A 288,358-nucleotide genomic window follows, 5' to 3' on the forward strand; every position below is an offset into this window, starting at 1 on the left:
AATAGAATCAAGGGTTTTAAAGATGTAAATGTGTTACACAACAGAAGAATTAAATAGCTCAGCTGGTTCAATGGGGTGATGGATTAGCGTAAGATCCAGAGTTCGAACCTAGGCGTCCACGATATTTTTTTCTTTCTTCCTCCAAGTATTTGCACACGTTGTTGGGCTGAATATCACTTTCAGCTGGGCCGTAATAATAATTGTGTAGTTGGGCCGAGCTACAACAAAAGCTTACATAAAATGACGGGTTATAACTGATAATGCTAAAAACGAACATATATTTCATAGCATTATTCCTCAAGAAAGACAAGCTTTTAGTTGCAATTGTTCTATTTACAAGTGATATTCGTTTAAATAATAAAAGGTGAAGACAAAAGACAGATTCGACGAATTGAAGACGCAAACGACCAAAAAGCTCAAAAGAACAAAAGACAATCAAAAAGGTTCCAATTATTGATAAGAAACGTCTCAAAATCACAAGAGTACAAGATTCAAAACGCAAAGTACAAGATATTAAATTGTACGCGAGGACGTTCGAAAATCCGGAACCGGGACCAGAGTCAATTCTTAACGCTCGACGCAACGGACTAAAAATTACAAGTTAACTATATATATAAATATAATATAATATATAATTAATTATATTAATTATATATATATTATATATATATATTTAAAACCGTCGGCAGCAGGAAACTCCAAGGGTGTAAACTGTAAATACCTCTCCGCGACTCGCGGAGTTTTAAGGGTATTTGGCCGCGAGTCGCGGAGCCCCAAAAATCAAGTCTGGCTATAAATCAACCCGAATTCTGATCAAAAAAATCATCATCCTTTTTCTCTTCCTCTTCAACGTAAATATATTTATATTTATAATTTATATTTTAATTTTAATTATAATTCTAATAATAAGGGTATGTTAGCGAATGTTGTAAGGGTGTAAGTCGAAATTCTGTCCGTGTAACGCTACGCTATTTTTAATCATTGTAAGTTATGTTCAACCTTTTTATATTAATGTCTCGTAGCTAAGTTATTATTATGCTTATTTAAAACGAAGTAATCATGATGTTGGGCTAATTACTAAAATTGGGTAATTGGGCTTTGTACCATAATTGGGGTTTGGACAAAAGAACGACACTTGTGGAAACTAGACTATGGGTTATTAATGGGCTTTATATTTGTTTAACTAAATGAAAGTTTGTTAATGTTAATATAAAGATTTACAATTGGGCGTCCCTATAAATTACCATATACACTCGATCGGACACGATGGGCAGGGTATTTATATGTACGAATAATCGTTCATTTAACCGGACACGGGAATGGATTAATAGCCACTAGAATAATTAAAACAGGGGTGAAATTACATTCAAGGGTAATTGGTGTAATTGTTAACAAAGTAGTAAAACCTTGGTTTACACGCAGTCGATAACCTGGTGTATTCATTAAACAAAGTATTAAAACCTTGTTACAATTCGAATCCCCAATTAGTTGGAATATTTATCTTCAGGTATAATAATAATTTGACAAGGACACTTGCAATTTATATTTATGACTGATGGACTGTTATGGACAAAAACCAGACGGACATATTGAATAATCCAGGACAAAGGACAATTAACCCATGGGCATAAAACTAAAACCAACACGTCAAACATCATGATTACGGAAGTTTAAATAAGCATAATTCTTTTATTTCATATTTTATTTCCTTTATTTTATATTTAATTGCACTTCTAATTATCGCATTTTATTAATTGTTAATTTATTTTATCGCACTTTTAATTATCGTACTTTTTAATTATCGCAAGTTTATTTTATCGCACTTTTATTATTCGCAATTTCATTATCGTTATTTACTTTACGCTTTAATTTAAGTCTTGTATTTATTTTATATTTTACATTAGGTTTTAACTGCGACTAAAGTTTTAAAATCGACAAACCGGTCATTAAACGGTAAAAACCCCCCTTTATAATAATAATATTACCTATATATATATTTGTATTTTTATAAAAGTAAACTAATATAGCGTTGAGCTTTGTTTAAAGATTTCCCTGTGGAACGAACCGGACTTACTAAAAACTACACTACTGTACGATTAGGTACACTGCCTATAAGTGTTGTAGCAAGGTTTAAGTATATCCATTCTATAAATAAATAAATATCTTGTGTAAAATTGTATCGTATTTAATAGTATTTTCTGCTAAAATTTAATAGTATTTTATACCCCTCTGCTTTGACATCAAGTATTTTTGGCGCCGCTGCCGGGGAAATTCTATCTTAAAAGCCGGAAGCGCAACGCTAATAAAAAAAAAAAAAAAAAGATTTTTTATCTACTTTTATTAAAAGTCATTTTTGTAAAATTACGTTTTAAAAATTCGAAAAATATAAAAAGAAAAACAAAAATATTAGTATTTTTAAGATTTTGTAAATATTTAAGTTTTATAAGTTTCTTTATTTCTATTTTAGTTTATAAAAATATAAGTTTTATTTTAAAATCGTTTATTTAAATTAAAAACAGAAAACAGAAAATAATAAAAAAAAAAAAAAAAAAAATAAATAAAGAAAACGCGTAAAAACAAAACCTGTCAACTGAATTCCTGAACCCCGCGACTCGCGGGGTTTTCCTCTTTATTTGCCGCGACTCGCGGAGGCCTTCTGACACACGGACAAAAACCCTAATCACGGGTTATTTTTAATTATTATTATTATTAAAACCTAATTATTATTATTATTATTATTAATTTTAATTTTACTTTTACTTTTTATTTAATTTGTTATATTTAGTATAAATAAGTTTATTAAAATTGTAAAATTAATAGTTTTATTAAATAAATAATATAAAAATAATATTTTTATAAAAATTGTACTTTTTACAACTTTTTGTATATTTTTATATTTTGTACCTTTTTAATCGTTGTAGCGTAATATTTATATTTTTAGCTCATATTTAATTTTAAACTTAGTTTTTGCTATAGTTATTTTTACTCCTAGATTTTTAGGCTTTGCTGTAGAATTCCTTAAGTGCCTTTTCTTTAGACTAAGATTTAGGTGCTTTAGAATTTTGCGACGCCTTTTTAAGTTTTAGTTTTTTTTTTTTAAGTTATTTCCATTTGGGATTTAATTTTTCTTGTAAGCTTTAATATTTTTAGACCTTTTACTATGTATCAATTATCATTCCAATTAGTAATATCAATTTGCGATTATAATTTTAAGTTAGTTGTAGTAATAAGGTTAAATTAGTTAAGTATTTTTTAAGTTTTTATAAGTTTCTTTTATTTTTCCGTCACCTTTTATTTTTCAACCATTTTTTCTTTTTCGACATTTTTCGACGCGCAATCTTTTTCTCTCTTATTTCTCGCCATTCTAGTTTTTAGGACTTAGAATTTTATTCTACTTCTTATCTAAATTTCTAAAAATTACGAAAATTTATTTTAAGTGGTTAAATTGATAGACATCAAAATTTTCTGGTTCGTAGTAATAGTTGGATTTGTACGTGGACCGGGTTATTGGAGCCAAACAGTCCTCAATTATATTGAGACCAAACGAATCCTGCCCCTCTGCTGCATCTTTTGGCTATTCGAAACGTGGGCAAAATCAGAAAAGTCTATTGATTGGATAACTTATTATAATTTTTCTTTCTTTTTAAAAAACTAATAGGATATTCAGTGAATGCACCGAGCAAGACGTTCACCACCTTTTGTACGTTCACCACCTGTAACTCGATCAAGACATCGTTTAACAAATATAACCGCCGTTGATTTTTCTTTAGAATCTTCATCCAGTCGACCAAGTACTTCAGTTCAAATTTCCGATAATCCAGTTTTTGAAACAAACCTCACAATTGAGAATCCAGAAAATATTCAGGAACGGTTCATAGATCCTGAACCATTAAACTTTCCTCCGGAACCACCAATCATTCAAACAGAGATTGTTGAGGAACGAACCATTAAATCAGAACCATCTAGTGATACCGATTCAACAAATTCAATTATGGAGAATCTGGAACCTTTAAGTATGGAAGACCGAATGAGAGCTAAACGCACTGGCCAAGGTCACGCAATTACTCATCCAGACATTAATGCGCCAGATTATGAAATCAAAGGACAAATTTTACACATGGTGACTAATCAATGCCAATTTAGTGGTGCGCCGAAGGAAGATCCAAATGAACATCTACGTACCTTTAATAGGATCTGCACACTATTTAAAATCCGAGAAGTGGAGGATGAACAGATATATCTCATGTTATTTCCCTGGACTTTAAAGGGAGAAGCCAAAGATTGGTTGGAATCGTTACCTGAAGGGGCGATTGATACATGGGATGTTTTAATTGACAAATTTCTTAAACAATTTTTTCCTGCATCTAAAGCCGTAAGACTTCAAGCAGAAATTGTTACGTTCACACAAAAGCCAAATGAAACTCTATATGAGGCGTGGACAAGATATGGAAAGTTATTAAGAGGATGTCCGCAACATGGTTTAGACACCTGTCAAATAGTACAAATATTCTACCGAGGATGCGACATCACTACAAGAAAAGACATAGATATAGCAGCTGGTGGTTCGATTATGAAGAAAACCGAAACTGATGCTTACAAAATTATTGATAACACTGCTTCCCACTCACATGAGTGGCACCAAGAAAAAGACATCATTAGATCATCTAAAGCAGCTAGAGCCGATTCTAGCCATGACTTAGATTCCATTTCCGCAAAGATAGATGCTTTCGAGAGACGAATGGAAAAGATGACTAAGGATATTCACTCAATACGAATTAGTTGTGAGCAGTGTGGAGGACCACATTTGACAAAAGATTGTCTAAGTATTGAATTAACAATGGAACAAAGAGAGAATATTTCATACATAAACCAAAGGCCTGGAAATAATTATCAGAATAATTATCAACCGCCAAGACCGATTTACAATCAAAACCAGAATTATAACCGAAATATTCCATACAACAACCAACAAGGTCCTAGCAATCAACAAGTATCCAATAATACTTACAATCAGCAAAGACCGAATTTTCAAAACAAACCACCACAACAAACCGATGATAAAAAGCCGAATTTAGAAGATATGATGACGAAGCTAGTTGAAACTCAAACGCAGTTTTTCACATCTCAAAAACAAACAAATGAACAAAATGCTCAAGCATTTAGAAATCAACAAGCTTCTATTCAAAATCTGGAACAAGAAGTAAGTAACCTAGCAAGGTTAATAGGTGAAAGAAAACCGGGAAGTTTACCTAGTGATACAAATGCTAACCCCCGGAATGAAACAGCTAAAGCTATTACCACAAGAAGTGGTACAACACTTAAAACACCTGAAATACCTGTAACTTCTGATGAAACTATTCCTACTCCACAAGAACCACAACCTGATCAAGATAAGGAAAAAGAACCGGTAGTTGAAAAGGTTAATGAAGATAACACAGTTAAGGCTAAACCTTATGTTAAACCATACCAACCACCACTTCCTTATCCGAGTAAAATGAAGAAGGAAAAACTTGAAGCCGAGCAATCCAAATTCTTGGATATGTTTAAACAGATAAATGTAAATCTTCCTTTCATTGATGTGATTTCAGGAATGCCAAGATATGCTAAATTCTTGAAAGATCTAATCACGAATAGAAAGAAAATGGAAGAACTCTCGGCTGTTACTATGAATGCTAATTGTTCAGCAGTGCTGTTGAATAAGATACCAGAAAAACTATCTGATCCAGGAAGTTTCACAATTCCATGTTTTCTGGGTAGTCTTAGTTCAATAGAAGCATTGGCAGACTTAGGTGCTAGTATAAATCTAATGCCGTATTCACTATACGCTAAACTAGACCTTGGAGAATTGAAACCAACAAGAATAAGCATACAACTAGCCGATAGATCAATAAAATATCCTAGAGGGATAATGGAGAACATGCTAGTTAAAGTTGGTACTTTAGTATTTCCAGTAGATTTTGTTGTTTTGGACATGGAAGAAGATTCTCAAGTTCCTCTCATATTAGGAAGACCATTCTTAAACACGGCTAAAGCAATGATAGACGTGTTCGGTAAGAAACTGACCCTAAGTATAGAGGATGAGAGTGTTACCTTTTCAGTTGATAGAGCAATGCAACAACCACAATCTGCAGATGATACATGTTATTATATTCAAACTATAGATGCACATGCAGAATTATTAGAAGAATTTCCAGAATTACAAGGAACAGGAGAATGTTCTTTAGGAGAAGGTAATGAACCAATTGATGAAGCTGAAATGTTAGCTACACTTATAGCTAATGGATATGAACCAACAACAGAAGAAATTCAAATGCTAAAAGAAGAAGACAGATATCGATATAAATCATCAATAGAAGAACCTCCGAAATTAGAGTTAAAGCCACTTCCAAACCATTTGGAATACGCTTATTTACATGGTGAATCTGAATTACCTGTAATAATATCGTCTTCTCTTACTGAAAATGAGAAATCACAACTCATTTCTGTGTTGAAAGCTCATAAACCAGCCATTGCATGGAAGATTCATGATATTAAAGGAATAAGTCCTTCGTATTGCACACATAAAATCCTTATGGAAGAAGGTCATAAAACGTATGTGCAACGCCAACGAAGACTAAATCCTAATATGCAAGATGTAGTTAAGAAAGAGATTATTAAACTGCTAGATGCAGGTTTGATATATCCAATTTCTGATAGTCCATGGGTAAGCCCAGTTCAATGCGTGCCTAAGAAGGGTGGCATGACTGTCATTACAAATGAGAAAAATGAGCTTATTCCTACTAGGACTGTAACAGGATGGCGTGTATGTATTGATTATAGAAAATTAAATGACGCCACCAGAAAAGATCACTTTCCCTTACCTTTCATAGATCAAATGTTGGAAAGATTAGCCGGAAATAGTTACTATTGTTTTCTAGATGGATTTTCCGGATATTTTCAAATTCCAATAGCACCCGAAGACCAAGAGAAAACCACATTCACGTGCCCTTATGGTACTTTTGCTTACAAACGCATGCCATTTGGACTTTGTAACGCCCCTGCAACCTTTCAAAGGTGTATGATGGCGATTTTTCATGACATGATAGAAGAATGCATGGAAGTATTCATGGATGACTTTTCAGTCTTCGGTGATACATTTAAATCATGTCTAGTTAATCTGGAACGAATGCTAATTAGATGCGAAAAATCAAATCTAGTACTTAATTGGGAGAAATGCCATTTTATGGTTAAAGAAGGCATCGTTCTTGGACATAAAATTTCAAAAGAAGGAATTGAAGTGGATAGAGCTAAAGTAGATGTAATTGCTAAACTTCCACATCCCACCAATGTTAGAGGAGTTAGGAGTTTTCTAGGGCATGCCGGTTTTTACCGACGTTTCATAAAAGATTTTTCTAAAATTGCCACTCCTATGAATAAACTCCTAGAAAAGGATGCGCCATTCATCTTTTCAGATGAATGTATCAAATCTTTTAATATTCTTAAAGAAAAACTCACTAATGCGCCGATCATGATAACACCAAATTGGAATCTACCATTTGAACTAATGTACGATGCAAGTGATTTTGCAATGGGAGCCGTTTTAGGACAAAGGATTGAAAAACGATTTCAACCTATATATTATGCTAGCAAGACATTACAAGGAGCACAAACGAACTATACAACTACTGAAAAAGAACTCCTTGCTATTGTCTTTGCTTTTGACAAATTTCGATCATATCTCGTTCTAGCAAAAACGGTGGTCTATACCGACCATTCTGCTCTTAGATACCTATTTTCAAAACAAGATGCTAAACCAAGATTAATCCGTTGGATCTTACTCTTACAAGAGTTTGATATTGAAATCCGAGATAAAAAAGGAGCAGAAAATCTCGCCGCTGATCATCTTTCTCGTCTTGAAAATCCCGAATTAGAAGTTCTAAATGAATCGGCCATACAAGACAACTTTCCTGATGAATATCTATTGAAGATAGATTATAAAGAAATCCCATGGTTTGCAGACTATGCAAACTACTTAGTTTGTGGATTCCTTGAAAAAGGATTATCGTACCAAAGACGAAAGAAATTCTTCAGTGATATAAAACACTATTTCTGGGAAGATCCACACCTGTTTAAGAGTTGTCCCGATGGAATAATACGCCGATGTGTATTTGGAGATGAAGCTAGTAAAATTTTAAACCATTGTCACACAGGACCAACAGGAGGGCATTATGGGCCTCAACTAACAGCAAGAAAAGTTTATGAAGCTGGATTCTATTGGCCTACAATTTACAAAGACGCACACCTTCTTTGCAAATCCTGTGATGCATGTCAAAGGACCGGAAGAATAAGTCAACGTGATGAAATGCCACAAAATGTCATCCAAGTATGTGAAGTATTTGACATTTGGGGTATTGACTTTATGGGTCCATTTCCAAAATCTCATAATAATCTATATATACTCGTAGCCATTGATTATGTATCTAAATGGGCGGAAGCACAAGCTCTCCCAACTAACGATGCACGAGTTGTAGTCAACTTTTTAAAACGTCTTTTTGCAAGGTTTGGAACACCGAAAGCTTTAATAAGTGATCGGGGTACTCATTTCTGTAATAATCAACTTGAGAAAGTTCTTAAAAGATATGGAGTAACTCATAAAATCTCCACCGCATATCATCCACAAACAAGTGGACAAGTTGAAAATACCAACCGAGCCTTAAAACGTATTCTTGAGAAAACCGTAGGATCAAATCCAAAGGAATGGTCCATTAAATTGGAGGATGCACTCTGGGCTTTTAGAACAGCCTACAAAACTCCAATTGGAACCACACCTTTTAGACTTGTTTATGGAAAAGCATGTCATCTTCCAGTAGAAATTGAACACAAAGCATTTTGGGCTTTGAAGACATGTAATCTTGATTTACATGAAGCCGGACGTCTACGATTAAGTCAACTAAACGAATTAGAAGAATTAAGACATGAAGCATACGAAAATTCGTTAATCTATAAAGAAAGAACGAAGAAATGGCATGATAAAAGAATCAGAAGTTCAAGGGAATTCAAAGAAGGAGACAGAGTTCTTCTTTTCAATTCACGATTCAAGCTATTTCCTGGAAAATTGAAATCAAGATGGTCTGGACCATTTATAGTAAAAAGAGTTTTCCCATACGGAACGATAGAATTGATAAATTCAAATGGGATTGAATTTAAAGTTAATGGTCACAGAGTTAAACATTACATACATGGTCCGATGGAAGTCGACAACGAAGTTAATCACAATTTCGACACCACAGCTAACTAAGTGTGGGGAGAATCAAGTCTTTAAAGGATAATATATATTTCTGTTAGAGTTAGATTGTCTGTTTTCGTGTAGTTCTCGAAAATGGAACACGTATGGTCTTTCCCTAGCAGACCCTAAAGAACTAGTCTTCTCCCCCCATTCTGAATTTTTATTTTTTTTAGGTTTTTACGAAATGAAGACTGCCTGTGAACTAAACCATGGTCTAATGCTACACGCTTTGATCACTAAAAGAAATAATGACATACTCCCTAGTGAAATAGTATCAGTAATCAGAGAAAGAATGGACGGAGTTAGAAAAGGATCCATATGCGAAGATAATAAGTTACAATTTGGTAAAGGAAAATCAAAATCCGCAGCGAAAAGAAGAGCACGACACCTAGAAAAATGTCACAAATGCGGAAAATGGTCACATGGAGGTAAATGTTCAAATAATCAAACCTATTCAAATACCGAATTTGTTACTTTATGCAGAGACGGACCGTTCATATGTTTAGAAGAAAAGACAATGAATGCTCGAGGTTACGCCTATGCAGCCATGGAAAACCAATTAAACCGACTATCTTATGAATATAATAGATCATATAACTAAGAAATCTATTTCACAGGTATGTCTGTACAGTTTTTATTTTTATTTTTATTTTTAACCTTTTGATAATAAACGATAATTTGTTCGCTAAAAAGTATTAAATTGGTATTAAATAAAATTAGGTTTGGCGACCGAAATTATTGATATCATTCAAAAATTTATTACATCACTGCGAAATTTAACGTTTATTCTTAAGATATAAATATCTTTAATCAATCAACCCAAAATATTTCAAAAATTCGTCATGAGTTAAATTAGGTCTTGGAACCGAAATTACTTTACCGAAAAGAGGGGCGCATATTTTTGATAATATTTGATTGATTAAAGTGGGATAAAAAGACAAAAAGATTTTTAATTTTATTTTTACCATGTTTTTAAAATTAATATTTAAATCTTAAGTTAATACTGTAAACTTTATAAAAACAATATTTTTAAAATTGTAAATATTTGAATTTTTAAAATAAGTTTGGTGTGAATTTATAATATGAATTTTTAAATTAAGTTTGGTGTGAATTTTTAATTTTTAAAATATGAATTTTAATTTTATGCATTTTAAATTTTGAGTTTGGTGTGAATTTTTAATTTTAATGTTGAATTTTATATTTATGTTGTGTGAATTTAAAAACAAAAATTTACTTTATCTCATTAAGTTAAGAATATGATTTTTAAAATTCGTCGTAAGTTGAAGACTAGGTCTTTGAACCGAAATTGCTTTACCCGAGGGAGGGACGAGAACTTTTATTATCATTATTTTTAATCTTATTGATTTAAAGTATGCCAAAAACATTAAAAAAACCCAAAAATCTTAGCTTTTAAAACAATCGCTACAAAAAGACAAATTTTAAAATTTTGTCAAGGGACGGACTAGGACATCGATCCGAAACGACCTCGTCCTAAATAACAAGGGAAACAAAATTTTAAAATTAATTTCTTAATTGTTTTAATAAGTTAATGATAAAAAAAAAAAAAAAAAAAAAAAAAAGGGTAAACTCCGCGACTCGCGGAGTTTGCAGTGCAAACCTCCGCGACTCGCGGAGGGACCAAATTACAGAAAAAAAATAAAACAGCTGAAACGATCAGTCACTCCCACACACACAAAACACAGAAAAATACTGCGAAGAAGAGCTCGAAAAAACCCGAAAATCACCCCCAAAAATCTCAATTTTTAACCGTTAATCACCAAATTTTTTGCTAAAATCATGTTGAGAAGGATGATATCTAAGAACTACTCAAGAAAAACGGTAAATTTCTACACCTAAACACCATTTAATTCGAATTTTAGTGTTCTTGAGCTATTTTTCCCCAATTTGATTTTGATGCTTTTTAGTGTAATTAGACTTAAATTGTTTATGTATTATGCTTGTATAACCTAGATTGATGCTGATTAACATGATTAGAAGCCTTAAACTTCAAATTTTGAATAATCTAGGGTTTGTGTTCTTGAGCAATTTGGGGCTTTTTGATATAAACAGGTTATGGCCGATTTTTGTCATGAATTATTGCTAAATTGAGTAGTGTAACATGTCTAGGTAGTTAAATGATTGAAACTTTGAGCCTAAACATGATTTTGAGAATTAAAAGTGGACTTTTTAAAGTCCAAAATTCATGAACTTGATTTTTGAAAGATTATGCCATTTGAGACTTGTTTGATTGCTAGTAATGATTATTTTGACATGTTATTTGAGTTGAATGCTTATGAACTTGGCGAAAATTTTCGTATATGCTTATTTGAAAAAATGTAGATTTGATAAAAATGTGAAAATGAGCTTAAGTTTAATATAAATTGATAATGTCATTGTGATTATTTTGATTGATGATTTTGCTGACACTAATGCATATTTGGATGCACAAAATTTGTGTTTGATGTGTTTTGCAGAATGAAAGGGGTGAATCTTCATCCCAAGCCCGCCATGCTCCTGCTGAGAACTTGGAACAACAGGAGGTAGATAACTACTACAAGCAGGATGTACCTCATCCAGTCATGACCTTTTCAGATATGCACTTGGAACAGTTGCACCCGAACCTGAGATTTGACAGACTTTGGATAGATTATCCAAAATATCAACGGGGTTTGCATACTCTTCATTCCAAGGTTGTTGAGGTACCGAGGGTCATAGAATGGGGACCCTTGGAAGCTGTAGAATTGGCCGGGCCAATTAGGGAATTACTGGTACAGAGGTATGGTAATTCTTCTTTTAATGACTGGATATGTTTATTCACCATACGCAGACCTGTATATAAAGTATGGTGTGAAGAGTTGTTATGTAGTATAGAGTTGAATGATCGGGTAGCTAGTTTAACCGATCGTTCTTTTATTAGATTTTTGTTAGGCGGTTCGATGCGCCACATGTCTTTACTGGACATGGCTCAGGCTTTACGTATATACACGCCTGAGGAATTAGCGTCTGCCGATTGTAGAGGATTGATACTAAACGGTAGGAAAATAGATGAGAATTTTGATACACACGGTGTGTGGAGTCAAATGACAAGCCACCACCGTTTCAAAGGGGGAAACTACTCTTATTTGGATATAGATAGAGCCGAATTAAGAGTAATACATAGGTTTTTAGCTAATTCGATTACACAAAGGGGTAAAAACAAAGAAAAGGTAAATGAACAAGATTTGTTTTACCATATGTGTATTCGAGACCCACACAGCGCTGTAAGTATACCATATTGTGTGGGTTATTATTTATCAGCTATGGTTCGAGGGATGCGTCCACATAGCATAATAGGAGGTGGTATTTTTATTACTTTGATTGGTGAATATCTCGGTGTGGATATAAGTCGGGGGGGATTATTAGTAGAAGAGCCGGAACCCCGCGACACTATAGGTTTAAATGTATACCATGGTGCGAAAGTTTTGAAGCGGCGAAATAACGCCGCAGTACGGTACAATGGTAGACATCCACAGGTAGAGAGAAACCAGGAACAAGGTAATGTAGGAGGGGGGAACCAGATGCAAGAAATGCATAGGTTTATAGCTTCTCAGGAATACGAAAATGCTAGACAGAGAGCATTTGAAGATTGGCAAGTTCATCAGAACCAGATCATAGCGCATTGCCAACATATAGGTAGAAACTATATTCCTACACCGAAACCCGTCTTCCCTCCTTGGTCGATAGAGATGCAGCCACCATATCCTACGTATGACCCTGCCGAAGCATTCTATAGCACTTATGGTTATGCGTGGAACCCCTATTGGTACCAATATCATCCTTAGTTTACTTATTTTTTTTTATTATTATGTAATTTGTAATTATTGATGTATTTAATATTTTTGTTAATATTGTAATCATTTTTATAATTATCTAACTTTTATTCTTAGATTTTAATAATTTTTGAATGTGGGGTAATAAACCAAACTTCAAAAATATGTATATATGTTTGCAGTTTATCTTATGTAAACAACAGGGTAAAACAACGCATTTTCAAAGACTGGCATTAAGTTCAGCAAAAGCAAGTAATTTTGACGACAATGATGCAAAATATATGTGAAATAACAACAAGATGGAATGAACAAATGACGTGCACCATTTATCATTCAGCAAACAAACGCCAATATATTTGGAAACTTTGGTAAAAATTTAATCATTTTCACACAAATCACCCTCAATAATTTAAATTGTTACTGATTTCTTGCAAATGAGGGCATTGCAAGATCTTAAGTGTGGGAAGGGGTTAAATTCTTTCGGATTTTAAAATTTTTTACTTTATACACTTGGTTACCATTAAAAATACTAGTAAAGCAGTAGTTGTATTAGAATCTAGTGCTCTCTGATAAAAAAGAACAGCACTAGTCTTATATACTGACTACCCAATTCTAGTAAAATTTTTCAATTAAATGAATTCAAATCATGTTTATACATATTTATGAACGATAAAACTAGGTTTTAACACCGAAATTATTGTTACCTAGGAAAGGACATAAATTGAGAAACAAACTAAAATGTTAAAATTCATTTAAAATGGAATAGAGGACGATAAAAAGAAAAATAAAAAGCCAAGTGTGGGAAAATTTACCAAGTTATTTTAAACATATGCCACATATATTTGTAACAAATAACTGAAAATACTTTTGCTTTGAACTAAACTAAACTGTTTTACCCAATGAAAGAAAAGAAGAGATGGATCTACACGATGAATCAATTCCATCATTAAAAGGAAGTAAAGTCTTCCGAAAAAGACACGCGCTTCTTGATTTAGGTCATGAAGTTGTCGTTCAGACCAGCTGTAGGTTGACGAAAAATCTAGAAAAGTCATCACTAAAATCAGCAGGAAATCCACGGACCTCAGCATTAAACAGGGTCGCCAAGTGGTCAGATTTATCCTAACCATGAGAAGGATTTATCTCGTACAATGGGGGGGCACCATGCAAATTAGCTGGATAAGACTAATGAATCAGATCCCCAGAAAGGATAATCTCCTTAAAGATTAAAAATCAGCTTTTAAGACTGATATTACTCAATCCTAGAGATTGACCTTAAAGATTGAGAATTACAAACTCATGGAATTCAATGATATCTAAACTCGAGCTTAAACGAGAAAATATTTTGATCAAAATTATAAACCGATTTGTTTTCTGAAAACCCTATTTTCAATGCGTTCATTACCATTGAACGTAAAATCCTAGGAATTCACCTGGAATTCATTAGGTCACCTGAACTAAATCGGGTGTCAACCGTAAGAACGGTGGTTGCATAACATGGTCAAAGACAGAACCTTGTGCCAGACCGAAAAATCATAGGATGAGCTTTACTATTGCTCCTACCAAGGATAGTAATTGCGTCCGACACGTTATAGACCATAATCAAAAGCATGTCACGGGACATTGCCTTAAACAGTTGCTTGTTCAACGCTTTCCTTTACAACCGGACGGTAGTTTGCCGAAAGGTAATATACGGAACAAGTAAACTGGACGTGTTGCTTTCCAAATACAAGGTTAGCAAGTGGGTGACACAAAACCGCAAGTTTTGAGCTAAAATTTTCAAATCTGAAACCCACAAAACCCACAAAAATATTTTGCAAACACCGGTAAAGGGTTATCCCGAAAAACTTATCTAGGGTAAAAACTAGATTTCAAAAGATCAAATGTTTTCATAAAGATCCAATTTCCTTAATGGATCTAAATTTTTATAGTCATGTGGGACTGTAAACCATATCGTTACTACCATTGTTTATACCGCCATATAGAAATCACTGATGTACAAAGTGTGAAGAATAAAGAAGTGATTCTAGTATTTCAAGACAATATTGCTTGAGGACAAGCAACGCTCAAGTGTGGGAATATTTGATAATGCTAAAAACGAACATATATTTCATAGCATTATTCCTCAAGAAAGACAAGCTTTTAGTTGCAATTGTTCTATTTACAAGTGATATTCGTTTAAATAATAAAAGGTGAAGACAAAAGACAGATTCGACGAATTGAAGACGCAAACGACCAAAAAGCTCAAAAGAACAAAAGACAATCAAAAAGGTTCCAATTATTGATAAGAAACGTCTCAAAATCACAAGAGTACAAGATTCAAAACGCAAAGTACAAGATATTAAATTGTACGCGAGGACGTTCGAAAATCCGGAACCGGGACCAGAGTCAATTCTTAACGCTCGACGCAACGGACTAAAAATTACAAGTTAACTATATATATAAATATAATATAATATATAATTAATTATATTAATTATATATATATTATATATATATATTTAAAACCGTCGGCAGCAGGAAACTCCAAGGGTGTAAACTGTAAATACCTCTCCGCGACTTGCGGAGTTTTAAGGGTATTTGGCCGCGAGTCGCGGAGCCCCAAAAATCAAGTCTGGCTATAAATCAACCCGAATTCTGATCAAAAAAATCATCATCCTTTTTCTCTTCCTCTTCAACGTAAATATATTTATATTTATAATTTATATTTTAATTTTAATTATAATTCTAATAATAAGGGTATGTTAGCGAATGTTGTAAGGGTGTAAGTCGAAATTCTGTCCGTGTAACGCTACGCTATTTTTAATCATTGTAAGTTATGTTCAACCTTTTTATATTAATGTCTCGTAGCTAAGTTATTATTATGCTTATTTAAAACGAAGTAATCATGATGTTGGGCTAATTACTAAAATTGGGTAATTGGGCTTTGTACCATAATTGGGGTTTGGACAAAAGAACGACACTTGTGGAAACTAGACTATGGGTTATTAATGGGCTTTATATTTGTTTAACTAAATGAAAGTTTGTTAATGTTAATATAAAGATTTACAATTGGGCGTCCCTATAAATTACCATATACACTCGATCGGACACGATGGGCAGGGTATTTATATGTACGAATAATCGTTCATTTAACCGGACACGGGAATGGATTAATAGCCACTAGAATAATTAAAACAGGGGTGAAATTACATTCAAGGGTAATTGGTGTAATTGTTAACAAAGTAGTAAAACCTTGGTTTACACGCAGTCGATAACCTGGTGTATTCATTAAACAAAGTATTAAAACCTTGTTACAATTCGAATCCCCAATTAGTTGGAATATTTATCTTCAGGTATAATAATAATTTGACAAGGACACTTGCAATTTATATTTATGACTGATGGACTGTTATGGACAAAAACCAGACGGACATATTGAATAATCCAGGACAAAGGACAATTAACCCATGGGCATAAAACTAAAACCAACACGTCAAACATCATGATTACGGAAGTTTAAATAAGCATAATTCTTTTATTTCATATTTTATTTCCTTTATTTTATATTTAATTGCACTTCTAATTATCGCATTTTATTAATTGTTAATTTATTTTATCGCACTTTTAATTATCGTACTTTTTAATTATCGCAAGTTTATTTTATCGCACTTTTATTATTCGCAATTTCATTATCGTTATTTACTTTACGCTTTAATTTAAGTCTTGTATTTATTTTATATTTTACATTAGGTTTTAACTGCGACTAAAGTTTTAAAATCGACAAACCGGTCATTAAACGGTAAAAACCCCCCTTTATAATAATAATATTACCTATATATATATTTGTATTTTTATAAAAGTAAACTAATATAGCGTTGAGCTTTGTTTAAAGATTTCCCTGTGGAACGAACCGGACTTACTAAAAACTACACTACTGTACGATTAGGTACACTGCCTATAAGTGTTGTAGCAAGGTTTAAGTATATCCATTCTATAAATAAATAAATATCTTGTGTAAAATTGTATCGTATTTAATAGTATTTTCTGCTAAAATTTAATAGTATTTTATACCCCTCTGCTTTGACATCAATAACCTATTAATCCACTAAGAAAAATCAGAAATGAATAAATGGAGCATTGGTTTAAGGGGGGTTTGTGTTAACCAAGAGGTCTTGAGTTCGATCCCGGTCTACGGCATTTTTATTTTTGGAAAATTCTTTAAGGTAGCTTTTTCTATTATTATTATTATTATTATTTAACTAATACAAAATATTACCAATTATGATCATTATTATAATTATCATTATTATTATTATTATTATTATTATTATTATTATTATTATTATTATTATTATTATTATTATTATTATTATTATTAATACTAAAAGTATCATTATTTTTAAATTTATCATTTGTACTATTATTAAAACTAACATTCTTATCAAAATTATCTTGGTTTATCATGATTATTATCATAATTAGTATTATTTTTATCATTATTACTATTAGTATTACTAATATATCAAATAAAGATTTTTCTATATAAAAATATATTATTAACATAAAACATAATTATATTGAGATTTTTGTAATAAATACTAGTTATCAATTTAAAATAAATATATTTAATTAAGTTACTAATGGAACATATAATTTATTAAAATAACAACTATATCAATAATAATATGTAAATTTGTTCGATTACCATGATATGTGTTAATATATATAAATGATATAGGTTCGTGAATCCGAGGCCAACTCTGCATTGTTCAATTGTTAGATGTCGTCTTATGTATTTTTACTACAAAATACATTAGGTGAGTTTCATTACTCCCTTTTTAAATGCTTTTGCAATATATATTTTTGGGACTGAGAATGCATGCGTTTTTATAAATGTTTTACGAAATAGACACAAGTAATCGAAACTACATTATATGGTTGAATGATCGAAATCGAATATGCCCCTTTTTATTAAGTCTGGTAATCTAAGAATTAGGGAACAGACACCCTAATTGACGCGAACTCTAAAGATAGATCTATCGGGCCCAACAAGCCCCATCCAAAGTACCGGATGCTTTAGTACTTCAAAATTTATATCATGTCCGAAGGAGGATCCCGGAATGATGGGGATATTCTTATATACATATTGTGAATGTCGGTTACCAGGTGTTCAATCCATATGAATGATTTTTGTCTCCATGTGTGGGACGTATATTTATGAGAACTAGAAATGAAAATCTTGTGGTCTATTAAAATTATGAAATGATTGTTTGTGATAAACTAATGAACTCACCAACCTTTTGGTTGACACTTTAAAGCATGTTTAATCTCAGGTACGAAAGATAGCTTCCGCTGTGAAATTGCTCATTTTAAAGATATTATTTGGAGTCATTCATGACATATTTCAAAAGACGTTGCATTCGAGTCATCGAATTCATCAAGATTATTATTAAGTCGATTATAGTTGGATATATGATGAAATAGTATGCATGTCGTCAACTTTCAATGTAAATGAAAGTTTGTCTTTTAAAAACGAATGCAATGTTTGTAAAATGTATCATATAGAGGTCAAGTACCTCGCGATGTAATCAACTATTGTGAATCGTTTATAATCGATATGGACTTCGTCTGGATGGATTAGGACGGGGCACTTCAGTTGGTATCAGAGCGTTGGTCTTAGCGAACCATGTCTGCATTAGTGTGTCTAACTGATAAGTCGTTAGGATACATTAGTGAGTCTGGACTTCGACCGTGTCTGCATGTCAAAAGTTTTTCTTATCATTTTGTGTAAAAAATTACCTGTTTATCATTCTTAGAGAATCACTTGCTTATCATTCTTAGTCTAGACACGTTTTACTGCATTGACTGCATGAATAAGTGTATAGACAAAATTCATATCATAGCGTATCTGCTACTTCATATCTTAGCGTATCTGTTACTGTAACTTTGCCTGACAACTTCCGTAGATTCCTCCGTAACTTATGAGATTTTAGTATTATATATGCATATATAAATTATGTATTGCAGAGTACTAATCTACATCTTATAATCTATTTCTTATCGAAAATCATTTATCTGATCGTACGAGATGAATCCTGCAACCAGTTCGAGTCCCTCAGATTTTGATAACTATTCTGATAGTTATTCCGACAGCTATTTCGACATGGATATTCACCTAAGCTCCGAAAGCGATGTCACCAGAATGAATCAATCAATCAGCCATTCCTAATTCATCTGATGCATTCGTAGTCGACTTAATCAATGGAGACGCGAAGAAGGCGATTCCTTCCACCAACCGAATTCACCTCTTGACAATGAACCTGAAGCATTTACCGGCGGACCTATCAGAAACACCATTTACAGTCTCATTTCCAGGGTAACTCGACAAGATTATATTATATCCACAATTCTGAACCTTATTCATCCGCTCGTTTCGACCAACAATCATCCCAGAATAATAGAAGAAGTCAATGAACTTCGTGCTCGAGTAATCAATTTGAAGAATATGGTGCAAAATGTACCAGCTCCAGCAACATCACTGGCACCAACAGTACCATCAGTAACAGCACCAGTACCATCAACAATCCATGCCTCAACATCTCATTATGTACCTCGAGTATAATCATCGTTCTACGTATCGTTCTACATCGATTATCTTCATTCTTCATGACGATTAAGTAATCTCTAAATGTTTTAGAGATTATGTATTCTAGTTCTAATGGTAAACCAAATGAGTTTAATATCATATTAACTCATTAAATCCATGATTATATCTGAAGAAAATATATATGTATATATATTTTCATAAAGATTGTAATTAAAAATTCTTTTGTACAAACTGTTAATGATGAAAATATTTTAACGGGTAGGTAATACCCGAGGAATATTTAAATTTCACATTAAATAGTTACATTGTACATTCTTCGAATCTGTTTCAACAGTCATATACTATCCTACTTACATCCACCGATATACGTATCCGTTCACCAAAGAATAACTATTTTCATTCAAATTCAAATTTCATATTAGGATTTTGACATATCAGAATCCAACAAGTGGCATAATGAAGAAAAAAATGGACACAATAAAAATTGATTAGAAACACACTAATTAACAATATGAAATTTTGTTAAGAATCCACGCTAACAAAATCCTAGCTAACTGTTCCTAGCTAACTGTTAATTCCGTATTACATTTTATTTATCGCAATTTAATTATCGCAATTTATTTTATCGCAATTTAATTCTCGCAATTTTATTTGTTGTTATTTAATTTCTGTTATTTACTTTACGCACTTTATTTATCGTTATTTAATTTCTGTTATTTATTTTACGCATTTTAAATATCGGGACACGTATACAATGTTTTGACATATCATATCGACCCATCTATATATATATATATATATATATATATATATATATATATATATATATATATATATATATAGTTTGAGTTGTGATCGAGTCTGAGACATGTACACGATACGTATTAATTAATTCGAATACTATATATTAAATTATATATGAATTATTGGACTGTTATTTGTGGACTATCGACCGTGGACTAATAACATTGAACAGTTAAAATGAATTAAAATATTGATTAAAATATATGAAACTAAACAATTCTTCAAGTCTGCCACTTGATTTTATCTCAAACCTCATTTGTATCTTGACGATTACGATCTACGTTCAAACCTTTCATGATTCTTGAAAACACCTCAATCGGGAGGATAAATCAACCGCACTCCATCTACGGAAGAAAATATTTACGCATATAGTTATGCACCTGAAAAATTCTCAGAACCTGTATAAACGTTTAACACGTATCTGTGCAAGCTCCTTTGGCGTTGTTATCACCGAAAATAACTCTGCAATTCCTTTCCAAATTAGCCAATTTTGTCACAGCTTCAGCAATTCAACTTCGACTTTTCATTCGAAGTAACCTTACTATAAATCCTGATATATACGATTACCCTTTTAATTCCGTAGAATTCCTTTATATTCCACCATATTACCTGGAGATGTACCAGCAACCTCGTTGCTTCTTGACTTAAATCTCTAAGACAAATCATTATATTTATTCATTGAAACCCTATCATATACTCATCCACATCTTGTAACAAGAACTGCCATACCAATTACCGGGAATCAGCAATCAGTACTTTGAAAACTCACATCATTTCTACATCAACAGTTATATGTATGACATTTATTGCTTAGAATTATGATTTCTCATTCTGAAATTCTGAAATGCACTCAGTCACAAATCAATACTCTGAATATTGAAAAAGCTGAATGAAGCAGCAGAAACCATAGACAACTATAAACGCCCTTAATCATCGGAATTTTGATGATAAAGAATAGTATGTTGGAAAAACTCAGAAAGGTTGGAAATGGAAAACGGATTGAGCTAACCACGAAGGAGACCAATGACAAATACAAGGACCATACCATATATTCAAAGAATCCAGATAATTCTGGATCCGATGAAACCTTCAATGAATATTTTGCTCCGTACTCATGTTAAAATCTTGCGGAAAAATCTTCCTCATCAACCATCGAACTTAGAAATTACAAAATATCATCATCAATATCTTCGATATTTCTGAGGATATTTTCATAAATATTCTCGTCCGAAAGTATATACCTCCTTATGCTTCCTGTGTATCATTATATTGGAAACATTCAATATAAAATTTTGTATCGAAAAGCAGATTATGCGAAACTATGAAGAAAGCCGTGGACAAATCACAAAGAATAAGTTTGACTTCAAAGAATCCAAATGATTCAATGTCTGCTAAAGTCTTTAGTGAATATCTTACTCCTTACTCTAAACCATTGCGGACAATAGTTTCTATCATCCTCTAATCTTAGAAATTCCGAGATATTAGCGTATCTTTCATTATAAATATCCTCCATATTCTGAAGATATTTTCATAACTATTCTTATCTGAAATCATTAATCTCTTCGTGCTATCAGTGATACATCATATAGAAACTGTTAGTTTCTATATTCTGTAAACTTTCATGTTTAAAATATGAATGTTATTGAAGTAATGTTGGGAACTGATGCATGAGTTAGTATAATATAATGACACTTGATCAATGTAATTATATTACAGTAAGTCATGCTGAGTTTCTAAAATGGAACATGATGATTCACAGATTATAACATCATCATGTGTCATAATACATAACTCTTTCATTATGCTTAACTTCTGAACATATCAAGAAAGTATATTCTTGATAGTTCTATTCTCGGTGATTCTGGTAATTTGACAAATCAAATCGTGCTATTACGTTCTTTCTTGCTTAGAACATTAAGTTCATTCAAAACTCCATACCTACAAATTCTGGACCAATACTGGTGAAAAGAAAACAAAGGCATGAAGCTCCGAAATAGAAAGGGGGTATAAATCGCAGCAAATAAGAGAGAGCATTAACTGTGGATGATAATGATTATAGGAGACAGAAGCAGGGACACCGAAATATAAGAGAAAATATATAAAGCTCAATAACAAAACGGAGATTACAAACCGTAGATATTAATACGAATAGCAATATAAAGACACGATATAATTAAGAATAGCATTACCCCGAGGTAATAGTAGAAGTAAACAGATTCGTCTGGTGGAAGATTGAAAAGAAGGATGACAGAAATGATAATTAGAAAAAATACCAAGGATTAGAACGGGATTAAACATTTTCACAATCTTTTGGATATATGAACTAAGAAAGAAAGTATAGGAATGGTGAGAAGTAATGGAACGAAAGAAGTTCATTTATAATGGAAATGCCAGACAAAGTAATCAAGGCAGATCTCCGCATTTAATTAGAGAGATCCTAATTTCCTTATTCCCCGAAGAATCAAATCTAATAGATTCGAAGATTATCTTTAAATCCCTTGAATTCCGAAATTCAACAAAGACCACGTCAAAAGTTAAGACGCACCTTACTTTCTAAATTCAACCCTACCTCTGTCAAAAGTTAAGGCGAATCTTACTTTTCATATTTCAATCTTTTGTGATAGCTTCATTCGTACTCTTCGAATAATCGAATTGTTTTATCCACATTACTCAATGATGATAAAACTATATTTATCAACTCATATTCGTCATGAAAACAATTTTATTGTTAGCCATGACCACCTCACTCAAATTTCGGGACGAAATTTCTTTAACGGGTAGGTACTGTGACGACCCGGGAATTTCCGATCAAATTTAAACTTAATCTTTATATTATTTCGACATGATAAGCAAAGTCTGTAATGTTGAGTCACAAATATTTTAAAACTGTTTCATATAGTCGTTTGACTTTCGACCATTCCCAACGATTCACGAACAAGTATTGGTAAATAGATACATATATATTTAAAAATATAAATATATATACTAATTTGAAATATAATTGGAAGTACAATATGAGTTGAATTTTAGGAAATAAATATGTAAAATAATTCGACGTAATGAAAACTATTATTATAAGTATATATTTAAAAATGTATACAAATACTATTTATAAATATATAAAATTATATTAAGTAGATTTGTTAAAAATATATAATATAATTATTTGGGTAATTAAACTTGTTATTTAAAACTGGTTGCATATGGAAAGGGAATGTATTAAAAATAATTGATTTCGAACCTAATTAGTAAACGTCCGTGATACTCGGTTGACGTTTCATTAGTTTTAATATAGATATAATACATGCTCATGAATGATTAAGATAAAAGTTGGAATGTAAATTAATTACGAAGATTTTAGATTTGTTAAAAATATTTTTACATTTTTAAGTTAAATATTAGTACTCCGTACCTATAAATTGGAACAGAAAAATAAACAATTATCGAATCTTTTTGATCAAGTTTCAAACAGTTAATGAGTAAAATAATTAAACATATTTAATCTAAAATTTTGGGATTTTTAGGAACACTTTTATACGTTAACTGTTTAGTAATGGACACGAGATAATACCCGAGCTAAGTGTCGGTAGAATATGTTCAATTAAGTATCACGGGCATTTGATTTATTTACTTTTTGACTTCTTTTATTATCTTCCACAAAGTTGAATTTTATGATATATATATATATATATATATATATATATATATATATATATATATATATATATATATATATATATATATATATATATGCATATACTCTTACATATAGATATAGGGATATGATCATAACACCACAACTCATCTTCACATTTCATCTCATCGCCACCACCACCGGATATCATCACCAACCACCGCCACCTAAGATCAAACACCACCGTCACCTTCATCCCTCACCATCTCACTCTCCCTCTACTTCTTCTTCTTCTTTTACGGTTTCAACAACAAAACATTTCCGTAGCAAACCACCACCATCTATCTTCCATCACCACCACTGCAACCGTTATATTTTCATTTTGTTCGAACAATAGACTGCTACTGCAGCAACTTTTATTTCTGTTTATTGTGACAACCACCACTAGACCACCGTAGTACGTCACCACCATTAATTCAACTAATACTGCTGCGTTCTTAGTTATTTCTGTTGAGATTTAACAACGGGAACATAGATGATAAAGATTAATGTATAAAGATGACTATGATCGTATCTGTTTCTGTTGAGACCCACACCACCACCATCTATCGATCTATCCCTCTCTCTCTAACAATTTTATCTCTCTCTCTTCTAACTCGTTCGAAAACCACCAAGTGAATCACCAACAAACAACCATCGGTCACCTCCCACAAAACAACCATCACCGATTAATCCTGCTGCTGCGTTGCTTATTTCATTTTTTTTTATTTCTCTACAAACGTAAAAGATGATGATACATTAATTCTTCGTGGGTTATGTTCCTGATCTAACGAAAATAACGATGGTGATTAACAGTGATGTTGATGGTGATTATGATTACGAGAAATGATAACCGAAGGATGATACGATGATAATGATAAGTGTTTAGTCCTAGTTTTGGTGGATTGAAGTTTCTGCCGACACCCTGCAACCCCACCCGTTTTTGTTTAATTGGTATAGATATTGTTATGTGGTAAATCTATATTATATTATGATATTTATTAAAAATAGAATCAAGGGTTTTAAAGATGTAAATGTGTTACACAACAGAAGAATTAAATAGCTCAGCTAGTTCAATGGGGTGATGGATTAGCGAGAGATCCAGAGTTCGAACCTAGGCGTCCACGATATTTTTTTCTTTCTTCCTCCAAGTATTTGCACACGTTGTTGGGTCGAATATCACTTTCAGTTGGGCCGTAATAATAATTGTGTAGTTGGGCCGAGCTACAACAAAAGCTTGTGGACTAAGATGATTTTGAACACCACATAAAATGACGGGTTATAACCTATTAATCCACTAAGAAAAATCAGAAATGAATAAATGGAGCATTGGTTTAAGGGGGGTTTGTGTTAACCAAGAGGTCTTGAGTTCGATCCCGGTCTACGACATTTTTATTTTTGTAAAATTCTTTAAGGTAGCTTTTTCTATTATTATTATTATTATTATTATTATTTAACTAATACAAAATATTACCAATTATGATCATTATTATAATTATCATTATTATTATTATTATTATTATTATTATTATTATTATTATTATTATTATTATTATTATTATTATTATTATTATTATTATTATTATTATTAATACTAAAAGTATCATTATTTTTAAATTTATCATTTGTACTATTATTAAAACTAACATTCTTATCAAAATTATCTTGGTTTATCATGATTATTATCATAATTAGTATTATTTTTATCATTATTACTATTAGTATTACTAATATATCAAATAAAGATTTTTCTATATAAAAATATATTATTAACATAAAACATAATTATATTGAGATTTTTGTAATAAATACTAGTTATCTATTTAAAATAAATATATTTAATTAAGTTACTAATGGAACATATAATTTATTAAAATAACAACTATATCAATAATAATATGTAAATTTGTTCGATTACCATGATATGTGTTAATATATATAAATGATATAGGTTCGTGAATCCGAGGCCAACTCTGCATTGTTCAATTGTTAGATGTCGTCTTATGTATTTTTACTACAAAATACATTAGGTGAGTTTCATTACTCCCTTTTTAAATGCTTTTGCAATATATATTTTTGGGACTGAGAATGCATGCGTTTTTATAAATGTTTTACGAAATAGACACAAGTAATTTAAACTACATTATATGGTTGAATGATCGAAATCGAATATGCCCCTTTTTATTAAGTCTGGTAATCTAAGAATTAGGGAACAGACACCCTAATTGACGCGAACTCTAAAGATAGATCTATCGGGCCCAACAAGCCCCATCCAAAGTACCGGATGCTTTAGTACTTCGAAATTTATATCATGTCCGAAGGAGGATCCCGGAATGATGGGGATATTCTTATATACATATTGTGAATGTCGGTTACCAGGTGTTCAATCCATATAAATGATTTTTGTCTCCATGTGTGGGACGTATATTTATGAGAACTAGAAATGAAAATCTTGTGGTCTATTAAAATTATGAAATGATTGTTTGTGATAAACTAATGAACTCACCAACCTTTTGGTTGACACTTTAAAGCATGTTTAATCTCAGGTACGAAAGATAGCTTCCGCTGTGAAATTGCTCATTTTAAAGATATTATTTGGAGTCATTCATGACATATTTCAAAAGACGTTGCATTCGAGTCATCGAATTCATCAAGATTATTATTAAGTCGATTATAGTTGGATATATGATGAAAGAGTATGCATGTCGTCAACTTTCAATGTAAATGAAAGTTTGTCTTTTAAAAACGAATGCAATGTTTGTAAAATGTATCATATAGAGGTCAAGTACCTCGCGATGTAATCAACTATTGTGAATCGTTTATAATCGATATGGACTTCGTCCGGATGGATTAGGACGGGGCACTTCATCATTCATATGGAGACATTAACCATAACGCATAGAATATCCCCACAGATATCAACGTCTGTATAATAATAATCTCGAAGTACTAAAGCCATCCATAGACATGAATGGGGGTTGTTAGGCCTAATAGATCTATCTTTAGGATTCGCGTCAATTAGGGGCCATTTTCCTAATTCTTAGGTTACCAGACTTGAAGAGCGATATTCGATTTCGATAATTCAACCATAGAATGTAATTTCGATTACTTGTATCTATTTCGTAAAACATTTATAAAACAGTGCATGTATTCTCAGTTCCAAAAATATATATTGCAAAAGCATTTAAAAAGGGAGCAAATGAAACTCACAATACTGTATTTCGTAGTAAAAATACATATGATGGCATTGAACAAGTGCAAGGTTGGCCTCGAATTCACGAACCAATATTAAGTATATATATTTATATGTTGGTCAATATCCGTCTAACAATTTAGGTCAAGTCGTAGTGTATCATAATCCTAATGCTCGAGACTAACATGCAAAAGTCAACAAAAGTCAACTTGACCCAAAATGATTTCCAAAATCTATACATGATTATTATATAACTTAAATATAGCCGTTTTAAATATATTTAACAGATTTTATTAGAGTAAATAATACAAGTCATTTATTAATAAATAAAAATTTATATTAAAACTTATATATGATAAAAATATACTTTTATATATCTCAAGTAATAAAATTTATAAAGTTTACTTAAAATATAGTGGTATGTATTATTAATATAATTATTTTATGTGTGGTAAAATATCTTTGTATCACATATTTAAGTGATAAAATAATATTGATAATAATAATAATGAGTAAAAGTTATATTATTTTGTAGTAATAATAATTATTATTATTCTATTAATAACAATATTTATATTTACTAATGATGATATTAATTATAATAAAATGATTATTCAAATCATCATAATTTTAATAATAATGAAACTTTTTATTATTAACTGTAATAATAATAATATTTTATAAAAATAATAATTCTATTTAAAATGATAATTTTTAATAATAATTGTAACAACCCTGATTTTTCCGTTAACCTTCCTTTAGTTATTTAACGGCGATTATATAACTTTTATGCGTTTACGTGTATTAAATGCGTACTTGATCTTTGGAGGGTTTCAATAATTAATATGGGTTGATATTAATTCAAATAAATATTTCAGATAATGAAATACGATAAAAACGATACGATTTTGATAATAGTTTTTTGAACAACGAAACGCTCGGGTTTATTTTAATAATTAATTTTATTAATTATTAACTTTTTTTTAAATATTTAATTTATTGGGTTTTTAATAAATTAAACAATTGGTTGCGTTTAACGACCGGGTTAGCGTTCCGGGCCTTCGGTACGACTAAACGACACTTAAAAAGGACCACGATTATACGGGATTGCAAAATGAGAGCCCGGGAACCCATAGAGGGACCCATTCGGCCGACCCCCTTCCCCCTCCCCTTTATTTTGTTAAATGTTGAGGGACTTATGTGTATTTATCGATATTAGGGCTAGATATAAATACTTGTGATTAACCTAAACTAATTAATCCCTCACACAAGAAACTGCAGTCGATCCCCTCCCTCCCTCTCTTGTTCGTCGACCACCACCACCAACAATACACCTTCAATTTTCAATTTTTGATAAAACCTCAAGAACAAACGTTGTAATTCGCGTTATCTTCTACGTATTGGTGTGCTTTGATTATTGATCTAAGGTATATTTAGCTAAACCCTAACTCTTAAAATCTGATTTTTATAAGAGTTTCATAGTTATGTTGTGAATTGCTCAAGTCTATACGCGTACGTGTTAATCGTTATCGTTATTTTGATTATTTGATGCGCTAGGGTTTAAAAACGAATTTGTATTTGTTTGATCAGAAAAATTAAGTTTTTCAAATGTTAATTATTATGTTATAATCAGATTCCTTGCGAAAAACTATTGAGTTTAGGCTTTGTATTCGCTTGATTTCGTTTCCGTATGATTAAGTTATGTCAATTTGAATTATCGTTGTGTTTTTGTTGCTTGATCAGAAATCTGGTATTGATAAACAATGAATTGGCATGTGAGACCTATACCACTGGAAATATAATTTAAAAACACTCAAGTTAGACTAGGATATCATGTCGTTTGCTTATGTATAACCTGAGATATGCTTGAATTAGTGTAAAAGTAGTTTTATACAGTACTTGCATGAAAATAACCTTGTACGATAAAATATGTTAACTTCTGTGATTAAAGCTTTGCATATTTGAAAAATAGACAAAAATTACTTCATCTTTCATGTAGATATCATAGGCTAATTGTATCTAGATCTCCGGATAATCGCATGCGAATGTGACTAACTAAATGAGAATCGAATCTGTAAATTGTTCACGGTTTTGTACTCTGTGGATTGTGTATGTTGCATGAGCATGTATGTTTCTGTAAAATGAAACTTAACATGATATGTGACTTGTTTTTAGTTTATGTCAATCTCTGAAACCGTATGCATTGGGCACAATAGAGCCGTACTTTATGTGAATTCTGATTTGAGCTGAAAACTGAATGTTCAATTTGCACGAATAAACTGTACAAATTGGCTAAACAAAAGTTGCTAGATTTTTTATATGTGTTACTTTGATTTGTCCTTGAACTATGGCCACTGGTCTTGTATCAATTTCATGTTCCTAACTCCGGTTATAGCCAAAATGAAATCAGTGCGCGGTCAGAAACTGACTTGGCAAACCCCAAATGTATCCCTTCTGATTCCTAACTTTTAATTGTCGTATGAGTCCCTGGCCGGACTTTTTGGAATCAATTTTAAGTATATTATGATCTGGAGTTTTTCATATTTACTTGAATTTTGTACTATGAGATAATGTGCTAAGTATGCTACGTGTTCATAAACTTTGTGCATGACGATAAACTGAAATTGTGAAAATGATCATTCATGACCTAAAACGTATTGTTTGACTTAGGTTTGACATGTTGACCAATATTTGACATGAACCTAATGATTTTGACTTTAGTTGACTACTTTGACCAAGTTTGACTTTCGGTTTGACTTCGGTTGACTTTGTTTGACTTGCATGATATAGTTGACTTTTATTTGGAAACGCGTCGAGTCGAGCAATAAGACAATGTACACTATGAAACCACACTTATTTAAGATACATATATTGACCAACCTATATACGTATACTTAGGTTGCATTACTCGGCTATAAACCGTACAAGTTAATTGTTCACTTTTCAATCCGAGCTTTATTCAAAGGTGAGTCTACAGTCCCGTTTTTTACATGTTTTCAGGGATGAGAATACACGCTGTTATATTTACATTTTCAATTACTTTTGTATTGACATGAGTACTACACATATGCATAATGAGTTTGTTCAAAAAGTCTCTAGCTTGAATACTTTTAATACCATCGGTGTAAGCACAATTTAGATGGACGGATCCGTTAGGTTGACAACCTCACCCACTATAAGAACTGTGGTGCATTTACTTTGAACATTAAATACATTTGAACAAGTGTATAACATTTTACGAGGTAAGGCGGGTATAGTGGCTTCTATACTCGGGTCATTGCTAGTATTCAGGTGCTCGGTTTATGCAGACGATAGAATCCCGTGGTCAAGGAAACTAAACTATTTTTCTGATAACTGTTTTTCAGATACTGTTACATTACTTTAAACCTGTAGATTCACCAACATTATTTGTTGACCTGTTTTTGCGTGTTGTTATTCTCAGGTATTAATTGCTTCTGCTGTAGAATATTGCCGTTACGTAGAAGTCAAGCCAAGCACTGGGACCAGAGTTAACATTCCGTTAAAGGAATTTTTGACAGGGTGTTACATTTGGTATCAGAGTTGTGGCTGTAGGGAACTAGGATACATTAGTGTGTCTAACCGTAGGGCGCATTAGTGTAGTCTAGTATATAGCCGTGTGTCTTGGACGACTTTTATACACCATATCTGCACTATTTGCTTCACAATGCTACATGTAGGGCTACACATTACACTACATACATATACGCCTTATACCATGCAACATGGACTTGGACTAAATATACTATATCACGAAACACATACGTACACCCGAAGCCATATTTAACTAAATTAAGTTGACTACGCCATCTTAAACTTATGGAGTGATGTCGAATGGAAATGTGAGATAGCGTAATGTAATGACCGGGATTACATTACGGTAACTCATATAGAAGTTCTGACATCGCGAAAATAAGGAATTGGGGCCGAGTCAAGTAGGTTACCTGGATAGACAACGTTTAGAACACAAACCGTATAACCCCTAATGTGAGAAGAAACTTATCATGTGCAATTAATTATTAATATAGCTTGTAAGTGACTTGTGATCTTGACCCAACTCATCACTGCTGGACACTGTCTGTCACCACCAATCACTACTTGTCACTACTAAGACACTACTTGAACACACTCGTCATCTCACACCACTACTCAGTACTGTTTATTACTGCTAACTACTACGCAACACCGCTTCTCACTAATAGTCACGACTGATCACTACTTCTTACCACTTGTCATTACTAAATACTACTTAACTGCTACTCCTTGCTACTTGCTACTACTCAATACTACTCATTACTGCTTGCCACTACTAAGTAATACTCGACACTACCAACACCTCCGCGTTTTACTACTCGCTAATGTGCATCACAACTCATTTCTGATACGTCTTTAGAGGAGGAATTCCTGATAACCACCCGCACAATACGTAGTAGATATTGTCCACTCGATTACCAACTTACCTATCATTCAGCCATCCGCTATCCATGATTTTGTTTTCCAATACGAGCCTACCGACTGAAGACCATTATGCCTTATTGGGTGCATTAGAGTACATGTGCATATACTTATGATGTGAGCATGCTATCTAACAACTTATACGTCACTACTATCATTACTGCTTATCACAACCCATTGCTACTTATCGCTAACGCCACCACTCATTGCTACTAGTAATACTACCCGTTACCATATCCCTCGTCATTTTGTTCCAACATACTATTCTTAAGCGACAATTATTTTCATTATACCCACAAACATTACCAACCAACTTTGAACACATCGACGCGAACTACACTTCATCTGTTCCTGCGAGACACACCCGTCTGGGAGTTTGTACCAACCCTTTTCGATTAAATATCAGATTTTGTTTGAGTTGCCATTACACCTTGTTCATTTTCGTTTTCCATGAAAATCACCACGTTCTCGCTCATCAACCATAATGTTTATATATACTGTCAACACCGGTGCTGAGAGAATCTTTAACGCTAGAGAAACTGGTCACGACGTTTATAAACCTGTACCTTCCTTAGACAACGTGTACTCCATAAAACTATTAAACTGGGAAGTTTTAACTTAGTAGTTGAAACAAACTGGTTATCTGACGATACAACCGAGGTAGCTACGACCAGAAGACTATTTGAATTTCTTTCACCGACAATAATAGTGTACGAAGAAGAGATCAGTACACCGTCATGTTACACTAATTACTCGAAGGTCCAGAAGTACAGGGGATGAGAATGTCTCGCAATTCTGGCACATGTGAGTAAAGATGAGCCGACATTTAAGAGACCCGAATATTTCCCAACTGTTAGAGATTGTCCTGAGGTTACACGTCCACCCCACCGTGAAGTCGAATTTCGGATTGATTTGGTGCCAGCAGCTGCACCCGTTACGCGTACAATATACGCATTTGCACCTTTAGAACTACAAGAGCTTCCCATAGTGAAGAACATGAGGGTTGTAATGCCCTAAATTGTGACATGTACTAGAAGGTGTGACACATAACCACGAATTCCCAAGTTGGAGCTCCAGTCTTGTTTGTTAAGAAGAAGGATGGGTCGATGAGATTGTGTATTGACTACAGAGAATTGAACAAGTTGACAATCAAGAATCGGTATCCGCTACCGAGGATTGATGACTTATTTGATCAACTACAGGAATCTAGTTGTCATTCAAAGATTGATTTGAGATTCAGGTATCACCCATTGAGAGTCAAGGAAGCTGATGTCCCGAAGACAGCGTTTAGAACACGTTATGGACATTATGAGTTTACAATGATGCCATTTGGTTTGACGAACGCACCAGCAGTGTTCATGGATCTCATGAACCGTGCGTGTAAGCCATACCTAGATAAATTCGTCATTGTGTTTATTGATGATATATTGGTGTACTGTAAGAACAGAGAAGAGCACGAACAGCATCTACGTTCGATACTGACTATGCTTAGAGATGAGCAGTTGTATGCAAAGTTCTCTAAGTGTGACTTTTGGTTACTAGAGGTAAAATTTCTTGGCCATGTTGTAGGGGCCAATGGAATACAGGTCGATCCAGCAAAGGTTGAGTCGGTTAAGAATTGGGAAACTCCAAAGACGCCAACGCAGATTAGGAAATTTTTGGGTCTAGCTGGTTGCTACAGGAGATTCATTGAAGTATTCTCTAAGATCGCCCGACCATTAACCGCGTTGACTCATAAGGGCAAGAAGTTTGAGTGGTCAGAACCGCAAGAGACTGCATTTCAGTTGTTGAAAGAGAAGTTAACAACTGCACCAGTATTGTCTCTACCCGAGGGAAGTGAAGATTTTGTTGTTTATTGTGATGCCTCACGTCAAGGAATGGGTTGCGTGCTTATGCAACGAAACAAGGTTATTGCTTATGGATCGCGTCAGTTAAAGATTCATGAGCAGAACTACACTACGCACGACCTTCAGTTAGGAGCTGTTGTCTTTGCACTTAAAATGTGGAGACACTACCTGTTTGGAACCGAGTTCACTATCTTCACTGATCATAAGAGTTTACAGCACATATTCGATCAGAAACAGCTCAACATGAGACAACCACGTTGGATGGAAGTACTTTACGATTATAACTGCGAACTTCAATACCATCCGGGCAAGGCGAATGTTGTGGCAGATGCCTTAAGCAGAAAGGAGCGAGAGAGACCTCTTAGGGTTAAAGCGCTTAACATAGTTGTCCGTATGAATCTCACATCATAAATCCGCGAAGCACAACAAGAAGCTATGAAACAAGAGAATGTTGATGTTGAATTTCTCAAAGGGATGGATAAGAAGTTTGACATCAAAGAGGACGGAACACGGTACTTTGCTAACCGAATTTGGGTACCAAAGTTTGGTGGATTGAGAGAACTAGTGTTGGAGGAAGCACACAAGTCGAGATACTCAATTCATCCGGGATCAGATAAGATGTACCAAGATTTGAAGGCGTTTTATTGGTGGCCAAATTTGAAAGCTGACATTGCTACCTATGTCGGAAAGTGCTTGACTTGCGCTAAAGTCAAGGCTAAACATCAGAAGCCATAAGGGTTATTAACTCAACCTGAGATTCCCTAGTGGAAGTGGGAAGGTATTTCCATGGACTTCATTACGAAACTGCCGAGAACGGCGGGTGGTCACGATACTATTTGGGTTATTGTGGATCGTCTCACTAAGTCCGCACACTTCTTACCGATAAGGGAAACTGATAAAATGGAGAAGTTGGCTCAGATCTACATTAAGGAAGTCGTCTCTAGGCATGGAGTGCCTATATCCATTATATCCGACCGCGACAGCAGATTTACTTCCAGGTTTTGGAAATCATTGCAGAAAGCAATAGGAACCCGTCTAGATATGAGTACAACATATCACCTCCAGACGGATGGCCAGAGCGAACGAACTATTCAGACTTTTGAGGACATGTTGAGAGCGTGTGTCATTAATTTTGAAAACGGATGTGATAAGTATTTACCACTAGCTCAGTTCTCATACAATAACAGCTACCATGCGAGCATTAAGGCTGCACCTTTCGAAGCATTGTACGGAAGGAAATGTAGATCTCTCGTTTGTTGGAGCGAATTGGGAGATAGTCAGTTGACAGGTCCTGAGATTATTCAGGAGACAACTGAGAAAGTTCTACAGATTCAGGAATGACTGAGGACGGCTCGAAGTCGTCAAAAGAGTTACGTCGATGTCAGACGGAAGGACATAGAGTTTCAAGTTGGTGACAAGGTTATGCTTAAGGTATCACCTTGGAAGGGTGTTGTACGATTTAGGAAATGAGGTAAACTGAGTCCTAGATATGTTGGACCATTTGAGATAACTGAAAGAGTTAGACCGGTAGCTTACAGATTGGAACTGCGACAAGCACTCAGCGGTATTCATGACGTTTTCCATGTATCCAATCTAAAGAAGTGCCTAGCCGATGATAATTTGATTATTCCTTTAGAGGAACTACGTATCGATGACAAACTTCATTTCATTGAGGAACCTGTTGAAATCTTGGGCCGTGAGGTCAAACAGTTGAAGCAAAGCAGAATTCCTATCGTTAAAGTTCGGTGGAACGCGAGAAGAGGACCAGAGTTCACGTGGGAGCGTGAAGACCAGATGAGGCTGAAATATCCGCAACTGTTTCCCGAGGAAACTACTTCAGCGGACGATCACTAAAATTTCGGGACGAAATTTTCAATAACAGGTGGGTAATGTAACAACCCTGATTTTTTCGTTACTTCCGTTAACCTTTCGTTAGTTATTTAACGGCGATTATATAACTTTTATGCGTTTACGTGTATTAAATGCGTACTTGATCTTTGGAGGGTTTCAATAATTAATATGGGTTGATATTAATTCAAATAAATATTTCGGATAATGAAATACGATAAAAACGATACGATTTTGATAATAGCTTTTTGAGCAACGAAACGCTCGGGTTTATTTTAATAATTAATTTTATTAATTATTAACTTTTTTTAAATATTTAATTTATTGGGTTTTTAATAAATTAAACAATTGGTTGCGTTTAACGATCGGGTTAGCGTTCCGGACCTTCGGTACGATTAAACGGCACTTAAAACGGACCACGATTATACGGGATTGCAAAACGAGAGCCCGGGAACCCATATAGGGCCCCATTCGGCCGACCCCCTTCCCCCTCCCCTTTATTTTGTTAAATGTTAAGGGACTTATGTGTATTTATCTATATTAGGGCTAGATATAAATACTTATGATTAACCTAAACTAATTAATCCCTCACACAAGAAACTGCAATCGATCCCCTCCCTCCCTCTCTTGTTCGTCGACCACCACCACCAACAATACACCTTCAATTTTCAATTTTTGATAAAACCTCAAGAACAAACGTTGTAATTCGCGTTATCCTCTACGTATTGGTGTGCTTTGATTGTTGATCTAAGGTATATTTAGCTAAACCCTAACTCTTAAAATCTGATTTTTATAAGAATTTCATAGTTATGTTGTGAACTGCTCAAGTCTATACGCGTACGTGTTAATCGTTATCGTTATTTTGATTGTTTGATGCGCTAGGGTTTAAAAACGAATTTGTATTTGTTTGATCAGAAAAATTAAGTTTTTCAAATGTTAATTATTATGTTATAATCAGATTCCTTGCAAAAAACTATTGAGTTTAGGCTTTGGATTCGCTTGATTTCATTTCCGTATGATTAAGTTATGTCAATTTGAATTATCGTTGTGTTTTTGTTGCTTGATCAGAAATCTGGTATTTATAGACAACGAATTGGCATGTGAGACTTATACCACTGGAAAGATAATTTAAAAACACTCAAGTTAGACTAGGATATCATGTCGTTTACTTATGTATAACCCGAGATATGCTTGAATTAGTGTAAAAGTAGTTTTATACAGCACTTGCATGAAAATAACCTTGTATGATAAAATTATTTAACTTCTGTGATTAAAGCTTTACATATTTGAAAATTAAACAAAAAGTACTTCATCTTTCATGTAGATATCATAGGCTAATTGTATCTAGATCTCCGGATAATCGCATGCGAATGTGACTAACTAAATGAGAATCGAATCTGTAAATTGCTCACGGTTTTGTACTCTGTGGATTGTGTATGTTGCATGAGCATGTATGCTTCTGGAAAATGAAACTTAACATGATATGTGACTTATTGATAGTTTATGTCAATCTCTGAAACCATATGCATTGGGCACAATAGAGCCGTACTTTATGTGAATTCTGATTTGAGCTAAAAACTGAATGTTCAACTTGCACGAATAAACTGTACAAATTGGCTAAACAAAAGTTGCTAGATTTTTTATATGTGTTACTTTGATTTGTCCTTGAACTATGGCCACTGGTCTTATATCAATTTCATGTTCCTAACTCCAGTTATAGCCAAAATGAAATCAGTTCGTGGTCAGAAACTGACTTGGAAAACCCCAAATGTATCCCTTCTGATTCCTGACATTTAATTGTCGTATGAGTCCCTGGCTGGACTTTTTGGAATCAATTTTAAGTATATTTATGATCTGTAGTTTTTCATATTTACTTGAATTTTGTACTATGAGATAATGTGTTAAGTATGCTACGTGTTCATAAACTTTGTGCATGACGATAAACTGAAATTGTGAAAATGATCATTCATGACCTAAAACGTATTGTTTGACTTAGGTTTGACATTTTGACAAATATTTGACATGAACCTACTGATGTTGACTTTAGTTGACTACTTTGACTAATTTTGACTTTCGGTTTGACTTCGATTGACTTTGTTTGACTTGCATGATATAGTTGACTTTTATTTGACTAATAAGACAACGTACACTATGAAACCACACTTATTTAAGATACATATATTGACCAACCTACATACGTATACTTAGGTTGCATTACTCGGCTATAAACCGTACAAGATAATTGTTCACTTTTCAATCTGAGCTTTATTCAAAGGTGAGTCTACAGTCCCGCTTTTTACATGTTTTCAGGGATGAGAATACACGCTGTTATATTTACATTTTAAATTACTTTTGTATTGACATGAGTACTACATATATGCATAATGAGTTTGTTCAAAAAGCCTTTAGCTTGAATACTTTTAATACCATCGGTGTAAGCACAATTTAGATGGACGGATCCGTTAGGTTGACAACCTCACCCGCTATAAAAACTGTGGTGCATTTACTTTGAACATTAAATACATTTGAACAAGTGTATAACATTTTACGAGGTAAGGCGGGTATAGTGGCTTCTATACTCGGGTCATTGCTAGTATTCAGGTGCTCGATTTATGCAGACGATAGAATCCCGTGGTCAAGGAAACTAAACTATTTTTCTGATAACTGTTTTTCAGATACTGTTACATTACTTTAAACCTGTAGATTCACCAACATTATTTGTTGACCTGTTTTTACGTGTTGTTATTCTCAGGTATTAATTGCTTCCGCTGTAGAATATTGCCGTTACATAGAAGTCAAGCCAAACACTGGGACCAGAGTTAACATTCCGTTAAAGAAATTTTTGACGGGGTGTTACAATAATAATACTAAAAAAATGATATCTTATAATAACAATGATATTTCTATAAAAAATGATAATTTTAATAGAATGATAGTTTTAATATTAATGATACTTTTAATAATAATAATAATAATGATAAAAATAATGAAAACAATATTTTTATTTAAATCAGTATTTTACAATATTTTAATTTCATCATTTATTATAATGTATTAATGATAAAAATTTATGTTAATATATAGTAAAAATATATTTTTATATAGTAAGTATTATAATTTGTATACTGTTCACATAATATCTTTTTAATGATAAAAATGTAGTGATATGTATCATAAATATATATTTGTATAAAGTATTTATTTGATTAAATATAATATTGATAATAATAACAATGAACCAAAAGTTGTATTATTTTATAATAATAATAATATTAATTATTTTAATAATAATAATAATAATAATAATAATAATAATAATAATAATAATAATAATAATAATAATAATAATAATAATAATAATAACAATATTAATAATAACCTTAATGATAATAACGATAGTAATAACAATAACAATAATAATACTTATATTAATAACGACAATGATATTAATAATAATAATAATAATAATAATAATAATAATAATAATAATAATAATAATAATAATAATAATAATAATAATAATAATAATAATAATAATAATAATAATAATAATAATAATAATAATAATAATAATAATTAAATAATAATAATAACGACGATAATAACGACGATAGTAATAATAATAATCATTTTAATAATAATAATACTAAAATTAATAATAATTTAGTTGACCATATCTTTTAATCTGTTCATCAAAAACATAAGCTTTCTAAATGAAAAGTTATTAATTTTTCGTCAGCTTTCCAACAAAATGCATATCATATACCTTATCTTAGTAGCATATGTATTAAATTCGTGATTTATCATAAAGTATTTAATGACGAAACTAAGTATACAAGCATGCATAATCCTATATACTCGAGCACTAGTCAGGGATACACTATTAATATATAAAAGATAAGATATGAATGCTCACGTATCAATATTGTGATTCAATATTGCAGGAAAGTACGTAGACGCAACGCAAATGATAAATGCTAGGTTGACCTCACGAGCAATACCCTCGAACAATACCCATAACCTCTAAAGCTATAACCCATAATTTCCTTAGCTCTATCCCGTTTGAAAACTTATTTTGAAATCGCCTGAACATAACTCCGTCGTAGTATTTTATGTATACTAATAATATCTTGAAATAATACTGAGTAAATATATATGTAAATCGATTGAGAGAGTTTAGAGAAATATATTTTCAAGTTTCTATGAAATAATGAAACCTATTGAATTCTATTTATAATAGATTTTTGAATTATTAAAGTGAATTATTAATGTATGAATTATTAAAGTTAAAGTAAAGTAAAAGTAAAGTTAAAGTATAGTAAAAATATAAAACTATGTACGTACAGTATGCGTATAAATATATATAATATTAATTTAAATCATTATATATCTAATAAAATAAAATATAAATATCGTTATCTTTATCATACTGGTTAAGTAATGAGTTGTCAAAAGTGGTTCTAGATATTTATAAAAGTTATATACGTCTTAATAATAAAGTTCTTTTTAAACTGAAAACGTTTTTGTACGTTTGAAACTAAATCAAATAAATATGATAATTTTGTTTTTCAAAACTAAATATATTTAAGAATCATTTTGTTAAAAGGTTAAAATAATGGAAATCGTTATATCATAAAACGTTTTAGAAAAGTAGAATTATATATATTCATAATAGGTTTCAAGTTTTTAAATTACAGTCTGTTGGTGAAGCATGAGATAAAGTCCAAAGGTTAAATAAACATATGAAATCATCTTAATGAAAAATGTCAAGTTACTTAACTTGTCGATATCCAACATCTAATTTATTTACACTCCACGTTCTTACTTTCATATTAAATAAAATGAAAGTTAACATAGTTATCTTATCAAGGTCATGAGAAAAATATTATAAAACATGAATTGAAAAATAAACAGGAATCTCCACTAACCCTTGTCTAGTTCCCGTTAATTGGCACATTTGTTCTTATTTATAAATCACTTTACCATTATCCGAATGTTGTCAAAAAGAATAGATTTCTTAAATCACAGTGGACCTCATAACATAGACTTGTAATCATATCACAATGTATCTGATAATTCAATCATTTGATATTATCTTTTAATTCCATCGATAAATATATTAAACATATATTGAAACAAATACGTTTATGTAAAGTATTATACGTCTAATACTTTGTTAACGCTCTCACGTTATATAATAGATTTCATAAATTATTTTCATATCAACCAAGCCGTTTAATATTTTATTAATATTTTTGAATTTAATATACACATATATATACATACATATCTATTTACACATAATTGTTCGTGAATCGTCAAGGGCAGTCGAAGGGTAAATGAATACATAAACATAGTTCAAAGTTTTTGAGATTTTAACTTTACAGACTTTGCTTACCGTGTCGGAAACATATAAAGATTAAGTTTAAATTTGGTCGGAAATTTCCGGGTTGTCACATTAGAATCATTTAGATTCTGAACCATTCAGCGCTAAATTATTCAGTTTTATCAAACGCACCCTAACTCTTTTATAGAGTATGGCAATGCCTCCCATATGGATTGGATATCCATCTGATCTACCTGCATTATAATAGATATGGATAAATTTAAATAGATATACATATAAACTAAAATCGTTATGGATGAAAAGTTTCATTCATAGATATACCCATTAACATCTGAAATACATATACGAATACATATATATATATAGTTACATAATTACTATCAAAACAAATGCATTTACCGTTAAGTTTACATTTTATTTTCAACCTTATAATGAAATAACTGTGATATATAATAATAAAACACGATCTAATAAAATAAACATACAAATTACATATTTAATTTTTCATAATCTACATCTAATAATTAATTCAACACATTGTGTACTATACAAACAAAGACTGGATATTCTTGTGGATAAACTTTTAATTATGTCATGTTATATTTATTATTATTATAGGACGTTTCGTTTTCACCGCATATTAGAAAATGTCATAACATTTTTTTAATAACCAACAGATATTCGGTAACCCGCTTAATTCAGAGGATATGAATATGAATGGATGGACTGAAATTAAATGGATATGGATAAACAAAAATTAAATGGATATGGATATGGATATAGATATGTCATCACCCGATCCATATCTGATCCATTACTATCCCTCAGTCATGAGACTTGTTAACCATCGCCAAGCATTAACTAAGATACGGTGTATTGTGTCAAGTATTCCGTCAGTTGTCACTGTAACGAGCCTCTCACGAAAAAGATGTGGGATCACATGTTTCTTGACTTGTACCTTATATTTAATTACATGTTAATTACATGTACATATTATATTTTGGGTGTAAAAATGTGGGTAATAATATTTTTGTGTAAAATATTGAGTGATTAGTTAGAGGAATGTTGAATTTTTTATGTTGATTTGGAGCTGATGTGGATGATAGGAGTTATGTTAAGGACTGTTAAGATATAGAGTGATCTTACAAGTACTATATAATGGGTACACGGGTAACGATTTGAAATGATTTTCATTTATATTGGAATTAACTATTCTAATAGAAGTTTTTTTTTTAACTTTTATAAATGATCCGTATTAATCTTTAAGTTAATAATAATAATAATAATAATAATAATAATAATAATAATAATAATAATAATATAATAATAATAATAATGATAATAATAATAATAATAATAATAATAATAATAATGCTAAAAAATATAAAAATAAATATTTATTAAGTTAATATACTACGTTGAAAAATAATGTTCATTACATCGAAGTTATTAGTACACTAGTTACTTTCTTATTTACATACTAGTGAAATGATCAGTGGAACCACGGATTTGTTTAAACAAAACAGTTTAATGATATGTTTTAAGTATTAAGTGAACGTAAATACTAAAGTCATTTAGTTTAATAACCCGTGGAATCAGATAGTCCGACCTAAGAAACTCGTCAGCTGAACATGTCATCAAACACCTAAAATGCATACTCTGTATTAAACAATCCACATCCAATCATAAGAGATAATATTAGTTGTCATTTTATTTTAAAAGTGTAAACTAAAATATAAATTTAGAATTGATTTCATTCTGCCTATCTTTTATAACTTCTCGTACTCAATTCAAAATACTTAATTAAAATAATTTAAAATAATTTAATTTTAATAATTAAAATAATTATTAATAATATTTAATAATAATAATTAATTAATAAGATTTAATTTTAATTCAAAATTATTTAGATTAATGACATCACCCACCATGTTTAGATTTTTTTTCTTCTGTTTTTTTATTTATATTTACAAAAGAATTAGCCTAATAATGACATCATCATTATAGGATTTTAATAGAAACTATAGATAGATAAGGAAAAAATTACGTCATTGGTACATCTGGTTTATACACTTTTGCATGACAAAACCTAAACTATTTTTTTGCATGGTTGGTACCTAGACTTTGCTTATTATTGATATAGCAGTATCGACTGATATTTCCATTATGACAAGATGATTAAAAGACTTGGTATCAAACATAGAAATATTGATATAGCAGGTCTGGTCGTATTGACTTAACCTTTAGAGTTTATGCATATCGTATTTAAGACATGTTAAATACACATTATTTGATTTATGAATTAGGACATAAATCTATTTTTCATGCGAGAATAGAGAATGAGAATTCATCTATAATTGTAGCTTCTGATAGATCATTCAAACGTTTATTTTTTCTTCACAAATCCGTAATTTTACGAGTCATTCAACTAGTGTAAAAAGGATTTACCTAAGACAATTAGCAATTGATTCGTCCTCACCCATATCCTCTCACTTGTGCCCTTGAGGACACCATTGTCATTCCCATGTCATCGATCTGCCCTCAATCACCTCGTGCTAATATATTTCTTGTTTACGCATAATCCAGTAGAAGGAGAGAGAATATCAAATGTTGTATATGGCTTATTAATCAAGTCAATGACAAACGTTGATTTATTGGCGACTTGAATGTCACTTAGTCTAAATTGAAATTCAGACAGGTTTAAAACCCTTGAAAATTTGATTCTACCGTTTTCATTGCGTTTCACACTTTTTTTAATGTAGTTATTGATCGGAGGTCGATTCGGAAGCAATATCTGTATCCATATAAAATTGAGAGAGAAGACTTTGTCTACTATTGGTGTGTTTTACTCTGGGTGGAGAAATGACTTTGTCTACTCTTATGGTGTTTTACTCTGGGTAGAGAAATAACTTTTTTTTATTCTAAAATAGAGGAATGATTATTTACATCTCACCTCCTTCATAACTCACTTTTGTGAAATTGAATTTTGTTGTTATTGTTGTATTTATTTATATTTTTAACTTGGACACAGTGCATCGATTTATTTAATTAATTTATTGTGATCATGTTTTAGTGAAGAAGTATGTCATTAATATTCATATCTTGGAAGAAAATGAAAATAACATGCTAATGTGACTAATTTTTTTTTTTTTTTTTTTTGTCGAAAAAACAAATATATTTACTGAAACGAGATCGTTTTTCAAAGGAAAACGCTCTCAAAAGTGAATACAAAAGAACTAGGGGAAAACGGGAAGGCTCACGCCTAGAAAGCAACCAACTAAACAAAAAACTATTTACAAGCGAGTCTCCCTAAACATCCCGAAAAAATTACAAACATATTAATTAAACAAAAACCGAATAATAGACAAAATTACAAGGAGCAAAACCAACCGAAGAAATACAAGACGGACCATAACAATCAACCTTGAGTAACCATCTTTTTTTAATTTTTCATTTAAGCATGTCTTTTCTAAACAGTGTTATTAAACATGATCTAATCTAATTAGGAGGAATATTGGATCGTGTGAACAGAGTTTTTCGAGTAAGAAATGTTCGAGGGCTCACTCACCACCTACCAAAATTCACAAATACCACAAACCAATAAACCAATCCAATCTAATCCAATCCAATTTCCTCTTTAAAGAAAGATCACAAAATTTGATTTTCCATTTTCTTTCTTTATATGTCCTGTAATATGTAAATGTACATGTATGTATGAATGAATGAATGAATGAAATGGGAGATTATTTAAAACCTGCACCAATACCAAGTGAAGAGATCTACCAACCAAATCAATCCACGTCACTCCTCTCATTTGACACAACCAGCACCACCACCACCAATACCACCACAAAACCCTCAACCACCACCCTCCTCCTTATCATCACCCTCCTCACCGCCTCCGCCGCCGTCGCATTCGCCTTATTATTCTTCACCGCTGTTGCCACCGCCACCAACCACCACACCTCTTCCACCACCGCACTACAAATTTCTCGGCCACTCACTAAACTCACTCGCCCAACTGTAATTTTAATCTCATCAGATGGGTTTCGATTCGGGTATCAATTCAAAACCCAAACCCCAAATATACATAAATTAATCAATAATGGAACTGAAGCTCAGACGGGTTTAATTCCTGTTTACCCCACGTTGACTTTTCCAAATCATTACTCAATTGCAACAGGTTTATACCCTGCTTATCATGGTATTGTTAATAACAAGTTTATTGATCCAATCACGCATGAAACATTTACAATGAGTAGCCATGAACCCAAATGGTGGTTAGGGGAACCCATCTGGGAAACCATATCGAATCATGGGTTAAAAGCTGCTACTTATTTCTGGCCTGGGTCTGAGGTCAAAAAGGGATCTTGGGAATGTCCTGACAAATATTGTGCACCATATAATGGATCTGTTCCATTTGAAGAACGGGTTGATACGGTTTTGAACTATTTTGATTTGAATAAAAATGACATTCCAGTATTTATGACATTGTATTTTGAAGATCCTGATCATCAAGGTCATGCAGTTGGTCCAGATGATGTTGAGGTTACCGAAGCTGTTGGTTGGATTGATGGGCTAATTGGGAGGTTGATTAACGGGTTGGAAAAACGTGGTGTGTTTGAAGACGTGACGATTATTTTGGTTGGTGATCATGGTATGGTTGGTACTTGTGATCAAAAGTTGATATTTTTAGATGATTTAGCTTCTTGGATTACGATTCCTGAAGAATGGGTACAATATTATACTCCGGTTTTATCTATTCGTCCGCCTTTAGATCAGTCTGCATCTGATATCGTGAAGAAAATGAATCAAGGGTTGAGTTCAGGTAAGGTGAAGAACGGTGATAAATTAAAAGTTTATCTTAAAGAGGACCTTCCAAAAAGGCTGCATTATTGGGAAAGTGATAGGATTCCTCCAATTATAGGGTTGGTTGAAGAAGGGTTTACCGTGGAACAAAAGGACCTGAAGAGTAAGGAATGTGGAGGTGCACACGGGTATGACAATGCGTTTTTTTCAATGCGAACCATATTTATCGCTCATGGTCCTCAATTCGGTAGAGGTATAAAGGTACCATCTTTTGAAAATGTTCAAATATACAACCTGATTACATCAATTCTCAATATAACTGGAGCTGCCAACAATGGGTCATTGTCTTTTGCAAACACTTTGCTTTTGCCTCATCATTGATTAATTCCAGTTTCATCTTTTTGTGCTCTAGTTTATGCAAGCATATATTGGTTAATGAATGAATAATGGTGTTGCCTAGCTAGCTAGCTTAAAATGATGCATCTTATCCTCTTGTGTTATTGCTTGTGTTCTGTAGCAACTTGTGCTCCAACTATGCTTGTTTGTGTATGTACAAAACATACATTTGCAATGGGTTATACACGCATATCTGTACTGTATTGGATGTTTGTAATTTGATTTCGTAGTGCTTATTGCGACTTTGAGAATCAATGAGAGTGTGATGCCTCTATATTGAAGGTCAGTAATCAGTTTTTTTTAGCAATTCTGGAAATATGATACACTGATAGTCATATAGTCATGACTCTTTTATTTAAGTAATTTTGTGAGACAGCGTGCATAAAAAATATTATCGTGTGGAGGGTGGGATTAAACCCACGCCCTTTTGGTCCATAACCTTTATATGACACCTTAGACCAAAGGAGTTTAAATCCGAGAGGGGGGAAATTTTAACCCAAATATTCTCTTTTACCTAAATGTTTTCTTCCGGACCCATCTACGAATAGCTATAAAACCCTTTTTCTTTATTTACGATAATTTGTGTGCTTCGGTGTTTTTCCACTCGGCTGTACAACATGAATTTGAGGCAGACAGAGAATAACTTCACCAAAATTCGTGTGGATTCGGGATTTTGATTAGATAACGTTAATTACATATAGTTTATGAATCCATATAATAGATTTTTGATTAGATAACGTTAATTACATATAGTTTATGAATCCATATAATAGATTTTTGATACTCTAATGTTTTTCCACTCGGCTGTACAACATGAATTTGAGGCAGACAGAGAATAACTCCACCAAAATTCGTGTGGATTCGGGATTTTGATTAGATAACGTTAATTACATATAGTTTATGAATCCATATAATAGATTTTTGATACTCTAATGTACTGTAATTTCTAACTCTTCTTTAACTTGTACAATGGATGGATGGATTTTTTCTGTCAATCATCAAATGTTCATATCTAGCTAGTTATGATTCGGACATTACACTTTATCAATTTAATTGTTGCTAGCCTTGTCGGTGGGTGGGGTATGTTTTTGACTTCAAGATGTGTTTTTTACAATCACACTGCATGAAACAAAGAACATAAAGTGCCTCCCTCCCTCAATCTATTTATTAAAATCCTATCTCTCTTTGTCCTCACCAACCTTTATTTGCCTGCTTTCAACGGTTATATATATATATATATATATATATATATATATATATATATATATATATATATATATATATATATATATATAGTGGTAGGATCAAGAGGGAAGTAACCAATCGGGGGGAAGCGGGGGAAAGCAAAAACTTTTTTTTTTTTTCGTTTTTTGAAAAAACTTTGTTCACGAACATTATAGATGAGATGAAAATATGAACATTTAGTAGAGACACTTTGTGATAAATGTTTTTATTTTGGCGGGAAAACGCTCGAAGAAGTAATATATAACAATTATCGTGTTTTTCGAGCGTATGTTGAGGTTTTAGCTATTGGAGTTTAGATATTAGGGTTTAGATATTAGGGTTTATAGGGTTTAGATATTAGGGTTTAGAAATTTAGGGTTTAGGGTTTAGATTTAGGATTTAGATTGAGTTTTTAACACGAACGGTTTAGGGTTTAGGGTTTAGGGTTTGGTGTTTTGGGTTTATTCCATAAACCCAAAACACCAAACCCTAAACCCTAAACCCTAAACTCTAAATCGGGCTAAATTTTACTTCACAAAACATGAAAAAAAACGTTCATATTCTTCACGAACAATATTATCTTGAATGTTATTTTTGTCGATCGTTTTCCCGCCTAAATAATAACATTCATCACGAAGTGTCACTTCTAAATGTTCATATTTTCGTGTGATCTTGATGGTAGAAAAAAAAGGGAAATTCGCCCAAATACACTTTTTTAAAAACTTTTCTTCCAAAATACACTTTCGGGAAAAAAATTGTCTATTTACACCATTAGGTCGACCACCATTTGGGTCGACTACCCCTTTACCCGGTCGACCACTTTAGTTTTCAAGGTAGTCGACCAACATTCTTCATTGATGTTGGTCGACTACTTCAATGAGATGGTCGACTTCAAGGTCGACCGACTTGTTAGCCATAAGTGGGTCGACTAACCCTATTCGACCATACTTGCGTTGTAGGCGACCGATTAGTGGGTCGACTATATTAGTGAAATAAACTTTAATTTGAGCAACAAATATTATATATTATCTCATACTACATTTATTGATTACATAACAAATAACACAAGTTACAGACACAACACATACACGACAGTTAAACGGCGGAAAACATACGAACACACATACCTATCATCCATGGCAGTTAAACACATTTAAAACACAAAGAAGAAGCTAATCATCACTCAAATTGTAAGTGGAGCCAAATTGTGTTGAGCATGAGTCTTCACGTTTTCCTTTACCCTTGCCCTTTACCAACCCCTTCGGCTTTGCCTTTGTTTTTGAGTTACACTTGGACTTTTGTTTACCTTCAGAAAGATCATAATGTGCGGTGCAAGTTGATCTAGTATGTCCATATTCCAAGCAACGACTGCATTTTCTTTTAGATTTGAAATTGTCTTTGTCCTCTCCTTGGGACGGTATACGAGCAGTACTCTTCGGTCTACCCGATTGTCGCTTTGTAACCAATGGCGGTAGGACGGTTTGTAGGTGTCCTGGATCTATCCATTCAGAAATATGATCTAGCGGGTTAATATCTTCCATGTATGCCGACTTGTACGTTTCAGTGTGGAAATACTTCTGAACGTGTGTAGTAACGTTACGTAGGACAAAATACCTTGCTACTGCCATTACATGTCCACAGGGTATACCGGAAAACTGCCATTGTTTACATGTGCAAGTTTTATCTTGTAGATTGACTTTACCGCCTTTTTTCATATCCAATACTTCAAACTTAACTTGTGATATCGGTTTGACAGTCCAACTAATAGACTTACGATTTCTTTTACCAAGCTTACGCTCTGCATATGGTGTGACAGGGGTTGTTAAACCATCAGCAGTGTTTCGGTGTTCCCAAAACCATTGTTGAACTGAAGCTCTAAAGAATTCAAGAAGCATTGTAATCGGGAGTTTCCTCGCATGAACTGACAGTGCGTTCATTGACTCTGCACTATTAGAAGTTAGGTAAGCATACCGAACACGATCTGCAAGATGTCTAGACCATCTGTTGAACCTAACAGTAGTGAGTGTACGTGCACTGTCTGGGATACGTCGTGCTAGTATACCATAGTGGTGATCAAAATCAGATTTTCTATACGCTTTGCACATTTTCCAGTAGTGCCACTCGTAACTTTTAACCCTTTTAGACACACTTTTGAGGTTTCCCAACAAATGTCTAGCACATAGTGCATGAAATACTTCTGGAAATACGTTTGATATGCCAGCAGCTATTGCAGGTGCCCTGTCAGATATAATGGTAAGATTAACAATACAACACCCCGAAGACTGTAGAGAGTCTCTTAGATTACCAAAAAACCATGTCCAATGATCGGTGGTCTCTCCTGCTCCAATACCGTAGGCTAATGGAAGGAATCCATTGTTAGCATCCATAGCGACAGCAATCAAGTTAGTCCCCAAGTAACGACTTTTTAAATGAGCCCCATCGACTATGATTACTGGTCGTGCATAGTTAACAAATGAACGTGTCTGCATATTAAAGTATTGAAACATTATTTTTAAATACGAGTTAAATTAATAAGTAAATAAAGAAAGCATTAAACATACCGCTGCACCAATGGACATGTAACTCATAACAAATCTGCCTTTGTTGTCCGTTCGAATGTTGGTTACACTACCTGGATTAGACAATCTAAGATTATATAGATAATTAGGTAGTATTTGAAAGGAATCTTCAAGACTACCCCTCAACATCTCAATTGCGTAACATTTGGCTTTCCATGCTTGGTGGTATGATAGACTTATTTTAAATCGCGCTGACATATCAGTCCTTATATCATTCGGTCGATAGACACGACCTTCTTGTTTCATCACCTCTTTCAGTATATTACCTAGGACCTTCTTGGTGGCATGCTTATTGTTCGGAAGAATTTGGGTATTTGAGCACGTGTGTAGATCATTCAACTTCCGTACTTGAAAGTTGTTGCTATCTTGTATACACCTAGCAGTAATTTGCCATGAACAATTTGATGATATGCATGTAGCTGTATTCCTTGACTTGTCTGAGTACTTTGGTTTTATCTGGAATCCTTCAGTAACACACTTTGTACGTAATTGCATAAGAAAATCTTCCTTGTTTTCGAAAGTCTGATTCAATTTAACTAGATCTGAGGTTTCATATATTGTCATTGATCTAGGTTTCATTTCGGGTTGGGTGTTCGACAGTAACGGTGGCATGTTCCAAAATATATCATCTGGTTGGGGATTATACTTAATTGGCTGGTCATAAGTTTGTGTTTGGTCGACGTATTCATCTTCGTATTCATCATCACTATCAGGAACATCAGCCTCATCAACTATGTAGTTAGAAAAAGGGTGTTTTGTTGGTTTGATTGGATTCACATTTTCCATATCATCATGCTCAGATCCGCTTTGATCAGATGTAAGTAGGTCAACGATGTAATGATCTTCGTTACCTTCAAACGGTGGTTGTTTATCATTCAACAAATTGGTGTATTGTATTTGTTGGTTGATTTCATCTGTGGTTTGAGTTTGTAAGTTGATCTGATTTACAGATTGATTTTGTAGGTTCGAATTATTTGTGTATGGATGTGGTTGGTTGTACTGATCAGTGTATGGGTGGTGTAGGTTGAACTGATTGTTACTTTGGTGTTCTAGGTCGTATTAATTGATGGTTGACTGTTGTAGGTTGAACTGATTGATGGATGGCTGTTGTCGGTTGAACTGATTATTGTATGGATGATGTAGGTTGAACTGATTATTGGATTGTTGAGGTAGGTTGAACTGATTATTGGATGGATGATTAAGGTTGTACTGATTATTGTAAGGATTTTGTAGGTTGAACTGATTATTGGTCGGATGTTGTAGGTTTAACCGATTATTGTATTGTTGTTGTAGGTTGAACTGATCATTAGGATTAGTAAGGTTTCGACCTAAAACATGCATTGAATTCGTAATATCTTCTAGATATATGTGAACGGGTTGATTTGAGATGGCGAAATTCATAAAATCATTAAAATCATCTTCATCATCAGTGATATCCAAGACACAGTTATCGACAACGTATTTCATAGATATAACTAAATCTTGTGAAACATCGATTTTTTTAACACATATTTTAACAAAAGCGTACGATTTAAGGGTTTGTTTGGCGCGATTGTAAGTTTCAAAGGTACTCTGGGACATTTAAGTGGCATATAAACTATATGATTATTGACATGTTCAAAATAACCTCCTGAACAAATATATATCTTTAACTTACTCATCACTATAAATGTAAAGACATATAAAAGTAGGGATTACTCACCAATAAGTGATGACCTCAAACTGCGCAAAGAGTTAACTTCAACTACTAAGTTGTTGTGAATATGAATCTGGTGTGTTTGAATATCGATCAAGTATGGTATTTATTAAATATGGGAATTACTTATGGGATCCCATTACTTATAGAGTACAAATGGATAACAGGAATAAAAGGATCTACCGTTATCCAATTAAATTCATGAAAGGTGGATTTCCTATCCGTAGCTAATAAGTATAAGAAATGTTATCTAAATGTGGGACCTAGGTTGCCTTTTTAATCATGAAAGTCCACTGTGGTCGACTACTTCATATATGGGATCGACTATGTCATTTTTATTAAGTGGTCGACCCACATCAGGGTCGACCAAGGTGTATTTAAGCAGTGGTCGACCACATTTTACTCTGTGGTCGACTATGTCATTTTTATTAAATGGTCGACTCACATCAGGGTCGACCACAGTGTATTTAAGAAGTGGTCGGCCACATTTTACACCAGTGGTCGACCAGTCATTTGGTGACTGTCAAAAGATTACAGTGGAGCATGTTCAACCTGCTGACCTAATATGCCAACACAAACATTAGAGCTACCTTTTACAGTGGAGCCTGTTCAAAATACAATACCAACACAAACATTAGAGCTACCTTTTACGTACTTCGATTCGAGATCTAAAGAATGTCTTCCCCATCCTATGTCTGTATTCTAATGCAACCTTCGCAGTATCTTTCTCGAATGGGTAGGTTAGCTGGCAAAATACACGCTCCATGTTTATGCAAACCCATACACCACAGTCACCGTAATATCCTGACTGCTGAGGTGAGTCGATATACGTAAATGTAGATGGCATCGAGACGTGTGGTGGAGGAGTGTAGTTAATTGCCCTCAAAAACTCTGGCAGACACTTACCCAACTCGGAAACATAATAAGCGCGGTGGTCAATTGAGCTGTGCTTGACAAAACTATCGTAAATGACGACGGTGAAGTCCATAAGATCAAGCACAATAAGCACCCAGTGATCCGCATCTTCCAAACATGTTGGGAATAGGACCTACAATTAACGTTAGAAAGTTATACAGATAACTCCCACCTAAATGTATATGTCAATGTATATTTAAACTGTATATGTATATGTATTTGATATTGTAACCTTCTGACACTTAGACCAATGTGGGAAAGGGAGTCTCGATCCGTCTGCATAACAAGTAATATTGGGATTGGTGTAATTCGGGTCAACTGTTACACCCGTTTTAAAAAATCCCTATCCACTTAATCATGTCGACCTGCATGATTGTACATCTTTGGCAGTCCTTTAGTGGCTGAAAATCCATTTGATCTAAACGGTAGCTCCACCACAACAACATAGATCCCCAACCATTAATATTCTAAAATTAACAATCACTTAGTCAATCTCAAGTTAGCGGATTAAATGTCGACCACTTTAATAATAAGTTTATAAAACACTTACAAAGTTATCTAAGTAACCGCCTTCAAATTTGTTGTAGATCCGCTCCCAAAACTCGTCAGTGATGAATATAAATCCGTCGGATAGGCCCCGAACAAATACCGATAAGCACTTGTAATGTGGAGTCATCATCTCTTCCGGTGTCTTAGGGCCGTCCAGATTCCTTTCATCATGATATAATGTGGAAGGGCCGGGATAGATAAGTCCAGACTTATGAATCAAATCGTCAATGATTTCTAGAATAACATTATCAGGCACTACCGGAGCACTCAGTCTCCCCGTCTTCTGTTATTTTATCGGGATTTCTTTCTCTGGCATGTCAGGCTTTCTTTTAGCACCCTTTTTGATCATTTGTGACAGTGTAACGAAGGGATACATCCTTGCCCGTGCAAACCGACGGTCCCTTTTGCTTCTCCTCACATAAACCGGTGAAGCAACCTTCACATTATCAAACATATCTTTCTTGGTTGTATGAACTTCAACATCTGACACATATCCACCAATGAAACCACCATCATCCTGTCACAGAAACACACAGCAGTAAGTCATCAGAAAGTCATATATATAGTCGACCTTGACAAGGGTCGACTATAGTATAAATGTAATATAGTCGACCTAGTTAATGGTCGACTACAATGTAAACGTGGTGATAGTCGATCCAATGAAGGGTCGACTACTCATCTGCACACTGGACAGTTTATATAACTTACCAACTTGCATAAATGAATTATATAATAAGAAATTACCTGCTCTTGTTGACGGATATGTTGTTGTAGGTTTTGTATCATAGAATGGAGTTTTAAAATCATTGTCTTGTGGTAGTCTCTAGAAACATATAAACTCTGCACTATCTTTAGTGTCTCACGTGTAACACAGATGCCAGCCTCAACCCGATCACTCATCTCCTTAATCTCCTTGGCATGTTTGTTTTCCTGGTCATCTAATCTCTTTGTCAAATTCTTAATCATATCCATCAACTCCTTCTTCGTCTCATCATCAAATTTCTTCGGATCATCAACTTTCTTCACCGGTACTTTAGCATCGGGGTTCTTGAAATAGTTTACACTAGCAACCCACCACTCACACTTAACCTCTGTCTTGGTGGGCCTCAAACGATTGAGAGGTCGTTCTTCGTCCGGGATATCATCCTGTCATACACATATTCATACACATATTCATATACATATACATATACATATACATATACATATACATATACATATACATATACATATACATATACATATACATATACATATACATATACATGTACATATACATATACAGTTACAGTTACATATACATATACAGATACATACACAGTTACATATACAAATATAGATACATATACATATACATATACATACACAGTTACATATACACATACATATACAGTTACATATACATATAGATATACACATACATATAAACATAACACATACATAAATATTTTGGTATAATTATACTCACCGGGAGTTACATCAACTCAATGTAATCATTCCAGCCCATGACTTTCTTCTTCCGTTTCCAGTGGATTCCACGAGGTATGCCTTCACTTTCCGGCTTGAAAGCATATGCTTCTATTCGGTGTTTGTATGCCTCCCATATCCACATCTACAAACAAAAACCAAATTTGATTAAATATGAAACATGTTAATTGCTTAAAATTCATAAGTACGGATTACTACCTTAAACGCCCAAGTGAAGCCGCTCAAATGGTATGTCATTACCCCCTTCCGGGTTTTATCTGCTACCCTCTCTTTATAAGGTACTAACACGTGATGCAAACTATTGTAAAGTTTGGTCCATAAGAAAGAACCCCACGGATACTTGTTCATCAACTCAAAGTCCTCTAATAAAAGAAGCATGTCATCGTTTACGCTATCCCGCAACTGCTTCCCAAGGAAGCATAAGTTAATTATCAACGCAATGGCGACTATGACCTTATCCTTGTCAGTTCCTTTCAACTCATCTTTAAAAAAGGCGTCGTGTGTGACAATCACTCCAAATCCATATGGACGAACACGTCATTAATTGATTTCATTGCGAGGTATTTGACCTCTATATGATACGTTTTGTAAACATTGCATTCTTTTGAAAAGGCATACCATAAATGAATATTTAATTCCAAGGTTTTTGACATCTGATGATTTCTACATATAGACAATCACCGTAAATAATAGTTTACAATAATACTTCCGTTGACAATGCAGTCAAAATAGATACATGATGATGGTTTTGTGAATGCAACGTTTTCTTGAATAAAGCATGCAAGACTCCATGCACATAGCTTGTATAACATGTAAGCAAACAGCGGAAGACTTCTAGGGAACCTGAGAATAAACATGCTAACAAGTGTCAACATAAAGGTTGACGAGTTCATAGTTTTAATGTTTTGCATAATCTGTACATAAAGGTGGATCACAAGATTTCAGTTGTTTTATCCAGAAACGTTTATCAAAATTTTCTACGAAATTGAGCACCCTGGTAACTAAACTTAACGTATATATAATTTATACCCTTTGTATAATCATCTTAATAATACACGCAAACCAACGTGTACGCTTCTCAAATAGCATACGTCCGTTAAAAGGCTAGTGCTCTAGCTCGGACGGGGATATCAAGCCCTATGGATCCATATACTACTACTCGCGCCCACCAGTTCTTATAACTGGCAGTTAACAGTTACCAAAGCTAAGGGATTTTCGGTTCAAACTCAGTGTAGAATTTAGTATGTACTTGTATCCATTGCGTTTAAAATAAAGTGCATGTATTCTCAGCCCAAATATATATATTGCAAAAGCAATTAAAAAAAAGGATCAATGAAACACACCTTAGCAGCATATAAAGTCGTTCACCAAAATGTGACTGAAACTCGGATTACCAAATAACCGTAGATCTCAACCTAGAGAACATATGTTGGTCAATAAATGTCTATCAAGCTAGGTCAGGTCATAGTGTATCATAATCCTAATGCTCGAGATCGACATACAAAAGTTATCCAAAGTCGTTTCAAAAAGTCAAATTTGACAATAGTTCAACAAAACGAGACATACCTTATATAAGGAGTCATTTACTCGGTTGGTAATATTTAAAAGTTCACTTTATCAATCTCGTAAACAAGTTATTTAAATCTTAATTGCAGATTCAAAAGCAATTTCAATTAACGTCAATCATAATTCAGTTGATCATATCCTTTAATCCGTTCATCGAAACTATTCGGTGTCTAAATGAAAAGTTATTGATTTTTCGCCAGCTTTCCGAAAACATGTATTTCATATACCTTTTACCAGTAATATATGTATTTAATTCGTGATTCATTATAAACTTTTTAACGATGAAATTTAGCATAAAAACATGTATAAATATATATACTCGAGCACTAGACATGGATACACAATTAATGTATAAAAGATAAAATATAAATGCTTACGTATCAATATTGTGATTCAATATTGCAGAAAAGTGCGTAGACACAACATAGATGATAACAGTAGGTTTGACTTGTAAATAATACCCACGAACATTACCCATAACCTCCATAGCTATAACCCATAATTTCCTTAACTTTATCCCGCTCAAAAACCCATTTTTGAAAGTGACACGCTCATAACCTCGTCGTAGTATTTTATGTATATTACTAATTAATAATTAATAATACTAATAATTAATAAGAATAATAATAATATTAATCTTAATAATAATAATAATAATAATAATAATAATAATAATAATAATAATAATTTAAATACGGAGGAAGTAACATAAATAAATATGTGTGTGATTGAAATAAAATCGTTTGAATTTATAGAACCTTTTCTGAAAAAGTACCCCATGCGATCGCATGGGATTTGTGCTCGATCGCATGGCACCCTGGGACAGCTCACAAATTTTTAACTTCTTGTTTGTCGACATAATATTTTATAATATATATAATATATATAATTTAAATAATTAATTATATATTATATTAAATTCATGTGCATAGTTGACTTGTAATTTTCGTTCCGATGACTCGTACGTTGTCACTCGACTTATGTCCCGATTCCGGTTTCTCGAACGCATTTTTGTACGCTTAGAAAACTCGCAATTTACGTTTTATGACTTGTACCTTTGTCAAAATATAGTCTTAAATTATCAATAAACTATATCATTCAAAGTGTATCTTAAACTTTCGAGTGTTTTGGTCGTTTACTTCTATAAATCATTGTCTCGCTATTTGTTAATATATATATATATAATAACAAATCGTTTTATGACCAAGTTAATATATATTTTCAACATTCATAAACACGTTTTAAATATACATCGCAAGTTATTCATATAATTAATATTCCAACTTATCATATATATTCAAATAAATATTTAAACCAATAAGTTTAATGTACAGTATCAAACAATTAATACATTGTTACGTTTTCAAGTTATAGTATATATATATATATGTATCTATATACATATAATTGTTCGCGAATCGTCAAGAATAACCGAAAGGTATTTGAATATATGAAAGTAGTTCAAAAATTTTGAGATTAAGTTTTACAGACTTTGCTTATCGTGTCGGAAATGTTAATCATACAAAGATTAAGTTTAAATTTGGTCAGAAATTTCCGGGTCATCACAGTACTTACCCGTTAAAGAAATTTCGTCTCGAAATTTGAGTGAGGTCGTCATGGCTAACAATAAAAATGTTTTCATGACAATTATGTGTTGATAAATAGAATTTTTATCACCGTTGAATAATATGGATAAAAAAAATCCAATTACTCGAAGCGTATGAGGGAAGTTATCGTAATAGAGTGAAATGGAGAATAGAGATTCGTCTTATCTCTTGACGTAGTAACGATTGATTTCTGGAATTTAAGGAATAGAAAATCTTCATAATTTAAATAAGATTTGATTCTTCAGAATTTAAGGAAATTAGGATTTCCTTTGATTAAATGCGTAATCTGCCTCGATTGCTATGTCTGATATTTTGCTATAAATTGACCTTTTCCGTTTCATTTATTTTCACCACTCCTATAATCTTCTTCCTTATTTCATACTTACAAAAGATTTGTGAAAATGCTTCATCCAGTTCTGATTCTTGATATTTTCTTGGCTATCATATCATTCATTCTTCTTTTTCATCTGCCAGCAGAGGAGGTTATTTTCTTCTACTATTACCTTGGGGTTATATTGTTTTTCATTCTCCCGTGTCTTTATATTGATATACGCATTGATATACACGGTTTGTAATTTCGGGGTTGTTTTCGGACTTTATATTTTCCATTATATTTCGGAGCTTCATGCTTTCGTTTTCTCTTCTCGACTTTAAGTCAAGCAAATAATGGTCCAGAATTCGCAGGTATGAATTTCGGAATGAACATAATTAATATTCTAAGAAAGAAATGGTAATGGCACAATCTGACTTGTCAAATTACCAAAATACCTCGAAAAAACCGAATCATCAAGAAAAATATTTTCTTGATATGTTTAGAGGTTAAATAGAATGAAAGAGTTATGTAACATGGTTCATGATGAGGGTGGGATCTGTGAACCTTTATCACGTTCCATTAGAAACTTAGCATGACTTACTGTAATATAATCACGTTGATCAAGTGTCATTATATTATACTAATTTATGCTTCAGTTCCCAACACTACTTCAAAACATTCATATTTTAGACTTGAAGGTTTCAGAATTTAGAAACTAAAATAGTTTCTTTTATGATGTAATACAGATAGCGCGAAGATATGAATGATTTCAGATAAGAATAGTTATGAAGATATCTCCAGAAATATCGAGGATATTTATATTGAAAGATACGATGATATCTTAGAATTTCTAATATCAGAGGATGATGCGGAAAATCTGTCTGTGAAGGTTTAGAATGAGGAGTAAGGTGGTTGCTAACGATTTTAACAGACACTGAATCATTTGGATCCTTTGAAGGTAGATTTCGTCCTTGTGATTTGTCCACAGCCTCCTTCATGGTTTGCTCAATCCGTTTTCCAGTTTCAAACCTTCTCTTTTTCTCAGCTTTACCACCATACTATTCTTTATCATCAAACTTTTGACTGTTAAGGTCGTTTACAGTTTTTTTTTGCTGCTTCATCAGCATTGTTCCAATTTCAGAGAACTAGTTCATAGTTTGGGATGTTTTTCAGAAACTTCACATTCGGAGTAAATAAGTCTAGGAGATAGACATTATATGTTTATATATAACTGTTGGCGTAGAATTGCTGCGAAATTCAAAATAATGATTGCTAATTCTCGGTAGTTGGTATGGCAATTATCGTTAGTAGATGTAGATGTAGATGAGTACATGATAGGGTTTCAATGAGTATAAGGATTTTTCGGAAGGTCAAGGATCAATGAAGTTGTTGGTAAATTTACTGCTAATGTGGTGGAACATAAAAGGTTCCCCCAGTAACAAGAACGTATATATCAAGATTACAATAAGGCTTAATCTGAAAAGTTGAAGTTGACTGGTTGGAATTGTGGTAAAACTGGATACTTTGAAAAGGAATTGCAAGGTTATTTTTGGTAAAAACAATACCAAGGATCTTTCATAGTTTTGAAGTCAAAGTATAGCTTTGAAAGATGTAGAGATCTAAGAATGATTTCACCGGTTCAGAGTTATGACTTGGATTATGATCCGTTAATATCAGAATATGTAATTGAATTTGTATGAAAACGATTGTATATCGGTGTGAGCATTGTTAATAATTTTTGAATCAAAGTTGAAGAATGTACAGTGTAACATATTAATTGTGAACTTATATATTTCCCGAGTATTACCTACCCGTTAAAGATTTCACAAGTAATATTTTGTACAAAAGAATTTTTCATTACAGTCTTTATGAAAATATATGTATGTATATTTTCTTCGGATGTAATTCGGATCATAGTAAGCTCATTTGATTTTTGGCTTGAATTAGAAATGAATAATCTCTAAAACATTAAAGATTACATAATCTTTGCGGAGTATTTCGCTAATGTAATCGATACTTCATTATTTATTCTTATTTCTCGGCGAAGGATGTTGATGCTTGTGGAATCTTTGTGAACCTTACAAAGCACAGATGATGTTTTCTGGAAAGTCTCGAGTACATCGAAAATGAAAATGTAAAATCAATTATGTAATTGAATAATACACTTGGTTTATTATGAAATGGAATTCATTAAGTTGAAACAGAGATTGTAGTTAATAATGGTTAAGTTGTTAAGGAAGGATGTACATCATTGCATATTAATAATATGAACTAACCGAGTAGTACCTACCAGTTAAGATTCACACGTAATAGCTTAGTACGAAAAGATTTATTTTGATTTCAAAATTCATATATATTAAATATACATAAAATTTCTTCAGGGGAAATGAGTTAATACTTCATCGGTTATTGTTGCTGGTATTTCTTGATAACTACGATGCGTATGACGTTGATGTTCAAGGTATATATTGTGATGTTGAGGCTTGCGGTGCGGATGTTGTTGGTGGTGGTAATGGTACTGTTGGTGTTGTTGTCGGTGGTACTGTTGATGCCGGTGATTCTGCTGGTGCTTGTAACCTTTGCACCATATTCTCCAAAGCCACTACCCGAGCGCGAAGCTCGTTGACTTCTTCTACTACACCGGGATGATTGGCGGTTCGGACGAGCGGATGAATAAGATCCAGAATTTGAGAGAGTATATGATCATGACGAGATATTCTGGAGATGAGAGAGAAAATGGTATTACGAACAGGTTCGCCAGTAAGCGCTTCAGGTTCTTCGCCAAGAGGGCAGTATGTGAAATGTCCCGTTCTTATTGATTAAAAACGTTCCATATTAATTGATTTCGTTGCGAGGTTTTGACCTCTATATGAGACATTTTTCAAAGACTGCATTCATTTTTAAAACAAACCATAACCTTTATTTCATAGATAAACGTTTTAAAAAGCTTTACGTAGATTATCAAATAATGATAATCTAAAATATCCTGTTTACACACGACCATTACATAATGGTTTACAATACAAATATGTTACAACAAAATAAGTTTCTTGAATGCAGTTTTTACACAATATCATACAAGCATGGACTCCAAATCTCGTCCTTATTTAAGAATGCGACAGCGGAAGCTCTTAATAATCACCTGAGAATAAACATGCTTAAAACATCAACAAAAATGTTGGTGAGTTATAGGTTTAACCTATATATATCAAATCATAATAATAGACCACAAGATTTCATATTTCAATACACATCCCATACATAGAGATAAAAATCATTCATATGGTGAACACCTGGTAACCGACATTAACAAGATGCATATATAAGAATATCCCCATCATTCCGGGACACCCTTCAGATATGATATAAATTTCGAATTACTAAAGCATCCGGTACTTTGGATGGGGCTTGTTGGGCCCGATAGATCTATCTTTAGGATTTCGCGTCAATTAGGGTGTCTGTTCCCTAATTCTTAGATTACCAGACTTAATAAAAAGGGGCATATTCGATTTTGATAATTCAACCATAGAATGTAGTTTCACGTACTTGTGTCTATTTTGTAAATCATTTATAAAACCTGCATGTATTCTCATCCCAAAAATATTAGATTTTAAAAGTGGGACTATAACTCACTTTCACAGATTTTTACTTCGTCGGGAAGTAAGACTTGGCCACTGGTTGATTCACGAACCTATAACAATATATACATATATATCAAAGTATGTTCAAAATATATTTACAACACTTTTAATATATTTTGATGTTTTAAGTTTATTAAGTCAGCTGTCCTCGTTAGTAACCTACAACTAGTTGTCCACAGTTAGATGTACAGAAATAAATCGATAAATATTATCTTGAATCAATCCACGACCCAGTGTATACGTATCTCAGGATTGATCACAACTCAAACTATATATATTTTGGAATCAACCTCAACCCTGTATAGCTAACTCCAACATTCACATATAGAGTGTCTATGGTTGTTCCGAAATATATATAGATGTGTCGACATGATAGGTCGAAACATTGTATACGTGTCTATGGTATCTCAAGATTACATAATATACAATACAAGTTGATTAAGTTATGGTTGGAATAGATTTGTTACCAATTTTCACGTAGCTAAAATGAGAAAAATTATCCAATCTTGTTTTACCCATAACTTCTTCATTTTAAATCCGTTTTGAGTGAATCAAATTGCTATGGTTTCATATTGAACTCTATTTTATGAATCTAAACAGAAAAAGTATAGGTTTATAGTCGGAAAAATAAGTTACAAGTCGTTTTTGTAAAGGTAGTCATTTCAGTCAAAAGAACGACGTCTAGATGACCATTTTAGAAAACATACTTCCACTTTGAGTTTAACCATAATTTTTGGATATAGTTTCATGTTCATAATAAAAATAATTTTCTCAGAATAACAACTTTTAAATCAAAGTTTATCATAGTTTTTAATTAACTAACCCAAAACAGCCCGCGGTGTTACTACGACGGCGTAAATCCGGTTTTACGGTGTTTTTCGTGTTTCCAGGTTTTAAATCATTAAGTTAGCATATCATATAGATATAGAACATGTGTTTAGTTGATTTTAAAAGTCAAGTTAGAAGGATTAACTTTTGTTTGCGAACAAGTTTAGAATTAACTAAACTATGTTCTAGTGATTACAAGTTTAAACCTTCGAATAAGATAGCTTTATATGTATGAATCGAATGATGTTATGAACATCATTACTACCTTAAGTTCCTTGGATAAACCTACTGGAAAAGAGAAAGATGGATCTAGCTTCAATGGATCCTTGGATGGCTCGAAGTTCTTGAAGCAGAATCATGACACGAAAACAAGTTCAAGTAAGATCATCACTTGAAATAAGATTGTTATAGTTATATAAATTGAACCAAAGTTTGAATATGATTATTACCTTGTATTAGAATGATAACCTACTGCAAGAAACAAAGATTTTTGAGGTTAGATGATCACCTTACAAGATTGGAAGTGAGCTAGCAAACTTGAAAGTATTCTTGATTTTATGAAACTAGAACTTTTGGAATTTATGAAGAACACTTAGAACTTGAAGATAGAACTTGAGAGAGATCAATTAGATGAATAAAATTGAAGAATGAAAGTGTTTGTAGGTGTTTTTGGTCGTTGGTGTATGGATTAGATATAAAGGATATGTAATTTTGTTTTCATGTAGATAAGTCATGAATGATTACTCATATTTTTGTAATTTTATGAGATATTTCATGCTAGTTGCCAAATGATGGTTCCCATATGTGTTAGGTGACTCACATGGGCTGCTAAGAGCTGATCATTGGAGTGTATATACCAATATTACATACATCTAAAAGCTGTGTATTGTACGAGTACGAATACGGGTGCATACGAGTAGAATTGTTGATGAAACTAAACGAGGATGTAATTGTAAGCATTTTTGTTAAGTAGAAGTATTTTGATAAGTGTATTGAAGTCTTTCAAAAGTGTATGAATACATATTAAAACACTACATGTATATACATTTTAACTGAGTCGTTAAGTCATCGTTAGTCGTTACATGTAAGTGTTGTTTTGAAACCTTTAGGTTAACGATGTTGTTAAATGTTGTTAACCCAATGTTTATAATATCAAATGAGATTTTAAATTATTATATTATCATGATATTATCATGTATGAATATCTCTTAATATGATATATATACATTAAATGTCTTTACAACGATAATCGTTACATATATGTCTCGTTTAAAAATCATTAAGTTAGTAGTCTTGTTTTTACATATGTAGTTCATTGTTAATATACTTAATGATATGTTTACTTATCATAGTATCATGTTAACTATATATATATCCATATATATGTCATCATATAGTTTTTACAAGTTTTAACGTTCGTGAATCACCGGTCAGCTTGGGTGGTCAATTGTCTATATGAAACATATTTCAATTAATCAAGTCTTAAAAAGTTTGATTGCTTAACATGTTGGAAACATTTAATCATGTAAATATCAATCTCAATTAATATATATAAACATGGAAAAGTTCGGGTCACTACAGTACCTACCCGTTAAATAAATTTCGTCCCGAAATTTTAAGCTGTTGAAGGTGTTGACGAATCTTCTGGAAATAGATGCGGGTATTTCTTCTTCATCTGATCTTCACGCTCCCAGGTGAATTCGGGTCCTCTACGAGCATTCCATCGAACCTTAACAATTGGTATCTTGTTTTGCTTAAGTCTTTTAACCTCACGATCCATTATTTCGACGGGTTCTTCGATGAATTGAAGTTTTTCGTTGATTTGGATTTCATCTAACGGAATAGTGAGATCTTCTTTAGCAAAACATTTCTTCAAATTCGAGACGTGGAAAGTGTTATGTACAGCCGCGAGTTGTTGAGGTAACTCTAGTCGGTAAGCTACTGGTCCGACACGATCAATAATCTTGAATGGTCCAATATACCTTGGATTTAATTTCCCTCGTTTACCAAATCGAACAACGCCTTTCCAAGGTGCAACTTTAAGCATGACCATCTCTCCAATTTCAAATTCTATATCTTTTCTTTTAATGTCAGCGTAGCTCTTTTGTCGACTTTGGGCGGTTTTCAACCGTTGTTGAATTTGGATGATCTTCTCGGTAGTTTCTTGTATAATCTCCGGACCCGTAATCTGTCTATCCCCCACTTCACTCCAACAAATCGGAGACCTGCACTTTCTATCATAAAGTGCTTCAAACAGCGCCATCTCAATGCTTGAATGGTAGCTGTTGTTGTAGGAAAATTCTGCTAACGGTAGATGTCGATCCCAACTGTTTCCAAAATCAATAACACATGCTCGTAGCATGTCTTCAAGCGTTTGTATCGTCCTTTCGCTCTGCCCATCAGTTTGTGGATGATAGGCAGTACTCATGTCTAGACGAGTTCCTAATGCTTGCTGTAATGTCTGCCAGAATCTTGAAATAAATCTACCATCCCTATCAGAGATAATAGAGATTGGTATTCCATGTCTGGAGACGACTTCCTTCAAATACAGTCGTGCTAACTTCTCCATCTTGTCATTTTCTCTTATTGGCAGGAAGTGTGCTGATTTGGTGAGACGATCAACTATTACCCAAATAGTATCAAAACCACTTGCAGTCCTTGGCAATTTAGTGACGAAATCCATGGTAATGTTTTCCCATTTCCATTCCGGGATTTCGGGTTGTTGAAGTAGACCTGATGGTTTCTGATGCTCAGCTTTGACCTTAGAACACGTCAAACATTCTCCTACATATTTAGCAACATCGGCTTTCATACCCGGCCACCAAAAATGTTTCTTGAGATCCTTGTACATCTTCCCCGTTCCAGGATGTATTGAGTATCTGGTTTTATGAGCTTCTCTAAGTACCATTTCTCTCATATCTCCAAATTTTGGTACCCAAATCCTTTCAGCCCTATACCGGGTTCCGTCTTCCCGAATATTAAGATGCTTCTCCGATCCCTTGGGTATTTCATCCTTTAAATTTCCCTCTTTTAAAACTCCTTGTTGCGCCTCCTTTATTTGAGTAGTAAGGTTATTATGAATCATTATATTCATATATTTTACTCGAATGGGTTCTCTGTCCTTCCTGCTCAAGGTATCGGCTACCACATTTGCCTTCCCCGGGTGGTAACGAATCTCAAAGTCGTAATCATTCAATAATTCAATCCACCTACGCTGCCTCATATTCAGTTGTTTCTGATTAAATATGTGTTGAAGACTTTTGTGGTCGGTATATATAATACTTTTGACCCCATATAAGTAGTGCCTCCAAGTCTTTAATGCAAAAACAACCGCGCCTAATTCCAAATCATGCGTCGTATAATTTTGTTCGTGAATCTTCAATTGTCTAGACGCATAAGCAATCACCTTCATTCGTTGCATTAATACACAACCGAGACCTTGCTTTGATGCATTACAATAAATCACAAAATCATCATTCCCTTCAGGCAATGACAATATAGGTGTCGTAGTTAGCTTTTTCTTCAATAACTGAAACGCTTTCTCTTGTTCATCATTCCATTCAAATTTCTTCCCTTTATGCGTTAATGCAGTCAAGGGTTTTGCTATTCTGGAAAAGTCTTGGATGAACCTTCTGTAGTAACCAGCTAGTCCTAAAAACTGGCGTATGTGTTTCGGAGTTTTCGGGGTTTCCCACTTTTCAACAGTTTATATCTTTGCCGGATCCACCTTAATACCTTCTTTGTTCACTATGTGACCGAGGAATTGAACTTCTTCCAACCAAAATGCACACTTTGAAAACTTAGCGTACAATTCTTCCTTCCTCAATACTTCTAACACCTTTCTCAAATGTTCACCGTGTTCTTGGTCATTCTTTGAGTAAATAAGTATGTCATCAATGAAAACAATGACAAACTTGTCAAGGTATGGTCCACACACTCGGTTCATAAGGTCCATGAACACAGCTGGTGCATTAGTTAAACCAAACGGCATGACCATAAACTCGTAATGACCGTAACGTGTTCTGAAAGCAGTCTTTGGAATATCATCTTCTTTCACCCGCATTTGATGATACCCGGAACGTAAGTCAATCTTTGAATAACCAGACGAGCCTTGTAGTTGATCAAATAAGTCGTCGATTCTCGGTAGTGGGTAGCGGTTCTTGATGGTAAGTTTGTTCAACTCTTGGTAGTCGATACACAACCTGAATGTACCATCTTTCTTCTTGACAAACAAAACAGGAGCTCCCCACGGTGATGTGCTTGGTCGAATGAAACCACGCTCTAAAAGTTCTTGTAATTGGCTTTGTAGTTCTTTCATCTCGCTGGGTGCGAGTCTGTAAGGAGCACGAGCTATTGGTGCAGCTCCTGGTACAAGTTCTATTTGAAATTCAACGGATCGATGTGGGGGTAATCCCGGTAATTCTTTCGGAAATACATCAGGAAATTCTTTTGCGACGGGAACATCATTGATGCTCTTTTCTTCAGTTTGTACTTTCTCGACGTGTGCTAGAACAGCATAGCAACCTTTTCTTATTAGTTTTTGTGCCTTCAAATTACTAATAAGATGTAGCTTCGTGTTGCCCTTTTCTCCGTACACCATTAAGGGTTTTCCTTTTTCTCGTATAATGCGAATTGCATTTTTGTAACAAACGATCTCCGCTTTCATTTCTTTCAACCAGTCCATACCGATTATCACATCAAAACTCCCTAACTCTACTGGTATCAAATCAATCTTAAATGTTTCGCTAACCAGTTTAATTTCTCGATTCCGACATATATTATCTGCTGAAATTAATTTACCATTTGCTAATTCGAGTAAAAATTTACTATCCAAAGGCGTCAATGGACAACTTAATTTAGCACAAAAATCTCTACTCATATAGCTTCTATCCGCACCCGAATCAAATAAAACGTAAGCAGATTTATTGTCAATAAGAAACGTACCCGTAACAAGCTCCGGGTCTTCCTGTGCCTCTGCCGCATTAATATTGAAAACTCTTCCACGGCCTTGTCCATTCGTGTTCTCCTGGTTCGGGCAATTTCTAATAATGTGGCCCGGTTTTCCACATTTATAACAAACTACATTGGCATAACTTGCTCCGACACTACTTGCTCCGCCATTACTCGTTCCGACACCATTTGTTCCTTTCGTTCTGTTAACCCCTGGTCCATAGACATCACACTTCGCCGCGCTATGACCATTTCTTTTACACTTGTTGCAAAATTTGGTGCAGAACCCCGAGTGATACTTTTCACACCTTTGGCATAGCTGCTTCTGATTGTTGTTGTTGTTGTGGTTATTATTGTTATTAAGATGATTGTTGTGGTTGCTGTTGATGTTGTTGTTGTTGTTGTTGTTGGGCCGTTTGTTGTAGTTGCGATTGATGTTGCGATTATTAGGATAGTTGTTGCGATTATTGTTATAATTGCTGTTGTTGTTGTATTGGTGATTCTTATCACCGTTTTCCTCCCACTTTCTTTTGACTTGCTTCACATTGGCCTCTTCAGCAGTCTGTTCTTTAATTCTTTCTTCAATCTGGTTCACTAGTTTGTGAGCCATTCTACATGCCTGTTGTATGGAGGCGGGCTCGTGTGAACTTATATCTTCTTGGATTCTTTCCGGTAATCCTTTCACAAACGCGTCGATCTTCTCTTCCTCATCTTCGAATGCTCCCGGACACAATAGGCACAATTCTGTGAATCGTATTTCGTACGTGGTAATATCAAATCCTTGGGTTCGTAACCCTCTAAGTTCTGTCTTGAGCTTATTGACCTCGGTTCTGGGACGGTACTTCTCGTTCATCAAGTGCTTGAATGCTGACCACGGTAGTGCGTACGCATCGTCTTGTCCCACTTGCTCTAGATAGGTATTCCACCATGTTAACGCAGAACCTGTGAAGGTATGCGTAGCGTACTTTACTTTGTCCTCTTCAGTACACTTACTTATGGCAAACACCGATTCGACCTTCTCGGTCCACCGTTTCAATCCGATCGGTCCTTCGGTTCCATCAAATTCCAAAGGTTTGCAGGCAGTGAATTCTTTGTAGGTGCATCCTACACGATTTCCTGTACTGCTAGATCTAAGGTTATTGTTGGTATGTAGCGCAGCCTGTACTGCGGCTATGTTTGAAGCTAGAAAAGTACGGAATTCCTCTTCATTCATATTCACGGTGTGTCGAGTAGTCGGTGCCATTTCCTTCAAAATAGTTAAATGGAACAAGTTAATCATACAGAATATTAAGAGTAGTTAATAGTATTTCGTAGCATAATATGAACTCATTTATAAAAGCTTTTTCTTCATATTAGCGTTTTATAAGTTTAAATTCGGGTAGTACCTACCCATTAAGTTCATACTTAGTAGCTAATATACAATTCAACTACTACAATTCTATATGAAAAACTGATTATAATAATATTTCGCGTTCAAACTTTTACACAATATTTTACAAACTTACAATACCGCTTATTTTACATATAGCATGAAATATAGCACACAATAAATTTGATACAAGATGGTTGTGAAGATAATTCTAGCTAGTACACAAGTCGTTCAGCAAAGGCAATAAAGACACGTAATTCATACGTCCAGAAACAAGTCATGCATTCTGGTTTTACTAGGATTACTTCCCATCCTTGGTCTTGTGGAACATAACCGTTATGGCTGTTGATAAGACAGCGTGTTGTAACGTCGTCAAAGGGACGAGGGTTACGTAATGTCCAACAGTCCCGTAACAATCTAAAAACCTCATTTCTTACCCCAATTACCGACTCCGTCACTTGTGGAAATGTTTTGTTTAATAGTTGTAGCCCGATGTTCTTGTTCTCACTTTGGTGAGAAGCGAACATTACTAATCCGTAAGCATAACATGTTTCTTTATGTTGCATGTTAGCCGCTTTTTCTAAATCACGAAGTCCAATATTCGGATATATTGAGTCAAAATAATTTCTTAACCCATTGCGTAAAATAGCATTTGGGTTCCCCGCAATATATGCGTCAAAGTAAACACATCGTAACTTATGGATTTCCCAATGTGATATCCCCCATCTTTCGAACGAAAGCATTTTATAAACCAAGGCATTCTTGGAACGTTCTTCGAATGTCTTACAAACTGATCTCGCCTTAAATAGTTGTGCCGAAGAATTCTGACCGACTCTAGACAAGATTTCATCAATCATGTCTCCGGATAGGTCTCTTAAAATATTGGGTTGTCTATCCATTTTGTGTTTTTATACTGTAAAATAGACAAGAGTTAGATTCATAAAAAAAAAATACTTATTAATACAAGCAATTTTTACATATATCATAAAGCATAAGCACACTATATTACATATATTACACCACACGAATACAACTATCTTATTCCGACTCGCTTGTTTCTTCTTCTTCGATTTTGGTTCGTTTTGCCAAGTTTCTAGGGATATATGATGTTTCCCTAATACGAGCCGTCGTGATCCACATTGGTTTAGAAAAACCTGGTGGTTTAGAGGTTCCCGGGTCATTGTTACAACTTAAGGACTTCGGGAGTTGACGATACATATAAAGTTCATCGGGGTTGGAATTAGATTTCTCTATTTTTATGCCCTTTCCCTTATTATTTTCTTTTGCCTTTTTAAATTCAGTTGGGGTAATTTCTATAACATCATCGGAATTCTCGTCGGAATCCGATTCATCGGAGAATTGGTAATCCTCCCAATATTTTGCTTCCTTGGCGGAAACACCATTGACCATAATTAACCTTGGTCGGTTGGTTGAGGATTTTCTTTTACTTAACCGTTTTATTATTTCCCCCACCGGTTCTATTTCTTCATCTGGTTCCGATTCTTCTTCCGCTTCCGATTCTTCTTCTGGTTCCGACTCTTCTTCCGGTTCCTCTTCGGGAACTTGTGAATCAGTCCACGAATCATTCCAATTTACATTTGACTCTTCATTATTATTAGGTGAGTCAATGGGACTTGTTCTAGAGGTAGACATCTATCACATAATATCAAACGCGTTAAGAGATTAATATATCATATAATATTCACATGTTAAAAATATATAGTTTCCAACAAAATTTGTTAAGCAATCATTTTTCAAGTAAACACGGTCGAAGTCCAGACTCACTAATGCATCCTAACAAACTCGATAAGACACACTAATGCAAAATTCTGGTTCTCTAAGACCAACGCTCTGATACCAACTGAAATGTCCCGTTCTTATTGATTAAAAACGTTCCATATTAATTGATTTCGTTGCGAGGTTTTGACCTCTATATGAGACATTTTTCAAAGACTGCATTCATTTTTAAAACAAACCATAACCTTTATTTCATAGATAAAGGTTTTAAAAAGCTTTACGTAGATTATCAAATAATGATAATCTAAAATATCCTGTTTACACACGACCATTACATAATGGTTTACAATACAAATATGTTACAACAAAATAAGTTTCTTGAATGCAGTTTTTACACAATATCATACAAGCATGGACTCCAAATCTCGTCCTTATTTAAGTATGCGACAGCGGAAGCTCTTAATAATCACCTGAGAATAAACATGCTTAAAACATCAACAAAAATGTTGGTGAGTTATAGGTTTAACCTATATATATCAAATCATAATAATAGACGACAAGATTTCATATTTCAATACACATCCTATACATAGAGATAAAAATCATTCATATGGTGAACACCTGGTAACCGACATTAACAAGATGCGTATATAAGAATATCCCCATCATTCCGGGACACCCTTCAGATATGATATAAATTTCGAATTACTAAAGCATCCGGTACTTTGGATGGGGCTTGTTGGGCCCGATAGATCTATCTTTAGGATTTCGCGTCAATTAGGGTGTCTGTTCCCTAATTCTTAGATTACCAGACTTAATAAAAAGGGGCATATTCGATTTTGATAATTCAACCATAGAATGTAGTTTCACGTACTTGTGTCTATTTTGTAAATCATTTATAAAACCTGCATGTATTCTCATCCCAAAAATATTAGATTTTAAAAGTGGGACTATAACTCACTTTCACAGATTTTTACTTCGTCGGGAAGTAAGACTTGGCCACTGGTTGATTCACGAACCTATAACAATATATACATATATATCAAAGTATGTTCAAAATATATTTACAACACTTTTAATATATTTTGATGTTTTAAGTTTATTAAGTCAGCTGTCCTCGTTAGTAACCTACAACTAGTTGTCCACAGTTAGATGTAAAGAAATAAATCGATAAATATTATCTTGAATCAATCCACGACCCAGTGTATACGTATCTCAGTATTGATCACAACTCAAACTATATATATTTTGGAATCAACCTCAACCCTGTATAGCTAACTCCAACATTCACATATAGAGTGTCTATGGTTGTTCCGAAATATATATAGATGTGTCGACATGATAGGTCGAAACATTGTATACGTGTCTATGGTATCTCAAGATTACATAATATACAATACAAGTTGATTAAGTTATGGTTGGAATAGATTTGTTACCAATTTTCACGTAGCTAAAATGAGAAAAATTATCCAATCTTGTTTTACCCATAACTTCTTCATTTTAAATCCGTTTTGAGTGAATCAAATTGCTATGGTTTCATATTGAACTCTATTTTATGAATCTAAACAGAAAAAGTATAGGTTTATAGTCGGAAAAATAAGTTACAAGTCATTTTTGTAAAGGTAGTCATTTTAGTCAAAAGAACGACGTCTAGATGACCATTTTAGAAAACATACTTCCACTTTGAGTTTAACCATAATTTTTGGATATAGTTTCATGTTCATAATAAAAATAATTTTCTCAGAATAACAACTTTTAAATCAAAGTTTATCATAGTTTTTAATTAACTAACCCAAAACAGCCCGCGGTGTTACTACGACGGCGTAAATCCGGTTTTACGGTGTTTTTCGTGTTTCCAGGTTTTAAATCATTAAGTTAGCATATCATATAGATATAGAACATGTGTTTAGTTGATTTTAAAAGTCAAGTTAGAAGGATTAACTTTTGTTTGCGAACAAGTTTAGAATTAACTAAACTATGTTCTAGTGATTACAAGTTTAAACCTTCGAATAAGATAGCTTTATATGTATGAATCGAATAATGTTATGAACATCATTACTACCTTAAGTTCCTTGGATAAACCTACTGGAAAAGGGAAAGATGGATCTAGCTTCAATGGATCCTTGGATGGCTCGAAGTTCTTGAAGCAGAATCATGACACGAAAACAAGTTCAAGTAAGATCATCACTTGAAATAAGATTGTTATAGTTATATAAATTGAACCAAAGTTTGAATATGATTATTACCTTGTATTAGAATGATAACCTACTGTAAGAAACAAAGATTTCTTGAGGTTAGATGATCACCTTACAAGATTGGACGTGAGCTAGCAAACTTGAAAGTATTCTTGATTTTATGAAACTAGAACTTTTGGAATTTATGAAGAACACTTAGAACTTGAAGATAGAACTTGAGAGAGATCAATTAGATGAATAAAATTGAAGAATGAAAGTGTTTGTAGGTGTTTTTGGTCGTTGGTGTATGGATTAGATATAAAGGATATGTAATTTTGTTTTCATGTAAATAAGTCATGAATGATTACTCATATTTTTGTAATTTTATGAGATATTTCATGCTAGTTGCCAAATGATGGTTCCCATATGTGTTAGGTGACTCACATGGGCTGCTAAGAGCTGATCATTGGAGTGTATATACCAATATTACATACATCTAAAAGCTGTGTATTGTACGAGTACGAATACGGGTGCATACGAGTAGAATTGTTGATGAAACTGAACGAGGATGTAATTGTAAGCATTTTTGTTAAGTAGAAGTATTTTGATAAGTGTATTGAAGTCTTTCAAAAGTGTATGAATACATATTAAAACACTACATGTATATACATTTTAACTGAGTCGTTAAGTCATCGTTAGTCGTTACATGTAAGTGTTGTTTTGAAACCTTTAGGTTAACGATGTTGTTAAATGTTGTTAACCCAATGTTTATAATATCAAATGAGATTTTAAATTATTATATTATCATGATATTATCATGTATGAATATCTCTTAATATGATATATATACATTAAATGTCTTTACAACGATAATCGTTACATATATGTCTCGTTTAAAAATCATTAAGTTAGTAGTCTTGTTTTTACATATGTAGTTCATTGTTAATATACTTAATGATATGTTTACTTATCATAGTATCATGTTAACTATATATATATCCATATATATGTCATCATATAGTTTTTACAAGTTTTAACGTTCGTGAATCACCGGTCAGCTTGGGTGGTCAATTGTCTATATGAAACATATTTCAATTAATCAAGTCTTAAAAAGTTTGATTGCTTAACATGTTGGAAACATTTAATCATGTAAATATCAATCTCAATTAATATATATAAACATGGAAAAGTTCGGGTCACTACAGTCTGGTGGATGGAAGGGATCGCCTTCTTCTTGTCTCCAATAATTAAGTAGGCTACGAACCCATCCCCAATTCATCCAGAATAGGTGATGGCTGATTGGTTGATCCATTCCGGTTACACTGTCTTCGGAATTCAGGTGAATATCCATATCGGAATAGCTGTCGGAGTTTAAGGAATTTGACCTTGATACGTGATCCATCTTGTATAATTAGAGGGATGATTTTTGATATGAAATAGATTATAGAATTTAGTTTGGTATTCTTCAATACATAATTTACATATGTATATATAATACCAAATTCCATAAATCACGGAGAAATTTTTGGAAGATGTCAGGAAAAGTTTACAGTAACAGATACGCTAAGATATGAATTTTGTCTATACACTATTCATGCAATCTATGCAGTAAAACGTGACTAGACTAGGAATGATAAGCAGGTAATTTCTGACAAAAAATGATAAGCAAAACTTTTGACATGCAGACACGGTCGAAGTCCAGACTTACTAATGCATCCTAACAACTATCAGTTAGACACACTCATGCAAGCCTGGTTCGCTAGGACCAACGCTCTGATACCAACTGTGACAATCACTCCAAATCCATATGGACGAACACGTCATTCATTGATTTCATTGCGAGGTATTTGACCTCTATATGATACGTTTTGTAAACATTGCATTCTTTTGAAAAGGCATACCATAAATGAATATTTAATTCCAAGGTTTTTAACATCTGATGATTTCTACATATAGACAATCACCGTAAATAATAGTTTACAATAATACTTCCGTTGACAATGCAGTCAAAATAGATACATGATGATGGTTTTGTGAATGCAACGTTTTCTTGAATAAAGCATGCAAGACTCCATGCACATAGCTTGTATAACATGTAAGCAAATAGCGGAAGACTTCTAGGGAACCTGAGAATAAACATGCTAACAAGTGTCAACACAAAGGTTGGTGAGTTCATAGTTTTAATGTTTTGCATAATCTGTACATAAAGGTGGATCACAAGATTTCAGTTGTTTCATCCAGAAACGTTTATCAAAATATTCTACGAAATTGAGCACCCTGGTAACTAAACCTAACGTATATATAATTTATACCCTTTGTATAATCATCTTAATAATACACGCAAACCAACGTGTATGCTTCTCAAATAGCATACGTCCGTTAAAAGGCTAGTGCTCTAGCTCGGACGGGGATATCAAGCCCTATGGATCCATATACTACTACTCGCGCCCACCAGTTCTTATAACTGGCAGTTAACAGTTACCAAAGCTAAGGGATTTTCGGTTCAAACTCAGTGTAGAATTTAGTATGTACTTGTATCCATTGCGTTTAAAATAAAGTGCATGTATTCTCAGCCCAAATATATATATTGCAAAAGCAATTAAAAAAAGGATCAATGAAACTCACCTTAGCAGCATATAAAGTCGTTCACCAAAATGTGACTGAAACTCGGATTACCAAATAACCGTAGATCTCAACCTAGAGAACATATGTTGGTCAATAAATGTCTATCAAGCTAGGTCAGGTCATAGTGTATCATAATCCTAATGCTCGAGATCGACATACAAAAGTTATCCAAAGTCGTTTCAAAAAGTCAATTTTGACAATAGTTCAACAAAACGAGACATACCTTATATAAGGAGTCATTTACTCGGTTGGTAATATTTAAAAGTTCACTTTATCAATCTCGTAAACAAGTTGTTTAAATCTTAATTGCAGATTCAAAAGCAATTTTAATTAACGTCAATCATAATTCAGTTGATCATATCTTTTAATCCGTTCATCGAAACTATTCGGTGTCTAAATGAAAAGTTATTGATTTTTCGCCAGCTTTCCGAAAACATGTATATCATATACCTTTTACCAGTAATATATGTATTTAATTCATGATTCATTATAAACTGTTTAACGACGAAATTTAGCATAAAAACATGTATAAATATATATACTCGAGCACTAGACATGGATACACAATTAATGTATAAAAGATAAAATATAAATGCTTACGTATCAATATTGTGATTCAATATTGCAGAAAAGTACGTAGACACAACATAGATGATAATAGTAGGTTTGACTTGTAAATAATACCCATGAACATTACACATAAACTCCATAGCTATAACCCATAAGTTCCTTAACTTTATCCCGCTCAAAAACCCATTTTTGAAAGTGACACGCTCATAACCTCGTCTTAGTATTTTATGTATATTACTAATTAATAATTAATAATACTAATAATTAATAAGAATAATAATAATATTAATCTTAATAATAATAATAATAATAATAATAATAATAATAATAATAATAATAATAATAATAATAATAATTTAAATACGCAGGAAGTAACATAAATAAATATGTGTGTGATTGAAATGAAATCGTTTGAATTTGTAGAACCTTTTCTGAAAAAGTACCCCATGCGATCGCATGGGATTTGTGCTTCAAGGCCATGCGATCGCATGGCACCCTGGGACAGCTCACAAATTTTTAACTTCTTGTTTGTCGACATAATATTTTATAATATATATAATATATATAATTTAAATAATTAATTATATATTATATTAAATTCATGTGCATAGTTGACTTGCAATTTTCGTCCCGATGACTCGTACGTTGTCACTCGACTTATGTCCCGGTTCCGGTTTCTCGAACGCATTTTTGTACGCTTAGAAAACTCGCAATTTACGTTTTGTGACTCGTACCTTTGTCAAAATATAGTCTTAAATTATCAATAAACTATATCATTCAAAGTGTATCTTAAACTTTCGAGTGTTTTGGTCGTTTACTTCTATAAATCGTTGTCTCACTATTTGTTAATATATATATAATAACAAATCGTTTTATGACCAAGTTAATATATATTTTCAACATTCATAAACACGTTTTAAATATACGTCGCAAGTTATTCATATAATTAATATTCCAACTTATCATATATATTCAAATAAATATTTTAACCAATAAGTTTAATGTACAGTATCAAACAATTAATACATTGTTACGTTTTCAAGTTATAGTATATATATATGTATCTATATACATATAATTGTTCACGAATCGTCAAGAATAACCGAAAGGTATTTGAATATATGAAAGTAGTTCAAAAATTTTGAGATTCAGTTTTACAGACCTTGCTTATCGTGTCGAAAATGTTAATCATACAAAGATTAAGTTTAAATTTGGTCAGAAATTTCCGGGTCATCACATCGTGAAACTCCGAAAGATGACGTTGACCACTATGTCGTTTAATAAAAACACGAGATGAAACCGAGTGGTCAAAATCCGACCTCTCTTGACCTATCCAATCTATAAAAGATGTAACTGGACCAAACCGTGTGATGACCCGTAAAATTTCGACTTATTTAAACCAATTCTCTATATGATTTAATATTTTCGACATGATAAGCAATGAATTTTGAAACTTTTGAAAATGATTTTTTTATATATAACGGTTGACCACCCTGTTTGTCCAACGATTCACGAACGTTATAACATGTACTATATACATATTTTAATAAATATAAGAGTTTTCGATATATATGGAATCATGCGAATAATATTTATATACGAAATGATTAAAAATTTACTATTAAACGATGCTATTTCAAATTAAAAATTTTACTTATTAAGTCATTTTATTTTTATGATATAATTTTTGTATTTTTTTTTAAGAAACAAAGTTAAATTAATAATGTACAATTTGTAAAGCACAACGTACAACGTGTAGCTTAAATAGTTGAATTTAAATTAATTCATTTACTATTCACATGAAAACGACATGATAGAAATTATTAATTATAAGTTATATAGAATACCCCTGAAGTATTTAATAAATACGACTTTTTAAAATTTTAAATTCAATTTACGATTATAATATATGTCGACGAGGTACACGATAAAATATTGTGAGCTGTAAAACCAATCCATGCGATCGCATGGGAATTGGTCATGGGAGCCATGCGATCGCATGGTGACAGATCCCAGCAAACATCTATAAATTTTGACGATTTTTGTTCATTTGTTGCACAATTACTCCCTCTGTTATATTATTATTATTATTATTATTATTATTATTATTATTATTATTATTATTATTATTATTATTATTATTATTATTATTATTATTATTATTATTATTATTATTATTATTAAGATTAATATTATTATTAATATTATTATTATTAGTATTATTAATAATTAGTATTATACATAAAATTCTACGACGAAGTTATGAGCGTGTCACTTTCAAAAATGGGTTTTCGAGCGGGATAGAGCTAAGGAAAATATGGGTTATTACTAAAGAGGTTATGGGTATTGTTCAAGGGTTTTGTTTGCAAGTCAAAACTAGTGTTTATCATCTCCGTTACATCTACGTACTTTCCTACAATATTGAATCTCAATATTGATATGTAAGTACTTATATTTTATCTTTTACATAATAATTGTGTATCCATGTCTAGTGCTCGAGTATATATATATTTATACATGCTTGTATGCTAAATTTTGTCGCTAAACAGTTTATAATGAATCACGAATTAAATACATATATTACTGGTAAAAGGTATATGATATACATGTTTTTGGAAAGCTAGCGAAAAATCAATAACTTTTCATTTAGATATCGAATAGTTTCGATGAACGGATTAAAAGATATAAGCAACTGAATTATGATTGACGTTAATTGAAATTGCTTTTGAATCTACAATTAAGATTTAAACAACTTGTTTACGAGATTGATAAAATAGATTTTTAAATATTACCAACCGAGTAAATGAATCCTTATATAAGGCACGTCTCGTTTTGTTGAACTAAAGTCAGAATGACTTTTTGAAATGACTTTTGATAAACTTTTGTATATCGATCTCGAGCATTAGGGTTGTGATACACTATGACCAGACCTAGCTTGATAGACATTTATTGACCAACATATGTTCTCTAGGTTGAGATCTACGATTATTTGATATCCGGGTTTCGGTCACATTACGATGAACAACTTTATGTGCTGCTAAGGTGAGTTTCATTTGCTCCCGTTTTAATTGCTTTTGCAATCTATATTTTTGGGCTGAGAATACATGCACTTTATTTTAAACGCAATGGATACAAGTACATACTAAATTCTACACCGAGTTTGAACCGAAAATCCCTTAGCTTTGGTAACTAGTAACTGCCAGTTATAAGAACTGGTGGGCGCGAGTAGTAGTATATGGATTCATAGGGCTTGACATCCCCGTCTGTTCCAGGTATAGAAACCCTAGCCTGAACTATTAAACAGACGTATGCTATTTGAGTTTAGTACACGTTGGTTTGCATGTATTGTACATGTTGGTTGCATGTATGTTAAAACAGGGGTACTTATTATATAGACGTTAAAGTTTAGTTACCAGGGTGCTCAATCTTGTAGAATATTTTGATAAACGTTTCTGGATGAAACAACTGAAATCTTGTGATCCATCTTTATATACAGATTATGCGAAACATACAAACTATGAACTCATCAACCTTTGTGTTGACACTTGTTAGCATGTTTATTCTCAGGTTCCCTAGAAGTCTTCCGCTGTTTGCTATTATGATATACAAGCTATGTGCATGGAGTCTTACATGGCATATTTTTCAAGAAAACGTTGCATTCACCAATTCATCACCATGTACCTTATTTTGACTGCATTGTCAATGAAAATACTATTGTAAACTATTATATACGGTGATTGTCTATATGTAAAAATCATCAGATGTCAAAAACCTTTGATTTAAATATACATTTATGGTGTGCCTTTTCAAAAGAATGCAATGTTTACAAAATGTATCATATAGAGGTCAAATACCTCGCAATGAAATCAATGAATGACGTGTTCGTCCATATGGATTTGGAGTGATCGTCACAGTTGGTATCAGAGCGTTGGTCCTAGTGAACCAGGTCTTGCATGAGTGTGTCTAACTGATAGTTGTTAGAATGCATTAGTAAGTCTGGACTTCGACTGTGTCTACATGTCAAAAGTTTTACTTATCATTTCTTGTCAGAAATTACATGCTTATCATTCTTAAGTCTAGACACGTTTACCTGCAATTATTGCATGAATAGTGTGTAGATAAAATTCATATCTCAGCGTATCTGCTAATACATATCTTAGCATATCGGATACTGTAAACTTTTCCTGACATCTTCCGAAAATTTCTCCGTGATTTATGGAATTTGATATTATATATACATATGTAAATTATGTATTGAAGAATACCAAACTAAATTCTATAATCTAATTCATATAAAAAATAATCTCCCTAATTATACAAGATGAATCCCGTATCTAGTTCAAATTCCTTAAATTCCGACAGCTATTCCGATATGGATATTCACCTGAACTCCAAAGACAGTGTAACCGGAATGGATCAACTAATTAGCCATCATCTATTCTAGATGAATTGGGGATGGGTTCGTAGCCTCCTAAATCATTGGAGACAAGAAGAAGGTGATCCCTTCCATCCACCACATTGCCCTCTTGGCGAAGAACCTGAAGCACTTACCGGCGAACCTGTTCGTAATACCATTTTCTCTCTCATTTTCAGAGTATCTAGTCATGATTATATACTATCTCATATTCTAAATCTTATTCGTCCGCTCGTCCGAACCGACAATCATCCCGGTGTAGTAGAAGAAGTCAACGAGCTTCGTGCTCGAGTGGTGACTTTAGAGAATATGGTACAAAGGTTACAAGCACCAGCAGCATCACCAGCATCAACAGTACCACCATCATCAACGTCAACAGTATCATTACCACCACCAACAATAACATCCACATCGCACACCTCAACATCACAATCTGTACCTCGAACATCAACGTTATACGCACCATAGATACCAAGGAATACCAACAACAACAAACGATGAAGTATTGATTCATAACTTCATCGAAGAAATATTCTGCAGAGAATATGTAGCTTCTAAAAGTTTTAGAGATTATATATTCTAGTCCTAGTCAAAAACCAGATGAGATTAATATTATGTTAACTCATTAAATCCATGATTACATCTAAAGAAAATATATATGTAGGTATATTTTCATAAAGATTGTAATTAAGAAAATTCTTTTGTATAAACTGTTAATGGTGAGAATATTTTAACGGGTAGGTAATACCCGAGAGATATATAAATTCACAATTAACATGTTACATTTTTCGATTCTGATTCAACCAATCATCAACTACTTTCATAACGAGAAACATTCTTTCATAGAAATCAAAACAACCATACTCATTCAAAATCAATTACATATTCTGATTTTAACATATCAGAATCCAAGTCAAGATATACCCAATATTATCACTTTTAGATCCCTACATCTTTCAAAGCTATACTTTGATTTCAAAACTGTGCTAGAACATCATATGTATATTAACGATTACAATATGTGTTCAAACCGTCCGAAATTTCTGAAAAACACTTCAAACAATGAACCATCGAGATGATGATCCAACCACATGTTACTCACAGTTATGCACCTGAAAAACTCTCGAAACCAAAGTCATAGTTTAACACGTAATCGTGTCAGACCATTTGACATTTATTAGCAAAAATAACTTTTCAAACCCTTTTCAACATAGACAGTTTTGTCACAGCTCCAACAAATCAACTTCAATTATTCATTCGAATAAGCCTTATTATAACTTTGATATATAAGTTCGCAATTAATATGTTACACTGTACATTCTTCAACTTTGATTCAAAAATTATTAACAATGCTCACAACGATATACAATCATTTTCATACAAATTCAATTACATATTGATGGATCAGAATCCAAGTCATAACTCTGAACCGGTGACATCATTCTTAGATCTCGATATCTTTCAAAGCTATATTTTGACTTCATAACTGTGCAAGATCCTTTAGCGTTGTTTTTACCGAAAATAATCTTGCAATCCTTTTCAAAGTATCCAGTTTTATCACACTTCCAACCAACTTCGACTTTTCATATTAGCCTTATTGTGACTTTGATATATACGTTCTTGTTACTGGGAAACCTTTCATGTTCCACCACATTAGCAGTAAATTTACTAACAACTCCATTGATCTTTGACCTTCCGAAAAATCATAATATTCATTGAAACCCTATCATGTACTCATCCACATCTTGTAACAATAATTGCCATTTCAACTACCGGGAATTAGCAATCAGTATTTCGAATATCGCAGCAATTCTACGTCATCAGTTATATATATACATATAATGTCTATCTTCTAGACTTACATACTTCGAATGTGAAGTTTCTGAAAAACATCCCAAACTATGAACTAGTTCTCTGAAATTGAAACAATGCTGATGAAGCAGCAAAAACTGTAAACGACCTTAACAGTCAAAAGTTTAATGATAAAGAATAGTATGGTGGTAAAGCTGAGAAAAAGAGAAGGTTTGGAACTGGAAAACGGATTGAGCAAAGTATGAAGGAGGCTGTGGATAAATCACAAAGACTGAACCTGCCTTCAAAGAATCCAAATGATTCAGTGTCTGCTGAAACCATTAGTAAGAACCTTACTTCTTATTCTAAACCTTCACAGGCAGATTTTTCACATCATCCTCTGATATTAGAAATTCCAAGATATCATCGTATCTTCCACTATAAATATCCTCCATATTTCTGAAGATATTTTTTTATAACCATTCTTATCTGAAATCATTCATCTCTTCGCTCTATCTGTGTTACATCATAAAAGAAACTATTTTAGTTTCTAAAATCTGAAAAATTCGAAAAATAGATGTTTTGAAGTAATGTTGGGAATTGAAGCATGGGTTAGTATAATATAATGACACTTGATCAACGTGATTATATTACAGTAAGTCATGCTGAGTTTCTAGTGGAACGTGATAAAGGTTCACAGATCACACCCTCATCATGAACCATGTTACATAACTCTTTCATTCTATTTAACCTCTAAACATATCAAGAAAATATTTTTCTTGATGATTCGGTTTTTTCGAGGTATTCTGGTAATTTGACAAGTCAGATTGTGCCATTACCGTTTCTTTCTTATAATATTAATTATGTTCATTTCAAAATCCATACCTACGAATTTTGGACCATTATTCGCTTGACTTAAAGTCGGGAAGAGAAAATGAAAGCATGAAGCTCCAAAATATAAAGGAGAATATAAGCCCGATAACAACCCCGAAATTACAAACCGTGTATATCAATGCGTATAGCAATATAAAGACACGGGATAATGAAAAACACTATAACCCCAAGGTAATAGTAGAAGAAAATAACTTCCTCTGGTGGCAGATGAAAAAGAAGAATGAAGGATACGATAGCCAGGAAAATATCAAGAATCAGAACTGGATTAAGCATTTTCACAATCTATTGGGATGTATGAAATAAGAAAGAAGATTATAGGAGTGGTGAAAATAAATAAAACGGAAGAGGCCAATTTATAGCGAAATATCAGACATAGTAATCGAGGCAGATTGCGCATTTAATCAAAAAAAATAATCTTAATTTCCGCAAATTCCGAAGAATCAAATCTTATTTAGATTAAGAAGATTTTCTATTCAGTCGTTACTACGTCAAGATATAAGATGCATCTCTATTCTTCATTTCACTCTTTTACGATAACTTCCCTCATACGCTTCGAGTAATTGGATTGTTTTATCCATATTATTCAACGATGATAGAAATTCTATTTATCAACTCATATTCGTCATGAAAACATTTTTATTGCTAGCCATGACGGCCTCACTCAAATTTCGGGACGAAATTTCTTTAACGGGGAGGTACTGTGATGACCCGGAAAATTTCGACTTATTTAAACCAATTCTCTGTATGATTTAATATTTTCGACATGATAAGAAATGAATTTTGAAACTTTTAAAAGTGATTTTTTTTATATATAACGGTTGACCACCCTGTTTGTCCAACGATTCACGAACGTTATAACATGTATTATATACATATTTTAATAAATATAAGAGTTTTCGATATATATGGAATCATGCGAATAATATTTATATACGATATGATTAAAAATTTACTATTAAACGATGCTATTTCAAATTAAAAATTTTACGTATTAAGTCATTTTATTTTTATGATATAATTTTTGTATTTTTTTTAAGAAACAAAGTTAAATTAATAATGTACAATTTGTAAAGCACAACGTACAACGTGTAGCTTAAATAGTTGAATTTAAATTAATTCATTTACTATTCACATGAAAACGACATGATAGAAATTATTAATTATAAGTTACATAGAATACCCCTGAAGTATTTAATAAAAACGACTTTTTAAAATTTTAAATTCAATTTACGATTATAATATATGTCGACGAGGTACACGATAAAATATTGTGAGCTATAAAACCAATCCATGCGATCGCATGGGAATTGGTCATGGGAGCCATGCGATCGCATGGTGACAGATCCCAGCAAACATCTATAAATTTTGACGATTTTTGTTCATTTATTGCACAATTACTCCCTCTGTTATATTATTATTATTATTATTATTATTATTATTATTAAGATTAATATTATTATTAATCTTATTATTAGTATTATTAATAATTAGTATTATACATAAAATACTACGACGAGGTTATGAGCGTGTCACTTTCAAAAATGGGTTTTCGAGCGGGATAGAGCTAAGGAAAATATGGGTTATTACTAAGGAGGTTATGGGTATTGTTCAAGGGTTTTGTTTGCAAGTCAAAACTAGTGTTTATCATCTCCGTTACATCTACGTACTTTCCTACAATATTGAATCTCAATATTGATATGTAAGTACTTATATTTTATCTTTTACATAATAATTGTGTATCCATGTCTAGTGCTCGAGTATATATATATTTATACATGCTTGTATGCTAAATTTTGTCGCTAAACAGTTTATAATGAATCACGAATTAAATACATATATTACTGGTAAAAGATATATGATATACATGTTTTTGGAAAGCTAGCGAAAAATCAATAACTTTCATTTAGATATCGAATAGTTTCGATGAACGGATTAAAAGATATAAGCAACTGAATTATGATTGACGTTAATTGAAATTGCTTTTGAATCTACAATTAAGATTTAAACAACTTGTTTACGAGATTGATAAAATGGATTTTTAAATATTACCAACCGAGTAAATGAATCCTTATATAAGGCACGTCTCGTTTTGTTGAACTAAAGTCAGAATGACTTTTTGAAATGACTTTTGATAAACTTTTATATGTCGATCTCGAGCATTAGGGTTGTGATACACTATGACCAGACCTAGCTTGATAGACATTTATTGACCAACATATGTTCTCTAGGTTGAGATCTACGATTATTTGATATTCCGGGTTTCGGTCACATTACGATGAACAACTTTATGTGCTGCTAAGGTGAGTTTCATTTGCTCCCTTTTTAATTGCTTTTGCAATCTATATTTTTGGGCTGAGAATACATGCACTTTATTTTAAACGCAATGGATACAAGTACATACTAAATTCTACACCGAGTTTGAACCAAAAATCCCTTAGCTTTGGTAACTAGTAACTGCCAGTTATAAGAACTGGTGGGCGCGAGTAGTAGTATATGGATCCATAGGGCTTGACATCCCCGTCTGTTCCAGGTATAGAAACCCTAGCCTGAACTATTAAACAGACGTATGCTATTTGAGTTTAGTACACGTTGATTTGCGTGTATTGTACATGTTGGTTGCATGTATGTTAAAACAGGGGTACTTATTATATAGACGTTAAAGTTTAGTTACCAGGGTGCTCAATCTTGTAGAATATTTTGATAAACGTTTCTGGATGAAACAACTGAAATCTTGTGATCCATCTTTATATACAGATTATGCGAAACATACAAACTATGAACTCACCAACCTTTGTGTTGACACTTGTTAGCATGTTTATTCTCAGGTTCCCTAGAAGTCTTCCACTGTTTGCTATTATGATATACAAGCTATGTGCATGGAGTCTTACATGGCATATTTTTCAAGAAAACGTTGCATTCACCAATTCATCACCATGTACCTTATTTTGACTGCATTGTCAACGAAAGTACTATTGTAAACTATTATATACGGTGATTGTCTATATGTAGAAATCATCAGATGTCGAAAACCTTTGATTTAAATATACATTTATGGTGTGCCTTTTCAAAAGAATTCAATGTTTACAAAACGTATCATATAGAGGTCAAATACCTCGCAATGAAATCAATGAATGACGTGTTCGTCCATATGGATTTGGAGCGATCGTCACAAACCACATCCCGGTAACCAAGCAAAACTCACGTCTACCACACCTAATGACATGGTCTCGGGTAACTCGAAACCATAGCTCTTCTGGCTCCTCACATATTTCGCGTCCGTTGATTACAAACTTTTTCGGACGGTCAGTCTGATTCATTAATAAGCAATGTATGTATCCCGGATCATTGTCATCACACTTTATATCTAACCAATGACCGAAACACGTCTCTCTGAAAATCTTTGTCTGAGCCGGAGTGAGTTTGTTCTTAATCTCCCTTATAAGAGACATCTTGCTTCGAATGGTGACCTTGGCCTCGAACCAAACCTGTAATCAGACAATGATAATGTCATTATACATAAATGTTAATATACATACACATACATACAGGTACATACAATTGAAAAGCAAATACACTATAGTCGACCTTCTTTTTGGTCGACTAAAGTTTTATTCAACTATAGGCGGCCCAAAATGGGGTCGACTATAGTGTATGTTTTTGGAAGTCGACCCTTTGAACGGTCGAGTATGCAAGTGATCTTCTGACCTAAGACATCCCCATAACCATATACAGATATATACACTTTAGCAAAAACAATGGGAGAATTGTATATCTATAGTTACATATACATATACATATACATATACATATACATATACATATACATATACATATACATATACATATACATATACATATACATATACATATACATATACATATACATAAACATATACATATACATATACATTTACATATACATATACAATTACAGATACCTATCATATACTGACATGTACACACATACAAATACATCCATACACACATATATATAAATACAGGGACCCATACATAGATATACATATATACACATACAGATAAACTAACATATACATACAACAACGAAATAGGTTTTACCTCAATATCTGTCATCTTTGAAGGGAACTCTTGATTGAATCTAGGGACGAAATAGATACACTGACGATGGAATTAGGGTTTATCTACAAACTATTGAAGTGATCTCTTGATTGAATCTGCAATGAATGAGGGTTGATGAATCAGGTTTGAATCTGCAATGTTAGAGTTGAAATTTGAATTTTGTTATCCCAACTCGCTATTTCAGTGTCTTTTTGTATACTCGACCATCATTAAGGTCGCCCGTGTTTTTTGGGGTCGAATATAGTGGTCGACCGATAGCCAACAGAAGTCGACCTTGCCAGTTATAAACGGTGGTCGACCACATTTAAATTTGGTGTGGTCGACCGGGTATAGAGGTAGTCGACCCAAAGGGTGGTCGACTTAATGGTGTAAATAGACAATTTTTTTTTTTCTAAAAGTGTATTTTGGAATAAAACTTTTTAAAAAAGTGTATTTTGGGGAATTTCCCAAAAAAAATTCCAAAAAAACCAAAAAAAAAAAAAATTTTGCTTCCCCCCGATTGGTTACTTCCCCATTGATCATATATATATATATATATATATATATAGTGGTAGGATCAAGAGGGAAGTAACCATTCGGGGGGAAACGGGGGGAAGCAAAAACTTTTTTTTTTTTTCATTTTTTGAAAAAACTTTGTTCACGAACATTATAGATGAGATGAAAATATGAACATTTAGTAGAGACACTTTGTAATAAATGTTTTTATTTTGGCGGAAAAACGCTCGAAGAAGTAATATATAACAATTATCGTGTTTTTCGAGCGTATTTTGAGGTTTTAGCTATTGGGGTTTAGATATTAGGGTTTAGATATTAGGGTTTAGAAATTTAGGGTTTAGATTTAGGGTTTAGATTTAGAATTTAGATTGAGTTTTTAACACGAACGGTTTAGAGTTTAGAGTTTAGGGTTTAGGGTTTAGGGTTTGGTGTTTTGGGTTTATGGAATAAACCCAAAACACTAAACCCTAAACCCTAAACTCTAAATCGGGCTAAATTTTACTTCACAAAACATGAAAAAAAAACGTTCATATTCTTCACGAACAATATTATCTTGAATGTTATTTTTGTCGATCGTTTTCCCGCCTAAATAATAACATTCATCACGAAGTGTCTCTTCTAAATGTTCATATTTTCGTGTGATCTTGATGCCGGAAAAAAAAAATTTCAAAAAAAAAAAAAAAAAAAAATTTTACTTCCCCCCGATTGGTTACTTCCCCATTGATCCTGCCTATATATATATATATACATATATATATATATATATATATATATATATATATATATATATATATATATACTAAGTATCATTTAAGCTTGTAGCAATTTTACATGATATGTACTTTGTAAATATATACTCGTAGTATAGATAGATACAAAAAAAAAAACAAAAAAAAAAAAAAAAATGTAACAAATCTATCAATGGTTCATGAAATGTATGTGAATAATAATTTACAACATAAAATTATTATTATTATCTTCTTAACTATACCATATTCAAAAAGACTCGTGATCTAAAACAATTACAGTCGCAAATTCAAAAATATGTCAAGTAACTGGATCGAATATATCAGAAATACAACAAGGAATTTAATTAAACATTAAACAATTAGTCTAAACTAGTCCAACTCATGTATGTTATGCTATGCTATGCCACCACTACCCTATCATACCAACTATATATATATATATATATATATATATATATATATATATATATATATATATATATATATATATATATATATATATACATTGTCCGATTATAACTACCTATATACGTATATAGATATGCAATTAATGAGTAAAGAGTAACTAATGTTTTTGGAGATTAATCAAGCAGTCACCAGTGACCCCTCGAACCCATTCATCAAACGCTCGGATCTCTTTATCTTCACCAATCATCTGGATGAAGCAATCGTGGCATGTGTTAACGTCAGTAGAGATGGCACTTACATCCACGTTTGCTTTTGGAATATCTTTTTTGTCTATGCTTTCGATACTCGTCTTCACACCATCAATTGCATCCTCAAAGTTTTGTTGGCATTGAGAAAGGCATTCTCGCATTTGCTCTGATGTTTTCGGATCTGCTAAACGCTTCTTCAGCACCGATTTGAACTCGCTGATCTTGTGTTCAATTGCTTGTAGTTGTTTGCTAGCAACTTTTGACCCCTCCTGGTTGTTGTTTGACACCACTAATTTCCTCCTCATTTGTACTCCAATTTCAGGCATCGCCAGTTCAAATAATTCTGCTAGGGACATTGGAGTGTCGTTGCCAGAGGGTGTAGGATTTGGGTTAGAAGTAGTGGTCCGGCTAGGCGTGGGGGTGGTACTAAGGTTAGGGCCCGGAGCAGGGAGTCGGGCTGATTCACAGCATAATCCAACAATCAGGAGGAGAAGGGAAACAATAGTCAATCTTTGGCTTGTAAAGGCCATTATCTCTCTCTAATCTTTGTGTAGTTTGTGATTGTGATTATAATTATGATAAAGTGGTAAAAATTTATATGGATGGACATAGGTTGGGTGGGTGGGTGGGGGTTGTTTCAAAGAGATTGGGAAATCATATATAGTTAGTTATACATAGAGTTTCTATATTTGGAAATTTGATGGTTGAGAGTTTGAGGTTAAGGTTCTTTAACTGATTTCATACCATTAAAAGCAAAAAGTAAATGTGTAGAATAATCAATTTTATTTTATTTGAACTTACGGTCAACGTGATGGATCAAGACTTTATTAACTTAATAAAAATTAAAATAACAAAATTCATGACTAGTGTCAACCTGACCCAATTTGACACCACAAATACCCTCCACTATCTACATGTACATCAACTTTATTACCTAGTAGAACCACAAATGGAAAATTGTCTGGATCTGAACGGCTCGCATGCAACACGTTTGTTAGGCATTTTAATTTTCAAAACCAATCCAGCACTACTACAGATGAAGCCATAATATTTATGGTTCAAAAGGGGTAATTTTAGTATTGGTCAAAAGGAGCTTAGAAGTAGTTCTTAGTTTGAATGAGTCAACCTGCAAAAACTCTCATGTTTATTGTTTACAAAATTAGTTAGCTGTCTTGTTGATTATGATTCTATGAACAATACAATACCACAACTGTTGAGAAAATAATATAAAATAATAAAGTCAAACTTGGTTGGAGAGTATAAAAGGCAAGACGGATCAGCAAGGATTCTCCTCATCATTTCCGTATTTAGCAGTTCAACAGCTCATCTCTCAATGGTTCAAACGGCTATGAATCACAATTGAATCCCTGCCATATTTAGATAGAGGCTCCATTCCAAATTTACTTTCTTGTAATAGTATAAATAGGTGCTCTTTGTAAACATTATGTACCAATTCAAATACAACTTATTCAGTTATACGATCAATACTTGTTTATTCATTTTTCATTCTTATTATGGTATCAGAGCAGGCTTGCTGATCCAGAGATCAAAGCAACCTTTTTTGCATCAATCATTTACCAAGTTAGAGGGCCATCATGTCAGACGACGATAGCCACTCTCGACATTCATACGAGACAGGTAACAGTAAGACAAATAATGATCTTTCTGCCCAATTAGCACAGTTTTTAAAAAACAACCTTAATGTTCAGACTCAATCAAAACTCTCAGATAGTTTGAAAATTAATTTAAGCTTAACACGCCAGAATTATGCATTATGGGCACGGATGATGAAGGTGGCTATTGGTGGAAAATCCAAGAGCCTCCTAAAACATCTAACCACTGATCCTCCTGATGCCAACGATGAACAATATGATCAATGGGAACAGGAGGATCTCATCGTCTTTTCTTGGCTCATACAAAATATTGAACCAAGCATAGCAAGCAACTTAACAGAATTTCCTACTGCAAAAAAACTTTGGGATGCTCTTATTACCACTTACATCAGTGGTAAAGACAAGCTTCAAAATTTTACACTTCACGTTAAAGCAAACGAAATAAAACAATCCAACAAGTCTGTTGAAGACTTGTGGATCAGTTTACAAGGGATCTGGGGTGAAATCGATAGAAGAGACCCCAATCCCATAAAATGCTCAGTGGACATCAATATTTACAACAAAATTCGTTCTGAGCAAAAATTATTTCAATTTTTAAATGCACTTGACCATAGACACGATAACCTTAAACGAGAAGTGCTAAGATGGGATCCATTACCTACGGCCGAAGAGGCCTACGCTGCTGTTAGAAAAGAAAACGCCCATCAATCCATATTTGGTACGACTCCAGAAGTTCCTAACCATCAGGGGATTGCAAGTGGTCTCATAGCTGCTAAACCAAACACCAAGGTATTTGGGTTGAGTTCAAAGGGACAACGGTCAGATTCTTCACGATCATCATCCCGTGTTAATAAAGATAATTTGTTGTGCTCGAAATGTGGTAAAACTCGCCATACGAAAGACCAATGCTTCGAAATCGTTGGTTACCCTGAGTGGTGGAACGACGGTCATAAGAAAGGCAAAGCAGCGGTAGCAACAACCACAGTGGCGGCGGCCGGAGACAACCCGGAGACTACCATCGACGGCGCCACCATAGATGGTAATTGCAACAATGACGGCATAGGGTTTGGTGGAATAGCATCGAGCAGTAGTGACCAAACAGGTATCAAATCCTCAAAAACTCATCTTTTTAATTTTTCTAGGCCCAAAACCGTCCAGCCCATATCTAAATTATTTAGGATTAATAAGCCCGTTTATACTAAACCCACTTGTCCTAAATCTAACGTGCCTAAGCCCACCTTTAAAACTATTAGCTCTAATCCCATTGAATTTTACAAGTACGAAGTACCTAAGTTTAAAATAAATAAACCTTTACAAAATAAGTCATCTCAGTTAAATTTTATTAGTAAAAATATTAAAAATCCTATTTAAAAAAATAATATATCATACGCTAATACGGTAACAAATAAAATAAAAAATAATGAATGGATTTTTGATTGTGGTGCCACGGACACCATGACTTTTGATAAAACCGACATTTGTTTAGATTCAAAACCAAACAAAAAACAAATTCAAACTGCAAATGGAGGGGTTATTAATGTTAGAGGAGGGGGAACGGTTGAAATCTCACCAACCTTAAAACTAAAAAATTGTCTTTACGTCCCGACCCTATCTCATAAGTTATTATCTGTTAGTCATGTAACCAAAGAACTTAATTGCATTGTCTTAATGCATCCAACGTTCTGTATCTTACAGGACGTAAGGACGGGAGAGATAATTGGGCGTGGTACTGAGCGGGATGGGTTATACTACGTTGATGAAGTTACCCGGACAGTACTGTGTTGCTAGCACATGGTTCATCTGATAGAGAAACTTGGCTATGGCACATGAGGCTCGGTCATCCCTCTGCTAGTTATTTAAGTATTTTATTTCCAAAATTGTTTTCATCAAATAAATCGTTGCAATGTGAAACTTGTATTCTGGCGAAAAGTCACCAAAACACGTTTAAACCAAGTGAAACAAAGACTGAACGTCCGTTTGCTTTAATTCATTCTGATGTATGGGGTCCAGCGAAAGTTAATGGGGGGCACAATTTTCGTTATTTCTTACTTTTTATTGATGATTGCACTCGAATGACATGGACATATTTATTATCCAATAAATTTGAAGTCTTTCAAAAATTCTCTATGTTTTGTACAATGATCCAAACACAAATTAACTCTAAAATTCAAATTCTAAGATCCGATAACGGAGGAGAATTTGTAAACAACCAAATGAAACAATTTTGTCAGGAAAAAGGAATTATTCATCAAACCACTTGCCCTCACACACCCCAACAAAACGGGGTTGCGGAGAGAAAGAATCGCATTCTCTTAGAAATAACACGTGCTTTAATAATTGATTCAAAAGTTCCAAGGTCCTTATGGCTGGAAGCACTTGCTACGACAACTTATCTGGTTAACAGACTCCCAACTAGGGCCCTTGAAATTAAAAACCCTCTTCAAGTGTTAACAAAATTTTTTAGACCCCCATCCAACCTGACTCTCAGACCTCGGGTATTTGGGTGTTCTGTATTTGTCCACATTCCTAAGACCGAACGAACTAAACTTGATCCTTGTGCTGAGAAATGCGTTTTTGTTGGCTATGGGGTCAACCAAAAGGGGTATAGATGTTATAGTCCTAGGAAAAGGCATATGTTCACTACCATGAACTGTGATTTTCTTGAGACTGAATACTTTTACACTACCCACCACACGAGTCAGGGGGAGACTAACCCTAACGACGCCGTGAGTTAGCTAGAATTTCCTTCGTCAGAAGAAATTAGTCACAGTATTAAGTCACCATGTGAAACACCAACTACCAGTACAACTGTCGATTATCCTCAAAGCGACATAAAAGGTACTCAGGAAAATATTGACACTTCTGAAATTAAAACTACTAACCTTGATGATGTTGACTCGAGTGAGGATAATATTTCAGCACAGGAAAATTCGAACCAGACAAACATCTCAGGTGAAAATGAAACTAATGTTGTTGAATCGAATGAACCAGAACAACAACAACCCGAACAATATGTTCTTCCTCCAAGAAAAAACAGAGGAGTACCACCAAAACGGTACGATCCAGAAAAAGAAGCAATCAGATCTAGATATCCAATGACGAATATTGCTACAGGAAAACTATCAGAAGAAGCCCAAAACTTCACTTCCGCATTATACTCTGAAAATATACCAACTTCGGTAGATGAAGCCCTAAAATCTAGAAACTGGAAACAAGCTATGGATACCGAGATAGAAGCATATATTAAAGAAGAATGAGACTTGGGTAAAGTGTGTCATACCACAACAAAAGAAACCGGTTGGGTGTCGTTGGGTGTTTTCCATAAAACACAAACCAGACGGAACTATCGAACGATACAAAGCCCGACTAGTTGCAAAAGGGTATACTCAAACTTATGGGATTGATTACTCGGAGACCTTCTCACCAGTGGCCAAGATTGATACTATAAGAGTTCTCTTCTCCATCGTAGCAAATAAAGATTGGCCTCTTCACCAACTTGATGTGAAAAATGCCTTTCTTCACGGAGAGCTTAAAGAAGAAGTATACATGGAAGCACCTCCTGGATTCGCAACAAGCTTTAAAGAAAGGGAAGTTTGTCGACTTAAAAAATCTTTATATGGGGTAAAACAATCCCCACGGGCATGGTTTGGGAGATTTACCTTAGCAATGAAAAAATATGATTTTAAACAAAGCAACTCAGATCATACTCTTTTTATCAAACAAAGAAATAATTTAATAACCTGCTTAATTATCTATGTTGACGACATGATAATTACAGGAAACGAAGAAGATGAAATTTCAAAGCTAAAAACAAACTTATCAAATGAATTTGAAATGAAAGACTTGGGCAGACTTAAATATTTCTTGGGGATTGAAGTTTTACGACCGCAACAGGGAATTTTTATTTGTCAAAAGAAATATATCCTTGACCTACTTGCTGAAACAGGGATGATAGACTGCAAACCGGTTGAGACTCCTATGATCCCGAACCAAAGACTATATATTGAAGAAGATGCTAAGCAAGCTGACCGAGTACAATATCAAAAGATTGTGGGAAAACTAATTTATCTCACACATACTCGACCAGACATCGCACATGCAGTAGGAGTTGTGAGTCAATTCATGCACCAACCCCAACATCATCACATGGAAGCAGTATGGAGAATCCTCAAGTATCTAAAAGGAACTGCTGGACATGGAGTCCTCTTCAAACCAAATAGACATCTAAACACCCAGATATTCACAGATGCAGGGTGGGGAGGAGAAAAAAGCGACAGAAGATCAGTATCAGGATACTTCACCCTATTCGGGGGAAACCTAGTCACTTGGAGAAGCAAGAAACAAAAGGTTATCGCTCTCTCAAGTGCCGAAGCAGAGTTTAGAGGGATCACTCGAGGAGTAACTGAAGCCCTATGGATACGAAAACTTTTAACGGAGATTGGTTTCCCTCCAAGAGACGCAATCAAAATCATGTGTGATAATGAAGCAGCAATCAGAATATCAGAGAACCCGGTTCAACATGATCGAACAAAACACATAGAAATTGACAGACACTTTATCAAAGAAAAATTAGAAGCAGAAATTATATCTCTACCTTTTGTAAGATCCGAAGATCAACTGGCAGACATTCTTACTAAGTCTGTTAACGGGAGATTCTTCAAAGAGGTTCTCGTCAAGTTAAATGTCGGGAATCCTACTATTTAACTTGAGGGGGAGTGTTGAGAAAATAATATAAAATAATAAAGTCAAACTTGGTTGGAGAGTATAAAAGGCAAGACGGATCAGCAGGGATTCTCCTCATCATTTCCGTATTTAGCAGATCACAACAGCTCATCCCTCAATGGTTCAAACGGCTATGAATCACAATTGAATCCCTGCCATATTTAGATAGAGGCTCCATTCCAAATTTACTTTCTTGTAATAGTATAAATAGGTGCTCTTTGTAAACATTATGTACCAATTCAAATACAACTTATTCAGTTATACGATCAATACTTGTTTATTCATTTTTCATTCGTATTATAACAACAATTTGCATGCATTAAAAGTAGACTTAAGGAGGCTTGTAACCAATTTGACCCGTTTCCCTTTTAACTGTTTCCTGAATGACCTGTTCCCCTTTTAACTATTTCCTTGATGACCCGTTTGACATGGAAAAAAAAACATACATCGATTAAATAAAATAGACACTTCCGACTCTAAAGCATATGTTAAAGAATGTTTAGCTCATTAGTAATGGATAACAATCATTATATATTATAGATATGAGTAAATATATTAAGGATACACTTTTTGGCCATCTCCTTACCTCCTAAACTTTGATAGACATAATGCAAAATCGCTTTTATAGCTTGTTTAAATAAATGAACATCTGTTAAGACTTGACTCTATTTCAAGGAAACAAATATTGTATTTCATACATTTCACATTAAGAAACAAGTTTGATGAACAGTACAATCTTCAAATATAGTTAGCAACGTGAAATCTGGCTCTCAATAAACACTCTGTCCCTTCGCTTGCATAGGTCATACGTGTAGTGAAACCTTTGAGTTAGAATTCGATTCCAACACTCTGTAATGGTTTAAAGATGTTACCGCAGTACCTATGTATGAAGTTTTAGTGATTAATCAATTTATTTATTTTTTATTTAGTATATCTGTATCTATAGCACAGAGCTTTGTTGCATATACAATTTGGGTTTTTCAATATCAATACCCTAAATAAAACAGAGCTTTGTTGCATATACAGACCTTTTTATTATTAAGATTGCTGAATATTAGCTAGTTGGAAGAATGCCCCTTTGTTGTTCTTGAGCTGATTATAAGTTCCTTGTTCCACGACTTTTCCTTGTGATAGAAATGCAATCGAGTCAAGGTTACGAATGGTGTTCAATCTATGTTCCACCACAACTGTTGTCCTTCCCACCATTATCTGATCCAACGCCTCTTGCACAACTTGTTCCGACTGGACATCTAGCGCGCTTGTAACCTCGTCCAGTAGTAATATTATTGGGTCCCAAATGATGGCTCTAGCAATTGCGATTCGCTGTTTTTGTCCTCCTGATAGTTGTACATCTCGTTCACCACATTCCGTGTCGTATCCATCTTTAAGTGACCTGTAGACCATGAAATAATAAACATGCTACAATTTTCATTTTGTGGCATTAACGAAAATTATTAGCAACATGTACAAGACTAGCATACTTACGAGATGAAAGTATGAGCGTTTGCAGCTTTAGCAGCCTCGGTGAGCTCGTTTTCGGAAGCATCTTGCTTCCCGGAAAGGATATTCTCACGTATGGTGTCGGAATATAGCACAGGCTCTTGGCTAACGAGCGCCATATGTTTTCTGTCCCATTCTATGTTGAGCATTTGTATGTCTACATGATCTACCATCACTGTTCCTCTATCGGCATCATAAAATCTTTGGATCAGCGCGATTATGGTGGACTTCCCGCATCAGCTTTTACCGACTAACCCAATGCTAGTTCCGGGCTCCACTTTTAAACAAAATTCTCGAAGGATCGGGGTGTCTGGTCTTCCTGGATAAGCAAAATCCACTTGCTTTAGCTCTATTCCACCACTTAGTCTTTCCAACTTCATTCCTGTGCTTCTGCAGTTTTCGTTGAAATGTCCCGTTCTTATTGATTAAAAACATTCCATATTAATTGATTTCGTTGCGAGGTTTTGACCTCTATATGAGACGTTTTTCAAAGACTGCATTCATTTTAAAACAAACCATAACCTTTATTTCATCAATAAAGGTTTTAAAAAAAAAACTTTACGTAGATTATCAAATAATGATAATCTAAAATATCCTGTTTACACACGACCATTACATAATGGTTTACAATACAAATATGTTACAACAAGATAAGTTTCTTGAATGCAGTTTTTACACAATATCATACAAGCATGGGCTCCAAATCTCGTCCTTATTTAAGTATGCGACAGCAGAAGCTCTTAATAATCACCTGCGAATAAACATGCTTAAAACGTCAACAAAAATGTTGGTGAGTTATAGGTTTAACCTATATATATCAAATCATAATAATAGACCACAAGATTTCATATTTCAATACACATCCCATACATAGAGATAAAAATCATTCATATGGTGAACACCTGGTAACCGACATTAACAAGATACATATATAAGAATATCCCCATCATTCCGGGACACCCTTCGGATATGATATAAATTTCGAAGTACTAAAGCATCCGGTACTTTGGATGGGGTTTGTTAGGCCCAATAGATCTATCTTTAGGATTCACGTCAATTAGGGTGTCTGTTCCCTAATTCTTAGATTACCAGACTTAATAAAAAGGGGCATATTCGATTTCGATAATTCAACCATAGAATGTAGTTTCACGTACTTGTGTCTATTTTGTAAATCATTTATAAAACCTGCATGTATTCTCATCCCAAAAATATTAGATTTTAAAAGTGGGACTATAACTCACTTTCACAGATTTTTACTTCGTCGGGAAGTAAGATTTGGCCACTGGTTGATTCACGAACCTATAACAATATATACATATATATCAAAGTATGTTCAAAATATATTTACAACACTTTTAATATATTTTGATGTTTTAAGTTTATTAAGTCAGCTGTCCTCGTTAGTAACCTACAACTAGTTGTCCACAGTTAGATGTACAGAAATAAATCGATAAATATTATCTTGAATCAATCCACGACCCAGTGTATACGTATCTCAGTATTGATCACAACTCAAACTATATATATTTTGGAATCAACCTCAACCCTGTATAGCTAACTCCAACATTCACATATAGAGTGTCTATGGTTGTTCCGAAATATATATAGATGTGTCGACATGATAGGTCGAAATATTGTATACATGTCTATGGTATCTCAAGATTACATAATATACAATACAAGTTGATTAAGTTATGGTTGGAATAGATTTGTTACCAATTTTCACGTAGATAAAATGAGAAAAATTATCCAATCTTGTTTTACCCATAACTTCTTCATTTTAAATCCGTTTTGAGTGAATCAAATTGATATGGTTTCATATTGAACTCTATTTTATGAATCTAAACAGAAAAAGTATAGTTTTATAGTCGGAAAAATAAGTTACAAGTCGTTTTTGTAAAGGTAGTCATTTCAGTCGAAAGAACGAAGTCTAGATGACCATTTTAGAAAACATACTTCCACTTTGAGTTTAACCATAATTTTTGGATATAGTATCATGTTCATAATAAAAACCATTTTCTCAGAATAACAACTTTTAAATCAAAGTTTATCATAGTTTTTAATTAACTAACCCAAAACAGCCCGCGGTGTTACTACGACGGCGTAAATTCGGTTTTACGGTGTTTTTCGTGTTTCCAGGTTTTAAATCATTAAGTTAGCATATCATATAGATATAGAACATATGTTTAGTTGATTTTAAAAGTCAATTTAGAAGGATTAATTTTTGTTTGCGAACAAGTTTAGAATTAACTAAACTATGTTCCAGTGATTACAAGTTTAAACCTTCGAATAAGATAGCTTTATATGTATGAATAGAATGATGTTATGAACATTATTACTACCTTAAGTTCCTTGGATAAACCTACTGGAAAAGAGAAAAAATGGATCTAGCTTCAACGGATCTTTGGATGGCTCGAAGTTCTTGAAGCAGAATCATGACACGAAAACAAGTTCAAGTAAGATCATCACTTGAAATAAGATTGTTATAGTTATAGAAATTGAACCAAAGTTTGAATATGATTATTACCTTGTATTAGAATGATAACCTACTGTAAGAAACAAAGATTTCTTGAGGTTGGATGATCACCTTACAAGATTGGAAGTGAGCTAGCAAACTTAAAAGTATTCTTGATTTTATGTAACTAGAACTTGTAGAATTTATGAAGAACACTTAGAACTTGAAGATAGAACTTGAGAGAGATCAATTAGATGAAGAAAATTGAAGAATGAAAGTGTTTGTAGGTGTTTTTGGTCGTTGGTGTATGGATTAGATATAAAGGATATGTAATTTTGTTTTCATGTAAATAAGTCATGAATGATTACTCATATTTTTGTAATTTTATGAGATATTTCATGCTAGTTGCCAAATAATGGTTCCCACATGTGTTAGGTGACTCACATGGGCTGCTAAGAGCTGATTATTGGAGTGTATATACCAATAGTACATACATCTAAAAGCTGTGTATTGTACGAGTACGAATACGGGTGCATACTAGTAGAATTGTTGATGAAACTGAACGAGGATGTAATTGTAAGCATTTTTGTTAAGTAGAAGTATTTTGATAAGTGTATTGAAGTCTTTCAAAAGTGTATAAATACATATTATAACACTACATGTATATACATTTTAACTGAGTCGTTAAGTCATCGTTAGTCGTTACATGTAAGTGTTGTTTTGAAACCTTTAGGTTAACGATCTTGTTAAATGTTGTTAACCCAATGTTTATAATATCAAATGAGATTTTAAATTATTATATTATCATGATATTATCATGTATGAATATCTCTTAATATGATATGTATACATTAAATGTCTTTACAACGATAATCGTTACATATATGTCTCGTCTAAAAATCATTAAGCTAGTAGTCTTGTTTTTACATATGTAGTTCATTATTAATATACTTAATGATATGTTTACTTATCATAGTATCATGTTAACTATATATATATATCCATATATATGTCATCATATAGTTTTTACAAGTTTTAACGTTCGTGAATCACCGGTCAACTTGGGTGGTCAATTGTCTATATGAAACATATTTCAATTAATCAAGTCTTAACAAGTTTGATTGCTTAACATGTTGGAAACATTTAATCATGTAAATATCAATCTCAATTAATATATATAAACATGGAAAAGTTCGGGTCACTACAGTACCTACCCGTTAAATAAATTTCGTCCCGAAATTTTAAGCAGTTGGAGGTGTTGACGTATCTTCTGGAAATAAATGCGGGTATTTCTTCTTCATTTGATCTTCACGCTCCCAGGTGAACTCAGTTCCTCTACAAGCATTCCATCGAACCTTAACAATCGGTATCTTGTTTTGTTTAAGTCTCTTAACCTCACGATCCATTATTTCGATGGGTTCTTCAATGAATTGAAGTTTTTCATTGATTTGGATTTCGTCTAACGGAATAGTGAGATCTTCTTTAGCAAAATATTTCTTCAAATTCGAGACGTGGAAAGTGTTATGTACAGCCGCGAGTTGTTGAGGTAACTCAAGTCGGTAAGCTACTGGTCCGACACGATCAATAATCTTGAATGGTCCAATATACCTTGGATTTAATTTCCCTCGTTTACCAAATCGAACAACGCCTTTCCAAGGTGCAACTTTAAGCATGACCATCTCTCCAATTTCAAATTCTATATCTTTTCTTTTAATGTCAGCGTAGCTCTTTTGTCGACTTTGGGCGGTTTTCAACCGTTGTTGAATTTGGATGATCTTCTCGGTAGTTTCTTGTATAATCTCCGGACCCGTAATCTGTCTATCCCCCACTTCACTCCAACAAATCGGAGACCTGCACTTTCTACCATAAAGTGCTTCAAACGGCGCCATCTCAATGCTTGAATGGTAGCTGTTGTTGTAGGAAAATTCTGCTAACGGTAGATGTCGATCCCAACTGTTTCTGAAATCAATAACACATGCTCGTAGCATGTCTTCAAGCGTTTGTATCGTCCTTTCGCTCTGCCCATCAGTTTGTGGATGATAGGCAGTACTCATGTCTAGACGAGTTCCTAATGCTTGCTGTAATGTCTGCCAGAATCTTGAAATAAATCTGCCATCCCTATCAGAGATAATAGAGATTGGTATTCCATGTCTGGAGACGACTTCCTTCAAATACAGTTGTGCTAACTTCTCCATCTTGTCATCTTCTCTTATTGGCAGGAAGTGTGCTGATTTGGTGAGACGATCAACTATTACCCAAATAGTATCAAAACCACTTGCAGTCCTTGGCAATTTAGTGATGAAATCCATGGTAATGTTTTCCCATTTCCATTCCGGGATTTCGGGTTGTTGAAGTAGACCTGATGGTTTCTGATGCTCAGCTTTGACCTTAGAACACGTCAAACATTCTCCTACGTATTTAGCAACATCGGCTTTCATACCCGGCCACCAAAAATGTTTCTTGAGATCCTTGTACATCTTCCCCGTTCCAGGATGTATTGAGTATCTGGTTTTATGAGCTTCTCTAAGTACCATTTCTCTCATATCTCCAAATTTTGGTACCCAAATCCTTTCAGCCCTATACCGGGTTCCGTCTTCCCGAATATTAAGATGCTTCTTCGATCCTTTGGGTATTTCATCCTTTAAATTTCCCTCTTTTAAAACTCCTTGTTGTGCCTCCTTTATTTGAGTAGTAAGGTTATTATGAATCATTATATTCATAGATTTTACACGAATGGGTTCTCTGTCCTTCCTGCTCAAGGCATCGGCTACCACATTTGCCTTCCCCGGGTGGTAACGAATCTCAAAGTCGTAATCATTCAACAATTCAATCCACCTACGCTGCCTCATATTCCGTTATTTCTGATTAAATATATGTTGAAGACTTTTGTGGTCGGTATATATAATACTTTTGACTCCATATAAGTAGTGCCTCCAAGTCTTTAATGCAAAAACAACCGCGCCTAATTCCAAATCATGCGTCGTATAATTTTGTTCGTGAATCTTCAATTGTCTAGAAGCATAAGCAATCACCTTCGTTCGTTGCATTAATACACAACCGAGACCTTGCTTTGATGCGTCACAATAAATCACAAAATCATCATTCCCTTCAGGCAATGACAATATAGGTGCCGTAGTTAGCTTTTTCTTCAATAACTGAAACGCTTTCTCTTGTTCATCATTCCATTCAAATTTCTTCCCTTTATGCGTTAATGCAGTAAAGGGTTTTGCTATTCTGGAAAAGTCTTGGATGAACCTTCTGTAGTAACCAGCTAGTCCTAAAAACTGGCGTATGTGTTTCGGAGTTTTCGGGGTTTCCCACTTTTTGACAGTTTCTATCTTTGCCGGATCCACCTTAATACCTTCTTTGTTCACTATGTGACCGAGGAATTGAACTTCTTCCAACCAAAATGCACACTTTGAAAACTTAGCGTACAATTCTTCCTTCCTCAATACTTCTAACACCTTTCTCAAATGTTCACCGTGTTCTTGGTCATTCTTTGAGTAAATAAGTATGTCATCAATGAAAACAATGACAAACTTGTCAAGGTATGGTCCACACACTCAGTTCATAAGGTCCATGAACACAGCTGGTGCATTAGTTAAACCAAACGGCATGACCATAAACTCGTAATGACCGTAACGTGTTCTGAAGGCAGTCTTTGGAATATCATCTTCTTTCTCCCGCATTTGATGATACCCGGAACGTAAGTCAATCTTTGAATAAACAGACGAGCATTGTAGTTGATCAAATAAGTCATCGATTCTCGGTAGTGGGTAGCGGTTCTTGATGGTAAGTTTGTTCAACTCTCGGTAGTCGATACACAACCTGAATGTACCATCTTTCTTCTTGACAAACAAAACAGGAGCTCCCCACGGTGATGTGCTTGGTCGAATGAAACCACGCTCTAAAAGTTCTTGTAATTGGCTTTGCAGTTCTTTCATCTCGCTGGGTGCGAGTCTGTAAGGAGCACGAGCTATTGGTGCAGCTCCTGGTACAAGATCTATTTGAAATTCAACGGATCGATGTGGGGGTAATCCCGGTAATTCTTTCATAAATACATTGGGAAATTCTTTTGCAATGGGAACATAATTGATGCTCTTTTCTTCAGTTTGTACTTTCTCGACGTGTGCTAGAACAGCATAGCAACCTTTTCTTATTAGTTTTTGTGCCTTCAAATTACTAATAAGATGTAGCTTCGTGTTGCCCTTTTCTCCGTACACCATTTAGGGTTCTCCTTCTTCTCGTACAATGCGAATTGCATTTTTATAACATACGATCTCTGCTTTCACCTTCTTCAGCCAGTCCATGCCAACTATTACATCAAAACTCCCTAACTCTACTGGTATCAAATCAATCTTAAATATTTCGCTACCCAGTTTAATTTCTCGATTCCGGCATATATTATCTGCTGAAATTAATTACCGTTTGCTAATTCGAGTAAAAATTTACTATCCAACGGCATCAATGGACAACTTAATTTAGCACAAAAATCTCTACTCATATAGCTTCTATCCGCACCCGAATCAAATAAAACGTAAGCTGATTTATTGTCAATAAGAAACGTACCCGTAACAAGCTCCGGGTCTTCCTGTGCCTCTGCCGCATTAATATTGAAAACTCTTCCGCGGCCTTGTCCATTCGTGTTCTCCTGGTTCGGGCAATTTCTAATAATGTTGCCCAGTTTTCCACATTTATAACAAACTACATTGGCATAACTTGCTCTGACACTACTTGCTCCGCCATTACTCGTTCCGACACTATTTGTTCCTTTCGTTCTGTTAACCCCTGGTCCGTAGACCTCACACTTCACCGCGCTATGACCATTTCTTTTACACTTGTTGCAAAATTTGGTGAAGAACCCCGAGTGATACTTTTCACACCTTTGGCATAGCTGCTTCTGATTGTTGTTGTTGTTGCGGTTGTTATTGTTGTTGGGATGATTGTTGTTGTTGTTGTTGTTGTTGTTGTTGTTGTTGTTGTTGTTGTTGTTGTTGTTGTTGTTGTTGTTGTTGTTGTTGTTGTTGTTGTTGGGCCGTTTGTTGTAGTTGCGATTGATGTTGCGATTGTTGGGATAATTGTTGCGATTATTATTGTAATTGCTGTTGTTGTTGTATTGGTGATTCTTAACACCGTTTTCCTCCCACTTTCTTTTGACTTGCTTCACATTGGCCTCTTCAGCCGTCTGTTCTTTAATTCTTTCCTCAATCTGGTTCACTAGTTTGTGAGCCATTCTACATGCCTGTTGTATGGAGGCAGGCTCGTGTGAACTTATATCTTCTTGGATTCTTTTCGGTAATCCTTTCACAAACGCGTCGATCTTCTCTTCCTCATCTTCGAATGCTCCCGGACACAATAGGCACAATTCTGTGAATCGTCTTTCGTACGTGGTAATATCAAATCCTTAGGTTCGTAACCCTCTAAGTTCTGTCTTGAGCTTATTGACCTCGGTTCTGGGACGGTACTTTTCGTTCATCAAGTGCTTGAATGGTGACCACGGTAGTGCGTACGCATCGTCTTGTCCCACTTGCTCTAGATAGGTATTCCACCATGTTAACGCAGAACCTGTGAAGGTATGCGTAGCGTACTTCACTTTGTCCTCTTCAGTACACTTACTTATGGCAAACACCGATTCGACCTTCTCGGTCCACCGTTTCAATCCGATCGGTCCTTCGGTTCCATCAAATTCCAAAGGTTTGCAGGCAGTGAATTCTTTGTAGGTGCATCCTACACGATTTCCTGTACTGCTAGATCCAAGGTTATTGTTGGTATGTAGCGCAGCCTGTACTGCGGCTATGTTTGAAGCTAGAAAAGTACGGAATTCCTCTTCATTCATATTCACGGTGTGTTGAGTAGTCGGTGCCATTTCCTTCAAAATAGTCAAATAGAACAAGTTAATCATACAGAATATTAAGAGTAGTTAATAGTATTTCGTAGCATAATATGAACTCATTTATAAAAGCTTTTTCTTCATATTAGCGTTTTATAAGTTTAAATTCGGGTAGTACCTACCCGTTAAGTTCATACTTAGTAGCTAATATACAATTCAACTACTACAATTCTATATGAAAAGCTGATTATAATAATATTTCGCGTTCAAACTTTTACACAATATTTTACAAACTTACAATACCGCTTATTTTACATATAGCATGAAATATAGCACACAATAAATTTGATACAAGATGGTTGTGAAGATAATTCTAGCTAGCACACAAGTCGTTCAGCAAAGGCAATAAAGACACGTAATTCATACGTCCAGAAACAAGTCATGCATTCTGGTTTTACTAGGATTACTTCCCATCCTTGGTCTTGTGGAACATAACCGTTATGGCCGTTGATAAGACAGCGTGTTGTAACGTCGTCAAAGGGACGAGGGTTACGTAATGTCTAACAGTCCCGTAACAATCTAAAAACCTCATTTCTTACCCCAATTACCGACTCCGTCACTTGTGGGAACGTTTTGTTTAATAGTTGTAGCCCGATGTTCTTGTTCTCACTTTGGTGAGAAGCGAACATTACTAATCCGTAAGCATAACATGCTTCTTTATGTTGCATGTTAGCCGCTTTTTCTAAATCACGAAGTCCAATATTCGGATATATTGAGTCAAAATAATTTCTTAACCCATTGTGTAAAATAGCATTTGGGTTCCCCGCAATATATGCGTCAAAGTAAACACATCGTAACTTATGGATTTCCCAATGTGATATCCCCCATCATTCGAACGAAAGCCTTTTATAAACTAAGGCATTCTTGGAACGTTCTTCGAATGTCTTACAAACTGATCTCGCCTTAAATAGTTGTGCCGAAGAATTCTGACCGACTCTAGACAAGATTTCATCAATCATGTCTCCGGGTAGGTCTCTTAAAATATTGGGTTGTCTATCCATTTTGTGTTTTTATACTGTAAAATAGACAAGTGTTAGATTCATAAAAAAAATACTTATTAATACAAGCAATTTTTACATATATCATAAAGTATAAGCACACTATATTACATATATTACACCACACGAATACAACTATCTTATTCCGACTCGCTTGTTTCTTCTTCTTCGGTTTTGGTTCGTTTTGCCAAGTTTCTAGGGATATATGATGTTCCCCTAATACGAGCCGTCGTTTTCCACATTGGTTTAGAAAAACCTGGTGGTTTAGAGGTTCCCGAGTCATTGTTACAACTTAAGGACTTCGGGGGTTGACGATACATATAAAGTTCATCGGGGTTGGAATTAGATTTCTCTATTTTTATGCCCTTTCCCTTATTATTTTCTTTTGCCTTTTTAAATTCAGTTGGGATAATTTCTATAACATCATCGGAATTCTCGTCGGAATCCGATTCATCGGAGAATTGGCAATCCTCCCAATATTTTGCTTCCTTGGCGGAAACACCATTGACCATAATTAAACTTGGTCGGTTGGTTGAGGATTTTCTTTTACTTAACCGTTTTATTATTTCCCCCACCGGTTCTATTTCTTCATCCGGTTCCGATTCTTCTTCCGGTTCCGATTCTTCTTCCGGTTCCGACTCTTCTTCCGGTTCCTCTTCGAGAACTTGTGAATCAGTCCACGAATCATTCCAATTTACATTTGACTCTTCATTATTATTAGGTGAGTCAATGGGACTTGTTCTAGAGGTAGACATCTATCACATAATATCAAACGCGTTAAGAGATTAATATATCACATAATATATACATGTTAATAATATATAGTTTCCAACAAAAATGTTAAGCAATCATTTTTAAAGAAAACACAGTCGAAGTCCAGACTCACTAATGCATCCTAACAAACTCGATAAGACACACTAATTCAAATTTTCTGGTTCTCTAAGACCAACGCTCGGATACCAACTGAAATGTCCCGTTCTTATTGATTAAAAACGTTCCATATTAATTGATTTCGTTGCGAGGTTTTGACCTCTATATGAGACGTTTTTCAAAGACTGCATTCATTTTAAAACAAACCATAACCTTTATTTCATCAATAAAGGTTTAAAAAAAACTTTACGTAGATTATCAAATAATGATAATCTAAAATATCCTGTTTACACACGACCATTACATAATGGTTTACAATACAAATATGTTACAACAAAATAAGTTTCTTGAATGCAGTTTTTACACAATATCATACAAGCATGGACTCCAAATCTCATCCTTATTTAAGTATGCGACAGCGGAAGCTCTTAATAATCACCTGAGAATAAACATGCTTAAAACGTCAACAAAAATGTTGGTGAGTTATAGGTTTAACCTATATATATCAAATCATAATAATAGACCACAAGATTTCATATTTCAATACACATCCCATACATAGAGATAAAAATCATTCATATGGTGAACACCTGGTAACCGACATTAACAAGATACATATATAAGAATATCCCCATCATTCCGGGACACCCTTCGGATATGATATAAATTTCGAAGTACTAAAGCATCCGGTACTTTGGATGGGGTTTGTTAGGCCCAATAGATCTATCTTTAGGATTCGCGTCAATTAGGGTGTCTGTTCCCTAATTCTTAGATTACCAGACTTAATAAAAAGGGGCATATTCGATTTCGATAATTCAACCATAGAATGTAGTTTCACGTACTTGTGTCTATTTTGTAAATCATTTCTAAAACCTGCATGTATTCTCATCCCAAAAATATTAGATTTTAAAAGTGGGACTATAACTCACTTTCACAGATTTTTACTTCGTCGGGAAGTAAGACTTGGCCACTGGTTGATTCACGAACCTATAACAATATATACATATATATCAAAGTATGTTCAAAATATATTTACAACACTTTTAATATATTTTGATGTTTTAAGTTTATTAAGTCAGCTGTCCTCGTTAGTAACCTACAACTAGTTGTCCACAGTTAGATGTACAGAAATAAATTGATAAATATTATCTTGAATCAATCCACGACCCAGTGTATACGTATCTCAGTATTGATCACAACTCAAACTATATATATTTTGGAATCAACCTCAACCCTGTATAGCTAACTCCAACATTCACATATAGATTGTCTATGGTTGTTCCGAAATATATATAGATGTGTCGACATGATAGGTCGAAACATTGTATACGTGTCTATGGTATCTCAAGATTACATAATATACAATACAAGTTGATTAAGTTATGGTTGGAATAGATTTGTTACCAATTTTCACGTAGCTAAAATGAGAAAAATTATCCAATCTTGTTTTACCCATAACTTCTTCATTTTAAATCCGTTTTGAGTGAATCAAATTGATATGGTTTCATATTGAACTCTATTTTATGAATCTAAACAGAAAAAGTATAGGTTTATAGTCGGAAAAATAAGTTACAAGTCGTTTTTGTAAAGGTAGTCATTTCAGTCGAAAGAACGAAGTCTAGATGACCATTTTAGAAAACATACTTCCACTTTGAGTTTAACCATAATTTTTGGATATAGTTTCATGTTCATAATAAAAACCATTTTCTCAGAATAACAACTTTTAAATCAAAGTTTATCATAGTTTTTAATTAACTAACCCAAAACAGCCCGCGGTGTTACTACGACGGCGTAAATCCGGTTTTACGGTGTTTTTCGTGTTTCCAGGTTTTAATTCATTAAGTTAGCATATCATATAGATATAAAACATGTGATTAGTTGATTTTAAAAGTCAATTTAGAAGGATTAACTTTTGTTTGCGAACAAGTTTAGAATTAACTAAACTATGTTCCAGTGATTACAAGTTTAAACCTTCGAATAAGATAGCTTTATATGTATGAATCGAATGATGTTATGAACATCATTACTACCTTAAGTTCCTTGGATAAACCTACTAGAAAAGAGAAAAAATGGATCTAGCTTCAACGGATCCTTGGATGGCTCGAAGTTCTTGAAGCAGAATCATGACACGAAAACAAGTTCAAGTAAGATCATTACTTGAAATAAGATTGTTATAGTTATAGAAATTGAACCAAAGTTTGAATATGATTATTACCTTGTATTAGAATGATAACCTACTGTAAGAAACAAATATTTCTTGAGGTTGGATGATCACCTTACAAGATTGGAAGTGAGCTAGCAAACTTGAAAGTATTCTTGATTTGATGTAACTAGAACTTGTAGAATTTATGAAGAACACTTAGAACTTGAAGATAGAACTTGAGAGAGATCAATTAGATGAAGAAAATTGAAGAATGAAAGTGTTTGTAGGTGTTTTTGGTCGTTGGTGTATGGATTAGATATAAAGGATATGTAATTTTGTTTTCATGTAAATAAGTCATGAATGATTACTCATATTTTTGTAATTTTATGAGATATTTCATGCTAGTTGCCAAATGATGGTTCCCACATGTGTTAGGTGACTCACATGGGATACTAAGAGCTGATCATTGGAGTGTATATACCAATAGTACATACATCTAAAAGCTGTGTATTGTACGAGTACGAATACGGGTGCATACGAGTAGAATTGTTGATGAAACTGAACGAGGATGTAATTGTAAGCATTTTTGTTAAGTAGAAGTATTTTGATAAGTGTATTGAAGTCTTTCAAAAGTGCATAAATACATATTAAAACACTACATGTATATACATTTTAACTGAGTCGTTAAGTCATCATTAGTCGTTACATGTAAGTGTTGTTTTAAAACCTTTAGGTTAACGATCTTGTTAAATGTTGTTAACCCAATGTTTATAATATCAAATGAGATTTTAAATTATTATATTATCATGATATTATCATGTATGAATATCTCTTAATATGATATGTATACATTAAATGTCTTTACAACGATAATCGTTACATATATGTCTCGTCTAAAAATCATTAAGTTAGTAGTCTTGTTTTTACATATGTAGTTCATTGTTAATATACTTAATGATATGTTTACTTATCATAGTATCATGTTAACTATATATATATATATATCCATATATATGTCATCATATAGTTTTTACAGGTTTTAACGTTCGTGAATCACCGGTCAACTTGGGTGGTCAATTGTCTATATGAAACATATTTCAATTAATCAAGTCTTAACAAGTTTGATTGCTTAACATGTTGGAAACATTTAATTATGTAAATATCAATCTCAATTAATATATATAAACATGGAAAAGTTCGGGTCACTACATTCGTCCTATAAAATAAAAATGTATGGTAATGGTAATGGTAATTTATCTCAAACAAAAGGTGTTCGACGAAGGTATCAAAAAAGAGATTTATTATTTTGTTGTTACTTACGCACGAGAAAAATGATTGACGATCAAGAATGGAGAAGATAGAAGCAACTGCAGTGGAGCCCTTGGCTAAATCAGATGTCATACTACCGGCTTGAGCTATAACATTTCCAGTACTGATCAATATGAATAAAGTCTTGAACATGTCACCGGCTGATATCTCCCCAGAATTGACTAGCCTTCCACCGTACCAAAAATCCAATGCCCATAAGATATAAGTTAGCCCTTGAGCCAAACCGATTCCCACCCCAGCTAACCATGCTTTTTTATTTGCTGTCCTTTTAGGCCCATCTTGAGCCTTATCAAAAATCTGTAAAACCATCTCTGAACAATTAAACGACGTCACAATTCTATGATTATAAACTGCCTCAACCGCAATCTGAGTGCTTTCATTCTGATACTTTATGAAGCTGCCCAACATCATTGACAATAACACTTTTCTTGCATATAAACAAAGAATCGTAATGGGTTGAACCGCTATCATGACAAGTGCCAGCTTCCAAGCCACAACAAGACCCATAATCATAGCGATCAGGACACCTGAGCACGTTTGAATTAACAGTGACATCCGGTCAGCCACAAGTGACTTGGCCATCGAAGCCTCGGTACTAAGCCTCGAACACAGAGCGCCACTAGCATTACATTCGTCATCAAACCAAGCCGGTTCAAAACTTAATATTTTTTCGAGCATCTTTAATCTTATCCTCTTTGTTAGCTGTTCACCCATGTATGCGAAATTGTAATGCTGTATAAGGTTCACAATAATTGAAATGATAGAAAGTGAGCAGAAGTTTAGTGAATAGGTTGTTATACGAGATTTCACTTGTTCGTGATTTGGTACAAAAAAGGCTGAAAGCATTCCACCGATAGTCAATGCATAAGTCGGTTGTACAGCTCCAAAACATGCTGCCGCAAGGCTGCCAATCAACCCATGTTTCCATTCTGGTGAGTTTAACAAAAGGAGTCGAGAAATTGAAGGTGGTGGGGTGTGGTTTGATGATGAAATATAAATAGATTGTGGGTCACTCAATGGAGTTGGTGAATCGAACATTGCTGGGCTTGATTCCGAAGCACCCTTTTTCTCTAGTGTTGTATTAAACTCATGCTCGTTTGATGAACTATGTTGCCACTGATGTTTCACTAATCGAGCATAGCGACCGTTGTCTGTGTTTATTAGATCGTTGTGTGAACCTTGTTCAATAACGGAACCATCACTCATGACTGCAATCATATCTGCATTTCGTATTGTATCAAGCCTGTGTGCAATCACCTATAAAGTAAGGTCAATTATCAAGATTGAATGAACAGTCAATATGTGCATTCCATACCATTTATTTAAATATGAGAAGTTTTTAGGGTAATTTGTTAAGTCACCAATGTTGTTCTTCCCATTGAAGCTTGATTGAGTGCAGTTTGAACATGTTGTTCTGATTCTGAGTCGAGTGCACTTGTAGCTTCGTCAAGAAGTAGAATCAGGGGGTTTTTGATGATGGCTCTAGCAATCGCGATCCTTTGCTTTTGGCCACCAGATAGAAGTGCTCCTCTTTCCCCAACCTTCCAAATCAAGAGACTCGTAAAGTAAGTCGAGGTAAGTAGATTTGGTAAGATGGGATAGTAGCACGTTATGTTATCCTCGAAATTAATTAAGGTACATTATTATTATTAGTGAGCAATAGTGGTGTGCATTGATTGTTGACTTTAGGTTGTTTAGAAGTTAAAAAGTGTACCTTGGTTTCGTATCCCTCTGGAAGTAGTTTGATGAAACTATGAGCATTGGCATCCGCTGCAGCAGCGATTACTTCCTCCATGGTTGCATCAAGCTTTCCGAACATAATATTTTCTTTTATCAATGTTCCAAAGAGTGCGTGTTCTTGACTAACGAGTCCCATTTACGACCTCAACCATTTCAACTCTAGTTTTTTGATATCAAACCCGTCGACACGGATACTCCCCTGATCTGCATTGTAAAACCTTTAAACTAACGCGATAGCTGTCGATTTACCGCTTCCACTTGCTCCTACAAGCGCAACGGTGCTGCCTGCTTCAACTTTGAGACTAAAGTCTTTGAGAATAACGTTGTTAGGTCTAGAAGGTTAAGTGAACTCAATGTTGTCAAATTCAATGTTTTCATGGATGGCGTCGGGAGGTATTAATCCGTTGATGTCAAGAATATCAACGTTTGGGATTCGGTCAATCCTCTTGAAATTTTTTGACATGGCTACTGATGCGTCTGTGAAGTGATTTAGTTCTGGTAATGCCATTCCAAGAGCTCTAGAATTGAAGAAACTAACGCCATACTTGTAAGTGAAGCTGAAAGCTATACCCGGCAATCAAGACCCATACACTAAAAATTGGATCCATTGGGTCAATCATTTGGGTCCATTTAGTCTTGAGAAAGCAAAGGGAATGGGTCCAATATGGACCCATCTTTAGTCCTTGAATATGTTAGAAGGTCCATCGAGCCCATTGAAACCCATTTCTAACCCATTATATGAAAATATTGAAAAAAATGAAAAAATTAAAAATTTAGAAAATAAACAAGTTAAAAAAAAATTTAAAAATTATTTTTTTTAAAGAGTAAACTTATTTTAAAAAAAGTAATATTTTTTTTAAATAGAATTTTTTAAAAAATGGGTCTCGACCCGACCCAACCCAACCCGCCAGGACCCGACCCGTTTGGCCCATTTTAATTTTGAGACCCATTCGACCCATGACTCATTTTGACCCATACCCATTTGGGTTTTAACCCAAAACCATTTGGGTCTCGACCCAACCCGACCCGTTTGCCATGCTTATTGAAAACGTACTAGAGTAAGCAAGATGGTACTGTGGTCGGGCTGGTTGATATAGTAACATGTCAATTAGATTAGTTAAAACTTAAAAGTCAGTAATAAATATCCAGAGAAACAAAAAGTATGTTTAAGTGATTAGAAAGAAGATATATGGGGGTTGGCTTACAATCCAGCCGTGATGAAAGCTATGCCACTGGCGTGAATCCTTGCTCCAGTCTCTTGTTTATACATAACCTGATGACTACCATACCAAGCAATCAATGCCCATATTGCAAAAGAAAGTCCGTTAGTCCCCACGGCAAGACCTTTCACGAAACCTTTCTTCTAACCTATTTTTGTTGTTCGATCCAAGATTGTTGATTAGTTATTTACAATTGTCTTCTCCGCAGTGAAGGCGTAGACTATCTTAATGGAAGCAAGAGCTTGTTCCACCAAAATGTTTGCCTTACTATATTCATGAAACGACTTGTTGGACAAGTGTACAAGGTATTTTCCATATATAAGCCTAGGAATAATAAGAAGGATTAAAGTCGGTAAAGCTACCAATGACAATCTCCATGAGAAGTATATGCAGAATGCTAGTCCTGATACAAACATTGATGCGTACATCAAGAATTTTGGCACCTGACCAAACAAAACAAACATGCATCAAAATAGGATAGTTGTTCTTTGTCACCAAGTATTTGTTGTTGGTTCTAATATAGAGTATTTGTTGTGAACACATCAATTCAATTATTATAATTATGATATATATTTAAATAAACTAGCAACGAGCAGAAACAAACCCCAAGAGGACGTGGAAGTGTTTTGCAAGCAACCTAATATAAAACCTAAACTCTAAGTCTACTCTCACTCACAAACCATGACATAGTTACAGACACCTTAGTACTATCATATTAGCACTTGCTCCCTAGATATTGAAGAAAGACCGAACTCATATCATCCATTACATATTTCTTCAAAATGACTGGACATACTATATTATTTAATTCAAACAATAACATTCTAATTAAGTTTTTTTTTTCTTTTCATGACAACATATATTATACTAAAAAAGTATAACACTTTTACTAAGATTTGTTGACCAAATTAAAATATACACAAATGGTTAATAATCAAATGAAGAATATTTACATGAAGTCAACTATAATACCACAACATATTCCCACAAAGTAAACTGGTAGAACAAAAGAAAAAGGTAATTTGACCATGGACCAAATTAAGAAGACCTCTCAAGCTTGTAGATAATTTCCTGACCATTGACCAAAAAAATTAAATACATAAACATACAGATGGAGAGCAATTATTAACATATTGATTGAATGCGGTTGTACGTAAATATTAATTACCTTTTCGCTAAGGACTTGTTGTAAGAGGGCTATGTCGCTGGAAATGCTATTGATGATTTCTGAAGTAGTTGCCTCTTGTGAATCAAAAAAACCAACTTCTTGTCTCAAAATAGCCTCCAAATACTTGTATCGTATCTTTAATACTTTTCGTTCACTAATTTTACTCCAACAATACCCTTCTGTAATAAATTCAGTCAATTCCAATTCCAATAAAAAACAAAAAAAAAATAATCATACATAAACATATACATATATTCAATGATTGGGACAGAAGTACGTGTACCCATAAATGCCAACACCATCACCCCCAATCCGATGTACACCACAGATAAGCAGCAATGATTAATCATAATTGAATAACACAAATTAAGAAAACCGAATTAGACAATAAAATCCAACTCTTGTTAATTACAACAACAAAAAAGCGTACTGTTGTACTATTGCTTTACAGTAATATTTTTGTTTAGTGCGACAAATGTATGTCATACATTTGCAAAACATGCATACACATGACCTGGATTGAAAAAAAGAAAAGAAAAAAAATAGAAAAAGAAAAACAATCATGATGATTACCTACCTACGTACCTTATCAATCTCATTCATGAAGTTATGATCAGCTGAGTTGGTTTGATTATGAGGTTTGGTGCCATAATAACCCAATCTATTGAATAATCGACTAACATAAACCAAGAGAACATTCATAGACATTCCATCCCCCATGGCTCCAATTGTGCCCAATACTATCAGCACTTTATCAAACCAAGTAGCATATCGGAATATAACACCCCCTCCCCACCCCCCACCCCCCCCCCCCCCCCAAACTATCATCCACTTCTTCTGATTCTTCTTCTCTTCATCTTTCTCCAGCTGATCACTATTCTCTGCCAAATTCATCCGGACGTTTTATTACAGCTACGTATATCTTCAATTCTTAATTACAAGTTAGAGCGTACACCAGCTGGCTGGTAAGACACAACACCACCCTTTGTTTGGTAGATCCAATTATGTTTTTAACATATCCGTTTTATTTTCATATTCTGTTAAGAGGAAACTACTGCATTTTTATTGCCGGAATCCATTGTTCATGGGATCCAATTTTATGGCTGATTATCAACAAGAAAAAAGATGAAGAAAAATAATGAATGGGCAGGGTATTAACTCTTCCTGGTTGAACGAAAGTGAAGTGAAGGTAGCAATGAAATTTTATGTATCTATCTATATTTACAGTATTAGAATTTTTTTATTTTTTTATTTTTTTTATTTTTTATTTTGTTATAGTTACTCCCTCCATCCAAATCTATTGTCCATTATTCCATTTTGGAATGTCTCAAATTAATTGTGCCGATTCTTTTTCAATCAATCAAAAGAAGTTAATCCGGAGAGATAAGATATATTATTGGTGAAGAATAAAGTTAGTGAAATTTCCTAAAACTGCGTGTTTTTTATCTAGGGACAATAGATTCGGGACGAAGGGAGTATTATGGAGCAGAAAATATTTTTCATTTTAACATAAAATTATGCCATTGACCTTAATAATTTAAATCGACGTGAATGACCTTAATAATTTAAATTGTTGCCCGATTAGTAACTGACTCTAACAAACATTAATTAAATTCCGTTAAGTCACATCACATGTCAAACACGCGAGAATATTTTCACCATTTCAGAACTCTTTATCACCTTCATCTTCAACTCTGTTATCTTCATCTTATATCCATATCAAAAATCATAAACCCTACATCTTAATCTTCAATAACACTTACAACTTGTAAACACTAAATCAAATCATATTTGCTCGAGGCCGAACTTTAAATGATCTTAACGAATTAAATACACTCGTCACATGTGATCCTTTTTTTAACAGGTTAGATTCGTGAAAATGGACAATGGATGTTAGCGGAGTTTACACTACCAAATCGATGGCCAACCTGATAGATTGTATCAAGCTCGAGACTCATTCTTCTTACCCAAAAACTACTCGTAATAAAGGCTTACCTCAAAAGGTTGATATATCCATTTGGAGGGCATTATTGAGACGTTTACCTACGAGATCGGAATTAGACAAACACGAGATCGACCTAGATACAATCTTATGCCCTCTATGCAATACTAATGTAGAATCGGTGGAGCATATATTGATAAATTGTCAAGAGGCCGCAAAGATATGGGAATTACTCGCAAAATGGTGGAACGCTAATATAGCATAATTCCAATCTACTGAAGAAGCGTTAACTATATATCAAAAGCTTTGCGAACACTACATTGGGTAAAATCATTTGGCAAGCCGTAAACTGGACGTGAGGATATATGATTTGGAAACATAGAAACAAAAAAGTTTTTCAAAACAAACCGTGGAGTGCTAGCATGATAATTTTCGAAATTCAAACTCATAGTTATAATTGGATATCAAAGAAATTAAAGAAAGCTTTCCTCGAATGGCACCAATGGCTTATACCCGGGTGCTACATTTCAACTTGTGACAACCCGGAAATTTCCGACCAAATTTAAACTTTATCTTTATATTATTCTGACACGATAAGCAAAGTTTGTTAAGTTTAATCTCAAGAATTTAAAACTGTGTTCATACATTCATTTAACCTCGACAAAATTCCGACGATTCACGAACCATTATATAAATAGATATGATTTTATATGTATGTATATATGTATATATATTATAACTTGAAACGTTAACAAAGTATTAGGTATAATACTTCACATGATCGTATTTGACGACGGAATTATAAGATAATATCAAATGATTGAGTTATCAAGATACATTATGTTATGATTACGGGTCTCTGTTGAGAGGTCCACTTTGATTTAGGAAACCTTTTCTTTTTATCGATATTCGGAAAAATGGTAAAGTGATTTACAGGTCAGAACAAATGTGTCAATTCGGAAAAGGGTTAGTGGAGATTCCTGTTCATACTTTACAATAATTTTCCTCGTGACTCTTGATAAGCTAATTATTTAACTTTCATAAAATTTAATAGTAGAACATGAAATGTAAATAATTTAGATATTGGATGTCGACATAATAAGCAAATGGTTATGTTGCTTTAAAACAATCTCATACGTTTATTTGTTCATTGAACTTAACCCTACGATTCACGAATAATAGTATATGATTTTATGTGAGTATATTTACATAGATAATAATGTGCAAAACATTAACAAAAATATTAAATGTTATACTTTGAGATTAATTGTTTCAATATATATAATAAATATAATTATCTACTTGATACTTAAAACATAAATATATATGTAGTATATATATATATATATATATATATATATATATATATATATATATATATATATATATATATATATATATATATATATATATATATATATATATATATATATATATATATGATTTCTATACATAAATAGTATTATATATTGTACTATATAAAATATATAAAATATTAGATATCCCATATATGTTATTATTAATATATTAATATTACTACAAACATTATCATTAATAATTATTATTAACAGTATTATTATTATTATCTATTTGTTATTATTATTAAGAAAAATTATTATTAATATTATTAGTATTAATATTAAATTAATTATTAATTGTTAATTATTAGAAATATTGATATTATTATCATTATTATAAAGTGTATATAATTGTTATTAGTATTAATACATGAATATATTTAATAATACAAATTATAATCAGATATATATATATATATATATATATATATATATATATATATATATATATATATATATATATATATATATATATATAATACAGTTAGGTATATAATGAAATACATACACAGATTTTATATTTATACAAAAATAGTAAATACATATATAAACACAGATAATTACGTAGTCTGTTTCCTATTACTATCTTACTGTTCTAAAATTGTAATTCCTGTGTCTAAAAACGAATCCAATCTACCTCAAATCGCAGATACGATCCAAAATTTGTTAAATGTCGATTTCACTTTTACATTTTTTCTTTCTGACAGAATATTGAATTGTCGAGCAATCAAGCTTTAATACAATCGATAATTGAGTTAATCCAGCTGTATTTATATCTGTTAAACTTTATATAATACTCCACTAAGGTAATTTGAGAGAAAATAACAAAATCAAAGTTTAATTTGATGAACACAACTCGTGTCCCATGTTCTTGGTCGTTTTCTCAAATACATCTAATCCGAATGCCATTTTTAAATCCTTAAATGTAGATATGTTAGAAATCCTTCGTTTAAACTATCTGCAAAGTTTCAAGGTTCAATTCTATCTATCAAGTTTCAATTTTAGAGTCAAAGTTTACGTTTCAGAAGTCAAAAGAAGTGTTCATCGTAAAATTCGAGCCCAATTTGATGTTTTAAGTTCAATTAAGATTACAGAAAGTTTCTAATAAGGATTTATCACCTTTTTCATGTAGAAGTCGTGATCCAAAACAATCTAAAAACTCGAAATTGATTTCAAGTTCATAAACGTTATATCGACTGTTCCAGTTATTTATTTATTTTATTTTAATTCTGCTTTAAATAATGTAATCCATTACTAGTCGTTTTCTATTTCAATAACGAGTCATAAATTAAACATTTAACAAAAGATTAGCTGGGTTTGATCACTAGATCGTTTGAGGGAAGAAGAAGGAGAAGAGAGAACAGAAAGTAAGAAAGTAACTGGTTATATGATTTTGTTTATGGATTAAAACAGAAAAACATGCAGTAGCGTGATGGTTGAGTGTTGGTGCGGGTGAGCGAGAGGTCTCGGGTTCGAGCCCGACTAGTGGCATTTTTTTTAAATCCGAGCATTTTGAGGTAGTTCCATATTTTTTAATTCATTATTATTATTATTATTATTATTATTATTATTATTATTATTATTATTATTATTATTATTATTATTATTATTATTATTATTATTGTTATTATTATTATTATTATTATTATTATTATTATTATTATTATTAATTATTGTTATTATTACTAGCTATTATTATGATTATTACTAAGCTAAGTATTGATTATCATTTATTATTATTATGATTATAATTACAAATATGATTACAATTATTATTAATGTTATAACTAATATTATTATCATCGTTTAAATATATAACTTTATCATTTTATTACTAGTATAAGTATTATTAGTATTGTTATGATTATGAGTATTATTATTATTATCTTTATTATGAAATAATAAAATTTGTTATTATTTTCATTAACATTAGTATTGGTAACATTTTATAAATATTATCATTATTATTACCATTATTATTATCACGATTATTATCATTATTATTATTATTATTACAAATAAAGATTTTATATGAAAATACGTTACAATTATATTTGTATTACATATTACTATATTTTATCAGTAAAACGTTATTAAACTATATTAAAATTTAATATGATAAATATTAATATATAAATTAAATATAATAAATTTATCTAAATAATCTATAATAATAACAAGTATATTATTAATAATAATACATATAAGCTTGTTCGATTACGATTATGTATTAATATATATATACACAAATGATATAGGTTCGTGAATCCGAGGCCAACTCTGCATTGTTCAGTATCGTCATATGTATTTTTACTATAAAATACAGTATAGTGAGTTTCATTTGCTCCCTTTTTAAATGCTTTTGCAATATATATTTTTGGGACTGAGAATACATGCGCTACTTTTATAAATGTTTTATGAAATAGACACAAGTAATCGAAACTACATTCTATGGTTAGATTATCGAATCGAATATCACCTTTTTTAGTCTGGTAATCTAAGAATTAGGGAACAGAAACCCTAATTGACGCGAATCCTAAAGATAGATCTATTGGGCCTAACAAACCACATCCGGGTTACGGATGCTTTAGTACTTCGATTTTATCATGTCCGATGAGAGTCCCGGAATGATGGGTTGAAATGTCCCGTTCTTATTGATTAAAAACGTTCCATATTAATTGATTTCGTTGCGAGGTTTTGACCTCTATATGAGACGTTTTTCAAAGACTGCATTCATTTTTAAAACAAACCATAACCTTTATTTCATAAATAAAGGTTTAAAAAGCTTTACGTAGATTATCAAATAATGATAATCTAAAATATCCTGTTTACACACGACCATTACATAATGGTTTACAATACAAATATGTTACAACAAAATAAGTTTCTTGAATGCAGTTTTTACACAATATCATACAAGCATGGACTCCAAATCTCGTCCTTATTTAAGTATGCGACAGCGGAAGCTCTTAATAATCACCTGAGAATAAACATGCTTAAAACGTCAACAAAAATGTTGGTGAGTTATAGGTTTAACCTATATATATCAAATCATAATAATAGACCACAAGATTTCATATTTCAATACACATCCCATACATAGAGATAAAAATCATTCACATGGTGAACACCTGGTAACCGACATTAACAAGATGCATATATAAGAATATCCCCATCATTCCGGGACACCCTTCGGATATGATATAAATTTCGAAGTACTAAAGCATCCGGTACTTTGGATGGGGGTTTGTTAGGCCCAATAGATCTATCTTTAGGATTCGCGTCAATTAGGGTGTCTGTTCCCTAATTCTTAGATTACCAGACTTAATAAAAAGGGGCATATTCGATTTCGATAATTCAACCATAGAATGTAGTTTCACGTACTTGTGTCTATTTTGTAAATCATTTATAAAACCTGCATGTATTCTCATCCCAAAAATATTAGATTTTAAAAGTGGGACTATAACTCACTTTCACAGATTTTTACTTCGTCGAGAAGTAAGACTTGGCCACTGTTGATTCACGAACCTATAACAATATATACATATATATTAAAGTATGTTCAAAATATATTTACAACACTTTTAATATATTTTGATGTTTTAAGTTTATTAAGTCAGCTGTCCTCGTTAGTAACCTACAACTAGTTGTCCACAGTTAGATGTACAGAAATAAATCGATAAATATTATCTTGAATCAATCCACGACCCAGTGTATACGTATCTCAGTAATGATCACAACTCAAACTATATATATTTTGGAATCAACCTCAACCCTGTATAGCTAACTCCAACATTCACATATAGAGTGTCTATGGTTGTTCCGAAATATATATAGATGTGTCGACATGATAGGTCGAAACATTGTATACGTGTCTTTGGTATCTCAAGATTACATAATATACAATACAAGTTGATTAAGTTATGGTTGGAATAGATTTGTTACCAATTTTCACGTAGCTAAAATGAGAAAAATTATCCAATCTTGTTTTACCCATAACTTCTTCATTTTAAATCCGTTTTGAGTGAATCAAATTGCTATGGTTTCGTATTGAACTCTATTTTATGAATCTAAACAGAAAAAGTATAGGTTTATAGTTGGAAAAATAAGTTACAAGTCATTTTTGTAAAGGTAGTCATTTCAGTCGAAAGAACGACGTCTAGATGACCATTTTAGAAAACATACTTCCACTTTGAGTTTAACCATAATTTTTGGATATAGTTTCATGTTCATAATAAAAATCATTTTCTCAGAATAACAACTTTTAAATCAAAGTTTATCATATTTTTTAATTAACTAACCCAAAACAGCCCGTGGTGTTACTACGACGGCGTAAATCCGGTTTTACGGTGTTTTTTGTGTTTCCAGGTTTTAAATCATTAAGTTAGCATATCATATAGATATAGAACATGTGTTTAGTTAATTTTAAAAGTCAAGTTAGAAGGATTAACTTTTGTTTGCGAACAAGTTTAGAATTAACTAAACTATGTTCTAGTGATTACAAGTTTAAACCTTCGAATAAGATAGTTTTATATATATGAATCGAATGATGTTATGAACATCATTACTACCTCAAGTTTAGTAGGTAAATCTACTGGAAGTGACAAGAAATGATCTAGCTTCAAAGGATCTTGGATGGCTTGAAAGTTCTTGAAGTAGGATCATGACACAAAAACAAGTTCAAGTAAGATTTTTACTCGAATTAAGATAGTTTATAGCTATAGAAATTGAATCAAAGTTTGAATATGAATATTACCTTGAATAAGAAAGATAACCTACTGTATATAACAAAGGTTTCTTGATCTTAGATGATTACTTGGAATGGATTCGAAAGCTTGGAAGTAAATTAGTAAACTTGAAGGGATTTTTGAAGTGTTCTTGAAGTGTTCTTCCTATGATGATTATAGCTTGATTCTTGAAGTGATTTTTGATGAAGATGATGATTAACTACTGGAAAAATACGTTCATAATAGTGTTTGTGTGTTGAGAGAGAATTAGAAAGAGAATTGGAAGTGAAATGGAGTGAATGATGAGTGGTAATTGGTGAGTGGTGAGTGGGGTTAAAAGGAGTTCTAGTTAGTTGACTAGCTCATGGTAGAAGTTAAAATTGATTAGTCATACATGACATAATCAAGAGTGGAATCCCATGCTAGTTCCTATTGGTATATACCCATAGTAAGTACGTTTTGAAGCTGTGTATAATACGGGTAAGAATACGACTAGAATTCTTGATGAAAGAAAAGAATGGGAAAGTAACTGTAACCATTTTCGTTAAGTATGAGTGTTTTGATATATATCTTGAAGTCTTCCAAAAGTATTTTAATACATATAAATACACTACATGTATATACATTTTAACTGAGTCGTTAAGTCATCGTTAGTCGTTACATGTAAGTGTTGTTTTGAAACCTTTAAGTTAACGATCTCAATTAATGTTGTTAACCCATTGTTTATTATATCTAATGAGATGTTAAATTATTATATTATCATGATATTATGATATATTAATATATCTTAATATGATATATATACATTTAAATGTCGTTACAACGATAATCGTTACATATATGTCTCGTTTCGAAATCCTTAAGTTAGTAGTCTTGTTTATATGTATATAACTCATTGTTAATATACTTATGGAGATACTTACTTATCATAATCTCATGTTAACCATATGTATATCCATATATATATCGTCATGTCGTTTTTACAAGTTTTAACGTTCGTGAATCGCCGGTCAACTTGGGTGGTCAATTGTCTATATGAAACATATTTCAATTAATCAAGTCTTAACAAGTTTGATTGCTTAACATGTTGGAAATATTTAATCATGTAAATATAAATCTCAATTAATATATATATAAACATGGAAAAGTTCGGGTCACTACAGTACCTACCCGTTAAATAAATTTCGTCCCGAAATTTTAAGCTGTTGAAGGTGTTGACGAATCTTCTGGAAATAGATGTGGGTATTTCTTCTTCATCTGATCTTCACGCTCCCAGGTGAACTTGGGTCCTCTAAGAGCATTCCATCGAACCTTAACAATGGGTATCTTGTTTTGCTTAAGTCTTTTAACCTCACGATCCATTATTTCGACGGGTTCTTCGATGAATTGGAGTTTTTCGTTGATTTGGATTTCATCTAACGGAATAGTGAGATCTTCTTTAGCAAAACATTTCTTCAAATTCGAGACGTGGAAAGTGTTATGTACAGCCGCGAGTTGTTGAGGTAACTCAAGTCGGTAAGCTACTGGTTCGACACGATCAATAATCTTGAATGGTCCAATATACCTTGGATTTAATTTCCCTCGTTTACCAAATCGAACAACGCCTTTCCAAGGTGCAACTTTAAGCATGACCATCTCTCCAATTTCAAATTCTATATCTTTTCTTTTAATGTCAGCGTAGCTCTTTTGTCGACTTTGGGCGGTTTTCAACCGTTGTTGAATTTGGATGATCTTCTCGGTAGTTTCTTATATAATCTCCGGACCCGTAATCTGTTTATCCCCCACTTCACTCCAACAAATCGGAGACCTGCACTTTCTACCATAAAGTGCTTCAAACACCGCCATCTCAATGCTTGAATGGTAGCTGTTGTTGTAGGAAAATTCTGCTAACGGTAGATGTCGATCCCAACTGTTTCCGAAATCAATAACACATGCTCGTAGCATGTCTTCAAGCATTTGTATCATCCTTTCGCTCTGCCCATCAGTTTGTGGATGATAGGCAGTACTCATGTCTAGACGAGTTCCTAATGCTTGTTGTAATGTCTGCCAGAATCTTGAAATAAATCTGCCATCCCTATCAGAGATAATAGAGATTGGTATTCCATGTCTGGAGACAACTTCCTTCAAATACAGTCGTACTAACTTCTCCATCTTGTCATCTTCTCTTATTGGCAGGAAGTGTGCTGATTTGGTGAGACGATCAACTATTACCCAAATAGTATCAAAACCAATTGCAGTCCTTGGCAATTTAGTGATGAAATCCATGGTAATGTTTTCCCATTTCTATTCTGGGATTTCGGGTTGTTGAAGTAGACCTGATGGTTTCTGATGCTCAGCTTTGACCTTAGAACACGTCAAACATTCTCCTACATATTTAGCAACATCGGCTTTCATACCCGGCCACCAAAAATGTTTCTTGAGATCCTTGTACATCTTCCCCGTTCCAGGATGTATTGAGTATCTGGTTTTATGAGCTTCTCTAAGTACCATTTCTCTCATATCTCCAAATTTTGGTACCCAAATCCTTTCAGCCCTATACCGGGTTCTGTCTTCCCGAATATTAAGATGCTTCTCCGATCCTTTGGGTATTTCATCCTTTAAATTTCCCTCTTTTAAAACTCCTTGTTGCGCCTCCTTTATTTGAGTAGTAAGGTTATTATGAATCATTATATTCATAGATTTTACTCGAATGGGTTCTCTGTCCTTCCTGCTCAAGGCATCGGCTACCACATTTGCCTTTCCCGGGTGGTAACGAATCTCAAAGTAGTAATCATTCAACAATTCAATCCACCTACGCTGCCTCATATTCAGTTGTTTCTGATTAAATATGTGTTGAAGACTTTTGTGGTCGGTATATATAATACTTTTGACCCCATATAAGTAGTGCCTCCAAGTCTTTAATGCAAAAACAACCGCGCCTAATTCCAAATCATGCGTCGTATAATTTTGTTCGTGAATCTTCAATTGTCTAGACGCATAAGCAATCACCTTCGTTCGTTGCATTAATACACAACCGAGACCTTGCTTTGATGCGTCACAATAAATCACAAAATCATCATTCCCTTCAGGCAATGACAATATAGGTGCCGTAGTTAGCTTTTTCTTCAATAACTGAAACGCTTTCTCTTGTTCATCATTCCATTCAAATTTCTTCCCTTTATGCGTTAATGCAGTCAAGGGTTTTGCTACTCTGGAAAAGTTTTGGATGAACCTTTTGTAGTAACCAGCTAGTCCTAAAAACTGGCGTATGTGTTTCGGAGTTTTCGGGGTTTCCCACTTTTCAACAGTTTCTATCTTTGCCGGATCCACCTTAACACCTTCTTTGTTCACTATGTGACCGAGGAATTGAACTTCTTCCAACCAAAATGCACACTTTGAAAACTTAGCGTACAATTCTTCCTTTCTCAATACTTCTAACACCTTTCTCAAATGTTCACCGTGTTCTTGGTCATTCTTTGAGTAAATAAGTATGTCATCAATGAAAACAATGACAAACTTGTCAAGGTATGGTCCACACACTCGGTTCATAAGGTCCATGAACACAGCTGGTGCATTAGTTAAACCAAATGGCATGACCATAAACTCGTAATGACCGTAACGTGTTCTGAAAGCAGTCTTTGGAATATCATCTTCTTTCACCCACATTTGATGATACCCGGAACGTAAGTCAATCTTTGAATAAACAGACGAGCCTTGTAGTTGATCAAATAAGTCGTCGATTCTCGGTAGTGGGTAGCGGTTCTTGATGGTAAGTTTGTTCAACTCTCGGTAGTCGATACACAACCTGAATGTACCATCTTTCTTCTTGACAAACAAAACAGGAGCTCCCCACGGTGATGTGCTTGGTCGAATGAAACCACGCTCTAAAAGTTCTTGTAATTGGCTTTGCAGTTCTTTCATCTCGCTGGGTGCGAGTCTGTAAGGAGCACGAGCTATTGGTGCAGCTCCTGGTAAAAGATCTATTTGAAATTCAACGGATCGATGTGGGGGTAATCCCGGTAATTCTTTCGGAAATACATCGAGAAATTCTTTTGCAATGGGAACATCATTGATGCTCTTTTCTTCAGTTTGTACTTTCTCGACGTGTGCTAGAACAGCATAGCAACCTTTTCTTATTAGTTTTTGTGCCTTCAAATTACTAATAAGATGTAGCTTCGTGTTGCCCTTTTCTCCGTACACCATTAAGGGTTTTCCTTTTTCTCGTATAATACGAATTGCATTTTTGTAGCAAACGATCTCTGCTTTCACTTCTTTCAACCAGTCCATACCGATTATCACATCAAAACTCCCTAACTCTACTGGTATCAAATCAATCTTAAATGTTTCGCTAACCAGTTTAATTTCTCGATTCCGACATATATTATCTGCTGAAATTAATTTACCATTTGCTAATTCGAGTAAAAATTTACTATCCAAAGGCGTCAATGGACAACTTAATTTAGCACAAAAATCTCTACTCATATAGCTTCTATCCGCACCCGAATCAAATAAAACGTAAGCAGATTTATTGTCAATAAGAAACATACCCGTAACAAGCTCCGGGTCTTCCTGTGCCTCTGCCGCATTAATATTGAAAACTCTTCCGCGGCCTTGTCCATTCGTGTTCTCCTGGTTCGGAAAATTTCTAATAATGTGGCCAGATTTTCCACATTTATAACAAACTACATTGGCATAACTTGCTCCGACACTACTTGCTCCGCCATTACTCGTTCCGACACCATTTGTTCCTTTTGTTCTATTAACCCCTGGTCTGTAGACCTCACACTTCACCGCGCTATGACCATTTCTTTTACACTTGTTGCAAAATTTGGTGCAGAACCCCGAGTGATACTTTTCACACCTTTGGCATAGCTGCTTCTGATTGTTGTTGTTGTTACGGTTATTATTGTTGTTGGGATGATTGTTGTAGTTGTTGTTGTTGTTGTTGTTGTTGTTGGGCCGTTTGTTGTAGTTGCGATTGATGTTGCGATTGTTGGGATAATTGTTGCGATTGTTGTTGTAATTGCTATTGTTGTTGTATTGGTGATTCTTATCACCGTTTTCCTCCCACTTTATTTTGACTTGCTTCACATTGGCCTCTTCAGCAGTCTGTTCTTTAATTCTTTCTTCAATCTGGTTCACTAGTTTGTGAGCCATTCTACATGCCTGTTGTATGGAGGCGGGCTCGTGTGAACTTATATCTTCTTGGATTCTTTTCGGTAATCCTTTCACAAACGCGTCGATCTTCTCTTCCTCATCTTCGAATGCTCCCGGACACAATAGGCACAATTCTGTGAATCGTCTTTCGTACGTGGTAATATCAAATCCTTGGGTTCGTAACCCTCTAAGTTCTGTCTTGAGCTTATTGACCTCAGTTCTGGGACGGTACTTCTCGTTCATCAAGTGCTTGAATGCTGACCACGGTAGTGCGTACGCATCGTCTTGTCCCACTTCCTCTAGATAGGTATTCCACCATGTTAACGCAGAACCTGTGAAGGTATGCGTAGCGTACTTTACTTTGTCCTCTTCAGTACACTTACTTATGGCAAACACTGATTCGACCTTCTCGGTCCACCGTTTCAATCCGATTGGTCCTTCGGTTCCATCAAATTCTAAAGGTTTGCAGGCAGTGAATTCTTTGTAGGTGCATCCTACACGATTTCCTGTACTGCTAGATCCAAGGTTATTGTTGGTATGTAGCGCAGCCTGTACTGCGGCTATGTTTGAAGCTAGAAAAGTACGGAATTCCTCTTCATTCATATTCACGGTGTGTCGAGTAGTCGGTGCCATTTCCTTCAAAAGAGTCAAATGGAACAAGTTAATCATACAGAATATTAAGAGTAGTTAATAGTATTTCGTAGCATAATATGAACTCATTTATAAAAGCATTTTCTTCATATTAGCGTTTTATAAGTTTAAATTCGGGTAGTACCTACCCGTTAAGTTCATACTTAGTAGCTAATATACAATTCAACTACTACAATTCTATATGAAAAACTGATTATAATAATATTTCGCGTTCAAACTTTTATACAATATTTTACAAACTTACAATACCGCTTATTTTACATAAAGCATGAAATATAGCACACAATAACTTTGATACAAGATAGTTGTGAAGATAATTCTAGCTAGTACACAAGTCGTTCAGCAAAGGCAATAAAGACACGTAATTCATACGTCCAGAAACAAGTCATACATTCTGGTTTTACTAGGACTACTTCCCATCCTTGGTCTTGTGGAACAAAACCGTTATGGCCGTTGATAAGACAGCGTGTTGTAACGTCGTCAAAGGGACGAGGGTTACGTAATGTCCAACAGTCCCGTAACAATCTAAAAACCTCATTTCTTACCCCAATTACCGACTCCGTCACTTGTACGTTTTGTTTAATAGTTGTAGGCCGATGTTCTTGTTCTCACTTTGGTGAGAAGCGAACATTACTAATCCGTAAGCATAACATGCTTCTTTATGTTGCATGTTAGCCGCTTTTTCTAAATCACGAAGTCCAATATTCGGATATATTGAGTCAAAATAATTTCTTAACCCATTGCGTAAAATAGCATTTGGGTTCCCCGCAATATATGCGTCAAAGTAAACACATCGTAACTTATGGATTTCTCAATGTGATATCCCCCATCTTTCGAACGAAAGCCTTTTATAAACCAAGGCATTCTTGGAACGTTCTTCGAATGTCTTACAAACTGATCTCGCCTTAAATAGTTGTGCCGAAGAATTCTGACGGACTCTAGACAAGATTTCATCAATCATGTCTCCGGGTAGGTCTCTTAAAATATTGGGTTGTCTATCCATTTTGTGTTTTTATACTGTAAAATAGACAAGAGTTAGATTCATAAAAAAAATACTTATTAATACAAGCAATTTTTACATATATCATAAAGCATAAGCACACTATATTACATATATTACACCACACGAATACAACTATCTTATTCCGACTCGCTTGTTTCTTCTTCTTCGGTTTTGGTTCGTTTTGCCAAGTTTCTAGGGATATATGATGTTCCCCTAATACGAGCAGTCGTTTTCCACATTGGTTTAGAAAAACCTGGTGGTTTAGAGGTTCCCGGGTCATTGTTACAACTTAAGGACTTCGGGGGTTGACGATACATATAAAGTTCATCGGGGTTGGAATTAGATTTCTCTATTTTTATGCCCTTTCCCTTATTATTTTCTTTTGCCTTTTTAAATTCAGTTGGGGTAATTTCTATAACATCATCGGAATTCTCGTCAGAATCCGATTCATCGGAGAATTGGTAATCCTCCCAATATTTTGCTTCCTTAGCGGAAACACCATTGACCATAATTAACCTTGGTTGGTTGGTTGAGGATAACTTTTACTTAACCGTTTTATTATTTCCCCCACCGGTTCTATTTCTTCATCCGGTTCCGATTCTTCTTCCGGTTCCGATTCTTCTTCTGGTTCCGACTCTTCTTCCGGTTCCTCTTCGGGAACTTGTGAATCAGTCCACAAATCATTCCAATTTACATTTGACTCTTCATTATTATTAGGTGAGTCAATGGGACTTGTTCTAGAGGTAGACATCTATCACATAATATCAAACGCGTTAAGAGATTAATATATCACATAATATTCACATGTTAAAAATATATAGTTTCCAACAAAATTTGTTAAGCAATCATTTTTCAAGTAAACACAGTCGAAGTCCAGACTCACTAATGCATCCTAACAAACTCGATAAGACACACTAATGCAAAATTCCGGTTCTCTAAGACCAACGCTCGGATGCCAACTGAAATGTCCCGTTCTTATTGATTAAAAACGTTCCATATTAATTGATTTCGTTGCGAGGTTTTGACCTCTATATGAGACGTTTTTCAAAGACTGCATTCATTTTTAAAACAAACCATAACCTTTATTTCATAAATAAAGGTTTAAAAAGCTTTACGTAGATTATCAAATAATGATAATCTAAAATATCCTGTTTACACACGACCATTACATAATGGTTTACAATACAAATATGTTACAACAAAATAAGTTTCTTGAATGCAGTTTTTACACAATATCATACAAGCATGGACTCCAAATCTCGTCCTTATTTAAGTATGCAGCAGCGGAAGCTCTTAATAATCACCTGAGAATAAACATGCTTAAAACGTCAACAAAAATGTTGGTGAGTTATAGGTTTAACCTATATATATCAAATCATAATAATAGACCACAAGATTTCATATTTCAATACACATCCCATAAATAGAGATAAAAATCATTCATATGGTGAACACCTGGTAACCGACATTAACAAGATGCATATATAAGAATATCCCCATCATTCCGGGACACCCTTCGGATATGATATAAATTTCGAAGTACTAAAGCATCCGGTACTTTGGATGGGGTTTGTTAGGCCCAATAGATCTATCTTTAGGATTCGCGTCAATTAGGGTGTCTGTTCCCTAATTCTTAGATTACCAGACTTAATAAAAAGGGGCATATTCAATTTCGATAATTCAACCATAGAATGTAGTTTCACGTACTTGTGTCTATTTTGTAAATCATTTATAAAACCTGCATGTATTCTCATCCCAAAAATATTAGATTTTAAAAGTGGGACTATAACTCACTTTCACAGATTTTTACTTCGTCGAGAAGTAAGACTTGGCCACTGTTGATTCACGAACCTATAACAATATATACATATATATTAAAGTATGTTCAAAATATATTTACAACACTTTTAATATATTTTGATGTTTTAAGTTTATTAAGTCAGCTGTCCTCGTTAGTAACCTACAACTAGTTGTCCACAGTTAGATGTACAGAAATAAATCGATAAATATTATCTTGAATCAATCCACGACCCAGTGTATACGTATCTCAGTATTGATCACAACTCAAACTATATATATTTTGGAATCAACCTCAACCCTGTATAGCTAACTCCAACATTCACATATAGAGTGTCTATGGTTGTTCCGAAATATATATAGATGTGTCGACATAATAGGTCGAAACATTGTATACGTGTCTATGGTATCTCAAGATTACATAATATACAATACAAGTTGATTAAGTTATGGTTGGAATAGATTTGTTACCAATTTTCACGTAGCTAAAATGAGAAAAATTATCCAATCTTGTTTTACCCATAACTTCTTCATTTTAAATCCGTTTTGAGTGAATCAAATTGCTATGGTTTCATATTGAACTCTATTTTATGAATCTAAACAGAAAAAGTATAGGTTTATAGTCGGAAAAATAAGTTACAAGTCATTTTTGTAAAGGTAGTCATTTCAGTCGAAAGAACGACGACTAGATGACCATTTTAGAAAACATACTTCCACTTTGAGTTTAACCATAATTTTTGGATATAGTTTCATGTTCATAATAAAAATCATTTTCTCAGAATAACAACTTTTAAATTAAAGTTTATCATAGTTTTTAATTAACTAACCCAAAACAGCCCGCGGTGTTACTACGACGGCGTAAATCCGGTTTTACGGTGTTTTTCGTGTTTCCAGGTTTTAAATCATTAAGTTAGCATATCATATAGATATAGAACATGTGTTTAGTTAATTTTAAAAGTCAAGTTAGAAGGATTAACTTTTGTTTGCGAACAAGTTTAGAATTAACTAAACTATGTTTTAGTGATTACGAGTTTAAACCTTCGAATAAGATAGTTTTATATATATGAATCGAATGATGTTATGAACATCATTACTACCTCAAGTTTAGTAGGTAAACCTACTGGAAGTGACAAGAAATGATCTAGCTTCAAAGGATCTTGGATGGCTTGAAAGTTCTTGAAGTAGGATCATGACACAAAAACAAGTTCAAGTAAGATTTTTACTCGAATTAAGATAGTTTATAGTTATAGAAATTGAATCAAAGTTTGAATATGAATATTACCTTGAATAAGAAAGATAACCTACTGTATATAACAAAGGTTTCTTGATCTTAGATGATTACTTGGAATGGATTAGAAAGCTTGGAAGTAAATTAGTAAACTTGAAGGGATTTTTGAAGTGTTCTTGAAGTGTTCTTCCTATGATGATTATAGCTTGATTCTTGAAGTGATTTTTGATGAAGATGATGATTAACTACTGGAAAAATACATTCATAATAGTGTGTGTATGTTGAGAGAGAATTAGAAAGAGAATTGGAAGTGAAATGGAGTGAATAATGAGTGGTAATTGGTGAGTGGTGAGTGGGGTTAAAAGGAGTTCTAGTTAGTTGACTAGCTCATGGTAGAAGTTAAAATTAATTAGTCATACATGACATAATCAAGAGTGGAATCCCATGCTAGTTCCTATTGGTATATACCCATAGTAAGTACGTTTTGAAGCTGTGTATAATACGGGTAAGAATACGACTAGAATTCTTGATGAAAGAAAAGAATGGGAAAGTAACTGTAACCATTTTCGTTAAGTATGAGTGTTTTGATATATGTCTTGAAGTCTTCCAAAAGTATTTTAATACATCTAAATACACTACATGTATATACATTTTAACTGAGTCATTAAGTCATCGTTAGTCGTTACATGTAAGTGTTGTTTTGAAACCTTTAAGTTAACGATCTCAATTAATGTTGTTAACCCATTGTTTATTATATCTAATGAGATGTTAAATTATTATATTATCATGATATTATGATATATTAATATATCTTAATATGATATATATACATTTAAATGTCGTTACAACGATAATCGTTACATATATGTCTCGTTTCGAAATTCTTAAGTTAGTAGTCTTGTTTATATGTATATAACTCATTGTTAATATACTTATGGAGATACTTACTTATCATAATCTCATGTTAACCATATGTATATCCATATATATATCGTCATGTCGTTTTTACAAGTTTTAACGTTCGTGAATCGCCGGTTAACTTGGGTGGTCAATTGTCCATATGAAACATATTTCAATTAATCAAGTCTTAACAAGTTTGATTGCTTAACATGTTGGAAACATTTAATCATGTAAATATCAATCTCAATTAATATATATAAACATGGAAAAGTTCGGGTCACTACATGGGTATATTCTAAACGCATTTTGTTAATGTCGATTACCAGGTGTTCACCATATGAATGATTTTTATCTCTATGCAGTTTTTGCGAAATGCCTGATATGAGATGATGTTTATGAAAAATTAAAATAGAAATCTTGTGGTCTATTAAAATTGTGGAAATGATTGATTATGATAAACTAATGAACTCACCAACGTTTTGGTTGACACATTAAAGCATGTTTATTCTCAAGTACGAAAGAAATCTTTCGCTGTGCATTTGCTCATTTTAAAGATATTATCTGGAGTCATTCATTGAATATTTCAAAAGATGTTGCATTCAAGTCGTTGAGTCCAATAAAGATTATTATTAAGTAAATGGCAGATTAGGTCATTTATAGTTGAATATTATGAAATGGTATGTGTAGTGACCCGAACTTTTCCATGTTTATATATATATTAAATGAAATTGTTATGATTAAGTGTTTCCAACATGTTAAGCAATCAAACTTGTTAAGACTTGATTAATTGAAATAGGTTTCATATAGACAATTGACCACCCAAGTTGACCGGTGATTCACGCACGTTAAAACTTGTAAAAACTATATGATGACATATATATGGTTATATATATAGTTAACATGATATTATGATAAGTAAACATATCATTAAGTATATTAACAATGAACTACATATGTAAAAACAAGACTACTAACTTAATGATTTTGAAACGAGACATATATGTAACGATTATCATTGTAACGACATTTAATGTATATATATCATATTAAGAGATATTCATACATCATAATATCATGATAATATAATAATTTAAAATCTCATTTGATATTATAAACATTGGGTTAACAACATTTAACAAGATCGTTAACCTAAAGGTTTCAAAACAACACTTACATGTAACGACTAACGATGACTTAACGACTCAGTTAAAATGTATATACATGTAGTGTTTTAATATGTATTCATACACTTTTGAAAGAGTTCAAGACACTTATCAAAATACTTCTACTTAACAAAAATGCTTACAATTACATCCTCGTTCAGTTTCATCAACAATTCTACTCGTATGCACCCGTATTCGTACTCGTACAATACACAGCTTTTAGATGTATGTACTATTGGTATATACACTCCAATGATCAGCTCTTAGCAGCCCATGTGAGTCACCTAACACATGTGGGAACCATCATTTGGCAACTAGCATGAAATATCTCATAAAATTACAAAAATATGAGTAATCATTCATGACTTATTTACATGTAAACAAAATTACACATCCTTTATATCTAATCCATATACCAACGACCAAAAACACCTACAAACACTTTCATTCTTCAATTTTCTTCATCTAATTAATCTCTCTCAAGTTCTATCTTCAAGTTCTAAGTGTTCTTCATAAATTCTACAAGTTCTAGTTTCATAAAATCAAGAATACTTCCAAGTTTGCTAGCTTACTTCCAATCTTGTAGAGTGATCATCCAACCTCAAGAAATCTTTATTATTTACAGTAAGATATCTTTCTAATACAAGGTAATACTCATATTCAAACTTTGATTCAATTTCTATAACTATAACAATCTTATTTCGAGTGGAAATCTTACTTGAACTTGTTTTCGTGTCATGATTCTGCTTCAAGAACTTTCAAGCCATCCAAGGATCCTTTGAAGCTAGATCCATTGTTATCATTTCCAGTAGCTTTATCCAGAAAACTTGAGGTAGTAATGATGTTCATAACATCATTCGATTCATACATATAAAGCTATCTTATTTGAAGGTTTAAACTTGTAATCACTAGAACATAGTTTAGTTAATTCTAAACTTGTTCGCAAACAAAAGTTAATCCTTCTAACTTGACTTTTAAAATCAACTAAACACATGTTCTATATCTATATGATATGCTAACTTAATGATTTAAAACCTGGAAACACGAAGAACACTGTAAAACCGGACATACGCCTTCGTAGTAACACCGCGGGCTGTTTTGGGTTAGTTAATTAAAAACTATGATAAACTTTGATTTAAAAGTTGTTCTTCTGGGAAAATGATTTTTCTTATGAACATGAAACTATATCCAAAAATCATGGTTAAACTCAAAGTGGAAGTATGTTTTCTAAAATGGTCATCTAGACGTCGTTCTTTCGACTGAAATGACTACCTTTACAAAAATGTCTTGTAACTTATATTTCCGACTATAAACCTATACTTTTCTGTTTAGATTCATAAAATAGAGTTCAATATGAAACCATAGCAATTTGATTCACTCAAAACGGATTTAAAATGAAGAAGTTATGGGTAAAACAAGATTGGATAATTTTTCTTGTTGTAGCAACGTGAAAATTGGTAACAAATCTATATTAATCATATCCTAGCTAACTCATATTGTATTATACATGTATTCTAATATATTATGTAGTCTTGGGATACCATAGACACGTATGCAAATGTTTTGACATATCATATCGACCCATGTGTATATATTATTTGGAACAACTATAGACACTCTATATGCAGTAATGTGGGAGTTAGCTACACAGGGTTGAGGTTGATTCCAAAAATATATATACTTTGAGTTGTGATCTAGCCTGAGACGTGTATACACTGGGTTGTGGATTGATTCAAGATAATATATATAAATTTTTTTCTGTACATCTAACGTTGGACAACTAGTTGTAGGTTACTAACGAGGACAGCTGACTTAATAAACTTAAAACATCAAAATGTATTAAAAGTGTTGTAAATATATTTTGAATATATTTTGATATATATGTACATATTTGTTATAGGTTCGTGAATCGACCAGTGGCCAAGTCTTACTTCCCGACGAAGTAAAAATCTGTGAAAGTGAGTTATAGTCCCACTTTTAAAATCTATTATTTTTGGGATGAGAATACATGCAGGTTTTATAAATGATTTACAAAATAGACACAAGTACATGAAACTACATTCTATGGTTGAATTATCGAAATTGAATATGCCCCTTTTTATTAAGTCTGGTAATCTAAGAATTAGGGAACAGACACCCTAATTGACGCGAATCCTAAAGATAGATCTATTGAGCCTAACAAACCCCATCCAAAGTACCGGATGCTTTAGTACTTCGAAATTTATATCATTTTCGATGGAGGATCCCGGAATGATGGGGATATTCTTATATATGCATCTTGTTAATGTCGGTTACCAGGTGTTCACCATATGAATGATTTTTATCTCTATGTATGGGATGTATATTGAAATATGAAATCTTGTGGTCTATTGTTACGATTTGATATATATATAGGTTAAACCTATAACTCACCAACATTTTTGTTGACGTTTAAAGTATGTTTATTCTCAGGTGCATATTAAGAGCTTCCACTGTTGCATACTAAAATAAGGACAAGATTTGGAGTCCATGTTTGTATGATATTATGTAAAAACTGCATTCAAGAAACATATGTCGATGTAATATATTTCTATTGTAAACCATTATGTAATGGTCGTGTGTATACAGTATATTTTAGATTATCATTATTTGATAATCTACGTAATGCTTTTGAAATCTTTATTGATAAAATAAAGGTTATGGTTGTTTTAAAAATGAATGCAGTCTTTGAAAAACATCTCATATAGAGGTCAAAACCTCGCAACGAAATCAATTAATATGGAACGTTTATAATCAATATGAACGGGACATTTCAGTTGGTATCCGAGCGTTGGTCTTAGAGAACCAGAAAATTTGCATTAGTGTGTCTTATCAAGTTTGTTAGGATGCATTAGTGAGTCTGGACTTCGACCGTGTTTTCTTTAAAAATGATTGCTTAACATTTTTGTTGGAAACTATATATTTTTAACATGTGAATATTATGTGATATATTAATCTCTTAAAGTGTTTGATATTATGTGATAGATGTCTACCTCTAGAACAAGTCCCATTGACTCACCTAATACTAATGAAGAGTCAAATGTAAATTGGAATGATTCGTGGACTGATTCACAAGTTCCCGAAGAGGAACCGGAAGAAGAGTCGGAACCGGAAGAAGAATCGGAACCGGAAGAAGAATCAGAACCGGAAGAAGAAATAGAACCATTGGGGGAAATAATAAAATGGTTAAGTAGAAGAAAATCCTCAACCAACCGACCAAAGTTAATTATGGTCAATGGTGTTTCCGCCAAGGAAGCAAAGTATTGGGAGGATTACCAATTCTCCGATGAATCGGATCCCGAAAAGGATTCCGATGATGTTATAGAAATTACCCCAACACAATTTAATAAGGCAAAAGAGAACAATAAGGGAAAGGGCATAAAAATAGAGAAATTTGATTCCAAACACGATGAACTTTATATGTATCGTCAACACCCGTATTTCTTAAGTTGTGACAATAAACCGGGAACCTCTAAACCACCAAGTTTTTCTAAACCAATGTGGAAAACGACGACTCGTATTAGGGGAACATCATATATCCCTAGAAACTTGGCAAAACGAATCAAAACCGAAGAAGAAGAAACGAGCGAGTCAGAATAAGATAGTTGTATTCGTGTGGTGTAATATATGTAATATAGTATGCTTATGCTTTATGATATATGTAAAAATTGCTTGTATTAATAAGTATTTTTTTTATGAATCTAACTCTTGTCTATTTTACAGTATAAAAACACAAAATGGATAGACAACCCAATATTTTAAGAGACCTACCCGGAGACATGATTGATGAAATCTTGTCTAGAGTCGGTCAGAATTCCTTGGCACAACTATTTAAGGCGAGATCAGTTTGTAAGACATTCGAAGAATGTTCCAAGAATGCCTTGGTTTATAAAAGGCTTACGTTCGAAAGATGGGGGATATCACATTGGGAAATCCATAAGTTACGATGTGTTTACTTTGACGCATATATTGCGGGGAACCCAAATGCTATTTTACGCAACGGGTTAAGAAATTATTTTGACTCAATATATCCGAATATAGGACTTCGTGATTTAGAAAAAGTGGCTAACATGCAACATAAAGAAGCATGTTATGCTTACGGGTTAGTAATGTTCGCTTCGCACCAAAGTGAGAACAAGAACATCGGGCTACAACTATTAAACAAAACGTTCCCACAAGTGACAGAGTCGGTAATTGGGGTAAGAAATGAGGTTTTTAGGTTATTACGAGACTGTTGGTCATTACGTAACCTTCATCCTTTAACGACGTTACAACACATTGTCTTACTATCGGTCACAACGGTTATGTTCCACAAAACCAAGGATGGGAAGTGGTATTAGTAAAACCAGAATGCATGACTTGTTTCTGGACGTATGAATTACGTGTCTTTATTGCCTTTGCTGAATGCCTTATTTATTAACTAGAATTATCTTCGCAACTATTTTGTATCAAAGTTTTATGTGCTATATTTCATGCTATATGTAAAAAAAAAGCGGTATTGTAAGTTTGCAAGTTATTGTATAAAGGTTTGAATATGATATTTTTTTTTTGTGATTAGTTTTTCATATAGAATTGTAGTAGTTGAAATGGTATGTTAGCTACTAAGTATGAACTTAACGGGTAGGTACTACCCGAATTAAAGAGTATAAAATGCTAATATGAAGAAAGAGCTTTTATAAATAAGTTCATATTACGCTACGAAATACTATTGACTACTTTTGATATTCTATATGATTAACTCGTTTCATTTGACTATTTTGAAGGAAATGGCACCGACTACTCGACACACCTTGAATATGAGCGAAGAGGAATTTCGTGCCTTTCTTGCTTCAAATATAGCCGCAGTACAGGCTGTGCTACATACCAACAATAACTCAGAATCTAGCAATGCAGCTAACTGCGCAAGAAATCGTGTAGGATGCACCTACAAAGAATTCACTGCCTGCAAACCTTTGGAATTTGATGGAACCGAAGGACCGATCGGATTGAAACGGTGGACCGAGAAGGTCGAATCGGTGTTTGCCATAAGTAAGTGTACTGAAGAGGACAAAGTGAAGTACGCTACGCATACCTTCACAGGTACTGCGTTAACATGGTGGAATACCTATCTAGAGCAAGTGGGATAAGATGATGCTTACGCACTACCGTGGTCAGCATTCAAGCACTTGATGAATGAGAAGTACCATCCCAGAACCGAGGTCAATAAGCTCAAGACAGAACTTAGAGGGTTACGAACCCAAGGATTTGATATTACCACATATGAAAGACGATTCACAGAATTGTGCCTATTGTGTCCAAGAGCGTTTGAAGATGAGGAAGAGAAGATTGACGCGTTTGTGAAAGGATTACCGGTAAGAATCCAAGAAGATATAAGTTCACACGAGCCCGCCTCCATACAACAGGCATGTAGAATGGCTCACAAACTAGTGAACCAGATTGAGGAAAGAATTAAAGAACAGGCAGCTGAAGAGGCCAATGTGAAGCAAGTCAAAAGAAAGTGGGAGGAAAACGGTGATAAGAATCACCAATACAACAACAACAGCAATTACAACAATAATCGTAACAACTATCCCAACAATCGCAACATCAATCGCAACTACAACAAATGGCCCAACAACAACAACAACAACAGTAACTACAACAATCATCCCAACAACAATAACAACCGCAACAACAACAACAATCAGAAGCAGCTATGCCAAAGGTGTGAAAAGTATCACTCGGGGTTCTGCACCAAATTTTGCAATAAGTGTAAAAGAAATGGTCATAGCGCGGTGAAGTGTGAGGTCTACGGACTAGGGGTTAACAGAACGAAAGGAACAAATGGTGTCGGAACGAGTAATGGCGGAGCAAGTAGTGTCGGAGCAAGTTATGCCAATGTAGTTTGTTATAAATGTGGGATACCGGGCCACATTATTAGAAATTGCCCGAACCAGGAGAACACGAATGGATAAGGCCGTGGAAGAGTTTTCAATATTAATGCGGCAGAGGCACAGGAAGACCCGGAGCTTGTTACGGGTACGTTTCTTATTGACAATAAATCTGCTTACGTTTTATTTGATTCGGGTGTGGATAGAAGCTATATGAGTAGAGATTTTTGTGCTAAATTAAGTTGTCCATTGACACCGTTGGATAGTAAATTTTTACTCGAATTAGCAAACGGTAAATTAATTTCAGCAGATTATATATGCCGGAATCGAGAAATTAAACTGGGTAGCGAAATATTTAAGATTGATTTGATACCCGTAGAGTTAGGGAGTTTTGATGTAATAGTTGGCATGGACTGGCTGAAGAAGGTGAAAGCAGAGATCGTATGTTATAAAAATGCATTTCGCATTGTACGAGAAGAAGGAGAACCCTTAATGGTGTACGGAGAAAAGGGCAACACGAAGCTACATCTTATTAGTAATTTGAAGGCACAAAAACTAATAAGAAAAGGTTGCTATACTGTTCTAGCACACGTCGAGAAAGTACAAACTGAAGAAAAGAGCATCAATGATGTTCCCGTCGCAAAAGAATTTTCCGATGTATTTCCGAAAGAATTATCGGGACTACCTCCACATCGATCTGTTGAATTTCAAATAGATCTTGTACCAGGAGCTGCACCAATAGCTCGTGCTCCTTATAGACTCGCACCCAGCGAGATGAAAGAACTGCAAAGCCAACTGCAAGAACTATTAGAACGTGGTTTCATTCGACCAAGCACATCATCATGGGGAGCTCTTGTTTTGTTTGTCAAGAAGAAAGATGGTACATTTAGGTTGTGTATTGACTACAGAGAGTTGAACAAACTTACCATCAAAAACCGTTAATCCACTGCCGAGAATTGACGACTTATTTGATTAACTACAAGGCTCGTCGGTTTATTCGAAGATCGATTTACGTTCTGGATATCATCAAATGCGAGTAAAGGAGGATGATATTCCAAAAACTGCTTTTAGGACGCGTTATGGTCATTACGAGTTTATGGTTATGCCGTTTGGATTGACTAACGCACCAGCTGTGTTCATGGACCTTATGAACCGAGTGTGTGGGCCATATCTTGACAAGTTTGTCATTGTTTTCATCGATGACATACTTATTTACTCAAAGAATGATCAAGAGCACGAAGAACATTTGAGAAAAGTACTAGAAGTATTGAGGAAAGAAAAACTGTACGCTAAGTTTTCAAAGTGTGCATTTTGGTTGGAAGAAGTTCAATTCCTCGGTCACATAGTGAACAAAGAATGTATCCAGGTGGACCCAGCAAAGATCGAAACCGTTAAAAAGTGGGAAACCCCAAAAACTCCGAAGCATATACGTCAATTTTTAGGATTGGCTGGTTACTACAGAAGATTCATCAAAGATTTCTCCAAGATAGCAAAACCCTTGACTGCATTAACGCATAAAGGGAAGAAATTTGAATGGAAGGATGAACAAGAGAAGGCGTTTCAATTATTGAAGAAAAAGCTAACTACAGCACCTATATTGTCATTGTCTGAAGGGAATGATGATTTTGTGATTTATTGTGACGCATCAAAGCAAGGTCTCGGTTGTGTATTAATGCAACGGACGAAGGTGATTGCTTATGCGTCTAGACAATTGAAGATTCACGAGCAAAATTATACGACGCATGATTTGGAATTAGGAGCGGTTGTTTTTGCATTAAATACTTGGAGGCACTACTTATATGGGGTCAAAAGTATTATATATACTGACCACAAAAGTCTTCAACACATATTTAATCAGAAACAACTGAATATGAGGTAGCGTAGGTGGATTGAATTGTTGAATGATTACGACTTTGAGATTCGTTACCACCCAGGGAAGGCAAATGTGGTAGCCGACGCCTTGAACAGGATGGACAGAGAACCCATTCGAGTAAAATCTATGAATATAATGATTCACAATAACCTTACTACTCAAATAAAGGAGGCGCAACAAGGAGTTTTAAAAGAGGGAAATTTAAAGGATGAAATACCCAAAGGATCGGAGAAGCATCTTAATATTCGAGAAGACGGAACCCGGAATAGGGCTGAAAGGATTTGGGTACCGAAATTTGGAGATATGAGAGAAATGGTACTTAGAGAAGCTCATAAAACCAGATACTCAATACATCCTGGAACGGGGAAGATGTACAAGGATCTCAAGAAACATTTTTGGTGGCCAGGTATGAAAGCCGATGTTGCTAAATACGTAGGAGAATGTTTGACGTGTTCTAAGGTCAAAGCTGAGCATCAGAAACCATCAGGTCTACTTCAACAACCCAAAATTCCGGAATGGAAATGGGAAAACATTACCATGGATTTCATCACTAAATTGCCAAGGACTGCAAGTGGTTTTGATACTATTTGGGTAATAGTTGATCGTCTCACCAAATCAGCACACTTCCTGCCAATAAGAGAAGATGACAAGTTGGAGAAGTTAGCACGACTGTATTTGAAGGAAGTCGTCTCCAGACATGGAATACCAATCTCTATTATCTCTGATAGGGATGGCAGATTTATTTCAAGATTCTGGCAGACATTACAGCAAGCATTAGGAACTCGTCTAGATATGAGTACTGCCTATCATCCACAAACTGATGGGCAGAGTGAAAGGACGATACAAACACTTGAAGACATGCTACGGGCATGTGTTATTGATTTCGGAAATAATTGGGATCGACATCTACCGTTAGCAGAATTTTCCTACAACAACAGCTACCATTCAAGCATTGAAATGGCGCCGTTTGAAGCACTTTATGGTAGAAAGTGCAGGTCTTTGATTTGTTGGAGTGAAGTGGGGGATAGACAGATTACGGGTCCGGAGATAATACAAGAAACTACCGAGAAGATCATCCAAATTCAACAACAGTTGAAAACCGCCCAAAGTCGACAAAAGAGCTACGCTGACATTAAAAGAAAAGATATAGAATTTCAAATTGGAGAGATGGTCATGCTTAAATTTTCACCTTGGAAAGGCGTTGTTCAATTTGGTAAATGAGGGAAATTAAATCCAAGGTATATTGGACCATTCAAGATTATTGATCGTGTCGGACCAGTAGCTTACCGACATGAGTTACCTCAACAACTCGTGGCTGTACATAACACTTTCCACGTCTCGAATTTGAAGAAATGTTTTGCTAAAGAAGATCTCACTATTCCATTAGATGAAATCCAAATCAACGAAAAACTTCAATTCATCGAAGAACCCGTCGAAATAATGGATCGTGAGGTTGAAAGACTTAAGCAAAACAAGATACCAATTGTTAAGTTTCGATGGAATGCTCGTAGAGGACCCGAGTTCACCTAGGAACGAGAAGATCAGATGAATAAGAAATACCCGCATTTATTTCCAGAAGATACGTCAACACCTCCAACTGCTTAAAATTTCGGGACGAAATTTATTTAACGGGTAGGTACTGTAGTGACCCGAACTTTTCCATGTTTATATATATATTAAATGAAATTGTTATGATTAAGTGTTTCCAACATGTTAAGCAATCAAACTTGTTAAGACTTGATTAATTGAAATAGGTTTCATATAGACAATTGACCACCCAAGTTGACCGGTGATTCACGAATGTTAAAACTTGTAAAAACTATATGATGACATATATATGGTTATATATATAGTTAACATGATATTATGATAAGTAAACATATCATTAAGTATATTAACAATGAACTACATATGTAAAAACAAGACTACTAACTTAATGATTTTGAAACGAGACATATATGTAACGATTATCGTTGTAACGACATTTAATGTATATATATCATATTAAGAGATATTCGTACATCATAATATCATGATAATATAATAATTTAAAATCTCATTTGATATTATAAACATTGGGTTAACAACATTTAACAAGATCGTTAACCTAAAGGGGTCAAAACAACACTTACATGTAACGACTAACGATGACTTAACGACTCAGTTAAAATGTATATACATGTAGTGTTTTAATATGTATTCATAAACTTTTGAAAGACTTTAAGACACTTATCAAAATACTTCTACTTAACAAAAATGCTTACAATTACATCCTCGTTCAGTTTCATCAACAATTCTACTCGTATGCACCCGTATTCGTACTCGTACAATACACAGCTTTTAGATGTATGTACTATTGGTATATACACTCCAATGATCAGCTCTTAGCAGCCCATGTGAGTCACCTAACACATGTGGGAACCATCATTTGACAACTAGCATAAAATATCTCATAAAATTACAAAAATATGAGTAATCATTCATGACTTATTTACATGTAAACAAAATTACACATCCTTTATATCTAATCCATATACCAATGACCAAAAACACCTACAAAAACTTTCATTCTTCAATATTCTTCATCTAATTAATCTCTCTCAAGTTCTATCATCAAGTTCTAAGTGTTCTTCATAAATTCTACAAGTTCTAGTTTCATAAAATCAAGAATACTTCCAAGTTTGCTAGCTTACTTCCAATCTTGTAGAGTGATCATCCAACCTCAAGAAATATTTATTATTTACAGTAAGATACCTTTCTAATACAAGGTAATACTCATATTCAAACTTTGATTCAATTTCTATAACTATAACAATCTTATTTCGAGTGGAAATCTTACTTGAACTTGTTTTCGTGTCATGATTCTGCTTCAAGAACTTTCAAGCCATCCAAGGATCCTTTGAAGCTAGATCCATTTTTCTCATTTCCAGTAGCTTTATCCAGAAAACTTGAGGTAGTAATGATGTTCATAACATCATTCGATTCATACATATAAAGCTATCTTATTCGAAGGTTTAAACTTGTAATCACTAGAACATAGTTTAGTTAATTCTAAACTTGTTCGCAAACAAAAGTTAATCCTTCTAACTTGAATTTTAAAATTAACTAAATGTAGTAACCCGACCAAATCATGTTTGACGGCGCCGTCTACGTAGGTCCCATTGCATGGTCATAAGTCTTTAAGACAAAGTTTGACCGAAAAAAATATGTCGCAATCATTTCATAAGTGTGGATGTTTCAAAGTTTACAAAAGTAGTTTCCATAACTAGTACATAACGATGTTTAAAGTACAAATGAAACACGTGCAACACAATTTAAAGTAGTCAAAAGACGCTCCACATGTGCAAGTATACTCGACATCCAAAGCAAGTATCAAAAAGAAAGTGCGGAAGCATGTATCACCTAATGTTCAAGGACCTGAGAAAAACATAGAAATCTGTCAACGAAAACGTTGGTGAAATCATAGGTTTAAGTAAGTAAGTATGTAAAAGTAAGTCGAACCACAAGATTTGCATCATTGATAAATAGTAATACATTCTAAAAGTTAATATTCACGAGCACCCAATTATCAAGGCTTAACGTTTCCTTCCATAGTACCCCATCACAATAGTGTTAGAACATACACTGTTTCCCGAAAATATATTTCATCTGTGGACGGTAGCGAACCGTCCGAGATGAGGGTTTGTCAAACCCATATGGCCATACAACATAAGTTCACGCCTACACTTACACCCTGCAAGTGTAACTAATGATAATCGAATTGAGGCTTTCGTTCTAAACTCGTATGTAGAATGTTTGTTTTCATGTACTTGTGTTCACTTAGTTAAAAAGAAATGTTTATGTTTTCTCATCCCAAATATAAGTTCAAAAGAGTAAAAGTGGGACTATTGTAGTGACCCGAACTTTTCCATGTTTATATATATTAATTGAGATTGATATTTACATGATTAAATGTTTCCAACATGTTAAGCAATCAAACTTGTTAAGACTTGATTAATTGAAATATATTTCATATAGACAATTGACCACCCAAGTTGACCGGTGATTCACGAACGTTAAAACTTGTAAAAACTATATGATGACATATATATGGATATATATATAGTTAACATGATACTATGATAAGTAAACATATCATTAAGTATATTAACAATGAACTACATATGTAAAAACAAGACTACTAACTTAATGATTTTTAAACGAGACATATATGTAACGATTATCGTTGTAAAGACATTTAATGTATATATATCATATTAAGAGATATTCATACATGATAATATCATGATAATATAATAATTTAAAATCTCATTTGATATTATAAACATTGGGTTAACAACATTTAACAAGATCGTTAACCTAAAGGTTTCAAAACAACACTTACATGTAACGACTAACGATGACTTAACGACTCAGTTAAAATGTATATACATGTAGTGTTTTAATATGTATTTATACACTTTTGAAAGACTTCAATACACTTATCAAAATACTTCTACTTAACAAAAATGCTTACAATTACATCCTCGTTCAGTTTCATCAACAATTCTACTCGTATGCACCCGTATTCGTACTCGTACGATACACAGCTTTTAGATGTATGTACTATTGGTATATACACTCCAATTATCAGTTCTTAGCAGCCCATGTGAGTCACCTAACACATGTGGGAACCATCATTTGGCAACTAGCATGAAATATCTCATAAAATTACAAAAATATGAGTAATCATTCATGACTTATTTACATGAAAACAAAATTACATATCCTTTATATCTAATCCATACACCAACGACCAAAAACACCTACAAACACTTTCATTCTTCAATTTTCTTCATCTAATTAATCTCTCTCAAGTTCTATCTTCAAGTTCTAAGTGTTCTTCATATATTCTACAAGTTCTAGTTACATAAAATCAAGAATACTTTCAAGTTTGCTAGCTCACTTCCAATCTTGTAAGGTGATCATCCAACCTCAAGAAATCTTTGTTTCTTACAGTAGGTTATCATTCTAATACAAGGTAATAATCATATTCAAACTTTGGTTCGATTTCTATAACTATAACAATCTTATTTCAAGTGATGATCTTACTTGAACTTGTTTTCGTGTCATGATTCTGCTTCAAGAACTTCGAGCCATCCAAGGATCCATTGAAGCTAGATCCATTTTTCTCTTTTCCAGTAGGTTTATCCAAGGAACTTAAGGTAGTAATGATGTTCATAACATCATTCGATTCATACATATAAAGCTATCTTATTCGAAGGTTTAAACTTGTAATCACTAGAACATAGTTTAGTTAATTCTAAACTTGTTCGCAAACAAAAGTTAATCCTTCTAACTTGACTTTTAAAATCAACTAAACACATGTTCTATATCTATATGATATGCTAACTTAATGATTTAAAACCTGGAAACACGAAAAACACCGTAAAACCGGATTTACGCCGTCGTAGTAACACCGCGGGCTGTTTTGGGTTAGTTAATTAAAAACTATGATAAACTTTGATTTAAAAGTTGTTATTCTGGGAAAATGATTTTTATTATGAACATGAAACTATATCCAAAAATTATGGTTAAACTCGAAGTGGAAGTATGTTTTCTAAAATGGTCATCTAGACGTCGTTCTTTCGACTGAAATGACTACCTTTACAAAAACGACTTGTAACTTATTTTTCCGACTATAAACCTATACTTTTTCTGTTTAGATTCATAAAATATAGTTCTATATGAAACCATAGCAATTTGATTCACTCAAAACGGATTTAAAATGAAGAAGTTATGGGTAAAACAAGATTAGATAATTTTTCTCATTTTAGCTACGTGAAAATTGGTAACAAATCTATTCAAACCATAACTTAATCAACTTGTATTGTATATTATGTAATCTTGAGATACCATAGACACGTATACAATGTTTCGACCTATCATGTCGACACATCTATATATATTTCGGAACAACCATAGACACTCTATATGTGAATGTTGGAGTTAGCCATACAGGGTTGAGCTTGATTCCAAAATATATATAGTTTGAGTTGTGATCAATACTGAGATACGTATACACTGGGTCGTGGATTGATTCAAGATAATATTTATCGATTTATTTCTGTACATCTAACTGTGGACAACTAGTTGTAGGTTACTAACAAGGACAGCTGACTTAATAAACTTAAAACATCAAAATATATTAAAAGTGTTATAAATATATTTGAACATACTTTGATATATATGTATATATTGTTATAGGTTCGTGAATCAACCAGTGGCCAAGTCTTACTTCCCGACGAAGTAAAAATCTGTGAAAGTGAGTTATAATCCCACTTTTAAAATCTAATATTTTTGGGATGAGAATACATGCAGGTTTTATAAATGATTTACAAAATAGATACAAGTACGTGAAACTACATTCTATGGTTGAATTATCGAAATCGAATATGCCCCTTTTTATTAAGTCTGGTAATCTAAGAATTAGGGAACAGACACCCTAATTGACGCGAATCCTAAAGATAGATCTATTGGGCCTAACAAACCCCATCCAAAGTACCGGATGCTTTAGTACTTCGAAATTTATATCATATCCGAAGGGTGTCCCGGAATGATGGGGATATTCTTATATATGCATCTTGTTAATGTCGGTTACCAGGTGTTCACCATATGAATGAATTTTTATCTCTATGTATGGGATGTGTATTGAAATATGAAATCTTGTGGTCTATTATTATGATTTGATATATATAGGTTAAACCTATAACTCACCAACATTTTTGTTGACGTTTTAAGCATGTTTATTCTCAGGTGATTATTAAGAGCTTCCGCTGTCGCATACTTAAATAAGGACGAGATTTGGAGTCCATGCTTGTATGATATTTTGTAAAAACTGCATTCAAGAAACTTATTTTGTTGTAACATATTTGTATTGTAAACCATTATGTAATGGTAGTGTGTAAACAGGATATTTGAGATTATCATTATTTGATAATCTACGTAAAGCTTTTTAAAACCTTTATCTATGAAATAAAGGTTATGGTTTGTTTTAAAAATGAATGCAGTCTTTGAAAAACGTCTCATATAGAGGTCAAAACCTCGCAACGAAATCAATTAATATGGAACGTTTTTAATCAATAAGAACGGGACATTTCAGTTGGTATCAGAGCGTTGGTCTTAGAGAACCAGAATTTTGCATTAGTGTGTCTTATCGAGTTTGTTAGGATGCATTAGTGAGTCTGGACTTCGACCGTGTTTACTTGAAAAATGTTTTCTTAACAAATTTTGTTGGAAACTATATATTTTTAACATGTGAATATTATGTGATATATTAATCTCTTAACGCGTTTGATATTATGTGATAGATGTCTACCTCTAGAACAAGTCCCATTGACTCACTTAATAATAATGAAGAGTCAAATGTAAATTGGAATGATTCGTGGACTGATTCACAAGTTCCCGAAGAGGAACCGGAAGAAGAGTCGGAACCAGAAGAAGAATCGGAACCGGAAGAAGAATCGGAACCGGAAGAAGAATCGGAACCGGATGAAGAAATAGAACCGGTGGGGAAAATAATAAAACGGTTAATTAAAAGAAAATCCTCAACCAACCGACCAAGGTTAATTATGGTCAATGGTGTTTCCGCTAAGGAAGCAAAATATTGGGAGGATTACCAATTCTCCGATGAATCGGATTCTGACGAGAATTCCGATGATGTTATAGAAATTGCCCCAACTGAATTTAAAAAGGCAAAAGAAAATAATAAGGGAAAGGGCATAAAAATAGAGAAATCTAATTCCAACCCCGATGAACTTTATATGTATCGTCAACCCCCGAAGTCCTTAAGTTGTAACAATGACCCGAGAACCTCTAAACCACCAGGTTTTTCTAAACCAATGTGGAAAATGACGGCTCGTATTAGGGGAACATCATATATCCCTAGAAACTTGTCAAAACAAACCAAAACCGAAGAAGAAGAAACAAGCGAGTCGGAATAAGATAGTTGTATTCGTGTGGTGTAATATATGTAATATAGTGTGCTTATGCTTTATGATATATGTAAAAATTGCTTGTATCAATAAGTATTTTTTTTTATGAATCTAACTCTTGTCTATTTTACAGTATAAAAACACAAAATGGATAGACAACCCAATATTTTAAGAGACCTACCCGGAGACATGATTGATGAAATCTTGTCTAGAGTCGGTCAGAATTCTTCGGCACAACTATTTAAGGTGAGATCAGTTTGTAAGACATTCGAAGAACGTTCCAAGAATGCCTTGGTTTATAAAAGGCTTTCGTTTGAAAGATGGGGGATATCACATTGGGAAATCCATAAGTTACGATGTGTTTACTTTGACGCATATATTGCGGGGAACCCAAATGCTATTTTACGTAATGGGTTAAGAAATTATTTTGACTCAATATATCCGAATATTGGACTTCGTGATTTAGAAAAAGCGGCTAACATGCAACATAAAGAAGCATGTTATGCTTACGGATTAGTAATGTTCGCTTCTCACCAAAGTGAGAACAAGAACATCGGGCTACAACTATTAAACAAAACGTTTCCACAAGTGACGGAGTCGGTAATTGGGGTAAGAAATGAGGTTTTTAGATTGTTACGGGACTGTTGGACATTACGTAACCCTCGTCCCTTTGACGACGTTACAAAACGCTGTCTTATCAACGGCCATAACGGTTATGTTCCACAAGACCAAGGATGGGAAGTAGTCCTAGTAAAACCAGAATGCATGACTTGTTTCTGGACGTATGAATTACGTGTCTTTATTGCCTTTGCTGAACGACTTGTGTACTAGCTAGAATTATCTTCACAACTATCTTGTATCAAAGTTATTGTGTGCTATATTTCATGCTTTATGTAAAATAAGCGGTATTGTAAGTTTGTAAAATATTGTATAAAAGTTTGAACGCGAAATATTATTATAATAAGTTTTTTATATAGAATTGTAGTAGTTGAATTGTATATTAGCTACTAAGTATGAACTTAACGGGTAGGTACTACCCGAATTTAAACTTGTAAAACGCTAATATGAAGAAAAAGCTTTTATAAATGAGTTCATATTATGCTACGAAATACTATTAACTACTCTTAATATTCTGTATGATTAACTTGTTCCATTTGACTATTTTGAAGGAAATGGCACCGACTACTCGACACACCGTGAATATGAATGAAGAGGAATTCCGTACTTTTCTTACTTCAAACATAGCCAAAGTACAGGCTGCGCTACATACCAACAATAACCTTGGATCTAGCAGTACAGGAAATCGTGTAGGATGCACCTACAAAGAATTCACTGCCTGCAAACCTTTGGAATTTGATGTTTAACGCCTTGAATCGAGTAAAAATTTTTTTTTTTTTTTTTTTTGAAAAACAAGGTTACTGCCTGGACAAGGCTTATGTCGCGGCGCGGCCAGCCTTGTCGCGGCGCGACAATACACAGGAAAATTTATACTTCTTAGCCTTGCTTCTGTTCCCAACATCAGTTATATGCCGCGGCGCGGAGCCCTTGGCCGCGGCGCGACATAACACTAATCCGGGGGCTGATCTGCAACATTTCACTTAAACCAAACTTTTTCACTTTTCATCATACTCAAACATATTTAAAACTGCATAATTCATACACAAACATCAGAAATCAGTTTCTAACATCGTGAACCATCTATAAACAACATTTAGACAACAAAACGTGTTTTCATGAATCAAAACCATCATTTGGTCCCAAGTTCAACAATAACAAACATGACTCATTCAAAGCCCTTGGCGTTTAATAAGCGGTAACCGTAGAGCGTGATTACAAAAAGGGACTTGCAATACCACTTACGTTATGCCAATGCTCCTCTAGCGCTTTACACGGGCTCCTTACCTTCACGATGGACCTTAGCACCTAAAACATAAAACATCATAGGGGTAAGCTTTTACACTTAGTGAGTTATAGGAAAGTAATAAAACACAAAACACAAAACATTTGGGCACAAATCATAACACTTATCCTTCAACCCATTGGTTGCTTGCATACATTCGGATCCAATTCATTCATACCATAGACATGACTTACTAGGCCAACCCTAGTAATCATGCCTAAGCTAACCATAGGCATACTAAATATGCCTAAGCTATCATCATTTCATTTCATCATCATTTCATACATAGACACTTAATGTGTCTAAGCTAAAACAAACCATAGGCAAGATTACTAGCAATGTAATAACCTTGCCTAAGCTAAACATCAACCATAGATACAATTATTAGGCTAACCTAATAATTCTATCTAAGCTACATATCTAGTGCACTTAGTCGTTACTCTCTTGCACGGATGCAATCCGAGAACACTAAGCCACTCTTGACCCGCCCATATTACCCCCTATGAACTCACCTTGCTTAATTGAATTTCCTTGATCACTTGAAATCTCTTTTCCTTGATTAGCACCTATGCATGAGCTAATCCCATTAATCACATAGCTCAATCAAAAACACAACTTTCTTGAATCATTACATCTTTTCATACTTACACACACATTTAACCCCCTAATCACAACATACATACATCTAGCTTTGATCTCATCTTTTCTAAGATAAGAATATTACCAATTAGACTTCATAACTTTAATCATGTACATTACTTGTTTATCTCTTTTAGCAATACATGCAACTTTCCTTCAATCCTTTTATTATTCATCAAATGTGCATAATAATCCAATTTCATTACTAGCACCCTTAAATTATCAAATAATCAATTTCTATGACTTACAACAATAACAATAGCTCATACATGAACATCCTTCATCATAATTTCTAACTAGAACACATAAACTTCTCATTGAGACATTTTAACAAACACTTGGTGTGCATGACTAGAAATTTAACTAGAACATCACCAAATTCATCATATTCATACCATAAATCCATAATGCAAGTTCATACTTAATTCTTCTTCCAAAATCAATAACAATTTCATTCTAACTCAAACAATTGTGCACAATTCAACAAATAGCAACTTCTTAAGCATAAATCTCATCATTAACACACAATACAAGCAATACTTAGACATAAAATTCATACCTTGACTTTTAGAGTTCAAGAACCCTAATTTGTGCACAAGAAGAGAAATAAGAAGAATTGAGACTTGCTAGTGTGCTTAGAATATCTTAGATTTCACCAAATTGAGCTTGCATGAGTCTAATTTCAACAATTTGTGGTTCTCCTTCTTCTTCTCCCTCAAAGTCGACACACATACATATACAGGAAGCTTTTCTGTAATTTTTTTGTGAATAAACTCAATTTCCAGCATTTTATTCTTTTTATTAAAATAACTTTAGCTTATTTGCACTTTCTACCCTCCCCACCACAACTATGGTTAGAGAAGTCCTTAATCTTAACTTTGCACCCTTAGTCCTTCCTAACTTAACCAATAAACTTAACTTTTGTCCATTTAACATAAAATAACCTTTACCATTTAATTTCTTAGCAATAAAAATTCACATAAAATAATACCTTAAATAATTGGGATGTTACAACTCTCCCCCTCTTGGATCGTTCTCGTCCTCGCGAACCATTCTTGATGCAACGACGGATAATACTTCAAGAGCCATTCTTCGGGTTCCCATGTACACTCGGAACCTTTTCTAAATTTCCATAATACCTTCAATAATATTACCGACTTATTCCTCAAGTGCTTAACCTTTTGATCCATAATTTTTATCGGCTTTTCCGCATACCTTAACTTATTATCGACCTCAATTTCATTCAAAGGAACATAAGTTGATTCATCCGCCAAACATTTCCTCAATTGTGACACGTGAAACGTGTCATGTATATTACTCAATTCATCGGGTAGAGCCAAACGGTAGGCTACCTTCCCAACTTTCGCCACTATCTCAAATGGTCCCACGAACCTTGGACCCAATTTTCCCCTCTTTCTAAAACGAATGATGCCTTTCCATGGAGAAACTTTTAACATCACTTTATCACCTACTTGAAATTCTATCGGTTTTCTCCTTTTATCAACATAAGACTTTTGTCGATCTTGTGCCGCCTTCATTCTTTCACGAATTTGGTCAATCATCTCGGTGGTTTGTTGTACTATTTCCGTGCTTCCTAATTCCCGTTGACCTACTTCGCCCCAACATATCGGGGTTCTACACCTCCTTCCATACAACATCTCATAAGGCGCCATTCCGATTGTAGAATGATAACTATTGTTGTACGAAAATTCAACTAAAGGTAAGTGAGTATCCCAACTACCACCAAAATCGATAACACATGCTCTTAACATATCCTCGAGAGTTTGTATAGTCCGCTCACTTTGACCATCCGTTTGCGGGTGAAACGCGGTACTTACATGTAACTTAGTACCCATTTCCTCTTGAAACTTTCTCCAATATCGCGATGTAAATCGGGTGTCTCGATCCGAAACAATAGAAACCGGCACTCCATGCCTTGCAACAACTTCTTTCATATATAACTTTGACATTGCTTCCGACGACGAAGCTTCTCTTATTGCCAAAAATAATGCACTCTTAGTCAATCTATCAACAATAACCCAAATTGCATCGTGTTGTCTAGGGGTCTTAGGCAACTTAGTCACTAAATCCATCGTAATATGCTCCCATTTCCACACCGGTACCTCTAAAGGTTGCAGTTTACCGTAGGGCATTTGATGATCGGCTTTCACTTGAAGACAAGTAAGACACTTGTGCACATACTTAACTATATCCCTCTTCATTCCCGGCCACCAATAGTCTTTCCTTAAATCTCTATACATTTTCGTAGCACCGGGGTGAATCGAATACTTAGACTTGTGAGCTAAGTCAAGGAGCTCACTTCTAACATCACTTTGCAAAGGTACCCAAATTCTCCCATATCTAAGCCTTAAACCACGAGAATCTACCACAAAATCGTCAACTTGCCCCTTGATTCTTTCTTTTCTCACGTTTTCGGGCGATAATGCTTCACCTTGTGCAACACGAATATCATCAAATATTTGAGGTGATATTACCATAGCCAAGCTTGTTATCTTAATCGGTTGATGACTTGACTTCCTACTAAGAGCATCCGCTACTACATTCGCTTTTCCGGGGTGATATAAGATCTCACAATCATAATCTTTCACCAAGTCGAGACCTCTCCTTTGCCTATCGTTCAAATCCCTTTGATCAAACAAATACTTTAAGTTCTTATGATCGGTATAAATGGAAAACTTAACACCATAAAGATAATGACGCCAAATCTTTAGAGCAAAAACCACGGCCGTCAATTCTAAATCATGCGTAGGATAGCGTTTCTCGTGTTCCTTCAATTGTCGGGAAGCATAAGCTATGACCTTCCCATTTTGCATCAATACACACCCTAAGCCTTTCTTAGAAGCATCACAATAAACCGTCATGTTCTCATTCCCTTCCGGTAAAACCAATATGGGAGCTTGAACGAGCTTCTCCTTAAGGAGTTGAAACGCTTGTTATTGCTTTTCTTCCCATCTCCATGGCACACTTTTACGAGTCAACTTGGTGAGTGGGGTGGCTATTCTAGAAAAATCTTGTATAAATCGCCGATAATACCCCGCTAAACCTAGAAAACTCCTAACCTCGGTAGGATTCGTAGGTGGTTCCCATCTCATAATTGCCTCTATCTTCACCGGATCAACACAAATACCCTTCTTGTTAATGACATGGCCCAAAAATTGAACTTCACAAAGCCAAAACTCGCACTTAGAGAACTTAGCAAACAATCTTTCTCTTCTTAAAGTCTCTAATACTTGTCTTAAATGTACCGTATGTTCCTCTTCACTCTTAGAATATACCAAAATGTCATCAATGAACACAATCACAAACCTATCAAGCATCGGTCGACAAACTCTATTCATCAAATCCATAAACGCGGCCGGAGCATTTGTTAATCCAAACGGCATAACCACAAACTCATAATGACCATACCTTGTTCGAAAAGCCGTTTTAGGGACATCTTCTTCCCTCACCTTCAATTGATGGTAACCCGACCTTAAATCTATCTTTGAAAAGAAACTAGCACCTTGTAGTTGATCAAACAAATCGTCTATCCTTGGCAACGGGTACTTGTTCTTAATAGTGACTTTATTCAATTCTCGATAATCAATACACATTCTCATAGTTCCATCCTTCTTTTTCACAAATAAAACCGGAGCTCCCCAAGGTGAACTACTAGGACGTATAAAACCTTTATCTATCAAATCTTGTAATTGAGTCATCATTTCTCTCATTTCCGATGGGGCTAATCGATAGGGAGCTTTGGCAATTGGAGTGGCCCCGGGTATCAAATCTATTCTAAACTCTACCTCTCGCTCGGGAGGTACACCGGGCAATTCACTTGGAAACACATCCGGAAACTCGTTAACTATTGGTACATCATCTAATTCAACAACCTTTTTCGAATCATCAACAACATGTGCCAAAAACGCACAACACCCATGAGACAAAAATCTTTTAGCCTTAGCATATGTGCATATAGGAATTGCACGCCTAGCTCGTTCCCCATAAATCCATATAACTTTTCCGCTTGGTGATTGAACTAACACTATTTTCTTACGACACAAAATTATCCCCTCATTGTCATCTAGCCAATCCATGCCCACAATTACTTGAAATTCCCCCATTTGCATGGGTATTAAATCAATGACAAACTTTTCATCATCCAAAATAATTTCACACCCCTTAATGATACTATACACCATCACGGTCTTATTATCCGCTATTTCAACCTCTAATGGGTGTTCTAACATACTTGGGGTCATATTAAAATGCTTACAAAAAGAATATGATACAAACGACCGCGTAGCACCGGAATCAAACAAAACATGCGCAGGTAAAGAGTTTACAATAAAGGTACCTGACACCACATTTTGGGACTCCTTCGCTTCGAGTGCGGTAATCTGATGAGCTCGGGCCCTTGGTCGGCTATCACTAGTCTTCGGTTCCGTCTTAACCTCTTTCTTAACACTACCACTAGCTAAATCCTTCTTGTATTCCGGACATTCGGCTTGAAAGTGACCTTTCTCAAAACAATAATAACATTGCTTACCTTTCTTAGGACATTCGGCGGCCCTATGTCCCGGCTTTCCACAAGAGTAACAATCGGAGGTACCCGCTTTACATTCACCCGTATGATTTTTACCACATCTAGTACACAACTTGGCTTCTTTCCCACCGCTCTTACCCGACACAAAACCCCCTTTTGACTTGTGCGGGGATTCGGAACCAAACTTACCCTTCTTCGGACTAACATTATGCATCGCCTTAGAGTCTTGATCTAACTTCCGTTTAAACGCCGCCTTCTTCCTAAGTTCATGCTCTCTAACAAGTGCTCTATTCATCATCTCGGCTAAGGTCTTATAAGTGCTCTTGTCGATAAATTCACTTATCTCAGGATTTAACTTTTCATGATAATGATCCATCATCAACTTGGGACTTGACACGAAGTCCGGACAAAAACGAGACTTGTCATTGAACTCAGCATTAAACTCGGTCACCGACTTACTTCCATGCTCTATATTCATAAACTCGGATTTCAACCTACTAACCTCGGCGGGCGGAGCAAATTGAGTCATAAACATTTCACGGAATTTGTCCCATGAGAAACTTGTAGCCACGTCTCGCCCATGAGACTTAACTATAAAATTCCACCACTCATAACCACTACCCTTCATTTGATGTGCCGCGTAAATTACCTTTAAATGCTCGGGGCATTCACATAACATAAAAGTTTCTTCAATTTCGTCTATCCACCTTTGACTAACGATTGGGTCAACCTTACCATGAAACTCGGGGGGATGGCAATTTGCAAAGTTCTTATATTCAAAACGATCATCCTTTCTTTTAGGGGCTTCTACCTCTTCTTGCCTTACCCCACTTCCCCCTTCACCTCTTAAGGTAGGGTTATTGGCAACAAAAGTCTTTAACTTCTCATCTAATTGATCATTGATCAACGTCTTGATCTTTTCTAACAAGGTTGGGGTATAACGTATCAAGGCTTGCCCTATTTGCCCCGAAATGTCATTTGGCATGTTAACTTCTTCCGATTCGTTTTGAGAGTCTTCTATAGACTCCGTGGATGGGGTGCGGACGTACTCATCATCCTCATCTTGACCTCGGTTTGGCGATACAATAGCCATTCTGAAAATTACATTCAACCCATTAGTTCAAATACCGGTAACACCATTATTCATCAAACCAAACAATCTGAAAGAATTCCTAACTCGATTCACCATGACCATAGTAGACGTCCATGTGTACTAGAATGAAGTAATAGCAATGGCCTGTTGTTATTACACCATTTCATTACACATCTAGTCTACCACGACATCATGGCTAGCGAGTATCAAACTCCTTACATAAACCAATTCGTAATCTTATTCATTATTCTATGGGTCTTGTCAATGACTCTACCCTATGGAGCATGGCACAACTATACGACTTAAACACTTATGCAAGTCCTAAACCGCTTATCCTTTCACAACAATGGTTTAAGCCTAGATAATCCCTATCGTGGGTTATCCAAGTCCCTTAAACCACAGCTCTGATACCAACTTTTAACGCCTTGAATCGAGTAAAAAATTTTTTTTTTTTGAAAAACAAGGTTACTGCCTGGACAAGGCTTATGCCGCGGCGCGGCCAGCCTTGTTGCGGCGCGACAATACACAGGAAAATTTATACTTCTTAGCCTTGCTTCTGTTCCCAACATCAGTTATATGCCGCGGCGCGGAGCCCTTGGCCGCGGCGCGACATAACACTAATCCGGGGGCTGATCTGCAACATTTCACTTAAACAAAACTTTTTCACTTTTCATCATACTCAAACATATTTAAAACTGCATAATTCATACACAAACATCAGAAATCAGTTTCTAACATCGTGAACCATCTATAAACAACATTTAGACAACAAAACGTGTTTTCATGAATCAAAACCATCATTTGGTCCCAAGTTCAACAATAACAAACATGACTCATTCAAAGCCCTTGGCGTTTAATAAGCGGTAACCGTAGAGCGTGATTACAAAAAGGGACTTGCAATACCACTTACGCTATGCCAATGCTCCTCTAGCGCTTTACACGGGCTCCTTACCTTCACGATGGACCTTAGCACCTAAAACATAAAACATCATAGGGGTAAGCTTTTACACTTAGTGAGTTATAGGAAAGTAATAAAACACAAAACACAAAACATTTGGGCACAAATCATAACACTTATCCTTCAACCCATTGGTTGCTTGCATACATTCGGATCCAATTCATTCATACCATAGACATGACTTACTAGGCCAACCCTAGTAATCATGCCTAAGCTAACCATAGGCATACTAAATATGCCTAAACTATCATCATTTCATTTCATCATCATTTCATACATAGACACTTAATGTGTCTAAGCTAAAACAAACCATAGGCAAGATTACTAGCAATGTAATAACCTTGCCTAAGCTAAACATCAACCATAGATACAATTATTAGGCTAACCTAATAATTCTATCTAAGCTACATATCTAGTGCACTTAGTCGTTACTCTCTTGCACGGATGCAATCCGAGAACACTAAGCCACTCTTGACCCGCCCATATTACCCCCTATGAACTCACCTTGCTTAATTGAATTTCCTTGATCACTTGAAATCTCTTTTCCTTGATTAGCACCTATGCATGAGCTAATCCCATTAATCACATAGCTCAATCAAAAACACAACTTTCTTGAATCATTACATCTTTTCATACTTACACACACATTTAACCCCCTAATCACAACATACATACATCTAGCTTTGATCTCATCTTTTCTAAGATAAGAATATTACCAATTAGACTTCATAACTTTAATCATGTACATTACTTGTTTATCTCTTTTAGCAATACATGCAACTTTCCTTCAATCCTTTTATTATTCATCAAATGTGCATAATAATCCAATTTCATTACTAGCACCCTTAAATTATCAAATAATCAATTTCTATGACTTACAACAATAACAATAGCTCATACATGAACATCCTTCATCATAATTTCTAACTAGAACACATAAACTTCTCATTGAGACATTTTAACAAACACTTGGTGTGCATGACTAGAAATTTAACTAGAACATCACCAAATTCATCATATTCATACCATAAATCCATAATGCAAGTTCATACTTAATTCTTCTTCCAAAATCAATAACAATTTCATTCTAACTCAAACAATTGTGCACAATTCAACAAATAGCAACTTCTTAAGCATAAATCTCATCATTAACACACAATACAAGCAATACTTAGACATAAAATTCATACCTTGACTTTTAGAGTTCAAGAACCCTAATTTGTGCACAAGAAGAGAAATAAGAAGAATTGAGACTTGCTAGTGTGCTTAGAATATCTTAGATTTCACCAAATTGAGCTTGCATGAGTCTAATTTCAACAATTTGTGGTTCTCCTTCTTCTTCTCCCTCAAAGTCGACACACATACATATACAGGAAGCTTTTCTGTAATTTTTTTGTGAATAAACTCAATTTCCAGCATTTTATTCTTTTTATTAAAATAACTTTAGCTTATTTGCACTTTCTACCCTCCCCACCACAACTATGGTTAGAGAAGTCCTTAATCTTAACTTTGCACCCTTAGTCCTTCCTAACTTAACCAATAAACTTAACTTTTGTCCATTTAACATAAAATAACCTTTACCATTTAATTTCTTAGCAATAAAAATTCACATAAAATAATACCTTAAATAATTGGGATGTTACATGATGGAACCGAAGGACCGATCGGATTGAAACGGTGGACCGAGAAGGTCGAATCGGTGTTTGCCATAAGTAAGTGTACTGAAGAGGACAAAGTGAAGTACGCTGCGCATACCTTCACAGGTTCTGCGTTAACATGGTGGAATACCTATCTAGAGCAAGTGGGACAAGACGATGCATACGCACTACCGTGGTCAGCATTCAAGCACTTGATGAACGAGAAGTACCGTCCCAGAACCGAGGTCAATAAGCTCAAGACAGAACTTAGAGGGTTACGAACCCAAGGATTTGATATTACCACGTACGAAAGACGATTCACATAATTGTGCCTATTGTGTCCGGGAGCATTCGAAGATGAGGAAGAGAAGATCGACGCGTTTGTGAAAGGATTACCGGAAAGAATCCAAGAAGATATAAGTTCACACGAGCCCGCCTCCATACAACAGGCATGTAGAATGGCTCACAAACTAGTGAACCAGATTGAAGAAAGAATTAAAGAACAGACTGCTGAAGAGGCCAATGTGAAGCAAGTCAAATAAAAGTGGGAGGAAAACGGTGATAAGAATCACCAATACAACAACAACAGCAATTACAACAATAATCGCAACAATTATCCCAACAATCGCAACATCAATCGCAACTACAACAAACGGTCCAACAACAACAACAACAACAACAACAACAGCAACAACTACAACAATCATCCCAACAACAATAATAACCGCAACAACAACAACAACAATCAGAAGCAGCTATGCCAAAGGTGTGAAAAGTATCACTCGGGGTTCTGCACCAAATTTTGCAACAAGTGTAAAAGAAATGGTCATAGCGCGGCGAAGTGTGAGGTCTACGGACCAGGGGTTAATAGAACGAAAGGAACAAATGGTGTCGGAACGAGTAATGGCGGAGCAAGTAGTGTCGGAGCAAGTTATGCCAATGTAGTTTGTTATAAATGTGGAAAACCGGGCCACATTATTAGAAATTGCCCGAACCAGGAGAAAACGAATGGACAAGGTCGCGGAAGAGTTTTCAATATTAATGCGGCAGAGGCACAGGAAGACCCGGAGCTTGTTACGGGTACGTTTCTTATTGACAATAAATCTGCTTACGTTTTATTTGATTCGGGTGCGGATAGAAGCTATATGAGTAGAGATTTTTGTGCTAAATTAAGTTGTCCATTGACGCCTTTGGATAGTAAATTTTTACTCGAATTAGCAAATGGTAAATTAATTTCAGCAGATAATATATGTCGGAATCGAGAAATTAAACTGGTTAGCGAAACATTTATGATTGACTTGATACTAGTAGAGTTAGGGAGTTTTGATGTGATAATCGGTATGGACTGGTTGAAAGAAGTGAAAGCAGAGATCGTTTGTTACAAAAATGTAATTCGCATTATACGAGAAAAAGGAAAACCCTTAATGGTGTACGGAGAAAAGGGCAACACGAAGCTACATCTTATTAGTAATTTGAAGGCACAAAAACTAATAAGAAAAGGTTGCTATGCTATTCTAGCACACGTCGAGAAAGTACAAACTGAAGAAAAGAGCATCAATGATGTTCCCATTGCAAAAGAATTTCCCGATGTATTTCCGAAAGAATTACCGGGATTACCCCCACATCGATCCGTTGAATTTCAAATAGATCTTGTACCAGGAGCTGCACCAATAGCTCGTGCTCCTTACAGACTCGCACCCAACGAGATGAAAGAACTGCAAAGCCAATTACAAGAACTTTTAGACCGTGGTTTCATTCGACCAAGCACATCACCGTGGGGAGCTCCTGTTTTGTTTGTCAAGAAGAAAGATGGTACATTCAGGTTGTGTATCGACTACCGAGAGTTGAACAAACTTACCATCAAGAACCGCTACCCACTACCGAGAATCGACGACTTATTTGATCAACTACAAGGCTCGTCTGTTTATTCAAAGATTGACTTACGTTCCGGGTATCATCAAATGCGGGTGAAAGAAGATGATATTCCAAAGACTGCTTTCAGAACACGTTACGGTCATTATGAGTTTATGGTCATGCCGTTTGGTTTAACTAATGCACCAGCTGTGTTCATGGACCTTATGAACCGAGTGTGTGGACCATACCTTGACAAGTTTGTCATTGTTTTCATTGATGACATACTTGTTTACTCAAAGAATGACCAAGAACACGGTGAACATTTGAGAAAGGTGTTAGAAGTATTGAGGAAGGAAGAATTGTACGCTAAGTTTTCAAAGTGTGCATTTTGGTTGGAAGAAGTTCAATTCCTCGGTCACATAGTGAACAAAGAAGGTATTAAGGTGGATCCGGCAAAGATAGAAACTGTTGAAAAGTGGGAAACCCCGAAAACTCCGAAACACATACGCCAGTTTTTAGGACTAGCTGGTTACTACAGAAGGTTCATCCAAGACTTTTCCAGAATAGCAAAACCCTTGACTGCATTAACGCATAAAGGGAAGAAATTTGAATGGAATGATGAACAAGAGAAAGCGTTTCAATTATTGAAGAAAAAGCTAACTACGGCACCTATATTGTCATTGCCTGAAGGGAATGATGATTTTGTGATTTATTGTGACGCATCAAAGCAAGGTCTCGGTTGTGTATTAATGCAACGAACGAAGGTGATTGCTTATGCGTCTAGACAATTGAAGATTCACGAACAAAATTATATGACGCATGATTTGGAATTAGGCGCGGTTGTTTTTGCATTAAAGACTTGGAGGCACTACTTATATGGGGTCAAAAGTATTATATATACCGACCACAAAAGTCTTCAACACATATTTAATCAGAAATAACTGAATATGAGGCAGCGTAGGTGGATTGAATTGTTGAATGATTACGACTTTGAGATTCGTTACCACCCGGGGAAGGCAAATGTGGTAGCCGATGCCTTGAGCAGGAAGGACAGAGAACCCATTCGAGTAAAATCTATGAATATAATGATTCATAATAACCTTACTACTCAAATAAAGGAGGCACAACAAGGAGTTTTAAAAGAGGGAAATTTAAAGGATGAAATACCCAAAGGATCGGAGAAGCATCTTAATATTCAGGAAGACAGAACCCGGTATAGGGCTGAAAGGATTTGGGTACCAAAATTTGGAGATATGAGAGAAATGGTACTTAAAGAAGCTCATAAAACCAGATACTCAATACATCCTGGAACGGGGAAGATGTACAAGGATCTCAAGAAACATTTTTGGTGGCCGGGTATGAAAGCCGATGTTGCTAAATACGTAGGAGAATGTTTGACGTGTTCTAAGGTCAAAGCTGAGCATCAGAAACCATCAGGTCTACTTCAACAACCCGAAATCCCGGAATGGAAATGGGAAAACATTACCATGGATTTCATCACAAAATTGCCAAGGACTGCAAGTGGTTTTGATACTATTTGGGTAATAGTTGATCGTCTCACCAAATCAGCACACTTCCTGCCAATAAGAGAAGATGACAAGATGGAGAAGTTAGCACTACTGTATTTGAAGGAAGTCGTCTCCTGACATGGAATACCAATCTCTATTATCTCTGATAGGGATGGCAGATTTATTTCAAGATTCTGGCAGACATTACAGCAAGCATTAGGAACTCGTCTAGACATGAGTACTACCTATCATCCACAAACTGATGGGCAGAGCGAAAGGACGATACAAATGCTTGAAGACATGCTACGAGCATGTGTTATTGATTTCGGAAACAGTTGGGATCGACATCTACCGTTAGCAGAATTTTCCTACAACAACAGCTACCATTCAAGCATTGAGATGGCGCCGTTTGAAGCACTTTATGGTAGAAAGTGCAGGTCTTCGATTTGTTGGAGTGAAGTGGGGGATAGACAGATTACGGGTCCGGAGATTATACAAGAAACTACCGAGAAGATCATCCAAATTCAACAACGGTTGAAAACCGCCCAAAGTCGACAAAAGAGCTATGCTGACATTAAAAGAAAAGATATAGAATTTGAAATTGGAGAGATGGTCATGCTTAAAGTTGCACCTTGGAAAGGCGTTGTTCGATTTGGTAAACGAGGGAAATTAAAACCAAGGTATATTGGACCATTCAAGATTATTGATCGTGTCGGACCAGTAGCTTACCGACTTGAGTTACCTCAACAACTCGCGGCTGTACATAACACTTTCCACGTCTCGAATTTGAAGAAATTTTTTGCTAAAGAAGATCTCACTATTCCGTTAAATGAAATCCAAATCAACGAAAAACTTCAATTCATCGAAGAACCCGTCGAAATAATGGATCGTGAGGTTAAAAGACTTAAGCAAAACAAGATACCAATTGTTAAGGTTCGATGGAATGCTCGTAGAGGACCCGAGTTCACCTGGGAGCGTGAAGATCAGATGAAGAAGAAATACCCGCATCTATTTCCAGAAGATTCATCAACACCTTCAACAGCTTAAAATTTCGGGGACGAAATTTATTTAACGGGTAGGTACTGTAGTGACCCGAACTTTTCCATGTTTATATATATTAATTGAGATTGATATTTACATGATTAAATATTTCCAACATGTTAAGCAATCAAACTTGTTAAGACTTGATTAATTGAAATATATTTCATATAGACAATTGACCACCCAAGTTGACCGGTGATTCACGAACGTTAAAACTTGTAAAAACTATATGATGACATATATATGGATATATATATAGTTAACATGATACTACGATAAGTAAACATATCATTAAGTATATTAACAATGAACTACATATGTAAAAACAAGACTACTAACTTAATGATTTTTAAACGAGACATATATGTAACGATTATCGTTGTAAAGACATTTAATGTATATATATCATATTAAGAGATATTCATACATGATAATATCATGATAATATAATAATTTAAAATCTCATTTGATATTATAAACATTGGGTTAACAACATTTAATAAGATCGTTAACCTAAAGGTTTCAAAACAACACTTACATGTAACGACTAACGATGACTTAACGACTCAGTTAAAATGTATATACATGTAGTGTTTTAATATGTATTTATACACTTTTGAAAGACTTCAATACACTTATCAAAATACTTCTACTTAACAAAAATGCTTACAATTACATCCTCGTTCAGTTTCATCAACAATTCTACTCGTATGCACCCGTATTCGTACTCGTACGATACACAGCTTTTAGATGTATGTACTATTGGTATATACACTCCAATTATCAGTTCTTAGCAGCCCATGTGAGTCACCTAACACATGTGGGAACCATCATTTGGCAACTAGCATGAAATATCTCATAAAATTACAAAAATATGAGTAATCATTCATGACTTATTTACATGAAAACAAAATTACATATCCTTTATATCTAATCCATACACCAACGACCAAAAACACCTACAAAAACTTTCATTCTTCAATTTTCTTCATCTAATTAATCTCTCTCAAGTTCTATCTTCAAGTTCTAAGTGTTCTTCATATATTCTACAAGTTCTAGTTACATAAAATCAAGAATACTTTCAAGTTTGCTAGCTCACTTCCAATCTTGTAAGGTGATCATCCAACCTCAAGAAATCTTTGTTTCTTACAGTAGTTTATCATTCTAATACAAGGTAATAATCATATTCAAACTTTGGTTCAATTTCTATAACTATAACAATCTTATTTCAAGTGATGATCTTACTTGAACTTGTTTTCGTGTCATGATTCTGCTTCAAGAACTTCGAGCCATCCAAGGATCCATTAAAGCTAGATCCATTTTTCTCTTTTCCAGTAGGTTTATCCAAGGAACTTAATGTAGTAATGATGTTCATAACATCATTCGATTCATACATATAAAGCTATCTTATTCGAATGTTTAAACTTGTAATCACTAGAACATAGTTTAGTTAATTCTAAACTTGTTCGCAAACAAAAGTTAATCCTTATAACTTGACTTTTAAAATCAACTAAACACATGTTCTATATCTATATGATATGCTAACTTAATGATTTAAAACCTGGAAACACGAAAAACACCGTAAAACCGGATTTACGCCGTCGTAGTAACACCGCGGGCTGTTTTGGGTTAGTTAATTAAAAACTATGATAAACTTTGATTTAAAAGTTGTTATTCTGGGAAAATGATTTTTATTATGAACATGAAACTATATCCAAAAATTATGGTTAAACTCAAAGTGGAAGTATGTTTTCTAAAATGGTCATCTAGACGTCGTTCTTTCGACTGAAATGACTACCTTTACAAAAACGACTTGTAACTTATTTTTCCGACTATAAACCTATAATTTTTCTGTTTAGATTCATAAAATAAAGTTCAATATGAAACCATAGCAATTTGATTCACTCAAAACGGATTTAAAATGAAGAAGTTATGGGTAAAACAAGATTAGATAATTTTTCTCATTTTAGCTACGTGAAAATTGGTAACAAATCTATTCTAACCATAACTTAATCAACTTGTATTGTATATTATGTAATCTTGAGATACCATAGACACGTATACAATGTTTCGACCTATCATGTCGACACATCTATATATATTTCGGAACAACCATAGACACTCTATATGTGAATGTTGGAGTTAGCCATACAGGGTTGAGGTTGATTCCAAAATATATATAGTTTGAGTTGTGATCAATACTGAGATACGTATACACTGGGTTGTGGATTGATTCAAGATAATATTTATCGATTTATTTCTGTACATCTAACTGTGGACAACTAGTTGTAGGTTACTAACAAGGACAGCTGACTTAATAAACTTAAAACATCAAAATATATTAAAAGTGTTATAAATATATTTGAACATACTTTGATATATATGTATATATTGTTATAGGTTCATGAATCAACCAGTGGCCAAGTCTTACTTCCCGACGAAGTAAAAATATGTGAAAGTGAGTTATAGTCCCACTTTTAAAATCTAATATTTTTGGGATGAGAATACATGCAGGTTTTATAAATGATTTACAAAATAGATACAAGTACGTGAAACTACATTCTATGGTTGAATTATCGAAATCGAATATGCCCCTTTTTATTAAGTCTGGTAATCTAAGAATTAGGGAACAGACACCCTAATTGACGCGAATCCTAAAGATAGATCTATTGGGCCTAACAAACCCCATCCAAAGTACCGGATGCTTTAGTACTTCGAAATTTATATCATATCCGAAGGGTGTCCCGGAATGATGGGGATATTCTTATATATGCATCTTGTTAATGTCGGTTACCAGGTGTTCACCATATGAATGAATTTTTATCTCTATGTATGGGATGTGTATTGAAATATGAAATCTTGTGGTCTATTATTATGATTTGATATATATAGGTTAAACCTATAACTCACCAACATTTTTGTTGACGTTTTAAGCATGTTTATTCTCAGGTGATTATTAAGAGCTTCCGCTGTCGCATACTTAAATAAGGACGAGATTTGGAGTCCATGCTTGTATGATATTGTGTAAAAACTGCATTCAAGAAACTTATTTTGTTGTAACATATTTGTATTGTAAACCATTATGTAATGGTCGTGTGTAAACAGGATATTTTAGATTATCATTATCTGATCATCTACGTAAAGCTTTTTAAAACCTTTATCTATGAAATAAAGGTTATGGTTTGTTTTAAAAATGAATGCAGTCTTTGAAAAACGTCTCATATAGAGGTCAAAACCTCGCAACGAAATCAATTAATATGGAACGTTTTTAATCAATAAGAACGGGACATTTCAACTATGATCTCACCTTGAGTGCACGTATGTAAGAGTACTTCAACAAGTAAACATGTGCAAGAACGAATGCTAGTCTTGACCTAAACAAATAGGTCGTATCAATAACGGTAAACACAAAAGGTCAAAGATGTTCAATTAGTCCTATGGCTTATTACGACTCAATTATGTAGCATGTGAATCAATTTGTCAAGTTTCATGCAAGATACAAGTATAGGAACAAGTTGGAATGATTGCATAATCATTTGGTTAAGTTTGACTAAAAGTCAAACTTGGTCAAAGTCAAAGTCAACGAAAAAGTCAACGTGTTTGGATCGGGTCTTGGACAATTTTTCTAAGCTTAGAAATCATATATAAGCATGTTGGCCAAGTTTCATGTCAATCGGAGGTGCGTAGCATAGTTAGAATTCAAATGAAAGTTGCAAAGTGAACAACCATTTGCCCACGTTTTAAGCCGCGCCGCGGCTGGAAGACCCGCGCCGCGGGCTAACACTAGTTTTGAAGGTGGAGCATTTTGATGGTTTCAGACATCTGAGTAAGTGTTAAGCCGCACCGCGGCTAGAGGAGCCGCGCCGCGGGCTAAAGCATGACAGGACACCTGTGCTGATTTTAAGTGTAGGCTCGATAAAAACTTCAAACAAACGTAACTTATGAACCGTAAACATTCAAAACACGTATCTTATATCATTGGAAAGGTAAATTAAAGAGAAATACAACTAAACACATTTCATAAATCAAACTCATCATTAAAAATAATGAAAAACCTCAATAAATGATCATTAAACGTTCAAAATCAAAGTTTCAAGTTCATAAACGCTTTTCTTGACTCAGGAAACCAATTTACACATATTATATGCCGTTTCAAAGGTAATTAAACATACCATACAATTAAACACTTACTAACAACATTTCATGGCATTCAAAGCATCAAAGGTTCATTTCAAGTTCATCAAACCCTAACCCAAATCCACCCAAAATCAATAATCAAGTTTATGGAGTTTTCTAAAGCAACCTACACATCAAATTGAAGCTAGTGATACTAGTAACATATTTAATACTTGCACTTTTGTTATCTAACAACATTTAAGCACCCAAATCACCAAGTCAAACACACCAAACTTCAAGTTCATGCTAGTTACTATAAATAACAAGATCGAATATATAAATCATATATTCATGTTAGACTTGAGCCATAGACACTAATCAACAACTTTATAAGTTAAAAACATCAAGAACACAAAATCTAGTGATTTTAGAAAGTTACCCAAACTTGATGAAATCGGTATGGATTCAAAGAGGAAGATGCAAGGATTCCGAATATGTAATTTGTTTGGATTGAAGCTTGACCGATTAGAAATAGATGATGATTCCTTGTTTGAAGATTTGAGAGAAAAATGTGAAAGTAGTAAAGAAAATGAAAATGAAATGAAAAAGGTTGGGGAGGTGGGGTTGACTAGTCAAAATCTAGTCACCTCTTTGCCCATTTGACAAACTTAGTCCCTCAACTTTTGGATCGGGTGCGTGAATTACCTAAACGAAAATATTTTTAAAACGCGTATTAACGGGAGATGTTATAAACATATAACGGAATTTAAATAGTTAAACGGAAAAGTAAACGGAAAAAGGCGGGATGTTACATTACCTACTCCTTAAAAGAAATTTCGTCCCGAAATTTAAGTAGGCGTAGTAGTCGTTGTTTCTTCCTCGGAATCTTGCGTTTCCAGAACCGGGAACAAGTGAGGGTATTTCTTTTGCATTTGGTCTTGCCTTTCCCAAGTAAACTCGGGTCCTCTTTTGGCGTTCCAACGGACTTTAACAATCGGAATTCGGCTTTGTTTCAATGTCTTGACGGAGGTGTCCACAATTTCAACCGGTTCCTCCACAAAATGAAGTTTGTCATCAATAGTAATTTCCTCGAGAGGGATGACGATATCGAGTTCGGCAAGACACTTTTTCAAGTTAGATACATGGAAGGTAGGATGAACGGAGTTCAATTGAAGTAGAAGATCTAAGCGATAAGCAACGGTTCCAACACGCTCCAAGATTTCGAAAGGACCAATATACCACGGATTTAATTTCCCATGTTTTCCAAAACGAATTACACCTTTCCAAGGCGCGACTTTTAACATTACTCGGTCACCGACTTGAAATTTGAGGTCGTTGCGTCTTTTGTCGGTATAGCACTTTTGACGACTCCGGGCCGTCCGAAGCCTATCTCGGATTTGTACGATCTTCTCGGTGGTTTTGTGAATGAGTTCGGGTCCGGTGATTTGTACGTCACCTACCTCGGCCCAACAAAGAGGAGAACAACATTTTTGGCCATATAAAGCTTCGAATGGTGCGGCATTAATACTTCGCGTGATAACTATTGTTGTAGGAGAATTCGGCGAGAGGCAAGTGTTTATCCCAAGCTTTTCCAAAGTCGATAACGCAAGCTCATAGCATGTCTTCCAAGGTTTTAATTGTACGTTTGCTTTGTCCGTCAGTTTGTGGATGATATGCGGTGCTCATGTCCAATCGTGTTCCCAATGCTTCCTGTAAGGTACGCCAAAATCTAGAAACAAAACGGCCATCTCGATCGGAAATAATCGATAAAGGTACACCGTGACGAGCTACGATTTCCTTGATGTAAAGTTGTGCAAGTTTTTCCATTTTGTCCGTTTCTTTCATGGCAAGGAAGTGTGCGGATTTGGTGAGACGGTCAACAATAACCCAAATAGTATCATAACCGCCATACGTTTTTGGTAGCTTGGTGATAAAATCCATCGTTATCCTTTCCCACTTCCATTGCGGGATTTCGGGTTGTTGAAGTAATCCGGACGGTCTTTGGTGTTCGGCTTTGACTTTGGAACATGTCAAACACTTGGAAACATAAGTAGCTACGTCCCTTTTGATGTTCGGCCACCAATATTGTAGTTTAAGGTCGTGGTACATCTTATTGGCACCGGGGTGAATCGAGTATCGTGACTTATGGGCTTCATCTAAAATAAGGCTTCGTAGATCCCCATAACTAGGCACCCAAATCCTTCCGGCGAAATATCGGAGTCCGGTCTCTCTAATTTCGAATAAAGAGACGAGAATGTTCAAGAGCTCATGTGAAATGTTTTTATCCTTGAGAGCCTCATCTTGGGCTACACGAATTTGACTATTAAGGTTGGTGTGGATGGTGATGTTTAAGGCTCGGACACGAAGAGGCACCGCTCTTTCTTTTTGACTTAACGCATCGGCTACTACATTTGCCTTTCCGGGATGGTAATGAATCTCGCAATCGTAATCGTTTAAGGTTTCAATCCACCTTCGTTGTCTCATGTTTAGTTGCTTTTGATCGAAGATGTGTTGGAGACTTTTGTGATCAGTAAAGATAGTACTCTTGGTTCCATAAAGATAGTGTCTCCACATTTTTAGTGCAAAGACAACGGCTCCGAGTTCGAGATCATGTGTCATGTAGTTTCGTTCATGAATTTTGAGTTGTCGAGAAGCATAAGAAATGACATTCGTTCGTTGCATCAACACACACCCAAAACCATGTTTCGGGGCGTCGCAATACACAACAAAATCATCGTTGCCTTCGGGAAGTGACAAGACAGGAACGGTGGTTAGCTTCGTTTTCAAGATTTGAAATGCGGATTCTTGTTCGGTTGCCCAAACGAATTTTCTTCCCTTATGAGTTAACGCGGTTAAAGGACGAGCGACCAAAGAGAAATCTTTGATGAATCTACGATAGTATCCGGCGAGACCCAAGAGTTGACGAATGTGAGTAGGAGTAGTAGGAGTCTCCCATTTACTAATGGCTTCGATTTTTGATGGATCGACTTTAATACCTTGATCACTTACAACATGACCTAGAAATTGAACTTCCTTCAACCAAAATTCACACTTGGAGAATTTGGCATAGAGTCGTTCTTGTCTTAAAAGTTTAAGCACAAGTCAGAGGTGTTCCTCGTGTTCTTCTTCGCTTTTTGAATAAACCAAAATATCATCGATGAACACGATAACGAATTTGTCAAGATATGGTTTGTACACGCGGTTTATAAGATCCATGAACACCGCCGGTGCGTTAGTGAGACCAAATGGCATGACAAGGAATTCATAACTACCATAACGAGTTCGGAAAGCGGTTTTGGAGACATCTTCCCCCTTAACCCTTAATTGATGATAACCCGAGCGGAGATCGATTTTCGAATAAACACAAGACCCTTGTAGTTGATCAAAGAGGTCATCGATGCGAGGAAAAGGATATCGGTTCTTAACCGTCAATTTATTTAGTTTACAATAATCAATGCACATTCGTAGGGATCCGTCTTTCTTTTTAACAAACAAAATCGGAGCGCCCCAAGGTGAATGGCTAGGTTGGATAAAACCACGATCAAGTAATTCTTGGATTTGACTTTGCAATTCTTGCATTTCGGATGGAGCGAGTCTATATGGTGCACGTGCTACGGGTGTGGCTCCCGGAATAAGATCGATTTGGAATTCAACCGGTCGATGAGGTGGAAGACCCAGAAATTCGTCGGGAAATACATCGGAAAAGTCACAAACAATTGGCACATCATCGATATGCTTCTCATCGGATTCGACTTTCTTAACATGAGCAAGGATCGCAAAACAACCCTTACGGAGTAGTTTTCTAACTTTAATGCATGAAACGAGGTTGAGTCCGGTGCAACACTTATCGCCATAGACGATCAAAGGTTCATCGTTCTCGATAGGAATTCGGATTGCGTTAAGATCACAAAGGATGTGAGATTTCATTTTGGCTAACCAATTCATACCGATTATTACATCAAAGCTTCCTAGTTCCATGGGTATCAAGTCAATTTCAAACTCATTGCCCAAAATGTTTAATGTGCACCCCCGGTAATATGTGTCGGCACTCAATAGTTTCCCGTTAGCCACTTCAATGGTATAAGTGGTATCTAGTGGGAGTGGTGGAGTGCTAAAAGAATGAATCGAAGTCTTGGATACAAAGCATTTATCGGCACCCGAATCGAATAAACAAGTAACATAAGTGTTGTTGAGAAGAAACGTACCCGTGACTAATTCATTGTCATCTCGGGCTTCCTCGGTATTGATGTTGAAAGCTCGGCCACGCGTATTGGGGTTATCTTTATTCTTCGGGCATGCATTTCTATAATGGCCCGTTTGGCCACATTCATAACAAGTGACCGTTTTTGGAGGATTGGGCCCCTTTCGAGCGACGGGGGCGGCGCTTGTGCAATTGTTGGCCTTGTGACCAACTCCTTGGCATCGGTGACAAATTAGCTTTCCACATTCACCCGAGTGATGCTTGTGACATTTGTTGCAAAAAGGTTGAGTTCCGGCATAACCCTTCTTGCCGTCGTTGGTGAATGGCTTTTTGGTGAAGGTGGTGTTGTTGTAGTTGCTTGATGGAGTGGCTTCCCATTTTCTCTTGTTGCCACCCGATTTGTCCTCGGCCTTAGGAGCCGGCACTACGACTTCATCAACCGTTTCAATCAATTGGCGGGCCATGTTCAAAGCGGCTTGGTGATTTGCGGGTTTGGAGGACATCATACCTTGTTTGATGCCCTTTGGAAGACCATCCATATGAAATGTCCCGTTCTTATTGATTAAAAACGTTCCATATTAATTGATTTCGTTGCGAGGTTTTGACCTCTATATGAGACGTTTTTCAAAGACTGCATTCATTTTTAAAACAAACCATAACCTTTATTTCATAGATAAAGGTTTTAAAAAGCTTTACGTAGATTATCAAATAATGATAATCTAAAATATCCTGTTTACACACGACCATTACATAATGGTTTACAATACAAATATGTTACAACAAAATAAGTTTCTTGAATGCAGTTTTTACACAATATCATACAAGCATGGACTCCAAATCTCGTCCTTATTTAAGTATGCGACAGCGGAAGCTCTTAATAATCACCTGAGAATAAACATGCTTAAACCATCAACAAAAATGTTGGTGAGTTATAGGTTTAACCTATATATATCAAATCATAATAATAGACCACAAGATTTCATATTTCAATACACATCCCATACATAGAGATAAAAATCATTCATATGGTGAACACCTGGTAACCGACATTAACAAGATGCATATTTAAGAATATCCCCATCATTCCGGGACACCCTTCGGATATGATATAAATTTCGAAGTACTAAAGCATTCGGTACTTTGGATGGGGTTTGTTAGGCCCAATAGATCTATCTTTAGGATTCGCGTTAATTAGGGTGTCTGTTCCCTAATTCTTAGATTACCAGACTTAATAAAAAGGGGCATATTCGATTTCGATAATTCAACCATAGAATGTAGTTTCACGTACTTGTATCTATTTTGTAAATCATTTATAAAACCTGCATGTATTCTCATCCCAAAAATATTAGATTTTAAAAGTGGGACTATAACTCACTTTCACAGATTTTTACTTCGTCGGGAAGTAAGACTTGGCCACTGGTTGATTCACGAACCTATAACAATATATACATATATATCAAAGTATGTTCAAATATATTTATAACACTTTTAATATATTTTGATGTTTTAAGTTTATTAAGTCAGCTGTCCTTGTTAGTAACCTACAACTAGTTGTCCACAGTTAGATGTACAGAAATAAATCGATAAATATTATCTTGAATCAATCCACGACCCAGTGTATACGTATCTCAGTATTGATCACAACTCAAACTATATATATTTTGGAATCAACCTCAACCCTGTATAGCTAACTCCAACATTCACATATAGAGTGTCTATGGTTGTTCCGAAATATATATAGATGTGTCGACATGATAGGTCGAAACATTGTATACGTGTCTGTGGTATCTCAAGATTACATAATATACAATACAAGTTGATTAAGTTATGGTTGGAATAGATTTGTTACCAATTTTCACGTAGCTAAAATGAGAAAAATTATCTAATCTTGTTTTACCCATAACTTCTTCATTTTAAATCCGTTTTGAGTGAATCAAATTGCTATGGTTTCATATTGAACTCTATTTTATGAATCTAAACAGAAAATGTATAGGTTTATAGTCGGAAAAATAAGTTACAAGTCGTTTTTGTAAAGGTAGTCATTTCAGTCGAAAGAACGACGTCTAGATGACCATTTTAGAAAACATACTTCCACTTTGAGTTTAACCATAATTTTTGGATATAGTTTCATGTTCATAATAAAAATCATTTTCCCAGAATAACAACTTTTAAATCAAAGTTTATCATAGTTTTTAATTAACTAACCCAAAACAGCCCGCGGTGTTACTACGACGGCGTAAATCCGGTTTTACGGTGTTTTTCGTGTTTCCAGGTTTTAAATCATTAAGTTAGCATATCATATAGATATAGAACATGTGTTTAGTTGATTTTAAAAGTCAAGTTAGAAGGATTAACTTTTGTTTGCGAACAAGTTTAGAATTAACTAAACTATGTTCTAGTGATTACAAGTTTAAACCTTCGAATAAGATAGCTTTATATGTATGAATCGAATGATGTTATGAACATCATTACTACCTTAAGTTCCTTGGATAAACCTACTGGAAAAGAAAAAAATGGATCTAGCTTCAATGGATCCTTGGATGGCTCGAAGTTCTTGAAGCAGAATCATGACACGAAAACAAGTTCAAGTAAGATCATCACTTGAAATAAGATTGTTATAGTTATAGAAATTGAACCAAAGTTTGAATATGATTATTACCTTGTATTAGAATGATAACCTACTGTAAGAAACAAAGATTTCTTGAGGTTGGATGATCACCTTACAAGATTGGAAGTGAGCTAGCAAACTTGAAAGTATTCTTGATTTTATGTAACTAGAACTTGTAGAATATATGAAGAACACTTAGAACTTGAAGATAGAACTTGAGAGAGATTAATTAGATGAAGAAAATTGAAGAATGAAAGTGTTTGTAGGTGTTTTTGGTCGTTGGTGTATGGATTAGATATAAAGGATATGTAATTTTGTTTTCATGTAAATAAGTCATGAATGATTACTCATATTTTTGTAATTTTATGAGATATTTCATGCTAGTTGCCAAATGATGGTTCCCACATGTGTTAGGTGACTCACATGGGCTGCTAAGAACTGATAATTGGAGTGTATATACCAATAGTACATACATCTAAAAGCTGTGTATCGTACGAGTACGAATACGGGTGCATACGAGTAGAATTGTTGATGAAACTGAACGAGGATGTAATTGTAAGCATTTTTGTTAAGTAGAAGTATTTTGATAAGTGTATTGAAGTCTTTCAAAAGTGTATAAATACATATTAAAACACTACATGTATATACATTTTAACTGAGTCGTTAAGTCATCGTTAGTCGTTACATGTAAGTGTTGTTTTGAAACCTTTAGGTTAACGATCTTGTTAAATGTTGTTAACCCAATGTTTATAATATCAAATGAGATTTTAAATTATTATATTATCATGATATTATCATGTATGAATATCTCTTAATATGATATATATACATTAAATGTCTTTACAACGATAATCGTTACATATATGTCTCGTTTAAAAATCATTAAGTTAGTAGTCTTGTTTTTACATATGTAGTTCATTGTTAATATACTTAATGATATGTTTACTTATCATAGTATCATGTTAACTATATATATATCCATATATATGTCATCATATAGTTTTTACAAGTTTTAACGTTCGTGAATCACCTGTCAACTTGGGTGGTCAATTGTCTATATGAAATATATTTCAATTAATCAAGTCTTAACAAGTTTGATTGCTTAACATGTTGGAAACATTTAATCATGTAAATATCAATCTCAATTAATATATATAAACATGGAAAAGTTCGGGTCACTACAGTACCTACCCGTTAAATAAATTTCGTCCCGAAATTTTAAGCTGTTGAAGGTGTTGACGAATCTTCTGGAAATAGATGCGGGTATTTCTTCTTCATCTGATCTTCACGCTCCCAGGTGAACTCGGGTCTTCTACGAGCATTACATCGAACCTTAACAATTGGTATTTTGTTTTGCTTAAGTCTTTTAACCTCACGATCCATTATTTCGACGGGTTCTTCGATGAATTGAAGTTTTTCGTTGATTTGGATTTCATTTAACGGAATAGTGAGATCTTCTTTAGCAAAACATTTCTTCAAATTCGAGACGTGGAAAGTGTTATGTACAGCCGCGAGTTGTTGAGGTAACTCAAGTCGGTAAGCTACTGGTCCGACACGATCAATAATCTTGAATGGTCCAATATACCTTGGATTTAATTTCCCTCGTTTACCAAATCGAACAACGCCTTTCCAAGGTGCAACTTTAAGCATGACCATCTCTCCAATTTCAAATTCTATATCTTTTCTTTTAATGTCAGCATAGCTCTTTTGTCGACTTTGGGCGGTTTTCAACCGTTGTTGAATTTGGATGATCTTCTCGGTAGTTTCTTGTATAATCTCCGGACCCGTAATCTGTCTATCCCCCACTTCACTCCAACAAATCGGAGACCTGCACTTTCTACCATAAAGTGCTTCAAACGGCGCCATCTCAATGCTTGAATGGTAGCTGTTGTTGTAGGAAAATTCTGCTAACGTTAGATGTCGATCCCAACTGTTTCCGAAATCAATAACACATGCTCGTAGCATGTCTTCAAGCGTTTGTATCGTCCTTTCGCTCTGCCCATCAGTTTGTGGATGATAGGCAGTACTCATGTCTAGACGAGTTCCTAATGCTTGCTGTAATGTCTGCCAGAATCTTGAAATAAATCTGCCATCCCTATCAGAGATAATAGAGATTGGTATTCCATGTCTGGAGACGACTTCCTTCAAATACAGTAGTGCTAACTTCTCCATCTTGTCATCTTCTCTTATTGGCAGGAAGTGTGCTGATTTGGTGAGACGATCAACTATTACCCAAATAGTATCAAAACCACTTGCAGTCCTTGGCAATTTTGTGATGAAATCCATGGTAATGTTTTCCCATTTCCATTACGGGATTTCGGGTTGTTGAAGTAGACCTGATGGTTTATGATGCTCAGCTTTGACCTTAGAACACGTCAAACATTCTCCTACGTATTTAGCAACATCGGCTTTCATACCCGGCCACCAAAAATATTTCTTGAGATCCTTGTACATCTTCCCCGTTCCAGGATGTATTGAGTATCTGGTTTTATGAGCTTCTTTAAGTACCATTTCTCTCATATCTCCAAATTTTGGTACCCAAATCCTTTCAGCCCTATACCGGGTTCCGTCTTCCCGAATATTAAGATGCTTCTCCGATCCTTTGGGTATTTCATCCTTTAAATTTCCCTCTTTTAAAACTCCTTGTTGTGCCTCCATTATTTGAGTAGTAAGGTTATTATGAATCATTATATTCATAGATTTTACTCGAATGGGTTCTCTGTCCTTCCTGCTCAAGGCATCGGCTACCACATTTGCCTTCCCCGGGTGGTAACGAATCTCAAAGTCGTAATCATTCAACAATTCAATCCACCTACGCTGCCTCATATTCAGTTGTTTCTGATTAAATATGTGTTGAAGACTTTTGTGGTCGGTATATATAATACTTTTGACCCCATATAAGTAGTGCCTCCAAGTCTTTAATGCAAAAACAACCGTGCCTAATTCCAAATCATGCGTCGTATAATTTTGTTCCTGAATCTTCAATTGTCTAGACGCATAAGCAATCACCTTCGTTCGTTGCATTAATACACAACCGAGACCTTGCTTTGATGCATCACAATAAATCACAAAATCATCATTCCCTTCAGGCAATGACAATATAGGTGCCGTAGTTAGCTTTTTCTTCAATAATTGAAACGCTTTCTCTTGTTCATCATTCCATTCAAATTTCTTCCCTTTATGCGTTAATGCAGTCAAGGGTTTTGCTATTCTGGAAAAGTCTTGGATGAACCTTCTGTAGTAACCAGCTAGTCCTAAAAACTGGCGTATGTGTTTCGGAGTTTTCGGGGTTTCCCACTTTTCAACAGTTTCTATCTTTGCCGGATTCACCTTAATACCTTCTTTGTTCACTATGTGACCGAGGAATTGAACTTCTTCCAACCAAAATGCACACTTTGAAAACTTAGCGTACAATTCTTCCTTCCTCAATACTTCTAACACCTTTCTCAAATGTTCACCGTGTTCTTGGTCATTCTTTGAGTAAATAAGTATGTCATCAATGAAAACAATGACAAACTTGTCAAGGTATGGTCCACACACTCGGTTCATAAGGTCCATGAACACAGCTGGTGCATTAGTTAAACCAAACGGCATGACCATAAACTCATAATGACCGTAACGTGTTCTGAAAGCAGTCTTTGGAATATCATCTTCTTTCACCCGCATTTGATGATACCCGGAACGTAAGTCAATCTTTGAATAAACAGACGAGCCTTGTAGTTGATCAAATAAGTCGTCGATTCTCGGTAGTGGGTAGCGGTTCTTGATGGTAAGTTTGTTCAACTCTCGGTAGTCGATACACAACCTGAATGTACCATCTTTCTTCTTGACAAACAAAACAGGAGCTCCCCACGGTGATGTGCTTGGTCGAATGAAACCACGCTCTAAAAGTTCTTGTAATTGGCTTTGCAGTTCTTTCATCTCGTTGGGTGCGAGTCTGTAAGGAGCACGAGCTATTGGTGCAGCTCCTGGTACAAGATCTATTTGAAATTCAACGGATCGATGTGGGGGTAATCCCGGTAATTCTTTCGGAAATACATCGGGAAATTCTTTTGCAATGGGAACATCATTGATGCTCTTTTCTTCAGTTTGTACTTTCTCGACGTGTGCTAGAATAGCATAGCAACCTTTTCTTATTAGTTTTTGTGCCTTCAAATTACTAATAAGATGTAGCTTTGTGTTGCCCTTTTCTTCGTACACCATTAAGGGTTTTCCTTTTTCTCGTATAATGCGAATTGCATTTTTGTAACAAACGATCTCTGCTTTCACTTCTTTCAACCAGTCCATACCGATTATCACATCAAAACTCCCTAACTCTACTGGTATCAAGTCAATCTTAAATGTTTCGCTAACCAGTTTAATTTCTCGATTCCGACATATATTATCTGCTGAAATTAATTTACCATTTGCTAATTCGAGTAAAAATTTACTATCCAAAGGCGTCAATGGACAACTTAATTTAGCACAAAAATCTCTACTCATATAGCTTCTATCCGCACCCGAATCAAATAAAACGTAAGCAGATTTATTGTCAATAAGAAACGTACCCGTAACAAGCTCCGGGTCTTCCTGTGCCTCTGCCGCATTAATATTGAAAACTCTTCCGCGACCTTGTCCATTCGTGTTCTCCTGGTTCGGGCAATTTCTAATAATGTGGCCCGGTTTTCCACATTTATAATAAACTACATTGGCATAACTTGCTCCGACACTACTTGCTCCACCATTACTCGTTCCGACACCATTTGTTCCTTTCGTTCTATTAACCCCTGGTCTGTAGACCTCACACTTCGCCTCGCTATGACCATTTCTTTTACACTTGTTGCAAAATTTGGTGCAGAACCCCGAGTGATACTTTTCACACCTTTGGCATAGCTGCTTCTGATTGTTGTTGTTGTTGCGGTTATTATTGTTGTTGGGATGATTGTTGTAGTTGCTGTTGTTGTTGTTGTTGTTGTTGTTGGGCCGTTTGTTGTAGTTGCGATTGATGTTGCGATTGTTGGGATAATTGTTGCGATTATTGTTGTAATTGCTGTTGTTGTTGTATTGGTGATTCTTATCACCGTTTTCCTCCCACTTTCTTTTGACTTGCTTTACATTGGCCTCTTCAGCAGTCTGTTCTTTAATTCTTTCTTCAATCTGGTTCACTAGTTTGTGAGCCATTCTACATGCCTGTTGTATGGAGGCGGGCTCGTGTGAACTTATATCTTCTTGGATTCTTTCCGGTAATCCTTTCACAAACGCGTCGATCTTCTCTTCCTCATCTTCGAATGCTCCCGGACACAATAGGCACAATTTTGTGAATCGTCTTTCGTACGTGGTAATATCAAATCCTTGGGTTCGTAACCCTCTAAGTTCTGTCTTGAGCTTATTGACCTCGGTTCTGGGACGGTACTTCTCGTTCATCAAGTGCTTGAATGCTGACCACGGTAGTGCGTACGCATCGTCTTGTCCCACTTGCTCTAGATAGGTATTCCACCATGTTAACGCAGAACCTGTGAAGGTATGCATAGCGTACTTCACTTTGTCCTCTTCAGTACACTTACTTATGGCAAACACCGATTCGACCTTCTCTGTCCACCGTTTCAATCCGATCGGTCCTTCGGTTCCATCAAATTCCAAAGGTTTGCAGGCAGTGAATTCTTTGTAGGTGCATCCTACACGATTTCCTGTACTGCTAGATCCAAGGTTATTGTTGGTATGTAGCGCAGCCTGTACTGCGGCTATGTTTGAATCAAGAAAAGTACGGAATTCCTCTTCATTCATATTCACGGCGTGTCGAGTAGTCGGTGCCATTTCCTTCAAAATAGTCAAATGGAACAAGTTAATCATACAGAATATTAAGAGTAGTTAATAGTATTTCGTAGCATAATATGAACTCATTTATAAAAGCTTTTTCTTCATATTAGCGTTTTATAAGTTTAAATTCGGGTAGTACCTACCCGTTAAGTTCATACTTAGTAGCTAATATACAATTCAACTACTACAATTCTATATGAAAAACTGATTATAATAATATTTCGCGTTCAAACTTTTATACAATATTTTACAAACTTACAATACCGCTTATTTTACATAAAGCATGAAATATAGCACACAATAACTTTGATACAAGATAGTTGTGAAGATAATTCTAGCTAGTACACAAGTCGTTCAGCAAAGGCAATAAAGACACGTAATTCATACGTCCAGAAACAAGTCATGCATTCTGGTTTTACTAGGACTACTTCCCATCCTTGGTCTTGTGGAACATAACCGTTATGGCCGTTGATAAGACAGCGTTTTGTAACGTCGTCAAAGGGACGAGGGTTACGTAATGTCCAACAGTCCCGTAACAATCTAAAAACCTCATTTCTTACCCCAATTACCGACTCCGTCACTTGTGGAAACGTTTTGTTTAATAGTTGTAGCCCGATGTTCTTGTTCTCACTTTGGTAAGAAGCGAACATTACTAATCCGTAAGCATAACATGCTTCTTTATGTTGCATGTTAGCCGCTTTTTCTAAATCACGAAGTCCAATATTCGGATATATTGAGTCAAAATAATTTCTTAACCCATTACGTAAAATAGCATTTAGGTTCCCCGCAATATATGCGTCAAAGTAAACACATCGTAACTTATGGATTTCCCAATGTGATATCCCCCATCTTTCGAACGAAAGCCTTTTATAAACCAAGGCATTCTTGGAACGTTCTTCGAATGTCTTACAAACTGATCTCGCCTTAAATAGTTGTGCCGAAGAATTCTGACCGACTCTAGACAAGATTTCATCAATCATGTCTCCGGGTAGGTCTCTTAAAATATTGGGTTGTCTATCCATTTTGTGTTTTTATACTGTAAAATAGACAAGAGTTAGATTCATAAAAAAAAATACTTATTGATACAAGCAATTTTTACATATATCATAAAGCATAAGCACACTATATTACATATATTACACCACACGAATACAACTATCTTATTCCGACTCGCTTGTTTCTTCTTCTTCGGTTTTGGTTCATTTTGCCAAGTTTCTAGGGATATATGATGTTCCCCTAATACGAGCCGTCGTTTTCCACATTGGTTTAGAAAAACCTGGTGGTTTAGAGGTTCCCGGGTCATTGTTACAACTTAAGGACTTCGGGGGTTGACGATACATATAAAGTTCATCGGGGTTGGAATTAGATTTCTCTATTTTTATGCCCTTTCCCTTATTATTTTCTTTTGCCTTTTTAAATTTAGTTGGGGAAATTTCTATAACATCATCGGAATTCTCGTCAGAATCCGATTCATCGGAGAATTGGTAATCCTCCCAATATTTTGCTTCCTTAGCGGAAACACCATTGACCATAATTAACCTTGGTCGGTTGGTTGAGGATTTTCTTTTAATTAACCGTTTTATTATTTTCCCCACCGGTTCTATTTCTTCATCCGGTTCCGATTCTTCTTTCGTTTCCGATTCTTCTTCTGGTTCCGACTCTTCTTCCGGTTCCTCTTCGGGAACTTGTGAATCAGTCCACGAATCATTCCAATTTACATTTGACTCTTCATTATTATTAAGTGAGTCAATGGGACTTGTTCTAGAGGTAGACATCTATCACATAATATCAAACGCGTTAAGAGATTAATATATCACATAATATTCACATGTTAAAAATATATAGTTTCCAACAAAATTTGTTAAGAAAACATTTTTCAAGTAAACACGGTCGAAGTCCAGACTCACTAATGCATCCTAACAAACTCGATAAGACACACTATTGCAAAATTCTGGTTCTCTAAGACCAACGCTCGGATACCAACTGAAATGTCCCGTTCTTATTGATTAAAAACGTTCCATATTAATTGATTTCGTTGCGAGGTTTTGACCTCTATATGAGACGTTTTTCAAAGACTGCATTCATTTTTAAAACAAACCATAACCTTTATTTCATAGATAAAGGTTTTAAAAAGCTTTACGTAGATTATCAAATAATGATAATCTAAAATATCCTGTTTATACACGACCATTACATAATGGTTTACAATACAAATATGTTACAACAAAATAAGTTTCTTGAATGCAGTTTTTACACAATATCATACAAGCATGGACTCCAAATCTCGTCCTTATTTAAGTATGCGATAGCGGAAGCTCTTAATAATCACCTGAGAATAAACATGCTTAAAACGTCAACAAAAATGTTGGTGAGTTATAGGTTTAACCTATATATATCAAATCATAATAATAGACCACAAGATTTCATATTTCAATACACATCCCATACATAGAGATAAAAATCATTCATATGGTGAATACCTGGTAACCGACATTAACAAGATGCATATTTAAGAATATCCCCATCATTCCGGGACACCCTTCGGATATGATATAAATTTCGAAGTACTAAAGCATCCGGTACTTTGGATGGGGTTTGTTAGGCCCAATAGATCTATCTTTAGGATTCGCGTCAATTAGGGTGTCTGTTCCCTAATTCTTAGATTATCAGACTTAATAAAAAGGGGCATATTCGATTTCGATAATTCAACCATAGAATGTAGTTTCACGTACTTGTATCTATTTTGTAAATCATTTATAAAACCTGCATGTATTCTCATCCCAAAAATATTAGATTTTAAAAGTGGGACTATAACTCACTTTCACAGATTTTTACTTCGTCGGGAAGTAAGACTTGGCCACTGGTTGATTCACGAACCTATAACAATATATACATATATATCAAAGTATGTTCAAATATATTTATAACACTTTTAATATATTTTGATGTTTTAAGTTTATTAAGTCAGCTGTCCTTGTTAGTAACCTACAACTAGTTGTCCACAGTTAGATGTACAGAAATAAATTGATAAATATTATCTTGAATCAATCCACGACCCAGTGTATACGTATCTCAGTATTGATCACAACTCAAACTATATATATTTTGGAATCAACCTCAACCCTGTATAGCTAACTCCAACATTCACATATAGAGTGTCTATGGTTGTTCCGAAATATATATAGATGTGTCGACATGATAGGTCGAAACATTGTATACGTGTCTATGGTATCTCAAGATTACATTATATACAATACAAGTTGATTAAGTTATGGTTGGAATCGATTTGTTACCAATTTTCACGTAGCTAAAATGAGAAAAATTATCTAATCTTGTTTTACCCATAACTTCTTCATTTTAAATCCGTTTTGAGTGAATCAAATTGCTATGGTTTCATATTGAACTCTATTTTATGAATCTAAACAGAAAAAGTATAGGTTTATAGTCGGAAAAATAAGTTACAAGTCGTTTTTGTAAAGGTAGTCATTTCAGTCGAAAGAACGACGTCTAGATGACCATTTTAGAAAACATACTCCCACTTTGAGTTTAACCATAATTTTTGGATATAGTTTCATGTTCATAATAAAAATCATTTTCCCAGAATAACAACTTTTAAATCAAAGTTTATCATAGTTTTTAATTAACTAACCCAAAACAGCCCGCGGTGTTACTACGACGGCGTAAATCCGGTTTTACGGTGTTTTTCGTGTTTCCAGGTTTTAAATCATTAAGTTAGCATATCATATAGATATAGAACATGTGTTTAGTTGATTTTAAAAGTCAAGTTAGAAGGATTAACTTTTGTTTGCGAACAAGTTTAGAATTAACTAAACTATGTTCTAGTGATTACAAGTTTAAACCTTCGAATAAGATAGCTTTATATGTATGAATCGAATGATGTTATGAACATCATTACTACCTTAAGTTCCTTGGATAAACCTACTGGAAAAGAGAAAAATGGATCTAGCTTCAATGGATCCTTGGATGGCTCGAAGTTCTTGAAGCAGAATCATGACACGAAAACAAGTTCAAGTAAGATCATCACTTGAAATAAGATTGTTATAGTTATAGAAATTGAACCAAAGTTTGAATATGATTATTACCTTGTATTAGAATGATAACCTACTGTAAGAAACAAAGATTTCTTGAGGTTGGATGATCACCTTACAAGATTGGAAGTGAGCTAGCAAACTTGAAAGTATTCTTGATTTTATGTAACTAGAACTTGTAGAATATATGAAGAACACTTAGAACTTGAAGATAGAACTTGAGAGAGATTAATTAGATGAAGAAAATTTAAGAATGAAAGTGTTTGTAGGTGTTTTTGGTCGTTGGTGTATGGATTAGATATAAAGGATATGTAATTTTGTTTTCATGTAAATAAGTCATGAATGATTACTCATATTTTTGTAATTTTATGAGATATTTCATGCTAGTTGCCAAATGATGGTTCCCACATGTGTTAGGTGACTCACATGGGCTGCTAAGAACTGATAATTGGAGTGTATATACCAATAGTACATACATCTAAAAGCTGTGTATCGTACGAGTACGAATACGGGTGCATACGAGTAGAATTGTTGATGAAACTGAACGAGGATGTAATTGTAAGCATTTTTGTTAAGTAGAAGTATTTTGATAAGTTTATTTAAGTCTTTCAAAAGTGTATAAATACATATTAAAACACTACATGTATATACATTTTAACTGAGTCGTTAAGTCATCGTTAGTCGTTACATGTAAGTGTTGTTTTGAAACCTTTAGGTTAACGATCTTGTTAAATGTTGTTAACCCAATGTTTATAATATCAAATGAGATTTTAAATTATTATATTATCATGATATTATCATGTATGAATATCTCTTAATATGATATATATACATTAAATGTCTTTACAACGATAATCGTTACATATATGTCTCGTTTAAAAATCATTAAGTTAGTAGTCTTGTTTTTACATATGTAGTTCATTGTTAATATACTTAATGATATGTTTACTTATCATAGTATCATGTTAACTATATATATATCCATATATATGTCATCATATAGTTTTTACAAGTTTTAACGTTCGTGAATCACCGGTCAACTTGGGTGGTCAATTGTCTATATGAAATATATTTCAATTAATCAAGTCTTAACAAGTTTGATTGCTTAACATGTTGGAAACATTTAATCATGTAAATATCAATCTCAATTAATATATATAAATATGGAAAAGTTCGGGTCACTACACCATATAGAGTTCAACCCTTTAAGATTCGGGGTTCACGAGATTAGGACACATCAAAGATAGTTCGGCGAAGCGTTGGTTATAGGCCTTGAGATCATTTCTGACCGCCTTCAAAGTTCTTAGCTCTTGTTCGAGCTTTCGGGTTTCTTCGCGAGAGAAATATTCAACAATCATCTTTTCCCTTAAATCGGCCCAAGAGAGGGCATGAGCTTCATCGGTACCCACTGATTGAACATAGTTGTTCCACCAAGTGAGGGCAACACCGGCGAAAGTGTGAGAGGAGTATTTGACCTTGTCTTGGTCCCGACAACCGCTTATGCTAAAGACGGCCTCCGTTTGTTCGAACCATCGAGTAAGAGTAACCGGTCCCCCGGTTCCATCATAAGTGTGAGGTTTGCACCCCATAAAAGCCTTGTAGGAGCACCCTTCGCTAGAGTTACCGGCTCCTTGGTTGTTGTTGTTGTTATTGTTATTGTTGTTGGTGGAGTGATCGGCCATGGCCGCCTCTACGGCGGTGGCTATCATTCGTTGTAGAGCTTGTTCGGGAGTCTCATGGCGTGGCACACGACGAGGAGGCATTGTTCCTTCAAAAACAAAAGAATACCGTTGGTTAGTATTCTAAATAATACTAACCGTCATATGGAATAAAGATAGAGAGAAAATTATCCTTGACTCGCCTTAAATTCTTTATGTTATAATGTCGGAATGTTCATATGAGTCACCGTAATATAATCCTGGAAATTATATTACCCTAATTCATATGTGCATTCGACATTACTTCATATAGTCAAGGTGGCGCGTCAATAAAATTTATCAATGTAAGATTAAGATCGAATACGAGTTAGATATGATAGAAGAGTTCGAGTATAAATGCACAAGTAGTCAAGTAATTCCTACTTCGAGTCTATATGCCGGTTGTAGTCTAGATTCACTAATGTACCCTGTGACTCGGGGTTGACACCAATGAACTCTAAATCCCTACAACCAATGCTCTGATACCATCTGTAGCGACCCGACCAAATCATGTTTGACGGTGCCGTCTACGTAGGTCCCATTGCATGGTCATAAGTCTTTAAGACAAAGTTTGACCGAAAAAATATGTCGCAATCATTTCATAAGTGTGGATGTTTCAAAGTTTACAAAAGTAGTTTCCATAACTAGTACATAACGATGTTTAAAGTACAAATGAAACACGTGCGACACAATTTAAAGTAGTCAAAAGACGCTCCACATGTGCAAGTATACTCGACATCCAAAGCAAGTATCAAAAAGAAAGTGCGGAAGCATGTATCACCTAATGTTCAAGGACCTGAGAAAAACATAGAAATCTGTCAACGAAAACGTTGGTGAAATCATAGGTTTAAGTAAGTAAGTATGTAAAAGTAAGTCGAACCACAAGATTTGTATCATTGATAAATAGTAATACATTCTAAAAGTTAATATTCACGAGCACCCAATTATCAAGGCTTAACGTTTCCTTCCATAGTACCCCATCACAATAGTGTTAGAACATACACTGTTTCCCGAAAATATATTTCATCTGTGGACGGTAGCGAACCGTCCGAGATGAGGGTTTTCAAACCCATATGGCCATACAACATAAGTTCATGCCTACACTTACACCCTGCAAGTGTAACTAATGATAATCGAATTGAGGCTTTCGTTCTAAACTCGTATGTAGAATGTTTGTTTTCATGTACTTGTGTTCACTTAGTTAAAAAGAAACGTTTATGTTTTCTCATCCCAAATATAAGTTCAAAAGAGTAAAAGTGGGACTATGATCTCACCTTGAGTGCACGTATGTAAGAGTACTTCAACAAGTAAACGTGTGCAAGAACGAATGCTAGTCTTGACCTAAACAAATAGGTCGTATCAATAACGGTAAACACAAAAGGTCAAAGATGTTCAATTAGTCCTATGGCTCATTACATATCGATTATGTAGCATGTGAATCAATTTGTCAAGTTTCATGCAAGATACAAGTATAGGAACAAGTTAGAATGATTGCATAATCATTTGGTTAAGTTTGACTAAAAGTCAAACTTGGTCAAAGTCAAAGTCAACGAAAAAGTCAACGTGTTCGGGTCGGGTCTCGGACAATTTTTCTAAGCTTAGAAATCATATATAAGCATGTTGGCCAAGTTTCATGTCAATCGAAGGTGCGTAGCATAGTTAGAATTCAAATGAAAGTTGCAAAGTGAACAACCATCTGCCCACGCTTTAAGCCGCGCCGCGGCTGGAAGACCCGCGCCGCGGGCTAACACTAGTTTTGAAGGTCGAGCATTTTGATGGTTTCAGACATCTGAGTTAGTGTTAAGCCGCGCCGCGGCTAGAGGAGCCGCGCCGCGGGCTAAAGCATGACAGGACACCTGTGCTGATTTTAAGTGTAGGCTCGATCAAAACTTCAAACAAACGTAACTTATGAACCGTAAACATTCAAAACACGTATCTTATATCATTGGAAAGGTAAATTAAAGAGGAATACAACTAAACACATTTAATAAATCAAACTCATCATTAACAACAATGAAAAACCTCAATAAATGATCATTAAACGTTCAAAATCAAAGTTTCAAGTTCATAAAACGCTTTTCTTGACTAAGGAAACCAATTTACACATATTATATGCCGTTTCAAAGGTAATTAAACATACCATACAATTAAACACTTACTAACAACATTTCATGGCATTCAAAGCATCAAAGGTTCATTTCAAGTTCATCAAACCCTAACCCAAATCCACCCAAAATCAATAATCAAGTTTATGGAGTTTTCTAAAGCAACCTACACATCAAATTGAAGCTAGTGATACTAGTAACATATTTAATACTTGCACTTTTGTTATCTAACAACATTTAAGCACCCAAATCACCAAGTCAAACACACCAAACTTCAAGTTCATGCTAGTTACTATAAATAACAAGATCGAACATATAAATCATATATTCATGTTAGACTTGAGCCATAGACACTAATCAACAACTTTATAAGTTAAAAATATCAAGAACACAAAATCTAGTGATTTTATAAAGTTACCCAAACTTGATGAAATCGGTATGGATTCAAAGAGGAAGATGCAAGGATTCCGAATATGTAGTTTGTTTGGATTGAAGCTTGACCGATTAGAAATAGATGCTGATTCCTTGTTTGAAGATTTGAGAGAAAAATGTGAAAGTAGTAAAGAAAATGAAAATGAAATGAAAAAGGATGGGGAGGTGGGGTTGACTAGTCAAAAGCTAGTCACTTCTTTGCCCATTTGACAAACTTAGTCCCTCAACTTTTAGATCGGGTGCGTGAATTACCTAAACGAAAATATTTTTAAAACGCGTATTAACGGGAGATGTTATAAACATATAATGGAATTTAAATAGTTAAACGGAAAAGTAAACGGAAAAAGGGGGGATGTTACACTAAACACATGTTCTATATCTATATGATATGCTAACTTAATGATTTAAAACCTGGAAACACGAAGAACACTGTAAAACCGGACATACGCCGTCGTAGTAACACCGCGGACTGTTTTGGGTTAGTTAATTAAAAACTATGATAAACTTTGATTTAAAAGTTGTTCTTCTGGGAAAATGATTTTTCTTATGAACATGAAACTATATCCAAAAATCATGGTTAAACTCAAAGTGGAAGTATGTTTTCTAAAATGGTCATCTAGACGTCGTTCTTTCGACTGAAATGACTACCTTTACAAAAACGACTTGTAACTTATATTTTAGACTATAAACCTATACTTTTTCTGTTTAGATTCATAAAATAGAGTTCAATATGAAACCATAGCAATTTGATTCACTCAAAACGGATTTAAAATGAAGAAGTTATGGGTAAAACAAGATTGGATAATTTTTCTTGTTGTAGCAACGTGAAAATTGGTAACAAATCTATATTAATCATATCCTAGCTAACTCATATTGTATTATACATGTATTCTAATATATTATGTAATCTTGGAATACCATAGACACGTATGCAAATGTTTTGACATATCATATCGACCCTTGTGTATATATTATTTGGAACAACCATAGACACTCTATATGCAGTAATGTGGGAGTTAGCTATACAGGGTTGAGGTTGATTCCAAAAATATATATACTTTGAGTTATGATCTAGCCTGAGACGTGTATACACTGGGTCGTGGATTGATTCAAGATAATATATATAAATTTTTTTCTGTACATCTAACGTTGGACAACTAGTTGTAGGTTACTAACGAGGGCAGCTGACTTAATAAACTTAAAACATCAAAATGTATTAAAAGTGTTGTAAATATATTTTGAATATACTTTGATATATATGTACATATTTGTTATAGGTTCGTGAATCGACCAGTGGCCAAGTCTTACTTCCTGACGAAGTAAAAATCTGTGAAAGTGAGTTATAGTCCCACTTTTAAAATCTAATATTTTTAGGATGAGAATACATGCAGGTTTTATAAATGATTTATAAAATAGACACAAGTACTTGAAACTACATTCTATGGTTGAATTATCGAAATCGAATATGCCCCTTTTTATTAAGTCTGGTAATCTAAGAATTAGGGAACAGAGACCCTAATTGACGTGAATCCTAAAGATAGATCTATTGGGCCTAACAAACCCCATCCAAAGTACCGGATGCTTTAGTACTTCGAAATTTATATCATGTCCGATGGAGGATCCCAGAATGATGGGGATATTCTTATATATGCATCTTGTTAATGTCGGTTACCAGGTGTTCACCATATGAATGATTTTTATCTCTATGTATGGGATGTATATTGAAATATGAAATCTTGTGGTCTATTGTTACGATTTGATATATATAGGTTAAACCTATAACTCACCAACATTTTTGTTGACGTTTAAAGCATGTTTATTCTCAGGTGAATATTAAGAGCTTCCGCTGTTGCATGCTAAAATAAGGACAAGATTTGGAGTCCATGTTTGTATGATATTATGTAAAAACTGCATTCAAGAAACATATGTCGATGTAATATATTTCTATTGTAAACCATTATGTAATGATCGTGTGTAAACAGTATATTTTAGATTATCATTATTTGATAATCTACGTAATGCTTTTGAAACCTTTATTGATAAAATAAAGGTTATGGTTGTTTTAAAAATGAATGCAGTCTTTGAAAAACGTCTCATATAGAGGTCAAAACCTCGCAACGAAATCAATTAATATGGAACGTTTATAATCAATATGAACGGGACATTTCAGTATGCATACCTGTCAACTTTCAATGTAATGAAAGTTTGTCTTTCAAAAACGAATGCAATGTTTGTAAAATGTATCATATAGAGGTCAGAATCTCGCAATGTAACCATATGTTATTGTATTCATCCTTATGGATTAGGACGGGTCACTTCATGTGGTATCAGAGCGGTGGTCTTAGTGAACCAGGTCTTGCATTAGTGTGTCTAACTGATAGTTGTTAAGATGCATTAGTGAGTCTGGACTTCGACCGTGTCTGCATGTCAAAAAGTTTTGCTTATCATTTCTTGTCGAAAATTACTTGCTTATCATTCTTAGTCTAGACACATCGTACTGCATTGATTGCATGAATAGTGTATAGACAAAATTCATATCTTAGCGTATCTGCTAATTCATATCTTAGCGTATCTATTACTGTAAACTTCGCCTGACATATTCCGTAAATTCCTCCGTAATCTACGAAATATTTTGCTCTATATATATATATATATTCTGTGTAATTAAAATATCATTCGATAGCTGAAAATCATTTCACATCGAAAAATCCTTTATTCAATAGTACGAAATGTAATTCGTCATTAGTTCAAGTCCCTCGGATTCCGAAATGGAATCCCACTCAAGCTCCGAAAGCAGTGTGACTGGAATGGATCAACCAATCAGCCATCATCTATTTTGGATGAATTGGGGATGAGTTCGTAGTCTCCTTAATCATTGGAGACAAGAAGAAGAGATCCTTTCCATCCACCACATTGCCCTCTTGGTGAAGAACCTGAGGCACTTACCGGCGAACCTGTTCGAGACACAATTTTCTCTCTCATTTCCAGGGTATCTCGTCATGATTATATACTATCTCAAATCCTAGATCTTATTCATCCACTCGTCCGAACCGACAATCATCCCGGTGTAATAGAAGAAGTCAACGAGCTTCGCGCTCGGATAGTGGCTTTAGAGAATATGGTGCAAAGGTTACAAGCACCAGAAGCACCACCGGCATCAACAGTACCACCATCAACAACACCAACAGTACCATTACCACCACCAACAACAACCACATTGCAAACCTCAACTTCACAATCCGTCCCACGAGCATCAACGTCACACGCACCATAGATACCAAGGAGTACCAACAACAACCAATGATGAAATATTGATTCATAACTTCATCGGAGAAATATTCTACAGTGAATATGTAATCTCTAAAGTTTTAGAGATTATTTATTCAAGTCATAGCCGTAAACCAAGATGAATGGATGGATAGAAGTGATACAGGGAAGAATAGAAACCCTGACAAGGATAGTGCACGAATTACAAGCTAGACTTGTTTACCAGCAGCATAAACAGTACCGCTAGCATCACCGTCAGTATTACTAACACCAGCAACATCTGTAACACTATAAGCTCCATCAATTACATAACCACTAACGATATTAACAACACAATCACCAGTAGGTATATCGAAATAACGAGTTATGAAGTATTAACTCAATTCCACTAAAAGATTTATATGTATATCTTATATATATAAATTTTTAAACCATAATAAGCAAGATGGTATTGTGGTCGGGCGGGTTGATATAGTATCATGTCAATTAGATTAGTTAAAACTTAAAAGTCAGTAATAAATATCCAGAGAAACAAAAAGTATGTTTAAGTGATTAGAAAGAAGATATATGGGGGTTGGCTTACAATCCAACCGTGATGAAAGCTATGCCACTGGCGTGAATCCTTGCTCCAGTCTCTTGTTTATACATAACCAGATGACTACCATACCAAGCAATCAATGCCCATATTGCAAAAGAAAGTCCGTTAGTCCCCACGGCAAGACCTTTCGCGAAACCTTGCTTCAAACCTATTTTTATTGTTCGATCCAAGATTTCTGAGTAGTTATTTATAATTGTCTTCTCCGCAGTGAAGGCGTAGACTGTCTTAATGGAAGCAAGAGCTTGTTCCACCATACTGTTTGCCTTACTATATTCATGAAACGACTTGTTGGACAAGTGTACAAGGTATTTTCCATATATAAGCCCAGGAATAATCAGAAGGATTAAAGTCAGTAAAGCTACTAACGACAATCTCCATGAGAAGTATATGCAGAATGCTAGTCCTGATACAAACATTGATGCGTACATCAAGAATTTTGGCACCTGACCAAACAAAACAAACATGCATCAAAATAGGATAGTTGTTCTTTGTCACCAAGTATTTGTTGTTGGTTCTAATATAGAGTATTTGTTTTGAACACATCAATTCAATTATTATAATTATGATATATATTTAAATAAACTGGCAATGAGCAAGCAGAAACAAACCCCAATAGGACGTGGAAGCGTTTTGCAAGCAACCTAATATAAAACCTAAACTCTAAGTCCACTCTCACTCACAAACCATGACATAGTTACAGACACCTTAGTATCATATTAGCACTTGCTCCCTAGATATTGAAGAAAGACCGAACTCATATCATCCATTACATATTTCTTCAAAACGACTGGACATACTATATTATTTAATTCAAACAATAACATTCTAATTAATTTTTTTTTCTTTTCATGACAACATATATTATACTAAAAAACTATGAGAACACATTTACTAAGATTTGTTGACCAAATTAAAATATACACAAATGGTTAATAATCAAATGAAGAATATGCCACAACATATTCTCACAAAGTAAACTTGGTACCACAAAAGAAAAAGGTAATTTGACCATGGACCAAATTAAGAAGACCTCTCAAGCTTGTAGATAATTTCCTGACCATTGACCAAACAAATTAAATACATAAACATACACATGGAGAGCAATTATTAACATATTGATTGAATGCGGTTGTACGTAAATATTAATTACCTTTTCGCTAAGGACTTGTTGTAAGAGGGCTGTGTCGTTGGAAATGCTATTGATGATTTCTGAAGTAGTTGCCTCTTGTGAATCAAAAAAACCAACTTCTTGTCTCAAAATAGCCTCCAAATACTTGTATCGTATCTTTAATACTTGTCGCTCACTAATTTTACTCCAACAATACCCTTCTGTAATAAATTCAGTCAATTCCAATTCCAATAAAAAACAAAAAAAAATAATCATACATAAACATATACATATATTCAATGATTGGGACAGAAGTACGTGTACCCATAAACGCCAACACCATCACCCCCAATCCGATGTACACCACAGATAAGCAGCACTGATTAATCATAATTGAATAACACAAATTAAGAAAACCGAATTAGACAATAAAATCCAACTCTTGTTAATTACAACAACAAAAAAGCGTACTGTTGTACTATTGCTTTACAGTAATATTTTTGTTTAGTGTGACAAATGTATGTCATACATTTGCAAAACATGCATACACATGACCTGGATTGAAAAAAAGAAAAAAAAAATAGAAAAAGAAAAACAATCATGATGATTACCTACCTACGTACCTTATTAATCTCATTCATGAAGTTATGATCAGCTGAGTTGGTTTGATTATGAGGTTTGGTGCCATAATAACCCAATCTATTGAATAATCGACTAACATAAACCAAGAGAACATTCATAGACATTCCATCCCCAATGGCTCCAATTGTGCCCAATACTATCAGCACTTTATCAAACCAAGTAGCATATAGGAATATAACCCCCCCCCCCCCTCCCAATATCATCCACTTCTTCTGATTCTTCTTCTCTTCATCTTTCTCCAGCTGATCACTATTCTCTGCCAAATTCATCCGGATGTTTTTTTACAGCTACGTATATCTTCAATTCTTAATTACAAGTTAGAGTGTACACCAGCTGGCTGGTAAGACACAACACCACCCTTTGTTTGGTAGATCCAATTATGTTTTTAACATATCCGTTTTATTTTCATATTCTGTAAAGAGGAAACTACTGCATTTTTATTGCCGGAATCCATTGTTCATGGGATCCATTTTTATGGCTGATTATCAACAAGAAAAAAGATGAAGAAAAATAATGAATGGGCAGGGAATTGACTCTTCCTGGTTGAACGAAAGTGAAGTGAAGGTAGCAATGAAATTTTATGTATCTATTTATATTTACAGTATTAGAATTTTTTTTTTTTTTTTTTTTTTTTTGTGTTTTTTTTTGTTATAGTTACTCCCTCCATCCAAATCTATTGTCCGTTATTCCATTTTGGAATGTCCCAAATTAATTGTGCCGATTCTTTTTCAATCAATCAAAAGAAGTTAATCCGGAGAGATAAGATATATTATTGGTGAAGAATAAAGTTAGTGGAATTTCCTAAAACTGCGTGTTTTTTATCTAGGAACAATAGATTTGGGACGAAGGGAGTATTACGGAGCAGAAAATATTTTTCATTTTAACACAAAATTATGCCATTGACCTTAATAATTTAAATCTACGTGAATGACCTTAATAATTTAAATTGTTGTCCGATTAGTAACTGACTCTAACAAACATTAATTAAATTCCGTTAAGTCACATCACATGTCAAACACGCGAGAATATTTTAACCATTTCAGAACTCTTTATCACCTTCATCTTCAACTCTGTTATCTTCATCTTATATCCATATCAAAAATCATAAACCCTACATCTTAATCTTCAATAACACTTACAACTTGTAAACACTAAATCAAATCATATTTGCTCGAGGCCGAACTTTAAATGATCTTTACGAATTAAATACACTCGTCACATGTGATCCTTTTTTTGACAGGTTAGATTCGTGAAAATGGACAATGGATGTTAGCGGAGTTTACACTACCAAATCGATGGCCAACCTGATAGATTGTATCAAGCTCGAGACTCATTCTTCTTACCCAAAAACTACTCGTAATAAAGGCTTACCTCAAAAGGTTGATATATCCGTTTGGAGGGCATTATTAAGACGTTTACCTACGAGATCGGAATTAGACAAACACGAGATCGACCTGGATACAATCTTATGCCCTCTATGCAATACTAATGTAGAATCGGTGGAGCATATATTGATAAATTGTCAAGAGGCCGCAAAGATATGGGAATTACTCGCAAAATGGTGGAACGCTAATATAGCATAATTCCAATCTACTGAAGAAGCGTTCACTATATATCAAAAGCTTTGCGAACACTACATTGGGTAAAATCATTTGGCAAGCCATAAACTGGACGTGAGGATATATGATTTGGAAACATAGAAACGAAAAAGTTTTTTAAAACAAACCGTGGAGTGCTAGCATGATAATTTTCGAAATTCAAACTCATAGTTATAATTGGATATCAAAGAAATTAAAGAAAGCTTTCCTCGAATGGCACCAATGGCTTATACCCGGGTGTTACATTTCAACTACCTACAACAGAACTGGAATTGGCTAACTCGACACCGAACCACATTCTGCCCGAGGGACGAAAAAATGAAACATCCCGACATATTAGCATAGTAAAATTACTTGTATAGTATCGGGCTAAATGTAAAGGGAATTTCCCTATCAAATGTTTGGGCTTGGCCCATATCTTGTAAATTTATTTTAAATTAAATAAAACTTATCTTGCTTAAAAAAAAAAAAATCATATTTCTAAATCCTAATCCAAATTAATATTAATATTTACAAAATAATAACCGCCACAAGGGTCTCGTCCACCGCCACTCTCACCACTGTAGTGGTGATCGACGCCCCAACTATTTACCCTTATTTAGAAACACATTTTTTCGTCAATTTATATATCAAATATATTGACGGTAGCACTTAAAAATAAACAGGCCAACTTCGTGAAGATTCATAAAGCCCGATAGATAATAATGTGTGAATTGATTCGAGGATTATAATTTCCACAATTTTTGTCATTTCAAACGATCCACAAATTTATGAGATGAATCGCATAGGGGTTGGAAGAACGAAGGGATTGTTAAATCAATAAACGTAACCTTAATCATTCCTTCAATTCGAGCTATCTAGGGACGAAGATGGTGTCGGAGCAAAACAATGAATAAATTATCTAGCTACCGATGAATTTAACCCTAAAAAATGAAACACGTGCCTCTTAATCAAGGTTTAAAAAACCAAAATGCCCAACATGCATAGTAAACCCATAGTATGCTGGTATTTCTTTTCTATTGATAATATAGTTGAGCATAACAATATGCGTACATATTATATTACTTATATATAATTAAAAGGTAGACCGACCATTATACTCGATCCGTACTTAAGGTTTTTGAATATTAGCTAGTTGGAAGAATGCCCCTTTGTTGTTCTTGAGTTGATTATAAGTTCCTTGCTCCACGACTTTTCCTTGTGATAGAAATGCAATCGAGTCAAGGTTACGAATGGTGTTCAATCTATGTGCCACTACAACTGTTGTCCTTCCCACCATTATCCGATCCAACGCCTCTTGAACAACTTGTTCTGACTGGACATCTAGCGCGCTTGTAGCCTCGTCCAATAGTAATATTATCGGGTCGCGAATGATGGCTCTAGCAATCGCAATTCGTTGTTTTTGCCCTCCCGCTAGTTGTACGCCTCGTTCACCACATTCCGTGTCGTATCCATCTTTAAGTGACCTAAACAAAACGTTTTTTTTTTTTATATATATATATTTTTGAACGATTAATTAAACAAAATATATTTAGCATAGCAAGTATCTGATAGCATATACTTACGAGATGAATGTATGAGCATTTGCAGCTTTAGCAGCCTCTATGAGGTCGTTTTCATTAGCGTCTGGCTTTCCAAAAATGATATTGTCCCGAATGGTGCCGGAATAAAGTACAGGTTCTTGGCTAACGAGCGCCATATGTTTTCTGTACCATTCTATGTTGAGCATTCGTATGTCTACTCGATCAACCTTTATTGAACCTCTATCGGCATCATAGAATCTTTGTATGAGTGCGATGACGGTGGACTTGCCACACCCACTTTTACCAACTAATCCAATGCTGGTTCCAGCCTTGACTTGCAAACAAAAGTCTCGTAAGATGGGTGTGTCTGGCCTTCCTGGATACGCGAAATCTACTTTCTTTAACTCTATCCCACCACTTACTTTTTCCATCTGCACTATGCTTCCACCTTCACTTCCGTCCTGCTGTAAAATGACACAACAACCACAAGTGTTGGATAAAACGGCGTGCACACAAGTTGTTCGATGAAATGTCAACCACACAAGGCGTGCCAAAACAAGTCCCAATAAGGTGTATACGTTAATTAAAAGCATACAAAAGAGAGAAAAATTGAATTTTCTAGTTGACTTACATTGGTGTTACTCGAGATTAGTGATTGGCGATCAAGAATGGAGAACACTGAAGCGACTGCCGTAGATCCTTTGGCTATATCAGAGGTCATACTTCCGGCATCAGCTATAACCTTTCCGGTACTTATCAATATAAAGAAAGTCTTGAAAACGTCACCGGCTGATATCTCCCCGGCATTCACTAGTTTCCCACCGTACCAAAAATCCAATGCCCAACAAATGAAAGTTAGCCCCTGAGCCGAACCAATTCCTATTCCAGCTAACCATGTCTTTTTACTTGCTTCCCGTCTGGGGACATCTTGAGCCTTATCGAAAATCTGAAGAACAATCTCTAAACTATTAAACGACGTCACTATTCTATGATTATAAACTGCTTCAACCGCAATCTGAGTGCTTTCATTCTGATACTTTATGAAGTTAGCTGACATTGTAGACAACACTACTTTTCTTGCATAAAAACAAAGAATCGTGAGGGGTTGAACTGCTATCATCACAAGTGCGAGTTTCCAAGCCACGACTAGACCCATAACCATAGCGATCAACACACCTGAGCCTGTTTGGATTAACAAAGACATTCTGTCAGCTACAAGTGACTTAACCATCGAGGCCTCGTTACTTAGCCTAGAACATAATGCACCGCTAGCATTATGTTCGTCATCAAACCAAGCCGTTTCAAAACTTAATATTTTCTCGAGCATCTTTAATCGTATCCTCTTTGTTAACTGTTCGCCCATGTATGCAAAGTTGTAATGCTGTACAAGATTCACAAGAACCGAAATGATTGAAAGCAAGCAGAAGATTATCGAATAAGTTCTTATTCGTGAATTCATCTCTTGGTGATTTGTTACAAAAAAAGCTGAAATCATTCCACCAACAGTCAACGCATAAACCGGCTGTACAGCTCCAAAAGCGGCAGCAGCAAGGCTGCCGATCAACCCTTGTTTCCATTCAGGCGAGTTTAACGAAAGGAGTCGAGAAAATGAAGGTGGAGGGTGATGGTTCAATGATGAAATAAAAATAGATTGTGGGTCATTGAAGGGAGTTGGTGAATCGAACATTGATGGGCTTGATTTGGCATTGCTTATTCTCGAACCACTGCTTTTTCTTACAGGCGTGTTAGTTTCGTGCTCTTTAAACGAACTGAATTGCCGTTGAAGCTTTGCTAGTCGAGCATAGTGACCGGTGTCACTATTTATGAGAAGATCACTGTGTGAACCTTGTTCGATAATGGTACCATCACTCATGACTGCAATCACATCTGCATTTCGTATTGTGGCAAGCTTGTGTGCAACCACCTGTTGATGTCATCAAATAAGATTCAGGCCCTCGTAAAAAATAATTAGTCACAAAGTAGTAACCGTTAAGTAACTCACCATTGTGGTTCTTCCCATGGATGCTTGATCGAGTGCGGTTTGAACAAGTTTTTCTGATTCAGAGTCGAGTGCACTTGTAGCTTCATCAAGAAGAAGAATAACAGGGTTCTTGATTATTGCTCTAGCGATGGCAATTCGTTGTTTTTGTCCTCCTGATAGAAGCGCTCCTCTTTCGCCAACCTACATAATCAACAACAAACTATCTATCAGCTTTGTCAATTTTTATCTAAGTATCACTAATACAATACCACAGCTATATTTTTTGAATAATAAAACTACAGTATTTGGTGGTTTAAGAATGAATACACTGTGGGTGACTTTTCAACCCATTTGACACTTTTTATCTTTTAACTAATCTTTTGATTTTTTTACCCAAACACAATTCAAATCAAACACTATAAAAAGTGTGTGAAGTTAAGCTTACCTTTGTTTCGTATCCGTCTGGAAGTTGCGTGATAAAATTATGAGCATTGGCAGCAGTGGAAGCTGCGATTACTTCCTCCATGGTTGCATCAACCTTTCCAAACATAATATTTTCTTTGATCGATGTTCCAAAGAGTGCGTGCTCTTGACTAACGAGTCCCATTTGCGACCTCAACCATTTCAATTGTAGTTTTTTGATATCCAACCCATCAACCCGAATAGTCCCACTATTTGCGTCATAAAACCTTTGAAGTAACGCGATCGCTGTGGACTTGCCACTTCCGCTTGCCCCCACAAGAGCAATGGTACATCCTGCTTCAATCTTGAGGTTAAAATCTTTAAGAATAATGCAGTTTGCCCTAGAAGGGTATGTGAATTCAACGTTCTCAAATTCAATGTTTCCGTGGATGGTGTCGGGTATCAGTCCTTTGGTATCGTGTCCATCAATTTCTGGGATTCGGTCAATCCTATGGAATATTCTTGACGCGGCAATTGATGCTTCTGTGAAGTGATTCAGTTCTGGTAATGCCATCCCAAGAGATCTGCAAGAAACCAGCAATACAATTATATTTGTAAAACTGAAAACTAGACATGTCAAATGGATATTGGTGATAATTTCAAACGGGTCTATTTGTACCCGTTGAATTGGGCCTGGTCAGGTATGGTTCAGAGTGATGTATATATTATTTACGGTTAGGATATACTTTGGATGACCTTTAACCTGATTGGACATAGTTGGATGTGTTTGAGACATTCATATGTTAGCTAACATAAAATTAATATGACCCATTTTAGTTACAACATGACTTAAGTTTTCCACATCGTAATCAAATGAGTCAAAATTACTGTACCACGTTAACTAACAACCATATATACTTGATAGATTTGAAACACATCCCTCCCCCCATAAGAATTAAAAGGGGAAAATAATAATAATAATAATAATAATAATAGTGTTTAGAGAAAAGAATTGGGTTACAATCCACCCAAGATGAAAGCCAGGCCTCCTGCGTAGACCCGTCCTCCACTTTCTCCATTATGCATCACCAAATGGCTCCCATACCAAGCGATTAATGCCCATATCGCAAAAGAAAGTCCAGTGCTCCCAACAGCTAGACCTTTTGCTATACCTTGCTTCACACCCATTTCTGTTGTTCGATCCAAGATAGTCGAGTACTTATTCACAACTGTCTTCTCAGCAGTAAACGAGTAGACGGTTTTAATGGAAGCAAGAGCTTGTTCCACTATACTATTTGCCTTACTATATTCATGGAACGATTTCTTGGACAAGTAAAGAAGGTATTTTCCATAAATAAGTCCCGGAATGATCAACAAAATTAATGTCGGGAAAGCTACCAAAGACAATCTCCATGAGAAGTACGTACAAAATCCCAGTCCTGAGAAGAACACCGATGTGTGCATCAAGAACTTCGGCACCTACAAAATATATATATATAAAAAAAAAATACCGCTTCAGAACAACAGGTACTTGACGAGGAAGTTGATTAAGAAAGTAAGAAGATAAAAAGTGACTATTTTTGGGTTATCTAAAAAAAAAATAAATAAATAAATAAATAAAAAAATACTCCGCAAGCAAGCTGTTATTACCTTTTCACTCAGAACTTCTTGCAGGATAGAGGTGTCTTTGGAAATGCTATTGATAATTTCTGAAGTTGTGGCTTCTTGTGAATCAAAAAAACCAACTTCTTGTCTTAAAATAGCCTCCAAATACTTGTATCGTATCTTTAATACCTGTTTTTCACCAATTTTACTCCAGCAATACCCTTCTGCAATTAACACAATCAATTCCCATCCTAGTTATAATAATAATTATAATTATTAATATTAATAACAACAATCAAAACAAAACATTAATTAATTAAATCAAATATTTGATTAACTGAGATATATATAGCTAGTACTAGTAGCGTACGTACCCATAAATGCCATCATCATCACCCCTAATCCAATGTACACAAATGCCAAGCTGCACTGATCAAATTAACATAACACAAACAAAACACAATCACTACCACAAAACTACTGTAATATATATATATTGTATGCAAATGAAATATCCATTGCTTCACTAACAGTTTCTATCAATACGTACAGAAACAACCCTGATTCTAGCAATACATAACTAATTTCTACAAGAAAAGTAACTTCACCAATAAACCTGCCGACATCACCGGTTCCTTTAATTTGTTTTGAATAACACCTTTTTTTTTAAGAAATTATTAAATTACAAATAAATAAATATAACTAAATAAATAGAAATGCATGCTGATTACCTTATCGATCTCATTCATGAAGTTATCTGGGTTGGTTTGAACACCTTTTCCGTAACCCAAACTGTTAAATAGACGACTAACATAAACTAACAAAACATTTGTAGACATTCCATCTCCGATGGCTCCAATTGTCCCCAATACTATAAGCACTTTATCAAACCAATCAGCATATCGAAATATAATCAGTATTGACGATGACTTGTTCTTCTCTACCCAAGACTTGGTAGGAGAAGTCATATTTTAGTTTAATAAGCGTCCCTCCTACAACTACAAGACTTTATGTATATGAGACCACCCTTGAGTTGGTTTATATATCTGTGCATGATATATAAATAGAGTTAACTGTGGTTGGTATATATGTGCGTGTGGAAGAATGTGTAGAGAACTAACTGAATATGTACGCCTGCAGTATATATATAGAATATTATTATAATTATAATATAATAAGCATGAAAAAAATGTTTGTTTTTCCCATGCACCTTTTCCTATTACTTTATTTTCTGTTGCTACTTTTTCTTGTATCTTTAATTTCCCCAAAAATATATATATAATAATATAGAGTAATTGTTGTATTAGTTTGAAACGATTAAGCAAGGGTTAATTAGTTTAGATAAGTGAGGCATCATGAAGCGATAAGGTTTTTTAAGTTCCGGTTACCGGGATGACGAGTATTTTTACTGTAATGTATAGAGTCAACCCGGATTAATACATGACCTGTTTTCAAACGACTTGTTCATCTCGATACATTGTTTTTCTTGATGTTTTGGATCAAGTTACTTCACAAAAAATGATAATCCAAGCATTAGTAATCTGTTCCAAGTCTCAATTTGAAGTAATTCGTGATTTTAGATTTTGTGTTCATTGAATATTACCACAATTTTAGAAAATTTAAACACGCAATCCTTTATGCGAGCAAAAATTAAATTGCAATTCTTTTCGGACTTGTGGAAATTGGGGTTTACCTTGATTGTCAAATTGAGTAACTTAGGTTACCTTTTCAGACCATTTTCCCATAAAGAAATGAACTATAAAATTGATAGAAGAAACACAATGAGAAATCAAATAGAAATAATGAAATAAAATTAAAAAAATTTAGTAACGTCGGGAATAAAAAATATATTAATACTAATGGAGAATCATTCCAAAAAATTTGGAAAATATTAAAAAGAAAAATTATTGAATTAATAGTTATCCAGGACGTGGTTCAAAAATACCGTAATAAAAGGAAGATAGGAGTTTTGTGCTAGGTATTTTACCAAATAAGATCGTCCAGTCCTATAGAACCTATCACTAAAATATTTCTAGAGAGGGATAAGGCTAAGCGGAGCAATAAGGGTTTTTTGTAAGTGTAACAACCCAACCCAATATATAATCGAACACGTGTAATAATTTTTTTTTTATATTTAACAATGGAGTGCGCCACGCGCACACCTCAGGGTGCGCGGCGCGCGCAGGCCCACATTCAGTTCTGTCCGATTTCGTCAATTTTAAATTAAAGATCTCCCACTTCCCGACATATTTAGACGAAACGCTTTTCACAATATGTTATAATGGTTAAAACTCACACGATTCAATAATAAAATGAGTTTTACAAAACGGGGCCCACATCGGCAGTTTTACGAGTTTCATACAAAAGTTCGAGTTTCGACCGCACTAGTTTAAATTCCAAACGACACTAAGAGCATGGTGTTTGGGGTTAAACTACCCATATCTCGGTCAAACTCCAAAAGCTATCACATCCCAAAAGCGTCCCCTAAACAACAAGCGGGATCTCTAATCCAAACGAAGGCCCTTACCCTCGTCAACGCCGGAGCCTATAAAAAGATAAACAACGAGAGGGTAAGCAAAGCTTAGTGAATGCAATAATTATACCCATATATATAACATACCTATTTGCAATCACTTACACATATACCGCATACACGCTAGCAATACAATTAGCATACCGTCTCAAGTACAAAGCTAATAATCTCCAACAAACCGCAACTAGCGTAATCAATAACATATAATCGACATAATATAATATGCTACAAAACAAAATACACAACCATGGTTAACCATTCTCGCGTCATGGTGCTACAGGCTCTTTGGTTCACACCATACGCATTTGTCATGATGCTACCGGCTCTTTGGTTCACATCACAACTCGAGTCATACTCACGCTAGAGTGCTACCGGCTCTTTGGTTCACACTCTAACAACGCTAAGGTGCTACCGGCTCTTTGGTTCACACCCTAACAAATCGTATTATAGCGCTACCGGCTCTTTGGTTCACACTATAACACATGTACTATGACGCTACCGGCTCTTTGGTTCACATCATAGCACGCTCGCACATACTATGGCACTACCGGCTCTTTGGTTCATACCATAGCATACAAATAAATACATTACATACATATGCATATAATCATTCCACTCACCTTAACGATTTGGTGACGATTTATACCTCCACAAGCTTCAAAGCAAGGTACCTAATATAATAAGTACTCGATCAACAAACAAACTTGTTGGACTAAATACCAACACTTCACTCATGTGCATTTAATGACTTAAATGCATTAAAGGGTCAAGACCATCATTAATCACTTAAAAGCTAGTGATTAAGGTCCAACAACACTAACCATTACACAATTAGGGTATTTCATACCCATATTTCCCAATTAGGTCAATCATTAGCCCTTTGACTAATTTAAAGTCAACACACCCATTTCGGGTCATCCACTAACCCATCTAACACCCATTTACTAATTAACTAGGTGTGCTAGTGATTATCTAACCAATTAGGACTCATAAACATCAATTAACACTTTGAAACCCTAGGTTAGTTACCATTGAGTCTTCATGACTCCATCTTACCCAAGAACACCCAAAATCACCAAATATGGGTTTTATGTTCTTCATTTACCCAAACCCTAACCCATACATAAATCAAAGTAAGGAAATCCAAGTTAGAACATACCACTACAACCAAAACGTAGCTAGAGAGGAGATGGACAACTTTAGAACTCGAGCTAAGACCCAAAACTAGCTCCTCCTTCCTTGGCTTGAGCTTTCTCACACAAGAATCACACTCTCTCTCTAAAATTGAAGTGGAAAAGGATAAGGTTGTTGGAAATGGAGTGAATGACTCCCCAAGATCTGACCTACTGGCCTCAAACTCGTCCACAAGTGAAATTACCAAAAAGCCCATCAAAATATCTGATTAAAATAAGCAGAACCCGGCTACAGTAATAGTGTGCTGCGCGCACCCTTAGGTGTGCGCTGAGCGTACCTTGCCCAGTTCAACTTCTGACCTCCGTTTAAATACGCAAGGTCACCCACACTTCATGTACTCTATATACGCTTATGTACAATAAATAATCGGGTCTTACAACTCTCCCCCACTTAGATTGGATCACGTCCTCGTGATCCGCACCAATTACTAGAAGTTAAGCACTTCTACCTTGAACATTTCCGTCTCCAATGCGGAATTACACATGAAGTAATCACCCATCCAGGTTCTCACTTCGTACACTAACGCATCCTATTACAACGAGAAAGGGTAATCATCCCTCGAGACAAAACAACCGCAACCGCTCGCTCCTACACCTAGTATTTAACTCGTACCATATATTCACAATAAATCCAAAAGTGGAATAATCCCCTGACGACCTCCGTCATCACGCCTTCCCACCATAGAATACTCGGGAATCATCCCGACACCTTCCTAAAACCTCCAGCAAAGATCATCGGAAAACTCGCCACTTTGACTCGTGTCACTAAATACCTTCACAATTCATTCCAAAGTTCAACTTGGGACTTTTTCGAAGACCACCAAAGTCTTTCTTTCCTATATAAGCGACACCCGTTCGCTCATCATATCTACTAGTTAGGGACTTTTTCCGCATCCTCCGGTACTTAACTCCCCCATTTAGGGTTTTAACCCCCTACTTTCACAGTCAACATGATAACGCCCCGCGGAATTCCGACATTCCACAACGCCCATTACATTTTCCGGCGTTGGTCATACCCAATAGTCCTTCCAAGGACTCACTATAAGATATTCGAACCTCGATCTTTCAAATCAGTTAAGTGTTAACGCCCGCTAAACACCACAATATACCACAGTTGTAACTTCGGGTTTCTTACCGGTACCCAAATCCAAAGTAATCATACCATCGGAGTCAAAAGTTACACTAGCAGGTATAAGGAGGCACCTGACGTTGTGTTATCCAACTCCAATTTCTAACACCGAGTCTCTAAAGACTCAACCCTTACGGGATTTACTCCCGGCGTCACACGTCACCTGACTACACGCGGTCATATAAATCTAACGAACCTTACAGCTCAACGCCCATAACTTCCTAGCGACACCCATTAGTCACTACCCACCTAGGCCGCATAGCTAGCCTATTTATCTCTCAACTCAACACTAAGGAGGCGCTTGGAACACCAAGGCTTACACCTATCTAACTTCGTCATAACCATTAACCCGGTTACCTACATACATAAGAATAGTTAACCACCATGACTCCACCCGCACACGACGTGGTTAACGGAAATGCCTCTCGAACGGCATACCGCGTACACCCCCAAAATCATAAAAGAAAAGAGTGGCCGTCAAGAGCGTACAACACTCGTCACACAATCACAAAACCGCCATCGAAATCGAACCGCCAATTAACATGGGTATATACATCATAGTATGTTATTATCGTCAAGCGTACTACCACACTCTGGTTACGGCCTAATTGGTTTTACCATAAGTTCAACACAACAATTGGGACTACGCCCTACACGGTCTCATCACTATACGCTCGGTTAAGCTCTCGCGGCTACACCAAATCAAAACACAACACTCTCTCGATAAGACGATTACACGTCACGTACTCTCACATGGTGATATAACACCCGGTGCTTACTAACCCAATAACACGCGCACACAAGCAATTAGTTGTTAAACTCACATACGAGCAACAATACACACACAATCTACAAAGCCTACGGGTCTCACTCGAACGATCTTAACGACCTAAAACCACAACCATCTCGTAAAAGAGAGACGAGGTTCACCCGTCTTGCATCTCATAACACGCACATCACCAAACTTTGCTCCACCCTTGAGCATACGAAGGATTTTGGATTATCATTTGCTACTTAACCGAAGCACTTACCTAACCGTACGAGTATTACTCTAGCAATCATCGAGTTGCTATCGCTTGTAACTTTCACACCGCTACTAGAACACCTATGGGTTTCTTGCCGATACCCTATGTTCGATGTAACCGTAACACCATCGGAGTCGAATACCACGCTAGTAGGTATGAAAGAGACACCTAACGTTGGGTCTCATAGACTCCATTACCAACATTCGTCTAGATCAAACACTTTATCTTAACGGTTTCATCAACTTCCACACGAAAGCGAACACGCTCAACATCTGAAAACCAAGGCCCGTCTCCATGGCTTGGTAGAAACATTTTCCCAAACACTAAGAATGCTTGGTTGCACCAAGTCTTACGCCCTGAAATCGTCAATCCAACTCCAACGTAGGGTAATTCCATTAGGAATGCTACCCGTAACAATACCACGTATTTGTACTAATGCATTCGCCCCCAAGTCGCATTCTCATGAGTCAATGACTCAAGCGCTACCCTAGTGCACCATCATCGTAATTACTAACCCCGCACTTATATAGGTACTATTGAAACATACGTTCACTCGAGACTAATTAGGTTTCGTAACGAGACTTAAGTCTCAACTTCATAACCGAATACATCGGTACACAACAAATAATAATAAGGCATATTTGCATCGAAAACGTAAGTACCTGAAGCAGTATCGCTGGACTTCTGTGCTTCATTACCCATCAAGTAGTCGCGCTCTAATCTCTTAACCCGATCAGCAAACGATTCGGAACACTCTGACCTTTTGTGTCCCTCCGCCTGGCATATAAAGCACCTGATCGTGCTCACAGGTACATCCGTACAATCCTGTGCCAAATGGCCTCGTTGCAGACAATTATAACATGTAGGCACGAAACCTCGTAACTTCTTAGTCTGATTACTAGCCTGATCGGGACACTCAGACCTTTGGTGCCCTTCCTTCCGACAATAAAAACATACAGTTTTTCCCGACGGACATTCACAAGACTTATGTCCCCGTTGCCCACAATTGTAACACTTCAACCCACCGGAGCCCGACGCTCCCTTCCTCATGCTACTAGCTGCCTCAATTACACCTCTACTTTGATCAATAAACAATTCGGGACACTCCGACCTTCGGTGCCCCTCTTTATGACAATGGTAGCACATTCCGTTATCACTCATCGGCAATGTGCACTCCCATATCTTGTGGCCCCTAACACCACAATTGAAACATTTAGATGTGCAACCTCCCTTACTCTTCTTTTTCACATTCCCGACGCCTTCAGACGTACCTCTCTTCCTATTGCCCGGAGTACCATGTGGCTCTAGCCTTGCAAGTACTTCTTCTTCACCACTACCTTGAGGTTTGGAGAACCTCTTCTCAAACTCTTTCCTTACAACCTTAGTCACTTGGTCTCGGACCATCTCGGTTACTCGTCCTTCGATTGACTCCTTGACTACTTGACTAACTCCATTGGCGAAACCCGAGACGCATTGTTCAATCGCGGCTTCAACCATTACCGTTAACTCTTTCCTCCTTTCATGAGTAGGCTCTTCCGTTCCGTACCCATCTTCCGTCTTCATTCTTAAGAAATGAAATAGATTAAACAACGAAACGAAAAGACATAACACGTATATATATATATATACATATACACCACACTACCCCATCTTGCTCAACAATCGTTGTACATCGATTGTTTGACACGATTTGTACCCGTAACAATGGTAGCTAATCATTGTTAAGCGAGCACGTCGCATTAACTTGCTAGTACAATGTCTATCTCGCTTGATGTTTGCTAACACAACACAAAAAAATTAGCGCAAGGTTAGTTCACATAAACCTAAGCACTAATCAACTCCCGGTCCGACCCGTCTCCTACAAGTCCCGTATAAAGCGCATACACAAATAAATCTAAGTCTAGGCACCTATCTCAAGTCGCCTAAATCCCTTACACCATGCTCTGATACCACTTGTAACAACCCAACCCAATATACAATCGAACACGTGTAATAATTTTTTATTTATTTAACAATGGAGTGCGCCACGCGCACACCTCAGGGTGCGCGGCGCGCACAGGCCCACATTCAGTTTTGTCCGATTTCATCAATTTTCAATTAAAGATCTCCCACTTCCCGACATATTTAGACGAAACGCTTTTCACAATATGTTATAATGGTTAAAACTAACACGATTATATAATAAAATGAGTTTTACAAAACAGAGCCCACATCGGCCGTTTTACGAGTTTCATACAAAAGTTCGAGTTTCGACCGCACTAGTTTAAATTCCAAACGACACTAAGAGCATGGTGTTTGGGGTTAAACTACCCATATCTCGGTCAAACTCCAAAAGCTATCACATCCCAAAAGCGTCCCCTAAACAACAAGCGGATCTCTAATCCAAACGAAGGCCCTTACCCTCGTCAACGCCGGAGCCTATAAAAAGATAAACAACGAGAGGGTAAGCAAAGCTTAGTGAATGCAATAATTATACCCATATATATAACATACCTATTTGCAATCACTTACACATATACCGCATACACGCTAGCAATACAATTAGCATACCGTCTCAAGTACAAAGCTAATAATCTCCAACAAACCGCTACTAGCGTAATCAATAACATATAATCGACATAATATAATATGCTACAAAACAAAATACACAACCATGGTTAACCATTCTCGCGTCATGGTGCTACAGGCTCTTTGGTTCACACCATACGCATTTGTCATGATGCTACCGGCTCTTTGGTTCACATCACAACTCGAGTCATACTCACGCTAGAGTGCTACCGGCTCTTTGGTTCACACTCTAACAACGCTAAGGTGCTACCGGCTCTTTGGTTCACACCCTAACAAATCGTGTTATAGCGCTACCGGCTCTTTGGTTCACACTATAACACACGTACTATGACGCTATTGGCTCTTTGGTTCACATCATAGCACGCTCGCACATACTATGGCACTACCGGCTCTTTGGTTCATACCATAGCATACAAATAAATACATTACATACATATGCATATAATCATTCCACTCACCTTAACGATTTGGTGACGATTTATACCTCCACAAGCTTCAAAGCAAGGTACCTAATATAATAAGTACTCGATCAACAAACAAACTTGTTGGACTAAATACCAACACTTCACTCATGTGCATTTAATGACTTAAATGCATTAAAGGGTCAAGACCATCATTAATCACTTAAAAGCTAGTGATTAAGGTCCAACAACACTAACCATTACACAATTAGGGTATTTCATATCCATATTTCCCAATTAGGTCAATCATTAGCCCTTTGACTAATTTAAAGTCAACACACCCATTTCGGGTCATCCACTAACCCATCTAACACCCATTTACTAATTAACTAGGTGTGCTAGTGATTATCTAACCAATTAGGACTCATAAACATCAATTAACACTTTGAAACCCTAGGTTAGTTACCATTGAGTCTTCATGACTCCATCTTACCCAAGAACACCCAAAATCACCAAATATGGGTTTTATGTTCTTCATTTACCCAAACCCTAACCCATACATAAATCAAAGTAAGGAAATCCAAGTTAGAACATACCACTACAACCAAAACGTAGCTAGAGAGGAGATGGACAACTTTAGAAATCGAGCTAAGACCCAAACCTAGCTCCTCCTTCCTTGACTTGAGCTTTCTCACACAAGAATCACACTATCTCTCTAAAATTGAAGTGGAAAAGGATAAGGTTGTTGGAAATGGAGTGAATGACTCCCCAAGATCTGACCTACTGGCCTCAAACTCGTCCACAAGTGAAATTACCAAAAAGCCCATCAAAATATCTGATTAAAATAAGCAGAACCCGGCTACAGTAATAGTGCGCTGCGCGCACCCTTAGGTGTGCGCTGAGCGCACCTTGCCCAGTTCAGCTTCTGACCTCCGTTTAAATATGCAAGGTCACCCACACTTCATGTACTCTATATACGCTTATGTACAATAAATAATCGGGTCTTACAGTAAGATGGATATATGTGTAACGTAGTTCAGATTTTTTTTGCATAGTATATATATGAGTGCTTTTGTATTTTATTACATATTGGATAGAGGACTTCTTGAAAGTAACCTTTCTACTGTAGAGACCCGTCCTAATCCATCCAGACGAAGTCCATATCGATTATAAACGATTCACAAAAATTGATTACATCGCGAGGTACTTGACCTCTATATGATACATTTTACAAGCATTGCATTCGTTTTTGAAAAGTCAATCTTTCATTACATCGAAAGTTGACGGCATGCATACCATTTCATAATATATCTAAATATAATTGACTTAACAATAATCTTGATGAACTCAACGACTCGAATGCAACATCTTTTGAAATATGTCATGAATGACTCCAAGTAATATCTTTAAAATGCTCAAATGCACAGCGGAAGATTTCTTTCGTACCTGAGAATAAACATGCTTTAAAGTGTCAACCAAAAGGGTTGGTGAGTTCATTAGTTTAACATAAATAATCATTTTCATCATTTTAATAGACCACAAGATTTTATATTTCCATTTCTCATAGACATACGTCCCATGCATAGAGACAAAAAATAATCATTCATATGGATTGAACACCTGGTAACCGACATTCACAATATGCATATAAGAATATCCCCATCATTCTGGGATCCTCCTTCGGACATGATATAAATTTCGAAGTACTAAAGCATCCGGTACTTTGGATGGGGCTTGTTGGGCCCGATAGATCTATCTTTAGGATTCGCGTCAATTAGGGTATCTGTTCCCTAATTCTTAGATTACCAGACTAAAAAGGGGCATATTCGGTTTAATAATTCAACCATAGAATGTAGTTTCGATTACTTGTGTCTATTTCGTAAAACAGTTATAAAAGCAGCGCATGTATTCTCAGTCCCAAAAATATATATTGCAAAAGCATTTAAAAAGGGAGCAAATGAAACTCACCTAATGTATTTTGTAGTAAAAATACATATGACTATATTGAACAATGCAGGGTTGGCCTTGGATTCACGAACCTATATCAAGTATATTCATTAACACCTTGCGATATTAATCAACTAAGTTTATATATATTTTATAGTATATATAGATGCATATCCTTATATATAATTATATTAATCCTTATAATTTGTAGTAATACTTATATGATATATACACTTTATTAGATGTTACATTAATATAAATAATATTATATTAGTTAATATATTAAAATCTGAAATTAGTATACTTATGATATATGTAAAAAATATATATATATTTTTATATTGATATCATTTGTTTGTAAAAATATAATTATAATAAGAATAATATGGTGATAGTAGTAATTAGATTTGAAATTAATAATAATAATAATAATAATAATAATAATAATAATAATAATAATAATAATAATAATAATAATAATAATTATTATTATTATTATTATTATTATTATTATTATTATTATTATTATTATTATTATTATTATTATTATTATTATTATTATTATTATTATTATTATAATGATAATGATAATGATAATAATAATAATAATATTAATAATGATACAACTAATGATAATAATGATAATATTAAAATGTTACTTTTAAATGATAATTTCTAATGATAATACTAATGATAAATTTAATAACAAAAATGATAATTTTGATAAAATGTTCATTTCAATAATAATACTCATTCTAATAAAAATGATAAATTTAACAGTATTGATACTTTTAGTAATACTAATATTAATATAAATGATATTTAATGTTAGTAATGATAATAATTAACCTAACAATAATAACAATAATTAATAATAATAACAATAATAGTAAAGATAATAATAATGATAAGTAACTACCTCAAATAGGCTAAAAAAAATAAATTGCCCGCAACGGAACTCGAACCCATGACCTCTCGAACACCCGACACCCTTCTTAACCGTTCCACTGCTCCTGCTTTTCTAATTACAATTCTGGCCTAATACTATTTAAGCCATCTCTCGGCCCAATTAGCACTTGGTTTAATTACTCGGCCCAACAGAGTGAATACACGGCCCAACTCGTTTCTGGCCCAACAGCGACTTTTATTACTAAAAAGAAAATTAGTGATGTGGCTTAGGTTCGAACCTAGAACCTCTCGTTCCCTTAACACACTGCCTAACCACTCCTCTGCTTAAACATTTCTGCTTTAAATCGTGGATTAAAACTCATATAACTGTTTCACCTTCTTCTCCAACACAACACCCAAAACTATTCATCATCATCATTTTCATTATCATGATCTCTTATTTATTATCACATAATCATAATCAATTATCATAAAATCATCATGGTTAACATTTAGTGTATATCATCATTTTCTTTATCACTTCATCAACTCTTTCGCTAAACATCATCATCATCATCATCATCATCATCAACTTCTTGTTATACATCTCGTCTTCATGATCATATATATCACGATCACCATTTACATACGGTATCATCATCTTCCTCATCATCTTACATCGTTTACTATTGAATCATCATTAATATACTGTCATAATCATAATCATGTTTCATCATCGTCTTCATCACTGTAGGAGCAGAAACCAAAGAAAACAGCAGGGCTTAACGGTGGTATGTGATGGTGGATTACGATAGTTTGCAACAGGAATAGAAAACGCTTGGTGGTTTACGATGGTTTGTCTATAGTGATCGAGACAGTAAGTGTAGCAGTAAAAGGAGTGACGGTTGGAGTTGGCTTGGTGGTTTAATTTGACAGGAACAGAAAAACACGGCTGTAGCAGCAGTAGTTAATGGTTTTGGTGAGGATGATCGAAGAGAATAGAAAGTAGTAAGTGGGTGTGGTGTGGGCTTCGAAACAAAACAAGAAACGAAACAAAAAAATGATGATGAAGGTGGTTTTGAGTACAAACAGGAAACGAGAAGATGGTGGAATTGTGTGAGTTCTTGGGCAGTTCAAATGGTGGCTCGATGATGAAGAAGAAAGACAAGATGACGATGGTTGTAGGTGTTGGGTGATGGTTCTTGGGTGATTGGAGGGTGACGGGTGAAGGTGGTGTGTGGTTGTAGAGAGTGGTGGATTGGTGGCCGGTTATGGTGATCATGGTGATGATTGCCGGTCGTTAAAGAATGTCGATGGCAGTGGTGATCATCTTCATGATCAGACAAATTTGTAGTGGGTGTATATCTATCTTATATATCCACTTATATATTATATATGTATAATAGAATTTAGATTTATTTAATATAATAATAATATTTATTAATATAATATCCTAATAGTAATCAATAATTGGATTCATGATTTAACAGTAATTGAATCTCGTGAATTATATTTGTTGCATTCGGCCGATACTCTTATTATGATATTATATTGTACCCGGTTGTTAAATCAGTGGCGGATAAAAAGGTCTCAAAAAAATTCCAAACTTTTAAATTAAATGTCTTTATTTATTTAGGTCATTATGGTATAAAATTTAGTCATTAATTTAATAAATAAAAAGTACATCAACTGTCCCTCTCATTTATGAGTAAAATATAAAAAGTGTTAAAATTAAATAATTAGATCCTAAATATACTTTTAATAAGACTATAACTTATATAACTCATTTTCGGATCACCGTTTATTTTAAAATCATTAAAGTTTGAATTAAACTTGCTTAATATCAATCGGGACATTAAACGAGTATTACAATCATTAAATATTTATTTTCAACATACTTTATTTGTATATATAGATATATTTTAAATAATAATTATTCTAATACCCTATTTTTATTTTATTAATTTTTAATAACAACAACATATAATACCTCAAATTATATTTCGAATTATTATTTATATATACATACACACATATCTATTTACAATTAATTGTTCGTGAATCGTCGAGAGCAGTCGAAGGTCAATTGAATATATGAACATCGTTCCAATGTTTTCTAGACTCAACATTACATACTTTGCTTATCGTATCGAAATCATATAAAGATTCAAGTTTAAATTTGGTCGGAAATTCCCGGGTCACTACATCTACTCTCATGTATAGGCAAGGTTGCAAATTCGCTATTCGGGGATTTTAATCGGTCGGAACTTTGGAAGGATTAATCGGCAATTCGGAGATTAATCCGAGATTAATCGGATTGTACTGTATACATTTAAAAATTATATGTGTAACTATAAAAAAAACTATAAATATGAAAATAATTTTTAACATAATTGTCTAAAATTGTTCATTTTGCTTCAAAACTATAAAATTTTAGTTTAAATTCATGTTAAAATGTTAACCAATTTTTACTTTGACTGACTTTGATTACCAAATTCGGTTTTGATCCATCAATTGACGTTAACCGTTTAATTAAACGGATTTTTAGAAATCGGAACGGATTGATTCTAAAAATGATTAATCGGGGATTAATCGACGGGTAATTGAGTTTTTTACAACACTGTGTATAGGGATGATTTTATTTTTTATTTTTATTTTTTGCCGTGGGTGGATAGAAGAACGACACACATATCTATAATACCTTGCATAGGCAAAATTAATTGTGTATTGTGTTGTTGTATGATACTCTCCATTACTGGACATTTGTTGGTAGTACAATAATGAATAACTAGTGAAATGACCCGTGAAACCATGAGTTTATTTAAACGAAACAGTTTAATGATGTGTTTTAGGTATTAACTGAACGTAAATGCATAAAGTTATTTAGTTTAATGACCCGTGGACAAATAGAGTCCGATTAAGAAACCCGTCAGCTGAACATTTCATCAAACACCTAAAATGCATATTAAACTATCCACATCTAATCATAAGAGATAATATTGGTTGTCATTTTATTTTAAAAGTGCAAATTAATATATAAATTTAGAATTGGTTTCCTTCTGCCTAGCTTTTATACCTTCTCGTACTCAATTCAAATTATTAATTAAAATAATTCAAAATTATTTAATTTTAATAATTAAAATAATTAATAATAAGATTTAATAATATTAATTAATTAATAAGATTTAATTTTAATTCAAAAATATTTAGATTAATGAAATCACCCACCATGCTTAGATTTTTTTCTTTTTCTTTTTAATTTTTTCTAAAAAAGAAATTAGTTTAATAATAACATTATCATTATAGGATTTTAATATTAACTATACATATGTGTTGGGCATACTGATTGTTGCTTTTGATTCCCACCATTCTTATTCTTTTTATGTTTTCTTTCTCACCATACTTGACTTTCAAAATGTAACTACTCTGCTTTAAAAAAAAAATGTAACTACACCAATTAACCTTTTCATTATTCTCTATCTTCGTAAGATTGAGTAGTAGATTGAGTAGTATTGTTGTTGTTATATTCTTCTATATCTTCTTCTTCATATATCAATAATAAATCTGCGTCTTATATACGTTCTTTCAAATGACAGTTGGTCTAATGGTATTATGATATCACTTCAATCACGAGATTTGATCTAATGGTATTATGATATTCTTTCAATTACGAGATTGGGGTTCAAGTCCGACTGTCCTAAAAAGAAAGAAATGAATAGATTTGTAAATAAATGTATATTTTGGTGAAGATGGGTATTTATGTTTAAAAAAAATTATCTGCTAATTAAAGCTATCCTTGTGAATGCTATGATATGAAAAAATAACATTTGGAGATGGTAATCAAAGCTCTTCTTGTAACAATGTAGATGGTTCGGTTTTCACGTCGGGCTCCAAATCTCGCAAAGGTAAAACCCGAACTTGAGACCTCCCACTCCCATCTAACACATAAAGTGTTAGGTGTACCAGTAGGCCACAAAGGCAGAATCATCTCTTGTTAGTTTTGTTCGTCTTTGTGGTTTATTAGGTTTGGTTAGGTTGCTACTTGAGCCCAGTCGCTTATTGTTTGTAATATTTGTTTTGTTCTTTTTTTCTGAAAAATACTCGTTTATAGTATTCGTTTTTTTCGATGAAAACAAAAAACAAAAAATAAAACAAAAACAACTTTGACACTTCTATCAAAAACATTATATAATTATATAATTACGGGGTATTAATTACTTTACTATATGTATACTTTTATTGTAATCTATAATTTCTATTAAAATCATATAATGATGATGTCATTATTAGGCTAATTCTTTTGTTAAAAGAAAATCAAAAACTAAAAGAAAAAAATCTAAGTATGGTGGGTGATGTCATTAATCTAAATAATTTTAAATTAAAATTAAATCTTATTAATTATTTATTATTATCAAAACTTATTAATAATTATTTTAATTATTAAAATTAAATAATTTTGAATTATTTTAATTAATTATTTTGAATTGAGTAGAAGGTATAAAAGGTAGGCAGAAGGAAACCAATTCCAAATTTATATTTTAATTTACACTTTTATAATAAAATGACAACAAATATTATCTCTTATTATTGGATGTGGATTGTTTAATATACATTTTAGGTGTTTGATGAAATGTTCAGCTGACGAGTTTCTTAGTCGGACTCTGTTGTTTCACGGGTAATTAAACTAAATGACATTAGCATTTACGTTCACTTAATACCTAAAACATATCATTAAATTGTTTCGTTTAAACAAACTCGTGGTTTCACGGGTCATTTCACTAGTTGAATTGTTTATCTAACATATTAAAACGTACTTTACTATATATACTTTTATTTCAATAATTGTAACTAGTATGTAGGTTCATGCTGCGGAATTGCATCACCGTTATTCGAAATATAGCCATTATTTGAAATTGTATAACATGTATTGGATATTACATAATCGTTATTTGAAATTTCATAACTATTAATTGAAATTTCATAACCATTATCTGAAATTAGAAAGTACTTATTATAAATTGCTTAACCATTATTTGAAATTGTGTAACCAATAATTGAAATTACATAGTCATTATTAGAAAGTCATTATTCGAAGTTTCATAACTATTATTTGAAATTTCATAACCACTATTCAAAATTGTATAATGATTATTTGAAATTTCATAACCAATATTCGAAATTGCATAACGATTATTTGAAATTTCATAACCAGCATTCGAAATTGCAACTTCATTCTTTGAAATAGTATAGTAGTAGTAGTAACAACAACGACAGCAGCAACAACAGCAACAACAACAACAACAGCAACAGCAACAACAACAACAGCAACAACAACAACAATAGCAACAACATGACTATCCATGATTAAGAAAAAGTTTAAGAGCGAAACTTGCTTTTTTCAACAGACCATAGAGACTATCCTTAAAGTTTTGTATTAAAACAATTATACTTTTGGTTCATTCAATAAAATAGATACAAACACATACTCCGTAAAAAAAATATACACAATATTTTAGTGGTGAAACCAAAGATAGATACTTATAGATTAGGAAAAGAGATGTTTTTGGCTAGATGATATGTTTTTGGGTGGTTTTACACACAAAATACGTTGCATGTAGCATTTATAAAACACGTATAACCGGTTTTGAGAAGGTCATTTTTAACATGTCATCAAAAACCACATTTCTCAAAGCCAGTTTAGCCTACGTGGATGCTATGTGTTTTGCACGTGACCTGCGAAATCTTACAGTGTATTAAAGCGGTGTTGGTAAGACTGGTTTAACCGGCCTTTCTAAGGCCGTTTTTTAATCCCTAATTTTTTAATATGCATATAAATAGACTACCTCCGATGGAAATTTTTCCACACATACACATATCATCTATTTTATTTATTTGTTAACTTGTTAAGTTGATATGTCTTGTCAGAATGTTAATTTGAGGGCAATCGAAAGTAAAAGTTATCAAATTTCAGTTCTTAACCAAATAACACAATGTCGAGAGTACCGAATGTTTGAGTTTATTGGCTTAGCTTGTCTTAGAAATGACAACTTACTCGTTTTTCCAGACCGTGTTCGGGAGTTCTATAACCGTTTCGAGTATAGAGGTCGTGGAAGCGTTAAAACGGTACATTTCAGGCTTGATGGCCAAGGTTATGTATGGAACCCGGAAAACATCAAAAATGCATTCGGTCTCCTTACCAATGGTATCATTTTACTCTAACACTTTTGATTTTAGTGATTTTCTTGTTTCTCAGCACTATACACACATAAATGACATTATAGAAATCGTCGTCAGTGAACCGCTTATAGGCGGCTGTCAAAATGCTTCAATGATTCCATTTTTTCAACTAAAGAACCGAGCCAAGAAAATTTATAGAGCTATCTGGAGCAACATAACTTGTCGAGGACAGGGACCGAATATGATGTTGTGCTTGTTATAGAGGCACTATTGATTTTTTGGATCATGGATGGTACACCATTTGACTTTGGAAACATCATTCTTAACCGAATGCAAGAAGTTATAGAAACATCCTTGGATCCATTGTTTTTTGGAATGTTGCTTACAAAGTTGCTCCCTCCGTTCCATATTAGTAGTCATTTTTTGACTTTGTGGGTCTTTTCTTTTCAAATTTGAGTTTAAATTTTTGTTTGTATTCCATACCATTCGATAAAATTTATGTCATTGGATTGATTTATGAATACATTTTTATCGGTACAACGTTCATCAAGTATTATATAACACATAAAAATTAATTTAAATTCAAAGTTAGAAAGAAAAGATTTCTAGAGTCAAAACATGACTATTAATATATGTCAGAAGGAGTATATAATTTTCTAAACCTACATGAACATGGTGAATCTCATACCGTACCTAGGTCAAATGTGATGGGGTAATGTAATATGTATTGTGTTTGTTGTGTTGTATGTTCTATGTTATTATGTTACTTAATTTAAAAATAAATGTTGTGTTTGTATTACACATTCGATGTTCTGTTTACAATTTCACAATTAAATTTGCAATAATGACTGAAATGGTTACATTAAATTCAACAAAAACTGATAACGATTTAACCAAATAAATATTAAAAATTATCCTCTATTAGGACACGTTTTACTGTTATGACCAATTGTGCGCCAAATACGTCATTTCGGTCCTTGACTGGTTTAACCAATGTCAGGTTCATCTATCTCATTCGGTATACATCGTCCATGTCTCCTTCCCCTATGGGTGATTAGTATTGATGAATCGGCAAGAATGCTCCAAGTTGGATCTCTCCAATATGCTTGGTCTCTAAGTGGAACAAATGATTCTTTATATTGATCTCTCCACCTAGTAGTTATGTAATTGCTACTAAATCATTACACTTGAATCAACATCCAGATGTCCTCATACAACAATGACATGGGCACAAGCAAATCTTTGGTGTTGCCATCTTCCACATGATCACTTTCGGTCATTAAAACTCACAGTGAATTCGGTCCCCCCATTCTTGGCTTTTTTATAAGATGAGTGGACCTTGTACAAACCTTTCTCGACATCATATTGGTGTTCTGTACGTCGTTGCTTTTGTTTCACGACTTTCATAGAGTTTCCACATTTTTCTAGATAGTGGTAAATTCCAAGCAGTAGCATCATCCGAGCATGACATCACGCTATGATCGAACGTATATTAGATACATGATGTGATCGACATCATCCGAGCATGACACAATATATTTTTTTAGTGACTTGGATATGTTTGTCGTTTAATTACCCCAATGACGTTGACCTTGGTCCCTACAGATAGCCAACTTTGTTGGATCGACCTCCTTCAAATAATCCCAAGCTGCATAATCATTGGATTAATTGATCTAACCCACTGAATGTAGGTATTGTGTTACGTTATGGCACCATTTATCTAACATTACTTTTTAAGCTCGTGAATTTTAAACATTTTGTTCATGTTGCTAGCTACGAATATGTCGTAAACAAAACTGATGATGCCAACCATCGATTTCATTCATCGCATTCAGTATGCCTGCATGTAGATCTGAAATAACACGCAACTTTCATTCAGTATGGGAAGCAACACAAGTTTGAAACTTTTCCAAAAACCAAGCCGAACTTTTGATTGTTTCTTGGTCTATTATTGCAAAAGCAACTGGAAAAATTCGCCCGTTGGCATTTTTTACAAATGCATTACGCAACTTTCCCATGTAATTACCTTTCAAATGAGTGTTATCGACACAAATGATAGTAGTACAATTTTGAAAGGATCTACCAGACGGTCCAAAGCCCAGAAGACATATTTGAATGTAACCGAGTGAGCTCCAATTTATGTACCATTTGCAAAAATTGAACTACTGTATCGGGATTGGTATAAAGTAATTCAGCTAAATTCCTTGGTAATTCATAAAAGTTATTTTCCCAAGTTCCAAACACCGTTCAATTGCAATACGCCTAGCATTCCATGCCTTAGTAATTGATTTCCACATTCCAAGCTTGTTTTACGTGTGCTTGGATGTGTTTAATCGGATACACAATGTCTTTATTGATTTGACCAGCAATATCGCTAGCAATCAAGCTTGACGTTAAACGAATGTTGTTATTCCAGGCGTTTCCATAACAATTATGTGCATTTTTCCATTTTGAAATACACGAGATACACTGTTTGTTTCTATTTGGAGTATTGAATATCACAGTTTTTCTTTTGATTTGTGAGATTGTTGTTGTTTTGTTTTCTGATATGGTGGAACTTGATGATGATAATACTATAAATAATAGAAAAAGATATTAAAATTGTACATAGCAAGACCGAATTTCACCTCGATAATTTGCATAACAATAATTCACTACAGATTGGTCTTCCCAAAGTCAGTTTGTACTAATATGTCAGAAAAGTGCATGAACCGACCTTTGAAATGTCAGTTTATACCTAGGTTCAGATATAAGGTGCAAACGGTGCAAAAGAGGATGATGTGGATGACACGTAAGCCTAAACCGGCCTTAGCAAGACCAGTTTAGAGTGATATGGCAAAACCAGTGTTCGTAACTTTGGTTATATGGGTTCTATAAAAAAAATTTGTATCAAAATTCTGTTACTACATGATGGATATTAATACTCTAGTACCAAAAATCTAGCAAAAGGTATGATGAGAAGGCATGATCCCATTTTAATTTAACATGTGAAGGAAGCAGAAATAGTACAGTAATGAGAACAATACTATATAATGGAATCATGCAACTAAGAAAATTATTCTTGGTTACTGATAGCAATTATTATAATTTATAGTTATAATAATAGCCATTCCTTTTTCTAAAGATTTGGCAAATATCCATGATTCTATATATAATTATACATCATCTTGTGGAGTTGGAGTTGGAGTTGAATGAGGCCAACAAATAGAACATAAGTATTTATATTTTAGTGGCTCTTCAATCTTAATCCTAAAATAAAATGTTCTTTCTTTTGACCTGAAACCACTAGCTAAAGCTATGGTAGTACCCATGAATCATTTTATTTTATTGTTGAAGCATTTCTTTTTCGGCCAACCAGGTGGTGGTGGTAAGTACCAAGATGCATGCTTTACACCTTGGTTTACATGTTCCATTAACCAACGCATCTATCTATTATATTATATTATATTATATTATATTATATTATATTATATTATATTATATTATATTATATTATACAGTATTATATATACACAACAACAACAACAATAATACCCAATCCCGTACATGCGAGGTATGAGGGAGGTGAGATGTAGACAATCCTTCCTCTACCGTAGAGTAAGAGAGAGGTCGCTTCTTTAACCATGAGTCGAGGTCCATAGGAAGAGAAAGTCATCCACCTCTCTACTCCAGGGCAGAGAGTTTGCTTCCGTGGGGTCCTCCGGCCAAAAAAAAAAAGATGAAAAGAAAAAGAGACTCCATGAAAATGGTTTAATCAAATTTCCATGGGTTTTAAAGGCTGCCTGGAAATCAATTTAGGCTCAAAGCGACAGTCAAGACGCCACTATATCGACGCTTGTTGTTGCCTCAATAAATTGAGCCAAAGTATTATATATATATATATATATATATATATATATATATATATATATATATATATATATATATATATATATATATATATATATATATATATATAGTACAAGGATCAAATGAGAACTTCTTTTGGATTGAGAACCCTGAGAACTAAGGAAGGGCGAACAAAAAAAAAGAAATTCGAACAAAAAATGATGCGGACGAACAAAAATTTGAAGGGCGAACCAAATTTTCAGCTGTATGTTCTACAATTTTGTAGAACAGCATGTAGAACAGTTACATTTTTGTTCGAATACCCTTTTTTTGTTCGCCCGCATGTTTTTTTGTTCGAATTTCATATTTTTGCTCGAATTCGAACGAAAATGCTCCAATTTGAACGAATTTTCGTTCTACAATTTTTGTAGTACCAAACAGAAATTTAGAACATGCATCTAAATTTTTGTCCGACTCACGTTTTTTTGTTCGCCCGGGTGATTTTTTTGTTCGAATTCCCTTGTTTTTGTTCGCCTGCCAAGTTTTTTGTTCGAAATTCCTTGTTTTTGTTCGCCCGCCAGTTCTCAGGGTTCTCACAACAGTGGAGTTTTCACTAGATCCTCTTCCCTATATATATATATATATATATATATATATATATATATATATATATATATATATATATATATATATATATATATATATATATATATATATATATATATATATATATATATATATATAATCAAAAGGGAAGCACTTTTTTGGGGGGGGGGGGGGAAGTAATGTGACGCCCCGTACAAAATCAACGTGTACGGATCATCAACAACATGATCATTACAAGGTCAAACACTATATGCTGTTTAAAAACCAGTTTTGCATTCATGAAAAAGATAACTTCAATTGTTTTACAAAAGATAACGTGACACAAAGGTCATTACAAAGCCATTATTCAAAATAACATAAGTTGTGAATGCAAGATAAAAGTTCCATGATTGATGAAATGTCCCGTTCTTATTGATTAAAAACGTTCCATATTAATTGATTTCGTTGCGAGGTTTTGACCTCTATATGAGACGTTTTTCAAAGACTGCATTCATTTTAAAACAAACCATAACCTTTATTTCATCAATAAAGGTTTAAAAAGCTTTACGTAGATTATCAAATAATGATAATCTAAAATATCCTGTTTACACACGACCATTACATAATGGTTTACAATACAAATATGTTACAACAAAATAAGTTTCTTGAATGCAGTTTTTACACAATATCATACAAGCATGGACTCCAAATCTCGTCCTTATTTAAGTATGCGATAGCGGAAGCTCTTAATAATCACCTGAGAATAAACATGCTTAAAACGTCAACAAAAATGTTGGTGAGTTATAGGTTTAACCTATATATATCAAATCGTAACAATAGACTACAAGATTTCATATTTCAATACACATCCCATACATAGAGATAAAAATCATTCATATGGTGAACACCTGGTAACCGACATTAACAAGATGCATATATAAGAATATCCCCATCATTCCGGGACACCCTTCGGATATGATATAAATTTCGAAGTACTAAAGCATCCGGTACTTTGGATGGGGCTTGTTGGGCCCGATAGATCTATCTTTAGGATTCGCGTCAATTAGGGTGTCTGTTCCCTAATTCTTAGATTACCAGACTTAATAAAAAGGGGCATATTCGATTTCGATAATTCAACCATAGAATGTAGTTTCACGTACTTGTGTCTATTTTGTAAATCATTTATAAAACCTGCATGTATTCTCATCCCAAAAATATTAGATTTTAAAAGTGGGACTATAACTCACTTTCACAGATTTTTACTTCGTCGGGAAGTAAGACTTGGCCACTGGTTGATTCACGAACCTATAACAATATATACATATATATCAAAGTATGTTCAAAATATATTTACAACACTTTTAATATATTTTGATGTTTTAAGTTTATTAAGTCAGCTGTCCTCGTTAATAACCTACAACTAGTTGTCCACAGTTAGATGTACAAAAATAAATCGATAAATATTATCTTGAATCAATCCACGACCCAGTGTATACGTATCTCAGTATTGATCACAACTCAAACTATATATATTTTGGAATCAACCTCAACCCTGTATAGCTAACTCCAACATTCACATATAGAGTGTCTATGGTTGTTCTGAAATATATATAGATGTGTCGACATGATAGGTCGAAACATTGTATACGTGTCTATGGTATCTCAAGATTACATAATATACAATACAAGTTGATTAAGTTATGGTTGGAATAGATTTGTTACCAATTTTCACGTAGCTAAAATGAGAAAAATTATCCAATCTTGTTTTACCCATAACTTCTTCATTTTAAATCCGTTTTGAGTGAATCAAATTGCTATGATTTCATATTGAACTCTATTTTATGAATCTAAATAGAAAAAGTATAGGTTTATAGTCGGAAAATAAGTTACAAGTCGTTTTTGTAAAGGTAGTCATTTCAGTCGAAAGAACGACGTCTAGATGACCATTTTAGAAAACATACTTCCACTTTGAGTTTAACCATAATTTTTGGATATAGTTTCATGTTCATAATAAAAATCATTTTCTCAGAATAACAACTTTTAAATCAAATTTTATCATAGTTTTTAATTAACTAACCCAAAACAGCCCGCGGTGTTACTACGACGGCGTAAATTCGGTTTTACGGTGTTTTTCGTGTTTCCAGGTTTTAAATCATTAAGTTAGCATATCATATAGATATATAACATATGTTTAGTTAATTTTAAAAGTCAAGTTAGAAGGATTAACTTTTGTTTGCGAACAAGTTTAGAATTAACTAAACTATGTTCTAGTGATTACGAGTTTAAACCTTCGAATAAGATAGTTTTATATATATGAATCGAATGATGTTATGAACATCATTACTAGCTCAAGTTTAGTAGGTAAACCTACTGGAAATGACAAGAAATGATCTAGCTTCAAAGGATCTTGGATGGCTTGAAAGTTCTTGAAGTAGGATCATGACACAAAAACAAGTTCAAGTAAGATTTTTACTCGAATTAAGATAGTTTATAGTTATAGAAATTGAATCAAAGTTTGAATATGAATATTACCTTGAATAAGAAAGATAACCTACTGTATATAACAAAGGTTTCTTGATCTTAGATGATTACTTGGAATGGATTAGAAAGCTTGGAAGTAAATTAGTAAACTTGAAGGGATTTTTGAAGTGTTCTTGAAGTGTTCTTCCTATGATGATTATAGCTTGATTCTTGAAGTGATTTTTGATGAAGATGATGATTAACTACTGGAAAAATACGTTCATAATAGTGTGGGTGTGTTGAGAGAGAATTAGAAAGAGAATTGGAAGTGAAATGGAGTGAATGATGAGTGGTAATTGGTGAGTGGTGAGTGGGGTTAAAAGGAGTTCTAGTTAGTTGACTAGCTCATGGTAGAAGTTAAAATTGATTAGTCATACATGACATAATCAAGAGGGGAATCCCATTGATAATGCTAAAAACGAACATATATTTCATAGCATTATTCCTCAAGAAAGACAAGCTTTTAGTTGCAATTGTTCTATTTACAAGTGATATTCGTTTAAATAATAAAAGGTGAAGACAAAAGACAGATTCGACGAATTGAAGACGCAAACGACCAAAAAGCTCAAAAGTACAAAAGACAATCAAAGAGGTTCCAATTATTGATAAGAAACGTCTCGAAATTACAAGAGTACAAGATTCAAAACGCAAAGTACAAAATATAAAATTGTACGCAAGGACGTTCGAAAATCCGGAACCGGGACCAGAGTCAACTCTCAACGCTCGACGCAACGGACTAAAAATTACAAGTCAACTATGCACATAAATATAATATAATATTTAAATAATTCTTATAATTATTTATATATTATAATAAATAATAAAAACCGTCGGCAAGAAAGACTCCAAACCAGAGTGAGCTGTAATTGCAAACTCCGCGACTCGCGGAGTTTGAAGGCCAAAAAGGCCGCGAGTCACGGAGCCCCAAGTTTCAAAAATCCCTATAAAAGCAACAGAATTCTGATCGCAAAATATATCTTTTTTTTTTCTTCTTCTCCTCATACGTAAAATATATATATATATTTATAATTTATATTTTAATTTTAATTATAATTCTAATAATAAGGGTATGTTAGCGAATGTTGTAAGGGTGTAAGTCGGAATTCTGTCCGTGTAACGCTACGCTATTTTTAATCATTGTAAGTTATGTTCAACCTTTTTACATTAATGTCTCGTAACTAAGTTATTATTATGCTTATTTAAAACGAAGTAATCATGATGTTGGGCTAATTACTAAAATTGGGTAATTGGGCTTTGTACCATAATTGGGGTTTGGACAAAAGAACGACACTTGTAGAAATTAGACTATGGACTATTAATGGGTTTTATATTAACTAAACAATACCTTGTTAATTTAATATACAAACTTATAATTCGACGTATTTATATATAACCACATACGCTTGACTGGGTACGGTGGGCGGGATATCTATAAATACCAATAATTATTCATTTTACCGGACACGGAACTGGATTAATAGTTAATAGACTTGTTGAAACAGGGGTGAATTACATTCAAGGGTAATTGGTGTAATTGTTAACAAAGTAGTAAAACCTTGGTTTACACGCAGTCGATAACCTGGTGTATTCATTAAACAAAGTATTAAAACCTTGTTACAATTCGAATCCCCAATTAGTTGGAATATTTGACTTCGGGAATAAGAATAATTTGACGAAGGCTTTCGCTCTTTATATTTATGACTGATGGACTATTATGGACAAATCCGTATGGACATATTAAATAATCTAGGACAAAGGACAATTAACCCATGGGCATAAAACTAAAATCAACACGTCAAACATCATAATTACGGAAGTTTAAATAAGCATAATTCTTTTATTTCATATTTAATTTCCTTTATTTTATATTTAATTGCACTTCTAATTATCGTACTTTTATTTATTGTTATTTAATTGCACTTTTAATTATCGTCCTTTTTAATTATCGCAAGTTTATTTTATCGCACTTTTATTATTCGCAATTTCATTATCGTTATTTACTTTACGCTTAAAATTAAGTCTTGTATTTATTTATTATTTTACATTTGGTTTTAACTGCGACTAAAGTTTTAAAATCGACAAACCGGTCATTAAACGGTAAAAACCCCCCTTTATAATAATAATATTACTTATATATATGTTTGTATTTTTATAAAAGTAAACTCATATAGCGTTAAGCTTTGTTTAACAAGATTCCCTGTGGAACGAACCGGACTTACTAAAAACTACACTACTGTACGATTAGGTACACTGCCTATAAGTGTTGTAGCAAGGTTTAAGTATATCCGTTCTCTAAATAAATAAATATCTTGTGTAAAATTGTATCGTATTTAATAGTATTTTCTGCTAAAATTAATAACTATTTTATACCACGCCGCTACCACATCAAGTATTTTTGGCGCCGCTGCCGGGGAACTTTCTAAACGCCGGAAGGGCAACGCTAATATATATAAAAAAAAGATTTTTAGTTTACTTTTATTAAAATTCGTTTTTGTAAAAAAAAAAAAAACGTTTTAAATATTCGAAAATATAAAAAGAAAAACAAAAATATAAATATTTTTAGGAGTTTGATAAATATTTAAGTTTTATAAAGTTTCTTTGTTTTTATTTTATAAAAACATAAGTTTTATTTAAGTATTTTGTTTTTATTTAAAAACATAAAATATATATATATATATATATATATATATATATATATATATATATATATATATATATATATATATATATATAATTCTAGTTTTAAGATTTTTATTTATAAAATTATAAAATATTTCTATTTAGATATAAGTTTTTATTATATAAATACTTTTATTAAAACAGAAATTAAGAAAAAAAAATATAAATAAAGAAAAACGCGTCGAATTTAAAGTAAGCTGTCATCTGAATTTCTGAACCCCGCGACTCGCGGGGTTTGATGCTTTAAATACCGCGACTCGCGGAGGGGACCTGACACACGACAGAAGCCCTAATCCTGCATTTATTACGGAGTATTATTAATTATTATTAATTAAATTGTATTAGGGTTAAATAATTAATTAATTTAGTAGTTAATTTAAGTTTTAATTAATTTGTATTATTTAGTTTAATTAGTTTAATTAATTTGTAAAATTAGTAGTTTTAATAAATAATTAATATAAAAATAATATTTTTATAAAAATTGTACTTTTTACAACTTTTTGTATATTTTTATATTTTGTCCCTTTTTAATCGTTTTAGCATAACTTTTGTATTTTTAGCTCATATTTAGTTTTAAACTTAGTTTTTGCCATAGTTATTTTTACTTCTAGATTTTTAGGCTTTGCCGTAGAATCCCTTAAGTGCTTTTTCTTTAGACTAAGATTTAGGTACTTTAGAATTTTGCGACGCCTTTTAAGTTTTAGTTTCTTTTTAAGTTAATTCCATTTGGGATTTAGTTTTTCTTGTAAGCTTTAATATTTTTAGACGACTTTTACCTATGTATCAATTATCATTCCAATTAGTAATTTCAATTTGCGATTATAATTTTAAGTTAGTTGTAGTAATAAGGTTAGGTTAGTCAAGTATTTTTAAGTTTTTATAAGTTTCTTTTATTTTTCCGTCACCTTTTATTTTTCAACCATTTTTCTTTTTCAACCTTTTTCCGACGAACTCTTTTTCTTTCTTATTTCTCGCTATTCTAGTTTTAGGACATAGATTTTTATTCTACTTCTTATCTAAATTTCTTAAAATTACGAAAAATTTATTTTAAGTGGTTAAATTAATAGACATCAAAATTTTCTGGTTCGTAGTAATAGTTGGATTTGTACGTGGACCGGGTTATTGGAGCCAAACAGTCCTCAATTATATTGAGACCAAACGAATCCTGCCCCTCTGCTGCATCTTTTGGCTATTCGAAACGTGGGCAAAATCAGAAAAGTCTATTGATTGGATAACTTATTATAATTTTTCTTTTCTTTTAAAAACTAATAGGATATTCAGTGAATGCACCGAGCAAGACGATCACCACCTTTTGTACGTTCACCACCTGTAACTCGATCAAGACATTTAGCAAATATAACCTCCGTTGATTTTTCTTTAGAATCGTCATCCAGTCGACCAAGTACTTCAGTTCAAATTTCCGATAATCCATTTTTTGAACCCGACCTCACAATTGAGAATCCGGAGAATATTCAGGAACGGTTCGTAGATCCTGAACCATTAAACTTTCCTCCGGAACCACCAATAATTCAAACAGAGATTGTTGAGGAACGAACCATTAAATCAGAATCCTCTAGTGATTCCGATTCAACAAATTCAATTATGGAAAATCTGGAACCTTTAAGTATGGAAGACCGAATGAGAGCTAAACGCACTGGCCAAGGCCACGCAATTACTCATCCAGACATTAATGCGCCAGATTATGAAATCAAAGGACAAATTTTACACATGGTGACTAATCAATGCCAATTTAGTGGTGCGCCGAAGGAAGATCCAAATGAACATCTACGTACCTTTAATAGGATCTGCACACTATTTAAAATCCGAGAAGTGGAGGATGAACAGATATATCTCATGTTATTTCCCTGGACTTTAAAGGGAGAAGCCAAAGATTGGTTGGAATCGTTACCTGAAGGGGCGATTGATACATGGGATGTTTTAGTTGACAAATTTCTTAAACAATTCTTTCCTGCATCTAAAGCCGTAAGACTTCAAGCAGAAATTGTTACGTTTACACAGAAGCCAAATGAAACTCTATATGAGGCATGGACAAGATATGGAAAGTTGTTAAGAGGATGTCCGCAACATGGTTTAGACACCTGTCAAATAGTACAAATATTCTACCAAGGATGCGACATCACTACAAGGAAAGACATAGATATAACAGCTGGTGGTTCTATTATGAAGAAAACCGAAACTGATGCTTACAAAATTATTGATAACACTGCTTCCCACTCACATGAGTGGCACCAAGAAAAAGATATCATTAGATCATCTAAAGCAGCTAGAGCCGATTCTAGCCATAACTTAGATTCCATTTTCGCAAAGATAGATGCTGTGGAGAGACGAATGGAAAAGATGACTAAGGATATTCACTCAATACGAATTAATTGTGAGCAGTGTGGAGGACCACATTTGACAAAAGATTGTCTCAGTATTGAATTAACAATGGAACAAAGAGAGAATATTTCATACATAAACCAAAGGCCTGGAAATAATTATCAGAATAATTATCAACCGCCAAGACCGATTTACAATCAAAACCAGAATTATAACCGAAATATTCCATACAACAACCAACAAGGTCCTAGCAATCAACAAGTATCCAATAATACTTACAATCAGCAAAGACCAAATTTTCAAAACAAACCACCACAACAAACCGATGATGAAAAGCCGAATTTAGAAGATATGATGACGAAGCTAGTTGAAACTCAAACGCAGTTTTTCACATCTCAAAAACAAACCAATGAACAAAATGCTCAAGTATTTAGAAATCAACAAGCTTCTATTCAAAATCTGGAACAAGAAGTAAGTAACCTAGCAAGGTTAATAGGTGAAAGAAAACCGGGAAGTCTACCTAGTGATACAAATGCTAACCCCCGGAATGAAACAGCTAAAGCCATTACCACAAGAAGTGGTACAACACTTAAACCACCTGAAATACCTGTAACTTCTGATGAAGCCATTCCTACTCCACAAGAACAACAACCTGATCAAGATAAGGAAAAAGAACCGGTAGTTGAAAAGGTTAATGAAGATAACACAGCTAAGGCTAGACCTTATGTTAAACCATACCAACCACCACTTCCTTACCCGAGTAAAATGAAGAAAGAGAAACTTGAAGCCGAGCAATCCAAATTCTTGGATATGTTTAAACAGATAAATGTAAATCTTCCTTTCATTGATGTGATTTCAGGAATGCCTAGATATGCTAAATTCTTGAAAGATCTAATTTCAAATAGAAAGAAAATGGAAGAACTCTCGGCTGTTACTATGAATGCTAATTGTTCAGCAGTGCTGTTGAATAAGATACCAGAAAAACTATCTAATCCAGGAAGTTTCACAATTCCATGTTTTCTGGGTAGTCTTAGTTCAATAGAAGCATTAGCAGATTTAGGTGCTAGTATAAATTTAATGCCGTATTCACTATACACTAAACTAGACCTTGGAGAATTGAAACCAACCAGAATAAGCATACAACTAGCCGATAGATCAATAAAATATCCTAGAGGGATAATGGAGAACATGCTAGTTAAAGTTGGTACTTTAGTATTTCCAGTAGATTTTGTTGTTCTGGACATGGAAGAAGATTCTCAAGTTCCTCTCATATTAGGAAGACCATTCTTAAACACGGCTAAAGCAATGATAGACGTGTTCGGTAAGAAACTGACCCTAAGTATAGAGGATGAGAGTGTTACCTTTTCAGTTGATAGAGCAATGCAACAACCACAATCTGCAGATGATACATGTTATTATATTCAAACTATAGATGCACATGCAGAATTATTAGAAGAATTTCCAGAATTACAAGGAACAGGAGAATGTTCTTTAGGAGAAGGTAATGAACCAATTGATGAAGCTGAAATGTTAGCTACACTTATAGCTAATGGATATGAACCAACAACAGAAGAAATTCAAATGCTAAAAGAAGAAGACAGATATCGATACAAATCATCGATAGAAGAACCTCCGAAATTAGAGTTAAAGCCACTTCCAAACCATTTGGAATACGCTTATTTACATGGTGAATCTGAATTACCTGTAATAATATCGTCTTCTCTTACTGAAAATGAGAAATCACAACTCATTTCTGTGTTGAAAGCTCATAAACCAGCCATTGCATGGAAGATTCATGATATTAAAGGAATAAGTCCTTCGTATTGCACACATAAAATCCTTATGGAAGAAGGTCATAAAACGTATGTGCAACGCCAACGAAGACTAAATCCTAATATGCAAGATGTAGTTAAGAAAGAGATTATTAAACTGCTAGATGCAGGTCTAATTTATCCAATCTCTGATAGTCCATGGGTAAGCCCAGTTCAATGCGTGCCTAAGAAGGGTGGCATGACTGTCGTTACAAATGAGAAAAATGAGCTTATTCCTACTAGGACTGTAACAAGATGGCGTGTGTGTATTGATTATAGAAAATTAAATGACGCCACCAGAAAAGATCACTTTCCCTTACCTTTCATAGATCAAATGTTGGAAAGATTAGCCGGAAATAGTTACTATTGTTTTCTAGATGGATTTTTCGGATATTTTCAAATTCCAATAGCACCCGAGGACCAAGAGAAAACCACATTCACGTGCCCTTATGGTACTTTTGCTTACAAACGCATGCCATTTGGACTTTGTAACGCCCCTGCAACTTTTCAAAGGTGTATGATGGCGATTTTTCATGACATGATAGAAGAATGCATGGAAGTTTTCATGGATGACTTTTCAGTCTTCGGTGATACATTTGAATCATGTCTAGTTAATCTGGAACGAATGCTTCTTAGATGCGAACAATCAAATCTAGTACTTAATTGGGAGAAATGCCATTTCATGGTTAAAGAAGGCATCGTTCTTGGACATAAAATTTCAAAAGAAGGAATTGAAGTGGATAGAGCTAAAGTAGATGTAATTGCTAAACTTCCACATCCCACCAATGTTAGAGGAGTTAGGAGTTTTCTAGGGCATGCCGGTTTTTACCGACGTTTCATAAAAGATTTTTCTAAAATTGCCACTCCTATGAATAAACTCCTAGAAAAGGATGCGCCATTCATCTTTTCAGATGAGTGTATCAAATCTTTTAATATTCTTAAAGAAAAACTCACCAATGCGCCGATCATGATAACACCAAATTGGAATTTACCATTTGAACTAATGTGCGATGCAAGTGATTTTGCAATGGGAGCCGTTTTAGGACAAAGGATTGAAAAACGATTTCAACCTATATATTATGCTAGTAAGACGTTACAAGGAGCACAAACGAACTATACAACTACTAAAAAAGAACTCCTTGCTATTGTCTTTGCTTTTGACAAATTTCGATCATATCTCGTTCTAGCAAAAACGGTGGTCTATACCGACCATTCTGCTCTTAGATACCTATTTTCAAAACAAGATGCTAAACCAAGATTAATCCGTTGGATCTTACTCTTACAAGAGTTTGATATTGAAATCCGAGATAAAAGAGGAGCAGAAAATCTAGCCGCTGATCATCTTTCTCGTCTTGAAAATCCTGAGTTAGAAGTTCTAAATGAATTGGCCATACAAGACAACTTTCCTGATGAATATCTATTGAAGATAGATTATAATGAAATCCCATGGTTTGCAGACTATGCAAACTACTTAGTTTGTGGATTCCTTGAAAAAGGATTATCGTACCAAAGACGAAAGAAATTCTTCAGTGATATAAAACACTATTTCTGGGAAGATCCACATCTGTTTAAAAGTTGTCCCGATGGAATAATACGCCGATGTGTATTTGGAGATGAAGCTAGTAAAATTTTAAACCATTGTCACACAGGACCAACAGGAGGGCATTATGGGCCTCAACTAACAGCAAGAAAAGTTTATGAAGCTGGATTCTATTGGCCTACAATTTACAAAGACGCACACCTTCTTTGCAAATCCTGTGATGCATGTCAAAGGGCCGGAAAAATAAGTCAACGTGATGAAATGCCACAAAATGTCATCCAAGTATGTGAAGTATTTGACATTTGGGGTATTGACTTTATGGGTCCATTTCCAAAATCTCATAATAATCTATATATACTCGTAGCCATTGATTATGTATCTAAATGGGCGGAAGCACAAGCTCTCCCAACTAACGATGCACGAGTTGTAGTCAACTTTTTAAAACGTCTTTTTGCAAGGTTTGGAACACCGAAAGCTTTAATAAGTGATCGGGGTACTCATTTCTGTAATAATCAACTTGAGAAAGTTCTTAAAAGATATGGAGTAACTCATAAAATCTCCACCGCATATCATCCACAAACAAGTGGACAAGTTAAAAATACCAACCGAGCTTTAAAACGTATTCTAGAGAAAACCGTAGGATCAAATCCGAAGGAATGGTCCATTAAATTGGAGGATGCACTCTGGGCTTTTAGAACAGCCTACAAAACTCCAATTGGAACCACACCTTTTAGACTTGTTTATGGAAAAGCATGTCATCTTCCAGTAGAAATTGAACACAAAGCATTTTGGGCTTTGAAGACATGTAATCTTGATATACATGAAGCTGGACGTCTACGATTAAGTCAACTAAACGAATTAGAAGAATTAAGACATGAAGCATACGATAATTCGTTAATCTATAAAGAAAGAACGAAGAAATGGCATGATAAAAGAATCAGAAGTTCAAAAGAATTTAAAGAAGGAGACAGAGTTCTTCTTTTCAATTCACGATTCAAGCTATTTCCTGGAAAATTGAAATCAAGATGGTCTGGACCATTCATAGTCAAAAGAGTTTTCCCATACGGAACGATAGAATTGATAAATTCAAATGGGAATGAATTTAAAGTTAATGGTCACAGAGTTAAACATTACATACATGGTCCGATGGAAGTCGACAACGAAGTTAATCACAATTTCGACACCACAGCTAACTAAGTGTGGGGAGAATCAAGTCTTTAAAGGATAATATGTATTTCTGTTAAAGTTAGATTGTCTGTTTTCGTGTAGTTCTCGAAAATGGAACCCGAATGGTCTTTCCCTAGCAGACCCTAAAGAACTAGTCTTCTCCCCCCATTCTGAATTATTATTTTTTTTAGGTTTTTACGAAATGAAGACTGCCTGTGAACTAAACCATGGTCTAATGCTACACGCTTTGATCACTAAACGTAATAATGACATACTACCGAGTGAATTAGTATCAGTAATCAGAGAAAGAATGGACGGAGTTAGAAAAGAATCCAGATGCGAAGATAATAAGTTACAATTTGGTAAAGGAAAATCAAAATCCGCAGCGAAAAGAAGAGCACGACACCTAGAACGATGTCAAAAATGCGGAAAATGGTCACATGGAGGTAAATGTTCAAATAATCAAACCTATTCAAACACTGAATTTGTTACTTTATGCAGAGACGGACCGTTCATATGTTTAGAAGAAAAGACACTGAATGCTCGAGGTTACGCCTATGTAGCCATGGAAAACCAATTAAACCGACTATCTTATGAATGGGATAGATCATATAACTAAGAAATCTATTTCACAGGTATGTCTGTACAGTTTTTATTTTTATTTTTATTTTTAACCTTTTGATAATAAACGCTAATTTGTTCGCTAAAAAGTATTAAATTGGTATTGAATAAAATTAGGTTTAGCGACCGAAATTATTGATATCATTCAAAAATTTATTACATCACTGCGAAATTTAACGTTTATTCTTAAGGTATAAATATCTTTAAACAATCAACCCAAAATATTTCAAAAATTCGTCATGAGTTAAATTAGGTTTTGGAACCGAAATTACTTTACCAAAAAGAGGAGCGCATATTTTTGATAATATTTGATTGATTAAAGTGGGATAAAAAGACAAAAAGATTTTTAATTTTATTTTTACCATGTTTTTAAAATTAATATTTAAATCTTAATTTAATATTGTAAACTTTGTAAAAACAATATATTTAAAATTGTAAATATTTGAAAAATTAATATAAGTTTGGTGTGAATTTATAATATGAATTTTTAAATTAAGTTTGGTGTGAATTTTTAATTTTTAAAATATGAATTTTTAATTTTATGCATTTCAAATTTTAAGTTTAGTATGAATTTTTAATATTAATTTTGAATTTTATATTTAAATTGTGTGAATTTAAAAACAAAAATTTACTTTATCTCATTAAGTTAAAAATATGATTTTTAAAATTCGTCGTAAGTTGAAGACTAGGTCTTTGAACCGAAATTGCTTCACCCAAGGGAGGGACGAAAACTTTTATTATCATTATTTTTAATCTTATTGATTTAAAGTATGCCAAAAACATTAAAAAACCCAAAAATCTTAGCTTTTAAAACAATTGCTACAAAAAGACAAATTTTAAAATTTTGTCGAGGGACGGACTAGGACATCGATCCGAAACAACCTCTTCCTAAGTAACAAGGGAAACAAAATTTTAAAATTAAGTACTTAATTGTTTTATAAGTTAATGATTATATATATAAAAAAAAAAAAAAAACAAACTCCGCGAGTCGCGAAGTTTGAAGGCTTAAATGCCGCGACTCGCGGAGGGGTCGGATTACAGAAAAAAAATATAGCTGAAACAGATCAGTCCCAACCCACAAAACACACAAACACTGCGAAAACTGCTCGAAAATACCCGAAAAATACACCCCAAAATCACAATTTTTAACCGTTAATCACCAAATTTTTTACTAAAATCATGTTGAGAAGGATGCTATCTAGGAATTACTCAAGAAAAACGGTAAATTTCTACACCTAAACACCATTTAATCTGAAATTTGGTGTTCTTGAGCAATTTTTTCCCCAATTTGATTTTGATGCTTTTTAGTGTAATTAGGCTTAAATTGTTTATGTATTATGCTTGTATAACCTAGATTGATGCTGTTTAACATGATTAGAAGCTTTAAACTTCAAATTTTGAGTAATCTAGGGTTTGTGTTCTTGAGCAAATTTAGGGCTTTTTGATATAAACAGGTTATGGCCGATTTTTGTCATGAATTGTTGCTAAATTAAGTAGTGTAACATATCTAGGTAGTTAAATGATCCAAACTTTGAGCCTAAACATGATTTTGAGAATTAAAGTGGACTTTTTCAAGTCTAAAATTCATGAACTTGATTTTTGAAAGATAATGCCATTTGAAACTTGTTTAATTGCTAGTAATGATTATTTTGACATGTTATTTGAGTTGAATGCTTATGAACTTGGCGAACATTTTCGTATATGCTTATTTGAAAAAGTGTAGATTTGATGAAAATGTGAAAATGAGCTTAAGTTTGATATAAATTGATCATGTCATTGTGATTATTTTGATTGATGATTTTGCTGACACTAATGCATATTTGGATGCACAAAAATTTTGTTTGATGTGTTTTGCAGACTGAAAGGGGTGAATCTTCATCCCAAGCCCGCAATGCTCCTGCTGAGAATGTGGAACAACAGGAGGTGGATAACTACTACAAGCAGGATATACCTCATCCAGTCATGACCTTTTCTGATATGCACTTGGAAGAGTTGCACCCGAACCTGAGATTTGACAGACTTTGGATAGATTATCCAAAATATCAAAGGGGTTTGCATACTCTTCATTGTAAGGTTGTTGAGGTACCGAGGGTCATAGAATGGGGACCCTTAGAAGCTATAGAATTGGCCGGGCCAATTAGGGAATTACTTGTACAGAGGTATGGTAATTCTACTTTTAATGACTGGGTACGTTTATTCACCATGCGTAGACCTGTATATAAAGTATGGTGTGAAGAATTGTTATGTAGTATAGAGTTGAATGATCGGGTAGCTAGTTTAACCGATCGTTCTTTTATTAGATTTTTGTTAGGCGGTTCGATGCGCCACATGTCTTTACTGGACATGGCTCAGGCTTTACGTATATATACGCCTGAGGAGTTAGCATCTGCCGATTGTAGAGGGTTGATACTAAACGGTAGAAAGATAGATGAAAATTTTGATACACACGGTGTGTGGAGTCAAATGACAAGCCATCACCGTTTCAAAGGGGGAAATTACTCTTATTTGGATATAGATAGAGCCGAATTAAGAGTGATTCATAGGTTTTTAGCTAATTCGATTACACAAAGGGGTAAAAACAAGGAAAAGGTAAATGAACAGGATTTGTTTTACCATATGTGTATTCGAGACCCACAAAGCGCTGTAAGTATACCATATTGTGTGGGTTATTATTTATCAGCTATGGTTCGGGGGATGCGACCGCATAGCATAATAGGAGGTGGTATTTTTATTACTTTGATTGGTGAATATCTCGGTGTGGATATAAGTCGGGGGGGATTATTAATAGAAGAACCAGAACCCCGCGATACTATAGGTTTAAATGTATACCATGGTGCGAAAGTTTTGAAAAGGCGAAATAACGCCGCAGTACAATACCATGGTAGACATCCACAGGTTGAGAGAAACCAACAGCAAGGTAATGTAGGAGGGGGGAATGAGATGCAAGAAATGCAAAGGTTTATAGCTTCTCAGGAGTACGAAAATGCTAGACATAGAGCATTTGAAGATTGGCAAGTTCATCAGAACCAAATCATAGCTCATTGCCAACATATAGGTAGAAACTATATTCCTACACCGAAACCCATCTTCCCTCCCTGGTCTATAGAGATGCAGCCACCGTATCCTACGTATGACCCTGCCGAAGCATTATATAGCACCTATGGTTATGCCTGGAACCCCTATTGGTACCAGTATCATCCCTAGTATATTTAATTTTTTTTTATTTTGTAATTTGTAATGATTGATACGTTTAATACTTTTGTTAATATTGTAATCATTTTTATAATTGTCTAACTTTTATTCTTAGATTTTAATAATTTTTGAATGTGGGGTAATATACCAAACTTCAAAAATATGTATATATGTTTGCAGTTTATCTTATGTACACAACATGGTAAAACAATGCATTTTCAAAGACTGGCATTAAGTTCAGCAAAAGCAACTAATTTTGACGACAAGATGCAAAATATATGTGAAATAACAACAAGACGGAATGAACAAATGATGTGCACCATTTATCATTCAGCAAACAAACGCCAATATATTTAGAAACTTTGGTAAAAATTTAATCATTTTCACACAAATCACCCTCAATAATTTAAATTATTACTGATTTCTTGCAAATGAGGGCATTGCAAGATCTTAAGTGCGGGAAGGGGTTAAATTCTTTCGGATTTTAAAATTTTTTACTTTATACACTTGGTTACCATTAAAAATACTAGTAAAGCAGTAGTTGTATTAGAATCTAGTGCTCTCTGATAATAAAGAACAGCCCTAGTCTTATATACTGACTACCCAATTCTAGTAAAATTTTTCAAAATTTTCAATTAAATGAACTCAAGATCATGTTTATACATATTTATGAACGATAAAACTAGGTTTTAACACCGAAATTATTGTTACCTCGGAAAGGATATAAATTGAGAAACAAACCAAAATGTTAAAATTCATTTAAAATGGAATAGAGGACGATAAAAAGGAAAATAAAAGCCAAGTGTGGGAAAATTTACCAAGTTATCTTAAACATATGTCACATATATCTGTAACAAATAACTGAAAATACTTTTGCTTTGGACTAAACTAAACTGTTTTACCCGATGAAAGAAAAGAAGAGATGGATCTACACGATGAATCAATTCCATCATTAAAAGGAAGTAAAGTCTTCCGAAAAAGAAACGCGCTTCTTGATTTAGGTCATGAAGTTGTCGTCCAGACCAGCTGTAGGTTGACGAAAAATCCAGAAAAGTCATCACTAAAATCAGCAGGAAATCCACGGACCTCATCATCAAACAGGGTCGCCAAGTGGTCAGATTTATCCTAACCATGAGAAGGATTTATCTCGTACAATGGGGGGCACCATGCAAATTAGCTGGATAAGACTAATGAATCAGATCCCCAGAAAGGATAATCTCCTTAAAGATTAAAAATCAGCTTTTAAGACTGATATTATTCAATCCTAGAGATTGACCTTAAAGATTGAGAATTCAAACTCATGGAATTCAATGATATCTAAACTCGAGCTTGAACGAGAAAATATTTTGATCAAAATTACAAACCGATTTGTTTTCTGAAAACCCTATTTTCAATGCGTTCATTACCATTGAACGTAAAATCCTAGGAATTCACCTGGAATTCATTAGGTCACCTGAACTAAAACTGGTGTCAACCGTAAGAACGGTGGTTGCATAGTGGTCAAAGACAGGACCTTGTGCCATACCGAAAAATCATAAGGGTGAGCTTTACCATTGCTCCTACCAAGGATAGTAATTGCGTACGACACGTTATAGACCATAATTAAAAGCATGTCAGGGGACATTGCCTTAATAGTTGCTTGTTCAACGCTTTCCTTTACAACCGGACGGTAGTTTACCGAAAAGTAATATACGGGACAAGTAAACTGGACGTGTTGCTTTCCAAATACAAGGTTAGCAAGTGGGTGACACAAAACCGCAAGTTTTGAGCTAAAATTTTCAAATCTGAAACCCACCAAACCCACAAAAATATTTTGCAAACACCGGTAAAGGGTTATTCCGGAAAACTTATCTAGGGTAAAAACTAGATTTAATTTTCAAAAGATCAAATGTTTTCATAAAGATCCAATTTCCTTAATGGATCTAAATTTTTATAGTCATGTGGAACTGTAAACCATATCGTTACTACCATTGTTTATACCGCCGTATAGAAATCACTGATGTACAAAGTGTGAAGAATAAAGAAGTGATTCTAGTATTTCAAGACGATATTGCTTGAGGACAAGCAACGCTCAAGTGTGGGAATATTTGATAATGCTAAAAACGAACATATATTTCATAGCATTATTCCTCAAGAAAGACAAGCTTTTAGTTGCAATTGTTCTATTTACAAGTGATATTCGTTTAAATAATAAAAGGTGAAGACAAAAGACAGATTCGACGAATTGAAGACGCAAACGACCAAAAAGCTCAAAAGTACAAAAGACAATCAAAGAGGTTCCAATTATTGATAAGAAACGTCTCGAAATTACAAGAGTACAAGATTCAAAACGCAAAGTACAAAATATAAAATTGTACGCAAGGACGTTCGAAAATCCGGAACCGGGACCAGAGTCAACTCTCAACGCTCGACGCAACGGACTAAAAATTACAAGTCAACTATGCACATAAATATAATATAATATTTAAATAATTCTTATAATTATTTATATATTATAATAAATAATAAAAACCGTCGGCAAGAAAGACTCCAAACCAGAGTGAGCTGTAATTGCAAACTCCGCGACTCGCGGAGTTTGAAGGCCAAAAAGGTCGCGAGTCGCGGAGCCCCAAGTTTCAAAAATCCCTATAAAAGCAACAGAATTCTGATCGCAAAATATATCTTTTTTTTTTTCTTCTTCTCCTCATACATAAAATATATATATATATATATATATATATATATATATATATATATATATATATATATATATATATATATATATATATATATATATTTATAATTTATATTTTAATTTTAATTATAATTCTAATAATAAGGGTATGTTAGCGAATGTTGTAAGGGTGTAAGTCGGAATTCTGTCCGTGTAACGCTACGCTATTTTTAATCATTGTAAGTTATGTTCAACCTTTTTACATTAATGTCTCGTAACTAAGTTATTATTATGCTTATTTAAAATGAAGTAATCATGATGTTGGGCTAATTACTAAAATTGGGTAATTGGGCTTTGTACCATAATTGGGGTTTGGACAAAAGAACGACACTTGTAGAAATTAGACTATGGACTATTAATGGGTTTTATATTAACTAAAAAATACCTTGTTAATTTAATATACAAACTTATAATTCGACGTATTTATATATAACCACATACGCTTGACTGGGTACGGTGGGCGGGATATCTATAAATACCAATCATTATTCATTTTACCGGACACGGAACTGGATTAATAGTTAATAGACTTGTTGAAACAGGGGTGAATTACATTCAAGGGTAATTGGTGTAATTGTTAACAAAGTAGTAAAACCTTGGTTTACACGCAGTCGATAACCTGGTGTATTCATTAAACAAAGTATTAAAACCTTGTTACAATTCGAATCCCCAATTAGTTGGAATATTTGACTTCGGGAATAAGAATAATTTGACGAAGGCTTTCGCTCTTTATATTTATGACTGATGGACTATTATGGACAAATCCGTATGGACATATTAAATAATCCAGGACAAAGGACAATTAACCCATGGGCATAAAACTAAAATCAACACGTCAAACATCATGATTACGGAAGTTTAAATAAGCATAATTCTTTTATTTCATATTTAATTTCCTTTATTTTATATTTAATTGCACTTCTAATTATCGCACTTTTATTTATTGTTATTTAATTTCACTTTTAATTATCGTCCTTTTTAATTATCGCAAGTTTATTTTATCGCACTTTTATTATTCGCAATTTCATTATCGTTATTTACTTTACGCTTAAAATTAAGTCTTGTATTTATTTATTATTTTACATTTGGTTTTAACTGCGACTAAAGTTTTAAAATCGACAAACCGGTCATTAAACGGTAAAAACCCCCCTTTATAATAATAATATTACTTATATATATGTTTGTATTTTTATAAAAGTAAACTCATATAGCGTTAAGCTTTGTTTAAAAAGATTCCCTGTGGAACGAACCGGACTTACTAAAAACTATACTACTGTACGATTATGTACACTGCCTATAAGTGTTGTAGCAAGGTTTAAGTATATCCGTTCTCTAAATAAATAAATATCTTGTGTAAAATTGTATCGTATTTAATAGTATTTTCTGCTAAAATTAATAACTATTTTATACCACGCCGCTACCACATCACCCATGCTAGTTCCTATTGGTATATACCCATAGTAAGTACGTTTTGAAGCTGTGTATAATACGGGTAAAAATACGACTAGAATTCTTGATGAAAGAAAAGAATGGGAAAGTAACTGCAACCATTTTCGTTAAGTATGAGTGTTTTAATATATGTCTTGAAGTCTTCCAAAAGTATTTTAATACATCTAAATACACTACATGTATATACATTTTAACTGAGTCGTTAAGTCATCGTTAGTCGTTACATGTAAGTGTTGTTTTGAAACCTTTAAGTTAACGATCTCAATTAATGTTGTTAACCCATTGTTTATTATATCTAATGAGATGTTAAATTATTATATTATCATGATATTATGATATATTAATATATCTTAATATGATATATATACATTTAAATGTCGTTACAACGATAATCGTTACATATATGTCTCGTTTCGAAATCCTTAAGTTAGTAGTCTTGTTTATATGTATATAACTCATTGTTAATATACTTATGGAGATACTTACTTATCATAATCTCATGTTAACCATATGTATATCCATATATATATATCGTCATGTCGTTTTTACAAGTTTTAACGTTCGTGAATCGCCGGTCAACTTGGGTGGTCAATTGTCTATATGAAACATATTTCAATTAATCAAGTCTTAACAAGTTTGATTGCTTAACATGTTGGAAACATTTAATCATGTAAATATCAATCCCAATTAATATATATAAACATGGAAATGTTCGGGTCACTACAGTACCTACCCGTTAAATAAATTTCGTCCCGAAATTTTAAGCTGTTGAAGGTGTTGACGAATCTTCTGGAAATAGATGCGGGTATTTCTTCTTCATCTGATCTTCACGCTCCCAGGTGAACTCGGGTCCTCTACGAGCATTCCATCGAACCTTTACAATTGGTATCTTGTTTTGCTTAAGTCTTTTAACCTCACGATCCATTATTTCGACGGGTTCTTCGATGAATTGGAGTTTTTCGTTGATTTGGATTTCATCTAACAGAATAGTGAGATCTTCTTTAGCAAAACATTTCTTCAAATTCGAGACGTGGAAAGTGTTATGTACAGCCGCGAGTTGTTGAGGTAACTCAAGTCGGTAAGCTACTGGTCCGACACGATCAATAATCTTGAATGGTCCAATATACCTTGGATTTAATTTCCCTCGTTTACCAAATCGAACAACGCCTTTCCAAGGTGAAACTTTAAGCATGACCATCTCTCCAATTTCAAATTCTATATCTTTTCTTTTAATGTCAGCATAGCTCTTTTGTCGACTTTGGGCGGTTTTCAACCGTTGTTGAATTTGGATGATCTTCTCGGTAGTTTCTTGTATAATCTCCGGACCCGTAATCTGTCTATCCCCCACTTCACTCCAATAAATCGGAGACCTGCACTTTCTACCATAAAGTGCTTCAAACGGCGCCATCTCAATGCTTGAATGGTAGCTGTTGTTGTAGAAAAATTCTGCTAACGGTAGATGTCGATCCCAACTGTTTCCGAAATCAATAACACATGCTCGTAGCATGTCTTCAAGCATTTGTATCGTCCTTTCGCTCTGCCCATCAGTTTGTGGATGATAGGCAGTACTCATGTCTAGACGAGTTCCTAATGCTTGCTGTAATGTCTGCCAGAATCTTGAAATAAATCTGCCATCCCTATCAGAGATAATAGAGATTGGTATTCCATGTCTGGAGACGACTTCCTTCAAATACAGTCGTGCTAACTTCTCCATCTTGTCATCTTCTCTTATTGGTAGGAAGTGTGCTGATTTGGTGAGACGATCAACTATTACCCAAATAGTATCAAAACCACTTGCAGTCCTTGGCAATTTAGTGATGAAATCCATGGTATTGTTTTCCCATTTCCATTCCGGGATTTTGGGTTGTTGAAGTAGACCTGATAGTTTCTGATGCTCAGCTTTGACCTTAGAACACGTCAAACATTCTCCTACGTATTTAGCAACATCGGCTTTCATACCCGACCACCAAAAATGTTTCTTGAGATCCTTGTACATCTTTCCCGTTCCAGGATGTATTGAGTATCTGGTTTTATGAGCTTCTCTAAGTACCATTTCTCTCATATCTCCAAATTTTGGTACCCAAATCCTTTCAGCCCTATACCGGGTTCCGTCTTCCCGAATATTAAGATGCTTCTCCGATCCTTTGGGTATTTCATCCTTTAAATTTCCCTCTTTTAAAACTCCTTGTTGTGCCTCCTTTATTTGAGTAGTAATGTTATTATGAATCATTATATTCATAGATTTTACTCGAATGGGTTCTCTGTCCTTCCTGCTCAAGGCATCGGCTACCACATTTGCCTTCCCCGGGTGGTAACGAATCTCAAAGTCGTAATCATTCAATAATTCAATCCACCTACGCTGCCTCATATTCAGTTGTTTCTGATTAAATATGCGTTGAAGACTTTTGTGGTCGGTATATATAATACTTTTGACCCCATATAAGTAGTGCCTCCAAGTCTTTAATGCAAACACAACCGCGCCTAATTCCAAATCATGCGTCGTATAATTTTGTTCGTGAATCTTCAATTGTCTAGACGCATAAGCAATCACCTTCGTTCGTTGCATTAATACACAACCGAGACCTTGCTTTGATGCATCACAATAAATCACAAAATCATCATTCCCTTCAGGCAATGACAATATAGGTGCCGTAGTTAGCTTTTTCTTCAATAATTGAAATGCTTTCTCTTTTTCATCATTCCATTCAAATTTCTTCCCTTTATGCGTTAACGCAGTCAAGGGTTTTGCTATTCTGGAAAAGTCTTGGATGAACCTTCTGTAGTAACCAGCTAGTCCTAAAAACTGGCGTATGTGTTTCAGAGTTTTCTGGGTTTCCCACTTTTCAACAGTTTCTATCTTTGCCGGATCCACCTTAATACCTTCTTTGTTCACTATGTGACCGAGGAATTGAACTTCTTCCAACCAAAATGCACATTTTGAAAACTTAGCGTACAATTCTTCCTTCCTTAATACTTCTAACACCTTTCTCAAATGTCCACCGTGTTCTTGGTCATTCTTTGAGTAAATAAGTATGTCATCAATGAAAACAATGACAAACTTGTCAAGGTATGGTCCACACACTCGGTTCATAAGGTCCATGAACACAGCTGGTGCATTAGTTAAACCAAACGACATGACCATAAACTCGTAATGACCGTAACGTGTTCTGAAAGCAGTCTTTGGAATATCATCTTCTTTCACCCGCATTTGATGATACCCGGAATGTAAGTCAATCTTTGAATAAACAGACGAGCCTTGTAGTTGATCAAATAAGTCGTCGATTCTCGGTAGTGGGTAGCGGTTCTTAATGGTAAGTTTGTTCAACTCTCGGTAGTCGATACACAACCTGAATGTACCATCTTTCTTATTGACAAACAAAACAGGAGCTCCCCACGGTGATGTGCTTGGTCGAATGAAACCACGCTCTAAAAGTTCTTGTAATTGGCTTTGCAGTTCTTTCATCTCGCTGGGTGCGGGTCTGTAAGGAGCACGAGCTATTGGTGCAGCTCCTGGTACAAGATCTATTTGAAATTCAACGGATCGATGTGGGGGTAATCCCAGTAATTCTTTCGGAAATACATCGGGAAATTCTTTTGCAATGGGAACATCATTGATGCTCTTTTCTTCAGTTTGTACTTTCTCGACGTGTGCTAGAACAGCATAGCAACCTTTTCTTATTAGTTTTTGTGCCTTCAAATTACTAATAAGATGTAACTTCGTGTTGCCCTTTTCTCCGTACACCATTAAGGGTTTTCCTTTTTCTCGTATAATGCGAATTGCATTTTTGTAACAAACGATCTCTGTTTTCACTTCTTTCAACCAGTCCATACCGATTATCACATCAAAACTCCTTAACTCTACTGGTATCAAATCAATCTTAAATGTTTCGCTAACCAGTTTAATTTCTCGATTCCGACATATATTATCTGCTGAAATTAATTTACCATTTTCTAATTCGAGTAAAAATTTACTATCCAAAGGCGTCAATGGACAACTTAATTTAGCACAAAAATCTCTACTCATATAGCTTCCATCCGCACCCGAATCAAATAAAACGTAAGCAGATTTATTGTCAATAAGAAACGTACCCGTAACAAGCTCCGGGTCTTCCTGTGCCTCTGCCGCATTAATATTGAAAACTCTTCCGCGGCCTTGTCCATTCGTGTTCTCCTGGTTCGGGCAATTTCTAATAATGTGGCCCGGTTTTCCACATTTATAACAAACTACATTGGCATAACTTGTTCCGACACTAGTTCCTCCACCATTACTCGTTCCGACACCATTTGTTCCTTTCGTTCTATTAACCCCTGGTCCGTAGACCTCACACTTCGCCGCGCTATGACCATTTCTTTTACACTTGTTGCAAAATTTGGTGCAGAACCCCGAGTGATACTTTTCACACCTTTGGCATAGCTGCTTCTAATTGTTGTTGTTGTTGCGGTTATTATTGTTGTTGGGATGATTGTTGTAGTTGCTGTTGTTGTTGTTGTTGTTGTTGTTATTGTTGTTGTTGTTGTTGTTGTTGTTGTTGTTGTTGTTGTTGTTGTTGTTGTTGTTGTTGTTGTTGTTGTTGGGCCGTTTGTTGTAGTTGCGATTGATGTTGCGATTGTTGGGATAATTGTTGCGATTATTGTTGTAATTGCTGTTGTTGTTGTATTGGTGATTCTTATCACCGTTTTCCTCCCACTTTCTTTTGACTTGCTTCACATTGGCCTCTTCAGCAGTCTGTTCTTTAATTCTTTCTTCAATCTGGTTCACTAGTTTGTGAGCCATTCTACATGCCTGTTGTATGGAGGCGGGCTCGTGTGAACTTATATCTTCTTGGATTCTTTCCGGTAATCCTTTCACAAATGCGTCGATCTTCTCTTCCTCATCTTCAAATGCTCCCGGACACAATAGGCACAATTCTGTGAATCGTCTTTCGTACGTGGTAATATCAAATCCTTGGGTTCGTAACCCTCTAAGTTCTGTCTTGAGCTTATTGACCTCGGTTCTGGGACGGTACTTCTCGTTCATCAAGTGCTTGAATACTGACCACGGTAGTGCGTACGCATCGTCTTGTCCCACTTGCTCTAGATAGGTATTCCACCATGTTAACGTAGAACCTGTGAAGGTATGCGTAGCGTACTTCACTTTGTCCTCTTCAGTACACTTACTTATGGCAAACACCGATTCGACCTTCTCGGTCCACCGTTTCAATCCGATCGGTCCTTCGATTCCATCAAATTCCAAAGGTTTGCAGGCAGTGAATTCTTTGTAGGTGCATCCTACACGATTTCCTGTACTGCTAGATCCAAGGTTATTGTTGGTATGTAGCGCAGCCTGTACTGCGGCTATGTTTGAAGCTAGAAAAGTACGGAATTCCTCTTCATTCATATTCACGGTGTGTCGAGTAGTCGGTGCCATTTCCTTCAAAATAGTCAAATGGAACAAGTTAATCATACAGAATATTAAGAGTAGTTAATAGTATTTTGTAGCGTAATATGAACTCATTTATAAAAGCTTTTTCTTCATATTAGCGTTTTATAAGTTTAAATTCGGGTAGTACCTACCCGTTAAGTTCATACTTAGTAGCTAATATACAATTCAACTACTACAATTCTATATGAAAAACTGATTATAATAATATTTCGCGTTCAAACTTTTATACAATATTTTACAAACTTACAATACCGCTTATTTTACATAAATCATGAAATATAGCACACAATAACTTTGATACAAGATAGTTGTGAAGATAATTCTAGCTAGTACACAAGTCGTTCAGCAAAGGCAATAAAGACACGTAATTCATACGTCCAGAAACAAGTCATGCATTCTGGTTTTACTAGGACTACTTCCCATCCTTGGTCTTGTGGAACATAACCGTTATGGCCGTTGATAAGACAGCGTGTTGTAACGTCGTCAAAGGGACGAGGGTTATGTAATGTCCAACAGTCCCGTAACAATCTAAAAACCTCATTTCTTACCCCAATTACCGACTCCGTCACTTGTGGGAACGTTTTGTTTAATAGTTGTAGCCCGATGTTCTTGTTCTCACTTTGGTGAGAAGCGAACATTACTAATCTGTAAGCATAACATGCTTCTTTATGTTGCATGTTAGCCGCTTTTTCTAAATCACGAAGTCCAATATTCGGATATATTGAGTCAAAATAATTTCTTAACCCATTGCGTAAAATAGCATTTGGGCTCCCCGCAATATATGCGTCAAAGTAAACACATCGTAACTTATGGATTTCCCAATGTGATATCCCCCATCTTTCGAACGAAAGCCTTTTATAAACCAAGGCATTCTTGGAACGTTCTTCGAATGTCTTACAAACTGATCTCGCCTTAAATAGTTGTGCCGAAGAATTCTGACCGACTCTAGACAAGATTTCATCAATCATGTCTCCGGGTAGGTCTCTTAAAATATTGGGTTGTCTATCCATTTTGTGTTTTTATACTGTAAAATAGACAAGAGTTAGATTCATAAAAAAAATACTTATTAATACAAGTAACTTTTACATATATCATAAAGCATAAGCACACTATATTACTTATATTACACCACACGAATACAACTATCTTATTCCGACTCGCTTGTTTCTTCTTCTTCGGTTTTGGTTCGTTTTGCCAAGTTTCTAGGGATATATGATGTTTCCCTAATACGAGCCGTCGTTATCCACATTGGTTTAGAAAAACCTGGTGGTTTAGAGGTTCCCGGGTCATTGTTACAATTTAAGGACTTCGGGGGTTGACGATACATATAAAGTTCATCGGGGTTGGAATTAGATTTCTCTATTTTTATGCCCTTTCCCTTATTATTTTCTTTTGCCTTTTTAAATTCAGTTGGGGTAATTTCTATAACATCATCGGAATTCTCGTCGGAATCCGATTCATCGGAGAATTGGTAATCCTCCCAATATTTTGCTTCCTTGGCGGAAACACCATTGACCATAATTAACCTTGGTCGGTTGGTTGAGGATTTTCTTTTACTTAACCGTTTTATTATTTCCCCCACCGGTTCTATTTCTTCATCCGGTTCCGATTCTTCTTCCGGTTCCGATTCTTCTTCCGGTTCCGACTCTTCTTCCGGTTCCTCTTCGGGAACTTGTGAATCAGTCCACGAATCATTCCAATTTACATTTGACTCTTCATTATTATTAGGTGAGTCAATGGGACTTGTTCTAGAGGTAGAAATCTATCACATAATATTAAACGCGTTAAGAGATTAATATATCACATAATATTCACATGTTAAAAATATATAGTTTCCAACAAAATTTGTTAAGCAATCATTTTTCAAGTAAACACGGTCGAAGTCCAGACTCACTAATGCATCCTAACAAACTAGATAAGACACACTAATGCAAAATTCTGGTTCTCTAAGACCAACGCTCGGATACCAACTGAAATGTCCCGTTCTTATTGATTAAAAACGTTCCATATTAATTGATTTCGTTGCGAGGTTTTGACCTCTATATGAGATGTTTTTCAAAGACTGCATTCATTTTAAAACAAACCATAACCTTTATTTCATCAATAAAGGTTTAAAAAGCTTTACGTAGATTTTCAAATAATGATAATCTAAAATATCCTGTTTACACACGACCATTACATAATGGTTTACAATACAAATATGTTACAACAAAATAAGTTTCTTGAATGCAGTTTTTACACAATATCATACAAGCATGGACTCCAAATTTCGTCCTTATTTAAGTATGCGACAGCGGAAGCTCTTAATAATCACATGAGAATAAACATGCTTAAAACGTCAACAAAAATGTTGGTGAGTTATAGGTTTAACCTATATATATCAAATCGTAACAATAGACCACAAGATTTCATATTTCAATACACATCCCATACATAGAGATAAAAATCATTCATATGGTGAACACCTGTTAACCGACATTAACAAGATGCATATATAAGAATATCCCCATCATTCCGGGACACCCTTCGGATATGATATAAATTTCGAAGTACTAAAGCATCCAGTACTTTGGATGGGGCTTGTTGGGCCCGATAGATCTATCTTTAGGATTCGCGTCAATTAGGGTGTCTGTTCCCTAATTCTTAGATTACCAGACTTAATAAAAAGGGGCATATTCGATTTCGATAATTCAACCATAGAATGTAGTTTCACATACTTGTGTCTATTTTGTAAATCATTTATAAAACCTGCATGTATTCTCATCCCAAAAATATTAGATTTTAAAAGTGGGACTATAACTCACTTTCACAGATTTTTACTTCGTCGGGAAGTAAAACTTGGCCACTGGTTGATTCACGAACCTATAACAATATATACATATATATCAAAGTATGTTCAAAATATATTTACAACACTTTTAATATATTTTGATATTTTAAGTTTATTAAGTCAGTTGTCCTCGTTAATAACCTACAACTAGTTGTCCACAGTTAGATGTACAGAAATAAATCGATAAATATTATCTTGAATCAATCCACGACCCAGTGTATACGTATCTCAGTATTTATCACAACTCAAACTATATATATTTTGGAATCAACCTCAACCCTGTATAGCTAACTCCAACATTCACATATAGAGTGTCTATGGTTGTTCCGAAATATATATAGATGTGTCGACATGATAGGTCGAAACATTGTATACATGTCTATGGTATCTCAAGATTACATAATATACAATACAAGTTGATTAAGTTATGGTTGGAATAGATTTGTTACCAATTTTCACGTAGCTAAAATGAGAAAAATTATCCAATCTTGTTTTACCCATAACTTCTTCATTTTAAATCCGTTTTGAGTGAATCAAATTGCTATGGTTTCATATTGAACTCTATTTTATGAATCTAAACAGAAAAAGTATAGGTTTATAGTCAGAAAATAAGTTACAAGTCATTTTTGTAAAGGTAGTCATTTCAGTCGAAAGAACGACGTCTAGATGACCATTTTAGAAAACATACTTCCACTTTGAGTTTAACCATAATTTTTGGATATAGTTTCATGTTCATAATAAAAATCATTTTCTCAGAATAACAACTTTTAAATCAAAGTTTATCATAGTTTTTAATTAACTAACCCAAAACAGCCCGCGGTGTTACTACGACGGCGTAAATCCGGTTTTACGGTGTTTTTCGTGTTTCCAGGTTTTAAATCATTAAGTTAGCATATCATATAGATATAGAACATATGTTTAGTTAATTTTAAAAGTCAAGTTAGAAGGATTAACTTTTGTTTGCGAACAAGTTTAGAATTAACTAAACTATGTTCTAGTGATTACGAGTTTAAACCTTCGAATAAGATAGTTTTATATATATGAATCGAATGATGTTATGAACATCATTACTACCTCAAGTTTAGTAGGTAAACCTACTAGAAGTGACAAGAAATGATCTAGCTTCAAAGGATCTTGGATGGCTTGAAAGTTCTTGAAGTAGGATCATGACACAAAAACAAGTTCAAGTAAGATTTTTACTCGAATTAAGATAGTTTATAGTTATAGAAATTGAATCAAAGTTTGAATATGAATATTACCTTGAATAAGAAAGATAACCTACTATATATAACAAAGGTTTCTTGATCTTAGATGATTACTTGGAATGGATTAGAAAGCTTGGAAGTAAATTAGTAAACTTGAAGGGATTTTTGAAGTGTTCTTGAAGTGTTCTTCCTATGATGATTATAGCTTGATTCTTGAAGTGATTTTTGATGAAGATGATGATTAACTACTGGAAAAATACGTTCATAATAGTGTGGGTGTGTTGAGAGAGAATTAGAAAGAGAATTGGAAGTGAAATGGAGTGAATGATGAGTGGTAATTGGTGAGTGGTGAGTGGGGTTAAAAGGAGTTCTAGTTAGTTGACTAGCTCATGGTAGAAGTTAAAATTGATTAGTCATACATGACATAATCAAGAGGGGAATCCCATGCTAGTGCCTATTGGTATATACCCATAGTAAGTACGTTTTGAAGCTGTGTATAATACGGGTAAAAATACGACTAGAATTCTTGATGAAAGAAAAGAATGGGAAAGTAACTGTAACCATTTTCGTTAAGTATGAGTGTTTTGATATATGTCTTAAAGTCTTCCAAAAGTATTTTAATAGATCTAAATACACTACATGTATATACATTTTAACTGAGTCGTTAAGTCATCATTAGTCGTTACATGTAAGTGTTGTTTTGAAACCTTTAAGTTAACGATCTCAATTAATGTTGTTAACCCATTGTTTATTATATCTAATGAGATGTTAAATTATTATATTATCATGATATTATGATATATTAATGTATCTTAATATGATATATATACATTTAAATGTTGTTACAACGATAATCGTTACATATATGTCTCGTTTCGAAATCCTTAAGTTAGTAGTCTTGTTTATATGTATATAACTCATTGTTAATATACTTATGGAGATACTTACTTATCATAATCTCATGTTAACCATATGTATATCCATATATATATCGTCATGTCGTTTTTACCAGTTTTAACGTTCGTGAATCGCCGGTCAACTTGGGTGGTCAATTGTCTATATGAAACATATTTCAATTAATCAAGTCTTAACAAGTTTGATTGCTTAACATGTTGGAAACATTTAATCATGTAAATATCAATCTCAATTAATATATATAAACATGGAAAAGTTCGGGTCACTACAATTGAGACATCTCTAAACAATGCAGCGGAAGTCTAACACAGCAGTCTAACAGCAAGCCTAACAGCAAGTCTAACACAGTAGTCTATTACAGCGGAAGCAATAAGCGTCTTAGTTACCTGATAATAAAACATGCTAAAAATATCAACACGAATGTTGGTGAGCTATAGTTTTAGTAATATAATGTAGACTACGAGATTTCGGTTTTCAAAACAGTATGAAAAGTATATGCTTATCCGTGGGTACATGGTAACTAACTTAACGTAAATATAAATATCACCCCCTAAAAGTACACTTGACGAGTGCGTATGTTCTCAAAGTATTAAACACCCGTTAAATGCTAGCGCGACTAGCTCGAGTGGGGATGTCAAACCCTATGGATCCATATCTAAGATTCGCATCTACCGGTTCAAAAACCAATAGTTAAACGTTACCGTGCTAAGGGGAAAGTTTATGCCGTTATATAACCCACACATATGTAAAGTTTAAGTACTTGTGTCAAGTAAGTAAAACATAAAAAACGCATGTATTCTCAGTCCCAAAAATAGTAAAGAAAAAGGAAAGCTATAACTCACAGTGATAAATGCGGTAAAAGTCGATATGAAAAGTATGCAAGTAGTAAGTCTGTCTGAAAGGTCCTCAACCTAAGTCAAAGGTTACTAAGTCAGTGTATTGTCCCAAAAGGTTCTAAAGTAAATAAATTAAATCTTAAGTATCATCATCATCATCAACAAGAATAAAGATCGAAACAAAAGGCTGAATTCGGACAGCTGTTACGACCTCTATACAAACCAAAAAGATGCGTGGTCAGTGGCCAAGGATCCGTATGTGAGTGCTCTAACCGCTATCCAATTTTCAGATCCTAACTCGATGTCGTTTGACCGTGGCGACGGTTCAAGCGCGAGTAGGTCAGAATTTTCAGCACGTCGTTACAAAGGCGTAGTGATTTTCGGAAGGCTATAAATCCTAAACCGTATATCGGATTTAGACGAATCTTAAACGAAAAGTCATCTACTCAAAACGAACTATCTGAAAATAAACTTTCCAGAAGTCCCAGGAGTCTGATCAGACCCCAAAAAACAGTAAACAAGTGCTCCGGTAGGTTTCTTGGTGCTTGATGCTCATCACGGTTCTCATCCTTGATGCGTGTAAGTTTCAAGTGTACAACTCTTTGATGTGTTAGCATTACTTTGACCAAGTTTCAATCATCAACACACAAATGTCAAGACTAAGAGAGAATACAACTCACTTAAGAGTTTATAATGATGATGAACCAAGGTTACATCATGTTCTTAGTCTTAACACAAATACAAGTTCTATTCACAACTAAAGCTACAAACTTTCATTCAATCAAACAAGCAAGACACATAAATTTGATTCAACAAAGTAATGGAACCCTAAGCTAGAGAGCTTGGATCCTTTAACAAATGATTATGAGATTGCAAAGCTAGAAAGCTTGAATCTTTTATGTCCTTGAAGATCTTGAAAGTAAAAAAGCTAGATCTTCAAGTTTCATGAAGACCATAAACACAAGTTTTGATCTTTTAGCAAAAACAAAGTGATCTTAAGCTATAAAGCTTAGATCCATTCAAGTAATGAAGATCCAAAGCTAGAAAGCTTGCATCTTTTATGTTCTTGAAGATCTTTAAAGCAAAAAGCTAGATCTTCAAGTTTCATGAAGATCATAAACACAAGTTTTGATCTTTATAACAAAATAAAGAGATCATAAGCTAGAAAACTTAGATCCAACAAAAGTAATGAAGATTTAAAGCTAGAAAGCTTGAATCTTTCATGTTCTTGAAGGATTCAAATCAAAGTTTGAATCTACAAGATATAACAAGATCAAAAGCTAAAAAGCTTGATCCTTTAGTGATGATGATGATGATGATGATGATGATGTCGAAAATAAGAAGTAAAGAAGAAGAAGAAGAAGAAAATTTAAAACTTACACTTTTTAGAGTGAGAAAGACTAGAGAGAAAATTAGAGAGTAAGTGTGTGTAAAATGTGAATGAGATCAAGTGTGAAATGGAAGGAAATAGCTTAGTATTTATAGGGGAATTGGTGGTGGCGGCCGTGGGTTTACATGGGGGACAAAGGGGACACCTTTTTGCTTTTTAGTTAGTGGTGGTCTAAAGGTGGTGCTTATAGTTGGGATCCCATGCAACATTTGTGATAATGGTGAACAAAAATGCTAGTATGTTTGTGACGCCCCGTACAAAACCATCGTGTACCATTCGTCAACAACAGGATCTTTACACGGTCAAGTACTACATGCTATTTGAAAACCGGTTTTGCATTCATAAAAGACAACGTTTATAAAAGATAACGTGACACAAAGGTCGTTACAAAGTCATTATTTGAAAATAACATAAACTACGAATGCAAAAGAAAAGTTCCATGATGGAGACATCTTGAAACAACCCAACCCGTACTCCGTACGATAAATTTTTTTTTATACTACACATTTACGCGCCAATTAAATATGTAAACCATTCCACACGCTTCATTAAAAACTTACTACGAGTTTAATGTTTACAAAAAGGCATAAAGGCCATTAACGAATATGATACAAGTTTGATCAACTACAAATGATAGTTTATAATCCAAACGACCCCTTGAGCATGGTTTGGGACTAAACTACCCAAAACGTAGGTCAACTTCCAAAAGCTTCATCATAACATCAACAACGACACCTAGTGCCCAATAACCCCCTTGCCCTTGTCCACACCTGCATCTAAAAAGATAGACAACGAGAGGGGTAAGCTAATGCTTAGTGAATGCAATAATTATACATACACATATATAATATATCTACTTGCAAACACTTACACAACACCGTACACAAGCTAGCAATTCGACAACCATGCAGAACATTATGCATATACCAATGACAGCAATTCACATCGAGCTAGCAATAGCAAAAGCATATAGTTCATATTTAAGTATACTAATGCACATTTCATACAACCATGGTTAACCAATCGTAAAAGGAATGGTACTCTAATTTCCCATTGGTGTTGATAACAACTGTTAGTGCACAACACATATATCACTAAACCTTGGACAACACATATCCGTTTATAAAATCGTTAGTGTACAACACATATAACACTAAATCGGACAACACATATCCATTCATAAATCATTAGTGTACAACACATATAACACTAAATTGGACAACTTATATCCGTTCTTAAAACCGTTAGCGTACAACGCATATATCACTAACTTGGACAACACATATCCATTTCTACATGTAAACACATCATATACGTACATGTATACTTACTCCACTCACCTTGACACAAGGATGATAATTATGCACGTCCGAACTTCAAGGCATTGTACCTAATTCATTAAGTGCACATTCAATACACCAACTAGTGGAATTAACCACATTACACTTACTTGAGCATTTAATGACCCAATTCGCATTAAATGACTCAACCACACCAATACCGCCCTTAAATGGCCAAGACCCGACTTTAACCACTAAAGCTAGTGCATTAAAGTCTACTAACCTCAATTAACATAAACTTAGGGTAATTTATACCCATTTCGCCCAAACTAGGTCAACTAGCCCATTTTGGATCCATTTAACACTTTCACTACCAAACTTGTCAAACATGACCTATTTACCATTTCAACAACATTTTAACAAGTGTTTAATGCTTGACAATTCCATTAACACCTACAAACTCCATTTCATTAAACCAAACCTTAGATTATGGTTATTAGGGTTCCATAACAACAACATAACCCAATTTCACCCATTTTACCCCCAGATGGGTCATACAAGTCTCTAGTAACCAAACCCTAGTCATTAATCAATTAAAACTCAAAACATAGAGTTGGAACTTACCGAGACTATCAACGCGTAGCTAGAAGCAAGAGGAACAACTTTAATTCTTGCTCCAAAGATCAACCCTCAATCCTTCACTCTCAAATCTCACTTTAAATCTAAATGGGTGTTGAGTTTTGGGAGAGAAAATAGAAAAAAAAGGGAAAAGAAAATAAATGAAATGGGTGTGTGGTTGGGATTTAATGCTCCCATCAGATTTATACACCAAATTACCAATTTGCCCCTTAAAGTCATTTAATTTGAGCTAGAACCGGATTCTGTCCAGCAGGACTGCCGCGGCGCGGCAAATTCATCGCGGCGCGACGTAACAAAGGAAAATCGACCCTTCTTAAGTCCCTTTATGATCCTGGTTTGCTCTATATGTCGCATCGCGGCCCAAATTGTCGCGGCGCGACATTTGCCTTTGCCTGGACACTTCGACAACACTTAAACCAAAAATCATTTTACACGACTTACAATTCGTTCATGCTTCCGATATACGTCTAAACATCGTATCTAAGCTTCACAAGACTTAACGCTAACCAAAACTCATATATAGACTTGCTTATGCACACAATATCAAGTATATATATATATATATACACACACATATATCTATACAATTACGCATAAACTAGCGAGTTTCAAAAGTATAAATGATTAAGTATGTACCTTTCGATACGTACAGGAAAAACGGGGTGTTACAACTCTCCCCCACTTGAATCGGGGCGCGTCCTCGCGATCCAAGCCGCATGACAAGCCGGAAGATAAACCAAAACAAACTCTTCGGATTCCCACGTAAACTCGGACCCCTTTCGATGTCGCCATTGCACCTTGAAAGTTCTAATTTCCTTGCTTCGTAACATCTTAACCTTCTCATCAAGGATCGCAACCGGTTCTTCCGCATACTCTAGTTTGTTATTTAACGTAATCTCATCTAAAGGCACCCAAGTTGAGTCATCCGTAAGACACTTAAGAAAGATGGGAAACATGAAATGTGTTATGAATTCCCGCAAGTTCTTTGGGTAACTCTAGTCGATAAGCAACATCACCAACACGTGCCAAAACCTTGAAAGGACCAATAAACCGAGGAGCTAACTTTCCTAGTTTCCGAAACCGGATAACACCCTTCCATGGAGAAACCTTAAGCATCACCATGTCGCCTTCTTGAAACTCAATCGTTCTCCTACCTTTATCAGCAAAAGACTTTTGTCGATCTTGGGCCGCTTTAAGTCGAGCCCGAATCATCTCAATTTTACTATTCGTCTCCAAAACCAAATCGGAACTTCCGATTTCTCGTTGACCCACTTCTCCCCAACAAATGGGAGTTCGACACCTACGCCCATAGAGCATCTCATAAGGTGGCATTCCAATACTAGTATGGTAACTATTGTTGTATGAGAATTCCACCAAGGGTAAGTGCTCATCCCAACTTCCACCAAAATCAATAATACATGCCCTTAACATATCCTCCAACGTTTGGTTCGTACGCTCGGTTTGACCGTCCGTTTGAGGATGATACGCCGTGCTCATTTTCAATTGAGTACCCATATCTTCATGAAACTTGTTCCAAAATCGAGATGTAAAACGAGTATCTCGATCCGAAACAATCGATATAGGAACGCCGTGTCGAGAGATGACTTCCTTGATAAACAACTTAGCCAAGGTCTCCGGCGATATCACTTCCTTAATGGGAAGAAACAAAGCACTTTTCGTCAATCGATCAACTATCACCCAAATCGTATCATATTGGGTTCTCGCCGTCTTCGGTAACTTAGTAATGAAGTCCATGGTAATGTGCTCCCATTTCCATTTCGGGACTTCCAAGGGTTGTAACTTACCATACGGCTTTTGGTGTTCGGCTTTAACTTGCAAACACGTGACACATTGTTCAACATACTTAACCACATCACGTTTCATACCGGGCTACCAATAATCTTTCTTCAAGTCATAGTACATCTTTGTTGCACCCGGATGAATGGAATATTTTGACTTATGTGCTTCATCTAGTAGCACTTGTCGGTTACCACCCATCTTAGGTACACACACTCTTCCTTGAAATGACAATAAACCACGTGAGCCCATAGTAATGAACTCCGTTTGCCCCACAATCCGTTCTTCATGCTTGTTGTGAACATACGCTTCTGTTTGAATCTCACCAAGCTTTACTAGGAAATCGTTAGTAATAATCATGCGTAACGATCCTACTCGTATCGCCGGATGTTGACTCTTTTGACTCAACGCATCCGCGACTACGTTCACCTTTCTCGGATGGTATAGTATCTCACAATCATAATCCTTTACCACATCCATCCACCTACGTTGACGATAATTCAAATCTCGTTGAGTAAAGAGATGTTTCAAACTCTTATGGTCCGAATAAATCGTACACTTGACACCATACAAGTAGTGGCGCCAAATTTTCAACGCATGAACCACCGCCGCCAATTCAAGATCATGAGTCGGGTATCTCGTTTCGTGTTCCTTTAACTGTCGAGAGGCGTAAGCAATGACTTTACCTCTTTGCATTAGAACACACCCGAGCCCATTTAACGACGCATCACAATAAACCGTCATATCTTCCACCCCTTCCGGCAAAACTAACACCGGAGCTTGACACAACTTCTCTTTTAACAGTTGAAAAGCGATTTCTTGCTCGTTCTCCCAATTGAATCTTACGTTCTTCCTCGTCAATTTCGTCAAAGGAGAAGCAATCTTAGAAAAGTCTTGGATGAACCGACGATAATAACCGGCCAATCCAAGAAAGCTTCGGATTTTCGTAGGCGTAGTCGATTGTTCCCAACTCTTCACCGTTTCTATCTTCCCCGGGTCTACTTGAATTCCTTCTTGATTCACAATATGGCCAAGGAATTGAACTTCCCTTAGCCAAAATTCACATTTGGAGAATTTTGCATACAACTTCTCCTTCCGCAATGTCTTCAACACTTCACACAAATGGTGCTCATGTTCCTTCATACTCTTAGAATAAACAAGTATGTCGTCGATGAACACAATTACCGACTTGTCCAACATAGGTTGGCACACTCGGTTCATAAGATCCATGAATGCCGCCGGTGCATTCGTAAGACCAAAAGTCATAACTACAAATTCAAAATGCCCGTAACGCGTTCGACCGTTTTCTCTATGTCTTCCTCACGGACCCGCACTTGATGATAGCCGGACCGTAAGTCAATCTTAGAAAAATACGTTGCACCTTGGAGTTGGTCAAACAAATCGTCAATCCGAGGTAATGGATAACGATTCTTGATCGTCACTTTATTCAACTCCCTATAATCGATGCACATCCGCATACTTCCATCTTTCTTTTTCACAAACAAAACCGGAGCACCCCATGGCGAGGAGCTCGGTCGAATGAAACCCTTCTCAAGCAACTCTTGGGTTTGATTTAACAACTCTTGCATTTCCGTTGGCGCTAAACGATAAGGAGTTTTAGCAATGGGAGTAGCTCCCAGAACTAACTCAATGCGAAATTCTACTTGTCTTTCCGCCAGAACACCCGGTAACTCATCCGGAAAAACATCTTCGAACTCACTAACCACCGGAATTTCATGTATAGGTGGTGGCTCGTCACGAGTATCAACAACATGGGCAAGAAAAGCTATGCCACCACTAACAAGAGAACGACGTGCTCGTGCAAAAGTGCATATCGGCACAAGTCTCCTACGCTTATCACCGTGAATAACTAACTCTTCCCCACTTGGGGTCTTCACTCGAACAGATTTTTCGTGGCATGCGATATCGGCTCTATTTCGATCGAGCCAATCCATACCAACAACGATATCAAAATCGCCCAAAGTCATAGGAATGAGATCAATTTTAAAGTTTTCGGCACCAAACACAACATCACAATTTTTACATACGTCAATCACTAGCACCGTCTTGCCGTCCGCTATTTCGACTTCTACCGGACGACTTAACTTAGCTAATAGCTTATTAAGTTTAGGTACAAATCGAGGTGACACAAAAGACAAATTTGCACCACTATCAAATAGAATCCTTGCCGGATTAGAGTTAACCATGAAAGTACCTGAGACAACTTCGTTTGATTGTTTGGCTTCGTCATTGGTCATCAAATAATTTCGACCTCTAGCCATACCCGCCGCCTTTTCTAACCGCTTAACATTATCATTGCGCAACTCGGGACACTCGGGCCTCTTGTGCCCTTCTTTACCACAATTGAAACAAGTAAATTTGGGTGTGGAAGGTGAGTTGGGGCAATCACGAGAGATTTGACCTTTTTGTCCACAAGTATAGCAAGTGGGTACATGACCACCGGAGCCACCTTTCTTCCCACTGTTAACATTTTCGGAGCCCTTTTTGTTCCTTTTGTTGGAAAAGTTCGATTGACTCGAATTCTCGAACTTCCTCTTTCCAAAAGTAAAACTATTCTTTCTCAACACAAGCGCTTCAAAATCCTTCGCCATATTGAACAATTCATCAAAGCTCTTCACCATGTTCACACTAATTTTCTCTTGATAATTATCATTCAAGATCCTATAAAAATTTTCCTTCAACATCTTATCGTTCCCGACATAATCCGGGCAAAATTGGGTTTTGGACAAAAACACGGATTTGAGAGTGTTCAAATCCATCGACCCTTGCCTCAAGGAACGTAACTCGTCCTTAAGCCTAGTTAGATCGGCCGAAGTTCGGTACTCATCGAAAAACTCTACCTTGAATTCATCCCAAGTAAAATCCATGCATTGTTCTTCACCATAAACTTGGATTTTCGCATCCCACCATAGCTTGGCGTCACCCCTTAACATGTTACAACCATACCTTGTCTTCTTATCAAGAGGACATTCACAAGTACGGAAAGCCCCCTCCATATCGGAGATCCATCGGGCACTCTTGAGAGGGTCTCGTTCAACTTCAAAGGTGGGAGGTTAAGAATCCTTAAAATTCTTATAAAAGAAGTCCCGTCTCCCCACATTATCCTCTTGATGAACGGCCTTCACTTGCTCCTTGACTACATTGACTAATTGCTCGTCAATCGTATCTACAAACATTTTCTTAACATCCTCGAGGAACTCCGCCTTTTGACGTTTAAAGATGGCCTCAACTTTGGCCGTGAACTCAACGTCCTCACTCGTACCCCCATTTTTCGGTGTCGTGTCCGTTTCTCATCTTCATTCTATAAAATGGAAAAGATTTAAACAACGAACGAACAAAAGGACATAACACGTATGCACATACGTATACCCCACACTACTCCATATTACTCAACAATCGTCGTACATTACTTGTTTGACACGATTTGCACCCGTAACAATGGTAGCTAATCATTGTTACGCGAACACGTCGCATTAACTCGCTAGTACAACGTCCATCTCGCTTGATGATAGTTAAACACAACACATTTCAATTAGCACGAGGTTAGTTCACATAAACCAAAGTACTAACAATTCCCGATTTGACCCAAAGTCCTACAAGTCCCTCATAAAAGCGCATGCACAATAAAGTCTAAGTCTAGGCACCTATCTCAAGTCGCCTAAATCCCTTAGACCAAGCTCTGATACCACTTGAAACAACCCAACCCGTACTCCGTACGATAATTTTTTTTTTATACTACACATTTACGCGCCAATTAAATATGTAAACCATTCCACACGCTTCATTAAAAACTTACTACGAGTTTAATGTTTACAAAAAGGCACAAAGGCCATTAACGAATATGATACAAGTTTGACCAACTACAAATGATAGTTTATAATCCAAACGACCCCTTGAGCATTGTTTGGGACTAAACTACCCAAAACGTAGGTCAACTTCCAAAAGCTTCGTCATAACATCAATAAGGACACCTAGTGCCCAACAACCCCCTTGCCCTTGTCCACACCTGCATCTAAAAAGATAGACAACGAGAGGGGTAAGCTAATGCTTAGTGAATGCAATAATTATACATACACATATATAATATATCTACTTGCAAACACTTACACAACACCGTACACAAGCTAGCAATTCGACAACCATGCAAAACATTATGCATATACCAATGACCGCAATTCACATCGAGCTAGCAATAGCAAAAGCATATAGTTCATATTTAAGTATACTAATGCACATTTCATACAACCATGGTTAACCAATCGTAAAAGGAATGGTACTCTAATTTCCCATTGGTGTTCATAACAACCGTTAGTGCACAACACATATATCACTAACCCTTGGACAACACATATCCGTTTATAAAATCGTTAGTGTACAATACATATAACACTAAATCGGACAACACATATCCATTCATAAATCATTAGCGTACAACACATATAACACTAAATTGGACAACTTATATCCGTTCTTAAAACCGTTAGCGTACAACGCATATATCACTAACTTGGACAACACATATCCATTTCTACAAGTAAACACATCATATACGTACATGTATACTTATTTCACTCACCTTGACACAAGGATGATAATTATGCACGTCCGAACTTCAAGGCAATGTACCTAATTCATTAAGTGCACATTCAATACACCAACTAGTGGAATTAACCACATTACACTTACTTGAGTATTTAATGACCCAATTCGCATTAAATGACTCAACCACACCAATACCGCCCTTAAATGGCCAAGACCCGACTTTAACTACTATAGCTAGTGCATTAAAGTCTACTAACCTCAATTAACACAAACTTAGGGTAATTTATACCCATTTCGCCCAAACTAGGTCAACTAGCCCATTTTGGATCCATTTAACACTTTCACTACCAAACTTGTCAAACATGACCTATTTACCATTTCAACAACATTTTAACAAGTGTTTAATGCTTGACAATTCCATTAACACCTACAAACTCCATTTCATTAAACCAAACCTTAGATTATGGTTATTAGGGTTCCATAACGACAACATAACCCAATTTCACCCATTTTACCCCCAGATGGGTCATACAAGTCTCTAGTAACCAAACCCTAGTCATTAATCAATTAAAACTCAAAACATAGAGTTGAAACTTACCGAGACTATCAACGCGTAGCTAGAAGCAAGAGGAACAACTTTAATTCTTGCTCCAAAGATGAACCCTCAATCCTTCACTCTCAAATCTCACTTTAAATCTAAATGGGTGTTGAGTTTTGGGAGAGAAAATAGAAAGAAAAGGGAAAAGAAAATAAATGAAATGGGTGTGTGGTTGGGATTTAATGCTCCCATCAGATTTATACACCAAATTACCAATTTGCCCCTTAAAGTCATTTAATTTGAGCTAGAACCGGATTCTGTCCAGCAGGACTACCGCGGCGCGGCAAATTCGTCGCGGCGCGACGTAACAAAGGAAAATCGACCCTTCTTAAGTCCCTTTATGATCCTGGTTTGCTCTATATGTCGCGTCGAGGCCCAAATTGTCGCGGCGCGACATTTACCTTTGCCTGGACACTTCGACAACACTTAAACCAAAAATCATTTTACACGACTTACAATTCGTTCATGCTTCCGATATACGTCTAAACATCGTATCTAAGCTTCACAAGACTTAACGCTAACCAAAACTCATATATAGACTTGCTTATGCACACAATATGAAGTATATATATATATATATACACATATATCTATACAATTACGCATAAACTAGCGAGTTTCAAAAGTATAAATGATTAAGTATGTACCTTTCGATACGTACAGGAAACACGGGGTGTTACACATCTCTAAGTAATGCAGCGGAATTCTAGCACAGCAGGTCCTTAACAGCAAGTCTAAACACCAAGACAGCAAGTCTAAACAGCTGAAGCAACAAACCTCTAAGCACCTGAGAAAACATGCTTAAAAATGTCAACAATAATGTTGGTGAGCTATAGTTTAAGTTGTAACAGTAATGTAAGGTAGGCCACGAGATTTCAGTGCTTCAAACAGCGTTTCAAAATAGTATGAAAAGTATATGTTTAACCGTGGGCACTTGGTAACTAACTTAACATTTATAACCCCCTAAAAGTACACTTGGCGAGTGCGTATGTTTACGAAGTATTAAACACCCGTTAAATGCTAGCGCGACTAGCCCGAGTGGGGATGTCAAACCCTATGGATCCATATCTAAGATTCGCGTTCACCGGTTCAAAAACCAATGACTAAACGTTACCGAGCTAAGGGGAAAGTTTATGCCGTTGTATAACCCACACATATATAAAGTTTAAGTACTCGTGCCTAGTATGTAAAACGTAAAAAGCGCATGTATTCTCAGTCCAAAAAATAGTTAAAGTAAAAAGGGATGCTATAACTCACAGTGATAAGAGCGGTAAAGTCGATAATGAAAGTATGCAAGTAGTAAGTCGGTCCGAAAGGTCGTCAACCTAAGTCAAAGATTACTAGGTCAGTATGTTATCCTCATAAGTGTAAAAGTGAATAAAATAAGTTTAAGTGTCATCATCATCGTTCATCATCATAAAAGCTAAGTAAGTTTGACAAGAATAGAGATCAAAACAATAGGCTGACTTCGGTCAGCTGCTACGACATCTACGTAAATCGAAAAGACGCGTAATCAGTGGCTATGGCTCCGTATATGAGTCCCCTAATTCCTGACCAATTTCCAGAACCAAAATCTACTTCGTTTGACCGTGGTGACTGTTTAAGTGCGAGTAGGTCAGAAATTTCAGCACAATGTTAATAGGGTCTAACGACTTTCGGAAGGCCATAAATCCTAAATCGTAACTCGGATTAAGACGAGCTCTGAACGGAAAATCATCTACTCGAACCGAACTAACTGAAAATTAACTTTCCAGTATCCCAGGTGGTCTGATCAGATCCCGAAAATAGTAAGCAAAGTGCTCCGGTGGGGTTCTTAGTGCTTGATGCTCATCACGGTTCTCATCCTTGATGCTTGTAGCTTCAAGTGTACAACTCATTGATGGGTTAGCATCACCTTGACCAAGATTCTACCATCAACACACAATATGTTAAGACCAAGTAAGAACACAACTCATTTAAGAGTCTTAGATGGATGATGAACCAAGGTAACATCATATCCTTAGTCTTAACACAATTACAAGTTACATTTACAACTAAAGCTACAAACTTTACTTCAATCAAGCAAGTATGATCATAATCTAAGTCAAATGAAGTGATGGAACCCTAAGCTAGAGAGCTTGGATCCCTTTCACACAAGTTTTAAGGTCACAAAGCTAGAAAGCTTGAACCTTTAGTGTTCTTGAAGAACTTGAAGCATAAAGCTTAGATCTTTAAGTTATATGAACACCATAAACACATGTTTTGATCTTTATAACAAAATAATGAGATCATAAGTTAGAAAACTTAGATCCAACAAAAGATATGAAGATCCAAGCTAGAAAGCTTGCATCTTGATTGTTCATGAAGATCTTGAAGCATAAAGCTTGGATCTTTAAGTTACATGAAGATTACAAACACAAGTTTGAATCTTGATAGCAAAATAGCAAGATTAAAGTTAAAAAAATATAGATCTACAAAGTGGGTGAAGATTCAAAGCTAAAAAGCTTGAATCTTCCATGTTCTTGAAAGATTCAAATCCATGTTTGAATCTACAAGATGTAATCAAGATCAAAAGCTAAAAAGCTAGACCTATGATGATGATGATGGATTCGTGATGATGAGAAGGAGAAGAAGAAGAAAAATTCAAAATACTTACACTTTTAGAGAGAGAAAGGCTAGAGAGAGAATTAGAGAATGAGTGTGTGTGAATTACAAATGAAAGCAAGTGTAAAATGGATGGAATAAGACTAGTATTTATAGGTGAATGGGGTAAGGGGAGGGGGGTTTGGGCCGTTGGAAATGGGGGGGGGGGCACAAGGGGGACAAAAGTTTGCTTTTTGGTTAATGGTTGTCTAAATTGGTGCTTATGTTGGGATCCCATGCAACATTAAGGATAATACTTGACATAAATGCTAACATGTTCCCTCTAATAAATGGGCATCTGTCTTACATATTAATGGGTCACTAGCTAATAATAATTGGGCTAATTAAATAGTCCACTAACAAGTGTAGGGTGGGCTAAGGCCCAACAAGGTAGAAAGTCCAACAAGAATAACTAGTAAGCATAAGTAAATTACTACGCATAATTAAGCATCCATAAACCCAAGTAATTATTATTATAAAATAATAATTAAGATTTCGTAGTCATAATATTCCGATTACGACAAAAGTTAAACGTGTACGTCGTACGCAGTTTGTTCGTAACGTCAAGTGACACTAACGGTCATAAAGGTTTCCGATGATCAAGTTAAGTATCCTACGTACTTAAAGGCACGTTTTAACACATAAATGAAAGTAAGCCATGTGTAGTAAGATACCAAAGTATAAAGTAGCACAGTACGCAAAAATACGCAGTTTCGCTAAAACACAAGGCACAAAATCAAGTCGAAAAAGTCGGGTCGTTACATTACCCACCTGTTAATGGAAATTTCATCCCGAAATTTAAGCTGAGGTAGGTGTTGAAGTCGGGAAAAGGTGAGGATACTTCTGCATCATTTGATCCTCTCTTTCTCAGGTAAACTCGGGTCCACGTTTGGCATTCCATCGAACTCGGACAATTGGAATCTTATTGTGCTTCAAAGTCTTAACCTCACGGTCCATGATTTCGACAGGTTCTTCCACAAAGTGGAGTTTGTCATCAATCGTAAGTTCATCGAGAGGGATGACAATTTCTGGTTCGGTAAGTCATTTCTTCAGATTCGACACGTGAAAAGTAGGGTGAACTATGCTCAATTGAGTCAGAAGATCCAAACGGTAAGCAACAGGTCCAATATGCTCCAAGATTTCAAAAGGACTAATATATCGCGGGTTTAACTTTCCGCGCTTTCCAAAACGGATCACACCTTTCCAAGGTGCGACCTTCAACATCAAACGGTCACCCACGTTGAATTCAAAGTCTTTACGTTTAAGGTCGGCATAACTCTTTTGGCGATCGCGGGCTGCCTTAAGTCTCGCTTGAATTTGGACAATCTTCTCGGTTGTTTCATGGACTACCTCGGGTCCGGTGATTTGCTTTTCGCCTACTTCGGCCCAACAAATAGGAGAACGGCACTTGCGTCCATACAACGCTTCAAAAGGTGCGGCATTAATACTCGAATGCTAACTGTTGTTGTAAGAGAATTCAGCTAGCGGCAAATGTCTCTCCTAAGCTTTTCCGAAATCAATCACACAGGCACGCAACATGTCCTCCAAAGTCTGAATCGTGCATTCGCTCTGACCGTCGGTCTGTGGGTGATACGCGGTGCTCATGTCGAGACGAGTTCCCAAGGCTTCTTGCAAAGAACGCCAAAATCTAGAAGCAAAATGGGTATCGCGATCTGAGATAATCGATAAGGGTACACCATGGCGAGATACAACCTCTTTGATGTATTGTTGAGCGAGTCTCTCCATCGTATCCGTTTCCTTCATGGCTAAAAAGTGTGCTGATTTGGTAAGTCGGTCAACGATAACCCAAATGGTATCATAACCGCCTACCGTCTTCGGTAGCTTTGTGATGAAGTCCATCGTTATCCTTTCCCACTTTCATTGCGGGATTTCCGGTTGTTGAAGTAATCCAGATGGCCTTTGATGTTCGGCCTTAACTTTCGAGCAAGTCAAACACTTACCAACTTAAGTTGCAACATCCTTCTTAAGATTAGGCCATCAATACTGTTCCTTAAGATCGTGGTACATTTTACCGGCTCTTGGATGAATCGAATATCTCGACTTGTGGGCTTCATCTAGTATAAGGCTCCGTAGATCTCCATAACTAGGTACCCAAATCCTTCCGGCAAATCATCGGAGTCCTGTCTCCTTAACCTCGAATCGTGAAATGAGAATGTTCAAGTGTTCTTGAGAAATATTCTCCTCCTTGAGAGCCTCTTCTTGGGCTACTCGGATATGGCTACTGAGATTTGAATGAATGATGATGTTCAAAGCGCGTACACGAAGTGATACCGTCCTCTCCTTCTGGCTCAGGGCATCGGCTACAACATTTGCCTTTCCAGGATGGTAACGAAGTTCACATTCATAGTCGTTCAGCGTCTCGATCCATCGTCGCTGCCTCATGTTCAGTTGTTTCTGATCGAATATGTGCTGGAGGCTTTTGTGGTCGGTGAAGATGGTACTTTTAGTTCCATACAGATAATGTCTCCACAATTTGAGCGCAAAGACAACGGCTTCAAGTTTGAGATCGTGCGTTGTGTAGTTTCGCTCGTAAATCTTTAGTTGACGAGAAGCATAGGCAATAACCTTCTATCTTTGCATCAATACGCAACCAAAACCATTTTTCGAGGCATCACAATATACGACGAAATCATCACTGCCTTCAGGAAGAGATAAGATAGGTGCAGTGGTCAATTTCTGCTTCAAGTTTTGAAATGCTGATTCGTGTTCTTTTTCCCAAACGAACTTCTTCCCTTTGTGAGTCAGCGCGGTCAAAGGACGCGAAATCAGAGAGAAACCTTCAATAAATCTTCGGTAGTAACCGGCAAGACCTAGAAATTGGCAGATGTGAGTCGGAGTAGTGGGGGTTTCCCACTTGCTGATATCTTCGATCTTTGCGGGATCAACTTTAGTACCTTGATCACTCACAAAATGACCCAGAAATTGGACTTCCTTCAACCAAAATTCACACTTGGAGAATTTGGCATAAAGTTGCTCTTGTCTCAAGAGTTCCAACACTAGTCGAAGATGTTGTTCATGTTCTTCTTCACTTCGGGAATAGATGAGGATATCATCTATGAAAACGATAACGAACTTGTCCAGATATGGCTTGCATACCCGATTCATGAGATCCATAAACACGGCAGGTGCGTTGGTTAAACCGAATGGCATCACTAGAAACTCATAGTGACCATAAAGGGTTCTAAACGCAGTTTTCATCACATCACTCTCCTTCACCCTCAATTGGTGATAACCGGATCGCAAATCGATCTCGGAGTAAACGCTGGATCCTTGCAGCTGATCAAAAAGATCGTCAATTCTGGGAAGGGGATACCGATTCTTAATCGTCAACTTGTTCAGCTCACGATAATCGATACACATGCGGAAAGATCCGTCCTTCTTCTTCACGAATAAAATAGGTGCGCCCCAAGGCGATGAACTCGGTTGGATAAATCCACGGTCTAGCAATTCCTGCAGTTGACTCTGCAACTCTTGCAGTTCGGAAGGTGCTAGTCTATAAGGTGCGTGAGCTACGGGTGCAGCTCCCGGTACTAGATCGATCTGGAACTCCACTGCTCTCGGTGGGGATAATCCAGGCAATTCTTTCGGAAAGACATCAGGAAATTCGTTCACAATTCGTACATCATTTACACTCTTCACCTCGGCTTCTAACGTTTTCACATGGGCTAAAATAGCAAGACGTCCTTTCTTCATGATCTTTTGTGCTTTCATGCAACTAATGAGGTTCAGCTTCGAACTACATGTCTCTCCGTAAATAATCAGTGGCTCACCATCTCCATGTGATATACGAAGAGCTTTATCTCCACAGATAACATCGGCCCTTACTTTGGTCAACCAGTCTATACCGACAATCACATCAAAGCTTCCCAATTTGATGGGTATCAAGTCAATCTCGAAATTCACACCAGCTATGTTGATAATAGCTCCTCGGCCAATTTGGTCAACTTTCTCAAGTTTTCCATTGGCTACCTCAACAAGCATACTCTCCTTTAAAGGAACTAACGACCAATCTATCTTAGAGCAAAAGTGTCTACAAACATAGCTCCTATCGGCACCAGTATTAAATAAGACAGAAACTAATAGATTGTTGATAGTGAATATACTTGTAACCAAGTCGGGGTTCTCACGGGCATCCCTTGCGTTTACATTGAAAGCTCTTCCACGCAGTGGTCCACCGTCCTTTCGCTTGTTGGGACATTCATTCCTAAAGTGGCCCGGTTGTCCGTACTCGTAGCACTGCCTTGGTCCATTAGGGTTTGTCTTCACCGTTGGGGTGGGAATCTTGCAGTCCTTACCAATATGCCCGGTCCTTTTGCACTTTTCACAGACCACATTACAGTACCCGGTATGGTGCTTGTAGCACTTCTTGCACTGCAGTAGAGTACCTTTGTAGTTGGGGTTCGAGCTATGGGTCGGGTACGGGTTCCTCCAGTCGTTGTTTCCCTTGAAACCATCATGCCTCTTAGCTGAGTTTTGATCAAAGACCTTTCCCTTGTTTCCATCCCACTTACGCTTCTCATGACTAGTCCCCGATTCTAATTTCACTTTCTCAGGTTCCTTGCGGGTGATCTGGTTAATCAGGGTGTGCACCATGCGCATAGCATTCGGGACGTTGTGTGGCTTAGAAGAGGTGACATTTCCCTAAATGGACTTGAGAAGTTCCCACAAGTATCGTTCCATTCTCTTAAACTCCGGGGTAACCATCGAGGGACACATCAGCGCTAATTCCAGATGCCTACGGTTGTAACCATCAAGATTGTTTCTCACAACCTTCAACTCTCAGAACTCAGCCTTCATTTTCTGTATCTCTATTCTGGGACAGTACTCTTCGATCATGGCTCCCTTAAATTCTTTCCAAGGAGTAGCATAATCCTCGTCAATACCTTTGGCCTGAGCAAGTGTGTTCCACCAGGTTAGGGCACCGTCCGACAGCGTACAGGAGGCATACTTGGTTTTGTTCGTCTCTGAGCAGTTGCTTACACAGAACACAACTTCTAGTTTCTCAAACCATCTAGTCAATCCAACTGGCCCCTCAGTACCACTAAAGTTGTGAGGCTTGCAGCTTTGAAACTCCTTATATGTACACCCGTTATGGATGGGCTGGTTAAGTGGCGGAGCTTGTGGGTTGATTTCCGCATTAGCTGCGGCTACTCTTTCAGCAATCATTTCCTCAATTTGTGCTGTTGTGGGCGCTGCTCTTCCGTTTGCCATTGCTCTTCTAAGCAAAAATTTTGACTTAAGTCAAAATCCAGCATTTAATAAATAATAATATAGTATATGGAAACCAACATGGAATCAACGCAACACATGTTAACTAAGCAATGCAACTAGATACATATGCCACAAAATCACCATACAGTAACGTAATTAGAACACCGTACAAAAAGTAAACAACACTAAGCTCCATTCATTAATAATAAGTTGCATACATTCGCATGGGTTTGCACAATACATGAGTAGAACCTGAAACTACAAACGAGATTACATAATGAAATCTACTACAATGCCCTATGGTGACGGTGGGTAAAGGATGTCCATTACGTGGGACATCTGGTCCTCGAGCTCAGTTACCTGAGCACGGAGGATCTCCACTTCCCTCGTCAGTTCCTCGACGGAGGGAGATAATGGGGCAGTCGGTGCAGTCGGTACAGGTGGTGCAGGTGGTGCAGATGGTCCAGCGCCAGAAGTAGATGGTGCGCAATGATAAGCCTTACGCACGAATGGATCGGCAGGATAAGGCACAACCCGCTTGCGGGCGGTGACCCTAGTCCTCAGTCCATGTGTGCTAACGAACGACCTACCTCCGTTAACCCCTGGAATAACGGTACCATCGAAACGATACCGCTTCTTCGGCGGGGTAGAGGGTGGCTGCATGGGTGCCTCCTCAGGGTCCTCATCGGAATCCTCGTCAATGGAATCATCAGAGGATGAGTCGTCGGATGATGAGTCGTCGAAAACAGCTGGAGGTGGCTCTGCTCAGCCGGTAGTCATAATCCGATATCTGAAAGGCGGAATCGGCACGACACGTCCATCAGGAAGGCGTCTACACCAATGGTTATGCTCATTACAGAACGGAACGTCCCCGTATTCCCCGGGAATCACAACACCACCGGAATGGTGCTGTGGCTCTGAGGGTCCTGAGATGAGTGGAGCTGGAATCTCTGGTGGATCCTCGTGTTCGTCTGAGGTGATCACTAGGTCGGGTGCATGGCCACTGGCTCCAGAGGACGAAGCGCCAGAGTCACTGGAGTGTGTCGACGACGGGATCTGTGAATCAGCAACAATGACAGGCGAGGTGGAGGGTGAGTCTGAGTCGCTCTCCAAAATAATAACGGGCAGGACATCCGACATCTGAACAAGGACAAATATCTTTTTCCATGTCAGTAAGTCATAAAGCAATCACGTATTAGGCAAAATAACTACGATAGTCTAGATCACCTATAGCAGTAAATAGCATGGCAATAAATCGTACAGAAGTATCATGCAATCGAAAGCAGATAATAGCATGCAGTAATGAAAATTAAGTAGCAGTATACGTCATATAGCAGTAAAAGTAAACAGTAGTATGCAGTAAGTTCCGCATAAACAAGTAAACTAGCAAGTTGTAGATTAGTCCTATTAGTGAATCCTACTCGGTCCGGTCTAGACTCACTAATGCAACCTAATTCCCTACAACCAATGCTCTGATACCAAATGTGACTAACCGTACAAAACCATCGTGTACGATTCGTCAACAACAGGATCTTTACACGGTCAAGTACTACATGCTATTTGAAAACCGGTTTTGCATTCATAAAAGACAACGTTTACAAAAGATAACGTGACACAAAGGTCGTTACAAAGTCATTATTCGAAAATAACATAAACTACGAATGCAAAAGAAAAGTTCCATGATTGAGACATCTCTAAGTAATGCAGCGGAATTCTAGCACAGCAGGTCCTTAACAGTAAGTCTAAATACCAAGACAGCAAGTCTAAACAGTGGAAGCAACAAACCTCTAAGAACCTGAGAAAACATGCTTAAAAACGTCAATAATAATGTTGGTGAGCTATAGTTTAAGTTGTAACAGTAATGTAAGGTAGGCCACAAGATTTCAGTGCTTCAAATAGCGTTTTAAAATAGTATGAAAAGTATATGTTTAACCGTGGGAACTTGGTAACTAAATTAACGTTTATAACCCCCTAAAAGTACACTTGGCTAGTGCGTATGTTTCCGAAGTATTAAACACCCGTTAAATGCTAGCACGACTAGCCCGAGTGGGGATGTCAAACCCTATGGATCCATATCTAAGATTCGCGTTCACCTGTTCAAAAACCAATGACTAAACGTTACCGAGCTAAGGGGAAAGTTTATGCCGTTGTATAACCCACACATATATAAAGTTTAAGTACTCGTGCCTAGTATGTAAAACGTAAAAAGCGCATGTATTCTCAGTCCCAAAATAGTTAAAGTAAAAAGGGATGCTATAACTCACAGTGATAAGAGCGGTAAAGTCGATAATGAAAGTATGCAAGTAGTAAATCAGTTCGAAAGGTCGTCAACCTAAGTCAAAGATTACTTGGTCAGTATGTCATCCTCATAAGTGTAAAAGTGAATAAAATAAGTTTAAGTGTCATCATCATCATCGTTCATCATCATAAAAGCTAAGTAAGTTTGACAAGAATAGAGATCGAAACAATAGGCTGACTTCGGTAACCTGATACGACCTCTACGTAAATCGAAAAGATGCGTAATCAGTGGCTATGGCTCTGTATATGAGTCCCCTAGTTTCTGACCAATTTCCAGAAACAAACTCGTCTTCGTTTGACCGTGGTGACGGTTTAAGTACGAGTAGGTCAGAAATTTCAGCACAACGTTAATAGGGTGTAATGACTTTCGAAAGGCCATAAATCCTAAACCGTAACTCGGATTAAGACGAGGTATAAACGGAAAATCATCTACTAGAATCGAACTAACTGAAAATTAACTTTTCAGTAGCCCAGGTGGTCTGATCAGATCCCGAAAACAGTAAGCAAAGTGCTCCAGTGGGGTTCTTAGTGCTTGATGCTCATCACGGTTCTCATCCTTGATGCTTGTAGTTTCAAGTGTACAACTCGTTGATGGGTTAGCATCACCTTGACCAAGATTCTACCATCAACACACAATATGTTAAGACCAAGTAAGAACACAACTCATTAAAGAGTCTTAGATGGATGATGAACCAAGGTAACATCATATCCTTAGTCTTAACACAATTACAAGTTACATTTACAACTAAAGCTACAAACTTTACTTCAATCAAGCAAGTATGAACATAATCTAAGTCAAATGAAGTGATGGAACCCTAAACTAGAGAGCTTGGATCCCTTTCACACAAGTTTTAAGGTCACAAAGTTAGAAAGCTTGAACCTTTAGTGTTCTTGAAGAACTTGAAGCATAAAGCTTAGATCTTTAAGTTATATGAACACCATAAACACAAGTTTTGATCTTTATAACAAAATAATGAGATCATAAGTTAGAAAACTTAGATCCTACAAAAGATATGTAGATCCAAGCTAGAAAGCTTGCATCTTGATTGTTCTTGAAGATCTTGAAGCATAAAGCTTGGATCTTTAAGTTACATGAAGATTACAAACACAAGTTTGAATCTTTATAACAAAATAGCAAGATTAAAGTTAAAAAATATAGATCTACAAAGTGAGTGAAGATTCAAAGCTAGAAAGCTTGAATCTTCCATGTTCTTGAAAGATACAAATCCATGTTTGAATCTACAAGATGTAATCAAGATCAAAAGCTAAAAAGCTAGACCCATGATGATGATGATGATGATGGATTCGTGATGATGAGAAGGAGAAGGAGAAGAAGAAGAAGAAAAATTCAAAATACTTACACTTTTAGAGAGAGAAAGGCTAGAGAGAGAATTAGAGAATGAGTGTGTGTGAATTACAAATGAAAGCAAGTGTAAAATGGATGGAATAAGGCTAGTATTTATAGGTGAATGGGGTAAGGGGAGGGGGTTTTGGGCCGTTGGAAATGAGGGGGGGGGACAAGGGGGACAAAAGTTTGCTTTTTGGTTAATGGTTGTCTAAGGTTGGTGCTTATGTTGGGATCTCATGTAACATTAAGGATAATACTTGACATAAATGCTAGCATGTTCCCTCTAATAAATGGACATTTGTCTTACATATTAATGGGTCACTAGCTAATAATAATTGGGCTAATTAAATATTCCACTAACTAGTGTAGCGTGGGCTAAGGCCCAACAAGGTAGAAGGCCCAACAAGACTAACTAGTAAGCATCCATAAACCCAAGTAATTATTATTATAAAATAATAATTAAGATTTCGTAGTCATAATATTCCGATTAAGACAAAAGTTAAACGTGTACACCGTACGCAGTTTGTTCGTAACGACAAGTGACACTAACGGTCATAAAGGTTTACGATGATCAAGTTAAGTATCCTACGTACTTAAAGGCACGTTTTAACACATAAATGAAAGTAAGCCATGTGTAGTAAGATACCAAAGTATAAAGTAGCACAGTACGCACAAATACGCAGTTTCGCTAAAATACAAGGCACAAAAGCAAATCGAAAAAGTCGGGTCGTTACAATGTTGGCTTAACTTAGTGGTTTTTGTCCTACATAATAATGGGTCATAATCCATTTAAAATTGGGCTAATTAAATGGTCCAATAGCTAGAGTAGGGTGAGCTAAAGTCCAACAAGGTAGAAAGTCCAACAAGACTAACTAGTGTGCATTAGCAAATTACTAAGCGTAATTAAGCATCCAAAAACCAAGTAATTGTTATTAGAAAATAACAATTAGTATTACATAGTCATAATATTCCAATTACGATAAAAGTTAAACGTGTACCAAAACATATAGCTCGTTCTAAACGTCAAGTGACACTAACGGTCATAAAAGTATTCGGGGATCAAGTTAAGTAACTAAGTACTTAATAGCAAGTTCTAAAATATAAACGAAAGTAATCAACATGAAATAAGATCCCAGAACAACATCTAACACAGTACGCACAAATACGCAGTTTCATGAGAATATAAAGCACAAGTATAAGTCGAAAAAGTCGGGTCGTTACAAGTAAAATTTTTTTAAATTTTGGTTTTTTCGAATTTTTTTTTCAAACATCAAAATTAGGTAAAAATATGAACATTTAAAAAAGACACTTTGTGACGAATATTATTATTCTGGCAGTAAAACGCTCGAAGAAAAAAATGAAAACATTCAATGCATTGAATGTTTTGATTCTGAGTTTATTTGCATCGTTTTGTTTTCATCTTGTGTGAAGTATTTTTTTTCGAAATTTAGCCCGATTTTGAGTTTAGGGTTTAGGGTTTTGGGTTTGGGGAACCCAAGACCCTAAACCTTAAACCCTAAACTCTAAATTGTTCGTGTTAAAATATTCAATCTAAACCCTAGTTTCTAAACACTAAACCCTAATTTTTAAACCCAAAGCCCTAATTTCTAAACCCTAATAGCTAAACACCAATTTTTAACCCCCTAATTTCGAAACACAAATTTCTAACCCCTTAAAAAAAACTCAGAATTAAAACATTCAATGCATTGAATGTTTTTATTTTTTTCTTCGAGCGTTTTACCACCAAAATAATAACATTCATCACAAAATGTCTTTTTTTAAATGTTCATATTTTCATATGATCTTGATGCCTGGAAAAAAAAATTCGAAAATAACGAAAAAAAATTACTTACCCCCACTTTCCCCCAAAAAAGTGCTTCCCTATTTATATATATATATATATATATATATATATATATATATATATATATATATATATATATATATATATATATATATATATATATATATATATATATATATATATATATATATAGTGGTAGGATCAAGAGGGAAGTAACCATTCGGGGGGAAGCAAAAACTTCTTTTTTTTTTCGTTTTTTGAAAAAACTTTGTTCACGAACATTATAGATGAGATGAAAATATGAACATTTAGTAGAGACACTTTGTGATAAATGTTTTTATTTTGGCGGGAAAACGCTCGAAGAAGTAATATATAACAATTATCGTGTTTTTCGAGCGTATTTTGAGATTTTAGCTATTGGGGTTTAGATATTAGGGTTTAGATATTAGGGTTTATAGGGTTTAGATATTAGGGTTTATAAATTTAGGGTTTAGGGTTTAGATTTAGGGTTTAGATTTAGGATTTAGATTGAGTTTTTAACACGAACAGTTTAGAGTTTAGGGTCCATAAACCCAAAACACCAAACCCTAAACCCTAAACTCTAAATCGGGCTAAATTTTACTTCACAAAACATGAAAAAAAGCGTTCACATTCTTCACGAACAATATTATCTTGAATGTTATTTTTTTCGATCGTTTTCCTGCCTAAATAATAACATTCATCACGAAGTGTCTCTTCTAAATGTTCATATTTTTGTGTAATCTTGATGCCGGAAAAAAAAAATTTAAAAAAAATGAAAAAAATAAAATTTTGCTTCCCCCCGCTTCCCCCCGATTGGTTACTTCCCCATTGATCCTGCCCCTATATATATATATATATATATATATATATATATATATATATATATATATATATATATATAGTGGTAGGATCAAGAGGGAAGTAACCAATCGGGGAGAAGCAAAAACTTTTTTTTTTCGTTTTTTGAAAAAACTTTGTTCACGAACATTATAGATGGGATGAAAATATGAACATTTAATAAAGACACTTTGTGATAAATGTTTTTATTTTGGCGGAAAAACGCTCGAATAAATAATATATAACAATTATCGTGTTTTTCGAGCATATGTTGAGGTTTTAGCTATTAGGGTTTATAGGGTTTAGATATTAGGGTTTAGAAATTTAGGGTTTAGGGTTTGGATTTAGGATATAGATTGAGTTTTTAACACGAACGGTTTAGAGTTTAGGGTTTAGGGTTTAGGATTTGGTGTTTTGGGTTTATGGAATAAACCCAAAACACCAAACTCTAAACCATAAACTCTAAACCCTAAAATCTAAATCGGGCTAAATTTTACTTCACAAAACATGAAGAAAAAAAACGTTCATCACGAAGTGTCTTTTCTAATTGTTCATATTTTCGTGTGATCTTGATGTCGGAAAAAAAATTCCAAAAAAAATGAAACAAAAATTTTTTTTAATCCCCCCGCTTGGTTACTTCCCCATCGATCTTGCCCCTATATACATACATACATATATATATATATATATATATATATATATATATATATATATATATATATATATATATATATATATATATATATATATATATATAATTTGGGCAGGATCAATGAGGAAGTAACCAATCGGGGGGAAGCAAATTTTTTTTTTGTTTTGTTTTTTTTGGAATTTTTTTCAGGCATTAAGATCACACGAAAATATGAACATTTAAAAAAGACAATTCGTGATGAATGTTATTAGTGGAAGTGAGGAGAACTAATTTTTTTTGTTTTTAAAAAACTTTTTTTTTCAAAGATTAAGATCCCATGAATATATGAATATTTAAAAAAGACATTTTGAGATAAATGTTATTATTTTGGCGGGAAAACGCTAGAAGAAATAAATGATAATATTCATTGCAATGAATGTTTTACTTCTGAGTTTTTTTAAGGGGTTAGAAATTGGGGTTTATAAATTAGGGGTTAAAAATGAGGGTTTAGCTATTAGGGTTTAGAAATTAGGGTTTTGGGTTTAGAAATTAGGGGGTTAGATTGAATTTTTAACAGGAACGGTTTAGAGTTTAGGGTTTAGAGTTTTGGGTTTTGGGGCTAAACCCAAAACACTAAACCCTAAACCAAAACACTAAATCGGGCTAAATTTCGAATGTTATCATTTATTTTTTCGAGCAATTTCCCGCCAAAATGATAACATTCGTCACAAAGTGTCTTTTTTAAATGTTTATATTTTCATGTGATCTTCATATTTGAAAAAAAAAAATAAAAAAAAACAAAAAAAAAATATTTCCCCCTATTTCCCCCCAAATCTAAATCTAAATCCTAAAACCTAAATTTCTAAACCCTAATATCTAAACCCTAATTTCTAAACCCTCAAAATACGCTCGAAAAATACGATAATTGTTATATATTATTTCTTTGAACGTTTTCCCGACAAAATAAAAACATTTATCACAAAGTGTCTTTTTTAAATGTTCATATTTTCATCCAATCTATAATGTTCGTGAACAATTTTTTTTCAAAAAACGAAAAAAAAATTTTTGCTTCTCACCGCTCACCCCCGATTGGTTACTTCCCCATTGATCCTGCCCATATATATATATATATATATATATATATATATATATATATATATATATATATATATATATATATATATATATATATATATATATATATATATATATATAAATCAAAAAAGTTTTTGATTAGGTGTCATTTTCTTATTAATTTGAATTAATTGTTCATTATAATTTAAAATATACCTATAGATATATATATATATATATATATATATATATATATATATATATATATATATATATATATATATATATATATATATATATATATATATATATATATATATATATATATAATATTATATATGGGAAACATCAATAATATATAATTATAATTAATATGGGAGTATATATATATGTTAAGTTATCATATTATTAATTTACGTAAGGAGGCTTTTAGCATTGATGTTCGAACATAGAAGATTTTAATGTATTCAAAATTTATAATTCAACAGAATTAAACATTGAATAATCCAAACAAAGCATATAAACCGTACATCAAACATAGAAAATTTTTAAAAGTTACATAATACGGAGTAAAACATTGAACAATTTTATGATCTCATATATTACAGTGCCGCAACTCTATAATATATATTGTAATTATATGCAATATACCAAGTTCATCAAATTGAATAAAATGTTACATATAAAATATGATTTTGTTAATATAAAAAATTGTATACATTAAGTTACTAACATCACCTGAAACCACTTTCAAAATTTTTCAACATCACGGGCTCTTAAACTCAAAAGAACTTTTAAAATTTGTCAACACCACGGGCTCTTAAACTCAAGTAAACTTTTAAAATTCGTCAACACCATGGATGTAACGACCCAACCCGTTATCCAACTGAATACGTGAATATTTTTTTTTTATACAGTGTAGTGCGCGGCGCGCAGCCCTAATGTGCGCTACGCGCACAAGGCTTGGCAGCCCGCTGTCCAAAATGTTCAATTTTCATTTAAAGATCTCTCACTTTCCGACACTTTTAGACGAAACTCTTTTCACAACACATTATAATAATTAAAGCTAACACGTTTCAATAATAAAACAAGTTTTACGAAACCGGGCCCACATATGCCGAAATACGAGTTTCGTACAAAATATAAGTTTCGACCACATTAGTTTAAATTCTAAATGACACTTTGAGCATGGTGTTTGGGGGTTAAACTACCCAAATCTTGGTCAAACTTCAAAAACTAAAAGTCCCAAAAAGCGTCTCCTATCAACACAAAGCGGAAATCACGAGTCCAAAAGAGTACCCTTTCCCTTGTCCTCGCCGGAGCCTATAAAAAGGTAAACAACGAGAGGGTAAGCAAAACGCTTAGTGAATGCAATAATTATACACATACATATATAATATACCTACTTGCAACCACTTACTCACATACCGCATACATGCTAGCAATATATTTAGCATACCATCTCAAGTACGAAGCTAAAAATCTCCAATACCGCAACTAGCATAAACAATAGCATATAATCGACATAATACAATATGCTACAATACAACACACAACCATGGTTAACCATACTCGCGTCATGGTGCTACCGGCTCTTTGGTTCACACCATACGCATCGGTTATGACGCTACCGGCTCTTTGGTTCACATCACAACCCGAGTCATACTCGCGCTAAGTGCTACCGGCTCTTTGGTTCACACTATAACATACGTACTACGATGCTACTGGCTCTTTGGTTCACATCATAGCACAATCGCACTTACTATGGCACTACCGGCTCTTTGGTTCATACCATAGCATACAAATAAATACATTATATACATACGCATATAATTATTCCACTCACCTTGTATTCAAAGTGAAGGTAAGCCAACAAGCTCTTCAACCGTCAACGAAAACACCTATAATATTAATATAAAATCAACACTTATCTAAATGGGACTCTAAGCCCGCCCCAAATAGACACCTAGTGCAATTGTTCACCCTTTTGCACTCATAATGCCAATCATAGGCCTAACTCACCAATAACCACTAAAACTAGTGACCATGGCATTAAATAACCCAACTACACACCACTAGGTCATTCAAAACTCGTTTGACCCATACCGAGGTCAACACACCCTTTTTGGGTCATCCATAACCCAAATAACACCCAAAATCACCAAATATGGGTTTTATGTTCACCATTTACCCAAACCCTAACCCTTGAATAAATCAAAGTAAGGAAATTAAGGTTAGAACATACCACCACAACCAAAACATAGTTAAAGGCTAGATGAACAACTTTAATACTTGAGCTTTAACCCGAATCAAGCTTCTTCCTCCTTGATTTGAGCTTTCTCTCTCTCAAAGGGTTTCTCTCTCTAAAATTGAAGTGGAATTGAAGATGGTGTTGGTGGTTGTGTTGAATGTGTTTCAACCACCACAAAACTGGCCATAAATGACCTAAATCTGGCCTCATGTGAAAGGACAAGAATGCCCCTCATTTAACTTTGATTTAAAAAGCTGAAAATCTGTGCACAGGGCTAGTGCGCGGCGCGCACACTTAACCCTGTGCGGTGCGTACAAAGGTCTGGGAGTTTCTGTCTTCTGTTTAACTGCACAATGTTTCCCACACTTTATGTACCCTATTTACACCACTGTACAATAATTTAATAGGGTCTTACAACTCTCCCCCACTTGAATCGGAGCGCGTCCTCGCGATCCAAGCCACATGACAAGAGGGAAGATAAACTAACACAAACACTTTGGGCTCCCAAGTAAACTCGGAACCTTTACTACGACGCCATTGAAATTTAAAAGTTCTCACCTCTTTACTTCTCAACCTTTTGACCTTCCCATCGAGTATAGCAATCGACTCCTCAATATACTCTAACTTATTGTTTAGCTCAATCTCGCCTAATGGCACCCATGAAGAATCATCCGCAAGACACTTACGGAGATGGGAAACATGAAATGTATTATGGATCCCCGCAAGCTCTTCGGGTAGTTCCAAACAATATGCAACTTCACCAACACGAGCTAAAATTTTAAATGGCCCAATAAACCGAGGAGCTAACTTTCCTCATTTTCGAAACCGAATAATACTCTTCCATGGCGAAACCTTAAGCATCACCATGTCACCTTCTTGGAACTCAATCGGTCGTCTACGCTTATCGGCATATGACTTTTGCCTATCTTGAGCCGCTTTCAAATGAGTCGAATCATGTCAATCTTACTATTCGTCTCTAAAACCAAATCGGTACTCCCGATTTCCCTTTGTCCCACTTCACCCCAACAAATCGGAGTTCGACACCTACACCCATAAAGCATCTCTTAGGGTGGCATCCCAATACTTGTATGATAACTATTATTGTACGAGAATTCCACCAAAGGCAAGTGCTTATCACAAATACCATCGAAATCGATAATACACGCCCATAACATATCCTCCAATGTTTATTCGTACGTTCGGTTTGACCGTCCGTTTGAGGATGGTACGCTGTGCTCAATCTCAATTGTGTACCCATATCTTCATGAAACTTTTCCCAAAACCGAGATGTAAAACGAGTATCCCGATCCGAAACAGCAGATATAGGGACCCCGTGTCTCGATGTGATCACAACGCCGACCTATAAATAAAGCAGGTCGATATAAATAACTAACTTAGGTCAAGTCTTACTATGATAGCTATTGTACATGTTGCAAGTAGACATAGAACAACACTCAACATGCATCGGTTTGATTGGAACAGCGTACGGACACACACTTTCTATTTTTAGAAAGTTTCTATTTTTAGCAGACTTCCATTTTTGGAAAGTTTCTATTTTAGGAAAGTTTCTATTTAGGAAAGTTTCCATTTTTGGAAAGTATATAAGTTAGGAAAGTTTCCTTAATTAGAAAGTCAACAAAAGTCAACTGAAGTTAAAGTCAACCGAAAGTCAACTCAAAAGTCAACCTTGGTCAAACATAGTCAACATAAATTTTTAAAGTATAAGTTATATTAATAATATAAGTTATAATATTATTTAAAGTCATAAATGTATAATTATGTCATAACATAATTTTAATTAAATTAATTTGAATTATTAAAGTTAACGTAAGTTTAAATGATATAATTAATATAACATAAGTATTTAATTAATTAATTAAAAATTAATCATAATATAAGTATTATTAATTAATAATAAATTTTAATCATATCATAAGTTTCTAATTAAAATTATTAAATCATAAGTATTTAATAATTAAATTATAATTAAATAATAACTAAGCCTTATAATAATTAAATAATTAATTAATCCTTATTATAAGTCTTATTATAATAATCTCATAAAATAAGTTTAATACTTACCATAAGTATTTTTCATTAATATTAAAAGTATTATTAATCATAAGTTTAATTAAATGTTTAATTAAATCATAAGTAATTAATAAATGATATAATAAATATATATATATCATAAGTCTTAAATTAAGTTAATTACTTTTTATATCATAATTAATTATTAATAATGAAATTCATTATTTATATCATAAGTCATAATTAATAACCATAAGTTTTGATTAAAAGTTCATCGGGTCATAACTTGAGCCCCGGGAATCAGTTTTCGGCGAGTCTTATATATATCTTCGCCTAACCAACCCACCCAACACATTAATGTGCTCAATAACATCCCAAGAACAGCAAACAAGTCTTGATGATCAGCCATTAAACAACTTGTAGCCTTAAATCCGTTCAAAAACATGTTTTAGTCATACCGGGTGATTCGTGGCTCGGATTTCGATGACCCGAACATGAAAGTTCATCCCAACATCAATCCTAACAAACTAGTACACCCTAAAGATTCCAAAAGTGGTCACAAAGTCGGACCATACCTGATTCAATTCGTTTTCACAATTTAATCTCAACAAAACACCATTTTAAGCATAACTAGAGCTCCGAGAATCAAAATGACATAAATTCGGAGTCTAAAATTAATGTCTTGATGAGAGGAACTCATCTAAACACTTTAATTTCACTTTTATATCAGTTATATTTACAGAAAACAACAAAAAAACTGCTGTCCCAAAACAATCAAACCGAAAACATGAATTAACGAGCATTTCTACGCATACAATCAACAATACAATAACATACAATCATCATACTATTAATATAACATATAAAAACAGAAAAATAATTGAAAAATTGAAAATCTAGGGTTAGGGTTTATACCCTAATCAAGAATTGAAAGATAACAACGTGTAGAGAAGAACGAGAGGAATCCGTTGATGCTAAAAGCCCTAAATTCCAAGCTTGATTTGAAGATGAAATGATGATGATGGTGAATGTGTGGGTGACAGCCAAAGAAATAAAAAGAGGGAGGAGAGAAAAGTTTTCTAGGTTTAGAATTGTAAAAGAGATGAATTACTTTAGAGATTAAAATGGAACTAGTCACAAGTTTCACAAAATGGCACATAACACCCCTCCTAGAGGTTTCGACCGAATGGGGGTGGGAGTGGGCTCCCATTTAGCCCAACTTTGATAATTGATAATTTGCTTGTGGCCCGAATGCCCGA

General features: G+C 34.6%; 4 protein-coding genes and 1 pseudogene across 4 annotated transcripts; 2 read left to right on the forward strand and 3 right to left on the reverse strand.

Annotated features, from left to right (window-relative positions):
- The first annotated feature begins 44,348 nt into the window (after positions 1-44,348).
- LOC139890478 (uncharacterized) lies at positions 44,349-46,336 on the forward strand. The gene has a single exon (XM_071873354.1). It carries the CDS (start codon positions 44,572-44,574, stop codon positions 46,033-46,035), a length of 1,464 nt encoding a protein of 487 aa, XP_071729455.1. The 5' UTR covers positions 44,349-44,571; the 3' UTR covers positions 46,036-46,336.
- Positions 46,337-88,809: 42,473 nt separating this feature from the next.
- Positions 88,810-91,661, reverse strand: LOC139890479 (uncharacterized). The gene is made up of 2 exons (XM_071873355.1): positions 91,250-91,661; positions 88,810-90,345 (listed from the first exon to the last, which is right to left on the reverse strand). The coding sequence occupies exon 2, from the start codon at positions 89,506-89,508 to the stop codon at positions 88,888-88,890; it is 621 nt and encodes a 206-aa protein (XP_071729456.1). The 5' UTR covers positions 89,509-90,345; positions 91,250-91,661; the 3' UTR covers positions 88,810-88,887.
- Positions 91,662-96,351: 4,690 nt separating this feature from the next.
- LOC139894262 (putative ABC transporter B family member 8) lies at positions 96,352-196,329 on the reverse strand (annotated as a pseudogene).
- Positions 196,330-197,322: 993 nt separating this feature from the next.
- LOC139894263 (uncharacterized) lies at positions 197,323-197,643 on the forward strand. The gene has a single exon (XM_071877461.1). The coding sequence runs from the start codon at positions 197,323-197,325 to the stop codon at positions 197,641-197,643; it is 321 nt and encodes a 106-aa protein (XP_071733562.1).
- A 993-nt stretch (positions 197,644-198,636) lies between these two features.
- Positions 198,637-204,137, reverse strand: LOC139894264 (putative ABC transporter B family member 8). The gene is made up of 9 exons (XM_071877462.1): positions 203,901-204,137; positions 203,544-203,598; positions 203,215-203,393; positions 202,586-203,043; positions 201,608-202,148; positions 201,184-201,363; positions 199,813-201,105; positions 199,224-199,642; positions 198,637-199,124 (listed from the first exon to the last, which is right to left on the reverse strand). Exons 1-9 carry the CDS (start codon positions 204,135-204,137, stop codon positions 198,770-198,772), a joined length of 3,717 nt encoding a protein of 1,238 aa, XP_071733563.1. The 3' UTR covers positions 198,637-198,769.
- Positions 204,138-288,358: the final 84,221 nt, after the last annotated feature.

The sequence above is a fragment of the Rutidosis leptorrhynchoides genome, chromosome 2 (genome assembly GCF_046630445.1).
Source record: "Rutidosis leptorrhynchoides isolate AG116_Rl617_1_P2 chromosome 2, CSIRO_AGI_Rlap_v1, whole genome shotgun sequence".
NCBI classification, from domain to species: domain Eukaryota; kingdom Viridiplantae; phylum Streptophyta; class Magnoliopsida; order Asterales; family Asteraceae; genus Rutidosis; species Rutidosis leptorrhynchoides.

Excerpts from the sequence above, each read along its gene's own strand:
- LOC139890478 (XM_071873354.1), top strand. The coding sequence starts at position 44,572 with ATGAATGAAATGGGAGATTATTTAAAACCTGCACCAATACCAAGTGAA.
- LOC139890479 (XM_071873355.1), bottom strand. The coding sequence starts at position 89,508 with ATGGCCTTTACAAGCCAAAGATTGACTATTGTTTCCCTTCTCCTCCTG.
- LOC139894263 (XM_071877461.1), top strand. The coding sequence starts at position 197,323 with ATGGATGTTAGCGGAGTTTACACTACCAAATCGATGGCCAACCTGATA.
- LOC139894264 (XM_071877462.1), bottom strand. The coding sequence starts at position 204,137 with ATGACTTCTCCTACCAAGTCTTGGGTAGAGAAGAACAAGTCATCGTCA. Across the intron at positions 203,394-203,543 it reads GATGATGATGGCATTTATGG|AAGGGTATTGCTGGAGTAAA; the intron begins GTACGTACGCTA and ends TGTTAATTGCAG. Across the intron at positions 203,044-203,214 it reads AAGAAGTTCTGAGTGAAAAG|GTGCCGAAGTTCTTGATGCA; the intron begins GTAATAACAGCT and ends TATATTTTGTAG.